Source organism: Rhinolophus ferrumequinum, chromosome 17, assembly GCF_004115265.2.
Source record: "Rhinolophus ferrumequinum isolate MPI-CBG mRhiFer1 chromosome 17, mRhiFer1_v1.p, whole genome shotgun sequence".
NCBI classification, from domain to species: domain Eukaryota; kingdom Metazoa; phylum Chordata; class Mammalia; order Chiroptera; family Rhinolophidae; genus Rhinolophus; species Rhinolophus ferrumequinum.
This window is the reverse complement of record NC_046300.1, coordinates 19,384,868-19,673,225: the sequence shown is the minus strand read 5'-3', so window position 1 is coordinate 19,673,225 and position 288,358 is coordinate 19,384,868. Positions and strand designations below refer to the sequence as shown.

At 39.5% G+C, this 288,358-nt stretch overlaps 2 protein-coding genes, 1 long non-coding RNA gene and 1 other non-coding gene across 4 annotated transcripts in view; 1 reads left to right on the top strand and 3 right to left on the bottom strand.

Moving 5' to 3' along the window:
- The window catches only part of LOC117036922 (uncharacterized), a 7,786-nt gene extending 1,094 nt beyond the window's left edge, over positions 1 to 6,692 (bottom strand). Inside the window, exons 1-3 of the long non-coding RNA XR_004425456.1 lie at positions 6,558 to 6,692; positions 5,071 to 5,202; positions 3,394 to 3,525 (exon numbers count right to left, since the gene is read on the bottom strand). This is a non-coding gene — a long non-coding RNA (uncharacterized LOC117036922). The remainder of the gene's footprint in view (positions 1 to 3,393; positions 3,526 to 5,070; positions 5,203 to 6,557) is intronic.
- A 2,873-nt stretch (positions 6,693 to 9,565) lies between these two features.
- TGFBR2 (transforming growth factor beta receptor 2) lies at positions 9,566 to 92,752 on the top strand. The gene is given in 9 exon segments (XM_033132411.1): positions 9,566 to 10,067; positions 44,114 to 44,282; positions 48,864 to 48,929; positions 48,931 to 48,977; positions 48,980 to 49,051; positions 73,593 to 74,392; positions 75,983 to 76,124; positions 86,561 to 86,688; positions 89,507 to 92,752. Coding segments are annotated over 9 exon segments (1,698 nt in total). The 5' UTR covers positions 9,566 to 9,973; the 3' UTR covers positions 89,687 to 92,752.
- A 25,897-nt stretch (positions 92,753 to 118,649) lies between these two features.
- On the bottom strand, positions 118,650 to 276,402 carry GADL1 (glutamate decarboxylase like 1). The gene is made up of 15 exons (XM_033132691.1): positions 276,294 to 276,402; positions 250,661 to 250,833; positions 246,077 to 246,203; positions 243,737 to 243,827; positions 239,917 to 240,023; positions 239,051 to 239,166; positions 233,206 to 233,285; positions 233,029 to 233,083; positions 227,824 to 227,940; positions 222,694 to 222,758; positions 222,362 to 222,443; positions 191,572 to 191,771; positions 182,555 to 182,606; positions 173,043 to 173,132; positions 118,650 to 120,135 (listed from the first exon to the last, which is right to left on the bottom strand). Exons 1-15 carry the CDS (start codon positions 276,328 to 276,330, stop codon positions 119,962 to 119,964), a joined length of 1,566 nt encoding a protein of 521 aa, XP_032988582.1. The 5' UTR covers positions 276,331 to 276,402; the 3' UTR covers positions 118,650 to 119,961.
- LOC117037346 (U6 spliceosomal RNA) lies at positions 175,657 to 175,761 on the bottom strand. The gene has a single exon (XR_004425496.1). It is a non-coding gene; the product is annotated as a U6 spliceosomal RNA (small nuclear RNA).
- Positions 276,403 to 288,358: the final 11,956 nt, after the last annotated feature.

Genomic DNA, 288,358 nt, shown 5'->3' with positions numbered 1-288,358 from the left:
AATAGAAAAATGAACAGTAAGATAACTGACCTGTGTTCAGGTTTTTACTAGCTGTGCAGCCTCAGGCAAGTTACTAAGGTCTTGGAATCTGAATTTCATCATCTGTAAAATGAAGTTCACAATTCCTGCCCTGCTCATGTGGTTTTCATGAGAAACAAATAAGATTACGTATATGGAGATTCTTTGTAAATTGGAAAGTGCTACACCAATATTATTTTTAGGTCTGACTAGAGATCCTACACCTCACCCAAAAGTAGAATTTTATGTACAGAATTGTTTTTCTATAAAAGATATTTACATAAAAGACCTGATTTGAAAACCTATTTTTCTACTTAGAGAAAAACATCCTAGATGACATGGATGTTCCCCATAAAAGAAGCAAATATGTTTCATTGGAACAGATGGCTGAGCTGAAATAAAGTAGAGCATAATAAAAGGTGTCTATAAAATCAGTCAAATAAAACATTAAGTGTAATGAAAATTGTCCAATGTTTTAATTGTCTTTCAGGAGTTCGTGTTGTGTGGGGAGACAAAATGATATAACGATACATTTCAAAGGCAGGTTCTCTGAACTACTTCCTCTGGAATTCTGAAAAACTGGTAGCATTCTGATAGCCTTTAAGTGAGGAATGACTACACAGAGCAGACAGTTTAATGTTATTATGACTTGGAGATAAACAAGAACCAAATGAATCTATTGTCAAGTTCAGGAAGGAGGCAACCCTTTGAAATGCCTGAAGGCACAAGAGGCACAGACTTTTCCAATGATTCAGTGGGTTAATAATTAATAACCTCTTGAGACTTTCACAAATGATTAGGCAAGAGCACACATCACACTGTGAAATTCTTCACCCCTGATACACTAAAGCATGTGTTTTGTTACCAAATAGTCTTTGCAATTGTTCTTAGTAGTTGATCTAAAGTTTCTGAGTTTATAGAACTGCTGTGAACTGATCAGTTATTTTGTCATTGACAAACATTTGGTTACGTTTGGTAGATGGGAGAATTTAGAAATGGGTGAGAACTCAAGGTCTCCCCACATCATTGCTACCGGGTAACATTCAACAGTGAAAGTAAGTCTCAGGTTGAATGCTGTGACACATGCAAGTATTTATTAGCAAACCATCATTGACCTCCTCTGTAGGAACGTGGAGATTCCGCTCTTTTCATGTACTCTGAAAATATTTTGCAGGAAATGGTTTCTCCAGGAAAATGGGACAATTTCTAGCAGTAGGATTTAAGTAATCTAAGATCAAGGGTCAGAATCTTCCAAAAGTGGCTAAACACAGGATGCTAGGTTAGGTCTAGGGCCCCCCTCCTATAAGCCAATCAACATACCTTGAGTACCAATTGCTTCACTTATGAAAATTCATTTCTGATCTCCATTATGTCAATTAACAAACCTTCTGGAGTTGACCTAAGATGAAGATTGCAGAAGTTGCCTAGGGGTGCAGTCCTTTGATAAGAGCTTTCTAAATGCTACCATTACCTTAGAAAATTTATCTTTGACTAGGGTACAATTTTTACCAGAAAAATCTCAAAATTCATCAACTGTAATTAGCACATATCTGTATGATATCCTCTAAGATGTGTATTACCATGGAGTTGAAGTACAAATTAAGTGGAGCTTTTAAAATGGCTACCAACATCATTTTCTGACACCAATTACATAAATCCACATTAAGATATGTTTTTAAGTCAATGAACCTGTACTGGTAAGTGATTTTGTACTTTTATGAAATAAACAATTAAAATAGTTTGTTATAATTAAAGCAATACTTATGTTTCATTAAGTTTCTAACTTGCAAGTCTTGTGATATAATTTGGCTAATAACTACTTATTAAACTGAATGTTTTTGGAACTTGAAAAAATAATGTCCAAATGAGAGTGAAATTGTCCAGAATTTCTAAGGAAGCAAGGATTGAGTTAGACCAAAAAAGAAAAAGAAAAAAACCTGGAAAATTGGAGATGAACATTTTTACCAGGATGAAGTTGATGAATGTTACTCTCAAGGGCATAAGTGCACTCTTGGGAGGTGAAATCTTCATCTATTTGTACCATTGTCACTTTTAGGAAGCATTTTAAGAGGAAGTTTATGCTGGTGTTTAAATTCCATGACAATATTTCTAGTCTCATTTGGTACACAGGCTATATTTTCCAAAGTTTTAGTTCTTGAATATTATATATTATAGAGTTTATTCATTGAAACATCTTCTCATTTGCAGGCATTTATTGAACAACAAATATGGATCAGGCAGAGGAAGCTAAAGGTGAAAAATACAGTCTGGCTCAAGAATGTCATAGTCTAGTGAATGAGAGATGGCAGCAGATGACAAAGTGGCTTAAATTCTGGGCTCTGCAGCCAGAATTCTTGCTGGGTTCTGGCTCTGTCTTTACCTAACATCTCTGTGGTTCAGGATCCCCACATATAAAATGGATATAATATTACCTATGCCGTAGGGTTGTTAGGAAGACTAAAGGTAATTATTTATATTAAAAAAACTCAGAACAGTGCTTGGCACATATTAATAAATGTGCTTGACAACACATACTGGTTACAATTATTAAGTGTACAGTGCTTTGAAAGCTGTCTTCTGCAAGAGATTTCTTCTGCCTCATCGCTTGTCAATTCAGAAACAAATTCCTGCTAAACTGAGATCTTCCTTCTCTTTCTTATCTATTGATTTCTCGCTATTCCCATGATCACGACTTTGGTTCACACTGGTTATTGCCTACCTATTTTCCTGACGTGGTCTTACGCACTCAGATGCCTCTTCCAGACTTTCTAACCATGAATTTGAAAATCTTATGTGATTATCCATGATCATCTCCCTCCAATGATCAAAATGTCTTTCACGGTCTTTCGTCATCTTGAGAATGAAATATAAACATTTTCTGTCTGGCATGAAAACCAGGGCCTCTCAGAACTGTAGTTATCCTGGGCCACTCTCAGATTTTTAGATTTCTTATTAATGTGTAAAAATAGATAACTACTAAAATAAAATCTCAAAATTTTGGTACATTTACATATTTCAAACATAGACTCAAACATACGAAATACAAATGCATATGAATATGTATTTACTTATGAATACAAATACATAAAATATAATTGTGTGATTCACAAGATAATGGGAGAAATCATATAGTTCTTCATTCCTGGATGATGTGGGTATGCATTGGTTATACGGACTGAGAGCCACATGGTAACTGGAACAGCTTCCTCTTTCCTTTTCTTTAACGGACTTCTCTGTATTATTTAGAAATGATTTTGACTGGAACTAACAATTTATACAATATCAGCTTATTATGTCTCATGATTCTGTAGTCTGGACTGGGATTTCCCTGGTATTTGTTAGGGCTAGAAAGTCCTAGATAGTTTCATCACTCACGTGCGGCGCTTCTGCTAGGAGGCCTGGAATAGCTGCTGGCTGGCCAGGTATGTCTTTCTCCATGTGGCCTCTCACGTAGCTAGCTTGCGTTTCCTCACAGCATGATGGTCTCAGGGTATTCAAACTTCTCACCTGGTAACCACAAAAGGGAGCTTGACTTTGAGACTAGTCTTGGAACTGACACTGAGGCACTTCTACCCTATTCTATTGGTGAACGTTAGCCTAGATTCAAGGAGAGGGGAAACAGAAAATAGACTCCATCCCACCTCTTGATGTAAGGAGCAGTGTGTGAGTACAGTGAGGGAAGGGAGGGATCACAGCCATCTTTGAAGACTAACTACCCCACACTCAGATAACGTCTACATTGAAGGAGTTGCTGATATTGGTGCAGTGGTTCTACTCTGATATGTTTGCCCTTCTCATTGTTGAAAGGTGATTCTATCACCTGTAACAGTTTTATCACCCTGATCATGTTCAAAGGTAGGAAATAGAAGGGGTGACGGGAAGAGACGCTCTCCTTGGGCATTTCTTTCTGATCAGGTAGAAAAGCATCTTTCTCACAAGCCCCCCTCAGATTCCTTTTCATATTTCCTTACCCAGAATTGGATCACTTATCTACCCTTAAACAAGAATGAGCCCTTTCTCTAAGATGCAGTGAAATCCACACCATAAACAAAATTGGACTTCTGACAGAAAAGTGGAAAAGGGAAAATGGATTTTGTGCAAGCAAGCAATGACGTTAGCCATATTCTGTAACCTCATATGTAACCAAATTCGTAGAAGACACCAAAAATTTAAATTACAGTCCTACTGCCCTCCCCATCCCCAGTCTTCATAACAAACCCCATGAGCATTTTTGCCTATAAGAACCCTTGGCCTCTAGTGGGAAGAACTATACAGTCACGAGGCACAGAGCATGGATTCAGGGAAGGTGCAGAATTAGAGCCCAAAATGAAATCTAAAATCCCTTCAAATCTATACTTCAAGCATTCTGACATATTTGCATTTTCTTACTCGCTCCAAGCTCACACAACTAAATATCCTTACACTGATGATCTGTGTGTCTGTAACATTTTCCTCGGGCCTCAGCAGACCATCTTGCAGGATTCAGCTCAAAAGGGACTTCTTCCCTTAGGACTTCTCTTACTCTCAGGCTGAATTAGTGAGTGGCCTCTACTGCCTGCTCCTGTGGTACAATGGAGCTTCTCACCAATGTGACAATCATAGTATCATATTCATTAATATTATTTGTTTACTTATCTATGTTTCACAACATGAGATCATAAGGACCCCTTAATGCCCTTCAGTTAAGGCTAGGATTACATTTTCTGAGTCTTGATGTCTCCATCGCTTGACATAGTATTTGGGTATGACGGTTAAATGAATAAATAGACGCATGGTAGGTTGCCAATTGATTCTCAAGGCTATGGAAAGCCATTGGATAATTTTTAATGTGATTGGTCTTGTATTTTTGGAGGGGAACATTTTGGTAACACTGGAGGATGTAGTAGAATGGGGTGAGACTAGAGAGGCAAGAAGATGAGGAAACTAAAATAATCCTACATGAAATAAGAAAAATAACTAAAATAATGTCAGTATGGGATGAGAACAGAATTGATTTAAAAGATATTTAGGAAATAAATAGATAGATCCTGTAAAATAGAGACAAATTCTTACCTGATTTTTATGTTTCTGGCTTGGGTTACCCATTGGAGATAGAGCCTTTACTTGATGCAGGAAATGTGCCAAACGGACATACACTTTAGAGTCCCATTTTCGAGTAATGAGTGTGTGATGACAATAGAACATCTATGAAGAGAGTAGAGTAGGCAGTTGGAATAACTGTAGCTTAGGTGAGAAATCAGAGCTTGATAATTAGATTTGGCAGTGATCATGTATCAGTGAAGCCATAGAAACAGATGTGTTCCCCAGGAAGCGTGAGAGAAGGGCAGAGGACAGGATTGGTAAGCACTCCTATTTGAAAAATGAGTGGAAGAAAACAAACCTGTAAAGACAAACCTGAGAAGAAACAGCTGAACAAGCAGGCAGGAAATAGGGTGCATTAGTTTGCTAGAGCAGCCATAACAACTCTGTCACTACACAGGCCTTAGTTCAAACCTGGGTTCTCTTCCTTAGTAGGCATGTGATCTTTGCCAAATGCTCAAGTACTCAATCTCTCTAATCCTCAATTTCTTCACCTGTAAATGTTCGAATAGTACCACAAGACATGTTCCAAAATGTTGACAATGATTATCTTTGGGTGATAAAGTTAGGGATTTTTTCATTTTCTGCCTTTGGCTTATCTGTATTTCAGACTCTTTGATTTTCCTACCTAAAAGTAATATATGACTTTGGTAATAATAATAAAAAAAAAAGTTATTTATTTTTTTTCCAATAGAAGCTATTCATGCTTTCTGTAAACTGTGACATACTGTGTCTCCCTGAAAATAAGACCTAGCCAGACAATCAGCTCTAATGCGTCTTTTGGAGCAAAAATTAAAATAAGACCGAGTATTGTATTGTATTATATTATATTATATTATATTATATTACATTATATTATATAAGGCCTGGTCTTATATTTTTTGCTCCAAAAGATGCATTAGAGCTGATTGGCTAGGTCTTATTTTCAGGGAAACACGATAACTGCAGGTTCTATTAATATCTGTGAAGAATTGCAAACAAGTGAATGGGTTAGGGAAACAGATATCCTCATTTTTTCCCCTCTACTGATGACAAGAAACATACATTAAGTACAGTAGGGCACAGAGTGGGATTCAAAGTTGAAAAAGGAATAGTCTGTGCTTTCAAAGACTTAACAATTGGTGGGGTAGAATTCCAATAAAGAAATGCACAACTATAATGCATTTCCTGTCAGCATGGGACAGAGGAACAAACAAAAACAGGTTACATAAACTTAATGCTCATTGGGTTCTCCTTGGATTATAGAGGCTGGAAGACTCACAAAATATTTCTGGGAGGACATAGGAGCACAGATGACCTTGAAAGGGTGGGTGACTCTCATAAATTCACTATTGTCTCAGTGCTTACGGGCCTGCTTCACAATAGAAGGACTATTGGTCAAGAGATAAGAGTTGAGAATGCACAGTGATTGATTTACAGGGAAAGGAATCTCCCTGTCAACTGCTTTGTACGCCAGTAACCTCAACAGCTGCATGTCCAAAAGTTCAGGGAAGTAGAAAGTTCTTGCTTCATCACAACCGGGTAATGCAGGCTTCTAGTTGACTACATTTTGATTCAGTCCAATTGTTTTGTAGGTATGTTCAGAGTTTGTAAAACTGGAAAAAATGAAGATATTCAAGCTGTTTAACTTGGTTCAAGGTGGTTTTTACTGTTTTCATCGTCAACTTGGTAAAGGCTGAAATATTACCTTCCTGGTTTTTCAAATCCTGAGTCAAGCTTTTATTTTTTTTGTTTCTACCTGCAAATGGACCAGTTTTTGCATATGTATATTAATGGCCTATGTGAATACACAGAAAATTATGTCAATATACAACTATGTGTGAAAACAAAGTCTTGATTGAGGATATCTTGATTGAGTCTCTTTCAATGAGATTCCCAAAAGGAAAGTGATATTGTCAAATTTTAAAGATTATCAGCTTGCGATATGTGTGAATTTACATATTTAGGATTTCATTGTGATGGTTTCTAGACTTAGCACTTGACAATTTTCACTGAATTCAGACTCAGTTTCACAGGAGACTGAGGATTAAATCAGAAATATTAAAGGCAAACAAAGTTAAAATCAACATTAGTGCTATATGACGACAAAGACCATCAGTTCAATATTCAACCACGAATTTCAATACCTCAAACCTGGCCTTTCATAATGTAAAACATCTGTCTTTGCAATAAATGTGAAGAAGATAGTCTTTAGAATCAATTGGGCATTTATTTGCCTCAGTGTATCTTGGAGAGAAAGAAAACACGTATGCTGTCCAGAAGAACTCAGGCAAATTTAAAAAAAAAAAGAAAACAAAGGAAACTAACACACTTCTCCATTTTTAAGAAAAGGAAATAGTGACATCACCCTCAGCTAAAATCTAGCTTGTTTATCTCAATGTATTAGGTAATACAGTGCCTTCTTCAGAGTTATGAAGTAACTAGGATGATCAAGTGCAATTTCCTTCTGAATATCTATTACCTCATTCGCTCATTCATCCAACACATATTCATTAAACACCTATTACATGCTAGGTGCTGGAGATACAATAGTGAGTGGAGGGAAAGACGTGATCCCTGTCCTCGAAGAATTTGGACTTGAGAGGAGAAGAGGCATAAAAGTTAAAGAATGATAAAACTATAGCTGTAGTGAGTGCTAAAAAAGAGAAGCATATGGTGCCAAGAGAACCTGAAATAAAAGATCTACTCAGGAAGGTCAGAGAAAGCTTGTCCATCACGGAAGTTCTAATTTACCCAAGGAGGATTACTAGGAGTTGGCTGGATAAAGAGAAAAGGAAGGTCAGAGGAAGGGAAAGTACACACTGGGGAGAGCTCTGTGCAGGAAGAATACAGGGGCTTCTTCTAGGAATTTAGAGAAGGCAAAGGAGAAGAGGAGGAGAAGCCCAATGGAAGGTAACAAGAGAGGAGGGGGTTTTCTATGCTAATCTGCTTTCTGTCCTCTATCTCAAGGGCAATGAGAAGCCATGAAACAATTTTACTCAGAGGGTTGGTAGAATCAGGTGTGCATTTTGAAAAACTGACTTCAGCTCTGGTTTGAGAAACAGCGAAAGGGCCCAGAATGGCCCTGACTGAGGATGAGAGGTTGGGAGAGTCCTGCTCAAGGGACAGCAATGGTACAGGTGAGGTGGCTGCAGAGGAAATGGGGAGAAGCAGATTTTGAATCCAACTTTTCTGCATCTTCAAGTGCCTCCAGCTTTGCCAAAGCTGTTACTGGGCAAGCAAATGCCCAGCCCTCCTAATTTCACTGTCCTTCCTGCATCCTCTAAGAGCTGGGAAGGGGTATTTTCCTAAAAGACACAAGCAGAGGCAGCTTCAGGACTGGTTGGAACAACTGTGACAAGACTTAAAGGTGCCAGGGTCAAGCAAATGAAATCACAGATTGACAGGGAAGATTTCAGGAGTTGGGTTTATGGGAGGGCTCTTTGCCTCATGTATTTCCAGTAAGCCTGGCCACCAGTAAGCCTGGCCACCTGCCTCTCTGCAAACAATCTTTATCCCAGATAAAGGAGTTCCTTGTTTAACCTGCTGGAAGATCCCCTGACCAGAGGGTCTAGAGAGAATTTAAGTCTCTGAGACCTGGAAGTAGGGTGAGCGTATAATTCATCATCCAAGCAAAACACATGGAAAAGAAAATGTGTCTTGGTTCGATAATGATTAACTTCAAAACGGATGTATACCAGGATGGTTTGGGGCGAACTTGGTCACCCTAGCAAGAAGGGAAAGTTGAAAGTTTATCCTGCCCAGCTCTGGCTCCCAAAGAAGCTAAGCATTGTCTGTCTTCACTGGCACTATTGGAATGCAAACCCTGGCATTCAGCTAACTTCCACGCCACTTTTATTTTTACATTTTCTGCCATACATGATACATTCTGAAGAGAACATTTCCCACCATTATCACTCCGTGAATCATTCACAATTCCTCACTGAATCACCCCCAGGAAGAGGCAGTTCAAAATGGGAGCCACCACCCAAGAGCTCAAAAGAAATGCCACATCTTAGAATCAGAATCTGCATTTTAAACAAGATTTTCAGGTGGTCAATATGCATATTATTTGAGAAAAAAACATCTGGACTTCAACCTATAATAAGAAAAACGTTTTACAATGTAACAGTATATGCATACATACCTGAAACAAAAGTTTAATGAGGCAATACTTACTATTTTATTAGGTGGGTGGGGGGCGGGGTTGGGTTCACAGCTCATTTGATTTCAGCATCCACTCCTGGGTTGAGATTTGTAGTTTGAAATCATAGCTCTAAAGCATCTAGAACAATCCAAAGGTTTTGGGATAGGGGAAAGGTGCTTCGTGGGGTGCTTTGGAAAGTGTATACACTTTCTATATTCAGTTACTTTGTGAAACGTGTGCACTTAGTCACTCTGGAATAAGGAACTCCTGAGGGCGGTGAGGGGCAGCTGAAAGTTTGCCAAAGTCCTCAGAGGGGCTGGTCTAGGGGACATGATTGGCAGCTAGGAGAGAGCTAGGGCTGGAAGGGAGGAGAGGGAGAAGGCTCTCGGGCGGTGAGAGGTCCTGCCCAGCTGTTGGCGAGGAGTTTCCTGTTTCCCCCCGCAGCGCCGGGTGAAGTTGAGTGAGTCACTCGCGCGCCCGGACCGACGACAACCCCGCGCGCGCACACGGCCGGGGCAGGAGCCGGCCTCCTGCGCAGCTCCCCTCGGCCGCCGGGGGCCTCCCCGCGCCTCGCCGGCCTCCAAGCCCCCCTCTCGCGGCGGAGCCGGCATCACATCTGGCCCACACATCTGCCCGGTCGGCAGGGCGCAGGGTCCCGAGAGGGCGCTGCGCGGAGGCGCAGCCAGGGGTCCGGGAAAGCGCCGGCCGCTGCGCTCTGGGCTCGGTCTATGACGAGCAGCGGGGTCTGCCATGGGTTGGGGGCTGCTCAGGGGCCTGTGGCCGCTGCACATCGTCCTGTGGACGCACATCGCCAGCACGATCCCACCGCACGTTCAGAAGTCGGGTGAGTGCCCCCAAGACGGGCTTGGCGGGGCTTCTGGGGTCTCCCGGGCTCCCCGCCTCTTCGCTGCGCTTGACAGGCGGCCCCGGGAACGCAGCGCTTGGGCGGAAACGGGAAAGTTTGCCCTCGGGCACCCATGCAGCCCTACAGCCTTAGCCACAGGGATGTGTGAGTTTTTCTTTCAAAAGAGAAGGAAAGTTCGAGTGGCAGGGGGCGCGGGGAGCGTTTGGCCCCCTTTGTGCGGGCAGGAAAGGCGTTGTGTGTTGGCCGCGTTCGGCGCGCCCCCACCCCCGGAAAGGGAAGTTTGAGAAGTTGGTTATCTGGAGGAGGCAGGGGAACAGCGGCCTGGAGCGGCTGCGGCGGAGGCCGCCAAAGCAGCTGGCACACCTGGGGCCACTCGGCCAGTGGCGATGCTGCGTGCCCACCCAGGACTTGCCGAGCCACCCCCTTAAGTGGCCAATTACTCCATCCTTAACTCCTGCTAAGGGCCCCAGGCCGGATTCTTGGCTTGGAGTTACTGGATAAAACTTCTAAGAAAAGAAGTGATTTCCAAAGGAAAGTTATCTGACTCCACTGAAGGCTTGGCCTGGATGGACTAGGGAGTGAGGATTGTCAGGTGGTGGAGGAGAATTATTTACTGAGTGCCTGCTAGGTGCTGGGTGCTGGAGATATTTCCTGCAGCAAGACGATCCTACCTTCTGGGAGTTGGGTTCTCTGCAATTATCGTTCGATGGAAACGGAAGGGTTAAATCATAAATCTGCTGCCCACCGGACCTCTGTCTCTAGAGGTGTTTGTGGGGGCGAAATGCACGAATTGAGTTCTTAAAGATGTGTTATGGAAAATACCAAACCCCTGGACCTTAAAAATTAGAATGTTTGTAGCAATGAGCCACATAACTGAAAATCTGCAACTGTGCTCTGTCTGGGTAACTGAGTACTTGGACCTTTCAGGGCCTCAGTTTTCTCATCTGTAGAGCGACATGGTTAGATTTGGGTAATTTTACATGCCCTTCCTTCCCCTTTGGTGACTTAGAGATGCCCTGTGTCGATTTGGGATGAAATATAGAGGATTTAATAGCCCTCATTACTCTGAAGCACATGTTTGATTTTCCAAGGGCCTCAGGCAGACTTACCTTTGGGTTTGTCTTGAAGAAATATGCACCAGATTCTAAATGGTACATTCCAGAGTATTTGAAGTGGATTGAGAATTTCTTAAAATTATGTTTCATATTGAAGGTCCAATGGAGCTGGGAGTTTTTAAGGGAATGAGGAAGAAGTACTATTGTAAACAACAACAAAAAATCCTAACACAAATTTGAGTTCCACGGTTTAATAAATTCCCAGTATTTCATTCTTGGATGTTTTCCTACATTGCAGTACCAGAATGTTCAACTGTCTCTGATTATACCCCAGACTCTTAAAAACTGAGTTATATTTTGCTAATAAATATTTTAAATGCACCCTTAATTTTCTGTGTACATTAAAAATCATTAAAACTTTTGCTTCAGATTACGAAAGAAGGAAATTTGTGGGCTCTGATTTTGTTAGGTTTTGTTTACAAGGATAAGATTTATGATTTGCAAATTCCAGACTCAATAGTTCATGAGTCAGTTTCATTTCATCTATATATACACTTTTAAACAATTAAAAGCCTCGTGGCTTTTTATTTGGGCTTTTAAACAGTTTTATAAAACCCACAGATTTCGTACTTTTATGGAATTAAAGTTTCAAAATGGTTGAACTAAGGAATCATTTTGAGCATGTATTCATTTGAAATTAAATTTTTGAAGATAGTTAAAGGTTGAAAATAGCTGTGATGAAAACAAGAAACCAAATTCCATGATTGCATTTTAATTTTCCATGTAAGTAAATGGTTTCAGGATTTTTCTAACAGAATTGTCAATTGAAATATGTCAAAACGTATTTCAAAATATTTTCATGCATGATAACATATGAAGAAATGAGATTATTTATAGCCTCCTATTAGGACACACACACACACACACACACACACACACACACCCATCTTCTGTTTAGTAGATTGACAAGTGGGCAAGAACAAACTCCACTAAGAAATATACTTAATTAAAAAAAAAATTGTTTTCGAATTAGTAGATTCATTCTTCCTGAATGTTCAGAATTGAGTAAGTGCTCTTTGGGGGAAAACTTTAAAATATCTGAAAACTCTTCAGATCTGAAAAATGGGACTTAACTTTTCAAATAACTAACAAGAGATTCTCGTTGATGACTAACTGTTGGTAAAACTGTCATAGGGGTAAGCTTCTTTACTAAAATCACATTAATACTGTGCTTATTTGGTCAGGGTCAGAGATTAGGAGTCAGTAGTCCCAGAATTTGATCTTGATCTGTTTGCTTTTGTTCCCAGAAAGCACATTTTCACTTCTAGGCCACTTCCTTTAATAACATCTTAGTTTTAACCACTTATGGTTTACACAAAACACTCATCACATTGTAGATTCATTGCCTTTTTTCAAGATAGTGGATTCAAGATAGTGGACCCAGGGTGAGTCCTCATTATTGTATATGTAGTTGACATACCTGCTTTATGTTTTTCATTTCAGTTGACCAACCCTCAGTTATCTAGACAACTTCCACAATTTTTCTTTATTTTTTAACCCTATTTTTCCAGTTAAGAATGGCACTTCCTCAATGCCATTGTAAAAAGTGCCATTACTCATTCTTCCTTTCCAACAGTATTTATAGTGACTCCTCGTGTGAGGCAAGAGGCTCAGACTGGAGACACCATCCCAAATGAATAAGACAGACTTTGCCCTCATTGGAGGTAGCATATGGGAGCGTGTTAAAGGCAAAGCGAACATTCATATTTTAACCCCCGATACGTGGAGACATTACCGAACACTGGTAGTTTATTTTCTAGACCCCACTGTCAAAAGCCCATTTTGCTGTTGAATGCACTAGGAAGAGGTGCATGTTGAATGCTTCCTTTTCAATCCTTCTGAACATATTTTTTCCATTCATCTGTTCTTTCCTATACCTGCCCTGTTACAGGCCTCCTATTGGGCCACCTCAGTTCTCCATTCTGTAGCCAAAATGATGGACCCAATATGCCCATCCAGTCTTTCTTCTGAAGATAGGCTTGGAGATAGAAGGGTGTAGGTACAAGCTTTGGAGTCAGGCCATCCTGGCTTCCAAACCCACCTCCCGTTTACTGGCTATATAGCCTGTTGCGCTGACTTTACTTCTCTATCCCTCAGTGCCCTCATTTATAAAATGGGGATTATAGAGTTCTGGTGAAAATGAAATAATACTCTAAGTGCTTAACATGGTACTAGCAACATAGCAAATGCTCAATAAATATCAGCTTCTATTGTTATTATTATTGCATGAATCTGGCCTAACAAGGCCCTCAGTGACCTGGTTCCCATCTGATTCTGCAGCTCCATATCCTACCAAGACTCATACTTTCCCGGTCCGCTCTTATCACCATGTACACATGCTGTGAGCAATTTAGGTACCTGTGTCTTTGTTCATGGTGCTGTCTGGAACACCTGCTACCTGGATAATTTTCACTCTTCTAAGACTTAACAAGTGTCATCTTCTTAAGAAAACCTGCTTTGAATGCCTCAGATTAGGCCAATGTCCTCTCCTGAGGGTAGGCTTCTTTTTTAGCTTGTAACAATAGTTAACCATCGTGCGCCAAAATTATATCTTCCATGAACTCTCTTGCCCATTAGGCCTTTAGTTCTCTCAAAGGCAAGTGGTGTCTCTTATTCATTTCTCTATCTCCAGGTTTCCTGCAGCACCTAGTGCATCATTTAATATCCAGGGAACCCTGAGCTCAGCCTCCACTTTGTCCTCCCGGAGGCTGTGCAACTGAGGGGAGCAATTTAACAACCAGGCAGTCATTCTATTGGGAGTTTGGTCTGAATGGTAAAATCTTACTTATAGTGAGAAGAGTTTCAGCTCTCACCTAAATAGGAAGTTTGGCTGTTTTTGTACTATATACTTGGTTCTTTTATTCTGATAAGCTATGGAAAAGGATGTTTCAATTTCTGACAAACGTGATACAAAGCTGCTAGAAGTTTTCATTCAGCCCCTTGAGCTACACATTTTGAATTAGGGTAGGGCATTCAAAGCTATTGCAAATGTTTCAAACGTTTCACCAAAGAAAATTTCCAGTGAATACTGAATCCTCTCTCTCTGTCTCTCTCTCTCTCTCTCTCTCTCTCTCTCTCTCTCTCTCTCTCTTCCCTAGAAGGTTGTCGAAAGGAGACTTTCATTAACTGCTGAAATCTTAATTTAGTTTTTAAGTTTCTTTTTTCATCAGGGTTTTATGTTTTGGTTTATAAGCAGTGAAGCAGAGTTGGTCTAAGGGAAGTGTGGTCCTGTAGCAGCTGCTGTCTGCTGTAGAGTACTGTGGATATTATTTTGGTGATGCAAAACACCAAAATGGTTTAAAATAGGGTGCAGAGGAAACCTACTTCCTGTCTACAGCATGCCATTATTTAGCCAATTTCCACATAAAAGCATAACTGTATCACCTTGTTAGCTTCAGCCCTCCAGGGGTTAATCCAGCAGATTTAACTCAAGATTTTCAGTAGAAAGGACTTAGCAGATCTGCATTAGCAGCCAAAATGCTCACTCCCCTTTTCTTTATAATATTTTGCTCCCCAGGTACTTGTTGCTTCTGACTAAGGCAAGATGATGATGGCCTTTGCTTGGCATGTCAGAAGGGTTTGGAATACTGAACAAACAAATTGGCTCATCTCAGGGAGAAGTGGAGAGAAGGGAGAACGAACATTTGAGCGTCTGCTCTGAGCCAGCTGCTTGACATTACTTACCGAATTCCATCTTCAGAAACCTGTATAATGAGTTATATTATCTTTATTTTATCAATGGGGAAGATAGAGTCTGCTCAAGGTCACTCGAGGTTTGCCTGTGTGTTTGTGTGTATCATGGTGTGTCTGTGTGTATGCGTGTGTTGAGTTGTAAGTTAGGGCGGGTGTTCAGGGACATCACATTTGAGAAAGGGGAAACTTAACGATCTAGTGTCATCAGTTCAGTGCTCCTGACTTCATGATTTGCTTTACTTGTGTGATCTATGTCCTTCCTGACTGTCTTTGTACTACAGACAGCAGCACAAATCCTGAAACGTCAGGATAGGGTAGAGTCTCTTTGCACAAGGAAACTCTACTGTTCCTAGTTTGATAACAGCATCTTGATGGGGGGACCCACTGCCGTGACCCGTGGTCTGTCTGATTTAAAGCAGTTGGACATGCACCATTTTCAAACGCGTGTATTGTGAACCCCAGATTCCAACCATGTAGGACCAGCATCTGTGTACAGGCCTCAACTGCTGGTGAGAGCAGAAAGAGTGGCATTTATCCAACATAACAAAGTGGGACGATTTGACTTTTGAGGTCCAACTAATTTGTAAACTTGTAGGTGGGTAAGATTCTTTTCCTCATGAAAGGATCTGGCCTTTTTCTTGCCATGATCGGCATTTTAGGCATGGGCCCTCAACGTGGATCAGCTGCTTCCTTGGATGCAGTCAACGTAGGATACCTTGCTTAGGCTCTTAAACGGTTCCCTAGCATCTCTGGTTTGTTTACAGTGCCGAAGCTATAGATCATTAGAGTGGATTTAGCTGCAGGGTAAGGGCCTATGACTGGTGCGATTGTATTTGGGAAAGGCTGTCTGTCTGCTTTCAAGACATGGTTCTTTCTCCTCCGCCTCCTCCTCCTCCTCTCCCTCCTTGCCCTCCCCCTTTTCCTCCCCATCCTCCTCCTTCTTCCTTTTCCTCTTCCTCTCCTTCTTCTCTCCTGTCTCCTACCCCTCCTCCTCCTTCTCATCCTTCTCCTCTTCCTTCTCTTTTTTCTGATGAGATATATCCTCCCAATTTTTTCACCTCATCTAAAACCAAAGGTTCTCTGCCCTGGGCTTTAGAGGTACTGCTTTTATTCTTCTCTGGCCAGGCCCCTGTCCATAGGGTGAGGAGATTCTGGGCTTCTCAGTCCAAACTTCGCTCCCTTTTTAGATTGTGTTTCAGTTACTTGGGAACTCAAATTTCACCGTCCAGGTGGCCCTGGACCCGCTTTTACAGCCTACATGGACCCTTGGTCCACCTTACTGAGGCCCTTCATAGCCACTGGTCTGTGCGGCACAAGGGCAGGTTGAGGGACAGCTGTGTATGTGTGGGGTGGGTGTGGGGTATGTGAAAGCTTGGTAAATCAGTACACATCTCATATGGTCTCTCTTGATACGTGATGGTCCTGGCCAAGGAAAGAGGAAGGCAGATTGTCGGCCAGGCCTGTGATGAATTTTCCCCAAAACACCCAGTTCCAGGGAGGGAATTCAAGTTGTAGTTCAAGAGTTTGAAAGTTGTACTTCGTCTTCCAAGACATTATGAACCCATACTTTTCAGTCAAGGTAGAAGGATAAAACCTATTTTATGGCACAGTTTGTTCGCTTGATTGGTAACATTCAATATTTGAGCCATGGTATGTGGGCCTCCATCTATCCTCTTGCCCTAGGTCTTCCAATGTCAATGGTGGGTCTGACATTAACACTATTCCTTTTCAGAAGTGTTGGGGACAAACTTAGTTTTTATTCATTGTATCATACTTTCCTTGGAGTTGAGCGACTGCTCATTGATTAAAAAGCTGAGTTTGTTTGTAATCATAGTGTTTATTTCCTTTGGGAAATTCAGTTTTTTGTAGTTTGTATTTTCCTGAAGGGAATACTAGGGCAAGGTGAAGCTTGTTGGGATGTTTTCTTCTAATGTTGTAAATATTTTATCTGAGTGTTCCATGACCTTCTCAAACCTCTTTAAGGAAAATGAGACTATCAGAAGAGTGTAAAGAAGTATAAAGCACTCTAAAAGGTATAGGATTGTCCAAACTATGCATTTTAGAGAACTAGGGGTTTGGCAGAACAAACATGAGTGTCTTTGAAGAAAAACATGGGGTCAGGTGCATATTTTTAGCTTATGCCGCAGTGGCTCTTTATCTGTTTAAGTTGTAAATCATTATAGAGGGTTCGTTGACTTTGGGGGAAACTCACTCTGCTGCTTTGTGGATGACTGCTGGTCATCCTAAAACTCTGCAGAACTTTTCGACACAGGGAAACGGACTTGGCCTCATGTTCCCTCTGAGTGGCGTTCCTATCTTTACTCACCAGCCTTCATGCATCATAGTTTCAATAATGTCTATAGCTAACACGTGTTCAGATCTTGCTACTTGCTTACTGCCTGGATCATGCTGGGCACTCCATCTGCATTATTTAACTTTCAAAACAACTCTGTGAGGTAGATTTTGCAATGCTCCTTATAAATTCTCTAGAAATTAGGAAACTTCATGGAGGCCACCTGATTAGCAAATGATTTTGCTGGGGTTCGAACCAAGATGGTCTGGTTTGGGGACCTACACCCTAAGTGTTGTGCTATATTGAGGCTAGGCTGCCTCAGTTGACACAAACTACTTCTCCATTGTAGCATGGGTGGTGGGAGGCTCTAGGGAATAAGAGAAATACTGATAATATCCAACATTTTCCTAATGCTTTAGCATTTTTTACATGTTACTCCATTTAATTTTTTTAGCTAAATAAGATACTGTTTGATTCATACACGTAGTAGTCAAACATCATGCTGGTCATGTGACCTCCTCAGTGGGAAAATTAAATGTACACATCAGGTGATAGCCTTGGTGGAATCATGGAATAGTTATACCATCGAGGATTTTAGTTTAGGTATTCTGAGCAAAACAGGCATTAACTATATACTAAATATGCATAAATATCTAGGGGATATATACGGTATGCCAAGCTGAATATACTATGGAGTGAATGGAATTTAACTCAAGGCTTTTTCTGCCTTGCACTGGCCCTTCTCCTGGCTTTGGGAGGGGCCCTGGCAATGTGGTTAATGAGCGTTAAAGAATCAAGTTCAAGAATATTTAAGGAATCTTGCAAATGCCCTGAATATTACAGCTCATATGTAAAAGAAACTTGATAGAGGGTTTCCTACATTTAGAGGCAATTCAAAATTTTTTATGACATTACTTATAATGAGTTATGAAGCTGAAAGAAACTTAAATGACAAATTCTGATCAACAGTTCTAGAGGAAAGATTGAACTATTTTTCTATTCTCTCTGTAGAGAATGTTGCAAAATATTGTTGGAAGAGGTGATCAGAGTATGCAATGGGAAAATGTAGCACACATATTTTGGAGGTGTATCAGACAGTGAATTAACACAAATATTTGTTTTCTTTAAAATTTTATAATTGTGTTACGTATAGCTTTTATTTTTAAAATTGTAATTTGTAAGATGCCATTTTAAGTTCTAAATGTTCACATTCATACCTAAATTTCTGTTCTTAATTTTTACATTATTTTTTTTTAAAAAGTGTCCCTGAAATATATGATATTCAGCTTCCATAAGACCTGACTCTCTGCCTCATGGTAGGATTTGCTTGTTGGCTTAGAAAATAAATTAAAAATGCCTCCTTCCCTTCTCCCCAAATATGTAATTATCACAAAACTTTGATCTTGAATGAAAGGTAACCCAGATCTAACCCTTGGTTTGAGATTAAGAGTCTGCCTGGGCAGCAGGTGAAGAGTAAAGCATGCTATCCCCACAATCAGGGTGTCTGGGTGACGTGCTTACTTCCTTTGGTCCCACTGAGTCTTTTGTTCTTTTATGTACAGTGATAAAAATTAGACGAGACGAGAGTTTCAGCTTTTTCTGTTGAAATGTTTCCTTCTGTATGTTAGTAGAGGAAACCATTGAAGCTGACTTAGAAAACATAATCCTCAACTAATCAAAATAGAAAGCTATCAAAAGTCATAACAGGTCAGAATTGACAAATACCACAAACATCCACTTGGAGTTTGCTGGAGATGACTACTGTTAAAAAAAGAAAAAGAAACCATAGTTATTTTGAAAATTTCCTGGTGCAGGTGCCTGAGCATACATCCTGACTAAATAGCATGTTTACTTCAGCTAAGCACTCACTCCGCGCTGAAGAAAAGGCTTACTTGGTTTTGGTGGTAATCCCATTTCTCTTTGGTTAATTATGGTGTTTTCATTCTCCCCTGCCTCTGACTTGGTAAAAGTGTCTGTGAAGGTTTTTCCAAAGGCAGCGAATTCTGAAATGCTTTGCTATGTCTAGGAAAAGAAAGCCCTAAAGGACCTTCTGTGTGTTGGGGGGGCGGGGGGGGGGGCGGGAAGGAAACTTGTCTGAATATAATTAGTCTTCTGTTGCCTTTCAAAGATTTCTCCACCAATTTTCTTAAAATATTCTCAGAAAAGACAGAATTTGCTACAGATTGGCAGTTTCCAGACTGCTTTTTTAGGCAGGGGAGTAGCTCTGAGTTCCATAATTGCATTTCTGTATGAAGCGTTCTGCACAGAGGACTTCTGACCACTGCTTTGAGTGACTATCTTGTTGCTACATATCATGTTTATGTTTTACTCTCTAAGACCCATAGTATTGGGGGAAAATGTGATAAAATTGTTCCTCAAATATGTGAAACAAAAAAGAAAAAAAACAACAAAGGAACATACTTTGCGTTCACTATTCTGGTGTCCCTTAAACTACAGCGTTATAGAATAATTCCTAACAGTCTAACCTCCCTGGGCGCTCTTACTTTGATTCTTATCATTTCTGTTATAATGAATCATATGATTTGTCTTGCCTCTCTTGTCACCTATGTATTTATTCCAATGAGCCACCGGCCAACCTGTCTTTTCCTTTGTGGCTGTCTTCTGCTTTCCATTACCTCCAGCTGGCATCTCTGCTTGTCCTTTCTGACTCCTTCAGGAGCCTCCTTCCTCTTTTAACATTACCTTTCATGAGTTATAATATGCATCGAGACCAGATCTTGAGCACAAGCATTCTGCACCCCCAAATGATGCTTTTATATCATCCCTTGACAACTAAAGATGTCCTCTCATACCTTGCTACTCCAAGGGTGAGCCAGGAACCCGCAGCATCAGCATCAATGAGAATTTCTTGGAAATGAGGAATGCCGGGCCCCTCCCCAGACCTGCTGCATGGGAATCTGCATTTTAACAAGATCCCCAAGTGATTCATGTACACACTGAGGTTTGAGAAGCACTGCTCTCTCTAACAGCATGGAAGCATTTTCCAGAGAAGTTGAATGATCTGCACTGATTTCAGCAGATCAGATCAGGCTCGGTTCTGTCTCTGAGGAAGAGAAGGAAAAGGAAAAGTAGCGCCTAGTTTTACGAGGGTGTTTTGACTCCTCCTAAGCTGCAAGGCCCGTTTAAACTGGTTGTAACTAATGCACTAAGGTTAGCACTAAGGAATGCACCGACGGCAAGTCAATTAATAAGTCAGTTTTAAACAGTCTGTTTTCCCAGAGCATTCCGCAAAGCTTTTTCCTCCACTGAATGTCCCTTGACCACCAACTGTGGGTCCCAGGGATCTGTTTCTCTGCTGAAATCACATCATTCATCAGGTTTACTCATTAGGCGTTTAATCACAGTCCGCCTTGACATTTGTAGGCCTTAATTAAGAGCTATTACACTTCAGCATTTCTTAAAATATGTAGTGCTCTGCTGTGTACAAGGTATGGACCCCAAAATTAATGAATTAATGTCAGGTTTTCAGGAAGTAGTTCTAATCTTCAACAATAAAAAAAAAAAAAGAACAAAACAAAAAACCTTCTTTTGCTTCAAGAAACTTATTTGGTTGTTGCTCAGTGAGGACTCACAAAATTTTTTCTGAATCTCTCAACATTTATTTTAGGCTCTTCTGAGAGTGCCACCGTTGCTTCTGTATTTTACTCATTCTAAGGCAATTTTTTGCACCTCAATTCCTTTTGTCTTCAAGAATTAGGGGTCCCTGTCAGTTACAACCATCAGTTCTCACAACTACCTTCTCATTTTTCCAAATAATTTTGTTTTCTGGCTCATTTTTTCTTTTGTCATTTTAACTATAATTGAAAAAAAAAGAAAGAAAACTTCCATTGCAACTTTTATTTCATGTTGCTCCCTATTGCATCAAATCTCATCTTATTCATCAGAATAGTTTTAAAATCTTAATACCTAGAATCTCATTATCAAACATTTATTTACAACAGGAACCTAGTTACACAAAATGTATAACCATTTGGTTTCATTTTTGCTCTTACATTATGCTACCACAATGCAAGTCTGAACTCCTATTTTCTGTCATCTGTAAGAATCTCCTCTTTGGTTTCTGTCCATGGATACCTCTTGTCCCCGAAATCTTCAACACACATACATAACCATCAGTTAAATCTGCCTCCACTTCCACACGTGTAATTTTGAGTAGGCGGTCCCTGCTAGAAAACCTTCCATGGATCTTCTCCATGGATCCAGGTGATTACATGTTTCTCTTAGAGATCAGGGGCTGCATCAGTATCCCTGGCTTTTAAGATAACACAGATGGGACACAGGATGATTTGGTGACCACATACATGATGAGGCCAAAACTTTCCCCTTCTACCTCTGCACATGCTTCAGGCCTTGGTTCCACTTCAACCAGGTTTCCTCACACCCTTTTGCTTTCAAATTTCTAACTTGTGGCTGTTCTGTTCCCCCCAGTTTCTTATTCTCTACCTAGACCCTACAACACCTTCATCTTCTGAAATAAGGCCTGACCAAATGCCACTTCTCCTTTTGTGTCTTCTGTCATTATTGACCCCGGTCAGATTGCCCTTTCTCCTCTTCAGTTTCTCTAATAAGGCCTTGCTCCTCACTCAGGTGACCTGGGTCATCACGCTACATGGGGCCGTAGGTGTGTGTTTTAACTCTTCCTAGAATGAAAACCCTTTGAGATAGAAACTTCTGATTTTTCTCTAGCACTCAGCGCACGTTCTCACTAAAATATTGTGCTGTTTGGAATTTATTAAAGGCCAGGGAAAAACTGCTTATCAATCTAAGACAGGGTGACAGGACACACAGACACACACACACACACACACGTTCCCTAGACTGCTTACCTTTTCACCACCAAGTGTGTCACCAATGCTGTGCTATTTATAGCCACCTATAGTATTGTTTGAGAGAACATGGCTTGTGGGAAATTTCAAATGCTCTGATATGTGTAAGTTGCTCTTTGCAGTAGAGGTTTCCTCTGCCTTCAGTCTTCAGTTTCTGTGAATTTGAGGGAGGTGCAGTCTGTGGGTGTTAAGGGCTGTTGTTTTTCCATCCATCACAGACTGTCTTTGATTCATTTATCTTCTTGTATATGAATCTTGTATAGCGAGCCGAATGTGCTTTGACTGGAGAGGCCAGAAAAAGTCATAAAGTAAACCATACCATCTGACTCAGGACAATTTTTGCCACTCCTGCCTCTCATTTTTATGAATCATAGGTTATCTCCTGTCATTGGGATAGTTGGAGAAGGGGCGGTTGAATGAAGGGCTCTTGGTGTGTGGAGAGTGCCTGAAGACACGCTTCTACTTGGCTGAGGGCAAACATCCCATATTGCAAAGGTGACTCTTGGTTGCAATTTTCGGAATGCCCCGTTTAAAAAGGTGCATGAATAGGAGACTTAAAAATAAAGACTTTCTTAGATGGGTGCTTCCCAGGAATGGGTCTCCAGGGAAGGTCTTGAAGGTACTCAGCCTCCTCCTCCACTGTCTTCTCCATCAGCGCCCTGTAAAACCACCCTGGATGGACATGCAGCCTAGAAACCAGAGGTTGTGTGCTTCTGTTGCTGGCACAGCTTCCAGACCAGCTTCTCTTCCATCTGGATCATCACCCATGGAGTCTCTCCTCTATGGAAATTCTGGAGCTACCGCTGACTTCATAACCTTACTTAGACATGGACTAGCAATGCCCTACCTGCTCTATCTAAGGGAGAGAGGAGATGGAATAAGAATTGTATGTCTTAATAGCTTGGGGGTACTTACTGGAAAGGGTTGAGATAGAATACTTTTAATTTGATGTACCACTGGTAAGTTTTCAAACTGCTGAAAACAATTATCCGCCAAGATTTTGATGATGATGTTGGTGAGGACGTTTGTGGCCATTATATAATTACGTATATTTTTCGGCACAATTGCAAAGCATTTTGTGAAACTCAGAGTGTTTCCTGTTACCGGTTTATTAATGAGATGCTTATGGTATCTTCAGGGTACAGGAGGGAATATAGTTTCTTAACATTTCAGTGTTTCCTTTTTGAATGACTGTTGGAGCTACAATGAATCCTGCTCCAATCCTATTGGCTTTGCTACTCCTCGAGGTATAACTTCTTTTATATAGAAGCAATTGACTAAATAAATGATCGATGTCCACATTATTTGTGTTCTGCCGGTCAAAACAGTTGTGTTCTTCTCTCTCTCTCTCTCTCTCTCTCTCTCTCTCTATATATATATATATATATATATATATATATATATATATATATTTGGCACCAGTGGTGCCAAAACAATGTATACACCTGGACACTTTGGTCAACGTTGCTCAAGCAGTAGTTCGCCGTAATCAGAAGTGTCTGGACACTGATGGTAACCACTTTGAGCACCTCTTGTAATTGCAGAAGTCAAATGTGACTTGTATTCATCTTTTGTTATCGGTATAGATTATTACAATTTTAATACAGTTTTCTTTCTTTAAGCATATATACAATTTTTTTGGCACCCTCTGTATATCTTTATTCAGGCATTCATTTTTAAGTTCTGGGCAGGAACCCCCAAACAATATTTAACAATACAATATACTGTTTTGATTATGATCAGTACTTTAATAAAATTTATGTTAAGGAGAATCTTTGGAGTGAGCCCCTGAAAACCTGAGGGAAGTCTGATTGATCCGGTGTCCTTCCATGTTACATAATATGGTCATGGAGGCAGACGTGGCCCCTGTTCTCTAAATTGACAGGTCCTGAATGTATAAGAAAAGGAAGGGACCAGAGTGGGTCATTGGGGACCATGCTGGTTGACAGCAGCCGCTTGTGTTTACCTTGTCAGCAGTGACCGGGCTCTGATTTTAGTCAACATTTTAGTCTACGGCCCCCTTTAATGCTTATCTCTTGGGAACATATAAAATGTCTTCTGTTGTTAAAATAGCTGTCAAATGAATATTAAATGCACAACAAACACTGTAAAAATAGTCATTTGCCTACTTGTCCAGGCAGATAAAAACCACTGCCAGGAAAACGGAAAAGAGAAGTGATTTGAATAACTTTACTGTCATTGAGAATTATGGTGGAAAGAGTACCCATGCGATCAAAGTTGAGTCTGACAACTTTGAAGAAAACATATTGACCATGTATGGTTATAATAATTTTTAATAATCCCTTATGTTAATAGAATACTTTATTATCCATAAAACAGTTTCACTCGCATGCCATATCTAATTTTGGAAACAACCCTCTGAGATGGATAGAATTATCCTGTTTTACAGGTATTATGGAAATGGAGGCCCAGAAAGATGAAACCATCTGAGACATTGTAAAGTATCATACATTTGTTTTTTTCCATCATTTTACCATTTTTAGTCATTGTGTTCCCTCGATGCTTAAGTTCTGAGAAAACCCAAGATAGATACTATGGTCCCATCGTGTTTTTTGTATTTTTGTAGCTAAACTGTAGAAGAGAGGATGAAAGGGTTGATGTTGGAAGCCTTTCTCTATGCCTCAAAAATTGGAAGCCACATTCAAGACTGGAGAATTTCCTCTCGAGACACATTTCTTTGAGGGTTTTGTCTACTAGTCATACTATGTAATGAGTCATTTTTCTTTCCCCTTTTTTCTTGTGGGGACAGTTTCTCTTTTAAGCACCATGTCGTCTGTCTTCTCGAGGGTTAAGTCACCATTGTCAATATACAGATGTTGCCATTTATAAAAAGACTATGGCAGTTTGTATAGTCCTATATATAGTTTTACTCATCCCCAGAGCTTCAAGGTGCTGAACACAACCAGGGACATGGATGTCTTTACATAGGAAGGGCGCTTCTTCCTCACATCGGCATAGAGGTCAAGTAGTGGCTTGGGTTTCCTTTTACAGAGCTTCTTAAACACGAATGTCTGACTAACGATCTGGAGAAGAACAAAATTGTTTTGACTGGTATAACACAAGTAACATAGACATCTAATATTTAGTCAAATTGCTTTTATACAAAAGAAGTTATGCCTGGAGGAGTAGCAAAGCCTACTTGTATGACTACGACATTTTCAAAGGATATGATAAAGAATGATCTCGATTAGCAGAAACTATATTCAGTTTGCCAGCACACAAAGCTAATTTGTATTCTTGCTTTCTTGCAAATTGCTCTATATAAGCTATTTTGCCCACAACAAAAAGAGAGAAGTTGAGTCGTGATGTTGTTTCACTTAATTTTGGTTAGGGAATCATATCCAATCAGCTCCCACACTATAATATGGACTTCTTTCTCTTCTTTTCCACCAGTTTTCATCAGGATGAGTTTTCTAACGGACTTGGGACTGACAATCATTCTCATCCGTCATTCTTAGTGAAAATTTCCTAGAAAAGATGAGCTTCATTAAATAATGACTGGGTTCATGAATTTATAATTGGGGAGATTTTTCTTGAAACTGCATTAGGTTTTAGTGTTACCTATTTATGCACTTTCTTTTTAAAAGTATTCGATAGTAAATCTTGTGGAGTAATACCTGTTATATATAATCCTTTAAAATCTGTAATTTTCACCTACTGAATCCTGTTAAGGCAAATGTAATTGTACCAATAAAAATACTCAAAATCTGCACATTTCAGGAGTGGTTCTTCAGATATGATACTTGATGGTGCTCAATATACATTTGTTTAATGCAATAAAGAAGAAAAATATCACAGAGACTAGGAAAAGAAATTATAGTCATATATTGCCCTAGAAGTTATCTAGTCTGTGTTATATCTATTTAGCTTTGTGGTTTTCTGAAGGACAAGATTATCCACAACTGTTAACTCTGATCTGAGGAACTGTTGACCTTTTTAACTTCTTTGCTGGATTATCTAAAGCAGGGGTGTCCAAACTTTTTTCAACGGTTTTCACCAAGGGCCATGTGCGGTAAGATACACAAACAGCCGGGCCACTCACTCGAGGTGAAGTACGTATTGCCTCACCTGGTTTATTTAAGTAAACTAAGTATATTTTTGGAATTTGCTGCGGGCCAATTAAAAGTGGATTGCGGGCCACAGTTGGCCCGCGGGCCGCAGTGTGGACACCCCTGATCTAAAGGGAGATACACTTTCTCACATTGGTCTCTTTGAACTCACTCTTCATTTTGCCTCACGAGCTCGAAACACTTTAGAATTCAGTTTTCTCAGGAAACCTGCTCCTCAGATCTTTCCAAAAGATCTTCATTTAAGCTTATTGTCCCCTTGGTGATTTGGAAAGGATTTCCACCCTTTAAAAATATAGGAACTCATAAAATCCTTGCTTAAAAATTAATCTAAAAATGATCTTCCAGGAAGAACTTGTACAATAGCAGCTCAATGCCTTGGGGCCAATTATGTTTACGATCCCTGCCTCATCTTAAAATGTTAGTAGAGTTTGAGTCACATAAGAAAATTATTTGGGTTGGGCTTGACTCTACCTGTATACGTGTATAATAAGATTCTATAATAATGCCGTTTGTGATTTTCCTTAGCAGCTAGGCAAATTGAGATACATAGATAGCATGTAGGCCTGTCCTTCCATCCAATGCTACCACGTCCCCTATCTCTAACCCCTGTTGTTCCTGTTGAGTTCTTCACTCCATATAGAATAAATCCTTTATTGCACTTTGCTTTTTTCAACTCTTGCTGCACATTAGAATCATCTAGAGTGATTGATGTAACAATTCGAATGCCTGAGCCAAACCCGTAGAAGTTCTGATTTATTTGCCCTTGGGTAGGGTGCTGGCATCAATACTGTTTAAAGGATCCCCAATAGATAATCTTGATATGGAACCCAGGCTGAGAAACAGCGATCCAGCCTATTTCAGACAGGTTACAAATGGGGAATTTTATCAGTAAGGTCAAGACACTTGATATCCCCCAGCAAATAAGTGCCATTTATTGGGTTCAAAACCTCCGATTTTCTGAGTGTTTTACTAAATTCAGTATAACAAATATGAGGCAGGTTTTGGAGTAGAGCTTTGGGAGACTCAAAATCCCTTTACTTCTGGAAACTCATCTGCAGAAGAACAAACATAGACCCATTTAAAAGGCTACCTCACAATGAAGGGGGTTAAAAATCAAGGCCAAAGTAGGCAGATCCCTGTAGGTTGTGTTGGTGATGAGTGGTAAGGATAACTTTCCAAAGGTGAAAACAGTTGCCCTGGGTCTGAAAGGCTGGGTACAACTCAGTGGCACCACTGTCTAGTTGTTAGCCCCAGAGTCATACTTCTCCACCTGCTTCAAGGAAACAGAGGGGAAGCTGGGAAGATGTCTGCCTGGAATTATGTCCACCTACCACACAAAGGAGTTCTCCAGCTCTCCTGAGCCACATCCAACGTGGGCAATCAGCATGTTAACTGCCTCGGGCCTCTCCTCATGGAGTGTCAGACACCAGGTGACCTTGGAGAAGCCATTCTCTGAGTCCCTTCTCCCAGTCACACTAAACCTCACTGAACTCTCTCTAGGGCCTGAGCAGGCCAACTTGGGGATCATCCTTTGGCCAGACACTGGTAGATCTTGTGGGAGGTGGAAATGCTGTGGGCGGAAAAGGCAGAAGGAGTTAACTGATCAAAGGGTTTCTGATAAAGGGGTTGTTCAGAAGAAATGTAATTAGGTTGTGGAGGCCTTCAATGCCAAGCCATGTAGTTTATAAAGGCTTAAGTTTCTGAGTCACTGGCAAATTGTAAGTAGAAGAATGATATAATTAAACCATGGCAAGGCCAGGAGTTTGTGATGATGTGAAGGTACCGAATCTCTTTTTTCCTTTCCCAGAATGCCTCTACAGTTAACAGATGTCAGGGGAGCCCATCACCACCTCCCTATGCATCATAGTCAGCACCTGGGCCCTTCCTGTTTCTGATCTTTCATTGGGGCTAGGATTCCATCGTCACCACTTCATGATTTTTAAAAACCATCCTTCCTTCTTGGTACTTGAAAAGATATATGGGGAAGCTCTTAAGAGTCCCAGAACTTTCAGTATCCCCACCTTATCCTTAGGTTCTGTCTACGCAATGTAGCCTGCTGAATCCTCTGGAAACAAAAAATGAGGACACAAATTCGTTAATTCCAGAGAGAGTGCCTTTTTTTTGGCTTGTGCCTCACTCAGAAATATTTTCCTGACTCATAGACATTTTTCTGATATGCTCGCACCTCAACTACTTCAAACATCCACTTCATCCTTTTGGAATTCTGAAGCATTTAGAGTTTCAGTTGGGTAGAGCCTCAGTAGAATACTTTTATTATATCTAATGCCATTTTAATGGGCTTGAGAGTAGGAGGTTGGGTTGATTAGACAACATAGAGGAACCACTGCAAGGAATTCACCAAAGTGGAGGAGTGTGCCCATAGCCCAGGAACTTGATATTTAGGGAGCTTTTTACATCATAATCTCCATGGTGATATTGGGACAAATCAGGTAGCTATCTTAGAGAGAAGCACTGTTCAGTAGAGCTTTCTGCAGTGGTCACAGTATCTAATATCGGTGCTGTCCCACTGGGTAACCAGAGGCTATGTGTGGCTTGAAATGTGGCCGGTGCAACTAAGGAACTGAATTTGAAATATTTTGTTTCAATTAATTGCAATATCAATCGCCACGTGTGGCTACTGACTATCCTAATGAATCAAACAATTATAGAGTATCGGTAAAATTCCCCTTTTCCTTCAGTCCTCTCAAGGAAACATTCAGGTCACTTCTTAGTGCTCACAATCTTAGTGGGACAGATGAAATTATTTGTACCTCTCTATTCCTGGACTTTGGAATTTAGACTGTTTCTGTGCTGGATACATATTTTAACGTTTATGGAAATACGTTTTAGTAATACACTCTAATTATAGTATCTTATTGTAGGAGGATCCAGCTAGGCCACTTTTATCATCTGTGTTTTTAGTTTTAATCTGAAAAGGGATGTAAAAATACTATTGTCTTGCAGGAGAAAAAAAATATGCTTAACATCAGCGCACATGGAGTGGTAGGGATGATAAACCATCTAAACTCCTGGAAATACTGGGTAAAGAGAAGTTTAAGAGGCAGGTAAAAGTCTCCAAGGAGAAAACTTGCCCTGGAGGAATGCTTTTAATTAGGCTTAGCTGCTTCCATTGCAGGAGTCCAGCGAAGCAGCTTCCCTGAGGCCCCTGGGATTTTCCCCTGTGAATAAATTTTCCCAATCTGGTCACCTCTCTGCTATGTTCTTCTAGAAACTGACCCTTATTTGGCATGTTGTGACTTAAACTCTCCAAGAAACCTTGACAAAAAAGGCCGGTATTTTTTTTTTTTAATAAAATGTTAATTTCTTTGCTACAGGCTTATGTGGGCTTTGACTAGAAATTTAATCTGTGCTTCAGCTCTGAGTTATGTTTCACTCATTGAAATGGGGCTTAATAAGAATTACTTAATACCTTAGGAGTCAGACAAGCCTTACTTTTTTTCAAACGGTCTTTTATCTCAGGCACAGGGATTTGCATTTTGAGGGGTTATGCCAGCTGACTTGAGCCCTCACAGGTTTCAGCTTGTTGCAAACAAGTTCGGTCCATTTTTCTTACTTCTGGAAACTTCTGCTGCTGCCACTCATGGCTTATAGGTTTACCATGGAACTCTAGCCTTTATTGCTAATTGTCATCTACCCCTGCTTCAGCAGTGATACTACAGACAACCAATCATTTAATACAAAACACACCCGTTAAGAAAACTGGATGGAACTTTAATTACAGATGGCAACCAAGCCAGCAGGCAAGTCTTTGACTAGTGAGACTCGTTTTCTATCTGCTTTACTTCTCCTTCCATTTCCTCTAGCCTTCAATTTCAGGTCTCCCTGGAAGCTGAGGAACCCTAGTCTTTTGGATTTCTTTCTGTCAGTGTTGTCCAGTAGAACTGTGTGTGGTGATAAAAATCTTTCCTAGTCGCACGTGGCTACTGAGCACTTGAAAATGGCTAGTGTGACTTGAGACGGAATATGTGATTTTGTGTAACGAAAGTTACATTTAAAAAACAAGTATGGCTGTCATATTACACAGTGCAGCTCCACACTGTCCCCTGGACTTCAGAACACTGTGTCCTGAGGGAAGTGTCTCCTCTTGGCTGCTCCACGGTTCTCCACTTTCATACACCAGCTCTTCCCAGGAAAGAAACTTTCTTTGACTTCTGAACTGACTTCTTTATACCACTGATTTTGACTAATAAGCCTTGAGCTTTTCAGTTTTGGATAAAAGACTGAAATGTAGTCAAAATGTACTTTCGCAGTCACCTCTGGGGCCATGCAGCATTTTGCACAACTCAGCTCTCACTCCTATGTCGGTTTAACAGATAAGATTGCATGGGGCTGCAAATCGAAGGTGCAAAAGTTAGCTGCGTACCACAGGTTGCATGAAAAGTTGTCTTAAGAACTAGAAAGTATTATAATTTGACTTCCTAGTCAAAGGTAAATCTCCAGTAGTAAATATTATTTCAGTATGCAAATGTGGTCATTCCTCATGGATGTAAAGAGTCCACCATATTCCAATACTATGTGAGAAGAATGTACTTCAAAGACTTTGAGTGTGTTTCTCATTTTCCATATTAAAATTGCTACTGGAATGTATCTTGACTCTGCCACAGATAATGTCATGTTGACAAATAATGTCATGTCAGTGCCATCCTCTGTTCTCACCAACCTGACTGGGATTGTTAGGATTTGGAGGGAAATTCATTTTTCACTCATTGATGGGTAACATCATACAGATGGCAGCTGCCTACCTCGCAAGAGACCTTTATGCTGTTTACTGCAAATAACATTGAGGTCGTGACTGCAATGAGGAATGCCCAAAGACCAGTCTCCCCCTTTCTCATCCAAGTGCACTGTGAGAAAACAAGCAAAGTTGCCCAGTGTAAAGGCAGATTCTCAGATTTCATTTCAAATTTCCTGCCCTTTGTTGTCCTTTCTTGAAGCCTTAACAATGCTTGAAACTTGTTTCTTTTTTATTTTACTTCCTCTGCTTGAAAAACATGAAGTGTGTGTGGGGAAGGGGGCGGGGGGGGGGGGCGGGGAGGCAGGAGGGAGCAGGTTTCAAAGTATTTGGTGTTATCTCAGAAACCAAAGCGAATCTTAATGTGCCTTTTAGTCCTCGTATGCTAAATAGTCAAGGGAAGTTTGGCTGCTACTAGTCAAATAAAAGCCTCCCCAAGTTCTTTTAGAAGTGGATCATTGTTTTAATATATCAGTGAAATTACACTAGAAGTGGTTTCCACATTCATTGCTTTAAACTTGACTATATTGATTTTCTCTTAATTTGCCCTTTGGGGAAAATTGGCCTTGAATAGAAGACATAGAAAGAGCTTGATTTTGAATTTTGGCTTTTAATTCAACCAACATTGATTGGTCCCCTGTTATGTGTCACGTCCTGGGCCGAGGCTGTCATCATGGCACAACACAAATGACAGTCCCTGCCCTTAGGAAGCTTACAGCCTGCTGCTGTCTGCCAACCTAGCAAGTTACTTAAACACGTTTCTCTTCTGTGAAATGGGAACAGTAATACTAATCTTCCATAAGCATTTGTCAGACACAATCAAGTCTTTGATCAAGCAATAGGATATTTTTACACAATCATTTCTTTTGTTCTTATTACTCATCATTCAAGCCGAGCGCAGAGAATGGATTCAGAATAAACATAGATTGGAAACATGCTCAGGGTTGTTTTAAACTGTTACAGTAAATGTCTCTGCTCTAAATCAAAATTTCCTCCACATCCCCCATAAAATTAGAGGAAATGCCTACAGGGGCTGAACGGAAAGTGATCCTTCCATAATTTTCCTTCCTTCCGACCTCGTGATGCACAAATGACACCGAGGAGTTTTTTGTTCTTGAAAGACGGATCAGCTGGAGGCTTCAGGTTTAAGTCTGTATGTGAGCATCAAGGGGAGAATGTGGGATATAAACAGCATACAAGGAAGTTCTAAAGGTGGTTTCTTAATTATCGGAGAAAAAACCCCAAATGTAAACACCCCGCTTGATAGTCTTGAAGCCATTTTTTTCTTACAAGCTGAAACAGCATCTCATTCTATTTAATCAGGTCTGCCAGGTTTAAGCTGGACCGTATTTGAATTATTCAGCTTTCTTGCATTTTGGGGGTTGAATTGTGAATATTTTCCACAATGAAAGGGACCTTCAGGATCACCATGTTCCATGCACCTGTCTGATTGGTCAGAGGACAGGCACAGAGAGTGGCTGAGTAATTTCCCAGGGACATGAAGCCAGCTCACCGTTGGTGCAGAGCCTTCTCTATTGCAACCCACTTCCACTCCCGGTGTGGTGAATTCTCCTCCACTCGAAATTCTATCACAATACCACATAACTATTTTTCCCATGAGTAAATGGTCTCAAAGAGATTAAGAAATATTGCTTTCCATGTATCTGAATGGCACAGAACACTTTCTAACTAGATACTTGAAAAGCTAGTAAAATTGTTGCTCATATCCTCTCCTATTGTTTCATCAGCTGTGAATCGAAGTGTATTAGTTTTATTTCCTTGAGAAAGAAAGTTGAACCTAACTTTATCTCAACACGTGAGAATTCCATAACCTTCAGGCGCTTCATTGCCTCCCCATTGCTGCGTGTCAACCTCACTAATTGTATTAGAATGTCGCCAAATTACACACTGAGTGTCTCAAAGCCAAAGCGGATCAGCTCTCACCTGTTGAATATTGTAGAGTCAGCAGAGAATTTGAAAATTGAACTTGCTCCTAAACTGGTTATGAACAAAATTTTAAACTGGATTATTTGGTTCTGGAAGGGTTTTTTGAAAGATCCTAAACTAAGCACTCTTGAGGATTTTATTGCAGCAATGATCAATTGCGTTGTATCTCTTTGAAAGCATTGGAGCATAGTGGTAACTAAAAGTTATTATATTTCAACTTGTCTCTTCACTCAAATTTCCTGAAAGATGATTTAGAAGTCATCAAACTGCTGCTGCATTCTATTGATGAGTAGGAATAACTTGCCCAAACTCTTAATTATCTTGTCTTGCCTCGCCTGTAATTTTCTTTTCCTGAGAGAGAACATTGCATACAGTGTTACTTTCTAACCGGAGAGTGCTTATGTGGCACTTTTTATTGTCTAGACAATTTTCACATGTACTTCAAGCACATTTTCTTTTCTCTTCATCCTGACCCTAGAAAGTACCATTTCATAGATCAGGAAATGGAGGTTCTGAGAAGTGGCTTCTCCTTGCTCCCACAGATAATACTGGCAAGAACCTGAACTCACTCGCAAGTCTTTGACCTTAAAACTCTTAGACATTACCAAGCTGCCCCTGTTATATATGTCTCCTAAACTAAGGAAAGGAATTACGAAGCACCAAATCTCTTCTCTAAGAAACTTACTGCTCCCCCTGCCCTTACCTACCTCCCACAACTCCTGCAGGCCACACTCAACGTTTTTGTCTTCTATTGGAATGAGATAAACCTCTGCTCTTAAGCCTTTACAATGGGAATATCTATTTTATTGTTAGCATTAGGAAGAATGATAGGCTCCCTGTGGCCTATGGCTTTGTCTCTCATGAGCTATCTTTCATTGATCTTGGATAAATTATTTCATCTCTTTGACTCTGAATTTCCCCATCTATAAATGGTGATTACACAAAATGACACAGTTCTGATGAATAAATGAAATAATCATCACACTCAGTACTGGATTTGGCATTTGTTCTACATTCAATGAATGGTGATAATGGGAATTATTATTATTATCCCACATAGATCTGATTTTTAAAGTAGAAAATGTTCCTTTTTCTTGACTTGAAATGTGAGTATCCACATTAGATAATCAAATGCATATTCGAAAATACCGTATGAGAGATTATCCTGAATTTTTCCATTTCAGTTAAACCTCTACCAGTGGAAGAGAGAATTGAATGGACATGTTGAATAATCATTAATGGTAAAATTCAGATGGCCACCAGGGCTGGGCAGGGGCTAGGAGACTCCAGGGAGTGGCAGGGATGGGGCAAACTTGAGGAGATTCACATCACCTTAAAGGGCCACCACCCCTCACTGCCGGCTGACTGTTGTCACGGGATGATCTGAGCCTCCTGTTGCCAAATCTTTTTATTTTATTAAGTGGAGTTGGAAATCCAGCTTTTCTGTGAAATATCCTAATTTTAAAACTTGGCTCCTATTTTAAAAAGACAAGAGTTTAGGCCAAACAGAACATGTCCGTGGGCTGTACCTGGCTCACACACCCCTACATAGCAGTCTCTGCTTTCTCACTTCTCACCCTGGTTATTTGTTTGTCAGAAACCAAGTATCTTTGACCTCACCCTTTAAAGGAATACCTCCCCCTCCCTCCCAGTGCGGTATTATTTCCAGCCCCTTTTCAAAGCTTCAGTATGGGAGTCATGCTCTGACTGATATTTTCACATGCTTAGTAAAACTGTGATGGAAAAACCTTTCAGGCACTGGGCCTACACCAGGACACTGCAGTACATTTGGAAGAGGGAGAGGGGGGCACGTCCACAAAGAAATTTATAAATGAAAAGCCCGATCTCACAGAAAATTGATATTCAGACCAAATTGTTTGCTTAATTGAAGCAAATGGCTCATCTCAGGTGCCTATTTTTCTGATTCTCTAATAGCTGCTTATCTTTTTGAAAATTCCTTTTTACCAGAATGTGCGTTCGTTTTTGCATTAAGTTGCTCAGCACTTTGAGATTCTAAAGGAATAACGTTAATTGTTTTCAATCCCAATGAATAACATAATTTTAAAAAACACATCTTCATGTAGACCTTTTTTTTTTTTTCATTGTCAGTTCTTTTAGTAAAAATCACTTTGTACATTTTTTTTTTCATTCCCTACAAGAACGTAAGCACCGTGAGAAAAGGACCATATCTTATATGGTCCGACTTTTCCACAGGGGTTTAATATGAGTGTGCTCACCAATAAATAATGCATATTTTGTTTATGTTGGCAAATTTTTCTGCTAAGTAATAAATTATTTTCGTTGAATATAATGTTGTAAAGCTCCATAAATCATGTGCTCATTATCTTGCCTCTATCAGCCTGTGTTATTTACCAATGTTGTTTTGACTGTCACCAAGAGAGTTAATCATCTTTTATTTTCAATAATCTCTGGGTAATTTTCCTTGTTGCCACAGCACACCATCCAAGTTATGTCAACCAAGAGAGAATTGTTTTTTCAATTACTATTACTTTATGTAAAATGCCAACTTGAAAGCACTTTCCAGTAGAAGACTAAAGCTATTCTTTTGACAGTCCATGAAATAATGTCACATTCTTCCTCCTTCACGTGATATACTATCTCATTTGCATTCATGTGGCTTCAGTTTTTTCAACTGGAAAAACGCTCCTGGGTTTTTAGCTCTAGTCAAGTCCCTACATTTAGGATTTATCAGATAAATACACTGTTAAAATCATCTTTATCGATGGTTGCCTAGTATGGAGGGTGGTTATGGCTGCAAACTGTTCACCCTCGTCCAGTTTTCAAAAGTGTGTTTTGTCCACTCAATCCCAACTGAAGATGAAGATCACTGAGAAGTCGAAAAGTTTTTCAGCTTTTTGAATATGGCAAAAGTGCTGGTGTTCTGAAATACTGCCTTTGGCAACAATATAGATATTTCCATCTGCAAGAGTCATTTTAAACGTTTGGGTTTTGTCTCCATATGTGACCTGATTCTGGGACTTACATTAAAAAATAAAAAGGCAACTTCAGTAAGTGGTGGGAAAACTTAAACTGCATTTCATTCCTTAGTAATCCAAGAAATTCAGGGATAAGCAAAAAAACAGAGTGTGCATATTTGGAAGTTATTTTGAGTTATTGGGGGTAGGGTGTGTTAAGCAGGGAAGGATGCAATGGAAGCTCCAGCTCAGTTATTTTATGTTTGTCACTAGAAAAAGCAAATTACTTTTCCATTCAGCTGCGGCTTGTATTCTGTATGTGGCTTCTTTAAAATGTCCTTGTAAGTCAAATTTTTAAAATCATAAAGGCACAGTCAAGTTTTTTATTTAAAGTCCTCTATTGGCTAATCCCTTTAAAACACCCTCAATCTTGTAATTTACTTGTTTGAGGAATACAAGTTTATGTTTATGCAGTTTTCTTAAAGCAATCCAGAGTGAACTATTAAACTCACCAGACAACAAGTCTACTGAATCCAAACCTTCAAAGCTAAATTCCCTCAGAGGAATAAGTCAAACAGGGAGGGAAATCTCTCTCTCTCTCTCTCTCTCTCTCTCTCTCTCTCTCTCTCTCTCTCTCTCTCTCTCTCTCTCTCACACACACACACACACACACACACAGTCGTCTCCAGTTCAATCATAATTATCTACATATTAATCAATTTAGGCTTGAGTTTTATTAAGAAAGTCTACAACTCTCCATATTCAGTGATTTATTTGCCAGTCCTTGACTTTTAACTTTTTAAATGAGGCTTTGAGTTTACTCAGTTCGTGTTTATAATAGAATATTTTTCTGTGATGAGATTCGGTGGACAGAGTCTGGGGTGTTTTCTACGCCTCCTCAACTCTCCTTGCCTGTTGTCGATCTTGTTCTAGCCAAGCCAACCCGGTGAACCATGCACACACCTAGAACGTCTGTGTACCTCTCAGCCTTTCCATCTGTGAAATGGAAGATGCATGTTCATTGAATAATTCTCTATTTTCAGAGACCTGACACCTAGATTGTCTGGATCTCCTATTTTACTCCACCTCTCCTAGTCCTAGTTGTGTTCTCAACCCAGAGTGCCTTTCCTTTCTGTCTGTCCTCAGCCTCTCAGAACCAGCATCCTTCAAGGATAGCCTCCCCTGTGAAATTGCTATTCCTATGTCAACTCTTTCCTTTTCTGACCTCATGTTTGTATTTAAAGGCAAGTAGTTTGCATTTGATAATCTTGCTTCTCAATCTAGAATGTAAATTGCAAGAGGGCAGGGACCAACCTGATGTTTGTTTTAAATCTCTGACTGTGTGGACATCACAGATACTTGATAAATCCTTAATTGTTGACCCTGTGGTAGGCAATTTCAATGTGGAAAAACATCTGTGTTTTCTTACTAGGTTTTTTGACTAGTAAGAATGATTTACCTAATATTTCAAAGAGTTTTTAGAGTATTGATTAGGTCATCCTTGGAGGGTTCTAGCAAAGTATTATTATCATGAGAACATTTACACGAAAAGAAGAATTGATGTCTTCAGGCCACTTGTCTATTTCTTTCTTTGCCCACGCTCTGATCGCCCAGTTAACTAAGGGGTGGCTTTTCAGTACTGGTCCTGGTGCCTGGAGACCATGTGGGGCTGTCATTTGAAGGAGAGCTCCACCTCTCCTGCTCTCAGGATACTTATAATTAGCAAATGAGGGTTCACATACAATTTTAAAACTAAAAGGAAGGTGTTGCATTGTGTTAGAAGTTCCAATTATGCAATAGATGTTCAAAGAAGGGAAATACTCCTAAAATATTTTTGACTTAATCAGAAGGTGTTTTGGTTTGTTTGTTTGTTTATAGTAGTTGGCCAAAGTATTTAATTAGCTTGGGGATTTTTCTTTCATGAGGGGTCATGAAGGGACTCCTCAGAGGTTGCTGCATTTGCTCTTTGTTCTGGGTGGGAGGACATATGTGATAGGCCAGTAGACTTGTCCCACTTGGTCTCAGGGGCCAGGCGTGGGCTGTGTGTTGCCAGCATCCCAGACCCTGGTAACTACGGGCCAGATGGTTGCCTCAGTGTCTGACGCTGAAATGCCAACTGCAATTAAAAACCTTCTTTCAGAGAACAAGTCTTTCTATTCTGGGCCCATATGGTGATCAGAGCCTCTGGGCCTATGATCGTTTAGGAGGCCCGGCTCTAGAGAAAAGCAGATGGAAAGAACTGTAAGATGAGACGTGCCTGTAAAAAAGGTGAGGCCTAGTATAGCAGGTCCACGAATGACGTCGTTTTGTTCAAAGTTATTTCGTTCTAACATTGATGAGATGTCACAGGAACGTAACTCTTGTTTGTATCAATTAGCCTATGGGAAAATTGGTTTCACTTAAAGCTGAGGAATCTATTGACGACTTTAAGGAAGGACTTACTGCATTCCCTTTTGCTAGATCCAAACATGAGTGGACAAAGGGAAACAATGGCCAGGCAACAACTGGGTTCTCTACAACCTTCCTACTCAGTGTGAGTCAACAGCCTCGGCGTCCCCTGGGCACCGAGTCTTAGTTCCTACCTGTGCTGGTCAGTGTCACGAGTACTTGGCTAGGCCCTCGTGCCCAGTCCTTTAGTCCAACACTAATCCAGGTGTCACTGTGAAGGTAGTCTGGAATGTGATTAGCAACTACAATCTGTTGACCTTAAGAAAAGGAGTTCACCCTACATCGTGTGAATGGGCCTCATGCAATCAGGAGGAAAGCTTTACGAGCAAATACTGAGCTTTCCTGCAGAATAAATCCTGCCTCAAAACTGCAGCACCGATGCTTGCCTGAGTTTGCAGCCTGCCAGCCTGCCCTATAAATATCAGACTTGCCAGCTCCACAGTGTTATGAGCCATACGGCCACCCCCACACCTGTGGTTAAACACATTCCCAAGGGACCTGTGTGTGTGCTTATTAACAAGAGAGAGCTCTGCCCCCCAGGCACAGGGAGTTCTGTTTACCAGTTGACATGGATTATTCTATAACATGCTGCACTTGGTTGTATCAATTTTAGTGTTCCTGCTATGAAATATGTAGCACTAAGCAAGATCTCCACAGGTGTTTGCAATATAAATGACTTCTTAAGTCCCCCCCCAAAACATGCTACAACACAACAGTAGATACATGCATGAATTCAAAGATATGTGGATGCATTTCTGGCAAAGTGTTTAGGATTATCTGTGGAATCTTGAGATTCTACATCATTGTTCAGCTCATAATAGACAACATTCCAGAGGTACGGGGAAGACTTCCTATCCAAAATTGCTAATATTTATCTGGACTAAGTCTAAACCTTATTAGGCTGCTCATCACTGACCTTCCAAGACAACAGTACTGTTTCAGAAATAAAACACAGCAATGCATTGACTTAATTCATATTCTCAAGACCTGGAACCTCTGTTTCTAGGCAGTGAGTTTGGGGAAAATGTGCCCTAAAATGAGGAAGGCAGTATGACCCAGACTGAACGTTTGGACATATTACTCATGGGTTTGTTTGAAGAGAAGTGAAATAGGGGCCATGTGATACCATCATATGCTGAAAGCAGCTGCCCATGTTCACTTCCTTTACTGAATGACTTTCTAGGGGGCAGACATTCTTATTGGAACCTTTTTTTTAAGAACATATGAATAACTAATTTGCCTATTATGAGCAGAAAATTCCCTAAAGATGGTCAGCTGCTCACAGAGGGCCTACAGCCATTAAAACATAGTGCCTTAACTAAACATCTTAACTAAAGGGACTTAGGAGAGTAATTTAACAACCTGAACTGGAAATAATTTTGAAGTTGGTTAGGGTTTGCTACTGGATTAATTTCGGTGGCTTTTGTTGTTTGTTTAGAGTAATATCTCTGTCCCTGGCTATTCACATGTGTCATCCCTCAGTATCCAGGGAGGGGAGGGGGCTTCTAAGACCTCCCCATACCCAAATCCAAGGATGCTCAAGTCCCTTATATAAAATGGCATAGTATTTGCATATCACCTGCACACATCCTCCCATCTATTTTAAATCATCTCTACATTACTTATAATACCTAATGCAATGTAAACACTATTAAATAGCTATCATACGGTACTGCTTAGGGAGTGATGACAAGAAAAAAGTCTGTACATGTTCAGGACAGATGCAACCGTTGTAGGCCTAACTACAGAGTACATGTCAGCAACAACATAATATTTTTACTCCCAATACTTTTGAACTGAGCTTGGTTGAATCCATGGATACAGAACCCGTGGATACAGAAGGCCAACTCTAGGCACTTACCTTCTTTTTCTTTGGCTTCACAAACATGTATTAAACATAAGATGTTGTTTGATAGGAGAGGTCATGGCAGTGACCTCTTTCCCTGTGGGTTCCAGTGCACAGATACAATTGTGCCTACACTGAGTGACCATCACCATCCCCTGCCCCCACTAGCCCTCTACCCCACCCTGATTAGCAGGGTGCTGCTTAGGATGTTATCAGGGAATCACCCTTGAGGACTCCGGGGTAAGCCTAGAATTCTTCAACTGGGGCCTATGGACCTTCAGGGAATCTGGGAACCAGCCCTCTGAAATGATGAGCCACAGTTTGTAGGTCTGTCCGTCCACCCCCGCGCTCTAGATTTCATACAGCTTTTATCCAAGTTAAGTGACCTCTGCCACCTCCACCCCCAACAAAGGTTACGAGTAGCTTTGCCCTCTAGACTTAACTCTGTCCCACCAACACATTCACAAAGGAGAATGCTGGCTTAAAGCGAAGGCTGGACATTCATTGACTGGTTGGGAATTGTTAGTGTTGGGGGGCCTCCTGATGTCAAGTAATAGAGAGTGGCTGCCTGGAGAGGGGGCGTGGGGAGGGGTTGTAGTGAATGTGTAAAGGCTTTCACATTTAAGAAAACTAAGCTGATCAAGATAAAAAGCCTGCTCCCCTCAGCAAGGATATTTTTTACTGTAATAAAGAGAAAAATGAGGTCTTCTTGCTGAGTATTTACCAGTGATATATGATAACTTATACACGTTACCTAGCACCTATAGGGGCTTTACTAGGTGTAAGTACCCATCATACACTGTTCCCTGCCCCCATATGCCTGTGCCTCCAAGTATGGAGTAAAGTTGGCTGTTTGCCTTTTCCCCAGAATTCAGTGCAGAGGTCTTATCTTTCTGGGCCTTATCATGAATTACACTCCTGCTCATCTCCAGGGGCCCCGTTTACACAGACTGTAATCTGGGCGACACCCCCTGAGCTGTGCAACTCAGTGGCCCTTCTTTATTCTCCTTGTCTTTCTCTGTGTGTGTGTGTGTGTGTGTGTGTGTGTGTGTGTGTGTATGTCTTCACTATTGATTGTGTTTTGCAGGCATCAAATCTAAACCCCTTATACTTGTCAACACCTCTGTGGCTGCCAGTGCTACTTTCAGCACCAGTCGCATCTGTTTTCATTTCTCTTCTATCACTTCTGACTCCTGTCACTTTGCTCACACTTCTTAGCTTTTGTTAGAAAAGGATTGGCCAGACCAGGAAAGCACTCCTTTCCTTCTGAGGTATAAAAGTGCTAAGCTTACAGCTTTCAGGGCATGTTTTTCACAAGGAAACTTCCTCCAACTTTAATGATCAGCTCCCCCTTCACTGTCACATAAGTTGTATATGTGTTTGTATGTGGGTGGGGTGGGGTTTCTTTGTTTTTGTGTTTTTGCTGTTTTGTGCCCACCCCATTGTTTTTCAGTTAATTCCAGGTCAGGCGTCTCAGTCTCAGTTATACATTAGAAGCATGTGGGCAGCTTCCACAATTTCTGATGCCTATGCAGAATAATGAAATCAGCATGTCTAGAGGGATTGCTTCCTTGTTTTTCAAAGTTCCCTAGGTGATGGATTCTAACATGCCTCAGAGTTGATAGCCACTAATCTAGGCTAAAATCTTAACGTGCTGGAAGACCGAATTTCAGGTCATGGAGGTTTGATTTTATACTTAAAACAACAAAGCTTCCTAACCAGCAAACAGAGATTTATCTGAAACATACTAGCTGGACAATTAGTTCTAATGCATCTTTTGGAGCAAAAATTAGTATAAAACCCAGTTTTATATTATATTATATTATATTATATTATATTATATTATATTATACCCGGCCTTATAGTAAAATAAGACCGGGTCTTATATTAATTTTTGCTCCAAAGGCCGCATTAGAGCTGATTGTCTGGCTAGGTCTTATTTTCGGGAAGACATGGTACTCTAAAAGAAATAATCAAATAAACAAAACACAACCTAGCTTTTTCTGCTTTGCCCATGTTTTATAGGGAAATCTAAAGGGTTAAATTCGTTGTTTCACCAATGGATCCAATTCCAACCATTGTAGAAAAAAAAGGTGTATTGTTGTGTTAGTTCCAAATTTAACACAAGGTTCAGAGCGCCCTTCAGATCTGCCTGTATTTTTAACTAAGCATAGAGCTGTAGCTCTGGGAGACATTGCAAATTTCAAAATAGTTTGTTGTCTAAAAATACACTTCCTGAAATGAACTTGAGGCCTGTGAGGGATGAATGGGTGTATTTTTTCTTCTATATTTAATGTTACCACAAGAAAGCAAATCTTGAATTTATATATGTTTATATTTTTAGAGACCCAGGAAACAGGTGCTATGCCTAAATGACAAAGATGGTTGCATGGCATAGTGTCAATGACAGAAATCTAAAATACACGGACAGGGAGCCACTGTGGGAGGACATTGAAACTGTTCTTTTGGCTTTAGGCAAGAGCATACTTAACATAGGGAGGAGAAGAAGAGGCTGCGCTCAGGCCTGTCCAAGCACGATCCCTGCGAGAAGCACCGCTCCCAGCTTCCTGACCACCAAGGACTAGTATAGTGCCACACGGGGTCTAGATGCCTAATCGTTCTTAGTCGAGCATTTCAGTGTCTTTAAATTCATGTTTGTTGACCACATGCCTTATAGCCTTGTCTCACTTGACTCTCCAAATGCATGCCTTTAATTACCTTCATTGCTAGTGGAAACGGAAATCCTTGAGGAAGAAGATGAGAAAGGGGGTGTTATACCTGGTGTGTTTTTTTTGTTTTGTTTTTTGCCTCAGCATGCAGCATGTGTTTTGCAAAGAACAGTCTGTCTTCAATAGATGATTGATGGTTGTGAATGAATACTGCATTTATAATCATACTCCCCACTGATGTGTGGGAAGAATTTCTATATCCTTTTCCACTGGGGATAAAGGGCCAAATGTGAACTTCATATATTCATTCCTTAATGTATTCATCTCTTCATTCATTTATTCAATGAATCTTTTTGGATATCGTCTCTGTGACAGGCCCTCTTCTTGGCACTGGAGACACAGCATATAAACATGGCAGATATAGTCTCACAGAGCTTGCATTTTGGTGGATAGATTATAAGCAAGAAAATGATCAAGTTGGCTTGTGCAGAGGATAAAACGAGTCCTGTCCTAGTTACTTGTGGGCTGCTTTAGGATGAAGAGCTAACATGTAACTAGTGACTAGAAAGGTGACAAGAGCCAGACAAAAAGAATAGCAAGGGAAAAACCTGAGGAAGGAGGGACCTTGGCTTCTTCTAGGGCTGAAGTCAGAGAGGTAGACAGACCCTTGACAGAGCCTTCTCACCCAGAGATCTCCAGTGCATCCCCAGTGTTTGAGATTATTTCTAGGAGGCACTCAGTCTGTATTGGTGAATCAACTCATGTTTCTCAAGGCAACTGAGAGAAGTCAGAGCCAGTCCCTTGTAAAGAAGGCCCACAGCTCTTTCAAGTGGAGGTCAAGAACAGGATGGCCATGCCCTGCCTCCTCTGAGTTGGCCAACTGCCGTTTGTCTTTCACAACTCTGCTCCCTTGTGACCTCTCTCTGTCCATCTGGGTGGTGACTCTTGTCTGGTTTCCACATTCTCCATCTTTCTCTCTATTTCAGGTTATCCTACCCTCATCTGTTTCCTTGTCTATCCACCCAGCTAAACTATAAATTTTCCTATGGGTACTTTTCATTGTGCTCCCAGCACCCAGTACAATGCAATGGGCCCATCCAAGCTATGTTTCTTGATTGGATGATAAGGTTTCTGTAGAAAGAGTACCTTATAAATCACTGACAGAAGTAAGAAATTACTCAAACTTCCTCCCACCCTACAATGGCTTTCGTTACAGATTGCATAGGTGCTGGAAATTCTCTGATGTGAAGGCTTTGTTTTGCCTTTCTCCATATTTATTCTTATGACATGAGGTTCATTTGAAATTGCATAACATCATGAGGAATTCACTGGCAGGCTGCCTAGCAGTTAGATAATCATTTCGTGTATCTTTATCTTCCCTCCACAGTTAATAATAACATGATGGTCACTGACAACAATGGTGCGGTCAAGTTGCCAAAATTGTGTAAATTTTGTGATGTGAGATCTTCCACCTGCGACAACCAGAAGTCCTGCGTGAGCAACTGCAGCATCACGTCCATCTGTGAGAACCCGCATGAAGTCTGTGTAGCTGTCTGGTAAGGTTGCCTTTTAAAAAATCTTTCTTTTCCCCCTTTTATAAGTAGTGCATGCTCGTGGTACAGAGAGTTCGTGTGTCTCCATGCCCTGAGTGTAGACACCATTCCATTTCCCTTTCCCTTAGACAATCTCTCTTTTAATCATTAAATGCACTTTCCAGAGATATTCTTTACATTTTCAAATACATACACACAAGTCTCTATATGTGTGTTATTTATATGGGTGAGACTGTATATAAGATGACCTTTATATTTGCAATAAATCTGGAGACACTTCCTTGTATGAAGGAGAGCAATATGACAATTACTAGTCATTTAATGATACCTGCTCTGTACCCTATAGTGACACTAGGAGCTTTGTTCCTCTGAGGCAATCCTAGTCTTATTTTGTGGAAGGAAAAAAAGATGAACATTGGGCTGTTGGAAGAGGAAAGCACTTGTCAAAAAAGGGAAGCTATTCGGGGAACCAGAAAACAATTCCTTAGAAGCTCTGGCCATGTCACTCGTACCACCCCTGGGCGACATGCTACGTCTTTCTCTTGGATCAGATTCCCTTCATTCTCTCTGTCTCTGTCTCTGTCTCTGTCCCTCTCTCTCTCTCTCTCTCTCTCCCCTCATCTTTTTTGTCTCTCCCCCCCCCACATATACACAGTAGGTGCTCATAAATCATTTGATAAATGCATAGTTATAAATGGGGACTATGAGCAAGAGATAAAAAGGAAAATAGAGATCATTAAATGACTTCCCATTTTATAAAAATGTATAAACTCATTACTGAAATACAACTTTGCAGACTTAGCCTGATGTTGTGAATTTATCGGCCTTTTTTTTTTTAAAGTAACTTATGTGTCTCCTGGCCAGTTGCAAATGAGAATATAAACCCAAATATCCTCCCTTCCTCTTTGGGAATGAGTCTTTTGGACGTTCTCCAGACCACATCGAGTTAGCCTTGATGATAGATCTGAACACCTTGCAAATTTCTGTACAGACCAGGGGATGACTAGTTTCTTAAGAACTGAAGGAATGTTAACAACAAAGACCTGTCATGACAGCTTGCTGTACCTGCCAACTTCATTCACGTCCAGGTCTGAGCAATGCTTTTGAAAAAGGGGTTTTGACAAAGATCATGTTCAGAAGAAAGGGCGCTGTGTGAATAGAGGTTTAGAAAGCGTGCCATCTAAGGAATGGCTGAGGCAATTAGACATGGTCCCAGTGAAGAGAGGACATGGGTTCTCTTGAGAGATATTGAAGGGCTCTCATTTAGAAAATATAAGAAACTTTTCCCACGTAACGCTGAATAGGCAGAAGGGGCCATAAAATTTACAAGGTGGAGAGTCTAGTGCTCAGTATAAGTTTAAACATTTTCACAATTGTGGTTGCCTAACAGGGGAACAACTCTTCTCTGGTCAAATAAAGTTCAGGAGAGGCTGGATGACTGGCAGGTCTAGTGAGGAAAGATTGAGACACCCGACTGGATGACCTCAAGCCTTCCTTCCTTCCTTCCTTCTCTTCTCCACTGATCATCTTTACTTAAATATCCACTGTGGGGTGAACTTACTTCTGCTAATGAGGAAAGGCCGTTTAATTAAGATGCTTTTCCTGACTCACAGTGCAAGTCCACATGGTTGGTTGTGAATCAAATCTCCGGAATAGAGGCTTCGCTTATTTCAGAAAACGGGAACAATGTGGGGGAGGGGAAGCCTCCCTCTCTCCTCCGTGTCCCAGCTATGAAGAGCAATACAGTAAATGTTACTTTTACCTGTCTTGGCAAAAGGAGAAAGGGATTTGTGGTGGGTGCTGTGCTACACCTCCCGGACCCCTCAGCACTGAGGTGTCACCCCCTCAGCCTCTGAAGCACTGGCTGCTGAGGGATCGTCCCAATTCTCTCCCACAAGTTCCCCTCCACTGAGAGGAGCTGCTTCCTTCTCATTTGACCCTCTCCTGGGGTTTGGCTCTTTTCCTGAGTAGCTAGCATCCTGTGACTGATGGATGCAGGGGTCTAAATGCCTGGCTACTTTGCCTCAGTTTGCAACAGTTCTGACGGGCCATCCATCTTTACAGCTTCTGAGGGATTAGCTGAGTCCTTCACTGCAACTGCTTTGCGGCTCAACTCCTCCTCTGTGCAGTACAGTTCCCTTCAGTGCCTTACAGGTGTCTCTCCAAAACCTCCTGCACAGACAAATCTCAGCCTCCATGTCTGTTTCCAGGGAACCCAAACTAAGAAAGCAGTCTATTTTAGCAAGAGCCAGGTGTGGAAATGAAGGGGCTTTCACCATAGTGCATTTCAATGTCTTTATCAGATTTAGTGTTGTTTTCATTCATTCACTGATTCATTCATTGGTTTAAATAATGTCAGTTGTGTGGCCCTTCCATGTAAAATGCTCAAATTCTTTCCAAGAATAGAAATATTTTGAAAACCAAAATTAATTTCATGACGGTGGTTCTTTTTCAAGTCTACTGACAAATGCTTCACCTCAATTGCCTCAGAGCAATGTTGCAGGACACAGAAGTCCGTATTTTTTTCACTGGTTTCCCTTTCTATGCTCAGCTGGCTCCAACGATATTTTGCAAAATATGAGCTCTGCTGTCAGGGAAACACTGTGACAGGAGTGAGTGGAGAAGGAAGCAGTTAAGGACTTTACCCAGACTCAAGTATTTTAACTGAGTTTCCTCTCTGCAAGTTTTAGTTCTCTAAGCAGCTAGGAGGCGGGAAGCAAGAACCTCTGAAAGAGCTGCCCCAGTCAGTGCAGAGCAACTGGACTTGTGCTCACAATTTCCTTCCTGTCCCTATGGCCTCTAGAAGCGTCACAAGAAAGATATACCATTCTTCCTCTGGAGCACAGAGGACTCAGCATGCCTGCCTTTTGTTACCAAACAAACAACCCTGTACACACACAACAATGTGGGAAGGGAGGGATGGTGTTCTTGTTTCATGCCCACCATTTTTGCCAAGACTCCATACCCTTGGGATTAAGGATAGGAAGATGTTTACCTACACACCATTTGTGGTGTGATCGTGCCAAGTTAAGTTTCCTTTAGTTCCCTGCTAGCCACCCTAGAGTACAGATTCCAACTACGTATGTTACTCTTCCTTTGACAGTAAGGACGTACTTAGCAAGCCTTGCTCCCCTTGCTCCTGCTGGAGCTTACCGTTTTTCACATAGTGGTACAAGTGTCTGTGCTGGAGTCAACCCTGGGCTGTCTGGATGTCATACACATGACTCCATTCCTGGTTGGGCTGTTCCATTCTCACTCACGCTCACTCTTACTTGTTGACACACTGTCCTTCATTGTCCTTGAATTCAGCACTAAAGGGTGGAATCGGTCAAGTTGCTCCTTCCCTGGGTGTGGGCCCACCTCTTTCCAGGTGAAAGCTGTATCTTAGCTGCTTCTTGCTTCCAGCCTGCCTCCCATTCTCCTTGCTGTGAACAGCAGCCTTGTGTGTTAGAACACATGTGTGTTCCTATGTATGCATGCAAGAATCCTTCCCAGGGAAGATTACATGTGCAGCCTGGACCTATCAAAGCCTCATTAGCCCTTCCCTAGACTGCCCCTCCTGCTGTAGAGAATACCCTTCAAGACAACAGACATGTTGCATCCACAAAGGACAGAGTTGGGAGGAAGGATGTCAGACCCAGCTTGGCGTTGGACCCAAACATCCAAGATGGCACGTTTATGAGGGGAGCAGAGGGAAGCAGATAGAGAAATACTGCACTTTCCAAGGATGCCAGAGTTTGACGTTGGCTTTTGCAATTATAATAGCGGGCATTAATCATGTCATTTTTAGACGTAATGTACACGTACGGCCAAGTGAGCCTTTCCTAGGCCCTAAGTAAAATGCCATGTGAAAGATTCACTGAGCCCTTAGCCGAGTCGGGCTCCAAATGATTCCAAGAAGAAATTAATTTCTGACAGCATAAAACATTTCACTGAACTGTAATGAAGAACACCTTGCAGTTCTTTCCATATGTTTTAATGTTCTTCCCCCTCTTTTGTTCCTTTCTGTAATTCTGGAAATTGCAATTCTTTATCTAGGAAGTTTCTTGTTTTCTCAGAACAGCTAGCTGCTGACATGGAATATGCCCTCACACACAGTGCCCTGGGGCCCGGCTGACAACAAAAGAGGAACTGCAGTATTTTCCCAGGCATGCTCTTTGACGACAGGTTTAGCTAGACATGACCCTCGTTCTGCCAAATAAACTAGGGCTGCAAAGTGATCCTGGAGGTTTAACGTCATCCTGAGGACCCAGCAATCTTGTTTCTCGTGCCTTCCCCTTTAATGATTGAATTAAGACTTAATGTGTAAAAGGACCGACAGGTTAGCCCCCAAGGAAAGCTCTCATGTTTATAATCCTAAGTGGACTCTGAGAATAAGCCAAGGAAAAACTGAAGTGAGTAGAAAAAGCACAGGAGATTATGGGACAACCTGTTAATACTGGAAAACAAGAACCAGCTGCCATGTTAGAAACAACTTCATGAAGGAAAATACATTCCAGATTGCTTTTCTGTCCAGAAACTATATTCATCCGCTCTCTTTTTCTTTCCCCGCCCCGCCCCTCCACCATGACCCTCTGCACCCAGGAGAAAGAATGATGAGAACATTACACTCGAGACGGTTTGCCATGACCCCAAGCTTGTCTACCATGATTGTCCTTGAAGATGCTGCTTCTACAAAGTGTATTATGAAGGAAAAAAAGTGGACGGCAAGACTTTCTTTATGTGTTCCTGTAGCACGGATGAGTGCAATGACGTCATCATCTTCTCCGAAGGTAAGTCTTTTTCTCCTGATGGTCTGCAGCCCGACCTCCTCTATGCTGATCTCTTGGTATCCCTGTCTGAGTCTCAAGTACTGTACTTCCTTCTGTGTCTGATGCTGCAGAGTGAGCTGATGCTCTGTGGATTACAACCCAGTCACTTGGTGGAAAGCAGTACTTAACTGAGGAATAGGGTTGGTGCTGTTTTTATCCAATCTGGCTCGTAGGCCCACATTATGGTTTGTCTTTGACAAAGAGTGTCTTTCACTTAGAGCAGTGGTTCTCAAAGTGTGCTCCCTGGAACAGCAGCAGCATCACCTGATAACTTGTTAGAAATGCACATTCGGGAGCCTCACCGCGGACCCACGGAATCGGAAACTGTGGGTGCTGGGCCCAGCAATCTGTGTTTTAACAAACCTTCCAGATGATTCTGATGCAGTTAACTTTGAAAACTATTGGTCTAGAGATTAGAGGAGACTATTTGATACAAGAGGGGCACTTGCTTTGAATGAACTCAAGTGATTTTGTGTACATATTCCTAGGATTTGTCTAAAGGGCACTATTATCTGTCCCACTTGAGAGAACTGAAATGTCGAAGGAAAATAAGGAGCCAAGGTTTACTCATGGAGACAGGGAAGACTGGATTAGATACTGACGTTTCTCTTTGAATTTCAGCATTCACTCAGCTTGGAGAAGGGCACAAACGGGTCCCTCATTAAAAAAATACTCAATAATTTTGAATTCAAAAGCAGATTTCCTTATCAAAATTTCAACAATATGTAAAATTTTCAAAATGGAAGTACATTAACCTCGTCACCTCACTCCCAACCCAACAGATAATCAATATTGAGAGTTTGTTGGATACACATGTCTCATTCATTCATATACTCCTCCTTCTCTCTCTTTCCTTACTCCTCCCTCTCTCCCTTTCCTCCCTGCCTTCCTCCACCCAGCATCTTCCATCTCTCCATCTGTCCATCCATCTGTCATCCCATCTACCTCTATCCATCTTTCAGTACAAGTAGTTGATCTGACTATAAATATTTGGTGACATTTCTTTTTTCACCCAATCACTTTTACTTCTCCTCTAAATAAGACAATACATACAGAGATACTCCCACACTTTTTTTTTTAGTTGTCTAGAATTCCATAATATGGATTATCTCCTATCACTAATGAACCATTCCTCTCTTTGGTGGATTATTAGGTGTCTTCAGTTTTTCACTTAATGCCACATTGAGTATTTTACACATGTGCTATTACTATTCTGCAAGACAGATTTCTAGAAGTGAAGTTCTGGATCAAAGTTATGAACATTTTAAATATGGTCACCACTATTAAATTGTTCTACTTCCAAAAAAAGATATCTGAGCGTATGGATTTCCACGTGCCTTCTCCAACACTGAAGATGATAAGCCTTTAATTTTGCCAGTCTGATAGTAAAAATAATATTCTCTTGGTTTTAGGAATGTAAATTCAGAGTTATTTTAACGCAAAATAGGTCTGATTCAATAAACATTCCTTTTGGAACCCAAGTGCTGCGTCTCCCCTCTATCCCTGTACGTGTCCCATCTATGGGAAACGATGTGTTTCCTCCGTTGTGTGTGGTGCTCAGCAGCACTGCAAACCCAGCTTCTTCTCTCTCTGTGTCCTTCACCTCCTGCCCATTTCCCTCTCTTCCTGTCCAGCTTCCCACCTCTGCCAACTTCTCAGTACATGAAGGTAGGCATGTCTGTCTTCTCAGTGCAACACTTTCCAAAATCTCTCCTTCTTCCTAGTTTCTCGTCCTAGAAAGACTCCATTTATCTCAGTTTACTTATATAATTTGAGTTAGAAGGGAAGATAGAACTAGATTAAATCACATTAAAGCTTAATACCTGATATTTTGAATTAACATGTCAACTTTCTCCAAGCAGTTCACTTTCTTAAAAAAGGCCCAAGCTAAGCTGAAGGAATTAGTCTTTAATCAGACATTTTACTATCCCCTGTGAAACTTTTCTCTCCTTTTGCATACTGGCTTGTCCACAATTGAAAAGTTTATTTTATCCAAAAGGGATAAAATTTGAAAAATGACTTGAAGTTGGATGGACACACACGCACACACGCACACGCGCACACACACACACACACACACATAAAAAACGATAAACTTTTAAGATTAATGACTTCAGTTTTCAATGTGTTTCAACTCAGGTGATACTCATAGGCCCTCATTCATACATTTTCCCTCTAATTCATTATCGACTATTTCTTTCTATATGAGGTGAGATAATCACCCTAAAGAGAATTTCTCATTGTTCAACTCAAGAAATCCAGTACAGCTGATGACTCAGATGTCTGGGTGATTTCAGCATCTTTTAAAATGTTCCAGGGTTGTTTGCATTTAGTCTTCTAAAATGTTCTACGGGATGTTTGCTTTGCTTTTTAAGCATCTCTCTTCTCTGAAAAGAGATTATTTCCCCCCACCTAAAACAGCAGATACTAGAGCAACATTTTAGGTTCTATTTCTCCACTTATTGCCACCATCTCTTCTTTATACTAAGGAATGAACACCCTTGAAGTAATTTTTATTTCTCCACTCCAAGTCAAACAAGATGGCGAACACCAAACCTCTGGAGTGTTTTACACTGTATTTCTATTAGTGTAGTTACTCACATCTTATTGCCAGATTCTGATCTGCACACACAGTGGATGATAATTACTTACATCTTCTGGTTATCTTAAAATATGGAAGGGAAAAAAGTTGAGCTACAGATTCTCTTTTTAAATGTAGCTCTTAATTTTCAGTGTGCTATTATGAATGATAGGTCACATTCAGAGAGAGCATACCGTTGCTATGTACAGTACTCACACCTTTTCCAAGGCATGGCCTCATTTAAACTCACAGCTACCCCACAAGTAGGCACTGGTAGAATCCTCATCGGATGGGGGAGCAAACCCAACTCAGGGAAGATGAACACTTTCTCCAGAATCACATGACTAATCGGTGGCATAGCTAGGATTCATAATGGGCTGTGGATAAACTAAAAAAATCGGTAAGGGCTTCCCTTCCTTCCTCCCTTCTCTCCTTCTTCTCTTTTTATTTCCTTCTTTCTCCTCCTCTCATTCTCTCTCTCTGTATCTAAACAGATAATAGATACATATATTTTAAAAATTCAAATGCTACAAAATGGGTACAGTGAAAAGAAAGTCTCCCTTTTAATTTGTCCCCTAATCTCCGTGTCCATTGTTAACAGTCAACGGCCACCCTTTCTTCCCAAGAGATTGCTCGGCATAGAATTCTGCATGGGAACCCTAAATTTGGTAAAACATATAATTGACATTTTTAAAAAGTCAGATTCATTGATGTGTAATTTATATAAAATAAAATTCCCCCTTTTCAACTCTATGGTTTGCTGAATTGTGACAAATGTGTACAACTCTATGACTGCTCTGACAATCAAGATACAGAACGTTTTCGTGACTCCCAGTAAGTTCCCTCATGCCCTTTTGCAGTCATATTGGAATTTTTATTCACATTTTAAACAATTTGGTGGCTTTCTTCCTTTGTGGTTTCGATGTTACTTAACCAACGCCATGACCTCAGTCCTCTGAAGAATGGATACAAGGGGTGCCCCCAGCCTCAGACAATAAAATGCTGTTTTCCTTTGTTTCTGGAGGTACGAAGCTTATTCTAAAAACCAAACAAACAAACAAAACCAAATGCCAGCTCTGCATCATTTAGCTCACATTTTCTCTCCCACTCCATGCCACTTGTCTCTATGCCATGCAGTGAGTGATCCTGAAGCCGGGATGATGTTTTGAGGGGAGAATGGACCTCTATACAAACCCCCGTTATCCCATTTCAGCCTCCTGGAGGTCAGCGTGTATAATGGCTTTTATGCCTATTGTCCTGTTCCTCTCCTCAAAGCGCTTTTATTTTGTGTACATGAGAAGTACACAGAAAATGCATTGAAGATACATTGAGGTGATCCTCTTCATGTCTCACAAGGTAATTAGATCACTATTTCCAGGTGATGCTGGAGGAAAAACAGCAACACAGAAGTGACTTGCCTTCAATTACTCAGCTTGTGAGTGGTTGAGCTGGGCTACAGCTCAGGTCTCCAGACTTTCGCCAAGGTCTTAGTTCCCTAGTACAGGGCATTCCAAGGGCATCAGGGACTGTGCTGAGAAACTGAGGGGGAAGGATCGAGTCAATTGTCCCCTACCTGCTGTGTATACTGAGCTTCAGTAGAAGATAAGGACTACAAGAAGCTTGCTGGCTTTCATAAGTTTGAAAATTGCTCTAGAACAAAGGAGTTAAAGACACCTTGTGTCTTTCTTGGTGAACAAGTATTGCTCCTTACCCATGAAGCCCCCCCAGTGGGGCCCTGTCCTGTGCCTGGTGACTCTTCTGCTTCCCTGCAGTGGCCAAGGGCAGGTGAGAGTAGAGGACCAACTAGATGAGGCTGAGGTCTGCTTTTCACAGCTGTGCTCCAACAGTTATGTCTTTGGTCCTGTCTCGGAAGACTCCCTCTTGCCAAAAGATATTGTGTAGACTTCTAAGGAAGTCAGCGTCTACCTATCCCTGAACTCACCAAGACGTAAGATTCCAGTTTAGAAGAGATGTGTTTGCCTCGTTATTATTGATGGCCTGCTGACAGCTGTGAGTCAGGTAAGACCTATCAGCCTCCAGGACGGAAGTGAGCGTTGGATGTAGGAGGAGAGAATCCGGAGCTCATAGGTACCCTGTTTACTTGCCAATGACATATCCACTTTAGAAGACATTATGTGGCTACTGATCTCCTACTGAATCATTAAGAATCCGACACAACCATTCAGTTTTATTCATTTCATAAATGGTTTCCAAGAGCAGCAAAGACACTGCATTTGCAGACCACTGGGCAAGGAGATGATTTCTGCTGTTTTAGGTAAGAGAGAAATGGTCTCTGGAATGATTAACACTGGGAGCCCCAAGTGAGTTTCCTGGATTTAAGGCCTATTCTACCCCTTACTAGCACTGCCACCTTGGACCAGTTACCTGATACCTCCATGCTTCAGCCTCCTTGTCTATGAAATGGAAACAAAAGAAAGAAGGGGGTTGTTGTGATGGAAGGACTGACTAGATTCATACATACAGAGTCTTTACAGTCGTGCCTGGCACAGCATAAGGAGTCACTGTCCTGTTAGCTGTTACTACTACTTGGGCTTTTTCTGTAGGGTTAGGACTTTTGCTTCTCTTCAGACATGAAGCCAGGACGGTTCAGCCCTTAGGTGTGTTCCAGCGTGAGGTTTTGTGGCTGGGTTTTGACCACGGCATGTCAGCACAGCAGACTCCTCCAGGCATTGCACCCCGAGAGTTTTGGAGGGGCTTGTTTTGCTTTAATCTGTGCCTCATCCAGTTTCTCTTTTCTCTACACGCCTTCCCAGAGGAAGGGGGGCATGCTAAGTCTAGGATTCTAATCAAAGCTAACCACATCCCTTGACATCCTTGGATAATATTACAAATTAGGCCCGTTGTTCCTGTTTTGACTCAGAACCACAGTAGGAGGTAGCTAAGTAAACGGGAACGACACACGTGGGCCTTTCAGATCAGTGATAGGGTCATCGCAATTCTGTACTTGCCAAAGGGATTCACTCCCTCTTCTTTCAGAGAAAGCTTGCTTTGGGCCCGGTGGCCTTCTCATTGAATGCCTGAGCCGCTGTGGACCACCTAGGCTAGTAATGGTCCCATCACCTGGGATGGTGTGGGGATCGAAGAGGAGGATGGTGACAGTGCCCTGCGCAGTACATGGCTGGCACACAGTAGTGCCTCCTTTCTTCCTCTTCATCCCCTTGGTAAGAACACTAAGCCAAGGAGCATGTTTCTTCCAATTGGTGAAAACCTTTGCTATTCCAAGTGTTGGCAGACCAGACAAGCTCACCAGGGAGCTTGTTAGAAGTGCAGAAACTTGGGGCCCTCCTGGACCTATTGCATCTGCATCTGGGTTGTAACAGTGTCCTTGGTGATTTGTCTGCACACTGAAGTGTGGAAAGCACTGGTGTGAACTCCCCAGCTAGGGACAGAACCAGAGAAGGGTCTCGTTAACTTCTTGCTGGTAACATGCTGAGCTAATCAGCTCAAGAGGAATAAATGTGATCTTAAACCTGGTCATTTGGAAATGAGCTAAATATACTTTACTCACTCGGTCCATTCATATAATAGGACTCCCCGGTGAAATGTGGGTGTTTTTCAAGGGCAGTAGTGAAGTTCATTTTTTATATACTCCAAACTGTGCTAACATGGGTCTGGATGGAGAGAGGATCAGGCACCTTTTCTGGAACATTTCTTTGGTTTTTCCATGATAATGTTCATTTTAGTTTATCAGTGGGATTGTCCTCTAATATTGCTCAAAGCGAGAAGACATTTAGGAATGTTATCGAGATGCATTTTAGATGATGTTGTACTGAATTGGATCCACAAGAGTTGCTTAGTAGCCCCAAGGAGCCCTGGACAAGTAGTGGAGTGGCACTGAAAAGCATTTGTCTGAATCCATTTGTTTCTCAGTCATCTGCTGGAGGTGGGCACAAGGAAAGCAAGAAGGTGATACGTGGGAGGCTAAAGGAGGCGTGCTTCTGGCCCACTGCCAGCTCCCAGGGGACTGGAACCCTGGCCATCCTAGTTTTCGTCCTGATTTAGAACTAACTGCTTATTCTGGAAATTGACGGCACCATGGCCACACAGGAAAGGGAATTAGCACTAAACTCAAGTCCTGGACTTCGTAAAGTTTGGTTTCAAGGCCAGAGGCCCACTCCACTTCCTTAAGTGAAGTGCAGGCAAGCTGGCACCCTGCCCAAGGCCCAGATTGGGGGAATTCATAGGACAAGAGTAGCAATGATCACTGCCCTGGGTTGAAAGCCTGCAATGGATTGGCTCATCTATGCGAACTACTTTCAGTGTGTTGTCTTGTTTCCTAGAGTCAGAACTTTTTTTAGTGGGGGGGGAGGGTGGGCATTATGTTTTTTGCATTTTTCAGCTTTATTGAGGTATAATTGGCAAAAAAAATATAGGATATTTAAAGAGTACATCATGGTGATATGATATACATATACATTGTGAAAGGAGTTCTGCCAGCTAGGAAGTGAACAGATCTGTCACCTCACATATTTATCGTGTGTGTGTGTGTGTGTGTGTGTGTGTGTGTGAACATTTAAGTTCTACTCTTAGTAAATTTCAATTATACAATACAGTGTTATCAACTATAGTCACCATGTTTTACGTTAGATCCTCAGAGCTTAGTCATCTTATAGCTGAAGGTCTGTATCCTTTTACCAACCTCTCCCTATTTCCTCCACCCTCCCAGCCCATGGCAAGTACCATTCTACTCTGTCTCTGTAAGTTTGACTAATTTTTCAGATTCCACATACAAATTATCCCATGTAGTATTTGTCTTTCTCTGTCTGGCCTATTTCACTTAGCATAATGCTCTCAAGGTCCATCCATGTAGTTGGAAATGTCAGGATTTCCTTCTTCCTCATGGCTGAATGATATTCCATTATATATGTATATATATACCACAGCTTCTTATCCATCTATCCGGTGTTTGGCACTGAGGTGGTTTCCATGGCATGGTTATTGTGGATACAGCTGCAGTGAACACGGAGGGCTCACAGAGTGCTCACCGAACACGGAGACATCTCTTCAAGATCCTGTTTTCATGTCTTTTGAATATGTACACAGAAAAGGAATTGCTGGATCATATGGTAGTCCTATTTTTAATATTTTGAGGAAGCTCCGTACTGTTTTCCATTGTAGCTGAACCAATTTACATTTGTACTAACAGTAGAAAAGGGGTTCCCTTTTTTCCACATCCTCGCCAACACTTGTTTTCCCTTGTCTTGTGGGAGTCTATAACCTTTTTATGTTGAAATGAAATCCATGAAATTAGCTCGTCCAAACTTTTCATTGTACTGACAAAGCAGTGGGTGTCCAGGGAGTGGCCTGAATTTTCCAAGATCTAACATCAGGTTCTCCACTTGTTGTCCACAGAAGAGTCAGAGAATCTTGTCTCCTTTTCAGGGAATATCCTCACCCTGCTTTGCTCAGGTCCGGGTGGGGGTGTGTGCTCTTTATCAGCCTTAAACCCATGGAAGGCTGCACACCTCACATAAGAGGCCACCTGCTCTCACATAAGAGGACAGCCTGCACACATGGCTGTCACTGAATGGCCCCTCTGACCCACCATACCCCGAGTCCTCGGCGAGGGGTACTTCCCCAGGCTTGCAGTATTCATGTGTTTGTGAGGAATTATGTTCCTCAATGATGGCCAGCTACTGGTGCTCATCTTTGGAGAAGATCACGGTCTCCCCAGGACGATTATCTGGGTTCCGATCCCAACTACATCATTTATAAGCTGTTTGTCTTTGGGTGAACTAATTCACCTTAGTTTTCCCCTGTGAAAAATGTGGATGGAACTAATACTCACTTTGAATAGGACTTTGGCGAACATAAGTGAGTTTATTCATATGGGGAACTTAGAGTAGTACTTGGTACAGAGCAAGTATTCAGTACATTTTCGCTGTAAATCATTACTGCTTTTCCCCTAAATTCAAGTATCTTATGTGGGATTTGGCCAGGTGAGCGAGGAGCTATGTACCAATGTCATGTTGTATCCTCCATCCTGAAAATTCCTTCAACTGTATTATGTTTAGGTTCCATCCGCCATAAGCAACATTCTTCCATTTGTCTTGATTCCAGCTCCCACTTTTATTTTTCTTTTGTCTTCCTTCATTGCTATATCTATCTGTAGGTTGCATGACATTTTTTCTTTCTTTTTTTTTAACAGGATGGAATTATCAGTAAATACATCAGTTATATCTAGTTAGCTCAGAAACTAGGACTCTAGAAACCACTCTGACTCAGAGTTCAACCCATGTGGTGAAATGGAGAAGCAGACCATCAGATGTCGGCTATCACCCAATGTGTGTTCATTGGTGACCTGCCAGTTGTGTGCAGGCTTTCATAGTTCACATGCTCTCTGACTAGAGAAGTTAAGGAAGGGAGACGTGGACTTCTAGTAGCCAGAGTTTCATTCCTTCCTCTCTCATTGTTGTAGAATTTCTTTTAAATGAAAACAGCCTCTTTGGTTTGCAAGCCTAACTCTGGCAGGAAGACAAATTATTTTTTTACAGTATCAGACACACGGTTTCCTGTCTGTGTTTAACTTGCTAGCAGAACATCTCAGCCAGCTGGTTCCCCCTGGAACTACTGTGACCTTAACCACGTCGCCTCCTGCCATCTAGCAAGCCCACTCTGTGTATTGATCACATGCCTGGTACTCTTTATTGACTCTTGCTGGTTTCTGAGTCAAGGAAGACTGGAAGTACTCTTCTCTTTCTCTCAAATCTTGTTTTGTGTTTGTTCTGCTCCAGTATCAGGGAGCTAGCTGGCTTCTTGAGGGAAACTCCTGGTTCTCGCAGGTAAGAAAAGAGAAGCATAAATGGTGCTTTGACAGGTCCAGGAGTTCTGGCTGTGCTGCCGTTGGGCTGTGTGCTCGCTACTCAAAAGAGCTGTCTCACCAGCTGTGCATTTTTATTTGGAGAGAAACAAACCAGTTTTACTTTCTGGTCTAAATGCAGAAGAAAAAAATATGTGTGGAAATATGGCGGAGAAAAGTTGTTAGAAGAGGAAAAAAAAAAGATTATGGATTAAAGTCAGTAGTGTCATTCCTGAGAAGACAAATCAGTTATTTGAAGTGATGACTCATGGTGAAGGAGCCTTTGGTTGTGAATGAGTTAGGTTAGAAAGCATCCTCTGAATCCATGACCACGGCCCTGTGTCTCGCTAAGGAAATAATAAAGATTGTACATGCCAGCGGGCATTGTGATGCAGTCAAGTGAAACTCAGAATGTATTTGTAGTGACGTCAGGCAGAGCAACTGGATTCTGTAAATTTTTATTTTTCTAAGCCACAAAGTAAACAAAGGTACTCTGAGGCCAGATGTGGTTGCCGGTTGGGAATATTTCTGCTTTGGAACCTCATTCTGATATGAATCACGGCAGAGTGGAATCCACTAAGGACACAGCCCGTCTCGAATCCCATCCACTGGTTGTGAGTGACCAATAAAACAGTTGGTGTTGCTACAAGGCTTTGGTCATACGTCCTCAGTCTCCCTTCTCTCCCGCAGCCACCTCCTTAAGTTCTATAAACAAACACACAGATGGGTGATGGCGAAAGGGTCGAGGTCTCTTTTTGCTGCTTTACAAGAATTGCAGTGTCCCACCAGTGGAAAAACACCAGGAAGCTAGCTAACCACCATGAAATTGACTTTCATTTCCTCTCATACTAAACTTCAGAGGCTGTGTTTACCACCAGTTGGACATCTGGCTGACTTGCTTTTGAAAAACCTTTTCTGGTCCTCCGATCACGCCTGCATGTTGCTAATTATGCAAAATGTCAATTTTACCAGCAATAATTATGCCTATTAAAAAACATATTAACTTTTAAAGAAACAATTAATATTTGCTTTTCTACTTTTGAAAAAATCTATATACCTCATGTTGCCTCATTAGGATATAGCTAGTTCCAATGTCAAGAACAACTGATCCTAAATTTAGTCATTAAAATTCTTTCCATCCCTTTTATGTCCAGGTCCCATCCTATTTAAAATACCTATTTCTCCTGTCAGGCTGAAGTAGTTGGTCTCTGCCTTGACCACACATTGGAAACACCTGATAAGCTTTAAAAACGACTCATTAACTGGGTCTTAGCCCTGTAGTTTTGGACTTAATTGGTCTGGGGCCTTGTATCAGGATTAAAATAAGAACAAAAACAAAAAACAACTCCCCAACATATTCTATTAGGCAGCCAATGTTGGGAGCCATTGGACTCAAGACATATTTTTTTCTGCCACATCTTTTCTTATATTTTTCATCATTTCCCCCATGGCACTTGGAAAAGGATAACAACAATTAGAAAATGGCAACTGCTGCAAGAAGCAGCCAAAATTCAACCTTCTAGGTTACAGGAGGAGAAAACAGGCAGACAAAACACCTATGTTACCACAGCCCTGAGAACAATATGCTCTTTACTGTGGGATATTACTGGGCTTTCCACAGTTTGCTCCAACAATTACTTCAGAACGAGGCCAAGAGCCTCACTGGGCAGAGGTATGTGAGATTTTAGAACCGATGAAATTGTATGTTAAGTGACTGAGAGGTTGGAGGGCAAGCTCTGGTGGCCGTTGCCTTGGCAAAGACAAGGCAGGGGGCAGAAACCGTGCACATCGAAGCAGGAGGTGAAGATGCGCAGGTGGGATGGAACTGCGGAAGCTGGGCTTCACCTGGAAAGGCAGGGGAGACGTGAGGATGTGTGTTGGTGACCTGACAGGTACTGATAGGGTGAGTCATCGGTGTGCTTTGCTAAAGCTGCCTAGTCTCCCCATTGGAGAAGATGCTGAAATACCTTAAGAACTATATCTCTGCTTTCTGATTTCCTGAGCACATGAAGGGCCCCTGCACAGAGTAGAAGATGTAATCCAGGCAGACAGGCAGCCAGAAAAAGAACTGAAGAATCAGGGCACGTCGGGGGGGCCTACCAAAACCCAAGCTTAGTGGTCTGCCGAGATGATAACATGGAGAAGAAAATGAAAACATTCCAGCTCTAAAGAACATACATCAATCAGGCAGAGGTGCAATGTATGGGAGAAACAGATATTCATAGGACATGTTGTTGCTTCTTGGGTCAAGCCCGGCCCGTTGTAGCCTCTCTGGTAATGTTGGTTGCCCTCCTCCTCAAGCCACAGCCACAGAAGTAGCAAGACTCTGTATTCCAAGGAGGAACACGGAGGATGGTGAGCACAGTGGAAAGAATGCCTAACACAGCAAAGGCAGAATCAGGGTTTTAATTGCCTGAAATGACCAGTAATATGAAACACAGATAGGTTCAAACGATCAATGGCAGAGGGGCAGCTCATCAAAAAGCAGGTCACCGGGCACATGTTCATGATAAAGACCCAGGGGTTCACAGGTGAGTTGAGGTCATTCTGAAATTGGAGTGACCTGGCTGAGACAATCAAAACACAACAACAGAACAAACAAACAAACCAGCAGCAGTCATCTTAAACTGCACTCCTTGGAAGGGGTGGTGAGAGTTCCACTGTACTCTGCTTGCAGAGATGACATCTCAGGTATTGTAGCTGGATCTAGTGAAATGTGTCACAGAAAATCTTGAATAGCAAGAATGATTTCAGAGAACAGATCATTTTATACTTAGAAAAGGACTTGGCATTTATTAGACTCCTGCTATATGCTGGACTGGCAGATTTTAGGGTCCTACAAATATGTCAGACTTTAAAGTCTGATACATATGTCTTTTGAAGAGTGATTGACGGAAATAGGCATGTTCAACTGAAAAAGAAATGATTTAGAGAAATGGGTCAAATGCCCACCAGGCATTTAAGACCTCTCATCCTGTAGAAGAAGGAATTGTTTTGTTGTCTTCTGTTTTAGAGAGCAGCATGAAAGCCAATAAGTGGACATACAGGAAGGCATATGACTTAATACAAAGGATACATTTTTAAATATCCCAAATATTTAGAGTTTATACTAATAGATATGCAGCTAAATTGATCATAGCATGATTTACAGAGGAGTTGGGTGCCACTGTTGTAACATTTCAGCCAGAGGTTTTATGTCTATCTCTCAGGAATATTCCAGAAGAGGTTGTCATACCAAATTAGACTACATGTGAGGCCCTTTTGTTGGGGAGAGAAGTGGGAAGGAAATAATGTAAGGGAGACTGTGGGATGGGATGCAAGAGATGGGGAATGGTTTAGTCTTGAAATGTATAATTGGAATAAAACAAACACATGGACAGGAGGGTAGGCATCTTCCATCATTTTGGGGCAAAAAACTATTCTCAAAGTCTGTCCAGAATGACAAACAGTAAGTACTGTCAATATGCTGGAAGTTAAATTAAATCCTTCATGTCTAGTGAGCTCACTGTCCTTCTGTTGTTTAATTAAAATGATTTTTTATTGTTTGCCTGAACTTAATTGTTTGCTTTTTATTGAAATGATGGATGAGGAATCATATCTCATTCTACACTCCTCCAGCAGTAATTTGACTAGAAAATTTTCATGGACCGTTTTCTCATTGGCTAGCACTGAATACAATTGTGCGAGGGCTTTGCAAACAAGTCCACGATGAATTTTCTTTGTAAGAGGGAAATATCTCTAAGGCAGAGCACCAAGGGACTCATCCCATATTTGCTAAGGCTGTGTTTCTCAAACTTTACTGTGTAAATTAATCACCTAGGAAACTTTGTGATATGTAGATTCTGATTCAGCAGTTTAAGACAGGGCTGAGATTCTGCTTTACTAAGAAGTTCCCAGGTAATGCCTGCTGACTCTACACTTTGAATAGCAGGGTGCCAAGAGACTTCTTCTGTACTATGCCACCACAATTTTTAAACATGGAGAAAATGGTGGTAAGACATTAGAACTCCCATGTTAGAAAGGATATATATATATAATATGGAGGCATGGGGTGTGTGTATGTGTGTGTGTGAGTGATGGGGCAAAGGAAAGCTGATAAGGATATGGAATGTAACAGAAGAAAGGCAGTATGTTTTGCTTCTTATGAAATCCGTTATCTCTCTATGAAGGATCCCAGCATGCCTGTGACTCAGCAATGCTTCCTTTGCATGATGAGTGAACATACGCAGAACATATCCAGTAAATATGTAGAAGATATCAGTATCATTTGTTCACTTTCATCATTTTCTTTATGATACCTGGGTCCAACTTTACCAGACATATGGTTTAACTGAATTTTGTCTTCGACAAGACAGTAGCATCCAAACCCAACAACCGAAGAGCACTCGCCTCATTTTCTCAGAACAGCCAGACCAACTACCTCCATAGCTTTCTGCCTTATTTTTGTTTTTTTTCATTTCAAACTCTTCAGTATATGTTCTCTTAACTTATTTCTGATGTGGCTGTGTTATTTCGCTTTTTAAGAAAGAATTCTGGAGCTCAGATAGCCATGGGGGAAACGGTTTCTCCAAAAACAGCATTATCATATGACATGTTACAAAAAGAGGCAAAGCAAATTGTACTCAGGCCAAAGGCCACCCCCTCTAGTGATATTTTAATGCGTCTTTACCAGGTCAGGATTTTTTTTTTTTTTCCCTGGTTGGAAATCTGTGAAATATGTTATTAGTGAAAACCATTTTTGTTAAGGTCTATCAGAAAATAATACAAATATGTTTATGGAATGCTTTCTATATTATAGGTGTAATAATTTTAAGAGCTTGACAAACATTATCTCTTGTAAGCTCAATGACAACCCATTGAGATTGCTTGTGGGTTGTCTTCCTTATGCAGATGAAGCTGAGCCCCCAAATCTCACAGTCAGGAAACATCAACGCCAGGTCCAAAATCAGATTCCCAAGTTCTTAAAATCCAAGTTATACTGCCTCCAAATATACAGAATGGTACCTGTAAGTTATTAAATCTCAGGATCTACTGTGATTATTCTTAGACCTTTCTATTGCCTGATGAAGTATTATTACTAGTTTGAGTCTAGAGCTAGTATTTTTTTCCTTTAAATTGTCAAAAAAAAAAAAAAAAAAAAAAGACGACTTCTCAGTGTGCACTGAGAAAATCATGGGAAATTGGATCTCAGCTCAGTGTTGTGTCCAGAATATTGTGGTTTGGAGATGAAGTAACAAGGAAGATACTAGCACATCACTTTGATTGCAGAACACTTGAGAAGCCCCTTCCAAGAGTAGCAAAGACTTCAGGATTTTAAATGTGGTCGCTGTTGCAGAATATCCTGCTAAATTGTTAAAGGGAAATAAAGTGACCTTTAATGCCAGGCAGCAAACACAGCATGGCAAAGAAAGGTGATTCCAAGATATATCTCAGGTCTCCTGACTTGGGATAAAAATTCCCAAATAAGCTGTTTTAACAAAATGTACTTTGTGTTAGTCTGTTTGGAAATAATCTTTTTTTTTTTTTTTTTTGACTGAAAGTCAGAGTACGTTTAATAGTGAACCTCTTGTTCTTCCTGATATCTACCTAGATCATTCTCTAAATATAAATTATTTTGTCAGAAAAGAAGCCACCTGTCAGTGAATCTGTTTATACAGTCGATGAGCTAGCACGGTGATATCTGAAGACCAAGAATCATTGAGATCAGGTATAAAGGACCAGGCAGATGATGCTGTAGATTTATAAAGATTATTTATCTGATAAGGCCAATTCCTCCATTTTGTTTTACTGTGCTGGTTAGCATCTCCAACTCATGTTCAGAAGAAGTAACTACGTTTCAGTGTCCTTTTCCTGTTTTTAAAAGAAATGCCTCTAATATTGTCCATTAAAATAAGGTTTGCTGAAGATTGTTTCTATATATATATATATATATATATATATATATATATATATATATATATATATATATTCCTTATCAGGATGTTTAGCTGTATCGTATACTTTCTCTGTGTCTACTGAATTGGTCATACAAATTTTCTCCTTTACATTATTAAATGTGATCAATGACAGTAGTTGTTTGTTTGTTTTTAGTGCGAAAATATACTTTCTTGGTCACTTGGTCTTGCTGTCTTATGTTTGTTTTTATATCTATGAGATTTGGCTTGCTGCTCTTTTATTTAGAATGATGTTTTCAAATCATTGTACATGAGTAAGATTGTTCTGTAGTTTTCTTTTGTCATGCTCCTTGTATCTGCTGTTCATGGTACTGTTTTCATAGACTGAATTGCCATGGTACACTGTTCCTAGTCTCTGAAAGAGTTTGTGTGAAATTGAAATGAACTGTTCCTTGAAAGTTTGGCAGCTCTCAACTTCATCTGGGACTGGTCTGTGTTTGGGTTTTTGGGGGGAACATTGTTGCTTAAATGTATTGGGTTAATTTTCCCCCACTTTTTTTAAAAAAAAAAATTTCAACTTTAAGAAGAGTTGAAAGAATGGTACAGTGAACTCTTTGTCTCTCTCAATATTTACTGTGTTAACCACATCCTCATTTCGCTCTATATGTGTGTGCGCATGCGTGTGTGTATTACACTCCACATTCAAATTTCCCCAAAGCAATGGGGTTGCTGCTGTTGTTTAAATTCAGGATCCAGTCAAGGGCTACACATTGCATTTGGTTGTTTTGACTCTTCACTGTGTTTCTTGCTTTTCATGGCATTGACTTTGAACAGGCCAGGCCATTTATTTTCTGGAGGCATTCTGGGTTTGTCTGCTGGGTCCTGCTTTATCAGATTCTTTTTTTTTTTTTTTTTAACTGAGATATAATTGACACATAACATTAGTTTCAGGTGTTCAACATAATGATTTGATATATGTATACGTTGCAAAATGAACACCACAGTTAAGTTAATATCCATCACCACACATAGTTGCAAATACTTTTTTCTTATGAGAACTTTAAGATTTATTCTCTTAGCAACTTTCAAACATGCAATACAGTATTATTAACTATTTACACCATATTGTACATTACATCTCCTGGACTTATTTTATAACTGGAAGTTTTCTCTTTCGACCACCTTCACCTGCTTTGTGATCTCCAATCTGTTCTCTGTATTTATGAGTTTGTTTTTTGTGTTTTGGGTTTTTTTTTAGATTCCACATGTAAGTGAGATCATAAGGTTTTAGTCTTTTTCTGTTTGACTTATTTCACTTAGCATAACGCCCTCAAGTTCCATCTATGTTGTTACAAATGGTAGGATTTCCATCTCTTTTTATGGCTGAAAAATATTCTATTGGGTATATATAGATATAGATATATACCACATTTTCTTTCCGCATTCATCCATTGGTGGACATAGGTTGTTTCCATGTCTCGGCTATTAGTATAAGCAATGCTTCAGTGAACACAGAGGTGCATATAGCTCTTCGAGATAGTAATTTTGTTTTCTTTGCATTGATTAGATTCTGACTAAACTTTTTTGTAAGGATTCTACTGGTATTTTTATGGTAGGAAGATTTTAGGGGCAGTGACAATTCTACAAAAATCAAATTTGGACATGTATTCAGTCATATCAGTAACAAGAAAATTAATCAGACAGTAACAGATAAAAAATTAAGAAGGTTATACTATAGGAAGATTTTTTTAATTACTCATTTATTTTCTTTAATATTTGTAAGATTATTCAAGTTTTGCTTTTTTTCTTGGGCCAGTTTTCATAAGATACACATATATTTTTAAGATTTTGACCATTCCTGTCTAAGTTTTCAGATTAGCAGAAATATTTCTCTTGGGATTTTCTTATCCTTTGAATTTTTGCGGTGCAGATAACTGTGTTCGCTCTGCACATTTGTTCCATTATCACTCTCACAGAGGTTTATGCGTCACATTAGTCATTATACATTACCATCTTGGGGTGTTGTTGATTCTCCCTCTTATGTATCTGTTGTCTGTTTCACCAGTTTGAACTTTTATCTTTACTGTATCTGTCCTTCTGTTTGCTTTGGCTCCATACTCTTGTCCTTTTTCTGAATTGTCATGTTGAGCCCTGTGTTGGCTGAATATCTTAATAGCTGCCGTCAGCATTGTTCTTCAGTGAATCTTTACCACTCCAAATGACCCAGCTCATTTCATGTATTTGTTTCCAGTTTCCATTTGTATGGCAACAATCATACATACCTAGCAGTTTGGCTACAAGGATTCAAAATAAACGATTATATAAAGCACACTGTGTCATTTAGTAGGTGCACCATAAATGCATGCTGCACTTTTTAATATTGTAATTAACATTGAGACAGGAAATTCTCCCTTCCCCCAGCATATCTCTCTTTAGCACAGTTTCTTTCTTTGCATCCCAGCCAGTTATGTGTATATCCTGTCACTTTAGCTGAACATGTTCACGTGTGAAAATCTTTGTGGTTAGAGGGTCACTGCCAACTTCGAAAGAATCTCTGTAGTTGTCATGTGTGCTCATAGTATACCAACACACCAAGGTACGCAGAACACAGTCATCTATAACCCTTTTTGTCACTCAGATAAATTAGTATCTCGGTAAATTTCCACACCAAACACCTTCATTGAGTAGAAGAGCCCATCTCTCAGATTCATCTGTGTTGATTTGGTTTCATCACGACGTGATCTACAGAGGCTTTTTTTTACTATGTTGGTCTTAATTTAGTGTTGTTTTTACTATGTGGCTTTTTTAAAAATTGTGAATTGTAAAGGTTCAGTTTTAAGTTTCTTTTAGCAACTGGTGTCGGTTTGGGGCATAATAAAATAAAGGACGTGAAAGAGGCTGGGAGCAACCTGTTTTCAATGTTGTGTGTGTGTGTGTGTGTGTGTGTGTGTGTGTGTGTGTGTGTGTGTGTGATTAGGCAACTTGTTTACTTTTAAATCACTCCAGAGGAATGTATACCATGGAATTTCCTCTTGAGGTTTTCTGCCAGTTTGCGTTTGTTTTTATGGCATACTAACATTTATCTTTGCCATTTGTCTTTACAAAAATATTTATTTATCAGGACTGACATTTGCAAATGACTCCTTATTTGCAACTAAGTCTGGACTCTCTACGTGTGACACATTTGGTTGGAAAGTTCCAGAATTATTAAATGGACCTCTGGGTTCATTGTTAGGAAGATAACTTGGTGGTATGGAAAGAAGGAGCCACTCAGACCTGAGGGAAACGGGCCCCCCTGCTTTCCCTTGCAGGAGTCATCATAGCTCTCGATTCCCCCTTTTCTTGCTTCCTTTCTTCCTTTCTCACTCTCTATCCCTCTCCCTCTCCCAAGAGAGATGATGCTTATAAAGTGAAACGCTCAGTGCCTAGCTCAATAACGCACATGATACGATAATTATCTTTATTATTGTTAAGGGAGTTCAAAGGAGGGCTTCCCATCATTTTCCACTGAGATCTCCCTTCAGTGGAAAATGTGACAAAAGCTCTGACAGAATCCACAATTGCCCGTGGGGAACACAACATATCATGCCAGGAGGGTCTGTCATTGGCACCAGTTTCCTCCCTTACTAACTTCCCCAAGGAACAGAGGACTCTCAAAATCTCTGTTTTACGCAATCCTGGCAAAGAAATGAGAGCTGGAGTGCCTTCGGTCTGCCAAGAGCTCTTCAATTTGTGCATGTGCATGTGTGTGCCATGGACTTCTCGGAAGTCTGGGGAAGCCTGTGGGCCCCTTCTCACTGTGATATTTTTAAGTGCATAAAAAATATAATACACAAAATTTCAAAGAAAATGAATGACATTGAACTGCAATTACTAAATGTTTTAAAAGTAAATTCATGCTATAGTATTATCTGCTTCTATAGTGATATCTGCTTCTATAGTAATGTCTTAAATAATAAAATCTAGCATCAGCTCTAAAAAAATTGAAATGTCTAAGTGATGAGTATAAATGATACACCAAGACATCTGTAACAAATGTAATATGGCATGAAAATATCTGTGGTTTCTATTGGTGACAAAGTCATAGGTATGGCTAATGCTAGGAAACGTTATATTTTAGCAAAAGATTACTGAAAATAAACAGATGTAAATTTTGTCCATTTGAATTCACAGAGCCCTGCATTCTATCCATGAAGGCCAGGCTAAGAGCTTCTGCTATTATTGTATAGAGCCTCATTTTTTAAGAACCGTGGAGAAATTCCCCTTATTCATAATGCCCTCCAGAACTATATCTAGCTCAATGTTCCATAACAAGGACATGTAATGTGAATGTCAGGTCTTAAGCACTAATTATTTATGCATCCAAGAAACAACTCATGGAAGGTTCCAATAATCAAAATTATATCTTGATCCCCCTATATATGCTAGTCCCGGGGATAGGCTCTGAGGAAAGAAAGATAAATAGTTTAGAGTTCTTCCTCATGTAAGACTTTTTCTTACCAGGCACAGGAAAGATACATATTTGTAAGGACACCCCTCAATGGTGGTTCTTAGTTAAGAACAAAGGAAATAGTCTGTGCACTCAGAATATGCCCCTCTAGACAAATTATCCAAGAATTGCCAGTATCACTTAAAGTGTGGCCGTAAAATCACTTAGTCCAGTCCCCAGTGGAGAACACCACCTTATCAAACTGAGAGGTTATATAAAGTCATGGCTAATTGGCTCTCACCAATGTCAAGTTTCGAGACAATATGGTATGGGGTTAAGAGCATGGGGTCTCACCAATCCAACAGAGCTGTTTTCAAAGATCAACTTTAACATTGCCTAAGTTTATGATCTTGGGAAATTATTTAAACCATCTGACCCTTAGATTCTCCATATATAAAATGGGGTTCATAATAATAACAGTTCCTACCTCATAGGGTTTTTTTCTGTTGGTTAAATATAAACATCATATAAAACTCTTAGGATACAGCCAGGTTCATACTAAGAATTCGATTTATGAGTTTCTGTGTAATTGGGGGCTGGTGAAAGAAATACTTCCTGCTGATCTCTGAGGAAAGGAGATGCTAGCTTGTACCTACACCTATTGCGGTTGGTTTTTCTAGTAGCAACCAAAGGGTTAATGCTGTGAGAGGGTGTGGGTGGTTCCTTTTTAGATAAAGCCACATCCCAAAGCTTCCTTTCAGCCTCTTTGCTATTGTTCAGGTTTTTCACCACTTCTTTGAAGTTTCAAAATTGACAGATGTTATTCAATAATTCTCTCCCCACCAGATTTTTACATGTAGATTTTCAAAAAGAAAACACAGGAAATTTGAGGGGAAAGTAAAACCTTGGTTTCTGACATTGTAGGAGAGGATATTTTGGAGACTTCTTCAATCAATGCCCACATAAATTTCAGGGGATTTCTGTTTTTTGTGTTTCTCCTAGCCTAAAAATAGAACAGAATTCAGTAAGGAAGACCCTTTTCATATATGGCCAGGAATTATAAAATAAAATTATGAGTGATAAATGAATAGTTCATTTGGATGTTTTATGCTCTTTAATGAATTGGAGACACAACTAAGTAATTATGCAGTTAATATTTAAAACGTTCTAATTGTGTGGTTTCCTCATATGTGAAAGAGAATATCCACAGTGGATCAAAACGAAGTCTCTCCAAATTCTGCCAATGTATTACAGGTTATTAAGATAATACCTATAGAAGAGGGATCAGCAAACTTTTTTTGTAAAGGGACAGGTAGTAAATATTTTACGCTTTCTGGGCCAGATATGATCTCTGTTGCATGAACCTCTTAGTTTCTTCTTCTTTTTTTAAAAAAAGTGTTTATTTTTATTGAGGTAACATTGGTTAATAACATTATATGAATTTCAGGTGTGCAACATTATAATTTGATATCTTTATACTATATTGCATGCTCCCCAGCAAAAGTCCAGTTTCCATCCATTACCATATATTTGACCCCTCTACACATTTTGCCATCCCCTCACCTCCTTCCCCTCTGGTAACCACTACTGCATTCTCTGCATCTATGTGTTTGTTTTTGTTTCATTTGTTTGTTACTTTTTTCTTTTATATTCCACTTATGAATGAAATTATAGTTTTTGTCCTTTTCTGAGTTATTTTATTTAGCATAGTACCCTCTAGGTCCATCCCTGTTCTTGCATGTGGCAATATTTAATCTTTTTTGTGGCTGAATACTATTCCACTCTAGATATATACCACATTTTCTTTATCCATTCATCCATTGATGGACACTTATGTTGTTTCCATATCTTGGCTATTGTCAGTAATGCTGCAGTGAACATGGGGGTGCATCTGTTTTTTTGAATTGGTGTTTTCATATCTTTGGATAAATACCCAGAAGAGGAACTGCTGGGTCATGTGGTAGCTCGAATCTTACTTTTCTGAGGAACCTCCATACTGTTTGACATAGAGGCTACACCAATTTACAATTCCAGCAGTGCACAAGGGTTTCCTTTTCTCCACGTCCTCACCAGCACTTGCTGTCTCTTGTGTTTTTGATAATAGCCATTCTGACAGGTGTGAGGGGCTCTCTCATTATGGTTTTGATTTACATTTCCCTAATAATTAATGAAATTTCTTCCTTAAAAATAATAAATAAAGAAAAACCTTTAAAAGTAAAAAACAAAACAAAAACGAAAAACAACAAACATTCTTAGCTCACAGAGCTGCACAAAAACAAGCCACGGGCCCTTGGGCTGTAGTTTGCCAGCCCCTGCAGTAGAACATAAAAAATGTGAGGGATATTGTCCCCCAGAAGTAATCATTCACTCAGCTTCTATAATACAACAAACATTTGCTGACTATACCATAAAGTGCTCCATCTTGATTCTAGTTTTGGGTATATTACAATGATCAAAGTAGATCTGGCCTTTAGCCATGTAGAACACTTTGCCATGGGTGAAACACGCAATCAGAGAACCAAACCGACTTACGATTGTAAGACATCTTTTGTAGTTACGGATAAGTAGGTACTTGAAGCAAACACTTATTGGACGCTTCAGATAATAGAGGTGGAGTTACTGGGAGGAAATGTTGTGTTCAGCTGTTGCACTTGAATGTTATTTCATCTGGCTCCTTAATTTTGTTCTGCAGGCTCATACTTTGCCAGACAACAGGGCAGTTCATATATCTTCACAAGAGCTTTCTTTTTTCTGCAGTTCCAATCCTTTCTGTTATTGCTTTGTCCTACTGCCACTTCCATCCCTCGTTCAACCTGTCCTTTGTCCCATTCAAGTCTTCCAGTGTGAGGAAGAACTCAGGTTTTCAAGAGTCAAATTATATCCCCATTTGCTATTCATTTTAATGCATTAATGTATCTTTCCTCAAAATATGGATTTTTTTCTCTTGGTTGGTGAAATTCTGATGTTTTGGGATTATTTTTACAGTTTTTTTAGTGATATCAGATAGACTTAAGATCTATGGTTTTCATCTAGACTATATAGTTAGTGGAAGTTGGCATTTCCACTAAGAGTTTACTGTAAGAATAGATTATGAATCATACCTAAAAACTCCAATTTGACATGGTACTAGCCTCATTTCTAACTATGCTTTGTTAAAGTGATGGTATCAAATAAAATTTAGGTAATGGGTTCCCTTCAAAGGATTATGGTTATCTCTGTTACACCTGGACTGTATTCTCATCACGTTTTTTTTTTTCCCTCCTGAAACACCTACAGTAGGTGAAAACTGCCAAGTGAATAATTACAAATCTCTTTTGTGACATGATGCCTGGCTCTATCCTACCTACTTAACCTTTTTCCTCCCAGTCCCTTATGCAAAGCGTCAGATATTCTTACTTCTTAATTTAACATTCCTTTTGCCCATCATTGACTTTTTCCCATTCTTCATTGACCAACTCAAAAGCAGTCCTTGCCTCCCTGTTTCTCTCACTTTGTCCACTTTCCACCACTACATAGATTGCAGTACAACTTTAGCTCCCATCTCAGACTGACATATATTGCTAGGCATTTTTGCATGCATGCATGCTAACTCCTGCCAGCCCCATAGCAGGCACTCAGGAGTGCTGTGTTTAATGAATGAATGTAGCATTATATGAAGCCTGCTCATTAATGGGAACCTTTGAGGGAATATGAATGACATATAGAGCAATAGAATTCTGGCATTTTTGGCCAATGGAGGCAGCCTAGCACAAAGCTCTCACTGAACTGCCTTTCACTGTTCTCCTGTCTACTGAACGATTCCATCCATGTCCTTCCAAAGAGGACAACCATGTAACTAGCTCCAACCAAGGCTAGCACATGAATCAAAGTTTGATATACATGACATTCTAGTTAGATAGGTAGTGCTAAAGATTCCTCCATCAACCCACAGGGCCTGCTTCCGAGGTCCAGGCTGCATTTCTTTCTTTAACTCCTCTCACCTTCATAGTAATGTTTCCATGGTTGCTATTAAGTATTTCTGTTCTGTGAAAGTACCAACTACATGCACACTGGAAAGAGTAATACTGGGTGACTATAAGGTAACTGACTTCCAAAGAGACCCTTTCCACAGATTCCTTTCCCCACCACCGATAGGCCCAGAGCTGATGCTAAAGAGTAGCCTGGATGTTGGTCAGAACAGGACAAGCTGGAGTTTAGAAAAAGAGCAAAGACCGTGGCAGCACTGGCAAGCTCTTTGTTTTTACCCCATACCGTATATACAATATTTTGGAGGCAGGAGTTGTCATTCTTTTTATATTCCCAAAGCCTCCTGCAATATGTTGGGTATAGTTAACACTAAGTAAATGCTTTGTCTGTGTATTCAGTACTTGAGGACCTGATGTGTGCTAGGTGTTGTTTACATTGGTGAAGGAGGAAGCATGGTCCCTGCCAACATGGCATTTTCAGTGGGCTGGGGGTGGGGAAAGTAGATATAAAAACCACTAAGTAGAATCATAGTTATTTAAGTTGTGCTAAATTGTTACGCAGGAAAAATGTAGGGTGCCATGAGAATATGTACAATAAACTATTTTCCAAGTTTTCCTAGATTTCTATTAAGGCGTGACATTGAAGCTGACGTTTAAATGCATCCATCCCTGGGATAAAAATTCACGATATATTACTTATGAAAACTACACTGATGTTAAAACCTCTAGACACTTGAGGCAGGCGCCCACTTTCTCACAGCGCATACCTACTCAACCCAACTCCTTCTCTCCTTTGTTTTGTTTTCACATCAGAATATTCCACCAACAACCCTGACTTGTTGTTAGTCATATTCCAAGTGACAGGCATCAGCCTCCTACCACCACTGGGCATCGCCATAGCTGTCATCATCACCTTTTACTGCTACCGGGTTCACCGGAAGCAGAAGCTGACTCCTTCCTGGGAGACCAGCAAGCAGCGGAAGCTCATCGAGTTCAGCGAGCAGCTGGCCATCATCCTGGAAGACGACCGCTCGGACATCAGCTCTACGTGTGCCAACAACATCAACCACAACACAGAGCTGCTGCCCATTGAGCTGGACACCCTGGTGGGGAAAGGTCGCTTCGCCGAGGTCTACAAGGCCAAGCTGAAGCAGAACACATCAGAACAGTTCGAGACCGTGGCGGTCAAGATCTTCCCTTATGAGGAGTATGCCTCCTGGAAGATGGAGAAGGACATTTTCTCGGACATCAACCTGAAACATGAGAACATCCTCCAGTTCCTGACAGCTGAGGAGCGGAAGACGGAGTTGGGGAAGCAGTATTGGCTGATCACCGCTTTCCACGCCAAGGGCAACCTACAGGAGTACCTCACGCGGCACGTCATCAGCTGGGAGGACCTCCGCAAGCTGGGCAGCTCCCTCGCGCGGGGAATTGCTCACCTGCACAGTGACCACACCCTGTGCGGGAGGCCCAAGATGCCCATCGTGCACAGAGACCTCAAGAGCTCCAATATCCTAGTAAAGAATGACTTGACCTGCTGCCTGTGTGACTTCGGGCTTTCCCTGCGTCTCGACCCGACTCTGTCTGTGGATGACTTGGCCAACAGTGGGCAGGTGAGTTAGACCTGGATCCCCCTTACCTTGTCTCTGCCCCCCTCCCCCTTGATCCCTATCTCCTGCATCTTGCCTCAAACAGTCCTACACTCTGGACACTTGCCTATGCCCCACTCTCTCCTGACAGGGTGCCTTTGATAATAAGCATTTGGTTTCTTCAAATCCTCCCCACTTCAGGACAATCCTCATTTCTCTTCCACTGGCAAATTATTTTTCTTTACTTGAAACAGTGTTAGTAATTGATCTGTTATTTTCCTGTCTTTATGGTTGCACTCAGCCCTTTCTACTCTGTACTATTGGTAGTTGTAGTTGTTATTGGTGTGTTTTTTTTTTTATGGTTTTTTTTTTTTTTTTTTTTTACCATTCTAGAAAGCAGTCTCCTTGAAGTCCAAATCCACATCCATTTGGTCCCATATAACACAATACCTTGAACAGTGAAAGTGACCAATGAGTATTTATTGTGTGAGTGTGAGTGATGGACTTGAGTGAATGAACAATTCCGCTTTTGAAGTATCTCACAGATTAAAATAGAAACCTTTTTAGCTAAGGAGATATTGGAAAATGACTAGAAATTACCAAGACATCCTTTATGAATAACAGAACCCCATGTTTTCACATGCAGGAAGCTTAATTGTCGTGAGCACCAACGTTTTCTCTAACCGGGTGCCGGGACGTGCTTCTGAAGCATTTAGTTACTGCTCAGTCAGCCCTCTGGGTCCCTGGCACAGGCAATCTTGAGGTAAACCTGTTGAAACAGGAACTGATTATTGTGCCAGGATAATGAGTCATGCAATGACCTATTAAAAAGAAAAATTTCTTCTAATGCATGCCAATAAGAAATATTCCTTGTGATAATAATATTAACTCACTTGACCTTCCTTATTCTTTAGATACTTGGAAAGGTAGGACTTCATTGTTATTTAGTCAAGCTATACATGCTGCATTATCAAATATTTATCAAATATTCCCTAGAAATGTACATTTTTCTTTTTTCCTTTGTATTCCAGTGTTTTCATATTATCAGTCATCATCCAAATAAGACTACATAAAGATCCAGACTTAATCTTTTACGATTTTCATGCAATTTAATTTACTAGAGATTTTATGAAATTATGTTACATTCTTGACACACTAGAATGGGCTATGGGGTAAACAAAGAAGATCAACACAGTCCTTAAGTGATCAAAACTAATGGCAATGATTATTATTTCCACCATAAATCTTGGAGTTTCAGGAATGAAAAAATACTTATTTGCAAAAGCAAAAATAAACATCTAAAGTATCACAGATGTTGTCTCCCAGGTTATCTGCAAGGATTTTATTGTATAATCTGGTGACATATATCATTGCATTGGACAAGGCAGACCTTATTTTGGCATGCTTTGTTTATATTCTTTAAAGGTGTTTTCAGGAGGGGAACACCTACTTGTAAAAATAATTACATAAGCTATACTTTTCTGTGCAGGTCTCATTAATTTTGTGCTTTTTAAAGACTATCTCCTCATGTAGGGGATAAACATCAGGTATATTTCAAAAATAAAAATGCAGCTGGGATTAAATAATGGGCCTCAATGTCTGTTTTTGCTTTAGGTGGGAACTGCAAGATACATGGCCCCAGAAGTCCTAGAGTCCAGGATGAATTTGGAGAATGTGGAGTCCTTCAAGCAGACAGATGTCTACTCTATGGCGCTGGTGCTCTGGGAAATGACGTCGCGCTGCAACGCAGTGGGGGGTACGTATGGACCCCCATCCTGGTGCCGTGGCAGATGTGCCTTCAAAATGATGTTATTTGCTTCAGACATGATTCCAGGGTTCCAGAAGAGTTAACCCCACAGTGAGAGCTAGTTGAGGTCTGGCAGTACACAGAACAATTTGGAATTGTGCTGAAAAGCCTGTGTTTTTAATCTGAAAGCTATGTTTGGAGCATAAAACTTTTTTTATCTCCTTTCTTGAAATATAATTACTTTTCTCTCTTGACACATCTTTTCACAGATATTTAAATATTTGGCAAGCGATGAACACTAAGAATATAAGAATTATTTTTACTTAACAAATGGATATATTATTCAAAAAGTATCTGATTTTTTTTTTCTTTTGTGTGTATTTTAAGGTTTTTCGGAATTATAAAGTTCCGGAGATGAATTTGACTCAACATTTACTTTTATGGACATGATTTGCCTTTGTTGGGCAAACAAGCAGAATGATTTGACGTATTTGTTTAGGTTTTGGAAAATCTAGTGGTGAGAAATTATTGAGGAATGCTGCATTCTTCAAGGGTGCAGAGAAATGTCGTCGTTTTAGAGACCATTGTCCCCTGAACTTCCTGGACATGAGAATGGCTGAGGTCTAACGTTACTTTATCTTTTTCTGACTCTCCTCTTAGTAGTTTCCGTCGCAGTCTTAGGTCTCACCTTAGAAAGTTGCACGTCCCATCATGGTTCTGGCTGTGGGAAGTCAGATCAAGCTAACTCCAATTTTATTTTTAACTGTTTTGTACTCATTTAGACATATGGCATAGTTGCAAAAATAGTGAAGCTAGGTAATTAATATTGGTACAATACTCTTAATTAATCTATAGAATTTATTTGAATGTCCAAGTCCCCAGTACTGTCTTTTCCTGGAACAGAATCTAATCCACATTTCATTTAATGGTCATGTCTCCTTAGTCTCCTTCAACTTGTGACAGGCCTAGTTTTATCTTTCATGACCCTGACACTTACAAAGAATTCAGACCAGTTATTTTACAGGGGGTCTCTCACTTTGGGTTTCTCTGATGTTTTCTTATGATTCAATTGAGATTGTGTATTTTGGGCAAGAATACCACAGAAATGATATCGTGTCCTCCTTGATTTCTCATACTGGGGACACAAGATGTCAGTGTGCCTGTTCAGTTTGATCCTTGGTGAAGATGGTATCTGCCAGGTCTCTCCCGTGTAAAGTAACTATTTTTTTTCTATTTGTTATTAATACATATCTCATGGGAAGGTGACTTGACCTGTTTCTAAAGATATTAGACACCTGCATAGTCAGGATACTAGACCTGTTTCTTGTCATAGTTTTGCCTGCTAATTTTAGGATCCATCAGTAGTTCTGACCTGCAACAATTGTTACTGTAATGCTTTCCTGACAGTGATTCTCTATTATTCTTATTCCTTCTACATTTATTATAGATATTCTACTGTAAGGATCATCTGTTCTTTCACCACTTCCTGTTATTTATTCATTTGATTATGTATTTATAACACTATTGAGTTATAGATATTTATTTTAGTCTATGAATATCCAATATTATTTGTTTTGTTGTTCATACTGCGGCAGCTTTGGTCACTGAGCCAAACTCCCCAATATTTTGCCCAAGGTGGATTTGCTTGCCACTGTTGCTGGCTCTGATTCTTCGTCCTGTTTAGCACATGCTAACCCGGTTTTCTAGGATGGGTCCAGGTCACCCCCCTCGCACTGAGTACCTTGCTGTGCCATCACCTAGTTCTCCGAGTCCCTGCATGGGGATGGTAATTCCTGTCTGGCTGACACTGTTATTTTCTGGTTTCCTGCCTAAGATTTCTTCCCCCACAGCACTTTCAAAAGTAACTTAGTTTTTCCTTGCACAGTGAGATTTGTATAACCAAGTTTCAGCCACAGAGAATAATTTTCTGTTTGAAAGCTTTGACAGTTCCAGAATGAATCCTTAGACTGGTGTGAGTTGTGTCAGAGATGATGCCGTTGTCACTGTCAGAATAAATTTACCTAAATTTCAGTAACTTTCCTATCCTTTGAAGCCCATTATTCTATAAACATGAGCTGGAGATTGTGTCTCTGTCTTTTGCTCTGTCAGGGCAGCCAGCTTATTAGGGCCCCATGTGAGTTCCCTGCCTCCACTCTTCGCGACAATAGAGGCCTTTTCCTGTTGATATTTGCTGAGTGTGGAAGAACTCGGGCTAATGAGGAGGAATGGAGTTCCACCAACTTTTATGAGATCTAAAAACAGATACAGTATAAACAGGTCTTCCCAAGGAAGGAACAGGATCGCATTTGTTCAGCTCGTCTCAGAAAACCTTTCATAACCTTTAGGGTAAGAACAGACGGCATTTGGGGAACCGGAAAGAGGCCATCCTGGTTCTCATTTTGTTTGATCTTCAGCCCACAGTCCTGTTTCCCCCATCTCTGCTCAGACTGAAAAAAACCAAAGTTATTTATCTTCACTTTGGTCCAACTGAAAGCCCTTCACTTGATTAAGTGTGTGAACTTGTGTATTAAACCCTTTCTTTGAACTTCTTTTAAGAACTTTTTTTTTTCCTTTTTGGGATGTCTTAAAATCTTAAAGACCGATGATTTTTTAGCCTAGTCTTAATTTCAGACTTTTCATTTATATTTAAAGAGGCACTTGGAAGGTACATAAAACCTGAAGATGGACATGTTCCCTCCTAGCTGTTGGAGAAACATGTGGAAAGACAGGTCTTGCTCTCAAGAAGCATATAGTCTACTGATGAAACAGACTTTTGTTTTTTCTCCTTTTTCAAAATTTGCACAGGCAGACACATTTATTACCTTACAAGGAAAATCAATACTAGCTCCCTCTAGTTGATGTTAGTCTTTCATTTATAAGGTCTAAGAGAGAGGGCAGGATGTAAAAGAGCTTTCCTGAAGCTTATACTTCTTTCCTGTGACTTGAAATACAACATATGCAATTACTGTTTTTCATTGGCAGTCTCTTTTCAAAAAAGGAAATGTGGACTATACTTAACCATAGTCTGAGGAATTATAGATGGATGTTTCATTTCACAGCGTAAGGCAACTAATATTCCATCCAGTTTATTCTGAGTGGGAGAACATCTAATTGGATGAAGTAGGACAATAAGCATCCAGAGGACAGTGTTGTGGGAGAATGTGAAATCCTAGCTTTCCTGCCTTTAAGTGACTCCACTCTGTTCTGAGGGTTGAGCCCAAACTCTTCACATGGGTGCCAGGCCAGCCCTCTCTTGCCTCTCTAGGCTCCTCTCCCCACAGTGCTGTCATTCTGCAGTTGTTGTTATGGACGCCTCTTAGGTCTCGCCCCCAGGTTTTGTCTCATGCTGTTTACTGGGACTGGAACACTTAAATCGACTTATAAACACGCAAGTGCAGTTCGGTTGTGGTTAGTGCTGCAAGAGGGTAAGGCAGAGGGCACAGGGGGCTGCATGCCCACATTGGCTAAAGGGAGTGTAACAGTAGGGTCAGGCAGTGAGAGACAGGTCAACTCTGGAAGGAAGGGTAAGACACAGGAGTGTCCTCTTGAATTGCTTCTTTATCAGCCAGCCTCTCCTCTGTGCAGAGCAGCACAGGCGAATGGGAGAAAGATACAGCACTCACTGGGAAGCCCTCACTGTCATCAGGTGAGAAAATGCAACCATGATAATACCCTTCTGAAGCCAACTGGTAACAACTCTGTCAGTTAACACAAATTTCCACCTAGGAGCTCAAAAGATGGGTTGTCATAATTGAAGAGAGTGGTCAAAAGGGAAAGGCTTTCTGGTAGAAGTAGGTTTGGTCATGAAATAAACACAAGGGAATGATAGGTACCATGTCTTCATGGATCAGCTCATTTAATCTAACAAGGACTCTTTGAAATATGTACTATTATTAACCCCATTTCACAGGTGAAAAAATTGAGGCTTTGGGAGTAGGAAAGTTGTGGAGCTGGGAATCAAAGCCCTGTTGTCTGACTCTAGCCCACAGGCCCTAACATTCCTAGTACTCACTGGCCTGACCAATGGAGAACATGTTTAATAAATGGCAGGTACGATTACCATCATCATCATTATTATCATTATTACTATTACTATTATTATTGATGAGGTAGTCGGTAGTACCTTGTGTATCCTGGCCTTTGACTTGAAGTCTTTCTGGAAGTACCTGAAGTGAGGCACATTCAGTGACGGCCTGCCTCCCTTCTGAAAGATTCCAGTGATTGTCCTGACTCCCCCAGGTCATTCTCTTTCATAAATCCCAAGGCGACTACATTCTGTAGCATGTTGCAGGCTCAGTGTCTTACATTCTGAGATAACCTTCTTATTTTTAAATTTCTCTGAAGATATATTCATTCGTTGACTCAACAAATATTTATTAAGTGTCTATTACATGGCAGGCATTATTCAAAATGCTAAGCAAACAGTGGAGGAAAAAAAAAAAACAAATGGCCTCTGTCCTCAAGGGAGAGTGAGTCTAATGAAGAGCTAATATTCTGGAAAGACAGGTCATGAACAAGTAGCTATATAATATCAGAGGTGGATTATGATGATTTTAGAAAGAAAAATAAAGCAGAATTAGGGAATAGATACTGACAGAGGGTATTATTTCAGACACTTTGGACTTCTGAAAGAAACCTAAGAAAACAGGGCTTCATAGTTGTTTGAAGAGGGAGCAAGATAGAAAGAAGTGATTGGTGTGTTCCTGTTTTGTAATGAAGGAGGAAAATCATGAAATCTCCATTCAGCAACGACAAACCCAGAGACTGGGTCTCTTTTACAGAGCGTGGTTCTGTTTTACAAAGAAATCTCTGTCAGCGGCTTTTGGGTTGTTGGTGTTCATGCAAGTGTTTGTGGGGTGTGTGGGAGGCGGATGAAGGCGGGGTGCCTCTCAGGCCCCCCTTGGCAAACGCAGCAGACACAGCATTCATGTTGTCCCCAACCAAAGCTGGCCCACAAGCAGACCGACTCCCCAATCCCTAGCCATTTTGGCCTCTGAATAGAAGCTGACACACAGCAGCCGGCTGAGCAAGTATTTAACAAAGACCATAAACGCAACCCCAAGAATGGCTCCTGACCATATTGTCGGCTTGCTGCAGTCTTGTGAGACAGACAAAAAGTGCAAATGAGTCAAAAAGAAAGGAAAGGAGTGGGGAGGGCGGGAAGAGGGGTGAGAGAGAAAGGACTGAAGACTACAAAAAAGGAGAAAAGAATTGAAGACTAAAAAGACTAGGATGGAAGCACTTCATTTTCCTGGGTTTCAGGGGAGTATAATTTGGAGGGCAGACAAAACACTGGGGTACTGCTTCGGGGAAAACTATCAACAACTTTGCTGCACTGTTAAGTTGGAACTACAAAGCAACAGCTGTGTAGCAGATGCTGACTTTCAGAGGAATAGCACTGCTGTGCCAGAGACTTGCCCTCTATTGCAGAACTAGGAAGAGAGATATAAGTGTAGTTTCTCCTAAGAGCCTCTGAGAGAACTTAACGGTGCTACAAGTGCCGGTGGGTCAGCGTGGCTTCCGTCAGTGAAAACACTGGGGGGAAGGCAGGGGATGCTGGGAAGAAGAACGAGTTATTCTCAAGCAGCGAGGTGAAGTGCCTTAGGATTGACGTGTGAGGCACTCGGGGAGAGCCTGAGGTGTCCGGCCTCAGTACATCTGTCTTAGGAAGCAGCCTGTGGGTGACACAGGGACTTGGTTTGAGTAAATAATTCTGCTGTGTGGGCATCTGCCTTGGGTTGGGTGTCCCAGACCCTGGAACCAGAATTTGAGTGTCTGTAATTTATTTGGAAAGAGATCTCAGGAAATGCCAATAAGGGAACGGGGAAGTGAGTCATGAAAGGGAAGGAAGCCAATATGTGGTGTGTGGCCAAGTGGGTCTTCACTGTGGACAACTGGAGCCTAATGCTGCTGGGGACCCTGGCTGGGGCACCAAACATATACCTCAGCATCACACCACCCAACGGAACAGGAAGCTGGGTGTTTATCTTCTAACTCTCATCTGTCTTTGGTTGAGTGCTGCCCTGGGGCAAGTTGGGAGGGTGAACTCCCACACGCCCAGCCTGCCCCACTTGGAGTTGGGCCAGCATGCATGGGAAGTGTGAGTGTAGAAGGTTGTGTGGCCAGTGGTCCTACAGCAGTGTACAGTGGCCCCCCATTATCCATCGTTTCACTGCCACAGTTTTAGTTACCCACGGTCAACCATGGTTCAAAAACATTAAATGAAAAATTCCAGAAATAATTCATAAGTTTTAAATTGCACCGTGTTCTGCGTAGCATAATGAAATCTTGCGTTGTCCTGCTCGGTACGTGAATCATCCTTTCATCCAGCATATCCGTACTTCATCCGTTCCCCCAATTGTCAGTCCCTTTGTAGCTGTCTCAGTTATCAGATCCACTGTCTTGGTATCTCAGTACTTGTGTTCAAATTATTCTTACTTTACTTAATAGTGGCCCCCAAAGCGCAAGAGCAGTTAGTAATGCTGGCAATTCAGATGTGCCATAAAGAAAAGCCGTAAATTGCTTCCTTTAAGTGAAAAGGTGAAAGTTCTAGACTTAATAAGGAAAGAATGAAAATTGTATGCTGAAGTTGCTAAGATCTACAGTGAGAACAAATCGTGTGTGTGTGTGGGGGGTGTACACACACACGCACAATGGTACCTAGGTTTTCGAACATAATCCATCTGGCAGACCGTTCGAGTTCTGAAATGTTCGAAAACCGAGGCACGATTTCCCCATAGAAAATAATGCAAAGTGGATTAACCCGTCCCAGACTTTTAAAATCAACCCCTAAAACGGCACATTTAGCATGAATCTAATGACACCATAGATCCATAAAACTTATGGCATTCGTAAACCGAAATGTTCGTCAACGGAGATGTCCGAAAACCGAGGTACCATTGTATATATGTTTTGGTACTTTCCATGGTTTCAGGCATCTACTGGGGTCTTGGAACGTGTCTACCGTGGATAAAAGAAGTCTACTGTACTGAGTAATGATAGAGGGCATTGTGATTTCTCTTGTTTTGTGGATATGGGAACTGAGGCACAAAGTGTGGACATTTCTTTTCCAAGTCCTCATATCTAGTTTATGATTTAGCTAGGGTAAACACAACTAATAATATCCCTACTTATGAGGCATATCGTTAGCGCTATTTTTTTTTTTTTAAGTGCCAAACTCGGTCTTATTCTCTAAATGCTTTGATTTTTTTTTTTTTCCCTCAGAGGCATTTCCAAATTTTTTGAGTGGTCCTCCTTATAGGTTAGCCAGGTGTAGCATTCTCCGTGCTAACCCCACTTACCCCTTAACTTGCTTTCTCTGCAGTTCTTCACAGAAGGGAGGCCTGAGCCTGGGCATCATTTGGTCAAATGCACAAAGAGGAACTCTAGAAAAGACTGCATTAACTTTATTGCCAACCGTGCCCTAATCCAGTGCCTGTGGCATAACATGCAAGTCTCATTTTCCCCCACCTCCACCACCACCCGTTGCACCGACTTCTCTAAACCCCGAATGGTTTAATGTCGGTAATTAACAGCAGTAATGAGAGGGTGCTCTTTGTCATCAGTGGAGTATTTTTGCATAGCTTGTTTGGAAATTGCAAACTATAACATCCAACAGGTCCCAGAAATTTCCCCTTCTCGGGGTCATATGGTGGGGATGGCCTAGCTAAGGCAATGAGGGACACATTTGTTCCCAGCTGTGCTTGTTCTGTTTGGGGAAGAAAGAACTCACTGAAATGCTTGGTAGAGAGGAGAAAGCAGGAAAGCCTCCTAAAAAGGCAAAGCCATTTCATCAAAGTAACAGTAATACAGTCGGCAGTTCTGAGTGCTATTCCCGGAATCCAGTGAGCTTTTTGGCCTCAGTTTTCTCAACTGCAAAATGAGGTGTTGGATCACATCTCTAAAGGCTCTTCTTCACCATTCTCTGTCTGACTCATGTGAAACCCTTAAAATATGTTAAGTAACTGGTATTCAGTTCCTCTGTCAAGATGCAACTCATATTCCTTGCAAAGCATTTAAAACAATGCTGCTCCAAGTGTCGTCTGTGGAAGGTTCTGATCCTCAAACTGGTTGTTTCAGATGTGTGATATGATAAGGACAGAAACTGAGAGTAGTTATTTAGTAACTTCAATAGCAATTGGTGTTGCCATGACACTCAAGTAGTATCCATTTTTCTTATAATTCATTTCTACGGTATTTTACTGAGGCCTCGGTCCCCAGTGAATTGGGGGCAAAACACCCGGCCTTTTATAAAGAATACATTGAAAAGTGCTCCTTTATAAACAACAAGGGAAACATTTAAGTCACTTTTAGTTCCACCATTCAACCTAAACCACTTTTGTGAAACTAGGGGTTAGGAGTGGAGAGAGATTTGCTTTTGTCTATACCCGTCTATTTAGTAATTTTTTAGTTTTAATTACATATGTTTTCTAAAATAAAAATATTTGAAGACCCAATATGAAAAATAGATAGGTAGGGATAAAATATACGTAAGTTGGCCCCAGCAATTTTGCCAAAGTGGATTAAGCATATCAGCATCTGGATGACTGAAGCCATGGCGACAAAGCTGGAGTTGAAAACCAACTTGTTGCCAGTCATCAGCTCTGCTCAATTGCCCAGCACTGTCTGGGCTTCAGTGTATGAGGTTCTGTTCTAGGAAAGACCATCGGTGCCCACCTGGCTGGCAGAGGCTTCCTGTCCTCTAACCACCTCTCCCCGGGTTCAGGTTTCCACCTAGCTGTCTGTGGATACCTCCTTCTGCTCAAAGTAAATGCCTTTGGTATTCTGAGAGACTCTGAGAAGAACTGAGGAGCAGGTAGGACATGGCTTCCAGAAAGGAATGACCTCCATTGTAACGTCTGTCAATGGGCATCCTCCCTGTCTTAATGGAGACCTGAGAATGGCATTGCCTCAATAGTCCCGCCCCCCAAAAGAGAGCAGTGCTGCCTGAGGGTGGTTTTCATGATTGCCACAATCAAATATTAAAGCTGGTGACTGAGAGGCAAATGGACACATTGTTTTACACATTATAGGGCATGATTTAAAAAAAAAGGAAATGGGTGGGAGTAGGATATTCAAGTGAGGGAGAAGACAAAAGGAGGAATTGCAAAACTTCATAATAAGACAAAAAGTGAACAACTGTTTTAGAAAATACGTATTACATAAATATGACATTTCCCTGGAGTAGAAGAAAGGTCAGCTTCAAACATGCATATCTTTAAGTCCCCATCCCCATTCCTAATCTGACCGACATCAGTGTTACAGGATCGGAGTTTGGCATATTAAAATATGACACATGCTAAACTACAGCTCTGCCCAGGACATATAACCAAGGATGGCTTTGGGGGCATATTCAAGGAAGTTTCTATAAAGACACTGACCTTAGTTGAAACCTGAAGTCCTAGTGAAGGGTTAAATCATCCTCTATTATTTTCTTTATACCATGGATCACTGAAGGAAAATTACCTTTTAAAATTTTGTTTGTTTATGTTATTATTAATCTCTCTCCTCTGTCATCTTACTAAATAGCATATCTCAAACTTCTTTCATCATTGCTTCCTAAGGAGCCTTTGTAGACACTTTTTTTTCTTAATTGCTATTCCCCGTGATGTTTCCCCCCTTTGAAAAAGCATACATAACAAATTCACCATTTTAACCATTTTCCAGTGCGCAATTAACTGGCATTAAGTACCTTCACCATGTTGCGCCACCATCACCATTATCCATTTCCAGAACTCTCTTATCTTCCCCAACTGAAACTCTGTACCCACTACATAACAACCCTCCATCTCTTCTCGCCGCAGTCCTTGGCAACCACTAGTCTACTTTCTGTCTCTATGAATTACCCTATTCTGGATACCTCATATAAGTGGAATCATACGATATTTATCTTTTTTTTTTTTTTGGTCTGGCTTATTTCACTTAGCATAAAGTTTTAAAGGTTCGTCTGTGTTGTAGCATGTATCAGAATTTCCTTCCTTTTTAGGCTGAATATCGCCATGAAATCTAACACCGTGGGTTAAGTCTGTTCATGGACTGTGGACCTTTGTAGGGCTACAAACCACTGCAATCTGTAAGACTGTTTCTACCTCCCAAGAACCAGTTTTGCTCCCTTGGGGCAACAGAACCCCACGAAAAATGCCTGTGTTAAAATGTCAGCTTCGTGACCTTGTTGGTCTTCCTCCCACTCTGTCCCCAGCTGGCAGCCCAACTGCTAGCACATAACTCAACAATCATTTCTGGAATACTTCTAAAGCTCCTTCCAAAACCACTCCTTCCTTCTTGTCTTCATCCATTATTATTAAAAACTTGCTCTGAGTAATTAATCAAAGATATATTTCGACACTCAGTGCCTCATGATGTCAGTCAGACCTCCCAACAGGCTCGTGTCCCCTGGATGCACATACCCTCCTCAGTGGCCCTGTGTTTGCCTGCTTTCTTCACAGAAGTGAAAGATTATGAGCCGCCATTTGGTTCCAAGGTGCGGGAGCATCCCTGTGTCGAAAGCATGAAGGACAATGTGTTGAGAGATCGGGGACGACCAGAAATTCCCAGCTCCTGGCTCAACCACCAGGTAAGGAGTGGCTGTTTTGAGGGGAGAGTAAGAGTCGTCTGAGGTAACCTCTTAGGCAGGAGAGAATTCTGGGCTCTTTGGCCTTCAATCTGAGGTCAGGTCCCTTTGTGTTCTGTGATCCTCCCAGGTTTTGTTTATAAAGAAAATTTCAATAAAGTGGGCTGACCCTGTTATTTTTAAGCTTCAAATTGGCAGGTAGGTACAACATTCAAAGAGGGCTCACGAATAATCATTTGAAGGGCATTTGTCACTTTGTCCAAACCCCCTTGGTTCCAGTTAAAATATTTTGTTTGCAGCCTCTGCCACTCACTCACCCCCATGCTTTTACATAGGGAGTTTATGTTTTGCTCCCTTCTGGGTTCCAAATGTTTTCTTCTGGGAATTTTCAGCTCTGGAAGGAAATACTTAGCAGAGAGAAATAAGCAGAGTTTGTCAGCCAGCTGGACTGAGAGGCGACTGCCGTGTGCTTAGGATCATGTACAGGCCCCGTGCAGGCTGTGCTCACAGAACTGGGAAAGAGGAGGCCACACCTCACTCTGGAATAAAAGAAGAGGAAATGAGAGTGAACAAATAGGATATCTGTCTTTTGGGAACATCCTAAGGGCTTCTTTTTTTCGTTTCTTTCCAAGAAATGGTAGGTAAGGCCATCCCTAGCAGGGCAGTAATTCTGGACTTCTAAGGAGACCTATCCAAGTTCTTTGTCTGGGGGCATTTGGATGAAAGCAGTGGTCAGAGAAAAAGAACAAAGTGATAGGTTGTGAGAGCAAGAGGACTGTCTGACCCACCCAGGAAAGAGCCCTGAATGAAGCGCAGAGGGAACAGTGTGCCCCTATCTCTCTGACAGAACTGTTCTTTCTACTGTGGAAAACCTTTTATTGTCTCCTTTGGATGAATTCCCTTATCCCGTGAAGGCTTGGGCTAAGTCATAGATTTTCCTAAGGGCAAAGCAAATTCAGATAAGAAACAGTAACAACAAGTCAGGCTCAATTGGGAAGACAGATGGAGCAGGAAGCCTGGCCTGTGGCAGTCCTGGCCTCAAGCCCCTTCCCAGGACAGAACCTAATAAAGTTGGGAGAGCCTGAACTTGGCCATAGTAGCCCAGGGCTTCCCTGGGGTTTAGGGCAAAGCCCCTTTGACTCTGACAATGCAAGACTGTTTTGTGTTAACTCTGAAATCGGAAGGCACTAGTGTTTCTTTCAAACTCGGTTGCCTCTGAAGCTGTATAGTTGTTGTAATGAAGCCATTATTCATGATGATAAAATTCTGGAAAGAATTTGCATAATACATTTTTTTTCTCTTAATGAGATTTGTTGCCCTATTGATTTCAAGTTAATGCTTAATATTTAATTTAATTTACTGCCTGTAATTACAGTGTCAGAATAAAATAAATGTTACTTGTGTACCAACAATAACACTCCACTCTGAACAGGGCCATCAATCAATACCGTCAATTAGGTGAATTATGCAATTAATTCAACATCATGAACTCACTGGCAGAGGGTGGGGAAGGGAGGGAGAGGCTCCTAGGTGTGTTAGGAAAGTTACTAGTACGGGGAAAGTGCCAGTTCGCAGGGCAGTGTTGGGATTTAGCCGTCCATCAGGGCCACCTGTGTGAGGGGTCACCAGTGACAACGTTGAGCCTGTAATTGGCAGGAGCACACTCTGTTTCTAAGGCGCTCTGTGTAACTCCTGCCAGCTTTATTTCCAAAAATGATTTGAAATGACAACAAAAATATTTGCAATGCAAAATAAAAATTAAGGCTGTGAGAGGACTCTTGCCACTGTGCTGGGCAGTATTTCCTGGATGGACCTTTTGAATGGGGCCATTTTGGGGTTCGGTTGAACGCTGTGAAACGGCCTAGAATCAAGCAGGCCTGACCTACAGGCAGCTGTTTCATAGGGTCCAGCCTAACATTGGAGAAGAGGGGGGCATGACAGAGGGCACCCTTGGCAGCTGCTACTGCATCACTCCACAAAACGTGTGGACTTTACAAAATAAAACCAGACTAATGCCTGGACTTCACTCTGACTTGGGTATTCAGCCCTGTTAAAATAGAAATGTGTATATGATTCCCACTCTAAGACACTCTGGAAAAGGCAAAACCACAGAGACAGTAAAAAGATCAGTGCTTGCCAGGGGCTCAGGGATGAGGAGGGATGAATGACCAGGGGGAGCACAGATTCTTTAGGGCAGTGAACTTATTCTGTGGGTTGCTATAATGATGGCTGCATTCACGGTACATTGCTCAAAACCCACAGATCGTATGCGCCCTAACGTAAACTTTGGTGTATAGTGCGCTGTCAGTGCTGATTGGTTGCCTTGAACAAATGTGCCACACGGATGCCAAATGTTGACGTGAGGGAGGTTGGGAGGGTTGGAGGGGTATGTGGAAACGCTCTGTGCTTTCCACTCAGGCTTGCTGTGAGCCCAAAACTGCCCTACGCAGTAAAAGCTAAAACTGCTCTAAAACAGGAGAAAGATATGAAATAGCATCAGGGGCGCACTTCATGGGAATTTTCAGGTATTGGGGATGCTACTGTACCCCAAAAGTCTACTAGTGGGTCCTTGCTCCATTTCAACAATCTACTGGGATCAAATGGCACCAGAACGAATAGTTACAACAGGTTTCCAGGGCAGTGCACAGCCACCTGCATAGCTCCTTCCATCCACACGCAACTGGCTGGCCTCCTACAGTGAGTGCTCGGTCAGAATGTGGTAAATGCACAGGCTCTTTCTCGCCTGGCCTGCACTGCAGGAACAAGGCCAGCCAACCAACCCACCCACTCATGTGGCCTCTGCACTTCTCTTCCTCTGCAGGGCATCCAGATGGTGTGTGAGACTCTGACCGAGTGCTGGGACCACGACCCAGAGGCCCGTCTCACGGCCCAGTGTGTGGCAGAGCGCTTCAGTGAGCTGGAGCACCTGGACAGACTCTCGGGGAGGAGCTGCTCCGAGGAGAAGATTCCCGAAGACGGCTCGCTAAGCACTACCAAATAGCTCTTTCGGGGCAGGCTGGGCCCAGTCCAAAGAGGCCGCCCCTGTTGCCAAAGAACAGAGGCAGCAGGAAGCTGCCCCTAAACTGATGCTTCCTGGAAAAACAGGGGTCACGCCCCTCCCTGTAAACTGTGGGCTTGAGCAGAAACAACAGTGGCAGGGAGTGGGTGACATGAAGCATTCTATGCCTTTGACGTTGTCATAGGATAAGCTGTGTTAGCAGTTCCTCAGGAAATGAGATTGATTTTTACAATAGCCAATAACATTTGCACTTTATTAATGCTTGTATATAAATATGGAATAGCTATGTTTTATATATATCTATATATGTCTATATCTATATATGCAGCCATACTCTGGAAAGAGACAAGGAAAAAGACCAGGTATTCCCAGGAAATAGGTTTGATTGGAGAGCTCCAGAGCCGAGCGCAGAAGAAGGGGTCCATGACAACATTAGCTCTTGACAATCACACACGGGATGGTTCTCTGTCGACACAAGGGGGGACTGTGCATTAGGGGAGAGGCTCCATGTCTCCAGCCCGCTACGACCACGTTCCACTTGCTTTTGCAAAATAATTCTCTGTGTGTGGGTCCTCGTCTGGCCATGGAGCTACTTATAGTCACGCTGTTTAGGGACCAGATCCTGGGGTGCTTGTGTGCCATTATTTCTCCTGGGCTATTCACTTCAGCTTCAACCCCCACATCTGGTTTATGAACCACCTTCCTCAACCAGCTCAGAAACTTTGCTCCATCTATAATAGTTTAACTGTCTTGAGCCCCATTTTTACCTGTACAGGCTACAGAAAAATCAGGACAAATGTCCTCATCCATGAAATTGCCATACCTTCTACTAAAAAAATAGTCATACATATTAATTCCCCCCCCCCCCATATCTATGTTACTATTGACCACTCCCAGCCCTCTCCCTTTCCTGAAAGGGAACAGATCTCTCCTCCAGGATTCATCATGTTTCATTTTTCACCACCCTTGGTTTGAGTCTATATTTCTATGCAACACCAGGAGGTTCCATCTCCTGGGCTCCTGAATGCTCACGTGTATTTTGGCCTAGTGGAAAGGATTTGAGCTGCATGATATGGCCACAATCAGGAGTTTCGGAACAAGTGTTTTGCTTGGCTAGTGCGGCGTTTGACAAAATTGAGCTACTTTTTAAATATTTGGAGACTTTACTAAAAAAAAAAAAAAATCTGGATCCTCAAGTGAGAATAGATAGCAGATGGTTTCCAATTTTCTCCCGTTCACATCATTCACTAAATGAAGTTGTGGACACACTTATAAAGCTGCTTCACTTCTTGATATAAACATTTGCATTTTCTGTCTAACCCACACCCCAGTCTGGGAATTAAACCTGCCGCTAACCAAAGTCCTTTGTAAGAAATGTGCACTCAAGCGGTCATCCTCGGGCTGTATAATATATATATTTTTTTTATTGGGGAATATTGGGGAACAGTGTGCAACCCTGTTCAGAGCTCACGCTCCAACCAAATGAGCCATCCGGCTGCCCTGGGCTATAGATTTTGATTCATTCCCTCCACTGGCCCTGGTGGTAAGATTTGAGGTTGGCTTTTTTTTTTTTTTTTTTTTTGGACTAAAGGGGACCTCCTGTAAGAGGTCCCAGTTAACAGAGGTTTATTTTGTCTGTTTATTTAGAGCTTTCCCCTCTGTATTAAGGAGGGGAGCCCTTTACTCCCAGAAGCTTTCGTCGTGGCTACCAGTCTGCCCACCATAATAACCACCCTTCCCAACCGTCGCAGAATGTGCTAGTGAGGGTTTGAGTGTGGGACACAACAACCCCATTCACAGTTAGGAAATCTGTGTTCACGTGGATAAGAAGAAAGAATGAGCTTTAAGACTCCACAAGAAACTTGTTAATTCACACACAAGTGTTAATGCTGCAAATAATGTCTTTTTACAAAATGTTTTTGAAGCTACTTAATTTCAACCAAATAGGAATATTAGTGAGGGACTAGCAGGGAGCACATCAGCTCTATTTTGATTTTGGAAGGTCTCCGTTCATTGGGGTTTTAGCAGTTTGGGATTAGGTGGAACTCTTAGGCACCCTACTCAGTGGGCGTGGGCTGAGACAGTTAAGGACGGTTTCGCTGCAAAACCATGGAAGTGCCCAGCTACTCCGCGCACTTGAAAGCTGCTTGATGCCGTCCCAATAGCTGTTGCCCATTGACCTCTAGTGGTGAATTGCTAGAATACTGGTCCATTACTGGGATCTTCCAAGATTCAAGAGTTTTATCATTTCTGGGTCATCATCAGCATAAACTGGAATGTAGTGTCAGATGATACTGTGGCCTGTTTTGTTTATGTTTTGTTTTTTTTTCCTTATTCAAGAAAAAGACCAAGGAATAATAACATTCTGTAGTTCCTAAAAATACTGACTTTTTCTTTTTACTACTATACATAAAAGGAAAGTTTTATTCTTTTATGGAACACTTCAGCCATACTCATGTATTAAAATAGGAATGTGAATGCTATATACTCTTTTTATATCAAATGTCTCAAGCACTTATTTTCATACTGTGCCTCATTCGTCTTTTATATAAATAAAATGTTTATGAGATTGAATAAAGCAAAAATACTCAGGTCAGCTTCTTGCTTCTTGTTCCTATTCATAATAGCTAAGACTGTGAGCCTCACTTGGTTATTTTGCAGTTTATACAGAAAAATATCACAAGACAAATCCTCTCTATCTTTCCCATATTCATCGTCTTGTTCGAGTGACAGTCTCAGGTCCCTTTTTTAAACAAAAGCATTCACAGTCGTTTAATAATAGAAGATGGAGCAGATGCTACTGGTGGCCTGCCCCTTATCCCAGGGCCCTGGCAAGGCTCCTGCCTGCCCATCCCTCTCACCCGGCAACCTGGAAGCTGCCTCCATCCACACGGCTGCCTTTCCAGGGCTTGGCACAGCCGAGGCTGCGGCTAAGAGCACATGTCTGAGTCTTATATTTTCTCCTTGCCTTACACTAGCAGCTGGCTGCTACCTTTTTGACTCCTGCCAGGAGTCATGCTGCCTCCCTCCTTCTTTCTACTTAGCCACAGCATCCCACTTGGGGCTTTTAATCAGCTTATCTGCATCGCCAGACAAATGTGCCTGGAGCCATTACCTCGAGGTCATTGTTGACAGGCTTTCTTGTGACACAGCACATGTGCTTTTCTGCCCCAATTTGAGCTACCTGTGTAGGAATCTGAGAAATTCTGTGTTATCTTCTGAGTTATCAGCTGGGTTAAAAATAGTTAATATGGTAGCACCTACGTCAGGGTTTCTAAACCTCAGCACGACTGATACTTTGCGGTAGATAATTCTTTGGGAAAGGGCCTGTCCCCGCATTGCAGGCTGTGTCGCAGCATCCCATTGCCTCTGCCCACTAGATGCCAGCAGCACCCACCCCACAGCTGTGATAACCAAAAATATCGCATCACCAAACATCATCAAATGTCGTCGGGGCAGGGGTGGGGGGGACAAAAATGGCTCTCAATTGAGAATCACTGAGCTAGATGAGATGGCCCTGTACTACTGTAGGTATTAGTTATAGTCCTATCTTAACTAACAACTTGACAATTTTAGTGGTTCCTAGTTTTAGTCGTTACCTGCTCCTCCATTTATCAGCTATGTGACCTGGGCAAGTCACTTAACCCCTCCATGCCTCAGTTTATGTATCAAATGGGGTTTTACAGATCTCATCCTAATTAAGATACCACTGTGACAAGGCTCTTGTATGCAAGAGCTTGCATACAAGGCTCTTAGAGTTGTGTCTTGAACTTGGAAAGCCTTCAGTACATACTGGCCAATATTAAGTTGGTTTAGTATGCCAAGGGCCGCTTTCCCAAAGAGGCAGATTTGGGGGTAATTGTTACTGTGTTTCCCTGAAAATAAGACCTAGACGGACAATGAGCTCTAATGCGTCTTTTGGAGCAAAAATTACTATAAAACCCGGTCTTATAGCAAAATAAGACCAGATCTTATATTAATTTTCACTCCAAAAGACGCATTTGAGGTAATTGTCCATTTATGTCTTATTTTTGGGGAAACACGTTAGAGCACGTTCAGAACCCAGAGAGAACTGGGCACATACTACAAGCGTCTAGAATAGGCAACTTTCTGTCCTCAGTGAGTATTGATAATCTGAGGTGAACTCTCACTCAGTACCTGCTCTGGTAGCAAATTTAATCCTTCACTAGCTCTGTGAGCTAGATAGCATGCCCATTTCACAGATGACAAATCATGTTCAGAGAACTCAAGTAAGAAGCCTCACGGTAGAATCTGGGAGCAAAGCCAAGTTGTCCTAGAACGAGAATTTGGAATAATAATTTGGAATAATGCTTGGTTCTTCTTCTACTTCACGCTGTCTCCTGAGAGAACTGGCCTGCCCAGCAGGAGGAGAGGGCCCTCCCATGATGCCGTCCCCTACTACTCATCCACAGGGCTCTAGCATCATTCTTATCACTCCCCTGTGCATCTGCCTGCTCAATGATGGCAGGGAAGATGGTTTTTCATTTCTATTGCCCAACTTGCTCTCCACTCACATAAGTGTCATTTAAATGCTTGCTAAGAGAACCACTGAAAGATGAATGAATATGTGTGGACAGTGTTGCCTAACATGTGAAATGTGCACTGGTACTGCAGATGATTTTGGAATGTGCCGACCTTTAAAAACATTATTTTAGCGGGTCTGTTTCTATTTTCATGTGTATTAGAAAAAATAAACATATTAATCCTGGGCCTTCACAAATATTATTACCTGAAATATAGCTGAGTCTGAAAACTCGAATTGATTTTTTAAATTCATTATGTACATAATGGTTCTTATTTTTGGCAACTACAGGAGATGTGCATGTGAATGATCAAAGTTAGCTCTGCAAATCCATATTAATTACTAACAGAGTGATCACTCAGTAAGTGCCAAACACTATTCTCTGTGTTACTTTCCTTATCTGCTTTAATCTTCACCACACACCTATGAGATGCTTCTATATTAGAGGTGAGGAAACCGAGGCCGAGAGCGAGGTCTTGCTAACAGTCCCACAGTTCGCAATCTTTAGGCCGGGATTTGAACTGAAGCAGTCAGACACCAAAGCCCATACTCCCACTTGAAGAGGAGATGAAGCTAATGTTAGAGAGTGTGTTGGAGCCTCTGGATTGCTCAAGGGTCTGACCCCTTAGCCTAAAATAAAGAGGAGGAAGATGCAGTTTGCACTGGAGCAGAGGGTTTGACCATCAAGGAGCCCACAGAGAGAAAGTAATTCCTCAAAGGCACATGGCCTCTGGGCTCCAGCCCAAGAGCTTCAGCCAAAACAGGAGCCAAGATCTTCTGATGCCCTGCTGGCTCCATTTTGCCAGGGTTATTTCAGTTCTTGCTATTGCAAGGTCAGAAGCATTTCCAGTGGCAGTAAGTCTCCAAGTGCCCTGTGTGGGGACACGGTCCCTTGCACCAGTCAGCAACTTTGGAATGCAGGCTCTTTGTACCCAGGAGTTTCTATTTTGTGGTGGTGGTTTTCGTTTTAAACTTTCTAGGCAAATGACATGCTAATGGTGCACTCCTGAGGGAAATCCCTCCCCTAGATGACAGACAGGAAGCCTTTCATTTAACAAGTGTGTCCATCTTTTTTCGCAAAAGTCACAGCAATTGGCATCTGCTCATTTTGTTCATTTTCTTCCTGAAATAGGCTGCCTAATCATTCCTTATCACATTTCCAATTAATTTTTTTTTCACTTGAATAATTATAGCCCCAAACTATGTGTTTGGGGACATGGCTATCAGGCCTACTTTGCAAACTGTGCTGATAAAGACAAGATTATGAACTTTCCCATATTACAGGGCCTGCCAATCAGCCTCAACCAGTGTAATTTAATTCTAATACACCTCCTAAACTTTGGTGCATTTAAAATAGCGTGTTAATAGTCTTCCTATTCTAATTATGTGAAAGTCACATACACTGTGAAATGCTTGCTCTCTATGTGCACACGAACGTGCATGCATGCACATACATGCACGCTTGATCCTAAAAAATCACTTCTGTATGCAGCCTGTGCAGTACAGTGCTTCTGAGTTTATCCTCAAAGTCTCCGCAAAGTTGTCTCCCGCAGTGGTAGGTAACAGAATAAACATAGCCCTGGTGTCCTAGAGTCATCAAACAAGATAAACTGCCTTTGAAATTCATGCTTGTCTAAATACTCATAACAAAATTGTTAAAACTGGGACCTCTAGAGCCACACCCCATTGGTTCAAATCCTAATTCTGCCACTGACTAGCTATATGACTTTGTGCAAGCCTCTTAGTCATTTTATTCCATTGGTTTCTTAATGTGTAAAATGGGACAATGATAGGACTGACCAGGGAGATTAGTAAGAATTACTACTAAGAACAGACTTACTAGAAAAGACAAATATCATATGATTTCACTTATATATGGAATCTAAAAAACATAATAAATGAACAAACAAAACAGAAACAAACTCAAAGATATAGAGAACAAATTGATGGTTGACAGATGGGGTGGGGTGATGGGTGGGATAGGTGCAAAAGGTAAAGGAATTAAGAAGTACACACTGTCAATTATAAAAACACTCACAAGGAAGATGATGGACTAGGTAAACACTATGCACACCTCCTCCCACAACCACCTCAAGATTATAGCTAAACTACAGAACAACCATCATTGACAACCTCCTGAAGCCTAGCTGAACATAAGTCCTATAGTTAAGGACATAAAGACGTCATGTGGAGACTTGTAGGGGAGAAGAGACATAGAATTGGCTGGTCCCCATACCCACGTGTGGCAGTTAAAAATTGGGGGTGAATACCTCGGCTACAGAGGTCCACCCCGAGGAGTGAGGGCTCCCAGCCCCACATTAGCCTCCCCAGTCCAGAGTTCCAGTGCTGGAAAGAAAAGTCCCCACAACTTCTGATTGTAAAAACCAGCAGAGATTGTGGCTGAGTGAACAGAGGGCTGCTGGAATCTCAAGCACTACTCTTAATGGGCCCACGCATGGACTTACTGAAAGATTTACTTACTCTAAGCTCCATTGCTGAAGCAGCAGCTTGAAAGGCGCCAGGGACATACAAGGAGGAATTGAATTGTCGGGTTTCAGGGCAAAGACTAGAGGAGCAGCTTTCTCCCAGACAAAAGTGTTAGCAGAAGCCTTTGGTCCTTTGTTGAACCTGCCCCTCACCCAGTGTGCAGACACAGGCAAGCACCATATTTGAGTCTCCATCAACCTGGTTAACACCTTTTGCCCAGCCCTGGTGTTTCCCTGATACTCTGCCTCATCCAATTTGCAGGCCCACCCAAACTGCTTCCAGTGGCTTTTCCATACAAATATTCTACATTGACTCATGCTGGGGACTTTCCTAAAATCTCGTAAAGGTTCACAAACCCCAAACATGTGGCCTCAGCATGCCACATACTTCTTGCTAAACAGCCTAAAACCCAGCACTAGCCCCAGCCAGTCTCGGTTCATAGCTTGGGCTCCCCTAGGTATCTCCAAGCTCAACACAAGGGGCAACAATCTGCAGATCACTGTGTAGCTCATACCAAGTGGCCCCAGGTAGGGCACAGGCAGTGGTTGACATTGGCCTGCAAGAGAACCCCTCCCAAGCGGCCCCAAAATCAATACACCTGGCAGCCAGCTTCAGACCACACTACAGCATCACCTAAGCACCTTCACAAACAACACACCCAAAGGGAAGATGGGGCAGGGAACAGAACCCCACTAAAGGGAATTCTTCACCATACTGTCAGCCCCTGCACAACAGCTCCTCCACCACAGTCACGAGCAGTCTTCACAACCAATCGGCCTGTGGGTCAATATTTCCCATTCATGTGCAAATAGCAACAAAGGTTCAACTATAATAGGAGGGAACACAAAATCCACATTAGGGACATACCTGGAACACCCAGCTCAGGTGACTAAGGAGACTGTGCAACTGGGCTCCATAGACACTTACTACATATGGCCACTCTACTAAGACCAGGAGACATAGCAGCTCTACATAATACATAGAATAAAACACAGGGAGGCAGCCAAAATGAGGAGAGGACAAAACATATCCCAAATGAAAGATCAAAACAAAGCTGAAGAAAAGTAACTAAACAAAATAGAAACAAGCCATCTCCCAGATGCAGAGTTCAAAACACTGGTTATAAGGAGGCTCAATAGTCTCAGTGAGAACTTCAACAAGGAGACAAGAAACATAAAAATGGAGATAGAAAACATAAAAAAACCCACAAAAACAAAACAGTCAGAAATGAAGAATACAATAACTGAAGTGAGGAATACATTAGATGGGATCAACAATAAATTAAGTGAAGCAGAGAACTGAATCAGCGATTTAGAACATAAGGTAGCAGAAAACATCCAATCAGAACAACAACAAAAAAGAATCCATCAAAATGAGGATACTTTTAGCGTCCTCTGGGATAACATCAAGCATACCAGTCACATCATGGGTTACTAGAAGGAGAAGAGAAAAAGCAAGGAATTGAAAACTTATTTGAAGAAAAATGATAGAAAACTTTTTTAACCTGGCAAAAAGAAAAAAACACAGAGAGACGTACAAGCCCAGGAAGTGTAGACAGTCTCAAAAAAGATGAAACCAAACAGGCCCACAAGACGCATGATAATTGAGGGAGATCAAAGACGCTTGCTTCCTTCCGTGAACACATTAAAATTACAACCAAATTATAGAACAATCAACCTGGAGAACCATCTGAAGTAAGGCTGAACAGAAGTTTTATAACTAAGGATATAAAGAAGCCATGTCAAGACTGGGAGGAGGGGTGGAGACACAAACCCAGCTGGTCCCAAACCAGCAGGTGGTGGTTGAAAATATTATAGAAAGGGATACCTTGGCCGCGGAGGTTCCCCCAGAGGAACAAAGGACCACAGACCTACTCCAGGGCCCTCAGCCTGGAGCACTGGTGCTGAGAAGAAGAGCCCGCACAATATTTAGCTGTGAAAAACAGTGGGGATTCCAACCATGGGGGTAAGCTGGGAGCTGCAGGAAACCTAGACATCCTTTTAAATGGTCCGCACACAACTCGCTCGCAGTCACTCACCTTGGGCTCCAACGAAGGGACAGTGACTCGAGAGGCATCAGTGGCATATGGGGAGCAGATTGAGGTGTGTGGCTTGGAGCCCAGGGCTGGAGGACAGTCATAATTTTCCCTGTATGCGGTCCTTGGCAGCCGGGCAGGTAGCCGCCATCTTTAATGTGTTGAGCCTGCCCCCTACGCTTACGGTCAAATCTGTATCTGATTGGTCTGGTGAGCTGCTAGGCTCTGCCCTGCTGACTCACTGGGACCTCATCCAGCCCAACTCCCCCAACACCGGAGGCATTTTCTCTGAGTGCAGCTAGCCCCACCTGCAATGCATTCTTTCTTGGAAAACTATCGGAGTCCACGAGACTCAGGTGGGCAATGACTAGCTTTGGTGTGCTCTGAGACTTTTGCTGAGTCAATCCAGGCTCAGCACTGGCACCAAAACAGAATTTACATTAACCTGGTGAACATAACTCTTCCCATTCTAGTGACTCCTTGAGATTCTGCCTCACCCAACTTGCATACCAAACGAAGTTATATCAGCAGCTGAATTTTAAGGGAGCTGGCAGGTGGCAGCAGGCCTTGGGGTGTCCCACCTTTTTGCAGAGCTACCTCAGGCCTGGTACTGGTGGCAGCCGTCCTCGATTCACAGTGTGGCCTCTCCCATCTGCCTCCAAGGTTAGCACAGGCAGCGAAAAACTGTCACAGGATGGCTGGTCACAGGACGTGGTTGACCTAGGCCTGCACCAGAGCCCCTCCCAAGAGGACACAGAACCAACATACCTGAAAGTTGGCTTCAGACCTAAGCAGAGCCCCACCCAATTAGTCTCATGAGCAGCATACACAAAGGGCGGTCTCAACAAACACCAGAGCCCAGTGGGGCAAATCCCACTCACTGGGGTAAGTCCCCCACACAGCAGCCTGTAAGCTGTGGATATGTCCAAACCCCACAGCCAGTCAGCCTGAGGGTCAATCCCACCTACTGATGTGACAATAACAATCAAGGTGCAACTATGCTAGGAGGGTACATATAACCCACACAAGGGACACTCCTGGAGCACCTGAAGCAAGTGACCAGGGAGGCTGTGCCAGAGCCCCACAGGGCACCTACTACATAAGGCCACTAGGCCAAGACTGGGAGATATAGCATCTACCTCATACAAAGAAAGAACAGGGAGACAGCCAAAATGAGGAAACAAATATGTCCCAAATAAAAGAACAGGAGAAATCTCCAGAAAAAGAACTAAACAAAATGGAGGCAAGCCACCTACAAGAGACAGATTTCAAAACAATGGTTATAAGGATGTTCATGGAAATTAGTGAGAACTTCAACAAGAGATAGCAAGCATTAAAAAAGGACACAGAAACTATAAAAAAGAACCAGTCAGAAGTAAAGAATACAATAATTGAAATGAAGACTGCACTAGAAGGAATTACCAGCAGATTAAATAAAGCACAGAATTGAATGAGTGATTTGGAATACAACATAGCACAAAACACCCAGTGGGAACAGCAAAAAGAAAAAATAATCCAAAAAAATGAGGATAATTTAAGAGACCCCTGGGACAACATCAAGTATAACAACATTCGCATCATAGGGGTACTAGAAGGAGAAGAGAAAAAGCAAGGGATTAAGAACCTATTTGAAGAAATAATGACTGAAAACTTTCTTAACCTGGTGAAGGAAATAGACATACAAGCCCAGGAAGTGCAGAGAGTTCCAAACAAGATGAACCAAACAGGCCCACAGCAAGACACATAATTAAAACAGCAAAGGTTAAAGACAAAGAGAATCCTAAAAGCAGCAAGGGAAAGACAACTAGCAACTTACAAGACAGCCCCCATAAGATTGTCAGCTGATTTCTCAATAAAAATTTTGCAGGCCAGAAGAGATTGGCACAAATTATTCAAAGTGATGAAAAGCAATGATCTACAACCAAGAGTACTCTACCCAGTAAGGCTATCATTTAAAATTGAAGGACAGATAAAGAGCTTCCCAGACAAGAAAAAGCTAAAGGAGTTCATGACCACCAAAACAGTATTTCAAATTTTAGAGGGATTTCTTTAAGCGCTCCCCCACAAAAAAAACCAACAAAATTATGAATAATAAAATGGCAATAGCTACATGTCTATCAACAATTACTTTAAATGTAAATGGATTAAATGCTCTGCAACCAAAAGTCATAGGGTAGCTGAATGAATAAGAAAACAAGATCGGTACATATGTTGCCTACAAGAGATTCACTTCAGATCGAAAGACACACAGACTGAAAGTAAAGGGAAGGAAAAAATTATTTTATGAAAATGGAAACAAGAAAGAAAAAGAAAAAGTTGGGTTAACAATACTTATACCAGATAAAATAGACTTTAAAACAAAGGCTATAATGAGACAAAGAAGGACCCAGTAATCCCACTTCTGTTCCAAAGAAACCCAAAGACTACTTCAAAGGGACATATGCATTTATATGTTCATTGCAGCATTATTTACAATAACCAAGATATGGAGGTAATTTGGTATGCATTAATGGATGAATGGATAAAGGAGAGGGGGTACATATACACACTGGAATATTACTCAGCTATAAAAAAGAATGAAATCTTGCCATATGCAACAACATGGATGGGCCTAAAGGATATTTTGCTGAATGAAGTCAGACAGAGATAGACAAATACCATATGACTTCACTTATATGTGGAATCTAAAGAACAAAATAGACGAACAAACAAAACAGAAACAGCCTCATAGATACAGAAAACATTTTGAGAGTTACCAGATAGGAGAGGGGTAGGGGGGATGAGTGAAAAAAGGGAAGGGATTAAGAATTACAAATTGATAGTAACATAATAGTCACCGGGACGTAAAGTACAGCATAAAATATATAGTCAATAACATGGTAATAACTATGTACAGTGTCAGATGGGTACTAGATTTATTGGGGTGATTACTTTGTAAGTTATATAAACGTCTAATCACTATGCTGTACACCTGAAACTAATATAATGTATGTCAACTGTAATTGAAAAATTTTTTAAAGTTTAAAAAATAATTAGGAAAAAATACTGCTAAAAAAAATGGAAGGGAGTAGATCAACCAAGAATGGAAAAACGTTGATCACTATTAAAGGTAAAAAAAGATGAGGTAAAAAAAAAAAAAAAAAAAAAATAGAGTTACTATTTTAAAAGTGGTTAGAATAGAGACTGGTTGGTACACATAAACAGTTATTATCATCATCAATTATTATTTTATTATTATTATTAAGTATTTACATTATACTCGAAAATAAGTCTGTGTTGTAGTATTTTAAAGATATTGTTCCCACAGGTAAAATGGACTCATGTTTACCTGTAACTGTGAGCAGACCACCCCGTAGCCTGAGGGGGCTGTTTCACTGTTTCACCCAGTGTGAGTGGCATGACTATGGTGGTAAACGCAGGGCCTTGTGAGACACGAAAACTCGGGGGTTAGTCTAGCTCCACCATGTACCACCCTGCTCTTCATGACTTTGATCTCTTGCTCTTTTGCTCATCTGAGACGCCTCCCCATCCTGCCTACATTAGAAAGCTGGAGAAAAACCAAATATCTCATTTGTAAAAACACATGGGAGCAGTACTGTGTATTACTAACGCAAGACATAATTTATAACTTTTTATAAATGTATAGCTTTTTCACAGATATGTACACTGAAACTTTGCTGGAACACTGGACCCTCATTCATTAGTATCATATTATATATACCGGGGATGCCACAAAATGTATACAAGTGGACACTTTGGTCAATGTTCGCCATACTCAGAAGTGTCTGGACGCTGATGGTTACCATTTTGAGCACCTCTTGCAACTGCAGAAGTCAAACGTGACTCATATTCATCTTTTATTATCGGTATGTATTGAGTATTACAATTTGAATACAGTTTTCCTTTCTTAAAATGTGTAAATGTGTGTGTGTGTGTGTGTATATATATATATGTATATATAAAGGCACCATATATACATATATGTGTGTGTGTATATGTGTGTGTGTGTGTGTGTGTGTGTGTGTGTGTATATATTTATTTAAGTATTATTTTCTCCATTTTGCGTTATACAATTGAGATAAGTATCTTATGGAAGTTTATGCAGTTTGAACCTAGGTCTCTCTTTGTTTGTACTCTCCACTCCTCCAACCTGTTTTGTCCATATTTTTTTCCTTCATCCAACATACCTTAGTTGAATGAAAAGTGGTGTGCCACCCAAGGTCTGCTTGCATCCTGAAAGCAAGAACCTGTGTTATTCAGCATCTTATCCAGGCATCTAGCACAGAATGGAGAACATAACAGTCATCAATAAATTTTTAGTGAAGGCAGAAATGAAGGCTCTTGGCATTTAGAAGTCCATGATCTAGCTGAGGAGACAGAAACATACAAATAAACAGTACATCCTTGGGTTGTCCTAATCGGTAACACCTATTGGAGTGAAACAGCCTGAAACCAAACATGTCTGGCTTTTGCAGAGAATTCCTAGTGAGAGCCTGACTGCTGTCCCACATCTGCCCATGTTGACGTGCTGCTCCAGCCAGTATTGTTCCTTGTGACAGGATGGCCCTGCCTCTCTAATTCTCTTACACATTTCTCTCAAGGCGCTTGTATTGGGTTCCTCGGGCTGCTGCAATAAATTACCACAATCTTAGTGGTTTAAACCAATAGAAATTTACTACTTCACCGTTCCAGCATTTAGAAGTCCAAAATCAAGGTCCTCAGCATCAAGGCAGGGCCTTATTCTCTCTGAAGGCTCTAGGAAATAATCAGGATTAGGTAACCTAGAGCTTGATGGGTCCAGCGGCTGTTGGCTTCTGGTGTTCCTCGGTGTTTCTTGGCTTGTGGCCACACTACTCACTTCTCTGCCTCCATCTTCACATTACCTTCTCCTCTTCTCTATGTGTCTCTTATAAAGACGTTTGTCACTGAGTTTAAGGCTCACCTGATAATCCAGGATGATCTCATCTTGAGATCCTTAGCTCAATTATATCTGCAAAGACCCCTTCTGCAAATAAGGAAGGTCATGATCACAGGTTCTAGAGATTAGGAAATGGCCACATTTTTTCAGGGACCATTGTTTAACCCCCTACAGAACTTTGGCCAATTCCCCTAGGGAATTCTTCTAAGATGAAACAATACTAAGCTTGAGACTCTCTCCCTTGTTCACTCGAAGCATTCCCAAAAATGACTCTGACAGCTTCACGAATTTTATCTGGCTTCATTTTCTTTCTTAGCAACAACAAAATGGTGATGTTTACATTGTACAACAAAACATCATGTAAGGATTACTGTTTATTTCAATGACTTCACATACTTTTTTTGCACATCACTTCTTCAGCAGTTCCATTTTTTTCCCTCCAGGAATATGAGAATGAGATGAAGGTAAAAATTTTTTCCCCACCTACTGTACCCTCTTTTGATGCCACCCTATGTTTAATAGCCCCTGATATAATGTAGGGAGCAATCCATGGCACTAAAACAATATTATGGAATTTCACACCAGTGCCAAACTTAGACGTAAACTATGACTGTCAATATACAGATTTGTCTTATTCTAATGTCTCATCTCGTTCCCTTGAAACACAGGAATATCCTGTGTGAGAATGGAAAGTTAGGTTCTAGCCTGTCCTGTTACTAACTAAGCCCCTTAGTTCCGTGATCTTGGGTATTCTAGTTATTATCGATGCATAACAAATCACTATAAAACTTAGTGGCTTAAAGCAACCAATTTACTTAGCTGAAATTTTGTGGGTCAGGAATTTGAGAAGAGTTTTGGCTGGACAGTTCTCACTTGAGATCTCTTCTGTCATTGAACTCAGATATTGACTGGGATTAGAATCATCTAATGGCTCAGCTGAGCTGGAGGTCCATGATGCCTCACTCTGGAAGTTAATGCTAGCTGTCAGCTGAGAGCTCTATTGGGGCTATCATCTAGAACACCTACACATGACCCTTCCAGCTGGCTGTGTCAGGGCAATAGAGTTCCTATAAGACAGCTGGCTTCCTCGAGGGAGAGCATACCAAGAGAACCAGGCAGAGACTACATGGATATTTATGAGAGTCTTGAAAGTCAGATAACATCACTTCTCCCATATTCTACTTAACCAAACATTTGCAAGTTATTCAAATTCAAAGCAAGAGGACATTGTCTTCCACCTCTCAATGGGAAGAATGACAGGGTTTGTGGTAATACTTTAAAACCACCACAAACACTTTACAATATGTGGGTCTCTGTCTTTCATCTGTAAAATGGTACTACATCATTTCTAAGACTCCACTACTACTTAAAGACCTTGAAATACTTTCCTTTAATTATCTTCATTTATTCCCATCAATGTTGATATGCTATTTCCTTTCTTTTACATTATAAAATGGCTACATCACCTAAGATTAGGGGAAAAAATCAACAGAGAAAAATGTTTCCACTTCAATACGCTTCCAATTCTTTTATATGTCTTTAGAGCTATTTTCTATGCGTATGTGTTTATGTGTGATATTTTTCTGTCTGTGTGTGTGAGTGTGATGATCTCACCAGTTCACCATTTTGGAATCTTTTTCTCAATTAAAAGAGCCAGAAAGACATTCTGGAATCTTGTTTAAGAGACATCAGTTGTCACTATAACTAAACATGCTATGTAGCTGTAAAATTTAATATTCTAATTAAATTGTCATGGTAATAGTCCTCAGATTACAAAACTCAGGTGTGCAAGAAATGTCGCATCTTATTTTTCTATAAACCTACTTAATTTTGATTCTGAACCCCTATCCTGCTGGGCTGGTCGAAAATTCAGTCCTTATTATTGGGACCACCTTCCCCACTAACTCCTGAGGTTTTACCATCGTTCCAGGTTTTATACAGTGAGAACAAGGTGCCAGGGGTTGGGGAGTTCTGGTGCTAGGTCTCAGCGAGGCCTGATCCCCCTGAGTGGCCCATTGTCCCACTTGCTAGGTTTGTTCAGGTCTGCCTCTCCTCTGCTTCCTTGCTTTGCTGTGGACTTGGTATTATTCTTGGGAGAATCTGGGTGCCACAGGTCTAGCTTGGCTTCCAGGTACACCAGGGGTTATACCCTTAAAATCCACCATGGCCTCCGTTCCCTGTCTAGGAGCAATAAGCAAGGACCCTCCTCTCTAGAGACCTCCACAACTGTCGCTCCTTCAAGTCTGAGAAAGTCTCTACCTTCCACCTTTTCCTTTGCCCAAGCTCTGTTCCTGTCCTTTCCTCAACAGATTTGTTAGCCTATCAATTTGGAGCCTGAATTATTAGCAACCAAATAACTAGTTCATTTAATCTTCAAACCTTCCCTGGAGAGGGAAATATATGCATTCCCTCTTTCTATTGTTTCAAAGAAAGGGAAGGAGAACCAATTGATTATTGTTCCATAATAAGAGCGAATGTTCACATCCTGCCACAAAATAATACATCAGGCTTATTTATATGCATTGCATATCCTCCAGTATAATAAAGGGAATCATACTTCCATCTGATAGTTTTCCCGAGTCTGTGTTCAACCATTTCCTAAATCTCCTGGGTCTCATGGGAGAACAGCTTCTTTCACAGCTGAAAACACTAAAGAAATACCCAAAAGAGAACAAAATGGAGGACACAAGGTATTGCCTTCATTAACAGCTTTTTCTTGCATTCTTTGTGCCAACAGCAGAAACATTCCTTGCAGTAATCATGACTTAGTATAGTCCCTAGGGGAGTCCTAGTGAAGAGGCAATCTAACAAAACCAGTTCTGTTCCAAAAGTAGGGTCTCTTCCCCTGACCAGAAAGAGCTAGAGAAAACATACTGCTTCCTCGGTTTTGGAAGAGATTTTCAGCTGTTTCCATTCACTCCCAGACAAGTTCAAGCGTGGAGGTGGAGAATCTGAAAGTATTTCAGCTAAATACCACCACTATTATCATTCTAGGTATCCTGTGTCTACTCTCCAACTTGAAGGGCTCCTGAGTGCCCTGGGAAATTGAAAGACCTCACACAAGACCTCAGATAATGAATTGTAGTCTGTACTTCACTTTCAAATGTTTTAGCATATATGTTTAACATATGTATATGTGTATGATGACTTTAATATATACATTGCTAAGATGGATAGCTGCTCCAATGTAGAACAATGTTCCAGGATGGTGAGTTCATATACAATCAAAAGTCACACTCCAGAGACCTTTATTACAAGTATTTCACCTACATTTATTTATCAATAGGAGAGATTTTGTTTATTATAGGTGTTCAATAGTGAAATTGCTGGGTTCAAGATATGTGAATAGGCTAGAAATATTCACATGAACAGAATCAAGCTGATCCAGAAGTATGGATTTTTCAGAATGGTATTTTAGGTCAACTCCTAAAACAGTGTCTAGGTGCTGATTTGAAAGATTCTGATTGTCTGATTTCAACTGTAAAGTTGCTACAATTCCCACCTCTAGAATATTGCTGATTTTGTCTCAAATATGAAATATGGTGACATCACCTAAGGAGAGATTTGGGACTTCTTCAAAGTTATGGGATAGTTTGTGTGATTGCTTTTGTGCAATCTGAGAATTGCTTTCATTCAAACCTGCTGGTGAGGTTCTTGGGGAGAACTGTAGTCTTAACCTGCTTCTAATAATTGGAAGCTACCGATTCCCAAAAGAGTCTGATAATTAAGATGAGCAATTTTGACTTAGATTAATTCACAACAGATGAGGTCTGAGACAAGTCTCTTGGGACACTGGGGGCACTTCCTGTTGAGATTCGGTGGGCAATAAGCTCCTATGGATGGGAGCTTCTCGCCAGGCTTAATGTGAGACTATTGATGTACTTTCTTGGCACAGAAGACTTGAGTAGGTTCTGGAATTCAAGAGTTTCTGAATTAGTATACACATTGTTCCCATGGGCTGATAATTTCACTCTACTTGGGGCTGGGTGTTCTCCAGATTATGATTTAGCTTAAGCCTGCGTGGTTCCTCCAAGTCTACAGCACACTGGTCCCCAGCCCCATGGACATCTTCCCTCATTGTAGTCCCTTTATTTCCCTTCCATTGGGGAATTTTGACTAGATAGTGATGTGGACAAAGGAGCCTTGCTCTGATGTGACCTGTCTTCCTCCTTGCTTTGAGTTCACTGCAAGCTTTTGTAATTCAAATGGCCTTTTCTTCTCAGTTTAACAAACCTATCTAGAAATCAACATGCCCCACTAGATCATTCCCCATGATCTAGCCTCAATGGACAAATGAATAAATATCATGAATAAGAAACTTACTGATATATATATATATATATATATATATATATATATATATATATATATACACACACACACACACACACAAATCTCAAAGTTTTAAAAATCAATAATACAGAAATGATTAATTACTCAGAGGATAATCATATAGACAAGTTATACAGACTACTATGTGTGATCTAATATTAAGTTGAAAAGAATCATGGAAAACATACAATTTTTACCCTGTTCTAAAAGTATTTTGCCTTACACATGTATCTATGCTCATTAATTTATTAATATCATTCCAACATTAATCTGTTAAATTGTTTCCCATTTTCCAGCATTATGCACATTGCTGCAATGAATATATATATAAATTGGTATTTGTACATTTTGTATTTCCTTAAAACAGATTACAAGAAGTTATGAATATTTTTATGGTTCTTGTCATTGCTGGCCAAATGATTTCCCAGAAGGATTATCTAGTTTTATTCCCACCGACAATTCATGAGAACATGTATTTCATAGCACATTCACCAATTTTGAATATTACCACTCTTTGTTAATTTAATATTCCACAATTATACATCATTATTGTTATTACTTGAATTTATTTTAGTCATAAAAGGTTGAACTTTTTCATATATTTGTTTAGCTATTGTATTACTGCATAAAATCATTTAGATAAATGCCTGTTTATCTATTACACCTAAATGATTTTATGAATTATATATTTGCCACAAACACTTTTCCAGCTTTTATCTGCCTTTTCATTTTGTTAATGTGTACTTAATACATCCAGATTTTAAAATATATATGGAATCAAATTATTTCCTTACGAATTCTCCTATTGCATTCATATTTAGAAAATAACTGTCTTTTTAAAGATCCAATAAATGATTCTATTTTCTTAAAGATTTTCTGTGGCATTATTTTTATGAGTTAATTGTATGTATGTTCTCTCTAGAATGTATTCAGGCATATGGCATGGGCTTGAGGAAAGATCGTTTATATGTTTTCTAATTGCTAAACAGATGTCCCAGCATCATTAAATGTGGGCATGAGGGTCAGAAATTTTCACGTATGATTGACTTGTGTCACTTCTTTAAGGACGCCGTAGATTTGTCCCTGAAATAGAAACTATTTCTGAACTATTTTGCTCCATTATCCAAATTTCAGTATGTCTGCTATAGATAATGTTAATTCTAATTAATGTTTATAATTGTCACATCCTGTTTTTTTAAAATGTTACAGCTTTTTTTGTTGTTGCTGTTGACTTGTTTTCTCATGGTTTTTTTGTTGTTGTTCTCCTAAATTATTTTATTATGAAAAAGGTTAAAAATCCAGCACATATCCAGGCCTATACCATATATCCAGAGTAAATAGATGTGTGTCATCATATTTGATTCAGAAATTAGCTTTTCATTTAACAAGAAATAAAACATTACAAACATATCATCACCATCTGTGGCACTATACTAAGTCCCTAGTTCCTGTCTCTACCGACCTTCCCAAAGTCCATGCCTCTTATGGCTTAAATGTGAATCCTTCCCATTTATACGTGTACCTACAATCTAGGGTGTTATCTTTTGTGTGTGTTCTTTTTAATTTATATAAGTGGAACTCTGTACATATTGCTCTAACCCCCACTTTTTTTTTACTTAAGATTGTTTTTGAGATCCGTCTATGTTGACAAATATCTACCTTAAATATTCATTTTAACTGCTCTGCAGTGTTTATCGAATGTTCAAGTAATCCAACAAAAAGGCCATTAGACTGAGGTGGCCCCAATGCTTTGATAGCCTACTAGATCTAGAATATGCTTGTCTCTTACCATCCCGAGCAGCTATCGCTGAGTGCTCTTTCCTTATTTTCAGAATTTAATGGTTATTTTTATGGACAAGACAAAGAAGGGATTTCAGGGACAATTACTCTTAAAATTAGGGAAAGGCTTTAGCACAGTGAAGCTCACAATGGGTCCAAAGTCATCCAAATATACAGCTCCTGCTGTGAATTCAGCAATCTCTTTGTTGAACATTCATTGGATCTTTTCTTATTTGAAAATAAGAACCAAAGGCAATCCATTCAGATAGGATTAGGTCCAAGACTGGAAGCCATTCAGTTATTATTACAGCAGGCGGCACCACACAATACTCAGCTAACGTGGAATTGGAGATCAGCAACAGTGGCACAAATGTCGATCATGGGCTTCTCATTACCAACCACGTTTTAGAAGACAGCAGTTGGCATAGGGGCTGGTAACCCAGTTTTTCTTCAGGTTTTGTATGCAATGGTAATTTTATGATTGTTGGCGTATTTCAGTATTCTGAATTGTATTACATTCCTCTTATTGCAAGCTACTTGCTTATCCAAAGTCAGATTTACCTACCTGCCTGCCAAGCTAGCTCCCCTTCAAATTTCTCTGGTAATGCCGACCATTTTTCCCTTTACTCAGAATTAGAGACTTGTGTCAATCTTCCACAAATGCTGTCACTCCTAGTAACAGTGCACCTTGACTTTGGCGCTTTATAAGAGAGCAGCCCACACAGACATCTCCTACCTTAACCGGCTGCCTAGAAAAGGTGAAACGCAAACATCAGCTAATATTCAGGTCAGTTACCTTGGTACCAATTTGATCGCATTTAGAAGTCAATTGTTTGCAGCTCTAAGATAGTAGAGAATTCCAAGCAGATCTTTATAATTTGCATACCAGATGAGGAGGAATATGTGTGCTCTTGCCTAGCAGACCAGTGTGTCTCTATAATATGAATGTAAAACCTCCCTGGAAGCCATGCAGGTTGGGTTGTGTAGCTCTGCCCTAAGGATGTGAGAAATACCAAAATTTATGCACAAGCTGCAGGGCATCAGTTGTTAAAGACTAAGTTGGAGCCCCTGGTCCCTGGATGACAAAATCCCCCTATATAGACACAAGTCTGAGAAACCTTAGGGAAACACGGTGTTTGGGGTCTTGAACATTGGGCCTAATCATTCAACTAAAAACTCAACTCACATGGTGAGTTAGGTATGATATGGAGGACATCTTTCTAGATTTAGCATAGGTTTTTAAATGTGACAATAGTGTCCTGTTCCAAGAGCAGCAAGGGAAGGAGCTAATGAAGTGTCCTCAAGTGTACATTGCTCACCCCTTTCCCTACCCAGGCCACTAGCACAAAGGGACTCCACCTGCAGAGAGAACAGCTGTGTTTCCATTATGGCTTAATAGCTTTCTCATCCCTTGGTCTCCAGCAGAGTATACCTTACCGAGACACCTCAAAGCCTTCAAATAGCAGAATAAAAATTGTTTAGAGCTCACCAGCCACATGAACCGCAGTCTGTGGTTCTACACTGTCATCAGCTATCAGTAGGAACGGCAGAATGTGTCAAATGGGAGTGTTCTAGGCAGTGTTAGTGAAAAGTTAACTAACTCATGACTTGTGATGACTTAAGGTTAGGTTATGGCTCTAGCCTTACACTCTCCTGAGGGAATACTTAGAAATCAAAATCATACTCATCCAAAGAAGAAATTTTTTTCTGCGAGAAGTCGAATCTAAATTCATTGTTAAGGGGAAACTTTTCTTTTTCTTCAAGGCCACATTTATTAACCAGAACATTTAACATCACGGTTTATAGCATGTGTTTTAAGATTAAAGGTTACTTGGGTGTTTTCTCTAAGGCATGGGTTAGTGGTTTTACATTTCTGTATCTAAGTGTTCCCCTAAATAAAGACGTTCTCTCCAAAGGCAAATGACTGCACCTACCTGCCAACCTTCCTTACTTTAACAATTATTTATTGAGTGATTATTATGTGCTAAGTCTCTAGGGGATATTACATCTGAATTTAAAAAATGCACAGAGATATATAATTGCAAATAGTGATATATATATATATATGTATATATATATATATATATAAAGAAAATGACAGAGAGCTTATATTGGTGCAGATCTCCTTTTGGCAAGGTAAAGGGCAGGCACAGAAGGCATCCCTAAAGAACTGAGAATCAAATGGAAATCTGAATTGTAGGCAGAAATGTAATTAGGGGGAGAGAGCATTCTAGGAAGAGGGACTACTACATCCAAAGGTTCCAACGTACAGGGTTAAGAGGAGGGTGGGATCTGAAAGAAGACTCATTTTTCTGGCCCTCAGCAGGAGGAGACAGCACAACAGAAAGCTAAACTGTGTGCAAGTTGGAAGGATGCTGGGCCTTGGCAGTCCTTTGCAGAATTTGATCTTTATCCTGAGAATTGAAATCACTTGCCTCTGTGTAGCTTAACTATCAGGACTGAGATCACTTAACATCAACATGATTTAACTGTTTGTTTCAGGAGATTCTAGTTCAGAAAGTTAAGATTGTAAATCAATGAACACCTTTACTGTTTGCTTTAGCACATTCTTACCAACGAATTTATCCAGACAAACACTTGACTCATCTCTCCCACCAGGACAAAAGAGTGCTCACCTACAGAAACAGCTTGCTTATCGCACAACGGCTCATTCATCAGGATTTGAGTCAAGACTCTCACCTTGTGTTTCCACCAATCCGAAACTATTACTTGATGGCCTTGAAAGCCATCAAGCTGGCCTTGAAAGACCCACCTTAACCCATTTGAGCACAGACCTGAAGCCTATAAACATCCTCCTTCAACTTCCCCCTTCTGCGACACCACTAAGGGCCTTCCCAGGCGGTGCACTTCCAGGACTCGTAGGGCTAATTCATTTCGCTTTGCTTGACCAACAGGGTTTCTGATGGTTTTTTGAAGAGTTCTCAGTTGTCGATCCTAATAGCAAACAGGAAGTCATTGAAAGTTTTTAAGAAAGTGAGAGATAGGATCAGTTTTGTGTTTTAATGTGATGACAGTTTGGGGAGTAGATTGGACGAAGCCCAGAATCAGTGTATGGGTGCAGTCAGGGTGTGTCATGCAAGGTCTCATGTGGGGTCTCTAGTCCCACTCCCCACATAAGAACGAAGGATAGGGTAAGGCCAAAAAGGAATACCCACGGAGCCATAGATAGGGAAGCTATATCACTATAGTCTTGCTGGCAGCTGGGTTGGAGACACAGGAAACAGAAGCCACACAATCCACAACCCTCACTCCACTACTTGCTAGCTCAGCCACCATCTTCTTGCTAGCCCCCATTTTCTGCTAGCGTAACCACGGCAGTTATATTAGTGGCCAATGGCTCACTGGTTACAGCTGACAACCAACTAGCCACAGCTGATGGCCATCCAATCACAGTTGATGACCATTTACTACCTGAGCCAGCACCTTTCCATGTGAGGCCAAGAGCCTAGAAACTGCACTCCTGGCTCTGTCCCCACAGGGTGCTATTGCTGTAGTCCAGAGGAGAGGTGATAGAAGCTTGGAATTTAGTCATGACAATGGAGATGGGACAAATGGATGGATTAGAGACGTATTTTGGAGGTAAATCCAACAAGGCCGCCAGCAGATTGGATAGCGGGGGAGAAAGGGAGACAAAGGTGTCAAGCACAAATTACGTGTATAAATTTGGGTTTGCTAAACTGGACAGGAAATGGCATCATTCACTGGGATGGAAACATGAACAAAGAAAAAGGTTTGAGAAGGGAGATGGGGTTGGGGAAATCATGGGTTAATTTTGGACATGCTGTGTTTGAGCTGTCCTTGAGATCCCCAAATGGAGTTGTCAAGTACACATTTGCACATGTGGCTGTGGAACTCAGAAAGATTGGAAACAAAGCAATGGCCACATACTCAGAAATAATGATTCTCATCTCCACTATGGTCCCTGTTAAATTTTCTTAATATTTCAACTCAAAGGCTCTCTATAATGCTGCCCTCCAACTTCTTATCTGGCAAAAAGCAGACACGAAAATTCCTATATTCTGGTTTTGAGAAAGGGGCCATGACTGTATAATTCAGGGGTGTCCAAACTGCGGCCCCCGGGACAACTGTAGCCCGCAATCCATTTTTTAATTGACCCACAGCAAATTCCAAAAATATATTTAGTTACTTAAATAAACCAGGTGAGGCAATACGTCCTTCACCTCGAGTGAGTGGCCCGGCTGTTTGTGTGTTTTACCGCATATGGCCCTTGGTGAAAAACGTTGGAAAAAGTTTGGACAGCCCTGGTATAATTATTGCCCTCTGAGACCAACCTGGTTCTTGCTACTTTTGTTTGCTAAGTAACTATGGGATGCCAGACGTAGTTAGATTGCTAGGATTAGTCCAAGATGACTCTTTTCTCTCCATATGGTTAAAGAAAAGTGAAGAAGTTTAGAGCTTGGGCTCTGGAGTGAGGTGAATTTAGATTTGACTCTTGAATCCACCACTTACTAGTTTGATAATCTTGGGGAATTTTCTTATTAAACTATCTGAACCTCAGGTTCCTCGGTTGTAAAATGAGCATAGTAATAACTTCTACCTGATGGGGTTTTGTGAGATGTAAATAAGATGATGTAAATGTACTAACTGGTGCAGTACTTGGCATGTAGTATGGACTCGGTACACGTCAGCTATTATTACAATCATCCTCGGTTTGCTGCATTAGAGGATCCTCAAAGATGTGGAATTTGGCCATAGGAATCATCATAACTGTAGGACTAATGAAACAGGAAACGTATATTATTTTTCTACTTTTGGCTATACTCCATAGATCCCTTTTCCCTGCCCTCTCTCCCACCCTCCGGGCCTTTATTTTAATGGTATGTGTAGCCAGTGCTTCATATGTTGTCTTCCTTCCAGTTAAGAAGGAAGTGGAAAACAGAATGAGGACTGAGAGCTCTCATTTTTCTCCACCTGTGACTCCATTTTAACCTGGGGTTTCCTTTGTGCTGTTAGATGAGTTTTCTCTGAAGAGCAAGTCAAGAGTCCCCTTACTGTAATCCTTCCACTAGACTGTATTCCCTAAAGCCAGGAACTTTCTGAAAAGGAGGCTTTTTTATGCATCCAGTTGGATTAAGCAAGTTTAATCCAATTTTCCTTGAGTTAAACTGTATAAAATCAATCCTGTACAAATTGGAACAAATCAAACCAGTTCTAAATGGTTGAAATGAATTTCCACAAGATCAAGGTAGCTCAAATGGAATGTGATTGAAGCAGAGAGACATAAAATTGCTTCAATATGTAACCAGGCCAGTTCAAATTATGTTAGGTAAGTTCAGACCAGTTTGAGTTAAGAGGACTCAAACTGATCCCGAAGAGGTTAAATTTAATGTAAATTTAACCCCGTTCAAAATTGGCTCTAATTGAGTTTTCCCCGTTCAAATTTGGCTCTAATTGAGTTAAGGGGACTGAGACATTTTAAGTTGCATCAATCAATTTCTAGTTGGATCAGATAAATGTGAATGGGGCAAAACTAACTGCTCAGCTTGAACCAGACCAACTTGAACTAAACTGGATTCCAAACAGTTTAAATGGAATCAAACTTTATCAATCTAGGTTAATTTCTGAGCTATCAGGAAAAAAAATTGCTTTAAGAATTGGTGCCACCCAATGCGTGTGTCACAGTGGCAAAGACTACAAGTTGCCTGCCATCATACATTCTCATATTTTTCTTTATTACTAACAGACCTGCTTATATGGTCATGAACATCGATATATGCAGTCAAATCAATACAAATAAATAAATAAATATTTAAAAACTACATTTCTCAGTTTCCCCTGAAAAGAAGTGTGGCAAATGACGGGTTGGTGAATGGGCTTCTGGGAAAGTACTTTCCTATTTCTTGATGCCTGAAACGTGGAGGAGATGGTTAGAATCACAGTGCCAAACTGAAACCATGAGTGAAACTTGATGATTGAATCCCTTTCTAAGGATGGCAGTGTAAAAATACAGAAGGATGCAGGTTCCTGACAACACGATGGATGTACTATCGATCCTTTTATTACAAAAGTCATCAGTGCCCCTCCCAAATCTCAACACTCACCAAACCTGCTGAAGGCTCTAGTGGAAAGTGCTTACTCTATCTGAAGGCTTCCTGGGCCATGGAAGTATGGTCAGGATTGTCAGGGAGCTAATACTGGTCCTTGGGCCAGACCTCAACCAGTTAATTCACCAATGGATTAATATCTCATCTTCCTCACCCCTCTGTTGAGTAATCTCTCAGTTATGTTCTACACCCTTTCCAAGAGATCGTGGGCAGGATCCAGCCTCAATTGTCCACAGCATTAATTTGCTCATTAATGTTCACTATGCTGGTTTCCTTCCCTTCCTTCCCTGTCTCACTTTATTCCTCAAACAATGTTTCCTGAGATTACCAAGTAAATAGGCTGCTTGCTCTCAAATCCTTGTCTATATCTTCCTACAGGGTAACTGTATGTAAAATGCCATCTCTACATGGTGTATCTTGGAACTTCTTTTGAATAAAGAAAAATAAATCACTGTAATGAAACCATGATTATTTGGGTTTTCTGTTATATGCATTAAACCTCATTCTCTCTGCTCCAATTAGCAATGTGATACTTCCTTAAGCTTAAATCCTTAAGCTATGTTATTGGATCTTTTTCAGTAAAGAACCATTATTGAATATCAAAAGCCAGAAGAGGAATTTAAAAGTCTTTTGGTTGAATGAAGTCTGGTGGCTACTAGAAGAAATATTGAAAATGGTATTCTAAATGCTTATTTTTAACAAACAATTCCCACAAATAAATGGCCTGTACATTGCCAATTCTCAAGTAAATCTCAGTTCTTACTTGAACCATCCCCAGCATTTGACATGATTGGTCAGTCCCTCCTTCCGAAAAAATGTTCTTGACTTGGCCTCTGGCAGCTTCTCTCTCAGTTCTTTCTCTTTCTCATTGGCTGCTCCTTTTCAGTCTTCTTTGCTGGTTCCTTTTCATCTTGAGCTGGTATCCCAGGGCTCAATTCTTGGCCTGCTTCTCCTTGATGTCTACAAATACTCTCTAGACGATAGCATCCGATCCCATAATTTGAAATAAAACCCCTATTACGATGGCTTTTAAATTTATATCTTTGGCCCCAAGTTCCTCCCTGAAGTTGAGACTCATAAGCAATTACTTATAGCATATCTGGTTGACTTATAGACAGGTCAAATTTACCTGACCAAAACCATGTACAACTACTCTTTCTGCAGTCCTCATCTCAGTAAATGGCAATTCCTTTCTTATTATTGCCCAGGCCCAGAGTATATGAAACTATTCTTAATTCCTCATTTCTCTCTGAATCGTTCACTCCATTAGCCAACCCTATCAACTATACCTTTAAATGCCGCCAGAATCAGACCTCTTTACACCGCTTCCTTCACTACGACACTAGTATCAACTATCATGATTTCTTGTTTGAACTGTTGCTATTGCCTCCTATTTGACCACCTCGAGTCTTCTCTTGCCCACATACACCCTATTCTCCAAAAAGAAATCAGAGTGATCCTTTGAAAATATAAGTTGAATCACTCAATACCCTATTCATATTTTCTAATGTGTTTCCATTTAACTCAAAGTCTCCACCTACAGGGCCCAGTGTACTGACGCCCAGATATTTCTTTGACTTCCTCATCTACCACTCACCCCGTCATTCCCTCTTCTCGAGTCATGCTTACCTCCACGTCGTCCTTGGCAGTACCATGATTACAGCTCTTCAGGCCTTTAGCTTACCATGCCCTCCATCCGGAACACCCTTTCCCCAGATACCCACATGGTTCTCTCCCTCATTTCCTTAGTCTCCACTCAAATGGTACCTTACAGAGAGACCCTAACTAACCAACTTTGCTTCAATATCACACCCCACTCTCACTTTCATACTATATCCTTTTACTCCCTTTAATTTTTATTCAAAATACTTATTACCACCTGACTTGTTGATTGTCTGCTCCAACTAGGTTGAAAGATTCAGAAGAGCAGGGACTTTTTCTATTTTATTCCCTGCATATCCCCAGAATCTAGATGACTGCTTGGAACATATAGTAGGCACAACTATCAATGTATTTAATGAGTAAATGAATTACAATTAACCTTTTATCAAAAAAATTATTCTCGACCAGTCAATACCTGATTGGGTATGGTATATCTTGACATTTTAAGAAAAAAAGAATGAGATTTTCAAAGTATCTGGTAGCAGTTGTTTTTTATTGATCAAGGAACTTTCATCTCTCAAAAAAAAAAAAAACGCACAACTGAAAGTGAGCTGTGGCTATTGAGTTGCCCATGGCTTGCCTAGTAGATGAAGAAAGACTAAACAAGAGGCAAATCCATATTTTGCTATAACTGCTTTTTCCATTTTATTCAAGGTGTTTACTAAAAAAACAGCTGGTCACCTAATCTCTCAATTATTTAGCTAAAATGCCAACCACGCCCAATTCACCTAAAATGTATTGATTGGTACAGTTCAGTAAAGAGGAGATAACAGGAAAAGAAAACACTCGTTGTGTGCTAATATTGTTTTTTTATTTTATGAAACCCAAATTATTGCAAACATCACTTTCAAGAACATTTTAGAAAGACATTAAGACAAAAAGGCAATGAGAAATACCACACACACACACACACACACACACACACACACACACAAATACCTATTACCAGAAACTGAAGTAATTCAGAGAAAGATTAAAATGTTCTTTGACCAATGGAGATATTAAGAAATCGCACACTCAAAATGAAAATATGGATAAAGAGCGTACATCTACTTTTTACTCTTCAAAATTTAAACAACACAAGTTAATGATGAAGTATTAAAAAATTATTGAATGAGCTAAGTCTAATACTTGAACACTCTTCAATCATTTGCCTTCCAAGTCAGAGTTCTAATTATGCTCATAAGTTTACCTTGTTGAACTCTGAACCCACAACTCTGAATTCTGTTTATTTCTTAGTCAAATAAGATTCCCTTAGAAATCACGACCAGGATCAGAGACAGAATTACAATCATCTACTCCAAGGGGAAATGGAGGAGGTGTTTGCACCAATAGGCCTCTAATTCCCAGATTCTCTGCCCAATATAAACTACTTAATAGTCTACACTGAAATTTCAAATCTTGAGAAAGGGAATGTTTTATCACCTTGGACTTCATTCTGGTTATTTCCTACAAGAAGAGAGCAAGCTAAGCAATGGGCCTCTCAAGCTAAAAGACGTGCATCGTTAGAGACGTATATGTCTAATGTCTATGCCCAACTAATGACACGATAATATTGAGAAGTAAATTAGGACTATTGCTTTGATTGAAAGGACCATGCTACAAAATGTCTGACTTTTATCTTATCTCTAAATAATTTAGAGTAGATAATGGTTAATTTTAACTTTCGAGATAATCATTTATCTTGCATAAAAGATACATCTTTATAAACATCTTATATAGCGTCTCTTTTAAAAAACAGCTTTGATACACTTCTGATGCCCCTAAACATTTGTGCTACCAATGCTACAGCTATATTTTCAAAGACCGGTTCAGGGACCACTGAAATATTATTATATTAGATATTCTTTTGAAGGCTAACATCAGAGTGATTATTCAGTCGTTACAACGTTTTACTAAACCGCTGGTTCTCAGGTTTTACCCTTCCTCAGAATCACCTGGAGGTCTCCTGAAGATCCAGAAGACTGGGTCCCACCCCCAGAGTTTCTGATTCAGGAGGCCTAGGCATCTGCATTTTCAAAAATTTCCCAGGTGACTGTGAGGCTGCTAGTCTAGGGACCACTTTGAGAACCACTGCTTTAAACTACTAATTTATATGTTCTTTAAAGAGCCAGGAAAGCTTAGCACAGAGGCCCCACATGGTACTTAATTAAACTCTCCTCCATTCCCTGTCCCAGGGCCAACCCTTGATAAAAACCCATTTTTCACTCCCTCTTTTAGAGAAACAGTAGTGTGTAGGCAGCTAAAGAAGCCTCAACACTATTCACTTTGCGTTTTGGTTTTGTGGGGCCTGGATGGGACGCGTTTCCTATTTCTCACCAGAAGAGCTGCAATTCCCTATGTGTCCCCAGATGCCCTGGATCTGTAACCCTCCCCACAACAGGACCCAGGACACTGGGGGACCAAAAGCCACAGCTACATGTCTCTACCTAGTAGGTCTATCTCGTCCAGCAGGAAGTCCATGTCCTCACGGCTCACTTGAGGGCTGATGACCACCTGGCGGAAGAAGTTGACCTTCCCCCGGTGGGGCTGGTAGCCCAGCATCAGGCTTCCCTTCTTCATCATCCTCTCCTTAATGGCGGGGGCCACCTGCATGGGTGAGAGGACGCGTGGTGGTGAAACACCAGAACAGCGAGGAATTGCAACTCATTTTACCCAGTCATTTGATATTTACTGGGTGCCCACCGGCGTGGCTCCATTCCCGTGACTACAACAAGGTCAACATTAATAATAATAATCTATTGAAAACTTACGACATATGAGGACTGATTCAAGTACTTTAGATAAAATCTGAATTCATTTAATCTTCACAATAACCCTAAGAGGGAGATACTATTAAAATGCCCATTTATAGATAAGGAAATTGAGGTGCATGAATAGCCTGAGGTCCTGTGTGCAGGAAGTGGGACAGCCAAGATTTAAAACCAGGCAGTTTCCCCCAAGCACACACTCTGAAACCTAAACCGTCATGCAATGCTGCCTCATTAAAAATAAATCAGGTGTCCTCTGGGGTCACACTCTCAAGTGGTATATTCCCAAATTTGTCTGAACTAAAAAAATACTCCAGTTCAAGTATCTTGAAAAACAACAACAACAAAAACCTAGTCATAAATGAGGAAAAATACCACAAAATAACAGCCTTGTATTGATAGTCTACCAAAAAAACCACTAATACAGGTATTATGTGCAGTTCTATTTTGAAGACTAAGAGTTTATTAGTTTATTAATAGGACATATGTGAAATATAAATACTCTGTCTGTTATTAAGAGGTATAAAGTTACTCCTAAAATTAGGGAGCCCGTATTTTAAAGATTTCCAGCTAATGTGAGAAGAATGGGCACTGATAATCCAAACGCACACATTTTTCTGAAAGTTTAATGTTTAAAGAAATTAGTATAGTTTAAGAACCAGATGAAAAAATGAGTCCATTTTCAAATCAGTAGTGTGACCACCCAAGAACTAGGTTATAAACTTAAAAAAAAAAGAATGAAGAGAGCACTCTTCCTGGCTTGGAAACGCAAGCAAAGTTTTTTCCATTTTCATTTTAACTCTTTAAAAATTTCTGAGCATGTCCTACTGAATTATGTGGAAAGGAAATATAATGTGTTTCTGTCTTCGTCTTCTCAGAAAGATGAGATTTAGCTAACCCAGAAAGAAGAAATGCATACATAAGTAACACCAGGCACAAACGTGCTTTAAAATTCCTTAGGTGACAGGCGTAAACGTCAGTCAGTTCCCATGAGCCTCTTCCTGAGTGTGATCATCCCACACCGCTCTAGTTTTTAAGCATACCTATGTTTTGTCAGACACCCCCTGAAGACATGCCAAACTACTTCATTTGACATTCAGCATAATGTTGATGTATTCCAAAGCTCATGGAAAAGTTGGGGGTTTTAGACCTCTGGAGATAAGTTGTGTTGGACTCAGCAACAGCTTTCTCAAGGGATGTTCAAGGATAATTTGAACTAAGTACATTTTTTCTTATGTGCTAATTTTGGAACATAAATCTTGCAGAACGTGGAGACTCTGCCTACAACAGCAGAACAAACACAGATTGAATAGAATCCTATTGCCATTGGAGCAAAGGGATGGAGTTCTCTCAGAGTATAATCAGACATGAAAAGACATGAGCATAAAAGAAAAATAAAATGTAGAAAAGAAGATGAAGTCAGAGGTCAAGTTGGGGAAAAAATGTGAACCATCAAGTTCTATAAATATCTGGAAATGTGTCCGACATTTTATTCTGAGCTGTTTAGCGATTAGAAAAACACCATCTCCAACCTCTTTGCAAAATTTAGCGACACCTATTCAGTGGATGCTGCCAGTTGGTGGCTAGCAGGTGACTCTCCACTGTGCCTATGCATGTCTGTTTGAAACTCTTGAATTTGAATGCTCCAAGCATCAGCTGAGTTTTCTTCCAAAGCCCTTTCTGCAAGTACCATTGGTTATTACAATTACAAAATCTAGTGAAATAATCTGTAAGCAAATGGAAGGTGAGTGCAAAAAAGAGAGTGGTTTCCATAAAAACTAAGTTGAATCCTTTGGAACGACTAGATAAAGGGGAACTGCTAACCACTGCTGCAAGTTAGGAGTGGTAAGAGAACTGCAAAAGCTTTAAGACAAAACCTTGAAAGTCCAGACTGGTTCTGCACACAGATGGCTACACGGGGCCTGCTCATTCACCCCACTTAAAGAAAGTGAGCTGGATATGACCGACGATCGCTGAAGAGTGTGGTTTATGTAAGAACAGTGGCGGCTCTCTCTCTAATCATCAGACTTCTACTCAAGGAAAGCCTCACTGGCTTTTGGAAAATATTTGGAAATCTTCCCTTGATGGGAAAAAACCTTTCCATCAGAAGGTGGGGCAATAAAGGCACATAGATGTGTTTTAAGTGAAAATGTTTCATTTAAATATGCATCACATGTTTTTCTAGGACCATTTGCTTTAGCTGATCAATCCTTATCACCTTAGGTAGGAGGGCTTCTAGAGTGGACGTGGATACAAATGGATGGATGTGTGTGCACGTATATGTGTGTGCATATGTGTGTGTGCACGTGTATATGAGCACGTATGTGTATGCAGGTTCACATATGTGTATATGCATGTGTGTGCACAACCACATGTGATTTAAACTTCAAACCACCATTGATCGTTTACTGCTCTTAAAATCCTCTTATTTGGTCACAGAGCAATGCAGCACCGTGGTATGACTTAGGCTCATGGCAAAGGCACATTTTTTTTTTAAATTCAAAGAACAAGAAGCCTATTGATGTAAACGGAAGGAATGAGAGAAAAACACAATAGCGCCAGTGCTGGGCCTGGTTCACCTGGGACAAATGTCTGGCCAGGAGAGTCACATACTATCAGTGTTAGAGCTTACAGACTGTGGTTCTGTAATTTTTTTTTTTTTTAAATCAACAATCCTTTCACATTTATCTTCATCCTCCTCTAGGTACCCAGGGCATAACTGGCTCTGGCTTATAGCCAATTTTAAATTTAAAACAGGTATGCTCTTGGCTCAAACCTAATTTGCATTGTCTGTTTCTGTTTACTTTTCAATATCTCTATTGTTCACCCAAAATGGTATTTTATGCCTTACTTTTGGAGAGCATTAGAATTTTGATTCCAGCTCATAAGGTGTCAGAGGCTCACATGAGGCAATTTTCAAAATAAATCTGTTAGGTTTGCTTTTCTTGTAAGCAAACCAAAACATACTTTCTAATGTGAATAAAAACGGTAAAAGAGGGCCCCTAAATATTTCAATATAGAGATATTTTTGGCCTTTACATTCTTCCTCTTGTGTGAGGCATAAGAATGTGCTTCCATGGACAGAACAATGAATGGCATAAAAACCAAAATTTTAAGCCAAATTTTGTCACTGACTCTCAAAACTTATAAATAAATGACTAAATATCTATGAGACTCAGAGAACCAATGAGGGTTCATTTAACAATACAGCACACATTTTGTTTATGTATATAAGAGTCTTATGAATATAAGAGTAATTCCTAGAGGTATTTTACTCGGAGGCAAGAGGGGAAGGCCTATGAATACTTCAGAGGGGTAAAATGCCTAAACAACACCAAGACACTCATTGGATCTCTGTCACAAATTATAACTGAAGTGGTAGTTGTTATTAACAAATATTTAATCAACTCTTTACAGTTTGCAATGTGCCTTGCAATGTCTGATTCCCATGAACTCAAATTAAAGCTTATTTGAAAGAAACCCACGTTTTTGCAATTTAGGGACCAAGAATGTTCTCATTACCAGTCAGCTTATCATCTTTGAACTTAAAATATCAACAATTTCCCATTTATAAAGCGCCAGGCACAATCCAGCGCTAGGTAACTTGAATAGATTCTCTTTTGCTGATCACAGCAGAGAACAGTCCTAATCTGACAGGATGGAATATTCACAGGGGAAAGAAAATATGCACAAACTAAATGTGAGTATCCAAATAGCGTCCTTAAATGGAGCACGCATGAAGGAAAGCAATTTGGCAGGAGTGAGATTTCTTTCCAGCTCTCAATTATTTTACTGCTGGTTTTCCTTCAAATTGTAAATCAAGTTCTTTTCTCATACCTCAGTGCACTGTTCCCTGCATCTTAAGTGGAGGAGGATCCTGACATTTCTGTTTGGTTGCACAGGAACTTAATCAACATGTTTCTGTAGGATTGCTGTTTTTCCGCCTTCAGTAATGCTCCAGCAATGATTTAGTCATTTAAACAGAATTTTGTTGTCACACCCCTAAAGCACTAAATAGCATTTGATATTTAAAAGTTGCTTCAACCCAGGGGGAAAAAATAAAACAACTCTTTCATTCTGGCCAAGTGTAGTAATTTGATAACAAGTAACTGACCAGGGACCATAATAGCCTCTTATTAAAATAAAATTGTAATGTTCACAACATGACATTTCTTTTCAAAAATGTGTTACATACTTAATATTAACAGCAACACATTTCTTTTGATATATAAAGTGTTTTCTCAAATTATCCAATGCATTACATATATCGTTTTGTAAAATACACTAAACAGGAATTACTAAATGAGATTGAATTACTAAATAAAAGAGAAATAAAAGACATTAAAAAATACAAGACCGATTTTGTTCTTTTATTTTTTAAATTCAACAATATAGTTACTCTGTTGTTATAAAAGTTTCTAAATAGCAACTCTTGCTGTCCATGCTTTTCTTATTTTCTTATTGCAGAATGGTATCACCCAGTTTATGGAGCTGCATGGGCCTGGAGACCACACTTTGAGGAGTGATGCTCTCTTTTAACTGCCTTGGCTCCCTGTGGGTGTATACTATTTGAGTCATGAATCTTGTTACTTTGCATACTTCTTTTTGCTTATTAGCATGGTCTCCATTCCGTTTTGAATGGTGTTTTATATCACACCACACCCCTGTGCCAGAGTTTACCGAAACATTTTCCAATGGTTAAATCTTGGAACTGCTTCAGTTATGGTGGCCTTTCAGGGAATCCATGGACCCAGTCATGAAACCTCTAAATCAGTTCTTCAAAGTCTAGTCCAGAGGTGATAACAGTAAATGATTCAAAATGTCCTAAACTTTAGGATCTTTATACAACTTTTCCCATCATTTGCTATGAGGGTGAAACAGTCACATTTTTCATCTGTAAACACAAGGCAGCATAACATCCAGGGTGGCTGAGAATACAATCCCATAATTAAAGGAGGTGATGCTTTTGTAGCAAATACGAGGGAAAGGACTACATAAATTTCCACCATGACTTTAGACAGCAATACCATTCACAGCTTCTAATAAATCCAGAGAGATTTGTATTTTACTAAATTCTCCTCTAAACCATAAACCATGCGCCTCAAACTATAGATTTGAGAACTGTCCTCTCAATTTCAGTTTCATTAATCTACATTCCATTTTCTCCAAGGAGGCAATGATTCTTTGAGGAGTAGGAGGCTTAACTCATAACGATTTGCAAATCTTATGGGTAGAACATGGGGTGGGCAGGCAGAGAAAAAACTGAAGAATAAATTATGAGAGTTCGATTACAATTAACATTTTTCTCTAAGATTATCTTGCCCAAAAGAGAGTTGTATCAAATGTGGAATATTACGTACAATATATTTTCTCACTATAAAAAGTCACTTGAAAGAGTTTTTAATTACCCCATATCTACATTAAACTTCATACATATTTGGCCTCTTCTGTATTCCCCAAAAGTTTATAGCCATACCAAAATTATCCATTGCAATACATGGTTAAGCAAATAAACACTGAGAAAGCAGTATAGTGGGGGCTAATTCAGCTGCTATAATTGATTGTTAGTTGTTCTACATCTGGGGTGGCAAACTTTATTTTTCTGTAAAGCATCAGGTAATAAATATTTTAGACTTTGTAAGTCCTACAATCTCTATGGCAAATACTCAAGCCTGCCACTGTAATAAGAAAGCAGCCCTAGACAATATATAATCGATTAAGCATGGCCGTGTTCTAATAAAACTTTTTAGGGACAATGACATTTCATATCATGTGATTTTCACATGTCATAAAATGTTATACTGCCTTTGATTATTTTTGATTCACTTAAAAATGTTAAGGCCATTTGCAGCTCCTTGGCTACACACGAATAGGTGATAAACCAGAGTTCGCTTTGGACAGCATTTACTCACTCCTTGGTCCAGATGAAAACATGTGTTGTGATATGTAAAATGCACCCACTCAAAGGAAAAAGTATATAGAAAATTATGTTCATTGGGCTTCTTTCCGAAATTCTGCATTGAGCCAAGAAATGATAAAGGCCTCTTTGATTCTCTTTCTTCAGCAAAGCATGACACTAGAGCCACAGATGGGTGGGCGGGGTTGCCACTATGACTCTCTTTCAGCACAGTTATTCTTGAACAGTCACAAAAAGAACTTGCTTTATTCTTTCTTCCGAAATCATCTGGGTTCCAATAAGCCCCACCCTCCATGTTAACTTGAGGAGGGGTCTCCTGAGTAGGATATTAAAATCTAGCTCGTGGAAAGAGTTAGCATGAAATGTTCACGTTTTACACCTGGCACCCAACCCAAAACTGTTTCTGAGACATAAAATACTACATAACTCATTTCCTCATTAAGTCATTTTTATCTATTTATTTATTTTTTTAGTAAAGTTTGGGAACCTCTCAGATGTTCTGGGGCCAGATAGAGGTGCAATGTGAATCGAGGTGGGGGTCAGAATTCAGGGCATAAACAGCATCAAGGAACAGAACTTAAATGGAAGGATTCGAGTCCAAGAGCACAATTAGCATGCCTAAACCAGTCAGAGACCTTGGATGGGGCTTTCCACGTTCCGCCCTTCCTCTGAGACAGGTACAGTTCAGTGCAGTAGCAGTCTAGGAAGCAAACAGAGTTTCTCCTGCCTCAGTGAGCTCAGGAGACAGTCCACACAATTAGTCATCTGAGAAAAGCTACCCTGGAAAAAATGCCCAGATCTGCAGATATAGAGAAAAAGGATGTAATTCCTTTATTTGTTCATTAATTCCCCTGATATTTATCTGTATAAATAAAACATCAGGATGGTCCTTTCATGAGCCAGTGAATGGAAGGTCATCAGAATACTCATACTGGATCATAAAGGCTAAACGAAGATTTTTATCTCTGTTTTCCTTTTAGCATCAAAGTTTAAAGAAAGTATATTCTCCAGTGGAAAAGTGTATTTCATCAATTTCTGATCATGAAAGAGCTCAATAATATGACACATAATGGGGATTTCCTAAAACTTAAATGGACATTTTTATCTTTGAACCAGGTATCTGGGTTTCCTGTAACTGCACATAAGAAGTGGCTTTTCCATTACACATGTAACTCAAAAGATGGAGAGTTGAAGTGGGTTTTGAATTCAGCTTAATGCATACATACCCTCCAGTTTATAACCTCTGTGTTACCCAGAGTGGTGGTTGTTAAATGAACAGCTGTTGAAATAAAGCATTCCTTATGGTCTAAACATACTATAGTCCAAAGGAGAATGATTTTTTTTAAGTCATATATAAAAAATTCTTTGTGGTAATGGTTAGCTTCACATCTTTAAAATGTAGTAAATGGAATCACTCGACACAAATGAAACAGTTGTCACGTCACTATACAGAAACCTTTCCTTTGTATTTCCAAATACATTTGAATAATTTGTCTCATGCCAAATGTGACATTCTATATAGAATAGGCATTTGCCCTCCCAACACAGTTTGCTTTCGTCTAAAATTGTTATGAGGTCACAGAACAATTTTTAAATTTTTTTGGTTATGCCTAAATATATAGGCAGTCTCCACCTCTCATCAAGGAAGAAAGCAGTACCCTCCAGACAATGCTACGGCCCTTCCACATTTTTAGAGAGTTTGGCAGTATAAACGGGGAAGATTATAGCCTTCTTTGTGTATGTCCTGGTACCTTCTAAATCGCTGCTTTTATTTATTTTTTTCTTCTCGATTGTGTCTTAGGTAAAATGATCCTATTTCTCTGTCATTTCATCAAGTTACACATTTTCCTTTTGGAATAAGAAATAGCTAAAGAATGCTGTCTTTTGCGGATAATGACAAGAGCAGTAGAGGCTGATTTTCTCATTGCTTTGCATAACAGGGATCATATTATACAATTTAATGCATTACCTCTGGGGCAATTATTTGTTGATGCAGGATTTAGAATATTTTCTTAAAATCCAAAATAAAATTAAATTATTAAATATGTTGTTTCTCTTACTTTTCTTTAAGTAAGTATTTTGGTCACATAGCCTAATAACAAAAGAGATGCAAATGTTTATAACAACTTTATTCAAAACAACGCAGATGCCCTTCAGCCACTGAGTGGATAAATAAATGGTGGTACATCTCTACCATGGAATATTACTCAACAATAAAAAGGGAATAAACTACTGACACAACATGGATGAATCTCCAATATATTATGCCAAGTACAAGAAGCCCGACTCAAAAGGCTGCTTACCATATGATTCCATACATGTGGCATTCTGGAAAAGTCAAAACCACAAGCATGGAGAACAGATCAGAGGGTGCCAGGGTTTAGGGCTTGAGGAGAGGATTCAACTCCAAAGAGGGAACCTGTGGTCACTGTTAGAGGTGATGGAACTGTGCCATGTGTTACTGTGGTGGTGAATTCATGACCATTGAACTCTAAATTCTGTCCAAGCCTGGGCCTTTACCTGATTTTTCTTTGTAGTCCTTAGAGCCTGATAGAAAGCCTTGCTGGCAGCTAATGCTATGCACTTGTCAAAACTCACGGAACTTAAGAGGTGGCTTTTACTTCTATGTGAATTTTAAAGTGAACAAATGAATTGATTTAAAAAATCAAAAGAGGTTCTGAGAGAACATGAGAGCAGATGAATAACTGGAGCTCCTAGTGCCCTAGTTTCCTTACCTCTAGGCAGGAGATGATGATAATAGTACATTACTTCTTCATAAGATTGATAAAATATAGACTATGACATTGGAGGTGCAGCACATAATGCTGTGGACAAACAGATAGGACATTATGGAGATTAATATTCTTATTCAAGAAAAGTCTAGAGCACCAACTCTAGAAAGGAAATAGAGCTCTGAACTGGGATGTTTCTTTCTAGTTCTGCCACTAATTGTATGTCCTTAAGCAAAACACTTAATTTCTCTGTAGGTCTGAAATGACAAGGGTCCACCCTTAGGTGCAAAGAATGATGGTATTTTGGACACGGTGACACGTGAAGCTTTTCTTCACGGTGGGAGTATGGACCAATGGAAACTGTACCCCTCAAGGCTTTTTGGAGGCTCTATAACACATCAGATCAAATATTCAAATGCACCTACCATACTTATTAAATGTAATTCACATGTAATTGTAGAAGACTTCAGTTGAACTATGGTGACTAAGTTAATATAATCTTTCATTATGCTTGATTTTGCTGTATTTCTTTTATATTTTGGAGCCATTTTTTAAAACTAGCAAATATTTTTATATGCCCCTATTCGATTCCTATGACCCCCATGCTTATTTTTCCTGATAGCTAAATAAAATAGCTTGCTTTACACTGGTGACAAAATATTCAATTTCCTCAGGACAGACTCAATTTATACCTGCAATTATCAATAGAACCCTTTCTCTCTATTATAAGTGAATTTAGATGATAAGTTATATAGTTTAGATTAACCAGATATAGACCAACAAACCGGGGAACTAACTCCTGAAATTCTATGTGACTTTGAGCAAATATTTAACTCCTCTGGGACTAACATTCCTCTTCTATTAAGAATGGATAATCCCTTGTAGGATTGTTATGTGGACTAAACGAAATAATATATATGCATGCAGCAAGCATAGAATTTGGCATCTGCTAGGTACCTAATAATATGAACTGGTATTACTAATTTCTTAAAACAAATTTGTTTTTAATCAATTTACCCCTGGTCTTTTATTACACTACTCATTATTACTTCTTGAGACATGAGCATTTGAAAGTGTTGTGAAAACATGACTTGTAATTTATTCTTTCTCTCAAAAGCATCTAAACTGTATTTAAATAATTCTAGCAGCTTTAGAAATCAAATCTTGTACCTCATGTATGCCACTTCTCTATTAATTTTCTATTTAAGTTCCAAGCTTTTCCCAACATTGACAAAGTAAACTTGTTTTCCCTTTAAAATGTAAGACAATTGTTGACCATCTTGGAAATTTGGTGGGGGGCAGGGGCCGGGGGAGGGGAGTGAAGCTTTCTATTGAAATGTATTGTGTGCAGGGGTGAATTTCTACTGTATTCTAGAAATGTCTGTGTTGTGTGTTTTGTAAGTGTAAGTATTTTCCAGAACACAGAAATATTTTATAAGTAAAAATTCACTTCTTTGGATATGTGAAAAGTCATATACTGAAAAAGTCATTTCTCCCATTATTCACGAGCTTGTGACCAAAACTGTATGATCTCTTTGTGCTGTTCTGCCATTTACAGTTTTATCAAAGGAACCCTGTAGAGCAGTATTAGGTGCTTCCCAAATGTGCCTGAAGATGTGAGTCTCCTGCATCCAAGTGCCAATGCAGAGCCACTGGAGTGAACCTCAGTGTGATAGGCCTGGTGGTCTATATTTTTACCAGTCACCTCACGTTCTTGTTATCATTATGCGAGTTTAGGACCATGGAGAACGACAGCCTCTTAATGAGGACTTTGAAAGGGGTCATGGTGGGGTGGGAGGTGAGGGGTGTTTTAGACAGGAAACACAATTTTGAGAGAAGATCGGGAATCTCCCTTTCTCAAACCGCTTATGTCAATGTCACAGTAAAGTAAACAGTGACCTTCAAAGAAGTTGCTGGACAACTTTTCTGTTAATCATAAAACCTGATAAAATGTTCACAACACTGAACCATGGCTCAGGGAATAATAAAACTCTTTGCTTTGATTGCCTGAAGAGTCAATTTGCGTCTTTCAATATATTTGCCACCATCCCTTACCTGTCCAATTGGTCTCTTACTCCTTTGCAAAATTCTCAGTCATTTCCGCTGATGTCTGCCCCCTATAATTCAGAGGTGAGGCTGCATTGGTATAAGTCTCCCACGCTTAAATCATATACACTTGGTCTACAGCCCATGAAATCCTATGTCTCTAAGAGATCACTTCAGCTTGATAGATCATAGAGCAACAGGCTGCACTTTGACTGGACATACCTTTTCTCAAGTACAGATATTTCCCCTTATTTTCCTCCAGAATATATCTCAAAACCAGACATGCACAAAATAGAACAGTGCTTCAACATAATAGAGCTTCCCTGTTTTACACTTTCCAATGCAGAAGAGCAAAGCCACAAAAACAGAGTTTAAAATTCCAGAAAGACTAAAGAACACAGCTTCACATTTGGTGTTTACAACATAGAAATGACGATGACAGCAATTCCAATAAACCTAATGTCGGTCATATATTCAAGGCAGCCGAAATGAACAGTCATAAAAACACACCAAACTGAACTGAACGCTTTAGCTGAAGAATGGACACAATAAACATTTTACACACTCTATAAAGCAAAAATTTAATACTCAATTGTGTCATAGCAGCCATCTCTGCTAATAGCATCTCACTAACTGTTGTGGGCTAACTCCCAAATTTTAGCCCCCGTGGAGAGATTCCTACCTTGTTCCTTTAAGGGACAAATTATTTGAAAATTCTCAGCCGGGGTGGCACCAACTCTCCAGGGGCATTTGGGAAGGAGTCTAAGCATTCTGGATTGTTACAATGATTACAGGGTGCTATATGCATTTGTGCGTGAAGATCAAATGTGCCAAACACTTCACAATGCTTACACTAAACACTCCCAAGAAAGACTCATGTTGCCCAAAATGCTACGATGGCCCTGTTGAGAAACACCAGTCAGGAGCCCCATGTGCTCCAGGCGTGTGGTCTACACCTTGCCTTGACACCTCTGGATCCTTTCAGTGTCTCTCACAAGTTATCAACCTTGCGTTGCTGACTAAATTGATGGGTCCGCAAAGTAAATGGGACCTGTAGAGACAAGAAGTATTAATACTTTTTTTGTTGTTTCTCTTAGATTCTTTTTGTTGTTCCTTTACTTTTATTTTTTATTTTCCCAGCTTTATTGAGGTATGATTGACCAATAAAAATTGTACATATTTACAGTGTACAATGTGATGTTTTGATATATGTATGAGTCTGACAATTAAGGTCGCGAACTTGTTGCAGTGATATTGCTAACCTTTTCTGATATCAGAGGGATTATTCATTATAAATTTGTACCAACTGGACAACAGTTAACCAAGTGTACTATTTGGAAGTGCTGAAAAGGCTGCATGAAAAAGTTATACAACCTGAACTTTTCGCCAATAATTCATGGCTCTTGCATCACAACAATGCACCAGCTCACAACAGCACTGTCAGTGAGGGAGTTTTTAGCCAGTAAACAAATAACTGTATTGGAATACCCTCCCTACTCACCTGATCTGGCCCCCAATGTCTTCTTTCTTTACCTGAAGATAAAGGAAATACTGAAAGGAAGACATTTTGATGACATTCAGGACATCAAGGGTAATAACAACGACAGTTCTGATGGCCATTACAATAAAAGAGTTCCAAAATTTCTTTGAAGGGTGGACTAAGCGCTGGCATTGGTGCATAGCTTCCCAAGAGGCGTATTTCAAAGGTGACCATAGTGATATTCAGCATGAGGTATGTAGCACTTTCTCTAGGATGAGTTCATGAACTTAATTGTCCAACCTCGTATACATTATGAAATGCTTACTCAAAGATCCTTAACATGTTCAAAGAGTATCACTCAGTCCAAAGGAGAAAATGGGACAATCTGAGGCTTCTCTCTAGGTCCTCTGGACTGTGGTCCAGTGTTTCTAACTACACATCCGGCCATTTTAGCAAGGACTCGAGTTGGAGGCCCTCAGGTTGGTCCCAGCACAACTGCCGACTATGGTAAGTGGGTCCGGTTCCCTAGAGTTTAGGCACACAGACACTGCACTCACACCTTACCCACATGCTCAGTGACATAAGAAGCACCTGAAAAGCATTCTCAAGATGATGAAAATTCTGATTTCTTTTCCCACAGGTTTTCTCAGGGTAACTTTCCCTGAGAATACTATCCCCTTTCAATATTTGGCAATGGATAATTAGAAGCTGAAATTCTGTCTTTGGACTCATTCCATGCCAACAAGCCTCTAACAGCCAGTGAAGCTGTTTGGGCATAAATGCGAACCCCGATAGCGGCACAGGCACAGATGTGGGAGGCGGTCCCAGTGCTGGCACAGCAATAATTTTAAGGTGCAGAACCTGTGTATTAGGTTTGGGAGGCTTGGCTTTCTCAGTAGCAGACTTATTGGTTTTTAGAGTCCATTCTGGGGCCTGACAAGGCAAGGAGTAAAAAAGGAAATAATCCCACGGTTCATGCTGCTACATTCTGACAACATCTTTCTCTGCCAATGCATTTTGAATTATGCCTCCGTGAGGTGCCCACCAGCCTAACCGCACCCTCCTGCAATCATCTACCTGCAAACTCCTGCCTGCATCTTTGCCTTGTTTATAGTTTTTTCTGCACTGATTATTTGTTTCCAGAGTAAACTGAAGTCCAATTGTCTTTTGACCTTTCTGGGTTGAATACAGATGTCCATTGTCCATCCAAGGGTTAGCTGCACATAGGATATACTCCCACTTTTCCCTATGGCTTTTGTTTTACGTCTCCATTTTTAAGTAGTTCTCATATCACTGCATGTCTTTATGCAGCTCTAGTGCATCCTAAAATGCCTGGTGTTTCAACCACAGAGGCCAAAGCCTGAACTCTTAAAGTCACGTTTCATGTACCTTATGTTACTTTTTTTTTTTTAACTGAGTCAAACAGGCCTACCATGAGGATATTTAAAAATAATTATTGTTCCTGTATTACTCATAAAAATACTGAGAAAATGTTAAGCGTTAGGTGTTCCTCGTTGAAATCTGTATAAATACTCATAAAGGGTTTTTACAATTAATGCTGTAAATAGTAAGCAACAGCTTTAACACCAACCCAGACAGTTTACTTCAGTAACAAAACGCTTCAGGTTTGCATGTTTTGAGTAATGTAACAAAAGTGAATTATATACTCTTCCTTATGGAGCGTGCTCAACACTTTTTTTACCTAGTGCCTAAAACTGGAAGTTGCTTTTGCCTCAAAGGCATGGTGTCCCAACTGTGTTCCAGGGGCCTACAGGCTACAGAGTGTTGCAGAGGGGAGAGGGGCTGCCACAGGGGCCACAAAGGAGGCCAAGGGGACAGGGCCCTATTTGGCCAAAACCAAGCTCCACGTCACTACCCTATACATTGGAGTTCTATGTACGAGTTTGTTTGACAACAAGGACTCGGCCATTTAAAAGACCAACTGTGAATTAGACTGAAAATGTATTTATTATTATTAGTCAAGATCTATCATCTTGGAATATCTGAGATATAGCCCTCAAGATGCTGGTTAAGGCAATTATTCCTATGTGCCCCGTCTAAGGGAAGAAAGGGGCTCGTGGAGTCTGCCATTTTTGAACAAGTTGGGGAAAGGGGTCACAGAAAAGCATGCTGCTTTGCTAAAAACCACGCTTCTTTTGCTTAAGAGTTAAGAATAAGTCATAAATGGTCAAATTACGTTCAAATATAGTAATAATAAATAGCCATTTTGCCTAATTGAATCTCAAGTCTGTCTCAAGTACAGCTACATAACAAAGCCATACGGCCTTCCAATCAAAGGGCTCCTTGGCTTCCCTTAGGCAATCATTATTCCATTCCTGTGCTCTTACACCAACAGGTCCCCAGGGTTCCAACTTAGCCACTGGCCATTTGAAGGTCTTCCTTTTGTGAACTGTTTGTTCATGTTCGTTGTCCATTTGGGGAGATCATCTTTTTCTTACGGATTTAGAAGAACACTTTATTATTAAGAACATTAACCATCTGACTGCTTTACATGTTGCAAGTTATTTATCTGCTCTTAATTTTGTTTCTAGTTATTTCACGTACAGTTTTAATATTTATATAATCAGACCTATCGATCATATATGTATATAGCTTTTCTAATATCAGTGTTATACTTACAAAGCCTATCCACATAAAGATTAAACAAACATTTGTTTTCTTCTGACTTGATTTTGACACAAAACTTTTAATCCATTTTAACATTCCATTTGAATCGTGCATAAATTAGAGACATATTCCTCATACTCCCACATTTAACCCAGTAGTCTTAACACTTTTGATAGAATAAGCCTCTTTCCCCAGCATGTGTTGGGAACAGGTAGGATTCCTATGAAATCTTGGATCTCAGATTTCTATCGTGTAAGACTGATATGTCTGTTCTTAGAGTAATCCAAGCTGTTTATTTATTGAAATCTATAAGATAACAAAGGAATCCCTTTGTTAGTAGTCATTCTTTTCAAAATGTTTTTATCTATTATTACTCACATCTTCTCTTAAGTGATATCTAGAAACACTTTGAAAAGTTAAAAAAAAAAAACCCTTCTGTTCATATGATTAGAATTATATTAAGCCTATATATTAATTAGGGAAAACTGGTCTTTTCATCTATAGAATTATGGTGGTTTTCAATTTCTAAATGAAGTGGTTTTAAAAAATACAGCTGCAAATTCTTTGGCACTCCCTCAAAGAGATTTCCTGAACTGGCAGGTTAGTTAGCAGTAGGATTCAGAGGAGGCTGCCTGGCCTCCAAGGTGAGGTCAGGAGAGGTGGGGAGCAGTGGCCAGCTGGTCCTTAGGACACTCACTTTATGAAGCCCAACTACCCTGAGCCCACCATGCTAAATATTAAACCCCGGGCCACCTGGAGAGGCCTCATGTGGGTGCTGTGGTTTATTGTCCCAGCCAAGGGCCAACATCAATCATGAAACATGTGAGTGAAGATGCTTCCAGAAGATTCCAGCCACAGCCATTGAATCACCCTCAGCTATTTTAGTCTTCCCAGATGAGGCTCCAGACATCCCCTTCCCTCTGTGCTCTGTCTGAATTTCTAACCCACAGAGTCCATGAACATAATAAAACGGCTCTTTAAAGCTGCTACATTTGGAATAATTTGCAAAACAGAAATTGTTACTGGAACATTAATTTTTTTTGTGGCCTTAAAATTTTTATAGTTTTCTTCTATAGGTACTATACTGAAATTAACTCTTAGTTATTTAATATATATTTTGCCCTTGTGGTGATGAAATTATTCTGACTAAAAAACTGCCTTCTGACATCAATTTCAATTTTCTAGCTCCTAGTTTCTTAGTCTTTATGTAAGAAAAAAACTTTCTTAGATATTCCACTTTGTACACCTGCTATAACAAATTTCTAGACGATTTTAATTTGATGTCCTTGGGTTTTACAGATACATAATCACACAATCTAAAATAAATGCATTTGGGTCTTGTCCTTTTAAATATTTAAAGCTGATGTCCTTTTCTGGTCACTGCATTGGCTGGCAGTTACAGAACAACATAAACTCACAGCAGTGAGGCAGGCAGATGTTCATAATTTGTTACTGAGTTTAACGAGAAGGAGTTTCATGTTTAATATATATTCATCAAATACATCACATAAGCAAACAAAAGAATATACCCACGAGGTAACCTCTACGCGTTGTCATTAATTTTGAGGGCCCATTTGACATGCGTGAATTTTTTTTTTTTTTTTGTTTTTTTTTTTTTTTTGGGTCGTATTTTTTTTTAATATCTAAGTTTTTTTTTTTTTTCTTCTTCCTTCCCCATTTTAAGTGGGAGAAATAATTCTGGATTACTTTCTTGATTTACTTGTTCAGAGATAGGTAACAAGGGATGAAAATGCTTTTTAAAACTTGCTCTTGCTTGGGTTTTGAAATGAGGAAGTTCTGTTGAATGGAGCACTAAAAATGGAAGGTGCACCAGAGCTGTGCAGCTACACTGGCTGACTAATCCATCTCCCCTGACAGTATTTTTGAGTCCAAAAATGCTCCATACATTACGTTTTCCAACCTGTGCGAGTGGATTATTGTGTGGCTTCCTGAAATAATCCTCTCATCTTTTAACACAGTTCTGACCCAGTTTGGGGAAATATCTTTAATATCTTGTTCTGCTTCACCGACCTCCAGGCAGAAGAGCCAAAAAATATCTGCATTTAACAGACACCTTTCATCTTCAGGCTCACAAAAGGGTTAGCTTTCTGTAAAAAGGAAATTGAAACTTGTATCACCAGGCAGTTTTTTAGGTGATTTTACTTTCTGCTTTAGAACCCTGACAAATAGAAGGTACGGATCTGGAATAAATGAAGTGCCTCAGAATAGTGTGTAAATCACAAGCTGCTGACGGGACCTGCTTTTACCTCACCACTGATTATTTGTCAAGTCATAGGCACTCACCCCAGAAAGAAAAACAGAAACACATGTGTGGACGATGAGGTAAGGCTGGGTTGCCAGAACAAAACACAGAACAATAACCCACCCAGAAGAGGAGCAGGATAGTGAAGTGCTTACGGAAAGCAGTAATGCAGAGATTTTATGACACATTCTGGTTACCTAAGAGATGGTTAGGAGGATGGAGGTTTTCTAGTTGGCAGATGGAGGATTGATTATTATGGCCTATAATAGATTTTACTATTGTTCTCAATTATGCAGATGTCCTTGCTGTAAGAGCATGCATCCTTGCCTTTGCCTGGTAACCTGTAGTGCCCCTTTATAGCAGGATTCTACATCACTGTCCCATGGTCATGTGACCAGTTCTGAGCAGACACTTTAAGTGCTGCTGTGTGTGTGTTTCCACCAGCCTTTCTCTCTTTTGCCTTTGCTGTGAGGGTGGCATGTCCCAGAGGGGCACCTCCTTCAGCTTGGATGCGGGGATGAAGAACATAGGGCAGAGTAGAGCTGCCACTGACCCACAAAAGACATGACATGTGATCAAGAAATAAATCTTTATCATAAACCACTGAGATTGGGAGGACGGGGGCGTTGCTCATCTGTTGCTGGAGCATAACTAAGTGAGACCTAATGAATATGACTCAAACTAAGGTGTATTAGTTTAGATCTAGGATGAGTCCCACTTTAGAGGAACCCAGGTCACTCCTGTTTGTTTGGAAGTTTGGCTCTAACTAATCTTCCTTGCGTTAGTCATGGGAGACTAAAGCGCTCAAGCCTGAGGATACCATGTATTTGGATTTCCATAGGCAAAGTCAAGGCAACAACTTGATGATTCTAAGTTATTAGCCAATGAGTATCTACCATCATAAAAGTCATTTAGTCATATAGAAAGTATCGATCTACAGCACAGGACTTGGCAAACTTTTTCTGTAAAGGGCCATATGGTAAATACTTTAGGCTTTGAACACCATACAGTTTCTGTTGCAACTACTTAGGTTGTAAGTGAAAGCAACCACAGAGAATAGAAAACACATGAGTGTGGCTGTGTTCCAATAAAACCTTACTTATGAAAGTAGGCAATGAGCTTGAAACTTGTATCACAATGAAATTGAAACTTGTATCACAATGAGCTGGATTTGGTCCACAGGCTGACCCCTGCTATAGCATAAGAAAACTTAAACACACACACAAAGAAAAAAAAATCCTGAAAGAAGCCTAATGTTTTACAACCACATTATATTGTTTTAACATTAAAAACGACACAGTGGCCACTGAAAGAGATAGATAATTCCTTGTTTTTCCCCATATATAAAATAGAGTAATAAAAGCTACTTCCTAAGGTTTTTGCAGGAATTAATTAAAATGAAACATAAATTGCCAGTGAGTAAGCACTCAAGGAATTTCATTTCCTCTTATATTTCTTTGTCCTGATACACAAGATTCAGCGTGGATTCTCCATGAAGGCCTATTTAATGCATGCCAAGTTAATGAATGAGGTCAAACAGCAATGAGGCAAAGCAGAGAATTCTTGAAGTCAACATTTGCTGATCAATTGGTTTGATAAGACAAACTTATGATAACTAAGAATAAATATTAATATATGTCATGATTTACATGTCTATTAATTAGGTTCCTAATTATATGGACCTGACATGGAAATGCCTTATTTTCAATTCAGGGGTATATTTTGCATGATAGATAATAATTCTGTGTTCTACACCAAAGTCATGAAATTCCCAAAGTCTTGCATTAGAACTCTGTCCTACATGGACAAAGGATAGAAAACAAAGTCTTAGTGCTATCTGTTAAATTAAACAGAAATCAATTTGGTGAATTATTGAACTCAGACTGGGAGGTCAAGTTTTCTTTCAAAAAGCAATGAATCTCAGTCTGTGCTCTATGTTCTGTTAAATGTCTTCTATCATAAATAATGAGTGTGACACGTGCTCAAGGAGCCCATGGACAATATTCACCATAGGCCATAGTGACAATTGTTGAGAAAACGGAACCACTTTTTTCTCCCTGTAAATTTAAATGCCACCAGAGAAAATTATATTTAATTTTCCAAACCATTTTCTGCCTAATTTAACATCTTAAATTTATCTTCCAGTCCTCCTCTTGGAGTTCATCCTGTCCTGAAATACTAAATTACCCTCCGCTCCATTCTTTCCATTTCCTCTACCACCAAAATAATGACCAATTCATTAACAACCACTTACAGTTTGTTTTCCCCCCACGAGATGCATAAGCTGACATACATCACATAGTTCCCTCACAAGACACCAAGGCAGGTACGAATACCTTCCTCCTGAAATGGTGTAAAAATAAAGGTAGAAACATTCTTTTGTCAAATGTGGGTGTGTGTTTAAGGAGACCTCTTCCTTATTCACAGAGTAGGGGAGATTTTTAAGGCAAGTGAAATTGCCCTGAGGTGATAGATAGTATCAGTGTGTGCTTGAGTAAACTTGTGGGGAAAGGAGTATGGGACACAGAAGTGCCTTAATATTCATTTAATCCTGATGTTAACATAACTCAAGTACAGTGGTAAGTGAAGACAGTAGCATTTACACTGGCCTCACACTGTCTAGTGCTTCTGGAATGTGGACAAATTGCCTTAGAATCATCTGGAGATTCTTGTTACAATGACAGATTTTAGGGTACCACTCACTGTAGACCTACTAAACCTCCATGTAGGAAGTTGAGCCTGGAAACATGATTTTTAACAAAATCCCCCTATGATTTTAAATGGTTCTAATGTGAAGCCAAGTACAGGAATCTCTTCATTAAAGGAATATTAAGATCACGAGAGGAGCAAATATTCTTCACCATCAGTATTTTCATGGAGGCATGGAAAATAGCACCAGGGGATATCTCATTGGTCAATAAGGTGACAGGTGGGCTAAGAGTTCTTGTGAGAAGCTTCTTTCTCTTTCTACTTTGTACTTTTCTCTCAACTGAGAAAAGTATCTAAACCTGGGTCATTAGACTTCTCAAACTCAGGAACACCAACAGATAAAAATGAGGTCTGATTTTGGTAAGGGAAAAAAAGTAGTCACTCAAATAATTGTCAATAAAAATTGCCACTAAAATATTTGAAAAAAATGAACCAGATACATCGCATGTATAAAATCATTTTCTATAAAATCGGTGTTGCATTTCGGTGTTTCTGAGGGCCAGCAATGAAAGGGAATGAAAATGACATATTGAGAGTTTGACCACTAACTGTCAGAAGGATGCTGAAAAATCCCCCAATGAAAAAAAAACGCAGTTTAGGACAGGAACTTTCTCCATTCTTCATCCTCACAGGCACTTTTGGTACGTTGTAAAATTATGGCAGCTATATAGGGATTTTTCTATAACATGGCACCTTTCAGGTTCCTGCCTTTTTCTCTGCTCCTCAGATGATTTTCATTATCACAGGCCAGAACTAAGCCTTGCACATGAAACATATCATCTGATCAGTCAATTTGAATCTGGCTCTGCTCTGTTTATGTTGACAGCCAAATGATCACGAGTAGAATCAAGCCATTGTTCCCTCCCAGAGATTTGAGCACCCAACTCACGGGTTGTCTGAAAGTTCTTTTTCTCCTGAAGCTGCCTCCAGACCTCAAACGTGTCATGAAAAAAATTCAATCTCCTTGGCTACTGACGATAATGCATTAACTGCATAGATAGCTGTCAAAATGGTGGTATGTTTAGCTATGTGAATCATCTATCAGGGTGAAGAGGAGAAAGTGAGAGAACTGTGAAATTAAGTACAATCTGAAACTAAATACACTCGACAATTGTGGTAAAGTGTATATTTATATCTACTCATATATCTCCTTGGACAGTTTTACAGAGTCCTCAAATCTAGCTTCTTTTTGAAATATAATCTCCAGTATCTTTTGTGAACCAAACACATTTTTCAGTATTTTAAAACAACGACATTAATGTATCATTTCCTGTGTAATAAAGACTCTAGACATGGCCGTATCTAAGGGAACACGGACTGAAGATTTACATAAGCAGGCACAGGGTGTATACATTTCCACTGGTCTACCATAGTCTGTAAATATTTTCTATTCATTACTCGTCTGTCCATCCCACTCCCTGAACCTGGATTTCAGTTTCTGTCAGGATTGTGGCCTGTGGTTTGAACTGACTGTCTTCAGCAGGAAGTTAAAATAAATTTGTACCCAATTCGATTCACAGCACCAGCTAGTTCACTGGGGCCACTAATGATGGGTCTAGCAAAGCTGCCTGCCAATCACACAGAAATGCTTCCTGTCAAAATCACTCCCAAAATATTGACAAGTGTGGCCAGCAAAAAAAGTTCAACAATAGGCAGACGTAATCACTCAGTGGATAGTGAAAGGGCCAGTCATTCTTGAAGTCAGAGGAAGGCAGGTCAGTCACAGACGGCTCTGTGTTTCCCCCACTTTTTTCTGGACCAAAACGATGGGATAGAGACTATGGATTGATATGGAACACCATCTAGTGAAGGATTTTAGGAAGTGCATGAACATAGAAAAAATCCCAAGTCAAATTCTGATTCAATTGATTAAAGGCTTTCTTTCCAACTGTTTTAAATGGTTCTGAAATAAATGCTGGTGTGATTTTTTTTTTTTTTTAGCTGGGTCAAAAGCAAAACAGAATGACTGGGTGTATACTCCAGCAAAAATCAGAATCGGCTAATTACCTTGTCTGCCACTTGGGATAGAATGGCCAGGTAGCGTCTTCTCCCAGTACTCTCCCACTGACAACAGTAAGAATGTAAGAAAGCCTCCATGGAAACAGCCCAATCAACAGTCTGCATCTGTCAGAAAGTCAGAATCTGGAAATGGCACGAAAGCGTTTGGGGAGAATGAAGCCAGGGCACCAGAGTTTTCAGACATGCATCTCTTAGCCATGGTGTTTTCAGTTAAACAGTGTAAGTGTCAGAGGCCTCCGCTACCAACAAATTAACATTTTTTTCTGGATCTCAATAGCTTTTATTGCCATAAAATCAGTACCAACAATAACTATCTCACAGTGTACTGCACAGAAAAAGTGCTCAGTAATATAACATTGTTTAATCACTCGTGGTGACAGCCAGAACTTTTAACCTGGGAAGAAAGTTGAATATAATTCAAGTATTACATTTTGAATTCTTCGATATAAAACTGTGTTATTTATTTGTCTGTTCATTTGTTCATTCGTTCATTTCTTTTGAACTTCTCAACTCTACCTTTCAGTGTTACACCCCTTGGTATGGTGATTTATGTGCTCTTGGCATTGAATAAACGTTATGTGACTGTCTCTAAACTTACAGTGGTGGGGCAAAAGAAAGAGAGCACAACAACAAAGGCCCCAAGCCCAACATTGTGGTGCTTTTACTGTAATTAACTACCAATAGTTTGTAACAAATCTTCATTCATCTTATTCTGACTTTCAGAAAACCTCCCTGCGTCATCTGGATGGGACATTTACTTTGTCCTTTCTAGTTATCACCCGGTGAGTTTGCCATCATGGTTTCTATGAAGAACTGATTCTAGCTCCTCTAAATAGAAACAAATGCTGTATTTGTGTTGCTTATGTTGCTGGGTTGTCCTTTCCAGATGAAGAAAAAAGCCTCCATCAGATCTCCAAGTATTAATTTGCGGCCACTAGAAAGACAGTGTCTTTCCATCATCCCTGTGATCTTCTCTCTCTCATCAGAAGAAAAGAAGACCACACAGCATGGTGGGTGGCTCTCTCACTTTCTCTTTCTGACTCTTCCATTGTTTGACAAATGGCTAATTAGCTATTATTATCTAAACCCAGCCATGCACTGACTAACCCATGCTTATTTTTTGGAACAGGTAACTCTTAGGACATTTCTCCAAGAAGCCAACACTTTCAAGCAACTGGACTTACTTTGAACTTAGAGAATAGTTTTCAACCATTTCAACTGTGCTATTGATCACATGAGGTGAACGCTGCTGTCAAGTGTCATCCAACGGAAGCAGCATCTCGAACCTTAGTAACAGTGTGTGACCAATTTCAACTTGTTCAGTGCAGTCAGTCAGGTATGAGCTACGGTTGAGAAAAGGTGTGTTTTAAAGTGTGCCATAAATCATCCTCCATCATGACAATGTTCCATGTCACACATCGCTTCTGGTATGGCAACTTCTGTCAAATAAAAACATTATGCTGTGTGCTCATCTACCTTATTCACCGGATCTGGCACTACGTAACTTCTGGCTCTTCCCCAAAGTCCAAACGACCATGAAATGTAAATGTTGAAATGATTCAGGACATTGAGGCAGCCACGACAGCACGACTAAAGACACTCATGAAAGAGCCCTTCCAAAATTGCTTCAGAAAGTGGCAAGAATGATGGGCCAAGTGTGTTCAAAGTGAGGGGGAGTATTTTGAGGGGGATTAATGGCAATTAATGTCTTTTACTGTAATGAAATTTTTTTAACTTAAACATTCACCGTATGTTTTGATCATACCTCGTATATTTGTGATTCTTTAACAGAGAGGGAAGGTTTCTACCTGGCAATAAATCCCCAGTCTATTAGACAATACTTGAGAGGCACCTGCAGGCAGGCAGAATGGTAGGATGCCTCTACGTAGTGGTTTAGAACTCCACAGTCCATTGTCACTTGCTCTAGGTCAGCACCTTACACAAACATGCCACTGAGGCACTCTAATGAGGAATGACTAGGAAAAACCTATCACCTCTCAGAGAGGGGTAAGGAAACATGAAAACAACTATCATATGAAACGAAATGCGTTAAATACCATAACTGAAGAACAAGATGTGACGGAGATGTAAGACATGGTGCTGCATAGCCAATGATCAGGAATGGAGCAAAAGAATGCTTTGGGTGGGAGATTTTGGACTTTAGATAAGGGTCCAGAGATATTGCTGGCACGCAATGAGTTGTGTGGCATGTAGGCAAGTTATTATTAATCAAGTTGAAGCACAATAATTTGCAATAAGTCCTCCTCCTCCTTCTCCTCTTTCTTCTTCAAAGTGGAGAGCCCATATAACTTCTCTCTCACACTTGCTCTGACATACTTTTATGAACAAGAAAGAAAGAGTTAAAATCACAATCAAAATAGCATGTAACTAGGGTTGCTGGTTTGCTCAGAGGAATCCTGAATTATGTATGTTTTTCTGGTGTAATTATTAATAGCATTCACTTCACTTTCAAGTGTTCTGAGTTGGGCAATGCATTTTCTGGTCACTAGACACTTATACCAGTCTATCTTATGAATGCGATGCATGTGGCTAGCGTGGCACCAGTGTGCGTAATGCGTTTTCAGCATCTGCCGGCATCACTAGCACTGTCGGTCTCTGTTTAGGTTTTGAAAATGTGAGGTCTACCATGAGACCCAACAACACTTCAAAGGGGAAGCTGTATGAAATCTCATAGTAGCCATTGAGAGGGTATCGATTTATGTTTTCAAATGATGGAAAAGCTCACTGGATAAAAACTCCCGTCTCTTCCTTCCATTCCCCCTGACACCAATCTTTTGCCACAGCTGTTACAACTAATTGCCAATGTTAACAACACACACACACACACCCACACACACACACAATGCATATATGTATTTTTTGTGCGATTTCATATTACGTGATTTAAATTGGTATCTTCTTCGAACTATTTATTTTCAGCTTGACTCAGAAGAAGGCCTAATTCATGTGCCTGACTTAAGAGAGCTCATTTTTTATTTACAGTGAGCATCAGTGAGGCCCTGGTAGAGCCTATAATAAATAGAACATTATATATTTTACATATTTTGGGAAGACCCAGGACATCATCTGCACCACAAGGTCAACTTTTGTAGCAAATGTAAGAAGACGTGTGTTTTGGTGGAGAAAGAGGTAAAGAGCTATTTCTTACGCAAACTGAATACACGAGGCAGAACAGAAAAAAAAGCCCTCCAGGTTTTGAATGGAGGTATCTGTGGAAAATAGGCTAATATAAAAATTTAAAGAGCAATTATTTGAGGGATTGATTATCTTCTCCCCCTTCCCAATCTATTTTTACTAGTTGTGTCCCATAGGCATGGACATATGTACGAAGAAACTCAATTAGATTTCTGTTGCACTGGCGCCCCCCAACGGTCTCACCATTTCACTGCTCAGAGTTTTAGAGGAAAGCCCTTTGGAAACTTTTTCACAGGCTGGAGTAGGATTAAATGGCAAGGCTAAGCCTAGCTTCCCTCTTCACTCCCAACCAACTTCCTTCCCCTCTCTTCCCAACAAGTGAATGGCAAAGGGTAATGAGGCCAAGGATGAAACAACAACAAGAAAACAACAAAAAGACTTGCCTGTGGCTGTCTGAATAAGATAGGCTGAGATTCTGAAATTAAACCCAGCAGGCAGAAAGCTTGCACAGGCCGCCCAGCGCGTCTGCTGAAACCTCTTTCACTAAAGCGTGGTGATGGTTTCTCACTCCACACACACAAAGGGACCTGCCTGAGTGCTTCACCGAGAAACTTGAGCAGAAGATGCCACGCTGACGCGGTGCTGCTTATCGGGCTTTGTCAGATAATTTTAGGGTTATTACCAACAGCTCTTTCTCCTTTTAAATTTTCACAAACTGATTACGAGCGCAGGCTAACATAAGACAAAACTTAAGTTTCTTTCATTTCAGATCTGGTAAGGCCTACCTCTGCCTATCTGACAGTTACAGGGTGTGATTTGAGCACAAAATCCATTTACGTGGGGAGCTTTGCATGGAAATGTAGAAATCTGTGGTAGAAGATGACAGGATAACAGTGGAGTCTGTGCCACAGCCAGCCTCAGCTTTTAGATAATGCCCTGCATCTATTACTATAGTTACTGTGAATTTATGACAGCTTGGGAGATGAGGACGACACGGGACCCTACTTGCTTCTTTAAACCCCCAGAACCACTCAGAAACACAGTCTCAAGAAGTTATAAGTGACTCTTTCCTTATCCTTTCTCTCTTAACCGTTTCCCCTTAAACGTCTGATAGCTGCAAGAAAATGATGTTTGGGGCACACTCCACAGAGGGGATGACAGTATCGGAAGGGCAGAATGGAAAGTTCTAGAAGAAACTTCCCTTATCTCCTTAGTTCATTTGTGGTTTCTAGAAAGTGTTGGAGCCAAAGATTTGTTTGTTAACTTTTGAAAGATGTTAATGACAGTTTGAAACAACTCAAATGTTGGGAGATTGGTGTTTGCTCTATTTAAGTTAATAGAATAATTCTTTCTTAAAGTCTCAAAAAGTAAGTGCTAAAAAAGGTAAATGAAGATGAAATTAGGATAAGTGGGTGACAACAAACTGGTAGGGTCCTTGAACTCAGCTGAAAACGGAGACTCTTCATTCTCACCAGTTCAGGACACTCCATCATCAGTTCATGCCTAAGGATTTACATTTAAGTACATTCAGATTCCTAAAGGAGAGTCACAATAGACATCTTAAACCAACTTCTCTTTAAAAACAACTGTTACTGACAATAGACAAATGCAGTGTTTTCTCTTATTGGTGAGACAGTGATGTACTGCCTCTGTGATATCAATCTGCTAAGTAATCTTGTGAAATATTAACCATTTCCAAAGCCCCACCCATGATTGCATGCAAGTGGAAGGAAATTGCCTTCAGATGTGTGAGTGGAGACAGTTGCAATTTACATTACACGCTGTATACATTATAGCATTTTTTTTCTCTGACATTTATTCCTTTGATTTAGGAGTCTTTCCTCAAAAGCAGCTTCCTAATTCCAAATATATCTTTAAAAACATCAGTGACAGGTTTGCATAAAATATGCATTTTGCTGATTTATCTTAATTAATGGGGAGGTTGCTTATTGTTCATTTTGATAGTTTCTTAATTTTAATTTTTAGGGAAATCAGAGTATGATACTCTTTCAGGTAGTCATTTTTTAAATCTAAAAATAAACCAAATTGTTTCTGTTAAAGGTATGTGGCTTCTTAGAGAAGAGTGATTAATGAGAAACCCTTCCCCACCCAGCATTCAGTTCATCCAACAAAACAAAGACCGACAGAACTTAAAGGATATCTTGTCAGTCCTTCTCCTGAACAGTACTTAAATACCACCTCTTAACCCCATGTTTAACTGTGGGGTGAGGCTTACAGGAGGTCCCAACTGGCACTTGGTAATAACTTGAGGAAACCAATGTGAATCTAGTCGCCCAAATTAAAACTACCATAAAAAACACACAATGAAAACCTCATTTGCTTCTTAACTATTAAACCTATAAGGGCATGGGTTCCTCTGTAAGCTTTAGGTAAGTCATAAATTGCAAGAAAATAGGCTAAGTTTCCTGGTACATTTTAATCCACTTATGAGATCCCTCACTCAGCACCTTAATTTTAGTGGGCCCTGTGATAAAGGAAACTGGAACATCGAGTGATCAGAGAAGAGGAAGCAATTGTTGAAAATGACATCAGTATTCTATTAGGAGCACACTAAAAGTCATGGCCATCCACAGAATATCCCCAGAGGGGCTGAGGGTCACGTGCACCACCAACTTTATTCTCTATGTTCCACCTTCCAGTGATAAATTCAAGTAGTGACACACAGGCTCCTGCAAAAAAGCGTCTGATTGATATGTGGCCTCTAGATGAGTAAAGACACTTTAAATAAAAAGAGAAAAGGAGGTATATTGGTTTGCATTTGAAGTATGACTCCATCCATCCTTTTTCTCTTTCTCCATGGGTTACAAGTCCAGGGTAGTATATGGGGCAGGAAGTTCACCATTTATTTTTATCAAGACATGCAAGCCTTTTGGTGAGCCAACTATAATTTTGCCCAACTGGTGAAATGAAAGTTATCAAGTAATATCTGACAAATTCCTTCAGGAAAGGAAAATGGAGTATGCTGCAGCTACGTTTTGAGAGTCCATTCAGCCACGGTGATAAGCACTATAAAGCCCAAGACCTACAGGGACACGGAGGAGGACAGCTCCACAGGAATGCCAGTGACAAACTGCATCTACAGCCGCCTGGAAGCACCAAGATCATGCAGTCCAGCTTCTGCAGCTCTGCTGACAGATGATAAAGAGTGTATTATCTCAATGGCTACACATTTAAGCTTCATGGAGTGGAAGATATTTGACGGTAAATAAGCCAAGGATATGAAATTAGAAGGAAAAAAAAACAGCCTGTGAAATTATACTGCAGACATTAAAATCTCGACTGCCTAAGAGCTCCAGTTTTTTAAAAGCCGTGGTTGACAGAGCAAATTAAGCAGTGAGATGTTTACCATGTTTAACGGAGATAAACTGGCACATGTAGAAGGTGTAATAACCCAGCATGTTTTCCTAAAAATGAATCTTAACTCTGTTCCAAAAAGCGGCAACTCTGCAGGGCACTGGTTTGTTTTCTTTCTTTTTTTTCTCTCTTTCTGAAAAGTAGTCTTTCATGCGCTTAAGAAGAATTTAATTTATTTTTTAGTAACTAATAAGATGCTCAAATATGGAAAGAACAAGAGACTTCTGCTGACAAAAGGTGAACTATTTTGGCACTAGAGCATCTCTGAAGAGGATTTCCTGGATGAAGAATACTGTTTGAGCTAGCAAAATATCAAGAAGATTTGAATTTCGACCAAAGACTAACATTTACCTTACTGTAAATTATATCCTAACTAGATTCGTCTTGTATATTATAGGAGATAATGATTTATTGACTTGATGGTATATACAGAGGTATTTACATGATAAAACCATCAGCCCAATTTATAAGGAACCTGGATGTTTTTTTCTTGGTATTAAACAGCAACAAAAAAAGAGCTCAGTTCCAATTTAACTCTTGGAAGAAGATAACCACTCTAAATAATTTAAAATTTCTACCTAGCAAAACTTTGAATAAGTCAAAACTTTCTCTAAGCCAACACTATAGTAAATACAAAGATGATTACTCACACATTAAAAAATACATTAAGCTAAAGTCTAGGTGAAGATCCCTTTACTCCTCAGGGCATTTCTTGGGTCTGTCCTAGTAGGGCTACCTTATTCGCAGTCCTGTTAAGACAGGTAATTGTCAGGTGTTTTTGTTAGGGTGTGGCAGTTGTAGGAAATATATACTTGTTGAATGACGGTAATGTTACAGTGACTTACAAGTTTATCTGTATATATGGATTTATATGAATATACATATACACATACACATGTACATATATGTGTATACATAGTATATTTATGTTTTTCTGTATCCCCCATTAGACTCTAAACTCACTGAGGATGGAGAGCCCTCTTAGAACAGTACCCAATGTATTCAAAAGGCTCAATAAATATTTGTTAAATGAGTGAAATCAAAGCTGAATATCCAGAAACATATGTTATGATAGAAAATTATGTAAATATGTGCCAAAATACTCCCTATTTTCCTACTAAAAAAGTGTGCAAATAATCATCAGTATATCCAACATTCATATGTATATGTGTGTATATATATATATATGGTCCCAAGTCAGCCTTAAATGGTTGATTCCGTCCTTGAGTCACTGCTGCATCACTGGTAGACTTCCACGAGGCTTCTCCTGCAGGTATACGAAGACCTCAGTTTCTAGATCATCCACAGAGTCATCTTACCTAGGTCCACCAGCAGAGATCAGAACTGTATAGAGGATACTTGCCCTTCCAGGAACAGGAGAAAGCATCGTGAAATGCCTTGGCAGCATGGAACCAGCAGCAGCAGAGACAAACTGACTCACTGCTTGTTTGACACACAGCATCCAGCTACATAAAGAAGTATTTCTTTTCACTCTGTCCTTTGATGTAATCATCTTTCATGGACCATGAAAACAACATGGAGCTTGGTGACAATAAGAATAAAATTTAAATCCTGGCTCCACTGAAACTCTACATAATTAACTGACCTGGAACTCAGTTTCCTCATACATAAGATGGGAAGGAAAAGAAGAATGAAACTGACCTTCTAAGATTCTTAGGAAATTCAGGTGAGATTGCAGATGTGGAAACATTTCTCAAGCCACAAAACACTCTGTAATGTATAAAGGTGTGAAGACGGTTGTCTTTGGGGTAGAATGTGTGCAAATACATTACCAACTTTCTATCCCTCTACTGTTTGTTGCAACGTGACTTTGAATGTGGTAGAATCTATCCCTCTACTGTTTGTTGCAATATGACTTTGAATGTGGTAGAATCTTTGAATCTACTCCTCTGCAACATCTCTACTCCAATCTGGCTAGTTTTGCGATTTGCTCTGGTTGGTAAAAAAATGGGATAAGTGATAGTATGCTAGTATTAAGTTACAGCCTCAAGAAGACTCGCAAACTTCCATTTGCTCTCTTGGAACCCGAACACTGCCCAGAGAAAGATCCCAGAAGAGTTTGATGGAGGATAAGAGATCATTTGGAGGAGAGCTCAGTTGTACCAGCTGAGGCCATCCTACTCCCGTGTACAGCAGCAAACACAGCCACAATCAGTAGACCTGCCTACCTGAACCATAGCTGACTGCAGGTGTAAGAGGGAGATCAGCCAAGAGCAGCAGAACAACCTAGATGATCTGTAAATTCATCAGGCATGATCAAAGCTTATTGTGTTAAACCCCTGGATTTGGGGGTTGTTTGTTACATAGCAATAGCTAACTGATGCAGCATTATACAGGCATGCCTTGGAGACAGCACAGGTTTGGTTCCAGAACACCACAATCAAGAGAATATTGCAACAAAGAGAGTCACACTAACTTTTTGGTTTCCCAGTGCATATAAAAGTTATGCTTAAACTATACTGTAGTCTACTAAGTGTGCAATTATTTTAGGTCTAAAAAAAGGAGATATCTTAATTAAAAAATACTTTATTGATATAAAATGATAACCACCATCTGAACCTTTTGGAAAAAGGGTGTCAATAGACTTGCTTGACTCAGGGTTACCACAAACCTTCCATTTGTAAAAAATAAAATATCTGTGAAGTGCAATGAAGTGAGGCACGATAAAATGAGGTATGCCTGTAGGCTCCTACCAAGGTCCTTAGGAACATGTCCAGAAAAGAGGGCTAACATGGTCATAAAATGTGTGTCTTGCAAATCAATAACAATTGTATGTTTCAGCTTTTCCCTTCCACTTCCTTCAGCATTTCCAGGGTGGTTTTAGCCATAATTCCTGGCTGACCTCAGAACTAAGGCTGAGAGCTTCTGATCTCAGCAGAAAGACTGCCCTGAGTTCAAAGAACACCATGTGAACAGCTGTGCTTCTGCTTCCAACATGTGATCTAAAAAGAAAGTAAGAAATGGCCTCCTACATCCTATCAAATCCCTCTTTAAGTATGCGGCCTCAATAAAGAGCCAAATATGCAAGCAGGTTTCTTTTTAAATATAGCTTCTGAAATCAACTTACCCAGTCTGACATTTAAAAACCAGCTGATACAGGAAAGCGGGAAGGGATTAGTTAGCAAAAGTGGAAAAGGAATAGATCAGAGGCTAGAGCATCAGAAGTCTATAAAAACCATAAATGCTCAGGAAAATCTGCATAGAAAGTGGAAAGGTAATTAAAAAAGAAATGAAAGGGTAACCGTCAAATTCTGCTTTATGACCATGTATATCGTTGCTCACGGAGCTCTGGCCACATACAACCAAGGGTAATGTGATCCTATTAGTGAATATTCTGAGGATAATTACTGGTCCATGGATAAATATTTCCCTTTATTTCTGCCTTGTTTGCATTTGTTTATTTCCCAGGGCTTAACCTCTCCTGCAGAGTATGCATAAGCACGGATGGGGGCCTAGAATTCCAGTCATTCAAATATTTCTCATAATTATTAGATCAGATTCACAAAGTTATGAGAACTTGAAGGAATTCTACAACTCCTATAAACATATTCCTACCCTGGCTTAAAGGGTTCCCTTTTTATACTATACCTTTTGTATACACAGCCTTCCTACTTTCTTCTTTGTTATCAGAATACACCAGCAGCAAAGCTGCCCGAACTACCAGCAGACCAGCAAAAACTGAGAAAAACATCTGAGGTCAAGACAAGAAGGCAAGGTACCCACCAACAATGACTGCAGATAACATTTATTGAGTACTTTACTATGTACTGAGCACCATGGTGTTCATTCATTATCTCAGATTTGTCTTCTCAATAATTCCATGAGTCAGATATTATTAAACCCATTTTACAGATGAGACTTGGCAAGGTATAATAATTTGTCCCTAAAGTTTCACAGCTAGTTATTGACAAAGCCAAGATGACACCAAAGAACTCTGCACAACCACTTGAACCTCAAGCTTTGGCTCCACCCAACAATCTTTGAAAGTACACCTACACACCATGTTACAATCTGCCAAGTGTTGCCACTTGCATGAACCAAATGTTTCATAATTCTGAGTGAACCCCTTTACTTGGCAGTGCTTTGTCCAACTCTCTGCAGAGCTCCTCCTAAACTGAAGATTTTTCTCTATGTCACTCTTTACAGCCTCTCCCAGCTCTGCCTTTTGTCATATCACTGCTACTTCAACTTTCATCTTTTTTTCTCCCCTCCCTTTATCAAAAACTGCCTGGGCTTAAGAACTTCAGGGTCAGACTGGCTCTGCAACTAACTAACTAACTAACTAACTAACTAACTAACTAACTAACTAACTAACTAACTAACATGAGATGTTGGGCAAGTAACTTATCTTCCCAGAGGGTAATAAGAGAATCTACTTCATAGAGAAGATTAAATGGGATTATATGTGTCCTGGGCTTAGTTATCACAGTGTAAGATAACATAGTAAATGCTCAAAAATTGTTATGGGAAAATAAATACAGGCCTTCCATGAACATACAGATTTGATGAAGGGAGAAAGTTAAAGCTATTACTAGATTCTCATTACTGAGAAAAAGATGTCCACAGTGAAACCACTCAAGAGGATTCCACCATATATCCATAAAGCAAGCCTTCTTTGTTTGCACTTTACAATTTATAAACAGAATCCTATGCCATCCTTGCCATAAGGCAGCACTTTTTAAGACCTGGTGCAAACACTACCCTCTCCAGGAAGTCTTCCCTGCGCTTCCTTTAGAAAACGTTGGGGAGTGATTCAGCATCAATCTAACTTCTTTCTAAATAAAGCCCCTTCCTGCATTGCAGAGATTTATACATGTCCAAGACTCCCTTGCAGCTAAGGTGTCTGGGATTTGGAGAATGTGATTAAAAGTTGTTAGCCAATCAGACGCACTCGTATAAACCATAATTTCAGAATTGACTTCAGTGAGAGAAGAGAGAAATGAATGATAGAAATCCATTTTTGCTAGACAGATCTTGATAGAGGCAGCTAGTTTTAATGCTGGCATCTTTTGTGGCACACTTACAAATTTAACAGGCCACATCAGACTGGCACAAGTGCAGCAGCCCCTGGACAGCCCAGTTCTGAGGCACGGCTTTGAAACATCTCTCTCTTTAGCCCTCCAATGACTATGTAAGTCTTTACTTCTCCACAAATCCCTTTCTTTTCAAATTAACCAGAGTATATTCTATTTGCTACACTTGATCCCTAAGCAATCACTTAGAAGAGGAATTTTTCTTGGTCTGCTTTCTGTGTCCCTACTACTTTGTTCCTGCCCCTAATTCTTGTTACACTTGGCTTTTCATTGTAGTGACTTTTTAATATATCTGTCTCTTCTTCAAATTGAAAGATACTTAATAGAAGATGTTATGTCATATTTATCCTTGATTTTCCCTGTAGTGCTTCGCAGTCCTTGGCATAAATATGCTGAATCAAAGTGAGACAAGTTCCCACAGTTAACACTGTGGCAGACAAAAAAATTGATTGTGAATTATCACTAGGTTTTAGTGTTCCATATTCTGTATCTTGTTAAATTATGTCTAAATTTTGCTAGGTTTAAAAGTAACCATCTTTGTTTGTGGTAGATTAGATAACTCTTCAGAAACATGCCTTCTCACCTCTTCACTTCCATGGGGGTAACACTTCCTTGCTTCATTGATATTGATTTTGGCCATATGGCTTGATTTGGGGTGGAGTATAGTCTCCACCATCTTTTAATGTTGGGTTCAGTTATGTGATTTGCTTTGGCCAATCACATGTCATCACATGATAACAGAGACTATTGAAATACTCTTGTGCAGTCGGGCTTGTGCGCGTGGCTCTGTCATTGCCATCAAAACATGCCCCAGACCATCCACTGCCTCAGGGAAGAGGATAAGGGACTCATGGGGCAGAGCCATGTCCAGATGAGTCCAGCCTAAATTAGCCACACAACATCTCCCACTTCCCTGCTTATCTACGGATGCTTACTGTTTTATATCACTGAGATTTTATGGTTGTTCATTACACAGTATTATTGTAGCCATAAATCATGTTCCTAGAAAGACAAAAAAGGAAATTCTTCCTTTCAAAAAAGATTGGATGTATTAGGAAGAGAAGGTGCATCTTGTATGAAGTTCAATACTTCCCTCTAACACGTCCCTTCCCTTCACACCCATCTTCCTCCTTGAGAATCATTTCCTTCATCGCCATAATCATATACATTGGTAGGGCTCTAGCTATTTTCTCACTTTACCTTACCGCCCCACTCTTCTTGTGCTTTATCAATAGATATTACACGGGAACTATGCTTTTCTTCATTCAGTCCTCTCCTCTCCTTTAACTATAATTTTCAGGGACACTCTGTGGAAAACTCCCAAGCTCTATCCCCTCCCAGTTCTGAAGTTTTCCTTAGGTCACAGCCACTGAGTTCCAGCTGCCAACCGACTGCCTCCAGCTGGCATCCCCCCTAATATCTCTCACATGGTACTCCCAAATCCACGCCAGCAACTTCTTCAAAGTCAGTCTTCTGTTTCCTCTTTCTTCTATTGACCCTCTCCCAGGTCATCCATACATAAAAGTCTTAGTATTAGTAGTTATCCGCCTCTCACCAAACCAAATTACAAATTTAATAACGGCCAAATACCTAGCAGGTAAGTTAGACGAGAGTTTGATAAGCCCTCAAGGGAGTTTTGTAGGTTCGTGGAGTTTGTAAGTAAAGGAATACTATATGGAATAATTTCATAAAGCAAAGAGTGATTTTGGTAAGGGGACTTTGCCCTGGAATGTGTTTTCTATTTTCAGGATTTCGACTATTGATATTTTTCTTGAATTAAAGGCAGGGTTGTGATAGACAGAAGGTGGATCTTCACCTATACTAATAAAAAAAAAAAGTGGGAATCAGTGAGTCCTTTGCTTGGGGAGAAAGGACATAGGGAAATGGAAGCCATTTTCACTATCAGCATTAAAGGCTAAGAGCCTGTGTTGTCCTATTCAAAAATCAATAGCAAATAAAAAAATGTAAGCAATATTAACCCCGACTGGCAAAACAGGGAATAAAATTTATCATGCAGAACAAAGACCATAAAAATTTTGCAACTAGATATCTTTTTTTCATTTAAAAAGGATATCACACTATCAGTTTTTACACAGGTATTTAACAATGGACCTCTGAGGAGATCTCATATTGTATGCCTGATTAATCATTTTATAAAGCTCCAGCTTTCTTTCAAATCTGGCTGAATTTCTATCTCATTGTACATTATTGACAGATGTTCTATAATGGATAGCAATGAAAATTCTGAGCAAAGCCTCCAGGGAGAGGCAGTTGGAGCCTATCAGAGCACCTTACCAAGTTGCTGAGTTAAATTTGACTCAGAGAATATCTATTTGATGAATTCTAGGAATGCATGATGACTATGTTTACCAAGTATCTGTGGGGTTTACTGACAAAACAAGTGGCTGATGCGTCTTCCAAGCACCCAGTGTCAGGAGCACAAACACACACAATTTCACATTCCATTAACTGCAGAATCTATAGTTTTATATGTTTATTTTTACTGCATGGTATATTTTAGCTCTTGCTCTAGCTAAGTCTTTTTGTGCAGATGGAAAGTTGGTAAGCTTCCTTCCTGACTGTAGTTGAGCCTTGTTCTTTACCCAAAAAAGTCTTTGAGCCTAGACTACACTTCATCCATTTGAAAATGTCAATGCATAGCAAGCCATAGTGATATAAAAGGGGACTAGAATGAGATTTTCAGAGGTCTGTACAGTAGGGAGAGGGGTAGGCAAAGGGAAAATGACTTTACCGGACCAGCATTAAGCCAAAAAATCATACTGAAATACTTATTTCTACACTGTACTCACAATAGAGCATGCACTCCCACACCAATTAGGGTAAATCCTAAGGTTAATATTTTTAAGTCAGCATCGAAACAATACAACACATCAATATGTTGTATTTTACACAGATATAACATGAAATTTATATATGTGTCCATACACATGCATATACATGTATATGTATGTAATATTTGTGGCCATGGAAGAAATAAAATTCTAAGAAAAGGGAGTATCTGGTACTAAGGTACAAAAGAGAGAAGCCTTGAGCACAGAGCTCTTGGCGATCTGAAAGAAGCTCACATGGCCTGGACAGGTGAAAGATGTGGCTGAAGGAGGGGAGAAAGCCTGAGTTATCAGATGCCTTGACTGCACTGCTTAGGGAATCGTGTCTTATGGAGAAGGTCATGGGAAGGTCTTTAAACCGTAGAACAAAATGATTCAACAGCTGCTTATACATGGCACTCCCACCCTGTGAAGAGAGAGGCTTGGAATAGAGGCAATGCTAGAAGCAAGTGTAGTAGTTTGAGACAGTTAGAAGCAGGACTCTAGATAAGATAAGAGGAGTGAGGACATGCATTTCTTTTTTTTTTATTAGTTGCAGGTGCACAAAACAATGTAATAGTTAGACGTTTATCATTTATATCCCTCACACTGTGTGAACCGCCCTCTCCCCATCCACTACCCCTCTGACATCGTACACAGCCATTACATTTCCACTGTCTCTATTCCTAATGCTGGTCTCCGCTTCTTATAACTAATATATATATATATATATATAATTGTATATATATATATATATATATATATATATATATATATATAAAATTGTAGTTGGCATTCATTACTGTTCAGTTTCAGCTTCAGGTGTACAGTGCAGTGATCAGGCATCTACATCTTCCCTGAGGTGGTCTCCCTAATGAGACAAGTGTCCATCAGATACCCTACAGAATCTTTACAATATTATTGATTACATTCCCTATTACGCAGCTATAAAGAAGAAAGAAATCTTACCATTTGCAATGACATGGATGGACCTAGAGAACATCATGCTAAGTCAGACAGAGAAAGACAAATACCATATGATCTCACTTACATGTGGAATCTAAAGAAAAGAATAAATGAATGAACTAATCATAAACAGTCTCAGAGACATAGAGGAAAAACTGAGGGTTGCTAGATGGGAGGGGAGTGGGATTAAGGCGGAAGGTGAGGGGATTAGAAAGCACAGGCAGTAACCACAAGAAGGACATGTATTTAAAATAGCTTCCTTTTCACCAAGTACTTTAATATAAGGTTCCTTTGGAAAGCAATATTCAAAGTTTTCATGTGATTTTTCTGAATTGCTTAATACGATAAAAAGTACACAAAGCATATCTGAGTTCTATAGTTCTAAACTGATATCTGAAATCAGAGACTAGAAATTTAACAATAATATATTATAAGCTTATAAACTTTTTTATTCAACATACTTTCTAGCCTCTGATTTCCATTGAAAATCTGTGTGTGTGTATAAATATATGTATACACACATTCTAATTATGTATGCATTATTTGTGTGTATGTGTGTTTATATGTAGATATACATATATAATCTCTAGTCAGCTTTTGACCAGAAATTTTTAAATTATGTAACAAAGTTAATATACCTATAAAATGAAGACATGGGCAGGTATCAGAAAATACCTTTTCTGAATGATGAGAATATGTTTATCTATATGGAGAAAACATGGCTTTATAAATAAGTTCAATAATATAAGAGACATTACTTTTCCACTGATTTTTTTTTCCTTTGTAAAAAAATAACCAAAATTTCATAAGGTATTCCTCTTTAACTTTAAGCTTTTGAATGAGGATACCAGGCAATAAAATATTTTATTAAATATTAATTTTACAATAATAGCATAAAAATGTTAATATAACAAGAATTTTACAAAGATATAAATTTATATTTAATACATAAGTTTGCATATTGCATTGATTTTTAACATATTCATATTTATTTTTAATAAAGTAATCAGTGAAGCTATTTTACATTTAAACGTCATACCAAAAAATAAATAAAACTGCCTTTAAAATGTTTTAAATTTAGTTCTCTTAAATAATAACTGAGGATATGAAGGGGGGAAGAAAATCTCTTAATCGAGTTATAATACGAGATTTTTAGATCCAATGCATTTTTCTCTGTTTAAACTATAAGAAGATACACGATAGAAACTAGTTTCTAAAATGTGGTCTGATAGATTCTGGTGTTTAGAGTATAACAGAAATCATAACTCAGTTCTGCATTACTTCTGTTAGACCACACTTAACAATGTACGAGTGTAAGGAAAATAAAACTACAGAACCACTGATTTATAAACTAAAAACCAAACTGAGCTTTCTTTTATAAAAACTGAGGAGTAATTCAGTTTTAATTATATATTGTATCTTTCCTGTTATCTTTCCTAAAACTCCAGTCTGTATAATTTTTCTAAGCCCTTTGATCAACATTTTGTCAGAGAAATGACACAACAAAAGGGATGCACCTAGAAGAGTATTTGGCACCTAGTAGGTGCTCTCTCTCTATGTGTGTGTGTGTGTGTGTGTGTGTGTGTGTGTGTGTGTATGTATTTTTTTTTGAATGACTGGACAGATTCAAACGAGAATTCTGACTCCCTAATTGACTTTTTACACTCACGCATCATTAACTCATATGACAGACATGAGTAGGACCCAATTCACCAGCTACAATATTCTGGTCCCCCTTAGTATCACCTGGACAATTGGCTCACCCCCACCCCCAGGTTGTAGACTGAAAGACAGTCTCCATTCTCAGTTAGGCAGGTGACACCACGATTGACTAAAACAAGCACTGCAAGCACAGCATTGAAATTATTCCTACTCCAAAACAGTGAGCTGCTATCATTTCTAGGACACCCTAGATAGGGAATCACTTTCCTAAGAAGCAGAGCCTGATTCAGATAGATACTAGTAGGAAAAATCTGAACTAGAACGAAGGGAGGTTCAGCCATTTGAAGTCAGACTTACAAATTTTGACAATTGTTTTCTGCTTTCTGAACTGGGGATGATCGACCAACAGAACACAACGCCAACTCAGCGGGATTTACACAGAGACAGAGGAGGCGGCCTCCTCCACAACAAAATTAGAAGAGCAGTGAAAAAGTTCCCCTCCTCTGAAACATCTTCCTTACGCTGCTCCCCCACACAGATGAACATCCACAAGATGTGATGGCCCTCAGTCCTTCCTGCACATCAAAACAGGCTGCACAGCAGAAGACAGATGAAAAAGATGATCCCAGGGGCTTCAGTCCAAACTAACCCAATCACACGTTCAAAATGAGCAGTCATATATATGTGTATATATATATATATATATATATATATATATATATATATATGTATTTGCTTTGTCTGAGAATATCTTATTACTCTTAAATAATAATGTTTCTGCCATAACATTTCAGATTGATGATTGTGTTTCCTCATAATTTTAGAGATACTATTCAACTCTTTTAACCTTTATTTTTGCATTTGAGAAATCTTCTGTATCATTCCTACAATCTGGTATTTACTTCTTGCCTTCAAGCTTTTTTTTTTTTTTTTTTTTTTTGCTTTAGTGTTCTATGCTTTCCCTATTAGGAGTGGATTCTATTTTATTTACTATCCCTGGGATCCATTATGTTTTATAAATCCAAGAACTCATGCTTTTCATTAATGCTAGAAAAGTGTGTGTCTTTTTCTCTTTTGCTCCAATTCTCTGAACAGTCATATTTAAAAAAACAAAACAAAACCTTTTATGGGTGAGTTAATGAGCAAAGAAGACAACAACTACGTCTCTAGGAAATCCCTACTAACATGTAAGTCACCCAAAGGATAACACGTTAGCTCATGCTTTTACGTATTGATGCATTTGTTCAGCAGACATTTATTATGCATGTACCGTGTGATAGTAACAATGTGAGAAAATGCAAAGAAGTAAGAATTCTAACAACCACCCTCCTTATTAAACACTCTCAGTACAGTGTCAGGGCTGGTTTCATGGGTGTACAATCTGTGTAGGGGCACAGGGGGCCTGAGCCCCATGTTTCCTTCAATTTTCTGCTATCACCATCTTGAAATTCTTGATAATTTTGGAACAAGGGGCTCTGCATTTTCATTTTGCGCTGGGCTCTGCACTAGCCAGGCTTGGAATATCAAAGCTCCAGATGGCTAACCCCAGTGGGAAACACTATCCCACTTTCTTCATCTCCCCTTCCACCAACAGTATCATTAATACACATGAGTGAATCTTGGTTGATAACACGGGGATTTCAATGCATCATCCTGGTGATAAAATTTATCAGCTATTTCCTCCTATGGGTAATTCTCCTTGTTTGAGCCTCTCTTCCCTGCCTCACGCTATCTCTTCTATCCCTCCCCCCAAAATGTTGCTATTTTACAGTAACTGCAACACAGGGTAACAAAGCTGCCACAGGAGTATATGGAAAGGGTACTCATATTCAAGTATCAGGAAATGCTTCCTGGGTAAGCCCAGGGGTTGACAGCCCAATGTTAAGGTAGAGTCAGACCCAAGAAGTCCCTCTATACTAGGTGAAAAGCTGTAAGTGGCTTAGAGAAGACTGGATCATAGCCATATTCCTTCATTGGAGGAAACAAGTACTTATCTCTGGGGCCTCGAGGAGGAGACTGCATGTGAGCTAAGGCAGAAAGAATGCAGAGGTGGAAGAACATAGAAGCAAGACACCAGAGACAAAGGGAGCAGTGTGAGAAAATGCAAGACGGTAAGAACACTAAGGTCCATCTCCATGATTCAACACTGAGCACAAGGGTTGGCTTCCGGGTGTGTGACCTGTGGAACCACACAAGGCCCCACACTTAGGAGGGTTCCATGCTTGGCTTAATGCTCCGCTGTCACTGTCTTGAAATTCTTGATAATCATTTCTGAAAAAGGGGCCCCCGATTTTTATTTTGCACTGGACTCTGAAAATTATGTAGCCGGTCCTACTTAGTAGCACGGTGTAAAACGGCTTACTTACATGCACTATCCATTTAATCTATAAAAAGGCATTATTATAATGATGCTTTGCAAATCTATATCATAGCATTATTACTGTGATTTTATTGAGAAAACTGAGGCACAGGGTGGTAATGTACTTTCCAAGCTACACACCACAGAGAAGTGATGAAGCCAGAATTTGAACCTAAGTCTTTCTGTCAAGTTGGTGTGTTTAAACACGGTGGTAGGTTGACTTTCCAAGTAAAGACAGGAGCAGGTGGCTCAGTTGGCTGGAGTGCAGGGGACATGAGAAGGATTGGAAGGTGACAGAGTAAGAAGGTTGAATGAAACTGGGTCACTGCAGTCCCTGAATGATTATATACTCTTTTCTTCGGGACAAAGGGAAACATGGAGCGACATGATCAGGGTTATATAGTAGAAAGTTTATTATTGTAATAGTGTATACGGTTATTTGTAGGGGGACAAACAAAAAGGCAGGAAGAAGACATTTGAGGCTCACATAGTCCTTCAAACATGGGGTAACAGGATTAGTAATAATGGAAGCTAATGTTTAACGAGCATTTACTCCGTGTCAGACACTGTACCTGACTTACACTATGCAATGCCTATCAAATCCCTTTAAGGTAGGTACTTTGTATTATCCCATATTACTGATAAAACATAGGAGGCAAAGGGGAGTTTAAATAACTTGGCCATTGCTACACAGCCAGGGAGCTGCAAAGGTGTCATTTGGTTAACTTCCATGTCCAATGATTTACACTCCAACAAATATCCTAGCCAGATATCTTTTTAAATTAAAAAAAAAAAATTCTGAAATACATAGGAAAAATTTTAAATATAATATTAAACAGCACTGTTTTAAGAAAAGACCTAGGAAGGTAGAATTTTAGCAGCTTTGAGAATCAATTATAGAGCAATAACATTTAAGATCTTTTGTTCCTGGCACAAAAACAAAAACCCAGATCAATAGAACAGACTGGAAAATCCATAAATAGAATAAAGCATTTTAAAAAATGTAACACATGATAAACAAGCTTCCCATAATAAAAAGCATTAGGAAGAATTATTTAGTAAATCAAATTGGAATAACTGGATAATAATTTGGGGAAGTGATCAGGTTAGATATATATTTTTATACTATACACAAAAATAACCTCCATATGGATTAAGGAGTTAAATACAAAAAAAGTGAATGACAGAAAACCAGCAGGAGATGGAATAGAATATTTATCAGATTTATGAAAGACCAGTAACTTCAGCTTTGAAGCAGTGGAATAAATCATGAAGGAAAAGACTGACAGATTTGAATACATAAAAAATTTAAAACTTCTGTACAATGAAAAAACAGCAAGGCTAAAATAAAAAGGACATTATACTGAGGGCAATATTTGCATTCCGTCTGACAAAGAGGGCTTTAAAACTCAGACTATATATAACCTCATTCAAATTTATAAGGCAAACATCAGACCTCAAAATATAAATATGTAAGATATGGAAAAAACAATGAACCCATAAGAGGAGCAAAATCAGTACAGGAAAAAAAAATGGTTCAGCCCACCAATAATTAAGACAACAAAAATAAAGCAAACGTAAGAATTTTCACCTTTCTCACTAATATTTCCCCCAAACTGGCAACACCCAATATTGCTACAGTTGGATCGAAACCTGTGTCCTCATTCCTTACTAGTGGCACTGTAAATGGATACAACCATCTTAAAAATCACTATCACGACACATAGCCAGAGTCAGGCTCTAAACCACATTGATTTTCATAATCAGCAATTACACACTGAGCAATTTATCTTCTAGATATCCTAAAAGCAAAAGTGGATGTGGGCACGAGATAGTCATCCCTTATTGTTTATAATGGGAGAAATCTGGAAACATGTGTGCCTGAAATTAAGGGAGTGGTTTCATAAGCCATGACACAGACTGTTATACAGGGGAAGACGTTTGAAGCTTTTCTTTTCAGAATTTAAGTCCAAAGGGATGAAGACAGAGACAAGTAGCTTGAAGTGAAGCAATATTAAGAAAAAAAAAATCACAAAATATTTCCTTTACAGGTGTCAGAGCCTGGGTGTGTTTATCACGTGAGGGGAGCAATATATTAAAGGAGAAAAAATGAAAATGTGTGTGAGAGAGAGAAGAAAAGCAGAGAGGGTAGGAGGGAAGGGAAGGAGAAGGAAGAGAGTGGTGAGCGTGCAGGTATGAGGAAGTCCCAGGCAGGACACTCAAAGGTAAACACGGAAGAGACTGCTGTGGAAATGAGGAAATGCCTCCCCGCTCTGGAGTAAAGATGAAGAAAGACAAACAGAAACACGCTGGGAGTGAAGATGAGGATCAATTCGACCCTTTGAGAATTTCTTACTCAGGTGAGACTTTCTTGGTTTGGCAGAATCCGGGTGCCCTGACACCAGAAATCCTGTAACATTTTATAACTGTATCCAGTGTGTCACATCCCAGGTAGGAAAGGAAAAATGAACAAAAGTGCCACCAGGGGGCAGATTTGGTACTGGCAAAGGGACTTTAAAGATATGAGGGGAAAAAAAGAAAAAACCCTCAAAAACAAAGTATTTTCCTTCAATACAAGGTCCATTGTTTGTTTTGCAGTAATAAATAGTGCATCGAGTCCAGAGCAATTTCCTTAATGCTTGTGTTATGGATATGAATTTTGCTCCATAAACTGAGGTGTGTAAGAAAGGATAAGTACTTTGTATCCTTTAAATAAAATTAAATTTAGCCTTAAGCCACTGTTCCTACTAGACCAGGTTAAAATCTCAGCGATTGTTATAGCTCCCAAGCCCCAGAGGGTCCCACGGAGGTTCTGCGAGTCTTAGCCCGTGTTAATAGTGAGGTCCAATATATGAAATCTCGTGATCCCTTGCTATGCTGCAACTGTGCTATGTCCTTCCCTGGTAACAGTGGGCAGATTCCAACATCTGGAACACACACACACACACACACACACACACACACACACACACACACACCCTTTCTTAGGGCACTCAAAGGGAAGTTGGGAGTTATCCCTATCTGTGGAACTCTTGCCTCCTGCACCCCTCTTTCAGCTCTCTCTCCCCTGTGCCTCCTGTGCCTCCCTCTCTGCTTTCAAAATCTTCACCTTCCTCGATGGGTCTCATCATTGGCCAGCGGAGGCTTTCTGAAGATGTAGGAAGAAAGATGTCCTCAAGAAACATACTCAAGACAGACCTGGAGCCCAGAGGCCCTGTCTTGTTCTCAGGATGAGGAAAGGAGAAAACCCAAGAACAGAATACACTCATATATCCTAACTGTGTAGCCACATTTGCCACAAGATTACAGTTCTTAAAATCCCCTGTTTACAAGTCTGGCAGAATGTGACAGTGAGTTTCCTTTTTCTGGTAGATGACCGAGGCGTCCCTTAAAGTTGATGATGGGCCGGGGAATTACCATCAGGTTAGCTGCCATGGAGGAACAAAGACAGAGATGGGACGCACCCTCACCTCAAAGAGCTTCCAGTGACACATGCACAGACACAGGTAATGGTGGACTGGTGAATTTAGGTAAGCATGGCAAACTAAAAGCCAGAAAGCCAGATCCCACTGACAAACGTACGCTCGAATCTGTCCATCTAGCATCTCTTAGAAAAGAAGACCTGACCACCCAGATCTGCATTCCCACATGGCAGTCATCATCAGGAGCTAAGCAGAGGCTACTCCCTTTAGCTCGGCTCCTGCTCCCCAGTTTACCACTGTCCCCCACTGTGTTGTGCCCAGTCGACTTCCCTCATTCATGCTACTTGTCTAGCTCCTATAGGTATTTGGGTTTGCAACCCCTGACCGAGAAAACGAAATAATAGTCAGGACACAGTGGTTAAGTTTTCCATAAAAATTAATTAAACTGCTGCCTTTCCTTAATGCTCACCCTGGCATATCTGGAAATTCAGAATTATTTCAGAAGGACCTTAAGATGTGAGCAAAGACTAAAGAGGCTGGCATATTTAAGTGCGATCCACTCAGTTCATTTGCAAATGTTATAAACAAGGCCAGCTGCACTCCTGGCATCGAGCAGAGTATACTGATGCTTGTGTGCTGAACAATAAACACAGAGAGATATTTGTGAAATAGATATTATGAAATGCAGTTCTGTTCTTTGGCCTCATTTTCCATCACTGCTATCCAGAGTTCCCCATGGATCAGCCAGTCACCAGTGGACAAGTGTACACTGGTGTAATTGAGCTGCAGGAAACTCACACATGGACAGTCCAATTCAGAACTAGTCTTGCCCTGACTTCGGGCCTATGAGTTCAGCCTCAGCCTACAGAGACACCCAGCTTCGTTTTGCTCAATGTTAATTTTCAACAGATAGGCCAAGCACAGAATGCTTTCACAGTAAATTAGAAAAGTCCAACAGAAACAAGAGGAGGGAGTCTGTTAAACTTAGGAGAGAAAAATAAAGGAAAGAAAAAGTTATTTTTTAGCAAGGACATCTGTAGTTGTCTGGCTTTCCTGGTAAGTTCAAGTTTCTACCCATGAAAATCCCTCTCTACGCTCCTGAAAATAAAGTTTAAAAACCAAAAACCTATATAAATCAATCAACTAATTAATAACAGCAATTAAACATTCTATTCTATGCATTGAAAGGTATTGTTTCATAAAACCCATATTTTTCCATTGTACGTGTATATCCAATAAGAATATCGTTGGAATCTTTGGCTGGTTGAAACTTTATACACTCAATGGAATAAAGCTCTTTCGAAAGACTACAGTTAGGGAAGAGAGACGAGCGCAAAATCATAAAACATTCAGAATACCCCATGTCCTTCAGCAGAGGGACACCCCAGCTTCCCCAGTTGATTTCTGAAGAAGGCCATACCAATATGGGATGTACGTAGGTGGCTCCTTGATCCTTAATCGCTGAATGACACAAGAAGAAACTGATTCCAACTAGTAGTGTGTATCTGACAAATTTTAGATAATAATACCACTGCCTGAGGGAATACATAAAATAACAGCATTTTATCTCAGGTCTTTAATAGTTTGGGGAAAGAGAACACGGTAGCTACAAGACATAGAAAATTCACTAGCTATGCATTTTTCAAATCTACATCCCAACCACTATCAGAGGAGAACCTCTCAAGTCACATTCAGAAATATTTTATTTAGAAAGCACTTCCATATTAGATTTTCCTTAAATAAAAAATTTTAAAGAAAGTGCAGCTTTAAAATGAGTGATATGCACTAGAAAGTAGGATTTTTGGAGACTATATTATCATTTTATATCATGGGGTTAAAAAAGAAGCTCATCTTTGAAAATTAAACAAAACAAAACACACTGTTTCACCTTTAAAAAAATGGGTGTTTTTAGTTCATAATCCAAAAGTGAATGATGGGATATACCAACGGCACAGATGGTGATGGAAAGAAAATGAGAATCAGAATCCTTAAGAATATACAAAAGCTCTCCAAATGTGTATGTGTTCTTATGCACATTTGTGAACACAGACATACACCTGCACACACATCCAGCAGAAATGACTGGAGCACAGCAAGTGGCACGGAAGCCCCGCCTACAATCCCAGGAAATGGTCTGTTTGGATGCCTCCCTCGTGAGGCTCCCGTGGAAGCACATCACCCTGCCCAGTTTATGCAGTCTCATCTTCAAGTGCTGTTAATCAGAAACCTGCCAAGGAGAATACTAAATGCTCTCTAAAGATATCTGGAATGCCATATCAAGCTCTATGTCAAATAAGCAATAAAACAACAAGTCCATCAACTAGGTTCTAAAAGATTTATCCCTCTTCTTCTATTGAGGAGAAAGGAGCCTGTTATAAATAACTGACATTAATCACAAATCTGCAGGTCAGCAAATAAAAAAAAAATTTTTTTGAAATGACCATGACTAAGTACAGAAAGACAACTTGTTAATTACTTTTAAGAATGTAAATTGGCAAAATGTAGAGTGATTTATGAAATGTCAACAAAAGAGGAAATCTCCCTCAGAACACTGAGTAATGATGAGACAAAAGAAACTGATGAAATTTTCAATTACATTCCCTGGGTCTTACGCTTTCCAGTTTATCTCTGCAGTCTATCCCCAATTCCTCACCCTCCATATATGATCACTGGGGTGAGGCGTTAGAAGAAACAAACACATAAACTAATTGTAGGCAGTTGTTTAGAGAGCAAATTATAACTCTACCACAATGCTGGAAGCATCAGGGAGCACTGGGAAGCCTGCTGAGGATCTCACTATAGACCACCAGTGGCAATGTCTCTGATCTTAAAATCAGTGCAGATAGTGTGGAAATTTCAGTAAAGAGAGAGAAGAGAGAGATGGGAGGGAAGACAAATTATATACTATGTCTGGAAACAAGTTATGAGAGAAAATAGTTTGCAAGCTAATTGATTGAATAGTTACAATCATGATCTCCAAACAAAACTATCCCTTGTAGTATAGGAAGAAAAGATTAGAACATCTCCTAATAGCGAAACAATTTTAAATTCATTCTTAGAAATACTTACATTGTGTCTTTTTAAATATATATGCTACATTTATAAAGTAATGCGTATAGATAATTTCAAAACAATAAGCACATATTGGGGTGAGTGCTCAATTTTTTTTCTCAATTATTATTATTATTTTTTTAACTGTTAGGAGTGTGTGGTCAAATCCTGGATGGCCTTTGTCTAGAAAAGCACTCAAAGAAACCTATGGCTTCTATAGGTCAATTACTCTATATTTTGGTTTATTATTGTTGTTGTTGCTATTTTCACAAAGGAATATCCGTTAATTGTAAAAAAGAAATTAGAGAAAACTATAAAAGAAAGGATGAATCACCTATAACTCTACTATATTTTGGTACCAACTGTTTGTTTTTTATCTAACCATGCATACCTTTTATATGTATATATAATTACATGTAAACATATACTTTCTCAAAACTATCAAACTATAGTGACTGTTTTATAACTCATTTTCAATTAATAATAAATTGTGGATATATTATTTTTGAACAGAATTTTAATTACCTATACATTAGAAATTTGCATTGAATTACATACTAAAATTTAACCATTTCTCATAGTTGAATATTTAGGTTCTTTTAAATTTTTTGCTATTTTAAATAATGGCTATGAACTTCTAAGTAGCTTTTCTGCCACCACAATTCTATAACTATTTCAAAGGATACATTTCTGTAAGTGGAATCGCTGGAAGAAAGTATGTGCCAAATTAAGATTTTTGATATGTTTTATAACATTGGTCTTCATACAATTTGTACCAATTATTGTGCCCATCAGCAGTTATGAGTCCCATGATATTTTCTAGGCATTAACAGTAAAACCACAGTAATTTGCTGATTTGATTAGTGAAAGCTATCCATCACCGAGTTACTAACCAGTTGCCTAACTAGTTGGAAAACTGGTGAAACTCCTCTGGCTCAGTTTACTCAGGCAGTTGTCTCAATCCTGGAAGCGACAATAGACTGAGTTGGAAATACCTGAGGATCAGACATGGGGGCCTTTGGATGCCAAGCAGATGGGACTAGATTTTATCCCGTAGATCAGTCTTTCCCCAGGGAATGGAACTATACTCCTAGGGAGTATATTTTGGAACTATGAGTGCATGTTTTTGTGTTCACAATGTCTGGGGGTTGCTACTGGTATTTAGTGGGTGGGGACCCAAGATGCTAGCTGCCATGCAATGTACAGAGCAGTGTTGAGAAATGAAGAATTCTGTTCATGCTTTGCACAATTTTCAAATGTCTTACTGGAAATGCATGAGGGGAGAAGCCCGAATACAATTATCCAAGCCCACAACATAACTCTATTTTACAATGCAATAGTCTGTGCCAGTTTTTAATAAATATTGTTTTCTGCTACCATGTAAACCAAGGGGACAATGTTTTCTTCAGAGTTTTACCAAGGGCTGTGCGCCATTTTTAAAAAGTACATTATTAATACCACACGATTCCTGTTCGTTGTATCACCACAATCACCTACTCAGAACGGTCTGCATTTGTATGGGGTTTACATTCACTGTGATTCTAAGAGTATGTGTGAGGATCTTATCACTTCCTCATGTCTTCTAATATTGTCATGATCAAGCATTTATGTAACGAAATACATTTCATTATTATAAACTGATTTATCTCTCCTTATTAGTACATGTAAGGCCTTCTATTGCCTTTCACAAAATTACATGTAGGTAGGTCATTGTTTCTATTGGTTTCATTTTAAGAAAAGAAACATTAAGAATATTTATTCTAAACAATGGTCATTGGGCCTCTGTTGAAAACTGCTGCTGCAGACAACAGGAAGCTCTTCAGAAGCTTCCAGCAGGAGAGTGACATGATAAAGCAGAGCGGGAGGTATGAGTGTGCAGAAAGCAAGAAAAGAAATGGGAAAAGGAGATGGTAGGAGGTAGAGACCAGAAAAGAGGCAAATACAATCTGGGTAGTGAACTAATGAAGACCTAGAATACTGCTTCCCTGAAAGAATCAGAAAGAAGAGCATTTTATGGAGGATATCTTAAAAAGAGAAGTCGTTGGAACGCAGTGATTGAATATAGTGTCACAGAGTGACTGTCATAGTGTTATTAGAATGCAGAGTGACTGTGTTCTCAAAAATAGTCTCACACATGGGCATTCACATTTGTAAGCTCATACACACACAGGCACACACACACACAGACACCTGTACACATACACACACTTACATACTCTGAAACTCCGGATTCATTACCAAATAATCCCTCTCCCCTCTTGCTATCAAAGGGAAGACTTATCACACCACTGATTCTGAAATCTGACAGCTCAACCTGACAGTAGGCTGAATTGAAGGGGCAAAGCCTTATTTGGTTTATTTATGTGTTTGTGATTCTTCATCCAAGATAAACCCCGAAATAAATTTCGAGTGTGCTCAAGCACTCTTCAGGTTGTAAATCATATATTGCATTCTCATACTATAGTAAGCATAAAACCACATAGATCAACGATAGATATATCTATATATACCTCCCTTTCTTGCCAAATTCGTGCACACACACCCACACAAAGAGAGAGAATAAAAGGAAACTAAGAATATAGGAACCAATGATAATTTGTCTGCAGCGTACATGTTTACTAACCAGAAGCAACCATAACAATGAAAATAGAATAATATTAGGTTGGACAAAGGAACCATGGTTGCAAATGGCAGAAAAGCATTTCCAAAATGAAGGGCTAGAGAATCATGGATATTAACCATAAGAGAACAACTGCTGGCAAACACTGGGGATAGAAGAGAATGTCCTGATTTACATTCAATTTTCAGTTAAGAATAAAAGTGCATTATATACTGAATTATCTGCTGTTAGCTTCTATACGCATTCTCAATTTTGAATTTTCTGATAATAGATAATGTAAATAATTTCTTTTTTTTAATTATAGATTTTGGGCACAATGTGATATATAAATATTTCTTTAAATAATGGAATTGTGAGTCGAATGTATCTCCAAACATAATGGAACTATTTAGTTATCCTGACCTGTGTCTGTGTAACAGCACTGAGTAAGTAAAACACAAGTATCACATTCTTGGTTGCTTTTCTTAACAATTGAAACATGAGAAAAATGGCCACCATTTCCTTCTCAACTATAAGCAATTATTCCCCCACTACACCAAAAAATGTCAATCGTATTCCATCAAAGTGGAAAATGTCCCTAGAAACCTCACCATTAAATTCTCACATTGTCCACTTCTTGTTTCTTTTTTATGGGTTACTTCCCACCTGAAATGGATTCTTCCGCGCTTTCCTATTTGCAGCATGTGACAACAATGCAAGACAAATCCCAAGGACTGTGCTAACTGCCTAAGATGGGTAATGAATGCCTAAAATGTCTGTAGTCAAAGGCACAGATAACAGCATCCACTTCTCCCCATCCCTGCTGCCTGATCTCAGATCTGACAAGACGGGCGATATTCATACAGTTAGTGTGTATTATGCTACAACGCAGGAAGTTTAATGAGCCATAAATAAACAGAACATCACCTAAGGCTAAAAGGAGACGCTACAGGTGAGGTTATAGGTGGCTGCAGCTTAAAGGCCGTGGTCTTTCCTCTTCGGCCTAATTAGGCCCAGACTCCAAGCTCCTCGTCATGGAAGACTACGACCCCACGACCCACCCTCTGCCGGCTGCTCTCATCTCACCTCCCACCACTGCCCCTTTGTAACCCCTGTAGGCTTCAAGTCACAACCGCCTCTCTTAAGACTCTGGGTCATCCTGCGGCATTTTTTCCTGGCATCCACTTCTTTACAATTGTTCCCTGATTGGGATCTACTTATTGCTCAAGACTCTGCTCTACTAGTGTCACACATCGGGGTAGCCATCCTTTCTCTCTGCTTTCTCTGCAAACACGGTTTATCTCCATCTAGGCACCTATTAGTTACCTTGTGATTGTCTTTTTACTCATTTGTCCCCCTGAATATGAGCTTTCCAATGGCAGGAACTGAGTCTTTTTGATGTTTGTGTCCCTGGTGCACAGTACAGTGAGCATTCATTAAATGTTGGTCGCTCGCCTAACTGGGAAGTTTTTCCTTTTCTTCTAAAGGGCAAGTCCAAGGGCTTTGCCTATAGAAGCTGTTAAAACTACCATTGATTTTCCCACGGAGGGTAGGGAGGGGTTTGTAAGTCAGAGCTTCTTCGAGCCAGAGTCATGGAGCGAGTGTGTTTGAGAAGGAAGATACAAGGGGTAGAGGATCACCTAACATGCTGGTACCAACTATAGTGAGCTCTCACTCTAGGTGTCATGGCCACAGAATCCTCAGGGGCACTCCCACTGGTCCACTTCAATATACACTATGTCCAAGCAGCAGGGGAGTGGGATCAAGTAGTGTTGGCTCATGAGACTTCATAGCACCTGGAAATCTGGGTTACAGGCAGGATTTAACTGGCAGGGCCATGCTAGGAGAGGAACAGGTGAGACACATGGAGTCCCTGCAGCCTGGGGCTTCCCCTCATTCGGGACTGTCAGCCCACACCAGCTCTGTGTGGAGACACTTTCATGCACATTTTGCTCAATGATCAGTTGAAATCCACTGCTGGCATCACTTTTCTTTTTTATCACATAAGCCCCATGGGCATACAATATAAGGCCTTTCTTTGTTGGTAGAAAGAACAGAAGGTCTCGCACTCACAAAAGATACCAGATTTAGACTTTTCATATTATCTCCAAGTGAGGTGATACAAACAGTCACAGACATGCACTAGCATAGTTAAAAGAAGAAGCAGTTCATCGAGCACCTTCAATCTGTGTCCAATTACCGCATCACACCTTCTGAAGCGCACTGCAAATTAGAACTTTTGATAAATTCTATATCTTGCGAATAGCACAATTAGCTTGAATTTGTATGTATCATATGTTAACTTGTTAAATGTAAACAATGTTCACAATGGTTCAGCATGTCATTAGTTTTTAATAGACTAGGAACCACCTTTTGAATTCTTCAAGTTCTTGCAAGTACAGAATCTATAATAGGATCAGTAGACAATGGCAATGACTCTTTTTCATCAAAATGAAAAATACAATTTACTTATCACTTACCAAATTAAGTTTTTCCCAGAACTCAGGTCCTTCTTTCATCTCTCTGAGGCTTGGTGGAACGTACCAAAAGCAAATATTGGCATATTCAGGCTGAGGATTAAGAAAATTTGAAAATTGTTTTGTTAACCTAAGGTTAATCTTAGAAGGCAATTAAGCTCTTAGCTAGTGTCTTTGAGTTATCATGTGTGTATTATGTTGATAAAAAATCAAAATCTTATAGACGTCCATTCTGCTTTACTTCTGATAACAGCCTACTGGGAATTTTTCTGCTCTGTCGGGTGCACCCTCTAGGTAAGGCATGAGCACATGATTAAGAATAAACATAATAAAGTTTGAGGCTGACTCAACTCAGTTCTGACTGTCAGCACCTGATATACATATGCCCAGAAATGCCCTGGTTCCTCCCTCTGCAACCCAAATCCTTAAGTTATTTCTTATACCCCATATCCTTCGAATAAAGCCCTCTCTACTTAAGGTAGCCAACATTGTCTTCTATTACCTGCTACACCTGACAAATGCAAAATCCCTGATTACCTGTGAGTTGATAACATATGACATACTTGGGTTTCACTTAACCAGCCCTGTCATGACCCTAGCCAATACAGCTTTGGGGGAAAAGAAAAAGAAAACAACAACAACAACAACAACAACAAAACAACCCTGCATCATCTGGACTCCCAGCTCTCAAGTGTCAGTATCAGTCTCAAATATCAGTACGGATGTGAATCAGGTAGGAGGCTTGCTAAAAATGCAGATTCTCAATCCCTGTGTTTAGAATGCCCAGTCTGATTAAGTCCATCATAGAAAAGTCTGGAGAACTGGCATTTTAAGAAGCATCTCGGATGAATCTGAGGTGGGTAGTACAAGGTCTATGTTTGAGAAACTCTGATCTAAAGTGGTCATAGCCCAGTTACCTTCTCCAGTCATCTGTTTTTTCTATCAGACATAATTTGGTTAAACATGGGACAACATTCCAGAGCAGGCTTAAGTCCATTGTCATACAGACAAGATCTGTTCTACCACACCCTTCATCCTCACTGGACAAAAACATAAGGCATGCCACAGGCAATCACAAGACTTGTACTCGATGACCAGATGATTTGGAACATTATGTTGACGGTTCACAAATTATATACACAGAATTGTATTCAGAAGAGGTTCTGAGTCATGCCCACCAACTCAGCACCTTCTTCATTTAATTCTTGGTACTGACAGTATTTGAAATGACTTCCATTTTTCCATGATAAACATAGATTATAGATAATAACCAATGTTATAATAGTTCTCAATAACCATCAGAGTTATGTGCCAGTGTCTAGAAATTTTCAAAGTATTTCAGAAAAAGGAAACAGATACCATCTCATATCTTAAAACCAAGAGTTGTACTATATAGAGTTCTGATTTTAGTGGATTTTAAATCACAAGTGAATGCCCAGAAATGCTCCCAGCTCAGCAAGATAAGTTCTTGATCTGTTCATCCTTTCACCTTTGAAATTTGCAACATTCTTATTGGATTTGACAAAAAAAAAAGAGCTACAAATTTTCAAAATATAAAGCAGTTCAGTGTAGTTCAAAGTATAAAGTAGCACTATGTAATTCAACTCAATTTTCACAAATATTGATCAGAGACTACAACAGTCTTTACAAATTTACACAATTTATACATGGATTCCTGATTTATAATTGATTTGGCTTCTGTAGAGTATACTGCCCTTCCAAATTCTTTAATCATTTAATGTGAATAAAATATTTTCAAATAAAGTAACTAAGTAACTGTGTTTCATTAGAAAGTAGAAGAAAAATATAGTTATTGCTGGTCACTAGATTCTAGGAATTCATGTCTTGATATCAACAAAGATATTTTTCCGGATACCATTTATTTCCATTATCAATTTATTGCCTCTCAGCTCCAAAGCCACCCCTTCTCTCTGTGCTGCAATAATGGAGGTGGACTCTATAAATATTTCTCCTTACCATGTGGTCCTATCTTAGACTTTATCAGCAGAGGGTTCTAAGGGACTCTGAGACGGAAGAGGGAACTCTTCCTGGTTCTGGTGGGCTCATCTTGTGGGGTCTCCTACAGAGTGTGTGATTCTTTTCAGCAGTATTGGTGACAGCAGCAAATGGCCCCCTGACAGTTTCCCTCAACTCCACCTCCTTGGGTGACTTCACAGCAGACTGGCAGCAGGTGGGAACCCATGAATGACTTTTCCTGGCACACTCCCTTCAGGTGGTTGCATCGGAAAGTGCTTCCATTGAAGTACCTTGCCTTGGATGGCTTCCTGGCCCCACTGTGGGTAGCTTGAGCAAGTTGCAAAGTATGGCACTGCCCTGAAAACAGCTTCTTCCGGCACTTCCAAGGTGGATTCCTAGAGAATCCTATTGGTGTGATAACTCAGTTAATCTTCTCTACCATCTGGTGAACCATTCTGTGCCTTCTCCAACCAAATTTGCATCTCAGCCCTGGGAGGGCATGGCCTCTGGCGTGGGTGTTCCACCTCACTTCTAGGAGTGGTAGTTGCTCTCTATATCTACCATTCCTGTATTTTCTTACAGCTTTCCTTCACTCCTATGAGGCAATCTACCTTAACTCCAATCTCATTAATAACTTTTTTTAAATATTGAACAATTCACAAATTTGTGTCATCCTTGCACAGGGGCCATGCTAATCTTCTCTGTATTGTTCCAATTTTACTATATGCGCTGTCTAAGCGAGCACAATTCTTTATATTATACTTTCCCCCTTTAAATTACCGAGCAGTTTTTGTCTTTTTATTGGACCATGACTAATACATCATTAAATTAGTTATTCTTTTTCATTTGCATGGCAACATTATGAATCACTTTGCAATAGTTTTATCTGCTACCAGATCTGCTCTATATTTTATGTTAGGACCTAGACCGTTCAAATCATCTTTTATATTTGCATCCTTTAGTAAGTTTCTGTTTAGATATTTTAGAAGTGACATATCTGTGATTTCTTTTAGAATGGTATGGTTTCAGTGTTATATTTGAAAACTTATGAAGGAAGCCCTTTTGACACATCATTTCATTCTTAGGAACATATTTAGTTTATGTTCTCCAACACCATATAATTGAGAAGGCATAAAAGGGAATCCAAGTGTCTAGACCAAACAGATGATAGTGAAGGGTACAAAAAAACCTGTAGTAGTAAACGCATTGTCATAATCTTTAAAAGTTCATGGAGAAGTAGAGAAGTGTCACTAAATAAAACATGGATATATTCGATCCTGATTTTCAAAGAGGAAAAAAAAGTAGATATAGTTCAAGAAATAAAGCAGGTGTTTTGGGGTAAATTCCAGCAAGGATTTTTGAGCAAATGATTTGAAGGTAAAAGTCCGTGTTCACCATGATGTAGTAACTTGCATTCTCTAAAACTGAGTCATAGCAAAAGAAATTCAACTCCTTTGCTTACAATGTCATTAAATCACAATAATAGTAATGAAAACCAAACTGGCACTATACAGTTTTATATGTATAAATGCAGAATCTAGCATATAGATGGAAACAATCATGTAAATGGAGAATGGAGAAGGGGGGGGGGTGGATTTTAATTGACTTCAAACTCCTAAGTTTTAAAAATTTGATTAGATTACTGAAAAATTTCAGAGGCAGCACTGAGTAGCACGAAAAGCCTGAGTTTTGTAGTTACATAGACATGGTTTAAATCCCCGTTTCACCAGGTCTTTGCTCAGGTAAGTGTCAAACCCTCTATGCTTCAGCTTCCTAATCTAGAAAATGGAGATAATATTGCTGCCCCCCCCAGAGTCGTTTTTATGCCTAAAGAGATCATTGATTTGCAATATTTAGTATAATATCTAGCATACAGCAGGCATTCTATTAGTGTAATGAATATTATTTGGGGCTATTTTGATAGAGACATCCTTTCCAAGCGAAATAAACAGCCACACTAAAATCTGTGACACACATTTCTGTGTTAATTTCTGCATATGATATTTGAAGGGGAACGTTAAAAAAAAATAGAGCATGTCCAAAAATAGGGCAAGCAAAACATTCAGTTTAATAAGCAAATTTTTCTATGTTCCAGACATTGGAATACACATTGGGATGAGAAAAATGACTTATATATGCGCACCTCCAGGAACTCAGAAACTAGAAATGGCACTGGTACAGGCAGTTCAACTGCAATGGACTGAGCATTACAAAAGAAGAAATTCCCCACAATCCAAGAAATAGTCCTGGCAAAAGGAATGGTGTACAGGTAGAAGCCAGTGTATTTAGGAGGATGGAGAATACTTGGAATGAATGGATGACAGGGTGAGCTGAAGAGAGGTGAAGCTGGAAATGGAGACAGGGGTCACTTCATGAAGGGCTTCCTTATAAATCATGCTTGGGGGTTCGGGCTTCATCCTAGAGGCTATGTGGAGTCACTGGAGGGTTTAAATCTAGAGAACGAACTTCATTTTAGAAAGGCCACCATGTGGAGATGGGCTGAAGAGGTCTAAGAGTAGAGAGTGGGAGAAGGAGATGAGTTAGAAGAAAGATGGGAGCCTGAACTAAGGCCATGGCTTCAGGAGTGGAGAAGGTACACAAGATACATTTAGGTGATGGGGAATGGAGATAGTCAAGGAAACATTAAGATTTTAGTTTGGATGGGTCACATTTCTAATGACTACGTGAAGAATATAGCATTTTGTTAAGAAAAATAGCTGCACTTCAGATTTGGAAATGCTGAATTTGAGGTGCCTGTAGGGATTGAAAACTTTAGGACACATTTATACACAAAGGACTACAGTTTAGGAAACAAGTGAAAAATGGAGTTTAGGAAACAAGTGAAAAATGGAGACATTATTTAGGTTATTGATAATCAACTCTAGATAAAGATGTTTCAGGGAGAGTATGTGAAAACATGAAGGGCGAAAGACAAAAGAGTGGAGAAGAGCATTTAAGGGGGTATTCAGATGAAGAGAGCTTCACACAGAGAATAAGAAGAAAAAGTCACATGGAAAGGAGTAAAACTGGAAGAGAAAGTCAAAGAAACCAACACAGGAGAGGACTTCAAAGTGGATGGAGTGGATAATGGCATAAAATGCTGCAGAAGGACAGACGAAGATTAAAGGTTATGCATTGGATTTAGCAATTAGAAGGTTGTTGTGATCTAATAAAATATATAAAAAGATAGCTATAAATTGCAATGTGCTTGATACACATTAATAGCCAGTTCAATAAGTATTAGCATATGAATAATTAGAGTTCTCTGGAAGTGGAATAAACTGAATTCTCTGATACAGGAGTGTTCGGGCAGAGGTTGACCTTCCGTTACAGATACTGTCAAGAGAGGTTTCATGCATTGAGCAGAAAGTTAACTAAATATCCTTGAAAAGCTTTTGTAACTCAGAAAGTCTATGAAACCTAACTAACTCTAATGTAGAACTCAGGAAAAGAAAAGCAAAAAGTTGAATAATTAGGATTCTCCCAAAAGATCAAAATAAAATATATGAATCATAGTATAAAAATGAACATACCTCTAGGAAAACATCTATTAGATCTGAGCTCCATCCAAAATAGGAAAATAGAGATATGATTTTCATGGGCCTATGAATAATTCATTTGAAATGATAACTTTCAATCATCTTCAAGAAGATATGCATTATTTTTTGTTCTTTACAGGAAAAGATATTCACGTACTGACACTGCTTTGTTGTGTTCCTTTACTGTTTCCAATGTTCTACTTAATGCTCTCACTGCTATCTGTTAAACAGAGATAATACATACAGGAGCCCTGCCTTATCCATGGTTCCACTTTCTGCAGTTTCAGTAACCCATGGTCAACTGCATTCTGAAAATTCCAGCAATAAACAATTCGTAAGTTTTCAATTGCAAACCATTCTGAGTAGAGTGAAGAAATCTCATACCATCCCGCTCAGTCCTCCCCAGGATGTGAATCATCCCTTTGTCCAGTTTCTCCATGTTGAATACATCGCCCATCCATTAGCCACTTAGTAGCCGTTTCAGTTATCACACTATTGTCATAGGACCACAGTGTTTATGTTCAAGTGACACTTATTTTACTTAATAATGGTCCCCAAATGCAAGAGGAATGATGCTGGCAATTGGGATATACTGAAGAGAAGCTGTAAAGTGCTTCCTCTAAGTGAACAGGTGAAAGTTATTGACTTAATAAGGAAAGAAAAACAATTGTATTCTGAGGCGACTAAGATCTACAGTAAGAACGAATCTTCTATCCATAAAATTGTGAAGACAGAAAGAGAAATTTGTGCTAGTTTTGCTGAGAGAGACCACATTCATATAACTTTTATTACAGCATATTGTTATAATTGTTCTATTTTATTATTAGTTATTGTTGTTAATCTCTTACTGTGCCTAATTTACAGATTAAACTTTATTACAGGTATGCATGTATAGGAAGAAACATAGTATATATAGGGTTGGGTACTATCCACAGTTCAGGCGTCCACTGGGGGTCTTGGAACATATGTCCTGTGGATAAGAAAGGACTACTGTGTATATAATTATAGACTTTGGTTTTTCCTGAACTGAAAGAATTGCAGTTTCACAAACCTGAGCTTCAAACAAATCTTTGTGTCTCTTGAGTATGCATTAGGGTTATATTTAATCAATTGAAAGAAAGCGTTTGTTATAACAAAAAGAGGCTAATCAACTTGACACTTATATGTGAAATTCAAGGTCTAAATTTACTCTATTTCTCCAAAGGGAATACAGAGAACAGTGGCAAAAAAAAAAAAAAAAAAAAAGAAAGAAAGAAAGAAAGAAAAGAAAATATCCTTATAAGAAGGAATTCTGGAAAGCCACCTTTGCTGCTTTTGAGCCGTGTGGTTCTCACAGATGAAATATCCGTGCAGAAGGCTACCTAATGATTAAAACCTACCTGAACTTCCATTACAAGGATGTGAATGTTTGCAGTCCTCTAAAGATGACGGTAAGAGGTTTCTCCCTCAATTTTTAAGGCTTTAGGAAGAATATATAAATAACGCTTAAATCAGTTCATCTTTTTCTTACCACCTTTTCTCTTAGCTCTATCAAAAGACTGTGTAGTTCTGAGGTGTCCAGCACTTTCCTTAAGCACTTTAGCTCCCATAGCCAGAGAAATAATGAAGGCAATTCAAACTTACAAAAATAAAGGGGTGACTCAACCTCAAGAAAATAAAGATGGCAGCTCAAACTCAAGAAAATAAAAAAGGTGACTCAAAGTCAAAGTCAAGCTAGTTATAGAAATGTCGTTTCACCCCTACATGTTTACATACGCATCTCTAAAAAATACAGACATTTTCTTACATAATCATAATGCCGTATCATGCCTAAGAAAATTATTAATAATTCCTTCATATTATACAATAACCAGTTCATATTAGAAATTCTCCAACTGTTTTAAAATTAATTTTTTACACCTGGCTTGTTCAAATTAGGATCCCACCAGCTTCATGTGTCGCATTTTGTTGTTATGCCTCTTTTGTCTCTTTGAACCTAAAGTAATGATTACCATCTTCTCCTTTATTTTTCTTCATGTCACTAACCTGTTGAAGAAAGCAGATCAGCTGTCCTGTAAAATGTCACACATTCGAAATCTGTCTTCTTGCTTCTTTGAAGTGTTACTAGAAAGTCATTTAAATATAGATTCTTTTGCTTTCTTTACAAGTTCCTTTACATCCCTATTTGTCAGGAACTTGGGACTTCTTTGTAAATAGTAGTGGAAGCCAAAGTCAGAATTCTCTGGAGCAGCGTTTCCCAAACTTGTCTGCGGACCTGGACCTACTACAACAGTCTCCCAGTTTCTCATTTATTCTTTCCTTGTCCTCCCTTCACCACCATCCCCACCCCATTCCTCATTTCCCATGACATCCCACATAATCTTTTAAAATGGAAATCAGACTCCTGTCTGCTTAAATTTTTTCTAATGATTACAACTGGAATACAAGCCAACTGCTATTACTGATCTGGTCTCTGCCCACCTCTTCAACTTCATTAACTATTGCAACCTACCTACCTTCTTTTGGTTCCTCAAACACATAAAAGTCTTTTCAGCTTTAATCCTTTTTTTCTTTTTTAAGATTTTATTGGGGAAGGGGAACAGGACTTTATTGGGGAACAGTGTGTACTTCCAGGACTTTTTCCAAGTCAAGTTGTTGTCCTTTCGATCTTAATTGTGGAGGGCGCAGCTCAGCTCCAGGTCCAGTTGCCACTGGTAGTTGCAGGGGGCGCAGCCCACCATCCCCTGTGGGAGTCGAGTAATGGAACCGACAACCTTGTGGTTGAGAGCCCACTGGCCCATGTGGGAATCGAACCGGCAGCCGTTGGTGTTAGAAGCACGGAGCTCCAACTGCCTGAACCACCAGGCCGGTCCTCAGCTTTAATTTTTTGCCATTGTTTATAGATTCTACCTAGAAGCTCCTCCCTCAGCCGTCTGCATGATGCGCTGTTCACCATTATTCATGTCTCTGCTCAAAGATAACTACTTGGACTACTCAGACCAAACATGCCATCCCCCGTCCACATCCTGTTTTAGCATTTCACCCTATTTACTTCCATGATAGGGCTTATGAGGTCTGTAACTTTCTAATCATTAATATGTATACTAATTAATATGTATATCTCTCGTGAACTTGTTTGTTTTCTTAAGACTTTTCACTACCTGGTATTTGCTATGTATTAATTTGCTTATTTATTGCTTGTCATTTTTAATTTGAATGTAAGCACCATGAGAGCAGGGAACTTCCCTGTCTTGTATTTCCAGTACCTAGAACTGTGCCTGGCACACAGCAACCGCTCAATAAAACTTGCTAAATAGATGAATACCAAAAAAATAGCCAGATTGCTTACATACAGGACAGGCTCCTAGGCTGCAATCTCGAGATGCTTTTCACATTAGGTTAAACACTGCTATTGAGTATATGCTGTAAGAAGGTCTAAGAGAAACTCATAGTTTGTTTTGCTTTAGAGTCAGAATTAATACCCTTCTTCCTATTTCCTAACCATATATTTGAGGAAATAAAATATTCTTTATCTATGTAACCACCTATTTCTTATGTATACCAAACAATCCAACAACAAAATGACTTTTTTTCCCATTGCTCCAAAGCTAATATGCTCTCATTATTTTATAAAAAGAGACAGCTATATGCATTATTGTACATTCACTTAATTGATTTTTCACATGCAGGCACCACTATAGCACAGTTGAATATTTGCAGTACAATCATTATGCAATTTATCTCTCAAGATAGAGGTCATAATTTATTCAGTATTATCCTTGGTAATTATTATTGAGCACTTTAATTTTCAATACTTAAAGGCAAGTGTGTTCTCTGAATCCAACAAAGGAAAAATACTCACTAATAGAGTAAATTAACATAATGGACTCTATGAATTAAGCTAATGACTTGTTTCTAAGTCTGCAACACAAAAACCAATGAAATATAATAGATTAGAAAATCACTGCCTTCACCACTACTGACTGACAAAATCACAAGCACAATTCTGCAATTACTTACTTCCATCAGTAACTTGAATCCTTCTCTTTTCTTGATTTCTTCTACCAGGTACCTAAAAAAAAGAAAAAGCCACAATAATATTTATAATCTGCAATCTAAAAATTCCACGAACATGATTGACATACAACAAAACCGTTATTTCTGTTGCAGAGACATGGTTTAGAAATACAAGGCTTAGAAATAACTAAGGGTACAAATATAGGTAATAAGTATGGATTTACTCATAGACAGATACTCCCAAACCTACTGTAATTCCCTGGGGCCCAAATAAAAAGATATATATATATATATATATATATATTTTTTTTTTAATTAAAATGCATTGGGGTGACAATGGTCAACAAAACTACATAGGGTTCAAGTGTACAATTCTATAATACATCATCTATATGTTGCATTATGTGTTCACCACCCAGAGTCAGTTCTCCTTCCATCACCATATATTTCTTTTGATGAGATGATGTCTATCTCACACGTTAGCATCAGACTTTAACCCCATTATAAAATCCACACAAAGTAGATTGGATGTACATCTCTGACCATGTGGGCTTTACATTCTTATTCTTGATGGGACTTGAGCTTAGGTACTTCAGTCACCTAGCTGGCTTGGAGGGAAAGTTTTTAATGAGTAGTCCTGTTTGTAAGTTCATCCAAGATCAAGGAGGCTCAGTGTCATCTTTTCAAAGGCCAGGACAGAGGGAAGGAGAACTGATTATTGGTATCATGTTAAAGTAAATAGGTTGTAGCCATTGATAGAATGCCTGTGAAGTCATTTTGAATTGCCCAGAAAACAGAATGATCACGCCATAAGCAAAGGGCACAGATACATAAGAGATGGAATATGATCAAGAAAAGACTAAAATTACATTGAGAATGTAGAATAAATTAACACTGGCACCTTTCCCCCAAGCTTGATTATTGTCTATATAAAAAGAGAAGCTCTCTGAAATGGTTGACCTTGAAAACTAACGATTTGATCATGAATGAGCCTTGAAAGGTTCATAACACTTGACCCAATATTTCACATTTGTGGGTCAAATGTAAGGAAGTGATCGCGGTACTGACAAAAATATACTTGCTAGGATATTTACTTTGATTTTCTAAGTAATAGGAAAAAAAAAAAAGAGGAAGGAAGGAAGGAAAAGAAGGAAGTGAACATCACTTCCAGCAAAGAGGACTGGCTTTGAAAACTATGGTCCAGTCATATGGAATTATGGTATAACCATATGGAATGTGATCATGTCACTAAATTATGTATATTTAATTAATATTTAAGGACAACAAAAAAGGCTCTTCTTGGGCCTCAATTCCCTTACCTGTAAAACTGAAATAACGTAATCTGCTTTTCCAATATCAAAAGGTCGTTGTAAAAAAATTATGAGGTATAGAATCTGTGAAAATGGGGGGAGGGGTTATCATTATGTTCATTTGCTAAAGGCCATTCTAGAATGTGAATATGGACTATACCAGTTCATGGAACTCAGTTCTTTTTTCCCAAACATATTTATATAGTTTTTTCACAAAAGCCTAAATATTGTTGTTGAGCATACATATTACATCATCTTTGAATTATACAAAATCTTATAAAAATTCTATCATTATAACTAGATAATATAGAGCTTTTGTTTTGAGCAATAATACTGTGACCAGAAACACATACAAACACACGCAAAGTATTTGATAGTCTACATACTCCTTTTCCTGACTATTTTTTCAGGAGATGTTATGTAGCTGTAAAATTTTGAAACTTTAGCACACAGACTAACTTTTGGAAAAAGAAATTCCAGTGGTTAATAAATATCAGAAAAGATGCTCAAGATCTCTGGTAATCAAGGAAGCGCAAAGTAAAACAATACTAAACCATGTTACTCACGTGCTACGGTAAACAGATTTGAAAGGAGACAACACCTAGGACTAGTAAAAATGTGACAGAAAGCTGCTACAAACCTTTTAAAATTAATAATAATCATATTTCCTGAGGCAGCAAACCACTTTTGAGATGCTGATCAGGAAAAATATCATCACTACTAAAGACATATGTGTGTGCATATGTGTGTGTGTGTATGTGTGTGTGTGCGTGTGTGTGTACATGGGAGTTTGTATATATACACATATATATGTTGTATACATATATATGTGTATATATGTACACAAACACATACATATATATGTATAGACACGTTATTGTACCTAAGTCGATGTGTGCATGTGTATGTGTGTATAGAAAATAACCAGAAACAAGATTAATATCCAGAAATTGGCAAATGGTAAAATAAAATACATTATAACAACACAATGTAATGTGATGCAGCTATTGAAAAGAATGGATTATATCTACCAGATTAAACCACAGGGATGCCTATGATATATTAATAAAAAGTAAAAAGCAAAGTAAATATGTACTGATAAATATGGATGATAGGATTCCACCTTTTAAGAAATTCTATATAAAAAAAAAGGCAAAAGCAATCCCTATCCACAATTTTATGTGATCACGGAGTAAAGTACAGAAGAATACATAACAAATAGTTAATGCCCACCTAAGGATGGAAAAGACAGGATGCAAAGGTGAGGTAGAGATTATTCACTCTTTTTTAGTATTTCTTTGCAAAGTTTCATAGATGCGGATACTTGTGTAATTTTTGAACAGGATTTTAATAAAAGATAAAATGTAAAGCACAAAACAAAATAAATAGACATATACAATCTCTATCTACACACAAAAAGCTTGTGGACCATCTTTTTCTCACCTTCTCAAACAGAAATGTCTAGGCAATCTGTTAACTCAAAAGCCACTGCCACGATTTCATCCCGAAGAGGCCAAACTGATCCTGGACACCCTAAGGCTATGGGTCTCCAGAAAATAAAGCTTTGCATCTCCAGAAATCCTGGGAATGACTCCAGAAGGTTCTACTTGTGTAGCTAATCAACTTTGTCACTAGGCAAATTCCTTAGCCTCCCTGAGCTGGCCTCAGTCTCCTCATGCATGTAATGAAGATGTGAAACTAGATTGGTTAAATCCTTCCCTAACAGGTTATGACTGTATGAAATTTACGCACATGACCTATCATCTCAATTTAAAATATTTCTGTCTAACTGGCTACAGCTGCTCCTGGGAGAATGGCATCCTAAACCAGCTGAATCATTTCAGTTTAAACTCTGCTTTTGCTAACCATGCAGACATGGGCTTTGTTTCAGGGGCAATGTCCTCACTGCAATCACTCTGAGAACCTGTAAAGCCCAGAGTATCACTCCAACAGAGTCGAGGCTAGTAGAGGTGATTTAGGTGAAGACTGACTATTATAACAACAATAAAGGCTTCTGCCAGAGTTCCCAAACCACGCTCCATGATACACAGTCTCAGTAGTTTTCCCACATAAAAGGGTTACCTTGCCAAATAAATTTGAGCCATGTTGGGCATATCAGTTAGATTGCTGTTGTCTACAATGAGAAGTATGCTTAGCTTAATTTATAAGGACGTTCGTTTATTGAGCTGGTTAGATGGTTTAATACTGTCATCAAGAACTAGGCATTGTCCATCTTTTCAGCCCACCATATGCTCAGTGTCAGTGAATTCTGTCATGTCAACAACATCACAGCTCCACACATCACATCCTTACATAACAGCGTCTCAAGAAGAAAGAGAGGAAGCTGGAGCAAAAGCATTTTCTTTCTCTTCATTTCTCTCTGTTTAGGTAAGAATATTTCCCCAGGAAGACTTCACAGGATTCTTCCTATATCTTATTGACTAAAGTTGAGTCATATATCCACTCCTTAACTAATTGTTGGCACTGGGGATTAGGTTGGACCAATGTCCCCAGCTAGAATATCGCTACCTAAACAAAATCAAGGTTCTGTTGGCAAGGAAATAGGGAGAATGGTTGTTGGGGGAACAATTAACAGTGTCTGCATACTGGTTAAGGCAAAGTTAAAAATGTTTTTATATCACAAGCCCCCTCAGAGCCTTTAACGTGCTAATGAACACTGAATCTCCAAGAGAGGAGTACTATAGTATAGGTATCATTTCCCAGGGATATTTGACTAGGAAAACATTTTTTGGAAGAACATTTATTACAATCTTCTGGAAGTCTATTATCCACAAAGTGTAATTTCAGAAATGCAAATTTACAAAGGCCTCTTCTATAGGGTACCTTACCCTCTTCTTAAATAAATGCTTAAATGAAATGAGCTTGGGGAGGAAACAAAATAAAGTTTGAGTCACTTCTGCCTACATTCATAGGGATGATTTATTCTTTACAACTTTTCTTTTTCAATATATGGAAACAGCCTAAAGATAAAATACATTTAAAAAAAAAAAAAAAACCACCAACTATTCTTATCTGATGCCAGCCAGAAAAAGATGTACATTGAGTTTTGGGACATAATATAAGAACCATAAACCACTTGTACCAAAAGGCATCCAGGTAAATAGGTTCAGAAAGCAACAAAAGTTTCATAAAACTCATCACTCTCCTTCCCACTAATCTTAGCAGAAAAAAGAGAAAAACAAACAAATAGACAAACATTAGCAAGCATTTTCACCAATCCTACTGGGTAAAACAACTCATTATATTAAGATCCTGGCTTGATTTTGAGGCATATATTAATGACTGTCTTGCTCTAAAACACTTTCTCTTCCTTTGTTTACAAATGTGCTTCCAACGTTAGAGACCCTCAACTCTCTGACTTGTTACATGAGTTTATTTAATATTTTTCTTGTCACTTGTCCTCTTGCAGGACCTTCTTTCCTTTCTGGAAACAGCCCTTCCAGTCCCTTTCCCAATTCACCAGCCACTTAGTGTCTCCTGGAGCACTCTGGACCAAGTTTCTCTCCCCGTCTCATCTCCTTATTTGAAATTTCTTCTGATGCATGGAGCCTCGGAGGACTCCTGGGGGTTATTTTCCATCTGCTTTCTGTATGCTCTGCATATATTAAGACATACTGCACGGCTTGTGTGAGTCATCATGGACATTCTCCTGCAATTGTGATTTAAAAAAAAAATTACCAATATAAAAAATTGAGAACGTTGTCTCTGCCATAGTCTTCTAGACTCTCTCCCTTTTGTCACCTAGAGAAATACACTAGCACAAAAGTGCTATTGTGTAACTGCTCACCTTTTCCATACTAACAATATACCCCTCAGTATTCATGCAAGTCGATGAAATGAATTCCATCAGAGAGATTACAGAGATTGTGTGTCAAGGGAATAAATAAATGATACACTGGAGAGTTAATAAAGCACCAGAATGGGAGTTCATGAGCTGTTTGTTTTGTTGAAAAGACTTATACACATGACTCTTCTTGGATTCGCTCTAAAAATTACCCCTTAGTGAATATCCATTTAACCTGAGTGTCATAACAAAGGCCTAGAACATGCCTTCATTAACAGGCAGCCCTGGCTTTTGTGAAAGATTTTCTACTTTCCCAGTCAGAAATCGGAGACACACAATTGCCTGCCTTGTGCTGGAGGTGGCAGTTTTAAAATCTCCACCCTCTAGGTTTCAATGAGCCTTAAAATCGCATATTACTTTCGGTTCCCAACGCCAGGGTTTTCAAACAACCAGAGGAGAATGCCAGTATTTAGTCATTAATATTTCTTGAAAGAAGTGTGCTCTCGTCAACTGGAATGACAAGGGTCAAGTGGAAATTTGGACAGCCTTCAAGATCTTCCAAGTAATATGTTTTTCCTTCTTGCTGGATTTCTGACAACTTATAAAATAGGAATCATTGTCCTCTTGAAAATGGCTGTTCTTGCTTTCCCAAAGGAAGAGGGAGAGAGCTATCTGATCAGGGTGATGGCAATCCACTGGTACATCAAAATTTGGTCCTTAAATTTCAAAACTAAGCTCCATTTTGATTCAGGAACATGGAAACATTATTTCCATGGAGTCAGTGCAATCCTTACTGCAATATGCCAGGGGAAGAGCTGCACAGCGTTTCCAGTATTTAAGAGACCTGACCGAGGGCCTAAGTGTCTTCCTGGAGCACTCTGGATATCTTAGCTAGGCTGGGCTGCTAATGTGCAGTCCTTACAATAACACAGTCTTCATTTGCACCTTTACTTTGCTAGAGTTCTTCTCTACTGAAGGACGTTGTACTTCCTGGAAATAAAACAGTATTGCTCAGAAATTACAGAAATTATGCCAAGTGGAACCTTCTGCCCACAGATGAGAATCATTTTTATTGGCTCACTCTTATTATGAGGAACAGCATGAAAGAGGAGGGATTATTTTTTAAATATTTAAATATAAGTCACAGAGTCTGCAGAGTGCTCACTGAAATGTTAATCCCATTCAATCCAACTCCAACTAGACAAACATTTATAAACAATCAGTGTTGTTGAATTGAATTGAAATGTTAACAGTTATTCTCCTATGATATTTCTCTGAAAAAAATTAGAAAATATCCTTTGACTATAAATTAAATTCCACCCTGAGATGAATGTTAACTTTATAATAAATAAATAGGATTATCAAATATTTATATCTAGCCTGTTTCAAGATACCTGTCATAGAATTACTTAGCAGCTTAGGTAAAATAAGGAAGAGATTCTACCACACTTAAATAGTATGAGAAAATACACAGAAGTGAACAGAGCTTTCTGAACTTTTAATTTAATGAGTAACTATGGATATTTATGGTACATACTTTTATTTTTTCACCACTGGGTAGTTATCTCCCTACTTCTGACAAAGGCATTTTAATTCTACTTCTACTAAAGGCACACTCCTCACCTAGTTTCAGTATATAATCTATAGGGAATTGACAGTCTCCCTAGTGCCAAGGGAGGTCATGTGACTCAGCATGACCAATAAGAGTATCACATTTCCCTGGCAACAATGGCTGATTCAGAAATGGACATTTGCCTCATCCAGAAATAATTGAAACTTTCTTCGGGATTGTTGAGAGAGGAGCACTCTCTTATTTTGACCTTGAACTTGAGCCTGGGAGGATATAGATCTGAAACTCTTGGGAGCTACCTTCCTACATAAGAATAAACTCAACATGAAGGAGAGCAGAGCTGATAGATGGAGAGAGATTGAGGCCTCATAATATTGTTTAAGCCCGTAGAATAAGCCATTCCAGAAGTCATCAGTACACTAGCTTAGAAGTAACATGAGATGATAAATGATCTTTCTTTGTTTATAATACCTTGGGTGAAGGTTTCTGTGGCTCACCATCAAAAGAGTCCTGATACAATATTTACAGATTTTCCAAACTATTTCTTAAGCCATAATCACCAAAACTGCTAACTTAACAGTCTTCTGAAAATGCCAAAGCCATTTCTTTCCCTGTCTTTACATCCAAGCCCTTTGCTGTGTAACTTTGGAGTTCCTGAAAAATGGCAGAATGTACTTCCCGCCTCTTGACATAGAGCTTGGCCATGGCATTTGCTTTGGCCATTGGAATGCTACTAGATATGATGCAATCAGGACGTTAAATTGGGCTTGCCTTATTATAAGGTGCCTGTCAGCCCCATTACAAGAACACACTCCGCTAGCCTGCGGGTCCAAAGAAGATGCAAGACATGCGGCGAGTAGACACAGACCCTTCCCTCCATCCACAGCCACCATAGTATGAGATGAAGCCACTCCCCCCAACTTACAGAACTCTTAGAATAAATAATTCTTTTAGACACCAGGTTTTCAGACAGTCTGGAGTGATGCGAAGATCATCACTGTTGCATAGGGTCACACAGAACATCACCCTCACAACTCTCAGTATACACAAAAGAAACAGTTTTAAATCTCTAAGGAGACACTTCAGGTCTTTGCAAGTGAAATGTGAACAGGGAGTGAAGGAGAGAGGATCCAAACCAGACATCACAAACCCTGATGCCTGCAGTGGCCAAGCAAGTGAAACACTAATAACTTAAACTCATATAGCATGTAGCATGGGCCAGGCCCTATTCTGAGTGTCTACGATATCAATTCATTTAATCTACATAACAATTATTTGAGTTAGACGCTGTTGTTATCTCTACGTTACTGGGATGAAACTGAGCTAGAGAAATGTGAAGAAACTTGCCCAAGTTGCATAGCTTGTAAATGGTAGAGCTACGTTAGAATCCACACCTCTATGCTATAGTAAAATAGGCCAGATGAAAACCAGGACGAAGTGGAGGGGTCTGTGCTTCTCCGGAGAGTCAGGCGTCAAGACCAGCGGCCTGTCACCGCGTGCGACAGAGAGCATTCGGATCTTTCCACACAGTCTAGACTTTTGACAAATCTCTCTATTTTCAAATGTTTTAAATGTTTAAATATTTTATATGTTTTTTTTAACACCACAAAGGTTAACCCTATGCAGCTCAGGCCCAAGAAATCACATTTAAAACTAAATGTGGTCACAGCGTGCCCATTGCACCCACTGAGCCAAGCTTAGCAGCAGAGTCCTGTTAAGGTGGCAAACGTCCAGCACCTGTATCTCAAGAGCTTTGAAAGTGGTTTCGAAAGCTTTGTCTTTAATGGAACAACAGGACAAGCAACAAGGCGCTGCTCTATTACGTTTACGTTTATGCCTTTGCACCAGCCCCAGATTCTCAAGACCTGTTTTTTTTGGGTCCTTGAAGTCACCATGATCTGTCTCATATCTGGAAATTTCGGTCTGGTGTTCCCTCTGCCTGGATAATTCTTCTCTCCTTTTTTTATTGGCTCTTAGTCGAATGTCACTTTCCCTAGGAAGCCTCTGCCCGTGCCCTTCAAGAATGTGCTAGAGAATCTTCCTGAGTGGTCTGAGGTACCATGTACCTCCCCTTACCAAAAAGTAGGTTCACCTGTATTTTGTCTGCTCTGGCACCTGAATGTATCTCTTACTAGGCTAGGACCCTGGAGGGCTTTGTTTATAGTTCCTCATACATAGAAGATACTAGAAAAACAGTTATCAGATGCAAGAAGGAAAGCACAACTGAAAGGACATGTACAGACCATGCAAATGTTACTTTCTTTGAGTCTATTGCAGACATACATGAACACACACACACACACACACACACACACACACACACACACACACATACCTAGATAAAGCAAGAGCACGATTAACTCTTTCTTCAAGGCCTAATGTGCCCAGGGCCTTCCAAGTCATCCAGAACTTGAATGCATCAGCTCTCCTGCTACATTGGATAGACTTGTCTCCTGTGTCATAGCTGACATCATAGAATTTATCCTGCTGAAAGAGGTAAGATGCCTTGGCAGAGTAGCATTTCTTAAGAAGATCCTTTTGGGGGAAAAAAAAAAGAAAAGAAGAAGAAAGAAAGAAAGATCATAAGACTGTCCATTTTTAAAATACACTCGATTTTGAAAACACACCCACAGATATGACCTATATAATATTCTAGTACTTTGTGCCAATGGTGTTTGGTCTCATTCTACGACTGCCCTACATCAGAAGCAATAGGTATGCATTAACTTGGAGACACAGATTATCCATTGTGTTTCTAAAAAAGAAAAACACCCCTCAGAGTTCCGAACACTAAGTCCATCCTCAACCATTTCACTGATGAGTACCGAGAAGTTTTGAGACATCAAGGTGGGCCAGTTTCTCAAGATGAAAAAAATTGTCTATAACTCACTCAGCCCTCAGAATGCAAAATAAATAAATAAATAAATAAGTAAATAACCTACCATTTTGTATATACTTTATACAATTTCACAGGCAAAAAAACAGTAAGCTTTTAAAAACTTTTCAATTCATATCCATATTGAAAAGGCCAGAAGTGACAATAACTCCGATATAAAAAATCCGAGGAAAACTATGGAAGAGTTACACAAGCACCAACAAGTTTTAACCACCACAAAATATCAGCTACAATTCCAAAGACTTTTTTGAGTTGGTCTCAGATGAGTTTTATTTGCAACCAAATTCAATTTGCATTTACTGACCGGTTATTTCTCACCAAGCGGTGGACCAAAATTCACCCTGTTTATTACCATTCTAGAGTCTTGGAACTCAAGCTATTAGAGTTTAAGCCCTGTTGCCCTCAATGTCATTTCATGTCTACAAAATCCTACATGTTCTAACCTGTCCTTCATAAGCCTCATAATTCCCCGAGCATCTTCATTCCCAGAAAATACCTATTAGAACTATCTGCCCCAGCAGCATAACCAAACTACTCAATGTGCCTTAACCACTAGATCATGCCCCACCTGTATCTTTGCTCACACCATTTACTCTACTATGTCTCTATTTTAATATAATATTTGACACATTCAAAAGACTGTATCAGCATATTTATAAGTTTTGAAGTTTACTAACACCAAATATAGTCTTCCCTCTTTGACTAGGTCTGCCCTTCCTTTGGGTCTCATCTCAACTTTTGCTTCCCTTCCAAGTTCTTTATCTGCCCATCCCTTTGGACACATATATTCCTTTTATATTTGGCTGCATTTGTTGGCTTTGCTCCTGCACTGCCCCTACTCAATGAGCAGTCTGCATGTATTCTCTCCACGTGTGGCCAAGTAGGTTCTTGAGGGAAGGAATCATTTCCTATTCATGTCCACAACCACAGAGCTTAACCCTAGATTGGGCACAGAGGACCCTCACTAAACAATTCAGTGATGATGAGACTTCCCACATTCCATATCCCTCTCACATTCCTCTGACATACAGTACAATCAGAATAAACACATGTCGCAAGTGAAACATCAAAACAAAGCTCCAGGAAAATAACTAAACAAAATAGAGACAAACAATCTTCCAGATGTGGAGTTCAAAACCCTGGTTTTTAAGGATGCTTAATGATCGCCATGAGAACCTCATAAAGATGGAAATAGAAAACATAAAAATGAACCAGTCATAAACAAAGAATACAATAACTGAAATGAAGAATACACTAGAAGGAATCAACAGTAGATTAGATGAAGCAGAGGGTTGAATCAGCAATTTGGAAGATAAGGTAGCAGAAAACAACCAATCAGAATAGCAAAAAGAAAAAACAGTCCAAAAAAATGAGGAGAGTTTAAGGGGCCTCTGGAACAACATCAAGTGTACCAAAATTCACATCATAGAGGTACCATAAGGAGAAGAAAGAGAGCAAAGAATTGAAAATTTATTTGAAAAAATAATGATGGAAAATTTTCCTAACTTGGCAAAGGAAATAAATATACAAGCCCAAAAAGCACAGAGAGTTCCAAACAAGATGAACCCAAACATGACCACACCAACACACATCGTAATTAAAATGCCAAAGGTTATAGACATGGAGAAAATCTTAAAAGCAGCAAGAGAAAAGCAGTTAGTTACCTCTAAGGGAGCACCGATAAGACTGTCAGTTGATTTCTCAATAGAAACTTTACAGGCCATAAGGGATTGGCATGAAATATTCAAAGGGATAAAAATCAAGGATCTACAACCAAGATTACTCTGCCCAGCAAGGCTATCATTTAGCATTGAAGGGCAGATAAAGAGCTTCCCAGACAAGAAAAAGCTAACAGAGTTCATCACCACCAAACCAGTATTAGAAGAAATGTTAGAGGGACTTCATTAAGGAGAAGGAGAAGAAGAAGAAAATAGATCAAAATATGAACAATCTAATGTCAATAACTACATATCTATCAACAATTATTGTAAATGAATTAAATGCTCCAATCAAAAGACATAGGGTGGTCAAATGGATAAAAAAACCCTTACTTATGCTGCTTACAAGAGACTCACTTCAGATGTTAAGACACACACAGACTGAAAGCAAAGAGATGGAAACCCATATTTCATGAAAATGGAAATGAAAAAAACAAACAAACAAAGAGCTGGGATAGCAATACTTATACCAGACAAAATAGACTTTAGAACAAAGACTATAACAAGAGACAAAGAAGGACCCAGTAATTCTACTTCTGGGTATTTATCTGAAGAAACCCAAAACACTAATTCAAAAAGATATATGCATCCATATGTTCATTGAAGCATTATTTACAATAGCCAAGATATGGAAGCAATCTGAGTGTCCATCAATAGAGGAATGGATAAAGAAGAAGTGGTACATATATATAATAGAACATTACTCAGCTATAAAAAAGAATGAAATCTTGCCATATCTAACAACATGGATGGACCTGGAAGGTATTTATGCTGGGTGAAATAAGTCAGAGAACGACTAATGTCATATGATTTCACTTATATGTGTAATCTAAAAAACAAAATAAATGAACAAACAAAACAGACTTATAGATACAGAGAAAATTTTGATGGCTGCAGGATGGGAGAGGTGTTGGGGAGATGGGTGAACTGGGGAAAAAGATTAAGAGGTACAAATTGGTCGTTACAAATAGTCATGTGGATGGAGGGCATTGCATAAAGAAGATAGCAATGTTGTAATAACTATGTATGGTGCCAGACGGGTACTAGATTTATTGGGGTGATCACTTCATAAGTTATATAAATGTCTAATCACTATGTTGTATACCTAAAACTAATATAATACTGCATGTCCACAGTAATTGAAAAATTAAAAAAATGAAAGTGAAGAAAATAAGAATAAAAAGAAATCTCAAGATATCACATTCCAAACAAAAGTATGTATTTGCTGTCTTAATAATAATATTGCCTTGTGTGAACATTAATCTAGATATAATGTGTTCCATTATCATAAATCATGATTTTATATTATGTAACAAGTTATATACCAACTATATCCAAGAACTCTCACTCATGCAGCAGCCAAAATAAACTGAGTATAATATAATAATGAAAGGAATATCAGCAAGCTTTCAGTCTGACTCTGATGGATATTAATGGTGGACATTGGGGAAAAGTAGATTGCTCTGACCTGAATATTGAGGCAGAAAAGGCCCCTTACTCTTAAAGCTACTTTAATTCTATCAGCAATTTCTCAGCTCTGATCACAGATGCCACCACTGCATGCATCTCCCTACCCTCAAATGTCAGGAAATTTGGCTTTTGTTTCCATAGTAACTACAGCCTGACCATACATTATAACATTAAAAGGCCACTCGTATATTTTAAGGACAAAGCACGCACACACACACACACACACACACACACACACACACAGTAGTATCATGATTGTAAATTTACTGTCATCAACCATGGAAGATTCAAAACCATTCCCAAAGCAGGTGAACTTTGGACATATCTTGGGAAAGTTTTAGTGACTTATGTTGGTGGTTGAAAGGGAGAGGAAGCTCATTCATTATCAGAAGACAAATTGCATCATCATAGGCAAATGGAGAAGAGGAGGGCCACGGAAACATAGCAGAATGAGTGATGTCCTGCAGCAGTGACACTGTTAATTTCATTGCACTGAAAAACCCTCCTGCCTTGGGAAGGTTTCATAAAGAACACTGAGAAGCTTGGGATTTCCTTTATTGAAAATAAATTAAAATTTTTCCCCAAAAGTTTTTGCTTTGCATTTTGATTTATATTTTATATTAAAATTGATGTGATGTCTTTAGTTTAAGACACATCAACCAAGGGAAGATGCTCAGATCTCCAGAGAAAACATTTTGGAATAAATATAGTAAAAGTTAACATATTTACTTTTTAAATGTAAAACACTTAAATAGCCATTATTGTGCTATCAAAAGCCATGTTGATCTTGCTCATCTTTACACACTTAATCCTAGCTAGCCAATAAATATGAGTTATGTGAATGCCAGAGACAAATGTTCAATGAGAATACAAAGTGCTTTATACATATTGTGATACCATCTCAAACAGTTTTCAGGAATTAGTAGACAATGTATTAGAACTCTCACAGTAGCAAATGAAAGAAATGCAATCAAAGTAGCCTAGGCAAAATGGGGAATTTTCATAGGTTCCTATTTCTAAAACTCCGGACATATAATCTTCAGGCACAGTTGGATCCAGGATTAAATGTGTGATCTGTCTTTCCTCTTAGTTCTAATTTCTTCTATATTTGCCTCACTCCCAAAGCAGAAATCTGGTAAGAAGCTTGGGACCTAGAGCTTCTGGTGGGGCATGTGAGCATCTCTGGAGAGAAATGGGAAAGGGAAAAGAGAAAGCCTCAGCCGGTAATGCTACCGAAGCAGCGAGACACCGTTCTCCCCCCACCTCAGTCTATTATCTAAACCTCCCGCTGTCTAAACCTAGTGGGAAGTCAATTGGTAAGGGAGCCTGGGAAATGTGTTTTTCAGGAGTCAGGCCCTTTCAGAGCAAGGCAGAGGAATAAATTACACAGTAAAGAGAAACAGACATATGACAAGCACACTACATAAGTAGAGAAACCACAACTTTCTTCTTCACTCTTTGTGTTCACAACACCTAACCTAGCACATAATAAAATGGCCAGAGCCAACATTTATACAGTTCTTACTATGTGCTAGGTACAGTATATGTATAACCTCATTTAAATCTCAAGTTCTATTATTTTTGTCAATGTCATAGTACATGTGAAGAAACTGCAACACATCAAGATTTGGTAATTATCTAAATTCATGTACCTAGGAAGTGGTAGAGCTGGGTTTCAAACCAAGGCTGCTTGAACTCAGGGCCTGAACTCTTTACCCATTATGCTCTACTCTCTCCACAGTGGGTACTTCAATACATATGGGAGAGAATGCTCCATAAACACTCATTAAGAGGTTTTGAAGAGGTCGGTGAAAAGGGAAAATGGCAACAGAGAACACAATGAACTGAAGGTCAAAACAACTGACATCCTGTTTCAGGCTCTGACTTTGTTCCTGTAAATGTGACTTGTTAGTGGTAATATCTTGTCTATGAAGCATTTTGAGATATTTCTAAATACATGTGACCCTGGTGATATTTAAGGATATCATTAAAACACCTCATGAATCAGAAGGCTATATATTTTCCTTCTCAAGATTAGTTAAATCATCTTTGATTTCTACAGGCCAGATCAGATTCTTGTGGTTTCTTTCCCAGGAATCAGTGACCGTATGGGCCTACTTTAAGTCCTCACTCTTTGCAATCATGTTTTTCAGCTTACCAAACAAAAGCTACCAAGAATTCTCCCCATATGGCTCTTCCCATATTCTGTCCCATATCACCATTATTCACATGGAAGAAATTGTCCAAACTAAATGCATTAGAAAATGGGTATATTAACCTTCTAACCATTCATTCCAAAATTATGTGTTGAGGACCTATTTTTTAACAAGCACTATGACGCTAGGAGGTGGGCATGCAACCCCAATGGAAGTACTACCCATCTAGGCTAACATTTGTGGATTGAATTTAGGTTGTGAATGGCAGAAAAGTTTGGTTGTAATCTAGAATATACTCATAAAAGTGAACTTTGAAATGATTATACCTTCTGATATTGGCTTTATTTATTTATTGAGTGAACATTTTGAGAACCTTAACATATACCAAAAGCTGTGCTAGGCACTGGTGCTGTAATGAAAATAAGAAAGTCACTATCCTTAAGAAGTTTAAGATGAAGATAGGGACAGAAAAACAGACAATTAGAGTACAGTGCTAATACAGGAGAAAGAACGAAGTCTAAGGGGCATGAAGAGGGGTCATCTTTCACTGACTTAGAACTGCTACAGAGGGCTCTTCAAACGAAGAAATGTGTCACCTAAAAGCTGAAAGATAAGGAGTAGCTGAGTAGGAGAAGAAAAAAAATTGAATTAAATCAGTATGACTGGGGCTAAAGAATGACGTAGGGCATAGCTGGGAAGGCTGTAAAGATAAAGAATAGCCAAGATGCCGAGGACGTAAATGCCACAGTAAGAATGACTGTTCATGGAATTTCCACAGACTCATATAGATATTACAACTTCAGCGTCATTATTTTTCTGGCAGAAGAAAGTGAGAATTAGCAGATGTGGATTCTGCTTTTGATTTAGTCACTTGCTGTCAGAGCTCCACGCAAGCCACTTAACATCTTGGGCTTCATTTTTCTCATCTACTTAATGGAGATAATAACACTTGCTCTACCCACCATATGGGAATATTGTGAAAATCTTGTGAAATAATATTAACTAAGAACACTTCTCAGTTTTCAGCCAAAATCCTCCTGATACTCCTTCTCTCCTACATATTCCTGTACCTCAACCCCTCACAGCTGTCAACGCCCTTTCCTCCTTAGATTAACTTCTCTTCCCAGGCAAACTGCAGAATGGGATGCTAGCTATAGATTTCCTCACTTTTTATGAAATGAATATATTATACTCACCCACCACCCCTTTTCAATGGGATGTATCTGCCAGTAACCCTATAGAAACGAATACAAGAAATCTTAGAGCAATAAGAAAAATTATCCATGGTCTTCATTGCCCCAACTGGAGCCAAGCCTGACCTTGTGTCAGCTATCATACTTGATGGTCTTCTTAGCAGTTGTGGGTCTTTCCAAGTCTCAGCATGGTTTGTATGGAAGACACAAACAGCTGAGTATGAAATCAGAGTGGGTAAGGGCATGCTCTAGGTGGACGAAGGGCTAAGGAGCCATCAGTGACCAAGTGTAACTTGTCTAGTTGTCTTCGATTTCCTCATGCAGACAGTGGAAAATGGATATGTTGAATGACTGCTGAATAGTTGGTGTGGGGTGGAGGAAATAGAGTTAAGCAAATGACAATAATGTTAGTGTTATTTTCCCCAAAAGGAAATAAATCAGACTCAACCATGGAAAAAGTTGGTGTATTAAGCTGAGCCATGAATAGCCTGGAAAGAAAGAAAAAAGGAAGGAAGGAAGGAAGGAAGGAAGGAAGGAAGGAAGGAAGGAAGGAAGGAAGGAAGGAAGGAAGGAAGGAAGGAAGGGAAGGAAGGAAGTCGAAATTGTTAAAATCATCTTGTGTTGCATCCAGCTCAAGATTATTTTTGATGAGGACCAGAGTTTTTCTTCAAACTCTGTACCAAATCTGAGTTTTTATTTACCTTCTCCTCTGCCATCTGAAAGGCCAGTTTCAGATACATCATGATTCATTGGCTGTTTCAACGTTTGCAGAAGGTTCACATCCTGACTTATAGGCTTTCATTACCAGCTCTGAATCATGTTTTTTTCAATTGATTCAACTTTCTTTCCTATGCCATTCAAGCATTTCCCAGTCACTGGTATCATCTGCAGATCAACCTCTGCCTATGTCTTCAATTACTTCTCCAATTCTTACTCCTCTCCTTTCTCTATCACATCCATCTTGTGGAAGATGGTAGATACAGAAGTCTGCTGATATTTAAGGTACATGTGCTTGAATTTCTGAAGAACTGGTGAGTTGTCTGCACTGCTGTATTCTATCATGTGGTGACATATTTGAGCTTGTTGCCTTGCCATTTCAACATCTCCTTTGCAAAGTTCACATCAACTTCCCTTGTCTCCAAATATTGCCGTCCTGTTAGTCCCCTTTCCAAACTTGCTCAGTGGACCGCCTGACTCTCATGGTTTCCCAAAAGCTTCTGGATGCTGTGTGCTGTTTCCAACAAAAAATGTGATTTCCTCTTCTGCTTCATTCAGTTCCTATATATGCTTTTGAACTACCCAGTACTCTGAAGTATGTTCTTAGAGAAGACATCATTTCATTCATGATGTTTTGAAAAGGAAGTTTTACATGATATGCCCTTGTATTTGTCTTCCTCCTTTGGGCTGTGGGTTATTTACTACTACTATTATTATTATTATTATTATTATTATTATTATTATTATTTAATTTTTAAGTTTAATTTCATAGGTGAGTGCAGTCTCTCTTTAATGCACTTGACCTATTTTTAAAAACCATCACTCTTCTACTGGGTGCATTGCTCTAAGTCAGCAAACAGATCCTGCACCCTGTGTCGCTGCTCAAGGTAGAAGTGGCACAAAGGGGCACTGCACGAACGGTGGGCACAACTGTTCAGGTCCCATCCCTGGCGAATCCCTAGCTGAGGAAACTTCAGGTCTCTCAAAGCCGCAGGCTCCCCTGTCTCACCTCCCTTCTCCATTTGTCTCCCTAGCTGCTCCTTCCTCCCAATCACCCCACACACACTTCCCAGCAAAACGATGGGAAAAAACAGCAGCCCTCTAGCGCTTGTGCAACAGCCCTAAACCAAGACTACGGGCAAGAGGGAGAAAAAAGGGGAGGGTCTCGCTCACCCAGGGGGCAGGGCCAGCGCGGCCCAGAACGCAGAGCTTTCCTGAGAGGGGTTTCCACGTTACCGCCACATGAACTGCTACAAAATCATAGGGGCCGAACAATTTTATATGATGTGTGAAAACCACTGGCTATTTGAACACTTAGTCCCCACTTCTACTTTCAGAAAGCCTCCAGAAGATTCCAGAATATTTTGTTAATTTCTAGGCCTATGGACCAGATAGGGATTTTCGGAAAACTAATAGAGTCCTTTAGTGCCAAATCTGAGTACCGATATTTTCTCCTGAAGTGTAAATCTTCCTCACATACCCGTGACCTAAGGGTTAGGATGAGCTGAGTTAAAAATAAGGAAACCGAGCTAAAAGATGTTTTTAAAAAATGCAACTTAATGAGCTTAAGCAGTGATGGATGGGCGCCTATAGGAGAGAAGAATGCTGGGCTCAGTGTCTTAGTATGTAAGTGCTTCTATAAATAGGTAAGAAATATGAGATAGTGTGGAGATCACGGGCACTGCCCCTGCATGCCCTACAAGCATTTAAAAATAGTGCAATTGGGCTTCTCTCTTAGGATGGGGCAGACTTTCCAGTTTTCTTTAGGCAGCTATCAACATACCTTTTCAGTTAAAGATAATCTAAAACAGTGCTGTTCAGACCCTAAGTATAACTCACAGTGAGAAATTATTTTTCAACAGTGACAGTATCCACCCTAATATACATGAAACAGAAACAGAAGTTTAATATTTGAAATACATACTGATATTTTCTGTTCCATTCTATTCTGACTGTTCACTAAAAGGGAAAATGAAAAGCTGATATGACTTACAATTGACTGTATAACAAGACCAATGAGCACAGTGGTTCTTAAACCTTGACAATATTAGAATTATCTGAAGAGTTTTTTAAAAAAATACCAAAGCACAGTCCTTACCAGACTGAACAATCAGAATCTCTGGTATGGGGTAAGGGCAGTTTTTGTTTTGTTTTGTTGTTTTAAAGCTTCCTGGGTGATCTTAATGGGCAGCCAGGTTTGAAAACCACTGCTCTGAGAGGTCTTGACCTTATGTCGAAAATTCCTGATCTAGAAGTTTCAATCAGCATTACATTCCTGTTGAGAATAGATATCTCTGAAGAATTACATTTTTATAAGAGAATATAACCAGGGTAATTATCTGACTTCTTTTTGTGCTATTAGTGTCCATTATCAAACTTTTACTTGTGTATGAACAAATGAAGAATGACTTTATTCTATGCACCTAAATAAAGAGAGTATAGGTGGGATATGGATAATACTAGAGTTGTAATCATCTATGAAACATGTCCAAGGATTGTTACATGGATGTGATGTGAAAAACAACCCCCATAACCCTAATCTATTCAACTTTTTGATTTGCTATGCTTTTGTGATACAAATCAAAACACCATTTGTTTTTGGAAGTTCAATCATATCAACACAGATATAAGTAAACTTTGCTCACTCAACTCTAATGGAGGGATTAAGGTCTTGCTCTTCCTGCATCACTTCCAGCTCTGAGTTTCTATGCGTCTATCTGATATATATTTATTACAACATAGTTTGTTGCAAAAGAGAACTTAAGGCAGCTTACAAAAATACAATATGGTAGGATTTGGTGAAAAAGGGAGGAAGTGGGGGAAAGAAGGAAGAGGAAAGCTGAAGAGATGAGGATGGTGGAGAAGGGAAAAGGAGGAAGAAAGAGAAGAGAAAAGACGAGGTCAAGGCCAAGAACATGCCATGGGCAAATACAGTGAAGCCTGGAGTGATATCTGTGCCCAAACGGCATGATGAAAGAGGGTGCAAGGGTATAGATTATTTGCCGATTTCTTGGCACACCTCGTAACGTGTGCACAGCAAAAGCATCCAGCAGTCATGTGCTGCTTCTGAGCCCTGAGCATTTACTGTATTACTACATCACTTTGCCTCATCATATCACCATTTCATGCATCTGTAAATTGAAGAGAATGATACTGCATGGGAGCCCACTTCCTGGGGATAAATATTCATGGCACAATGTTTAAATGAAATGTCTGGAAAAAATACTTATTAACACAGAACATATTTCTTCAGTCTAGATGGCTTAGTTGCATCTCTACCAAATAGGTGGACAGGCATATGAAAGTGGCGTCTTTCAAACAGGAAAGACACAGGGCAAGTGTATTGCTTTGGACTGAAGCTAGAAGAGCGATTCCACAACAGGGACCCATTTTAACAAAATCAATCTATGTCTCTAGCTTATTGTGATGCTTTTAACAAGGGCCTGGTTCCTTTTCAAATGGAATTTTATACATTCAGCAGTAAGACCACTGACCTACATTTCTTGGAGTTTGAGCATCCTCCAGAGGTCTGGCCTCTGAGGCTTGGAGTATAGCTAAGAGATTGATTTTTATACAGAGGAAAAATGCTATGCAGGAAGGCAATTTCTGAAACTCAAGTTCTCTGCTCTTCTTTGTATAAATCCCTTTAAAGAGTTGTTGGAAATTGTTGATAATACCGTAACCACAGACAATCCTACTTATAACTAGTCTTAAATAATAGTTTAAAATGAATCAGGAAGCACTTAGTAAAACCCCTGAATAGAACCCAAGATGTAGCAGACAAAAGCATTTTGTTCAAAGACTCCTAATAAAATACAGAAATGTACTAAAATGACAAAGAATTTTTCCGCTATACTAATGGACATTTGTCCACACAGAAGAATCTGTGCGTTCATATGTGGTTCACTCCTCAATTTGGACATAAAAGGAAAAAAGAAATTACATTCACTGAGTGCACACTACGTGGTTGGCAATGTTTGGCACACTTTTGAACATTACCTCACATAATGTTAGAGTAGTTCTTTAAAATAAGAAGTGTCTCTTTTTTGCAGATAAAATAATTGGGGTTCAGAAAAAGTTAAGCAACTTGTCAAAGTCTCACAGGGCAATCCCAAGCAGAGGTAGAATTTGAACACAAAGCTTGCTGAGGTTCAAGGTCCATATGTGGATTAACCCACTCATTAAATTATATTTAATCCCAGAACTTTTAGTTTAGACTCTTGTTCCAAAGACTGGGAAAGGCAAAGCCCTCTCCTCTAGATGTTTGAAAGCATGGATGGGCAGACAATTTCTGCAAAAGGGCCAGATGGAAAATATTTTCAGTTTTGTAAGCCATACAATTTGTGAAACACAACTACTCAGTTCTGGGGTTGTAGCATGAAAGAAGCCATATAGGATACTTAAATGAATAGGCATGGCTGTGTTCCAATAAAACTTTATTTACAAAAATAGATGTCAAGCTAGATTTAGCCCATGAGCCATAATTTGTAGACTCCTGTTCTAAGACATATTTATGAGGAGACACACTCAAGAAGAAAACTATTTCTAAATCTGTAAAGGTAGGAAGAGTTAAACATTTACACAAAGCCTCCAACCCATTGTCTTTCATTTCTATTAAGGCAAGATTTAATCTTTTTAGACAGTATGTATGCTTCTAAATATGTAGCTTCTAAAAGAAAACATTTAATTTGGAAAATAAAGTTGCCACGGTTTATTTTCCTTTTTGGTTTTGAAAAATGCTTTATGTAACTTTCATAAGGAATGGCATTTGATGATCCAGACTTATGCTAGTTTACAATTTCTCATTTCCTTTGTTCCTCCAACACCCCAAGGGGGAAAAGAAACAATTATTCTTGATGAAACTGGTTAAATCTGGGTTCACTTTCTGCTTTATTTTCAGGTTGCATTTTGTCATTTGTAATGGATTTTTGCTGAAATAATGTGGCAGGAAGGGATATGAATCTCAAACTGGAAGCTCATTATGTACAAACAGCAAGTCGAAGCTACTCAAAGTCAAAGAGCAAAAAAGCAAGGAGGGAGAGATGGAAGGCAGAAAGAAGGGCTCTCTGGTGGGTTAGAAGCCGAGGGATGAGGTAACTTCTAGGATTCTCTGGCTCAATTTGTCTCTGTGTATGAGCATATTTTCCAAACAAAACTCTTGTTTGATGAACTGCAAATTCCCAAAGGAGACATTTAGAACAATCTTAGCTGTATATCCTGGGAGAAAGTGACTATATCTACAGAACTTCTGTACACCCTGAGCTGGAAGAGAAGAAGTCAATGAGAAAAACCCACTGGCAATGTCTGGGGACCAAACTAAATTAGGAGGAGATTTACAGGTCAGCTTAACCAGCCTGGCTAGGTCTGTGGAAAAGAGTTAGAATTAGAAAAATCATTAGCAATAGTATTTCACTTTGCGTTGGTTCTAAGAGGGTTTGCCACTCAAATTTTATCTTTCTAAATCATTTTCTATTTCTGTACATCATTGTGACTTTAAAATTCAGAGTGTTAGTTAGGCTATAAGTTTGCTCCATTACCTGTCATCTTGATTTAGGAACCTATGAGCTGTGTGATTAAAAGCATGGATTATGGAGGGAGCCTGATTGGTTCTGAATCCCAGTTCCGTCCTTACCAGCTTTGTATCCTTGGGCATGTTATTTATGATTTTTATACTCAGTTTCTTCAGTTGTACAGTGGGCAAAGTAATAGTCCCCAATTCAAGAATAGATATGGGGATTAAATAGGTCACTATATTCCTCCACTCATTTATCTGTCCATTACACTTGACAAGTCCTGTTTTGGGAATAAGAACAGTTAAGGAGCCTCTGGTTCAGTGTAGCTGTCAGGCTACTGGTTTGACCATACGGGACTTTGTGATATATACTGGACAAATGCTTGGATAGAAAAGTGACCTCTAAAGCAGCCAGGAAAGCAAGAAGACCCATTGGAAAAGTTGATACTAACACAGAGTTTTATGAGAGAAAAAGTAGGACTTGGACAGGCAAAGAAGACTGCCTAATTTTCCACACAGAGGCAACAATTTGCCTATAGGAAAACGAATATACTCCTAATGGGATATCCAAAGCTCTTCATATGCAACCTGAGCCCCATCAGGTTGGGGCAACCTAGCCCCATCTCTGGCATCAGTTCTAGCACCTGGCACATTTCACTGCCTGAGCATTGCCTTGTTCTACCTTCAGATCACACATTCTCAATTTCTGATCATTTAGCACTTGCCAGAAATCAGGGAATAACCATATTATATACATCATGGGATGAAGCCTTTACCCCTACTCCTGCCCCATATCCTATTACAGATACAGTCCTCAAATCTAACATTGCTTAGCGTACCCTCTACAAAGACACTATGGGCTGACAGGTACAGGGACCGAGACCCACAGTGACCTAGAATTAACTGTAAATATCTTCATTCTCCCCTGCCTTATAAAACCATGAAATTGGTACAATAATGAGGGACGATATGTCTTCTCTATGGGCTCATCTAGTGTGGCACCAATGGATGACATTATTGGTTCTAAATAATTATGATAAATGCCTGGAATATAAGTGACAAACTTTCTCAAGCAATAGAGCATTGGGTAAAAGAAATCCCCGTATAGGGAAAGTTAAACTCCATGGACTCACATTAATCCATTGTTAAATTGTAAAGCCAAGTTCAGATTCTAGTGTTTACTTATGACTCCTGGCTCCATGAATTTACACCAATGATGGCTGAGCCATTTCCCCAATCACAATCTTTTTAAATTAAGGAGACATTTGAAGAACTACCTGGAGATTTTCCTCCTGGATTTCAATGCAACCCTTTAAGTGAGGGAACCCTGTAACTTTAATAATTGGGAAGTACAACCTATTATTCGAGACACTAACCCTGTAATGCTTTCCATTGCTACTTCATAGGCAGAAAACAACCTTTTCCTTATTATATATAAATTACTGGTTCTCACTCTTTTAAAAGCTATGTATTTCATTGTATTTCACTACATCTCTGGCAAGTTGGATATTGAAATGGCACAAAGATTCTGACAGTACTCTAAATGAGTATTTAGAGTACTCATCCATATTTCTGTAACTGGATATCAAGGGTTTCATCTGCACTATGGTGCTATCTAAAACTGGTATTAAAACAGAGGAATAATATGTTGAGATAAGATCCAAAGGACATATAATAGTGACATATGCTACCCCGTGACAAGGGCATAATGAAATGTGAGGGAAGACAGTAGTCTTATAAAAAGCAAGCTATGAACTTCTTTCTAACAATTGCTTTGGAGCTAGAGATGGGAAAGATACAACCCATGTTCCCTGTTCTTTTCAGTTCCTGGACCAGGTTTAAAGCTCAGCAATCCATTAGTAAGTTGTCACAGCAGGAGATGGAAGACGTTTGTAGTAGTCACAACTTAGGCTCTTGGCCCAGTTCACAATGACCCTTTACTTCCCTTCTCATTCATAGATATGGTGACAGTACACCACTCCCCGACCCCATTTCCCTGGTCCCAGCTGATTGGACCAGAGGTGGAGAAGACAAGGAATTTGGAATCAACACTTGCAGATCCTAATTCAGCTTGTGCTTGTCTCTTGCACAAAGATGGAAACATCACACTGTGAAATGCCGTATTTTGCCTGTTACATGAACTTAAAAACAAATACAATTATTATGAATTTCAAAATGATATCATTTTGGATGTATAAGAATGACACTTTATTTTTCTATAACTGAAAAAATGTCTGATTCGGAGCTATATTTATTTCTAATGCAAAATATTTTATCAGTTCACTTCCAGAAAAACTCAGACGAGTGTTCTTCTAGATCATTCACACATGAAACACGTTTCCTCTGATACTTTCCTTCCTTTTCCTCTCTATCTAACATTACTGGGTCATTCACAAATGCCACTGAGGAGGGTTGCCAGATAAAATACAAAACATCCTATTAAATTTGAATTACATATGCATTTATAAAACCATTAATTTTAGTATAACTATATCCCATCCAGTATTTTGGATATACTTATATTAAAACAGTATTGTTTATCTGAAATTTGAATGTAACTGAGCATCTTGTATTTCAGTTGCTAAATCTGCCAACCCTATGCTGAAGCTGGAGAGTGAACATCTGCTTCTCCAGGGTGATCACCACCGTCCCTATGCTGACCACGTGTTCCATGCTTAGCTCATTTCTAGGTGGTCTTTCTGTCCTCCTGCTTACATGTGAAGACCTTGCATGCCCTCTGGTTGTCATTTACATGAGTCAGGTTCCTTGTCCTTGCCCCTGTTTCTAGGCTCCCTTGTGTCTTCTCATTCCTTTTCAGTCATTTTTGGATGATCTCCCTGCCAACTACTCTGAAGCCTGTGGGAAAACTGGGGGCTTTCTCAGGAACCCTTATGCCTGGTTATAACCCCCCTGCCACCTATTTAATTTCTGCTTTACCATGTTGACATGAGAGATAGAGGAGGAGAGAAACTTCCCAACTCTCCTAGTCTCACCTAGAACTTGAACCAAGAGATGAAAGAACCTATGTGTTTTACTCTCACAGGGAAGTTCAATTCTTTATCCCCCTGGGTGTACACACTCATATTTAACACTTCATTCTTCTTCAAACACTTTTCTCTCCTTCCCAACCCTGAGGACTGTTTACTTGGAAAAGAAGGTGTAAACTAAAAATGGATTCTGGATGAGGAGATATCTTTTCAAAAGTCACTGTTGACTTTAAAAAGTAAAAATTTATCGCTCTTGACCTCTGGTTTCATGCTGATCATTAACTGACTACAGTCCAACAATCCAGAATATCAAACCACATCTTAGGCACTTGGAAGGTTAAAATAACTGTAATAAATCACTCTTGGCTCAAAGAGTAAGTCAAAACTGTTATTACAGATTAATTGAAAAATAATATAAATGAGAACACTCCAAAACAAAATTTAGGGAGTTGAGGCAAATCTGCCTTCAAAAGTGAAATAGCATTCTTCCAGAACAAAAATATGAAGAAAGCAGGAGACAAAGAATAACAATTAAATACATTTCATAAAGATGTGAATTGAAGAGTAAATGCAAGAAGTGATTCGAAGCAGAGAAACAAATCAGAAAAAACAGAAACAATATTTTTAAAATGAACTTTTCAGACAAAGATATAAGACAAAAATGAGATAAAAACAATAAGGGAATGAATATATTCTGCTAATATGTTTGAAAATCTCAATTCTATGTATTAAATATATGACAAAATATAAGTTATCAAAATAGACTCAAGGAAATTCTTACTAGTTTATTAAAGATGGGAAAAATGAACACTCAGTTAAGGAATTATTGCCCCCCAAATTTCTGAGCAAGAGTTTTATGATTGATTTTTCTGAGCATGTCCAAAACCTGATGATCTCTATGCTACAGTAATTATTCTAAAGCAAAGAAGACAGTTTAAAAATGCACTCAAAATACAATACAACCAAGATAAAACACACACACACACACACACACACACACACACACACACACACACTAGATTGATCACATGTATATAGAGGCAAAAATCTAAATGTACAAATCCATCAATACATTACAGTAATTTACTGCAATAAAATGAGGTTGACCAGTAATGTAGAAAATATATTAACACATTTAACTTCATTCAAGAAGTAAAATGGTAGAGTTATCTATTAGATAATAAAAAGAAATATGGTAAAATTCTCATTCTTAGATAATTTCTCAAGTGGATTTATAAAGAATGTGTATCTTAAGGGAATTTTAATAAACTCACAAAGAAGACAATACTATTGTTACTGAACATATTTTTGGAAATTCTATCAGGGCATTATAATTGCAACTGATATGAAGCTTAGGTATTAAGAAGAAAACAAAATTACAGTTATATACAGATAAAATTATATATTGAGAAACTGCAAGAGAATCTTCAAATCTTTCAGAACTTACAAGAAATCCAGTAAAGTAGTTGAATATAAATAAATATTCAATTTAAATTGTCCTCTCTACCAGCACTTGCAGTCAGAAGATTTTTAAAAAGACTACACCTAATATTAACAAATATAAAAATTTACAAATAACTCTAATAAAGCACATGAAGGTTCTCTATGAGAAAAAAATCAACAAAGGAACAAGACAAACAAATAAAGAAACAAAAACTCATAGTTACAGACAATTGTTTAGTGGTTACCAGAGGGTAAGGGGGGAAGGAATAGGTAAATAAGGGTAAAGGAGGTCAAATATGGTGACGGAATTGTATGGTGTATGGTGATGGAAGGAGAACTGACTCTGGGTGGTGAACACACAATGTGAAATATAGATGATGTATTACAAAATTGTACACTTGAGACCTATGTAATTTTACTAACCATTGTCACCCCAATAAATTTTAATTTAAAATGAAAAAACCAAAGTCAGAAGCTGAAATATTTGTAGGTAAAATGATATAATGTCTGTGTTTATTTTTTTTTAACTATATAGGGGAGAGTAGGAAAGGATAGCTATGAAACTAGATTAGCCTTGAATTGATCCCTTTGAAGGCATGTGATGGTCACATAGAAGTTTATCTCTGATCTTGTATATGTTTGAAATTTTCCACAATAAAAAGTTAAAAAGAATATTTGTGTGACATAAAAGAGATCTGAAGAAATGGAGAGATATATCATGTTCCTAGATGAAAGGCTGAAATAATGCAAAGATAATAAATCCCTTCAAATTAATTCATAGGTTTAACAAAACCCTAAGCAAAAGGCCAGTAGGATGTTTTTGTCTTAAAAAAAAAAAAAAAAGATCTTCTGCAATCCATTTGGAAGAATAAGCAGATAAAAATAAATGATTTTGTTAAAAAGAATTAGGTGGATTCTAGATGAAACATATTTTGATGCTGTAATAATTACAGCAATATGGACTTAGCAAAGCAATCAACACAGTTTGCTCCAATGAATGGGTTACTCTGAAAACGGAATATCAAGTCAGATTCTTGCCTCACTCTTTCTTCCTCTGACTTTTAACTAACATTCCTCAACCTCTTCTCCTCTGGTTTATGCACTGGTAGAATTCTGCAATTCCGTGACCCCCACCCCTTTTAATGTTTTTTGTTTGTTTGTTTGTTTTGTTTTTTGTTTTTTTTTAACAAGAAAATCCTTAGAAAATCTCCCATTTTCTCTGTTGATACATAGGCTTCGTGCAATACTAGGTCTCGTCTGGTCAAATGGGATAACTTATGAAAGTCTGGTTTCACTTGAAAAATTCTGTCTGTAGATAAATAGGTACTGTGTGTCACCAAAAGTTGTCAACAGAAGAAGAATAGATGGCTGAATGAGATTTCCAAATATTAACAATACCAATTAAAGAAGATGCTAACATCTGCAGAATTAGCTTTCTGTCTTCCCAATGAGGTCACTGATTACCTGAGCCCTCATGATATAAGAGGTGTCTGGATGGGATGGAGGAAGAGATACTGTAAATGTTGTATGGAAGAAAGGCTTCGTAAAACATGCGTAACTTCATGAATGCACACTTCTGAACTGGACTCAAGGTGCCAAATAAGCTGTTTCCATAATAATGATGACAATTATTAAAGAGATGAATATGATTAAGATTCTATAAACCCAAGTACCTCTGTTTTTTAGGTCATAAGAAGGGGTAGGAGTGCGTAAAGAAAGGAATATGCTGGTTGTAGAAGCAAAATATGCAAATCTATATCTATCGGCATAGATATAGTAACATTAGTACGTATCAAGAAAATTTTAAATGCTTTAACTGGCTGGTGGAGCCAGAACATAAAAAGTAATTTTTATGTTCCTCATTATGCTCTATACTATTGTGATCAATATTGCTTTAAAAATGGAAAGAAAATACCAATTACTGATATTTTAATACTCATCTCTGTTATAACTAAGTTTTCTTCAATAGGGTCGTTCTCTTACCTAATCTACATTCCCAAACACCTGTTTTTTACTCTATTACGTACAAATTATATTTTAATTATTTTCTTGAAATCTATTTCTCCTACTAGCCATTGACTATGTCATATTCAACTAACACATAGGAGGCTGAACATGTTTCCAGGTTGAATAAAAGATGAATAAAGTAATACATGCTTATCCCCAATCGCTGCACTGAACACAGCTGATTACTTAAAAGGCCAAACTGAACACATAGCAATTCAGTGAAGCACTAGATAAATTAGAACGTTCCTGTTGAAGACAACAAAACGTACTAGAACAAAACATAAAAAATGCATCTGATTAAAAGCATAGCAGACTTACACAAGAGAGAAATAAGTTAACAGGAGGAACAAGTAGAGGAATGGAGCTCAAGAAGGAAAGCCGAGATGTTTCTACGCCAGGGACATTTTCAGGCCAAGGGAGGAAAGCTAAGACAAGAGTCAGAATGGTGAGAGGTGAGGGAACAGGGATGGTGGCACCACAAGTGGAGACCTGGTATGTCACCAGTGCTTCTCCTCACCAGCAGATATTCCAAGATCTTCAGGAAACAGAGTTCTAAAGTGTTCAGTATAAACAAGGGCCATCAAGTAACACTTTCTCTTGTTTAGGACTCAAAGGTCTCCACCCGGAAATGGAGGTGAAAGTTATACTTTGGAGATACAGAAAAACTTGAAGCCTTGGTCTGGATTGCTAATTCGCCCCCCTCCCTACCCCCACCAGATGCCCAAAAGAATGAAAATCAAATCCTCTTTGAAGAGAGATAAATTAATTTCATAGTATTCCTAAAGGTAATTTTTCAAATAAAATATCCAGTAAACCATCAAAGATTATAAGGCTAGACACTATGAGAGCCAGGAATCACTCACACACACACACACACACACACACACACACACACACACCAGGAATAGCACCGGAGGGAATGTACGAGTAGACATTAGAGTTAACGGAGGCAGATTATAAATCTATCTTTAGCATGTTCATGGAGATAAAAGCTGATCTTAAAAATATCAACAGGAACTTAAAGACAATTTTTGTGAAAAAGACTCAGCTAAATATTATAAACTGTAAAGATACTAATAAAGAACCCACGGGAGGGTGTTAACAACAGATTAGATATAGCTGAAGAGAGAATTAGTGAATTTCAAGATAAGTAATAAAATTATCTGCAGTGAAGCATGGAAAGACAAAATTATGTAACAAATACAGTAAGAGACAGAAAAAAACAGTGGGAAGGTCTAATATACATTTAATTGAGGTGCCATAAAGAGAGAGAGAAAGGAAACAGAGTGAATAATTAAATGGATAGTTTTTAAAACTTATAAAACATATCAATCACAGATTTGAGAAGCCCAATGAAGCTAAGGCAAGATAAACTAACCAAAATCCATATTTAGAACATTACAGAGAAATAGCAGAAAATTAAGGAAAGTTTGAAAATATTAAGAAGCCAACAAATTAGTCATTTTACCATCAAAGGAATAACAGTTAAATAGTTAACTTTCTAACACACAACAACAGGTTAAAAAAAAAAAAAAAGAAAAAGAAAGCTCTGAAAGAAAATTAGTGACAGAATCCAGTCCTCAGAAAAAATGAAATAAAGGTATTTTTAAAGAAGCGAAATTTAATAGTGTACCCAACTTTTGATCCACTATGAAGTCCCTAAATATGATCTTCAACGAAAAAGAAAATCATACCAGATGAAACCTTAGAGATATATCAAGCAGTAAAGATATGTACACAAAAATATTCATAGGAAATTCTTGTAAAAGCCAAAAATATGTCTACCAACATAAAATAGATTTAAAAAAATTGGGCTATACTTATATGGAACAGTAGAAGACAGTGAAAAGAACTGATCATCAGATTGTGATGAATCTTATGGACATAAGCTAAGTGTGAGCAAAGCAACAACAATGCCAAACCAAAAACATTACATCCTGTATGATTCCATTTATACAAATTTCAAAAAGGCAAGAGTAAACTATATTGTTTGAGGATGCATAACAACAAAGCAAAACTAAAAGAAAAGCAGGAAAGTCAATAATAGGAAGGACCACATGGGGAATTTCTGTCCTTTGTTTTAATCTGTGTAGCAATTTCCTGATTATTCCTGTTATGATAGTAAGTTAAGATTTTCATTTACATTTTATGGATATTTTTACATTTTTCTTATATTTCATAATAATAAATTGAAAGAAAGACCAACAGCTTCCAAATTCCCAAATAGCCCTCAGAATACACTACCAGAGAAGATATTGAATCCCTTTTGCAACTAACAAAATTCCCGAACTATGATCTACCATCCGCATCATAAGGGTATAAAGGCAGATATGTTTGCTATATGAATGCACGTGTTTGCATGCATGAGTTATATATGTACCTTTATTATAAAAGATGTGGTGACCATTTTCCAGTTTTCATTTTTCTACTCTGTCCATACTTAATTTATTTTTTATATGCCAATAACAATTTCTGTACAAACTACCATTTAAATACAGTTATTAAAAATATAAATATTGAATGTTAACTGTAATTGAAAAATAAAATATCTATATAAAATATAGATTTACGACCTCTGAGTTATCTACAAAATTAGAATACTTCTCTTATTCACAAAGTGTCAATACTTGTCACAAAGTATTGACACTTTGAATTGCCATAGAAGAAAAACCCTGAAAAAAATTGACTGAAATCTTTTTGGCCTTGAACAGCAAAGCTAGACAACCTAATTAGGAGTGGCAGGGATGTTTTTAGATATATTCCTTGGAAAACAACAAGTATGACAACTAGAATTGTTCAAAGAAAAACAAACGGAACAATTTATTCCAAGAAGTCAAAAAGGTCCCAAGTGTCATAACAGAAAGTAGAAACAGAAAAGAAAGCCTTGGTTCAGTGAATTAATAGTAAAATAAAAGGCAGAAAACGGCAGATGCTTGGAATCCTTTAAAAATGCTAAAACCAAATTTTGGTCTACCCACTGAAGCAGGTGCAGCACACTAATTACGGCATGGATTTTTCCATTAGTTTCGTTCTAGGTTTCCTTTTATGCCCTTACCCTTATGTTTCCCATTTTTCTTAGATTTTAACTTATATAATTTTCCTGTTGTTATGGGACCCTAATCAGTTTTGTTACAAGGTAGAATAGAAAAAATTTGATCTGTAAATACAATCCTCTTTCTGGGATATTTTTCAATTGCTAGTTTTTATTGAATCAGAGATGACAAAAAGGACACAAAGGTAGAGTTTCATATCTTTTTCCTTTTCAGCCATTTCTTAGAAAATCCAAAGTCTTCTGTAATGATTGGCAGAGAAGTAAAGGTGGGGGTCTCATAGTGAAATGGGATGGCTGTCATGAAGAGTGAATTATTTACCTGGAAAGATATCAGAGAGATTCACACACTCTTAGGGTTCTCCAGAAATAGACAGGCAGAAGATATTAAATCCAATAGTGGACAACACCCCAATTCATCTAAGTCAAACTGATTAAATAAATGTAGCTTAATCAGTAGGACCAAATGGCAGACACCCAAAGGTTTGAAGGAACTCAAGGATGAAATTGGGAAACCCTTGGCCAAGATGCTGCATCCAACATTATAAGCAGCGTTGGCCAGCAAACGAGCAGATTGTGAATGTCATTCTGTCCATTAGAAGGGGTCAAGCGAGGACCCAGGGAACCTTAGAAAAGCAAGTATCTCTTCCGTTTGTCCAGTCTCCAAAAAAGAACAGCATCATTAGACACTAAAACGAAAATAACTGCCTAGGGGAAAGACAATATGGTTTCTGAAAAAGGAAAGCATGAGTCACTGATTTATTATTGGTCTCTGAGGCACATAGATAAAAGGCCAAATGTTGGTACAGTTTAGAGTAAAGGCTTTTTTAAAAGTGCCAATATGAAATGGGATATGAAAGGGTAATGGATGTATCAAACCATATGGATAAGACAATTTCCACATTCTGCAAAAAAAAAATCCTACATACTAGCAAGAAAGGATACTCTTTGAGACTTGAAAGAGATCAGTCTGTGATGATAATAGACATACTACTTCAGACTGCAGGTAACAGATTTAAAACACGTAACTATTTGATGGTATTGGAAAATGATAGAAAGTAAGTTCACTTCAGGAAACATTTTTATTGAGCATTGCTGAACGTCAGGCTTTGTACTAAGTCGTGGGACTACAGCGATGAATAAGTCCCCTGCTACCCGCCAGTAGTTCACGGTCAACTATATAGATGATTACAAGAAGGACTGGGTCCTGCATTGGAACCTGTGCCCCTCTGTGACAAGATGGTAACTATTAATTGAAATCAAGTAGTGTAGTAACAATTATGCAATAACACACCCCTTGGGGCCACAGTCCGCAAAGGATTTAATATACTAGGCTATATGGAGCATGGATCTGAAACAAAGTACAAATTCCCTTATTAAAATTAACGACAATTGCAATAACAACAAATAAACCCTAAAGCCCAATTTTATTGTTTTGTTTGGTTGAGAAAAACATAATGGGTTCTTAACATGTGCAACTCTAACACTAATTATTATCTCTTCATGGCGAAGGGAGGCAGACATAATAGGAGTCTTTATTATGACTAGTAATACTATGTGAGTTTTTTTAATGTGATGCATACATATACACATGCATATGCACAAATTTCTAAAGGTCTCATGAAAAGAAAATTAAATTTTTTATTATAATTTAAAAAAATGAAAAAAATAAAAGGGCTATTTACCAACCAAGACTTTGATATGTTCTGCCAGGTTTATGCAATACCTAACCTTGGTGAAAAGTCTAAGGAGAGTTTTCTCAGCTCAAGCAAGAGCATCCAAGATATGGAGAAAAAATTGGCAGCATCAAGCACAGGAGATCGATGTCTCTCCTACAAGTCAAATGCGTCTTCTTTCTAATCAGTTTTAAACACATGCCATCGCCTCCCCTGCCATTTTTTTTTTCTCTGTTAGCTAGGAGGTTGTCATTCCAAAAAAATTTATAATGTACCTGTATAGGGGGAGTATGAGTGTTCTCTGGCATGAGAGAAAAACATTTTTTTGATGATCAGATTTTTCAGTATTTTCAAACCATCTGATGGCCCTTCCATAAGTACTCCATGAGGAAAAACAAGAGCTAAAAGGGACAGCCTCACAAGAGCAGATACAGTTTGTTTTCGCTTCTCTGATAAAAATATTTTCTTTTCTTTCTTTCCTTGTACATTTTTTAAATGGCATTTAATAACTGTCATTTGCAATATCAATTATCATTCCGAACAGCAATTTAAATGGGCTGAGAGATAGCATCTGTCTCAGGTGTGGTATTCCATTGAAATTTCTCTGCCTTCTCCTAGAGGACCATACTGGGAGATGATATTAGTTTTTCTTTTCTTCTTTTCTCCTTCCATTGCAGTGCCGGACCCATAGTACTGAATGAATTTCCTATTCCTCTTCTTCCTGCAACTCCTTTTCCTAAAGAAAGATTGTGACTACCTTCTGAACCTTCTTTAGAATGAAGGTGAAGGAAAAGAACTGCAAACTTATCTCTTTTCTCTTCTATCTTATCATTTGAAACCTAGGTAGCCCAGAATTACATGTAAATACCTCTATCCAAAGATGATCCCGGAGAAGGAGGTAAAATACATCAATAGATAAAATTAGAAGGAAGATGTTTATGTGTGTGTTTAAGTGTGCGTGTACTAGTGACTTGCCTATTAAATGAACAGTTAAATGTCTCTGTGATGTCAAAGGGATCCACGTAACACACACGCACGCACGCACACACACACAAAAACACACACACACTCCTACTCTGCTAGTGAGAATTTAAGCAATTTTAAGAAGGAAAATTAGGAAACAAGTATAAAAAAGTATCATCAAAGATAGCATAACTCTGCTACTTCTAGGAATTTATTCTAAGGAAAGAATACAGGATATGCACAAATATTTAGCCTCAAAGATGGCAGTCAAATCCGCAATAGCCCCAAATTAAAACAATCTAATTGGTCAGTAATAAGGGGGTGGTCAAGTTAATTATAATATATCAAAACTATACAATACTATGCAGCTATTAAAAAAGTACAGCATGCATGTTGACATGGAACAATGTTCACAGAAAAATAATGTTAAAAGCAAAACATGTTATAATTCTTATACTAAGTATGTTTGAATATGTATCCATTTAAATATATATAAGCATAAGAAAATGTAGAAAAGGCCATCGTCAGTTATTTGTATTCTATATTTTTTTCTTCATTTTTCTCCAATATCTAAATTTTCTGATTTGTCTATAATGAACGTGCATTTCTTCAGAAATAAACAGATAAAAATGGACACAATAAAAAAAATCCATAGTATCAGCATAGTCTTTCAAAAAAAAAATGTCCCTTAAATTGTCAGTAGATACTAGGTTAAACAGAAAGTCCTTGTGAATGAATATTGGATGATAATGGCAGGTACAAACGAAGAGAGATAATCCATACACAACAAGTTATCTGATTAGCATGCTTCATATTCTCATATATCTGTTAGGTTTTTCTTCAACTAAAACTTTTCCTAAGAAACACTAAAAATCAAAAAGCCAATATTGAGATTTTTCTTCATCCATGCAACTGATTCTTCGAATATATTGCCTTTTATTTTAGATCAAAGCATCAAAATTGTCTTTGATCCAAAACAGCCACGCAGATCCAGCATCTACATCTGAAGTCAACCTACTTATAATCACAGATTTTTTTTTTTAACATCCCTCATTTTCTTTTTCATCCCCATGATGCAAAGAGGGTTAGTGATAGTACACCTTCAAGAACAACAGCTCTGCTTTGTTTCTGAAGCAGACTTCTTTACTAACACAGGAAATTAAAAATGCAAACACCATAAGCTAGTCAATCAGGAAAGCGGCACTGTGAATGTTACGGCTTTGAGGATACAAATTAGGGAATTAGTTTTTACCTTAACAGAAGTATTTTCACTAAGTAATTTGATTTCTTTTAACTGGAGTTATCCCCTTCCATTAACTGGGGAAGCAAGTCCAAATTAAAATCACTATTTATCAATTACTGCTGGAAGCATGCTCAAGCCTGTGTGTGGACCTACGCAATAAAGTTCATCAACTATAATTTTAATCACTGTTAGCTCAGAGCTCTCAAAAGGAATAATTTGGGGCAGGGGAGAAATTGGAAACTCCTAATTTTTGTTGACAGGAAGGCAGGTATCTCTGAGGATTTTTAATTTGTTTAATCATTAAAATTTTCAGCGAATTTTCATTTTTTCTAGTTCAGTGAATACTGAAGTGTTAGGCACTGAGGATAGGACAGTAAATATAATGACAGAGTCCCTATCCTCATACAGCTTAATTCTGGGGTAGGGGGAAGTTAATACATGAGAAACCATAATTACAAATCATGATGAAGGTCAGAGAAAGAATAACAGGGAGATGTCAGTTTACCTTGGTGAGTCTGAGAACTCTTCCTTATGAAGGTGAAATTAAGCCTTGATACAATGGATGACAAGTCATTCACATTCCCCATAATATTCTTCTTCAATTTTGTTAGCATCACTCTTTTCTGATTTTCCTACTATCTCCCTGGCCATTTGGACTCAGCTTTAACTGCGAGTTTTTGCTCTTCTACCCAATCTTTAAACTCTGACGTTCTTCAGGGCTAATTTGTACATCCTCTTCTCGTCTCACTCCAAAGTCCCTCCTAAGGCAAACAATTCCATTCCTATGGCCTCAAAACCCATCTATATGTAAACAATTCCTTCAGATACACTATTCCAGTCTAGATCTCTTTTTCTACCTTTGGATCCATATGTCAACTGCCAACGTGACATCTTCATTTGAATATCTCCTATGAATCTCAAATTTAACAGAGCCAATGCTAAAATCAAGATATTTCATTTTCAAATAGTCTTGTCCTTTAGCAATCTCCATTCCCTAAACATGGTCATGTATCACTAACCAGGGAATCAACCATGACACCTGTTTCTTCCTCAACTCCCACATACAACTGGTAATTCAGTCCTGCCTTGTTGACAGCTAAACTATATCTTAATTCATCACATCATTCCATCTCCTCTGCCATCAACTCTTGCTTGGATACTATAAGCCTTTACTTACTCTTGCATCCATTTTTTCCCCTTTCCAATGCATTGTCTTAAATGAAAATCCTTTCAGATTACTCCCTGGCTTTAAAATTCTTCCATTGTTTTGAAGGTCAAGTCTATAATCATTAATTTTATCTCTAAGATCCCTCATGCTTTATCTAGTACCTAAAGTTTTAGTCTTATCTTATGCCAGTCTTAGCATTACTTTCTGCATTTCAGCAACAATGGACTTCTTTCAGTTTCTAAAATACAAAAAGAACCTTTCTTTCTTAAAGACTTTGCACATGCTGTTCCTTCCACCTTGACATCTCAGATCTCCCTGCTGTATATTCTGAGTACCATACTATTCTCTCTATCAGATAGGAGGAATGCATTTGGCTGCAAGTTACAGATTACCCAGTGGAAGTAGTTTCTGCGATAAACACATTTAATTACTTGATACCACAAAATGTCTGGAAGGAGGCATTTCTAGGGTTAGTACAACATTGTATAATAATTATCCCAGACCAAGACTTTTCTCCTTTCTGCTCTGCCATTCTGTGCATGTTCACTTTTTGATTTAGGGCCATTGCCTAATGGTCCTTATGGTTACAAAGTAGCTCTCAGTACACCATGCATCACACTGTGACACAACTGCATTCAAGATAGGAAACAGGGATGAGCGCTCTCCTCTTGGGTGTATCACCTCTAGCAGAGAGTAAACCCTTCCTCAAGAGCCCCCATCACATCCCCTACATCATATTGGCCAGATCTGTGTCACATGGTGACTCTTAGCTGTAAGGGAGATGAGTATTGGGAGACAGAGGGAAGGAGGTTGGAATGGCTCGAGAATATCTAATCAACAGTGTCCAACACATGCTTTGGAGCACTTATTGAAATAGTAATTAAAGAATTAAATAGGTATATATTTTGTTCATGAACAAAATATATACCTATTTAATTCTTTAATTAATCTCCTCTGTGAGATAATAAACTCTTTCACTATGGGGGATGTATCTGTTTGATAAGCGCAGAATCAGCACAGTGCCTGGCCTACAGAGGAAATTAGTTAGTGTTCGCTGAAAGAATGAATAAATGAATATGAAAGAGAACAACATAGGCAGAAAATAGGTACAAAAGAGACACCAAAACTACCTAAACAAAACTTCTTATGCTGACTGTCCTATCAAATATCTCATGGTTCAGCTCTTCATTCCAGTTAATTTGAAAACAGTCTTTCATGAAAAAAATGAATGAATTAATTAAAAGGCAATTTTTGAAAGTGCTCAATTCCTTGCACTAGAAAAATAGAAAAGTGCAATTTTTCTAATCTTTTAAATTTTGCCAAATGAGTAGACATGGGTAGTGCTGTTATTATTGAGATCCAGAAATGAATTATTTTTCAAAAAACACAATTTTAACTCCTGTTACAGAATTAGATGATCCAGAAAATTTTAAATTGCTTCAAGCATATAAATATAAATCCATTCTAAGCTAAATCCCTCAAATATCATTCAACAAGAGAAATATATAAAAGCTAGAAAATTATTCAAAGGAGTAGTCATGAAAATTTTGGCCTCGATTTCCCAGTCTTGAGAGCATCACACCAACAGCTAAGGATGTCATTCCGATTGGTTAATTAGAGAGAAAGTAGATATAAAATGCCCGGCACATAAAGGATGCTTGACGTATTTTTGTTCTTATATCTAGACCAAAGGAAAACCTGGGTTTCCTCCTAACTCTGTCCTATCTTAAATATGTAACTATGGGCAAGCTGAGTATGTTCTTTGGTTCACAAATGATACAGTCCTCTTAAAACTACCTGTGAGTTACAACATGCAGTCTCGCTACAATTTAAAAACTTACATGAAAAATAGTTAAATGGCACTGAATATAGTCAGTGGTAGCCAGCCTAAGAAAACATTACGGAATAGATTCATATTCCCAAGAGTGTTACTATCTACAGAGGCACAACCTGTTCATACAGTTTCTGACGGGTGTTTTGTCTGATCATCTCCAAACACGAAGGGCACTGACATACAAATACCTCACTTTTTTTTTTTCTTTTTTAAAGAGAGTTGTAATTATCCACATATGCAAGACAGGGTTTCATATGGTGTTCATTTGAAATAAAATTCCTTAAAAAGAGAAAACGACTTTAGCATTTAGCAAAGGGAGTCCCCTAAGAAAAAAATAATGTAAACAGATGGCTGAGAAAGACCACCCACATGCTGCACACATTCCTGAGGAGACATTTCTAAGAATGAAGTGGCACTTCCCAGCCTGGGCCACTTCCCACAGGGATCCTTATTTATCTGACAGAACACACAGAGTTTATACCTCTAGCCAAGAGGAACCTCAGGAACTCTTTTTCCCACTTGCCTCACAGTGATCCAGATTTGTTTCCAACTCTCCCCATCGTTCCAAAAGAAGCTAAGTACCAACCACTTGAGACGGACAATCCTCTCATAAATCAGTGTTCGATGATTAGCCCTGAGCTAACATCTTCCCATAGAAACGGGCTGTGAAGCCCCAGCTCAGCGTATTAAGCATTCAATTTAATGTATGACACACATCTGTTCCACTTTCTCAGCGAGCAGAAGTTTCAAACTAACTGAAATCCCAGACTTAATCAAGGAGAAAAAAAATCTTGGCAGTGTGGAAAACTGAGTTTTAAACTATAATCCAAAGGAGGGCGAGAGAGAGCATCTTGCTGTAACTAATGAGATTATGTAATACCTGAATCAAATTCACACAATTACCTGAGCAAAAACACTAGTTCTTTTATCTGAGCCGATTTAGCTTCCGTTTGATACCATCCACATTTACCAAAGACCTTTATCTATATTTGGCCCAAGGCACCAAAATATAATCATCTGCAAGCACCTGCAATTGAACCCGCCTCAACGCCCAAAGGTCATCAAAACAAAACAAAACAGAAAAACAACTCACAGATTTGTCTTTTACAAGGAGAGCACAGCACTGAATTCCAGCCATTAGCATCTTGTGGGGGTTCCAGGCCACAGAGTCAGCTCTGTTATGTAAAAGGAAGAAAAGACCCAATTACCTTCTACTGGAGGAAAGCTTGGCTGTAATTAGCAGCTCACACATTCGGCACTCTACCCAAGGTAGCCCTCAACAGGAGGCCTTGTTTGAGTAGTTTGGGGTTTTTCTTTCCTTCAAGTAAAAAAATTACTTTGTTTCTCTATTTTCAGAATGCCACTTAGTCCAAAGAGACCCCGTTGCCTAAATAAAAGGCACTGTGTGTGGGAAACTACAGTTACCTGTGGATGCCGTGCAGAAGCCTGCGATGCTTCCTTGACATCAAAGCTGAGCCGCCCCAAGAAGCCTGTTGAGAAATTTATATAACCAAATGTTATTTCAGTGTTATTTGCTTACCAGCCAGTTATCACAGAAAACCCTGAGTGACAGCATCAATCTTAACACATTGTTTTAAGTCAATGTTAACCAACGTGCACTCCAGGAAAGTTCGACCACTGGCTCTACTCAGGCAATCAGAGCCTCCTCACAATGGATGGGCTCCCATGGACTCGTAGGATTTAAATTCACACATCATAAAGTGTTATATTAACCCGTTGAGTTGCGTGTGGTCAAAAAGAGGTTTAAGGACACAGTGCATACCTTCTCAAGTCTTAGAATCTAAAACAGAACAAAATAAAAAATCAATACAGAAACAAACTTATAGATACAGAGAACATTTTGGTGGTTGGCAGATGGGAGGAGGTTGGTTGGGATGTGGGTGAAAAAGGAGAAGGGATTAAGAAGTACAAATTGGTAGTTACAGAATAGTTATGGGGATGTAAAGAAAATAAAATCAATAATATAATAAATATGTAGGGTGACAGATGGGTACTAGACTTATCGGGGTGATCACTTCATAAGGTATATAAATGTCTAATCACTATGCTGCACACGTGAAACTGTAATGGAAAAATAAAATAATCATTTAAACAAAATAAAATAGACAATGTCCTTATAATGCTGAGATTCTACCGTACACAAGGTACAAATGCTGATAATGGGACAGGGCTAAGGGCTGGCATTCTGAATAATAAATGTGGCACAGACTTGACAAGGTGCACAGATGGTACTATGGGAACTCGTAGTCAACTAGCATGTGCTAGGTGGAAATGGATCCTATTATTGAAAAAGTAGATCTTTTCAGCCAAACAGCTTTCAGAAATATTTGCAAATCAAACATGTAAGAGTGGGAAAAAGAAAACCCAGGACTTACTGAAGTTGTTCAGTGGAGAGGTTAAGATGAGCAAAGAGAAAGGAAACAGACACTAACAAGGTAAGAGGCTCTCCCGGTCAACAACTGGAGGAGAGGAAGGAAGAATCGAGGTGAGGAATAAGAAAGTCAGTTTAGCCCTTGAAATGGAGCAGAATTCTTAGTTTAATTTTAGGGTAGTGAAGGGTGATTACAGCAAGGGACTATGAGGGGGCTGGATTGGGTTGTGTTGAACGCTCTCCAAGGCTATTCACACCGCACAACATTGCATTGAGAATGGAGTTATTATTACTTTTCTTTTTTTTTTCTTTTTTTTTTTTTTTTACAGCAAAGCTAAGGTTCAGAGGTGGTAGGTAAACTGTTCAAGGTCTCACAGGTAATGAAAACCAGATCTGGAAACCAAAGCTCTTTTTTTTTTTCATGACAGCATCATGACTTAGGAAAGGTGACCAGTTGGCCAAATGGTAGAGCATAGCATGTAGAAAGAAATGGCATGATTATGTATACCATGAATGTGGAAGGTGAAAGGAATGAGTATCAAAAGCTGAACCCATTGGTGAACAATAAAGAGTGACCTTAAATCCCACTTAAAAACAGCTCTCTCTGTTCAGGGCTGGAATTACCACAGTGAGTGAGTCACCGAGGGTGCACAATTTAAGGAGGAACTCACTCTCAAGTGGGGCTCTTGCATGACCCTAAGAGTGAATGCCTCCTTAATTTGAGCCCTAGGCACCTCACTTGCATCACCTTAGTTCCAGCCCTGCTTCCATGGACTAGAGTCTCCAAAAATCCAGTGGAATTTCCCATTGAATTGTGAGCTGAAAGGGATGTGCATGTCAATCCTGAAGATTCCCAATTACAGGATAGATGACTTGAGGTTGTCAACCAAGTCCCCTTCTTGTTGCATTCTCTTCCCCACTGGCATTCACAATGGACCATGTGTGACTGCGGCTGAGCTACAAAATCCACTGCCTTCAGCATCCAGAGAAACTTTATCCTGGCTTACTAACTGAGGATCCCCAGCTCTGGATTTTGAGATCTTGGTCTTCACTAACACGAAGATGCCTCACATATTAGCTTCCTTTATTTCCATCACACACCCTAAACACTAAGTTGCCTATTTTTCTCAATCTTTTTATCCCCAACTTCATTGAGAACCTACCAGTGACAACTAGGGGAAATATTAATTAGTAAGACTCAGACATGCCCATTTACTCTTTCTCTTCCCACCTGCCTCACACACTACGCTTGTACTTCTTCGTGTCTCCTGCACCACACCCCTGCCTCCTCTTCTTCTCCCCAAAGTTAACAAGATTCTCCCAATCCTAGGGAGCTGGATTGAAGTTTTCAAATCACATGAATCCTTCAAGGCATTAGATTTACAGAGTGAGCTGGCAGAGTGAGGAACAGCTCATCCACAAATGTGTACTTCAAAGGAAATGAAAGGAGCAAAGCAACTCCTGTGATGTCAATGCCTGCTTCTATTTGCTTAACTTTCTAAACGCTAACTTTAAAACTTGCAGAAACATCAAATGAATGACCTAAATGATGAAGGAGCTTGGTTTTCCATCTCAATGAGGACCATCATTTATTGAGCTATTACTATAGGTTAGGCACCAGTTACCATTTTACTTACATTTCTTCTCTAATTACTTAGTTAATAAATGAATAGTAGAACTAATCCCGAAACAGAGGTAGAGCCAGGCTTGGACTCAAGATCCAGCAGCGTGTGAAGCCCACGATTTTAGACACTATGTTTACTACCTCCTTCACCCCCAACCCCATCCCCTCCCCCAGGACTTGGAATGAAGAGTGGTGAGAGACTTTAGGAAGCTTTTCTGGAAGTGTGAAGCTTTGCAGCAGCCACAGCCTCTGCTTTGGAGAACTGGACCAGCCTGGCATCCTAGTCTGAGGCAGAGGCTGGAATAATATTTGCTCTCATGGAGGAACAACAGCACTGGCGGCAAAAAATTGCCAAAACTAAAGTTTTTCTTATTTATTTGTTTAAAATGCATTGTTGTTAACCAAATTTAAGACACTATCAAATGTAAGAGTCACCATTTTTTTGTGTGCCACTAAGAAAGAAAAACAACAACATCAACATACCAATCTCAGAGATGGTAAAAATGTTTAAAAAACAAAGGTGTACGTGTATCTTAAAGTTAATCAGTTATGATGCATATAATAAGTTATATGCAAGGTGACTTGGTGTTTTGGAAAACCCAGAAGAATAAGCAATCATATTTGCATTTCTAAAAAGAAATAAAGACCAGTTTTGAATGTATTAAAGGATCTTTAAAATATTCTTTAGAAAATTTCCAACAGGTCAAAGTAATTATTGCAATTTTGTCAATTTTTTGTCTTTAAAATTAATAAACTATGTATGACATAAAAAGTTTCTTCAAGGTAAGGTACATACTCTGTATAAAATTTTATCAATAGATTCGATGCCTGCAATTTAAAGGACGGGTGAACACTGTCTCTGTGTTAGAGCTAATTTCTTTGATAGGTCAGCTATGCTGTTGCTGTCCAGTTTAATCTAATACAGGCTTCCACTATATGCCTACTACGTGTGAATAGAACAATTTGTGTGTCTTACATATTTCCTTATAGAAGTGTTTCCTTCAAAAATTTGATCTTTAATTTTTAGAAAACCTAGAGGTTTGCATTCATATGTACAAATCACAATTCTCTAAGGCCCATAAATCTCTTAATATCCTTTCCAGTTTAGAAATTGCTGTAGTTACTGTTTTATGTAAATGATATAATCCATATTTGACGTTTCTCTTATGAGAGTAGAACTTTTTAAGTGCTGATGTTATTTTATTTTTCCCCTTATTTCCACAGTCACAGAAGTACTCACTTTATATTGTCTTTTAGGACATAACGTCTTATTATACTTTAAAGGCTATGAAATCAGTAAGATATAAGTTAAAATGCAAACAGATACAAATATTACAATTCCATTGAACGATGTCACAAATAATCTATCTGAAGTATTGTCACTGGCAATATAAAAAGAGCCTATAACTCTAGTGAGTTTCTATTACTGCTGCTTTTACCAAACATTAGCATACATTTAATGAGAGCTTGGAGTTGCTAAAAAATTCTCTCCATATCATATCATAGATGTTTTCCTTTGAAAGAATAAAATCATCCCAACAATAAAATTACGTGCAGGTATATCTTCCAAATGCTCAGTTACCTTTTGTTCAGTAAGTCAAAAATATTACCCTCTCTTTTTCTCTGATAAGGAGGCTATGAAACACTTGCTTACCAGAGGAGAGTTCCCTAAAGACTCATCAACATGTTCAGTAGTCCTTTCTATTGGGTTAAATCAAACTAATTAATTAGAGAGAGAGAGAGAGAATGAGAGCAAGAGCAAGAGAGAGAGAAAGAGAGAGAATGAAAAAGAAAAAAGAAAACCAAAATGGTCAACAAGCATTTATAACTGGCTGAACTCAACTTTTTAACGCTAGATAAATAGAATTTTAAGAGTTACCTTGAATTAAGGAAAATTTATTATGAACAACCCCAGGACTTACAAAATTAATTTTAAAAAAGCCAATCCTTCAAGTTAGAAAATTATGAAAAATATAAGTTATCCCAATCCCTCTCAAATAATTGTCTATAATAGATCTAGATAAAACCTGCTTTAATTAGAGCGTGAAATTATGTAGTGCAGCTTTTCATATTTTCTGGCTGATTGGAACCACATAATTTTAAAGCTAGAAGATACTTTACAGACCACATAAGCCATTTCCTTTACAAATGAAGAAACCGAAGCCCAGAGGGCTGACGTCACAATAAAGAAGAGGCCAATAGAATCCAAAAATCAAAGCCTCTTGACTCCATAGTCCAAAATGTGTCCCTTCCACCATGCTGCCTCAATGACAGTAGATTCAAGGGACCAAAGAAAATGGTTCATGGGAGAAGAAGAAATAAAATTGAATCCACAAAATTTACATCAAGTCTTAGAATCTTCTTCTTTATACCTCACACAAAATGACATATTTATGACCCCTAATTAGAAATACACATTTAAATAAAAGTAGCTGGGGACCTCCCATCACATGTGGTTTCTGAGAATATGAAACACTTCCCACCAAAGCTGCAAAAAGACTAGAGCGTTGAACAGATGTGTACATACAGATGAACTTACATCCACATGAAGCCACAGGCCATGCCTTTCACAGACGTCAGCTATTTCCTCCAGAGGATCAAATGCTCCCAACACAGTTGTACCAGAGGTGGCACAGACAAGAAACGGTGCTGCTCCCTGTGAAAAGAACCCACCCATAAGAATTGGCACCATCACCTCTAAATTTGTCCTGTTATAGGTTGGTAAATGTAAAGGTTATATATCCAGAAATTTCTTTGGAGAAAATCATTCATTCAGTGAATGTTTTTATACTTCTCCACTATGTAGCCCCTTATTATAAACAGGTTAAGAAAACAGAAAATTCTATGACACTAGTAGTCCTTTGTCCTAACTCAATACCGGAGGTGCCAAAAAAAATGTATACAAGTGGACACTTTGGTCAACGTTGCTCAAGCAAGAGTTTGCCATAATCAGAAGTGGCTGGAGGTTGATGGTATCCACTTTGAGCACCTCTTGTAATTGCAGAAGTCAAACGTAACCGGTATTCATCTTTTGTTATCGGTGTATATTGAGTATTACAATTTTAATAGTTATTTTTTCCTTTTTAAAAATGTTTATACATATTTTTTGGCACACTCTATATGTATCCTATCTTTCAGTCTCATTTTCTCTCTGCCGTATTTTCTGTTCTTAGATTTCCCAGAGAGAAAGTGAATGACCTCGTCAACATTGGCAAACTGGTTTTCTGTACGATTCCAAATTCTTCCTGGGGAGATTCACTGGGGCCTCTAGAGTGCCATCATTGTTACCCTTCTCCAAAGCAAAAAGGAATGCGTTCGGAAGACAGTCAATACCAGGGACAAACAATGAAGGCCTGTCCGGTTGTCTCCTTGTGAAGTAAGTGCAGTTACAAAACAGAAAATGTGCTTAGGCACAAGTCCGGCATCAGAGGGATAAGGTAACCTCACTGGGATACACTCTCCAAAACAGGTGCTGCAACAGAAAACTGGTTAGAATGTGCTGGAAGAGGGAATCTGTATGACTCGTACCATGAGTTTTCCTCCTCATACAGCTCATGGCTGCATCTTGCAGAGTGGACAGGTGCCAGAGGGAAATGGAGAGAAAAGGGAGAAGATGGGAACACATGCAGAGATGAATGGTAATTCCAGCCAAGGTAACTGGGCCCCGTAAGAGACTTTACAGCAACCAGGAGAGGAGAGTCCATGAGGTGGAATAGCTCCATCCCAGCAGGTCAGGCAGAGATGTGTGGCTGGCTGTGGAAGTGCCGCGGAGGGATGAATGCGGGGAGCAATGAGAAGCCTAAGATTCTAGAGCACCTGAGGAATAAGTGACAAGAATATTTACTGCCTCTGAAATTTCTTTTTACCTCCATTTAGGATAGAGTCATTTTTTCCCCCTCAGTTTTATCATGAAGTGCAGTTGTTCTTGCAAAATATGTTTATGTCCCATTTTAATGCCATGGGTTGTTTCACTAGAACCGGATTCACTCCAGTTTAGCTGAGCACAGACAGAAACATTATTTCTCCGTGGAAACGGGGGCAGAGCATGGACATGGGGTCCACATCTCAACGCTGAGATGCACATGAATCAAAGTGATGGTACGCGATGAATGCAGTTGCCATTTGAGTAGATGGTTGTGACACATGGAATCTAGTTCACCCAAACTTCTTAAAGTGGGGCCAGCAGATGACAGAGCCCTTGGGGAACCAGGGGCTTAAAGATTTCTTCTCTGTGCTCAACAACCAACTGATTCCATTTTATCATCTCAGTGACATAAAGGAAATGAGACCAGATTTACATCAATCATTAAAAGCAATAGAAAAAGTAATTTACTAAAACCATTTAAGGTGTCTTTAAGGGTTGAGCTTTGCCTCATAAACTATATGACATTCTGACAGTTGTGAGAAAACACCTATGCAAGCTATTCTAGCTTATTAATGACTTTTCCTCACCTGTTTAACAATCTAGCTATAAATATCAGGCTCAGAAATTAAACTTTTGCCACCTGGATTTAACCTTCCAGATTTTTTTTTCCTTTCACATATCTCATGTGATTAATAAGAAAATCCAGTGGAAACGGCATTGATGGTGTCCTGCCAATGAGCTGTATTCTCTAAGAAAGTTTGGAATTTCAAGCAGTCATACACAAAAACACTTCCAAATATTCAGTAGTTGTACTCGTTTCATCTTTTCATAAGCATTTGAGAGCCTCAGAGGCCTCTGTGGTTTTCAATATCTTTGTAATGGCATCAAGTAAAGGTCACTGCTTAAAAGATTTTTAATGGATTGTGGTTGGCCAGGGAATCGAATCCCAGCAGGAAAAAAAAAAAAAAGTTGATGTACTATTTCCTACATCTGAAACAAACCAAGTTAAAAGCTTGAAACAAAACAACTAGGTCTGAAGCTACCGAGAAAAATAAACTAGTCATCAGTTATTATCTCAGAATGGAAGCGAGGTTTGTCCTTGGTGAATCCAGGCTCCAGTTTTAACTGACTTGAAAGAAAACTGAGGAAACGTAACAACTCTCATTCCGTTGCCTTACTTTTAAATGTGCCTACAGAGATTTTTTCTTTTTAAAAACTTCTCTTTTCAAGTCCTCAACTTTAGAATATGTCGGTTTCATGTACTATCATTGTTAAAACAAACAAACATTTACACAATGAATATAATGACTGCAGTGGGATAAAACCCATCAAACATGCTAGAACATGAATTCTTAATGATACTAAGAAAAAAAAGTTTTGACTGTCTTTAGGGGATGCTAGGCAATTAACTCATTATTATGGAAATTAGAAAAATAAGGGGGCAAAAGAAAACATTTATCCTACTCTGCCTGTGCAAACTGTTTCCTTAGGGAAACCAAATAGGGATGAGAGAACATTTTTCTTTAGAGTAGTATGCCCACCAATACATGAATGAGGAATGAGAGAATAAATTGGAACATCACCGGATGAAATAATGGTTCTAGACAATGATGATTAACGGCAGCAAAATCCATGAGGTGCGATGCTGAAGCAGAGTTCTTTGACACATGGACTGACAAAACCAGAACCTGCCAATCAATGTTATCACAGACAGAGATATGAATGTCTCCCGATGAAAGGACAGACTTTACCCGCGAGTTCTTCCTTGTGAAAATTCCAATCTGAATCTGAGTAAGCTCTAACTGCCAAATTACAGGAAATAAAGAGAACAGATGGGTGGTGCAGAGGCAGGGCGAATTTAGATTCTCAAATTCTTGATGTAATCTACAAAGTCCATAATGTGGAAAACTACCAGAACAAAGGACTTGGTTTCTTCAACAGAGCAATTTCAGGAGGAAACAAAAAAAAATAACAACAACAGCAACAACAACAGAAAAAAAAAAAAAAAAAAAGAGAGAGGAGGAGGAATGGAAGCTATAAGCTAGAAAAGATTATGATGTGCTGAATCAACCTAATGCAACATGCAGACCTTGTCTGAATGCTTATTTGAATACGCCAGCATTGTTTTTAAAGGCAATGGGAGAAATTTTAATATTGAGTGGATATTCGATGATATTAAGAAAATATTTCTTATAATGGTATTACTTTAAAAAAAGAGGATACATATCTTTTACATATATACTGAATTGTTTATAGATCAAGGGATACGATGTGTGGGACTTCCTTCAAACTAATCTAGGGGTGGTAGGAAGGAATAGGGTGTACATGAAACAGAATGGAGCATAAGCTAATGATTGTTGAAATGGAATGCTGGGTATCTGGATGCTCGTTATATTAGTTTTGTATTTATTTGAAATTTTCCATAAGGAAAAGTTCAAAATTCAAGAAAGAAGGGAAAAGAGAAAGAGAGTGGGAGGGAGACAGGGATGGAAGGAAGGAGGGAGAGGGAGTCAGAGAGAGAGAGAGAGAAGAAAGAAAAAAGGGAAAAAGAGAGAGAGAGGGAGGAATCAATCAATCAATCAAATGAACCATACAAAAAGCATAATCAATATTTCCCACAAACAATCATTAATGAAATTAAGAAAGTTCTTTTTGATAGTAACTTCTACAGAAAAAGATAAAACTAGATTAAAAAAAGATGAAACTAGAATTCGGTATCTGTAGTTCAGAGCAGAACAAACAAGTTGTAATGTAGAATTTTACCCCAGGGTCAAAGAAATCTGATAATCTGTACCACCAGACAATTATCAAATCCACTTGTTATTGGAATGTTTTTTTTAAAAAAATAAAGACAAATGTAGATCTAAGGACACACCTGAAGCCAATAAATCTGCAATAAAGGCAAACATTTTTAAGTACAGAATTTTAAACCAAATACAATAATCTAGCAAGCCATAGGATGCTCAAAACTTAAAACATAGAAATAAAAGCAATCCGTCTTTCCAAGATTGTGAAATCTTATGAGGAAAGAGATACTTACACCCCAGCTCAGAAGTTGGGCTTTTCGTTTTTTAGCAGTCACACTTGACTTTTTCACTACTTATGGGAAAGTTGTGGGAGAATAGTCTGAAGCTCCTTTAGCAATGAGAACTCTGGTGGGATTGGTGGGAAACAGTTGAGGAGGTACACCTAACCTAGCAAGCTTTGGGTCCAAGAAGCAAGATGGCTGGCACCAAGACTATGACACACCTAAAAAGCAGGTGTCAGGGCCAGCATTAGCTGGAGAATAGCAGGTGATCAGGGCCATGCTTTGCTTTCCCCAGAAACAGATGTGTCAGCTTTCATACATTCTGGCAGCTAAGAAAGAGGGACCATTTTGCCAGACCTGAAATGTTAGACCCAGACCCAATACAGGGTGATGGTATGGATGGACTTCAGGTAGAAGCAACCTGGGAGGATCGGTTGAACTAGAACTCAGGAATCATTCTGAATGCAACCCAGAGACAATGGTTTGGCCTGCAGAATTCTGAGTCAGGAGTTATGTAGGACAGTAGTTGCAGGGTCCCTGCTAGAGAGGCTGAGTTCACCTTTTAAGGCTAATTCTAGACAAGAATCCTGAATAAAGTGATGTCAGTGTTTTAATAGGCTCCGGCCAAATGGGATGAGAACATCTGAGAAACTCCACAGAACACGAAAAGCCAAGTACCTGGAAATAGAGCATCTGTAAATTACTTACCTGATTTTAATTCTAACATTCTCTTCTCTGTCCCACACATAGATACGGGTCTGGCTGCTCGCATTGCCTGCCCGGCATCCTCTCCCTCACAGCCAGACACATGCACACATTTTCTTTCCCCCTTTTTCTCTTACCCCTCTCACCTCTGTTCTGGCTTGCCAGACTTGCTTCTCCAGTTCCTCAGGTATCATTTTACCCCTAAGAGACACAGATTTAAGACATTCAGTTGTGCTTAGCAGTGGACAGATATTGGTCCTTCTCTTTAAAAAGTATGAATTTCCCCCTCCACCCACTAGGCTTCTGGATCCTGTCCCCATTACCTTCCATCTGTTTCCACAAAGCACACATTCGCAGTACCAATCCCAAGAAAAGAGGCTGCCTTCTTCATGGAGTAATGACACTAAATTAAAAGGGACAAGGGGGAAGAAAGAGACATGGATATGTAGCATGAAAAAACTATTGCTCATTATCTAAATGCTGCCATATGGATGAACCTAATCTTTGGAACATTAGTGCATAAAAAAATGAGAAAGTAGTAACTTAATTGAGCTCCTTAGTGGTTCAGAACATTGACTTTGGTTGAGGTCTGAGAAACCAGTGTTTAATTCCAAGTTTTCCCAGTTACAGCTATGGGACCTGGTGCAAATAATATAGTCTCTAAGCCTCAATTTGCTGATCTATAAAATGGGCATGTAGATGCTTACCCCATCTTTGTCACAGAATTAAATGGGTTAATAGCACAAGCCTGGCTTATGGAAAAAACTTCGTCACTGGATGCTGTTGTTTTCATAACATGGAAGAATGTCTCCCTTGGTCCACTGCTAACTCAAAATCCTCTAAGGACTGAGTAAGACTCTGTCTCATAAATTGTATCACGGACCACAGAAGAATTTCATTATTTTCAAGAGCAAAGAATGGGTTAGAAATGCTGATCAGACACTTTGACCAATCTTGTTTAATACTGAATGTAAGACTGAAATTAGACACATAGCAATGTGGCTAAAATCATAATAACAAAAGCAGTAATACTTTATAGACACAATACTTCCTGCAGCCTGGCATGAATGAGGCTAATGGCTCTGGAATTAGGTCTGGTCTATTTCTTATTGGAAATAGTATGTGTTCAAGATTGTTGGGCCTTTCCCCCGCTACTACATAAAGTCTATAAAGTAATTAGCATTCAAACATTGGAGATGTCAGTCTTTACACATTAGTGTGGACAGGTGGTCAATTAATTCTTTCTCATGCCAGAAAAATGAAGGTGCTAAAAGACATTATTGTACCGGAAAAACTTAGTAATTTAATTTGTAGGTATGAATACATTAAAAGAGTAGTCATGCCTTCACACTTAACTTGATATATTCCCTCAAATGTGGTAATTTTTTTTTCTTCTTTTGTCAAGAGAGTTTTATTGGAAGCTCTTTTTTTAACTTTGTAAAAATAAATGCAGAAGTACCACCATCAAGAAAAACGAAACCGTTCTAAATAATTAATTTCCAAATATCAAATAGGACATGTCCAAAATGCCTGTAAGATACATTCATTTCAGATTGTTGCAAGAATATATGCATATTGAGGTGTAATAATGTACATGAAAATGTAACTAATTCTCCACTTGATACATTCGCTCTCCAAAGCTAAGGGGACATAGCTAAGGCCAATTATTTCTCACCGGAGATTCGGGCTTTGGCAACCAAACAGCTATTGATTTCATAGTGATAAATAATAGCCTACCTCACTGCCATCTGCCAATAAAGAAAATCACATTGCTTTGCCCTGAGAAATAGCAAAATATCCCCAACCAACAGATCTGCTAAATAAAACACTGGTAATCAGAATAAGAATAGCTTCAGTGGAGCTATCTTTGGATACCTCAGGGCAAAGTGGAGTCCAATGTCAATCTCAAATGCATAGGGACAGATTAAAAACAAGCTGCAAAACTGACGTCTGAACATCTGAAAGCATCAGAGGGAGAAAAGAGCCTGGAAGGGGAAAACAAGAAAGAGGGCAATGCTTCAGACTTGCTGAGGAGTTTCAAGGAAAGGAAAAACCTAGAAGGCTGGAGTTCAGAAGTAACGGCTGCATTTAGAAACAAACAGTGGCCGCTCCCATCATCGACAGAAGATAAATCAGTTGTTCTAAGACCCTATCTCCCCATAGGTTTCATTTGTCTACAGGAGAGGCAAAAATCTCAGCGGTTGTCCATTTCTGCAAAGATAAAACAGTAAGTGCCTGCATACAAGATAGAATGGCACTGACGGGTTCCTTTCTGGGTCCAGCAAGGATTTTTTCTGTGACCTTGGATTTCTTAATGACCCACTGCTTTCCTGTCCCGCCGACTGTTTTCTGGACTCTTACACTGCTTCTAGTGCTCACTAGTTGGATGCTCAAATTGGCTTGGGTGGTGGGGAGAGCAAGGTGTGTGACTGTTACATGTTAGGGAATGAAGAAAAGAACTGTACACGGAATTCTCCAAGAACACAAAGCTGGTTCAGTTCTGAAAGAAGCAGAGCCAGAGAGTCCAGGCGGCCCACTCTGTGCTCTGACTGACATCCTAAGAGTTCCCTGTGGAGAACACCTGCAGTACCATCCAAACCTGGGTCAGTCTCACCTAGAAAGCAGAGCCAGGAATACGGTGAGGGAATGAGGCACCTCGGGTGCAGAATTCAAGAAGACACCATCTGGAGATGTCCTCATTCACCCCACCCTAGACTCCATCCTGCCAGAGAGGAACTAGGACAATTGATCACTGGCCTGGAAGCAAAAAGAGTTTCTTTTATCCCCTAACTCTTTAGTGGCAGACAGTGATCACTACTTTATACTGATTCCCCAAATTATTTCAATTTCAAATCGAGGATTCCTATAAATTCAAGGAATTCATATTTAACTGCTAATCAAGCCACACATTGATTACTTGTATTACTTTATTTTCTCCAAAAATCCCTTTCTCTTTGGTTCCCATTTAGCCTAGAGAGGCTACCTTGGATATGTTGACAGTATAGGGGTCTCTGGCATGACTTTCCAGGGCTCCCTCAATAGCTGAATTATAGTCGAAACCTGAAGTTTGCAAAGGCACTTTCAGGGGTGGGTGCATACATTTTGCATTTGATGGTACCAGGAAAAGATGGAGTAATTACCTGGTTAATCTGGGGCAGCATAAAAACTAGAGAGGTAAGACCACCTAATAAACCATACAGAAAAATAACCACAGGGCCCATGGGCCGACACCTAAAAGAAAACAAGGGAAGTACAGTGAAAAGATTCACATTCAGGTTTCAGACCATTTAGGAAACACAGCCGCCTTTAATTCTTTATTGTTAACTAAATAATGAATTGATTTGTTATGATAAGTGGTGAAGGTGGTCATAAAAAGTGAATTAAAATAAAGCAAATGCTATGACATGAGTCTCTTTGGCAGAGCAGGGAAAGGAATGAGCTACCAAGTGGAGTCTGGATGGGTGGGGTGAAAATATAACATCAAGGCTACAGAGTGTTCAAACTTACCGAATTTTTCTGTGGAATTCACATTATGTCAAAATTCACTTGTGTGATCCCTAGCCCCAGTGTGACGGTATTAGGTTCAGATTAGGTCGTGAGGGTGAGACTCTCGTGGGATGAATGTTCTTATAAGAAGAGGGAGATGGAGAGATCTCACTCTGTCCACAAGCGTGAACAGAGGAAATGCCACGTGAGCACGCAGTGGTCTATAAGCCAGGAAGTGGGCTCTCACAAGACACGGAATCTATCAGCACCTTGATCTTGGACTTCACAGCCTCCGGAACTGTGAGAAATAAATGTCTGTTGTTTAAACCACCCTGTCTGTGATATTTTGTTATAGCAGCCTGAGCTGATTAAAACGCACGTCTAGTTCTGGGTGTTCTGGCTCCATCTTCTGCTGGCACGTCAGCCAAGATGTACATTTTACCTTTTTTGCATATGTATATCTCCACTAGAGATTAAAAAGAAATACTTAGTTCTGGTTTCACAACTGTATGAGGTGTCAATTTCTTTTTAGTTCTGGTTTCACAACTGTATGAAGTGTCAATTTCGTTCCATTTCCAATTTTCCAGCTACACCTGTGTTACTGATCTTTCCTAGGCGTAATCTTTACTCTAGGCTTCCATAGAATTTCTTCCCCCTTTCCAGGGCAATTATTCCAGAAAAGCACTTTAGCAAGTTATAAATCAAGTAAAGAAGGAAAAAAGCAAAAGTAAAATCACTAAGCTGATAGCGGGGACCCTACTTTCCTAGGCATGGATACTGGGATTCAAACAGAGGAGGGACTTTGCATTTCTGATATGCTAGGGTTCCTCAAACTGAAATACCAAGGGATGGAACCCAGAGAGGAAAACTCTATTCCATAATAATCCCAAATAACCAAGTATTTTTTCCACATGTCCATATTCCCAAACATTGCTGCAGAAAGAATGTCTCAGGAAGAAGGACCTTGGGGAGGCTGAGTTAAGAATCTCAGACAGGTGATTCCTCCCACTTGCCTCCCAACACCCAATGCCCATTTTGCACTTGGCACTAAACTAATCAGAGCAAAGGTCAGACAGGACAGGAGGAAAACATGGGGGTGGCCAGGTTTTCCTCCACGGCTGACCTCTTAGTGAACAATCTGTCCTTTTGCAATAATAAAGTAACTTTCCTTCTTGAAAGTAAATGACAGACACGGGGAAAGCCCAGCTGGAAATAACAGAGAATTTTTAAATTTTTGTCTGCCTTGTGTGTTTGACAGGAGACCTAGGATTATTTCAGAAGTTACAGGAGCTAAACTCTTCCTTCCGGGCACGGGAGGAGGAAGCAGTAGTGGAATGGACAGAGGTTCCCACTGGAATCACACAAAAATAGAAAAGGAAAAAAATAATCCCTTCTAGGTAAGACTGCACATAAGCTGTTCCATCTATTCTATCCACATCATTATAGCTGGATCATTTACCTGCTACTAATAACTAATATTTCTGTCTATCTATATGTGCTGGATGCTACTTTACATGCATTAACTTGCTCAATCTTTGCAACAACCCACTAACTGGTGCCTACTAAGCTTCTGTGGCTGCTTACTGCACCCTGTATCCACATCCTTTGCCAGATGGCTTTGCAGCAAATCCCCTTAAGAGTAGAGTATTTTCCCACTTCTTGGATCTGCGTTCCTAGACACGACTGTTTGCCAAGAAAATGAGGTTGAAATGACAATGTGCCATTTCTGAGCCTAGGACTCACAAGTCCTGGTATGTCTCCATGCTGTTTTTTCTTTGTACCATTGCCATGACAACATACCTGGACTATCCTGCTGGAGGATGAGAGACAGTGGAGCAGAGAGGACTTGTTGGTGTCATCCCAGCCGAAGCCACTCTTAGATCAGCCATTGGCCAGCCAACCCCCAGACAGCTAAGGGAGCCCAGCAAGAGCAGCAGAACTGGCCAGCTATCTCAAGACTTGCAAGCAATACTATATGGTTATATTCTACGACACTGGGTTTGGGGATACTTTGTTAGATACAAGAGCTGATATACTTGTTTTCACAATTTAGAAAAGTAAGGCACAGAGGAGTTAATCAGCTTACCCAAGGTCACTCAGATAGTAAGTAGTAGAGACAGGAAATGAATCCAGGCAGCCTAGTTCAGAATCAATGCACCTATCCACAATCAGAACTCCTACTTCAATGGAGAGTAAAATGAGGTAGGGGATTGTGGCAACATCCAATTGTGTGTGTGTGTGTGTGTGTGTGTGTGTGTGTGTGTGTGTGTGTGTGTGTGTGATGTGCATTATTACTGAATATCTCCTGTTCCTCTTGAAAAACCCTTGTGTTAGCCATTCAAAGCAATCAATTTTATATGGAAACGTGCAGAAGACATAGCTGAGATGAGTATCAATCATCCAAGTTCTAAGAAATGAGTCCACACTTTCAAATTAAACATTCTCTTTTCCCAAAGAAAATGTTACGGACTATAAATTTTAAATAAAGGTGATGTACAAAATTGGGCGGCCAGCATCAAACTGATCAAAATTTCTTTTGGAATGAAATATGGTGTTAGACTTTGGTATATTAGTCACATACAGAGAGGATAAAAGCGCATCAGGAGTCCTGCAAACAAACAAGCTCTCTTAAATAATGCATTCTTAGAAAATCTATATCTGATATCAAAAATAATTTTTTACCTCTGCAGATGTGAAAAGGATTAATCTTGGCAACCCAGACAGCCCCTTTTCCTTAATATCAGGACAGTATTTGTATCTAGCTAAATTCATGGCATACATATTGGACACTGAACCACCTGCAAAAACAAAATTGAAATGGCATATTTATAGCATGAAGTTATAGCTCCCTAAGTGCTGACTACAGTGGAAAGTGTAAATGGCTGTGGCTGCTCTAGTCTAAAGACAAATCACTGTGAGTCATCTGCACACCTCACCCCCCTACTTCATTACTCTTACACACTTCCAAGTCTCCAATTCCAGCAATTTCCAATCTCAGCAAAGTGAGAAGGTTTGGTCTAGTCTCTCACTCCAGAGGTTTTCCAAACTAAAAGCTTCAATCTATGACCTCTGTTCCTAAGTCTCCATAGTTAATAATATTCTTTCTGTCTGTCATCTGATCAATAAAATGACAACACATGCTCATCTCTGGCTCCAAAAAAGGATTACAGGATAAACAAAATGTCATTTAGGACCTTCTCAAGTAAAATTGATTTAAAAACTTAAAAAACTTATTATAGCCCTTCCAAATTCCCAACAGGAGACAAATTCATTTGCCTTAGGTACAAATCCTAAATTGTAGATTTCTCATTTGTTTAGCAACAATGTCACTTATTTCGGATTTATGCAAAATATTATCACTCTGGAGAAAGGCACAAGCTAGCGTCTCCCCAAGTAGCTTTATAATTCTTATTTTCTATCTGTAAGAGACAAGTAGCACTGTTAATATCCAACTTTTTGTAATGTGCAAAGCACTGTTCCTCACATGACACATGAATACATTTTTAGATGTTTATGGAAGGAAGATGGAAATAACTAATTGTACTTACCTGGATTAAATATTCCATCCCCTTCTTTCCAGCCAATAAATTCAATCATTTTCTTCAGAACCGCTTCTTCCACTAACAGAAACACTGGGGACACCTCATACGTATAACTAGATAGACATAAAAAACACTTCAGTTCTATGACTAGAGTCAAACCATCCCTTCGGTGTCCCAAGAAATGCACATAGAGTTTTATTAAACCAAGTGGCTGTTGAAGTGTAGGTAGAGTCTTTGGAAATGTATCCATTGGAAATAGAGAAATATGCAGTCAGTGATTGTGCTAGTTGGGGTTAGGTAAATGCCAATAGCTTGTGGCTTTAGGGATATGCAAGCTACCGTAGCAATCTTAATTTACAGATAAGCTTCAGCTCCATTGGGAGAGATAAAGGCAGTACATCTGTATGCTCTGTAGGAGCCATGAGCAGTGGCCACTTTATTCTTTGGATGCTTTGGATGCTGGCTAAAGAGAAACCACTGTCATGGCAACGAGGTTTTATTAGGTTACGACCGTGGGTAACCTAACAGTCAGCTCTACATGGAAACTACTCATGCTGAATTAGAGCTTCCTTCTCCATACACCTGTGCTCTGTGCGACATCTCATATTCTGGGACGATTTTACTGCAAAGAACGACCCAGATCCCCTGTGCATGAAGGATTTGCTACTCCGGGCTGGAAGGCTATTGTCAGAGAGCCTCACTACCTTAGCCCCTTTAGGAACTGCCTCAGCTGTTGGGAGCCACATTCCCTATGGTCACACCTTCCTGTGTTAGTACACACCTGGTGACTGGTCCTACTGGAGATATAAAGGGCTAGGCGTGTGGGCCCAACTCCAGACCACTATAAAGTGCCATTGTATCTCCAGAGATCTCTGTGGGGTCAACTGAGATTGTCATGGAGCCTCCATGGAAACTTGGCTCCTATCTCTATCTCTGCCCATTCCTGCTTCCTTTCCCTCCCACCACCCATGTTGATCCCAAGGGCATTCCTTAAAAATCATCTTTCTCACTCAATTCCTCTAGAGCAGCTTTCCAGAAAAACCAACCTGGGACAGTTCTTCTTTCTCCAGACAACTTGAGGATGACTGACTATCTATAACCTCCTTCTCTAACAATTACGTGATTACATTAAGTTGTGTCTGTATCTATATGTCCTCTAAATACATAAGCTAAGCAGACATGTAGATTTACAGTCACAGAATTTAATGCAATTATTTTAACATCTGGAAGGGAAAACTTTGGGAAGGAGGGTAAAAAAAACCCCAGAACACCTACTATGTGTCACCTCTTTATACGTCAAGCCCTCTACAGATATTATACCATTTTGTACACAGCCTAGGTTCTATTTTCAACCATGCTAGGAAACCAGTTTACATTTATCGAAAATGTGAAAAATTGTATGTGTTTATGTGTACCTACAAATATAAGTGAAATACTCACTCACATTTTTGTAAGAAAATTTAATATGAACCCTGTCTTTGAAAACTAGCTCAACTGTAAAGCTGGCAATAGGCCAGGAGGTAGAGGAGAGGGCAATATAGAAAGCTTTTACTGCTTAGTCACATTGTGAGTGGATTGTTCAGCTTAGCAGTGATTTAATACTTCAAAAACCTCCTAAGATTTCAGTTAAAAGGGGGTCAAATATATGGTGATGGAAGGAGAATTGACTCTGGGTGGTGAACACACAATGCAATATATAGATAATTAGATGATGTACTATAGAAATGTACTCTTGAAACCTATTAATTTTATTAACCAAAGTCACCCCAATAAATTTAATACAAATAAAAAAAAGAAAGAAAGAAATCAGATGAGAAATTAGAAAACCCAGGATACACAAGGAAAGGTTCATAGAATTGTATAATTTTACTGTGTCTTCTGACTTGTCTACCACTGTAACTCTTCTACGCATTATAACTTGGTATCGTCTTGCATTATTCCACCCCAAATTCTCTAACTGAAGTCACCAGTGAAATCCATGCTGCTAATCCAGGGAACACGTTTTAGTCTTTGTCTTTAGTTAAATAGTCAACAACACGTGACTCTGGACACACCCTCCTCTATGGCTTCCATGCTTCCCAGCTTATTTTCTCCTCCTTTTCTCTTTCCATTACAAGCTGATCTTCCTCTTTCTAACTGTTAAATAGTTAAATGCCCAGTCCTAAGCCCTCTTCTCTCCTCACACTATACTCTGTCCCACAGGTAGTGCTTCTGTGTCTCCTGGTTTTTTTTCATTCAAAGTGTCTCCATCTTTCTCATTAAAATCACTTGTTGGGCTTTGAAAATATAATCGGTACCTGAGACACACTCACAGAAATTCAGATTTAATTGGTCTGGGTTGGGACTCATGTCTATATATATATATATATATATATATATATATATATATATATATAATTTTTATATATATATATAAATTAATTATAAATATATATATATATAATTATATATATAATTATTATATATATATAATTTTTTAAAGAAGTTACCAGGTTGATTCTAATGAGCAAAATGGGTTGAGAATCACTGACTTAAGGGATCTCATCCATGCCACTATTTAAATTACCATCATTCACCCATAACTCCTAAATTTATACTTTTCATACAGATATCAGAATTTCCAATCCCCTCTATCTCTTAACTTGGTTGGTATATACTCTTGGATTTCTCAAAGTCATTGCAAACTCAAATGCTCACAATGGAAAACTGAATTCTTACTCTTGTCTTTTTCACCATATACTTCAAAACTGGTCCCTTCTTCCAATGCTTGTTATCTCAGTGAGTGTCATGACCATCAACTCAGCTATGAAAGCCAGAAACCCAAGCATCATCTTATTTCTCTCATGTCCTCATTTCCATGATCCAATATATTATCCAGTCATTTCTGTTTTATCTCAACACATTTTTGTCTCAATTCCTACCATTTCCATCTTAGTCCAAGCTACTACAACCTCTCACCTCACAAAGAAAATGCCCTCCTCATTGATCTCTGTAATCCTCTTTCCACACTTCCAGTGGTCTTTTCAATGAGGACAAGACACCTCATGATTTAGAAACCTTCAGTGGCTTTCCATTGTACATAGAATAATTCATAAACAGGGCCCACTGAGTCCTGCATGTCTGGCTCCTATCTATCTTTCCAGCCTTATCTTTCATTACAGTCGCCACAGCTCTCTCAGCTACATCCACACTGACTTTTCAGGTCCTAGAAGTGTCATGCTATCTCCAGACACAGGACCTTTGTACACCTTGTTCTATCTGTTTGGAACTCATCCCTCCTCTTTTCACCTAGTTAGCTTTTATTTACCTTTCAGCTCTTCCCTACAACTTCCTCAGAGAAGATTTCCTGGAGTCCCCAACTAGAAAAAAATTGTCCCATTTATATTTATAGTATCACACATCTCTCCTTCCCATGAAAATTAGAATTTTAGGTTAATTAGTGTGGATCATTTTGATGAATTTGCATGGACCATCTCTATCTCATTAGATATTTTGCTACACGAAGGGGAAGTCAAGGTTTGTTTTTACTCAAAGTATCTTTCCAGCACTTGGCACAGATGTGGCTTTTCCTGCGGGAATGAATTAAAAGTTGCGTACTCAATTTTCTCACCTGTTAAGTGGAGATAACAATGCCTGCCTTATCCCGTTCACAGGACCACTATCAATTCAAACAGCTCTTTGAATGCTGCTGTCATAAATGCATTATTTATGATGACAGTGCACAAATGAAACCATTAACTAGAAATTCATGACATAAAATTTCATCTACTTAAAAAAACATCTCTAATCCACGTCTAGAGTAAAATTCCAGTAAAACGGTACTTACACACTTGGATTTAATGCTTCTGTCATAAATCGGGCCACCAAGGAGTAATAATCAAGTCCAGCATACAACTGGTTGAAAAATCTTGGATGGTCTGTAAATTTAAACAGAGTATTCATCTACACAGCAATAAAAAAGAAAAAAACACTATCCATACAGCAATAATATAAGTAGATCTTTCAGACAATAAAGTAGCTAGACACAAAAGAGTACATACTGCTTGATTCCACTTATATGACATTTAATATCAGGCAAAGCTGATGTATGGAGATAGAGGTTAGGATTCTTTGGGGTACTTTTGGGAAGGAGATATTGATTGGGAAGGAGCTTGAGGAGCCTCTGGGAGTGCTGAGAATAGTCTCTATCTTATCTGGGTGATGGTTACTTCCAGACAGATATGTACAAATTCATCGATCTGAGCACTTAAGATTTGTCCATTTTACTGAACATAAATTATACCTCATTTTTTTTTTTTTAAAAAGAAGCATTTGAAACCTAACCATGCACAAAGGAAACAAATTTTAAAGACCTATCGCATAGCTCTTTCTACAGAACAATAATATATTTCTAAGTAAAACTTGAACAATCTTTTAAGAACTTTGGTTTACCTGCTCCTTTCTTTCAACAACCCTGACCCACACCAAAACTCTTAAGAAATGTATCGATATTAACTTTCTTAAATTTAAATTTAAATTTAAATTCACCAACAGGGTTCACTTCAGACTACTGACAGTGTGTGGCCTTTTTATTTTTCAGATTGGACCATTTTTCATAATGCAACTGGCGTTATGTAGATGGAGTGAGATTTGATTCATCATCCAGCTTACATAAACTTTCTGGTTCAACTTTTTGCAAAGACAAGTCTCCTTTGAGACTCAAACAACTTCAGTTCCAACTTCCTATTTTTCTTCCTCCTATAAAAAGTCTCATAAAGGTTCTTGGCTTTACACAGTGTGAATATTCACACCAAACACCAGGCTAACTGGCTTGACATTCTCAATCATAGACAGCTCAGCATGACCAAGAACAAAGATGCAGGAGGTCTATTTCTAACTCTGAATATTTAGGAACCATTTCAGTTAGTGACTTCTCATTACAACTTACACATTGGGTTTTAGTTTTAATTTGTTTTGTTTTGTTCTGTTTTGCTTTCCTTTTATAACTAAGGGTTCAATGAAAAAAGTCTCAAAAGAAAATGTCTTTTAAAATAAAACATGGAAAACTTCCTCTAGTATGGCTAAAGAAACCAGACATTGCTACAACTAATTTTAATCAGTTTTAGTTCTATGTTAATTTACAATTGATTTCCTTGGAAACATTATGGAAAATACCCAATAAACTGAAAAATCTATTGTATTAAATGTCATTTTCCATTTCTGACATGCACACAATAATAAGATATGTATCTCTGCTTTTGAAATGCTAAGTGGGTTTTTGATACACAAGACTTTCCCAAGGGAATATAAACTCATTATTTTTAGCCAGGATTTTATTATGTATCTTCCACTAAATTTAGTTCAGTGTCAGAATTCACAAAGAATAATGCCTGTGCCATCTTAAGCACTAGATTACCTTTATATCACACTGAGAAATGCATATTTTGGAACGTTATTCTCCTACTTTTGGAACTTGTTCACTGAGTATACAGGAGTATATAGGATATTAACAATCAGTTGGAATAGTATTTAAAACAAGACTGATATCATGTTACTGCATTTATAAAGATCACACTGGTTAAAGCATTACTTCGAAACTATCATAGGAAAAACTTACTATATACAGTATTCATTTTTCTTACACCTTCCTAAAGTTTTTTATATTTTGATCATGCTGGATGTCATAAAATAATTTGGTAATTACCAACTGTCAAGAGTTAATAAGTATCTTCCAAATAAATCTATCCCTATTTATATTAAAGATATAATCGCGAACTTTTGTTTTTGTTTTGGTTTTGTTTTTTTGTTTTTTTGGTATATTCTAGGACATTGAGATTTAAAATCTCTTACCAATTATGTAATCAGAATATTATTTGATAGTTTGGACCAACATAAGAAATAAGTGGCAATCATAATATATGGTCTTGGTTATAAATGCAGAATGGGGATTGCCAAGGAGCAGATAACACATGTGACCATTCCCACCAACAGTGTTTCTATCGATTTAATTTTGGGTTTTACGACAAATCTGAAATAACGATTAAATGGACAATTTACAAAATATCAGAACCGCTATTTTTTGACCCAGGTGTTTCATCCCATAAACACTGTCCTACTCGGCTTTACCATGAGGTAAGAAAATGTCAGCGCTTGATAGAGCTACAGATCAAGGAAATAAAGTTCTTACTAGTTTTGACACTGTAACGTATGACATCCTGGCAGAGTTCCAGCAGCCTGTGGTGTGGCTCTCCTGTGTCTCTCATCTCCAAATCAAGAAGCTGTTTCAGTTGTTCAGGAGGCCGCCATTCACAAACCTGCAGATTGAACAACAGCATCTTCCACTGAGCACCCATGAGAGAATGTCAGAAGCATGAACCCTACTCTTAAGAAGCTTCCAGACAAGTGGGAGAGACAGAGATTGGAAGGTGCATATTTCAGCATGAATAGAGCTATAGTAGAAGTCACTGGAACAAATGAGGGGTCCATCTTAGGATGGAAGGTCAAAGATTTCCTGGAGAAACTGCTATCAGGGCTGTTATATAAAATAAGAGTAGAGTGAGCCAAGCAAAGATTAGGGGATGGAGTAATGCAAGGGGCATTCTAGGTGGAAATAACAGAACTAACAAAGGCTGAAATACACACAAAGGAGCTCATGACACATAGGAAGAATGAAGGCATTTGGTGTGGCTGGAACATGGAGTTTGAAGAGGGGAGAGGCTGGAACATCAAATAACTAACTGCCAACTAGTCTCTCTGCTTGTACCCAGGCCCCAGACAGTCTACTCTCAACCTAACACGAAGTAGTCCGCTTCAACCTAAGCCATTGCCATTCCTCCATTCAAATATTTCTGGTGGGTCCCCGTATCCTTCAAAGTAAAAGCCAAAATGCTTACAATGGCCTTAAATGATCCTGTGTAGTCTACTTTCCCAGCTTTGTTTCCTTTCTAGTCTCCTCTAGCACTCCTTTCCTCCTGGCTGACGCTGCCCTGCCACCCTGGCCTCCTTGCTGTTTCTGAAACACACCACACATGCTCCCATCTTAAGGTCTTTGCCCTGGCTGTGCCCTCTTCTTCCAAATATTCTCATAGCTAACTGTCCTCACTTCTTTCAAAGCTCTACCCAAATGTCACTTTATGTCAGCAATCCTGATTCCCTTATTTAAAATCACAAGCTGCTCAGTACCCCATCTCTACCAATCTCCCACTAACCTTTTCTACTCTTCATTTTTCCATAGCACTTATCACCTTCCAACATTTCTTATGTCCTATATCGTTTCCATGAGAGCAGAGACATCGGTCTATTTGCTCACTGGTCCCAAGTAACTAACACAGAGCCTGCCACATAAGGGGATGTTCAATAAAGATGTGATGAATGAATGAATAAATAAATGAATAAAGAAAGAAATAAACAAGACACTCATATCAGGACAGGCTTTAGGTGGCAAGTTACAGAGTTTGAACTTGGCACAAAGGAAGCCACTGGACTGTTTTGGACAGGGTAATGATATGATCCTATTTGTGTTTTGGACAATAGCTTTAATTGCCATATGGAGATTCCAGGTAAAATTAGAAATAAGAGGTTATGGAACTTGGAAATGGATTGCATAGTGAGGAGGAGGGTGAGGGGTGACCGAGGACAATCCCAAGGTCTCTAACTTGCTGGTATACATGGGCCATCAGTGGTGATGGCACAAGCATCTGGTGGTGGGTGGGGCAGGGATGATGAGCTTTGACAATATTTAGTCTAAGGCTTCTCAGGACATCCAAAAGGGGTGTAGCAGTTGGTCTGAAGCTCTTTTGAAAGATCAGAAAGAGAGCTTCAGGCATATATTATGATAATCTAACATGGTTGACATGGCTCAGACAGAACCTAGAGCTAAGAGGAAAAGGGAGCACACGTGTGAGGTTGAGGGTATGTCAGAGAGGCATGGAGAATCCTAGAAGAGTTTAGTGCTATTAAAACAAAGCAAAAAGAATGTTCTAAGAAGGAGTTGATAATCATCACTGGTGAGAAGCCAAATGAGATAAAGATTGAGACGTGCTCATGGGATTCACCAGCAAGGAGGTGTTCTTGGCAAGAGCAGTTTGGCTTAGAGGTGGGAACGGGGGCCAGATTGCCATGAAGTGAGGATGTAAGAGGTGAGGAAATAGAAGGAGGGAGGGAGTGTAGACAATCTTTAAAAAGTTGGGCTGTGGAGGGGAGGAGAGAGACAGAGGAGTATTTGGGAAGTGAGACGAGGAGGTGGGGTATTGGGGGAAAGCAGGAGGAAATATGAAGTTGTCCAAGAGGTACGAAATTAAACTCGGATGTTTGAACTACAATAGGCAGAGGTAAATTAAAAGTGACTGAAACAATGAAAAGGAAAATCTCTTGATACACACAACAACATGGGTGAATCTCATACATTTGGCTGAGGGAAAATAACAAAACACAAAAGGCTACCTGTGATATGATTCTATCTACCTGACATTCTGGAAAAGATGAAACTACAAGGACAGAAAACAGATCAACGGCTGCCAGGGTCTAGAGGTGAGGAGAGGATTTGACAACAGAGGGCCACAGCAAAATTTTGGGGGTGATGGAAGTGTTCTATATCTCGATTGTGGTGATGGTTACCTGACTTTTCAAAACTCAAAGACTAGCACACCAAAAGGACTAAATTTTACTGAATGTAAGTTATAATTTAACTAAAAAAGTAAAAGGCGGCTGAGAAGGTATGTCTACCAGAGAGGGCACTAGAAACAATCACCTCACCAAGTGTGGGGGTGTATCTGCAGGTCACCTTCTAATGGTACGCTCTTGGTCCTCTGACAAGTAAGCTAAGTGAGTGGCATGAAAATGTCACCCCCTCGCTGATCCTCAACCAAGCTTTCAACCCAACTTCACAATACCCTGCACATCTATTGTACTGTGATCAACTTGGGGTTCCTTCACTGAAAACTTAGCATCGTAAGACTCCCCTTCTCATCTAATCTCCCACTGGTTCCCTATACGAACACTTTTTTCTAGGCAAAAAGTTCCAAGCCTTACTATGTTAAACACATCTTGCCGTTTTGCAACTCTCTTTCCATCATCTACCTCCCTGTTGTCTTTAACACACATGGGCCCACTTCTCTGCCCATCAGAATTTTACCTAACTCCACGTCAAAGCTCGCAGTGCCCGTTGCTCTGTGAAGTTCCCAAAGCCAGCCAGTCGCAGAGCATTTATCACATTCTTACCGGGACCCCCTCTTCTCTTCTCCAATGAACACTCATCCTTCCAATTAGATTATAAATTCAGTTCAGAGCTGAGCCTTTATCTTATTTTCCTTTATATCCCCCAGGGCCAAATATAATGTCTTCCCCAGAGCTAACATTCAGTTAATATTTAATGCCTGAATAAAGGCCAATTTAAAAAAAAAAATCTTAACCAGAAAAGCAGTGTGCTCCAAAGTAAAGCAGGTACAAATATTTCACCAGTACAGAAAAGACCAGAAAATATGCAATTATAAATATGTAATCAGGAGATATCATGAGTGATTTTTGCCTTGAACATAACTATTCAAACTTCACTGGCCATTTCAATCTATGTTTCTATTAATTTTCCCAAATGCATGTGATCAAGAATTCAAAATAACCACATCATATTCAAAATGTTTTTTAAAGTGACATTTATCTCTGACTAATAGGATTGGAATAAGAGTCTCCCCTATACAACCGCTTGCTGATAATTCAATTCCAAAATGAAAGGCGATCGATGTGAAAGGGAAATTTAGAGATTTTAAGTGACATATAGAGTAGTAGTTAAAAGCACAGACTGAAGTCAGACTGCCTGAATTTTACTGCCAGCTCTGATACTTACTAGCAGGTGATCTTGGGCAAACTATTTGTCCTCTTTGTGCCTCATTTGTTTCTTCGTCTCTAAAAAGGAGTTAATAAATATTAGGTTGGTGCCAAAGTAATTGCGGTTGAAAAGGTTAAAAATAATTGCAAAAACTGCAATTACTTTGGCACCAACCTAATAGTACCTGCGCCTTAGGAGTTTTTAAGGATTAAATGCACAAATATATATGGAGGAGTCCTTAGAACAATACCTGGCACATTGTAAGTACTCTTAAGCGTAGACGTTATTAGTAGTAGTTCCCATATCATTTTGAATCCGATTTTGAGCCAGAATTTGAAACCGATAACCAATAATTGGCACCAGTCAGAAGTCAGACTTAACCCAAGATTTCTAACCTAAGTTCAGACAAGCTCCTGGTAAGAACCCTCAGATAAATTTTAAACCTTTTCACACCCTTTTCTACTTTCTGCTTGGTTTTTATTAGCTGCATAATGAATGGGTACCAAAAAATGGAGAGCAAAGTGTGTTTTAGAGAGTGTATAAATCAGATCACCATGTGTATAGTCTATATTATTGTCTAGAGCAGAAAGCTTCATCCCTCTGTTTAATGGCCTCATCTGCATAAGTTCTGGAGTCCCAGCCAATCTGCCAACAAATGATGGCTGGCAAGTTAGGAGTCAACACTTCCAGGAAAATAGATGTGGGGTGGGGGGCACGGGGTAGGTGCAAACACTGGTATGTGGTTAGCCTCTTGAAACAAAGGTATACAGGAAATGAAACTGTGTGCTCCCCATTTCTCTTACATCTAGTCATCCAGATTTGAAAAAATACACACACACACACACACACACACACACACACATCTTTCCTGTGCCTGGGATTACTTATAGGTTTGTTTTTAGGTTGTTTTTTTTTGTGTGTGTGTGTGTGTGTGTGTGTGTTTTTTACCTTCTCATTGATATCCGTAGCCTTCAAAACCACTTCTTCCATTATTAGCCTACAGGCCTCTTCAACAAATTTTTCTCCCGCTTTTGCATCTGTTGTGGGACCGTTCAGTATGACCCCATCCACGAGAACAGCACTCTTCCTACTGAGGACCATCTCTTGTTGACCCACGTCTCCTGGAAGCACACAAACAAATTGTGTCTGAGAGATAATCTAATTAGATCACACAATAAAACACAGGGTCAAAAATGGATCACCATCCCAAATTCAAATGGCATTCTTGCTTTTAATGCATTTACAGAATTGAAGCTGACAGTTTCTTATTGTGCTCCATAGCATGATAGAATTAGGGAAAGAAACTTCTATTTTCCATTCCCACAGCATCTTGTTTAGCATGAGGGAGTGTGGTAGAGCTCAAGAAATATAAATTCAACCCATTTTACTCACTCTTTCAAACACCTTTCAAACAAATGTACAAGGTCTTTGTAAACACAAGCCCGTATCTATTACATGAACAGACACTCTCTTGTAATTTTTTAAGTATTGTTATATATTTCCTTTTAGTAAGTCATTCCTGAAGAGGAAAAAACAATGGCGACATGTCATTTCTCTTTCCTTTAACGTTTAAGCCTATGTTTAAATAGCCCTCTATATTACAGACATTGCTTTTTCCTAAGAGCTCCTCCTTAAATCTACTCAGCCATATCCTATGGTAAGGAGGATAAAAGAAAGTGACCAACATGGTGGTTTGTGCAAACCCATATTTAATCCCTTTAAACTTTTCAAACTTACAGTTCAGGCACAGGCGGAAGGATAGAAAAGAACATTTTTTAGGACTGCACAACTGCTGGCCAGTGGCTAGAGGTTTGAAGTCAGCCTGAAAGTGTATTATCTGAGAATAAAGGTTACTGCCTATCCCAAACAGCTCTCCACAAAAGTAATTTTGGCAACTAATCCAGATATTGAACCAATATCTGCTACAGGCTTTGATTCAATTGCATTTTCTTTTTCTAATCAATACCTCTCTGTTCCTTAGAATGTTCATGTTTACTTAGTTGTTAAGATTTACAGAAACAAGTTTTTAAAGTATTTTTCAGCACCACACCTAGCACGGTGCCTTACTTGTACTTTGTAAAACAACCTTAAATATGCTGATGGCTCATACGAATATCACATATTGTTATACTTACTGAGGCCTCTAACAGTATCAACATGTATTGTGCTGTTGAGTCCGTCTTCTTCTCAAAGTTAAATGTTTTGATAAAATTCTGTGGTTTATAAACCCTTTAATTCTATTTCTGGCAAACTCAAATGATGTCGACAAAGGCAGATGAAAATGTCACAGGAAGATTCCTCAACTTGGGAAAGACGGAATCTGCAGCAAAGGATCAATCTTTTATCCTCACACTGAAGCGTAAACCATCCAGAGCTCCAGTGCTGAATTTTGGTTCCATCCTTCACTTTCACTTATCTTTCACTTGAAAGGGTGTGTTTAACATGGTTTGGGGCCAAACGGTGAGGCCCTGGAATTGTGCTTTTAGATGGAAATGCTCTACACATAAAGGGACTTTCCTCCCCCCAATTTTTAGGTCCTAAAAATAAATTGGGAAAGAGGGCAATTATTCAGGGAACCTTGGTTATGTCAGTAGGCAGTGCTATTATTAAGCACACAGGGAAAGTTAGGTTTTTTAAATCTCATTAGTAGGATTTCAGGTTTTTATTGCCCAGGGAATAGAAGCCACTCTTTAGCCCTCTCCCATCAGTCTCTCTCACTTCATATTCTCTCTCTGTCTCTCTCTTTCTCACACACACACACACCAAAAAAAAAAAAAAAAAAGTCAAACACCCACTTGCAAACAGAATAGCAGTGGAATTGAAATTAAAACCATCTCTGTCGTCACAGCAATCAATTAAAGAAATGCCCATAATTACAATTACCTAGAATAAAATAGAATAAAAAATTGAGTGTAGGTTACGCCTCTTTTCTTGATAGATATACATTTTATTTCTTTTCTTGATAGATATGTGTTATTTCTATTCCAGATGTGATAATGTGCCTCTTCTTCCCATGCATTTGCTCAAATTGGGCAAGACCCTCTGCAGATTGAACAGTAGGTCAGGCTGTGACCTACGGTTGCACACCCAGGACTTCCAATCTAACTGCTAGAGTTTATGGTGATTAATAATGAAGTCTTTCTCTTTTTTTAATTAAAGTTTATTGGGGTGACAATTGTTAGATTAATGAAGTCTTTCAATTGGAGGACTCTTTCATGAAGAATATATCCAGAATCTGACTGCTTTTTAGCACACTGTCCTTTACAACCATCTGACACTTAGTCTAAACCACCATTAAATGCATAGATTGGTGCAGTGGCCTCCCAACTAACCCGCAGCCCCCACTCCTACCCTGCATGCCATATAGTCTATTCTCAACAGAATGGCTTCCGTGTTCCTGGGAAAAGATAAGTCAGATCACAGGATGACTATTCTGCTCAAACCGTCCAATAGCTACTTATCTCATGAAAGCAAAAGTCCAAGTCCCTATAATGACCTCTAAGGCCCTACATGAGGTCGTTTCCCCATTATCTCTTGGATCTCAAGTCTCATCCTTTATTAAGATCCTGCAAGTTCACCAAAGTGCATCCAGTTTGGCCTCTTCACTCTTCCTCGACTCTTTCCTTGTATATCAGCTTCTCAGCAAGGTCTTCCTTGAGAACCCTATTTAAAGCTGCGACCATCTCTCTCCCCCACCTTCTTTCTCTGCTTAATTTGGCACAAGAGCAGTGACCGCCATGTGACATCCAATATGCATTTATTCCTTTATTTGTTTAAACATCTGTCTCTCCAACAGAGGTTAAGCTCTATCAGAGCATGAACTTGTGTCTGTTGGTTTCACTTCTGTTTCTGCAGCACCCGGAAGGTGCCGGGCTGTTTGTAGGAGTGTGATAAATATCCGTTGGCTATTAAATCAAAGAAGCCAACCAGCCCGTGATAATATCCCCCTCCTCTGAGATGCCATCGCAGATTGCCAAACCTCACTGAGCAGGAGACACCTGAGGCTAGGGAGGGGGCAGACTCAGAACACAATTCATGGGCTATAGAAGAGGGACGGAAAGAAGAACCTGTGGAAAACGGTCCAGTAGGCGAAACTGAGTCCACGTTCTCTACATTATCAAAGGAAACCAGAGGTGAGAGGCACTCACTTTCCTCTCCTCTCCATTCATTTTGCTGCTGCCAGTCTCTTTCTATGAGATCTCCTTCTCTATTTTGCAGTTTGTTATTTGACTTCTGAGAATCAGTCTATCACCAAATCTCACTTCAAATGTGAAAGTCCTAAACCCCTAAACACTCTGACTTCTGAATCTATTCCAGTTGCCCAACTCTGCATCTTCCAACACTCTACATGAACACAACTCTTGTTTTGTTCAAAGAACTGTACAGCCCTCCCTTGCTTAATAAACAACAAAGTCAGCTGCAAATATCATTTCCAGTATCTAGAGGTGGCCTCTTCCTTTGACATAGGTTTAAATAAATTAATACATATAAAGACTTAAAATAGCGCCTGGTACATAATGGGCACTCAATAAATGTTATTAATATTAATATTAGCTAACTCAATAGATATTAGCTAATAGTAGTAGAAAATCAATAATTTTATTAAATACCTAAGTGCGTAAGAGTAAAGTGACATTTACACAAGACAGAAAGCTGTGATGGTAAGCTATGCCACTAGAAAGGGAGGTCTCCTCGGAGTTGTCAAATGACCAAGGTAATGAACTCTAGACTAGTAGCTGGTGAGTGATCCCCTGTGGAAGAGTGGGTAGAGGTGGCCACAAGTAGGTGATTGCCTCTGTGAAGAGAGTAGAACTTCCTGCCATCATGTTCAGGACACAAGACCACAGTCACGCTGTTTAGCCCACACTGGGGCGCAATTGCTCAGACCCCTTACCTTGTCACTTTTCACCTGCACTGTGGTTACTGTGTAGAGGTGTTATTTCTTGCACAAGATCATAAACTTGTACAGGGAAACCATCCATGTCTCATTTTTCTGGAGATCCCAGAAAACAGTTCAGCAGTTGGTATTCATAGGCAGGCACTCAACAACTCTCTGGGGACTGACTGCCTGACTAGAAGTTGGAAATTATCTTATCTAACCCTTTCATACAATTCAAAACCCCCTGCAAACCCGGTGGCCTAGACCTCAGGAGAGATAATTTCTAGTCTTACTCGATCATCCCCCAAGTCTCTGATCCTGGCATGATATGACCTTCCTGTGCCTCAGTTTTCTCATTTATAAAATAGGAAACAATCTAAGGAAAGACCTGGACTGCTGCCAGAAAACACCTGGGAAGACTGACTAAGATTCAGATTCCTGAGTAGCTATCCAAAAGATTTTGTTCCAAGCTGGGCCCCAGAATCTCAAATTTTAGCAAGCACTATAACTTACACTAATGGGATGGAAAAATACCACCAATCAGGTGGATTTAGGAGTCACTGTTCTGGGTGACCTCTAAGATCATGTTAATGTGTTTTGCATATAAACAAACACATTCTGGATTAAGGTTTAGGGTTACAGCAGAAATTGAGGTATCAGGGAAGTATCTGATACCTTTTCAGGTATCTGAAATAGAAGACATCTTTTCTTTGAATATCTGCAGTAATAAATAATGATAATAATTTTAAAACATCGTCACTTCCTGAAGCAGCAATTCCACTGACAGAAAGCTGTCAAGCTTTTCTTTACACTGACTGCAGCTGTGCATTTCCTGTCATATCTACAGACTTTTACATTAAAGGAGTGGAGAAAGCAAGTCTAATTTCTCTTCCACAGGACACTAATCCAAATATACGAACACGTCTATGAACTCTCACCTAAATTCTTTTTTTTTCTCCCCAGGTAAAACTGCTCTGATTTCTTCCATGGTTTCTGATGCCCATGGTCGCTAGTCTGGATCAGTTATTTCTAGCTTATAAAATGAGGCATAGTATAAAGCTCCAGGTGTGGTCTCACCAGCTCTAAATATAGTGAGTCTGTATTTCCCATGCTCTGGTCACCATAGCCCATCATTAAGGCTACCATTAGCACCCTGGTTGATTCCAAAGCTTAAGCTTTGGAACCGGGCAGATCCTAGCCGAAATTCTAACTGCTGCTGTGACCTTTCCCAAGTTACTTAACTTCCACATGATCCAGATTTCTCATCTGGCAGTTGGGAAAAATAGCCATACCTATGGCACTGAGTGTTTGGGAGGGTTGAATATGGCAATACATTGCAAGCTGCGGAGCAAAGTGCCAGGAACAGAGTAAGAACACAGTAAGTTGTAACTATCGGGTTTCCCCAAAAATAAGACCTAGCTGGACCATCAGCTCTAATGCGTCTTTTGGAGCAAACATTAATATAAGACCCAGTCTTACTTTAATATAAGACCGGGTATAATATAACATAATATAACATAAAGTAATATAAAATAAAATAAAATACCGGGTCTTATATTAATGTTTGCTCCAAAAGACACATTAGAGCTGATGGTCCAGCCAGGTCTTATTTTCAGGGAAACATGGTATTAAAGTGACTCAGTCTATGTGAACTCTCTTTTGGTGCCCGCATTACACTGTTGGCTCAGGTAAATGGTAGAATTAATAGACTTAAGTCTTTGTGATAAAGTCTGACAGTAAGAGCCAAATTTCCCATCCAAGACTCTTATTGTTAAGAGCAAATTAGCAATAAGAACATAATGCTTGATTCCAAAGAATAGAAATGAGGAACAATGGATCGAAAGTGAATCCAGGCATCTGGTTGGGAGGCCAAGAAACTCTTCAGAAAACTTGTGCCAAAGATACTGGGAACCCAGGGAAGCCCAAGGGTCAGAACCTGGAGAGTCAGTAGGCCAGTTCAAGATAGACATGAGAAGAAAAGCATGGGGAAAGAGGATTGTCTTCGTTTACAAATTAATGAGGACCCAATATATGCCAAGCAACCAGCTTGATGCCTGGGGATACAGAAATAAACAACACAGGGCCTCTGTTTTCAAGTTGCTGAAAGTCTAGAAAGAGAATGTTTAGGGATCCAGGGGGAAGAAAAACAGAGCTGAAAAAAAGTTGCAGAGACATGCCTCTGTTCCTGCAGTTTTCTAAGTTAAGTGTCTCTTCTAAGCTCAAAAAAGTAGCTACTATTGCCAGTCACATATTGTGTGCATCTCTTTTAAATTCCACGCACATTTTATTTCTAAGCCATTGTCTTAGAAACAACATGCTCATGAGAGAGAGGGTAACTAGGACAACCTACAAGGAAGAAGACTATGGTAAATAAATAAATATTAAGAAATAACAATAATATAAGGCAGTGGCCAGAGAAGCTCTGAAGGTCTGGGTAATAGCAACCAATACAGGGATTTGGTTTTTTGAATATACCGTGTTTCCCCAAAAATAAGACCGGTCTTATACTAATTTTAGCTCCAAAAGACGCATTAGGGCTTATGTTCAGGGGATGTCATCCTGAAAACTCATGCTAGGGCTTATTTTCCGGTTGGGTCTTATTTTCACGGTAGCTCTGTGATTTGAGAGAATCATAGAGCCTACTTAGAGATAGAAGAATTTCCACAGTGCAACCCACAAATATGAAGTCACAGATGTAAATGATAAAATTTTGCTTACAACTTTAGTCAGCTAGAGATGAGTACCCAAAGGCAAAATAATAATAATAATAATAATTAATTAAATCATTTGTTTCATCTCATTCATTTTGCGGTTAAAGTCTCTTCTTAGTTGAAATCCACAGTGAGTTGATATGTCTTTTATTTATATTTTCTGAAATGTTTATTGAATACAATGTGTGAGACATTGGGGAAGGTACCATAGGAGACTCAAAGATGAATCAGACACACAGATGGTGATCTCAAAATCCAAAAAGGAAAATTAGACACGTTTATGAATACCTAGAATCCCGTTCAGAAGGTATAAGGTATGATACTTGAGGTCAGACAAAACATACACTGACATTCATGAGAAGGGCTTCTGAATGTGAGATGCAGAAAGCCCTCTTGGATTAGATGGTGGTCATTCAGCCATTTAGCAAATATTTATTTAGTGCCTGTGTGTTTAGAATACTCTTTACGGCACTGGAGGCTGAGCAATGAACAAGAAGACACAAATTTACATTTACTTGGGTTGGATGGGAAATATAGTTAATAGAAAGGCAAACAGATAGATAATCAAAATAATTGCAGACTTTAATAAATGCTCTAAAGGAAATTATCTGAATGACTTGATATTAGGTTGGTGCAAAAGTAATTGCGGTTTTTGTAGTTATTTTTAACCTTTAAACTGCAATTACTTTTGCACTAACCTAATAGCATAAGGACAAGGAGTTATTGTAGATCCAGTCAGGGGAAAGCCTTTCTGAAAAAGAGACACTTGAATTGAGATGTGAAAGAGGAGACGAAGCCAGATGTAAAAAGACGTGGAAAGAGAATAGTCCAGGAAGAAGGAATCAATAAATTGGCTTCTTAAAGAAATAGAAAAAAATCAACGTAGCTCAAGTGTGAGGACAAAGAGAAGGAAGGAATAAAGTGACATTTGGAAAGATAGGGAGAAGATCAGAAAAGGTATTTTATTCTAAAAGCAACAGGAAGCCACTGAAAGGTTTTAAACAGAGGGGTAACATGATCGGGTCTACATTTATAAATGATTTCTCTGATATCATGTGGAAGACGGACTGTCAGAGGGCAGAGGTGGAAACAGGGGAACCGCTTAGGAGGCAGCCTTGATCCGGAAGGTAGCAGTGGAGATGGAGCAAAGTGTCACAATACGGGAGACATTTTGGTGGTAAAGCCAAGAAGAGGACTTCCTGATGAAGTGGATGTAGGGCGTGAAGAAAACAAAAGAATATAAGGTGACTCTTGGGTTTGGAGCCTGAGCCACCAGGGGAATGGTGGGGGCCGATACTAAAATGAGGACCCTGGAAAAGGGCAAGCTGAATAAGGGGCATGTGCGATGTAGATGGAGAATTAATTGGTAGAAATTGGTTATGATGAAGTTAGAAACAAAGGTCATGGCAAGGATATGCAGGATGAGAAAAATAAGCAACAGGAACGAGGCAGAAAAATGTGTGTCTGGGTCCAGGAATCTTCAAGAGCTACTGTTTGTCCATGGGGCAAGGTCTGTAAATGGGAAAAGTGCCTGTTGAAAAGTTGGCGTGGAGACTGATCTTGTAGGGACTTGAATAGAGACTGAGGAATTTAGATGGTACTTCATAAGCAATAGGAAGCCATCACGAACTTCTGACGGGGTAGAAAGAGTGCTTTAGAGAGATGAAGTGGGTACTGGTGCAGAGTTCAGATGGGAAATCAAGAATTGGAGTTGAGAAGAGACAATGGCCATTATCCAGGCCAGAGAGAGAAATAAAAGTCAAGACGCTGGTTTATAGGTCTTGTAAACTCTCCCTTACAAAAGTTGACAGTAGTGAACTTGAAACCAGGAATCCCATGTCTTTTTAATGAGGCCTGCAACTGCCCATGGGTCGGATAGCTTTTCTCTCCTCTAGTAAGCCTGTGTTCTAAAATGATCTTTGGATGAAAAGGTAACAGACAAGATAGGGAAAAAATCATTTTGTGCATTCATGATAGGCTCCTCCTTTGCAAAGCATGGATGAAAATATAACATTTCTGGGAAGTAACATGTTTCCATCACCCAGGGTTTTATTTTATGAGGTCCTGTTGTGTTAGCATATGGGATGCTGGACAAATGATTCAGATTCTGCTGAAACACCAGGGCACCTCCTTTAACAAAAGATCTGGGTCCCTAGACATCATCTATTCTCTGAGAAGACACGCTTCTCAGAAGAAAGTCTCTGATGGGTACCACTTCAGTTTGAGAGGATTTGAATGCAGCCGGGCTCTAGGAGAAAACTGGATTTGGCGTACCCACATGGTAAATATGAGCCCCGGGCTGGAGAACTTGGCTGTGAATGATGTGCTTTCATTTGGCTCAGAAAGAGCTACTGCACCTCGGTGCCGTGTGTCCCCAGGAGCTGTGCTCACTGAGTCCTCCTTCTCCTTCCTTAGTCATGGCCAGTTTCCGTTGGCGTTTTCCTCCTCTGCCATCTTGGCTCGTCGTCCTCTCTGACTCTTCATCTTGTTTCTTGTCTACATATATTTGTAAGACATCAGATTTTACTTGTTGTTTTATCAGTGACTCCTGTGTTTTCCAAGGTTTAAGGCTGAGTAGGCAGAATGCCTTTAGTAGTTTGCTAGTTTGCTTGGGGCATTTTTGGTCTAACCAGCATCTGAACTGGAACTGCCCTCCCCCCAGGACACAGTCTTGGCAGCACTGTCAGTTAATGTTATCCCCTGCGTGGGGCTCTCAAATCCCAAGTCGTCCAGACCTCCTGGCTTCAGTCTTCTCCAAGCCCTAATTATTTGGCTCTCTCTCTCCAATTCTGTGAGTTCTCTACGATCCTTACAAAAGCCTCCGCTTCTTAGTGAGCAAGAGTCATGTTGTGTTCTACGAAACTAGAGAACCATAACTAATAACCTGAACAACTTGGCTTCTTTAGCCATTACAACTAAGGAAATTTAAAACCAACGAGATACACCTTACTAAGTATACTCTCTGGACCCTCAGAGTTTCCCATGTATTTGTATAGTTCTCCAAAACGTGGAGGCCATCCAGTTATGGTTAGAAAATAAATACAGAATTTTTCCCTCTCTCTTTAAAAAAAAAAAATTCCCCTTAAACACAAGTCTGGATGCTTGAGGTCAATGGGTAGAATACTGTCTCAGCAAAAAGAGTCTAGTAGTAGTATGGCATAAAAGATACAAAAATACAATTACACTTACAAAACCATAACAACAGTTAACATTCATTAGCTACTTAGAATGGATGAGGTACTGACATACGCAACTCATATGAATTACTTTATTTAATCCTCATAATAACCCTATGATGAAGATACCTTTATTAACTCCATTTTGCAGATAGGGAAATTAAAGCCAGGGAAATGAGAATTGCTAAAATCACACACCTAGCATGTGGTAGAATCAGAATTCAAAGTGAGATAGCCTGATTTCAGACATTTTTGTTGATTATTACTACATTTTATCTTTTTCACATAAAATCAAACAAGAAGATATTGCTTCTTGTGTCTCATCAACCACACTAAATTATTTGAACACATATTTTGTACTCCTAAAGCAATAAGTGATTATCTTGGAATTATATATTAAATTGCAATGTGCTACAATTTAATATATAGTTTTAAAACCAATTTGCTCAAGTGTTGACTTCAGGATTTTAAATGTATTCCACTTAACCAGCAATTTAAATGAAAATTTAAATAAATGCTCTAAATGGTTGCCTCATTTGCATGATCTGCTGATTATCTCTGTTATAAGTCTCATCTGTGCCTGGGGTTGTGTCTCCTAGCCTAGGCTTTGGGCAGGTCATCTTATAGGTGAATGAGGGCAATTACTCTCCACTCCTTGCACCTCAGCACACAGGCTGTGACATTCGCATGTGGCCACACTCAAATGCAGAAAACTGCACTTAACCAAAACTCTTTTATGGAGTTTATTAACTGTGATTGCAACGGATATACTGAGAAGCTGTCTGGAATAGCAGTGAGACCTCTCCAAGAAGCATCTGGAAGTAAAAATGTTCTCAACTTCCTTCTAAGGAGGGAGGACTCTGTTACTTGCAGGGCAAATGGGACATGCAAACTTGGGGTCAGAAACACATTGCTGAGTGATGTAGATGTTCTTTTTCATCTCTTATCAAAGAGAGTACATGATCTTCCTCACAAGGTGACAGCAGATTCAAAGATAGCGAAGGCAAAAGCTACAAAGTCTCTTGAGCCTCGGATTAGTCGTTACACATTACTTCTGCCCTACTCTGTTGTTCAAAGCAAGTCACAAGGACAACTGGATTCAATGATATAGGAAAAAAGCTCACCTCTTCATTACGGAAGGCAGTGTCACATTGCCAAGCGGTATGAATACTAGGAGGAAGAATTTTGAAGCCACTTTTGCAATCCATCAGAGTCCACCCTCTGACCACAAATTATTCACATTCCTCCCATCCACACAATATGCTCGTTCCCATCCTAGGACCACCACAGAAATAGACTTGAAGTCCCGGATCTCATGCTTTGTCTCAGGTCACACTTTGGTAACCATACGTGCCTGCGTTCCCAGATTGTCCTACAAGCTCTGACTTGTCCATCCTTGCCAGTGCTTCAGGAGGGCTGGTGGGTGACTTTTCTCTGATTTCCAGTTCCCCCTTATGGAATAGTCCTTCCTCTGCTCCTGCCACAATTGTGTAACAGGTATAATTCCTATAATAAATTCCTTACGCCATAGTGTTCCTTACATAAAATCTGTGAGTGTGTTTAACCTTTACCACAGATATGCAGATAATATGCATCCCTACTGCATAGACGAGGACACTGAGGCTCAGAGAAGTGAGTCACTTTCCCATGGCTACAGTGCAAAGGTGTCAGGGCTTAGATCTGAACTCAGGTCTAGCTGATTACTGGTCCTGTGACTCTAACTCCTATTCCCCATCTTCTGGGAGACAAAGCGCAGGAGCAGTGGAAAAAAGACCCTGATAGCGTTTGCTTATTTCTATGGTATAAAGACTCGCATCAGACTGATTTCAAAGCATCAAGTTTAAAAACTGGCTTACAATTTTTCTGAATATTTAACACTCTCATGAGCCGGCGTGAGGTGCCTTCAGCATACCACAGGATAGGGAGCGGGGAAAGCACAAGTTCTTCAATAAGGAAAGGTGCTAATAGTTAACAAAAATGGGGTATGGTGGTTCTTTGGGTATCTCACCCAGGAGCAAGCTATCTGATTTCTAAGTGCGAGCACCTTCACCTTTGCCTCTGGCCTTTCTATTTTGGCCAAACCTCCTCTGCCTACTTACATGACAAGCCTGAAGCTCTGACAAATTAATCTCCATACCTCAGCCGCCCTCAACCAATAAATTATAGAAATCAATGTATAAACATTCAGCACTCTTGTCCTTTATAACTCTGAGGTGTGTATTCTTCACTAACGTCCTGAATTACCCAACACAATTACACTTTAGTTATCTACAGTGATATCCACCATGCTTTAAAATGCATTCTCTATTGGTCTCCCTGGGACGACCTCCCATAGTACTTATACCCAAATCCTTGACTCAGGGTCTGCTCCTGAAAAACTCAAATTGAAACCAATGACTACCATTTGTTGAATGCCTATAAACCAGACAGACATTGTACTAGGTATTTATGTTACTTACTTTTGCACAAATCATCATAAAACCTCATGACACAAGAATCATACCCAATTCTACAAATATGGAAATGGAGATCAGAGAGGTTAGTGAGTTTGATGGAGCTCACGTAGCTCGTATAGCAAATAGCAGAGCTGATATTCAAGCTATGATTGATGCGACATCATTTCTCTTTCCACTAAACCGTGCAGCTCTTTCACCAGGGAGACTGGACTAACACATGTGAAACAATAAAAGAACAATTAACTGCTAAGCTGACATATTGTATTGAATAGTTCTGGGCAAAACTGTCATCATATGTATGTTCCACAATTACTTTCTAAAATTCTCTTTTGTTGTGCCATCAACTTGAAAAATAAGGCCACAGATGAATATTAGGAAATTGAATTTTTCATAGATTTTCTTTCTCTTCTATCATTGCTTCATACAAATTAGGTACTGAAATAAAACTGAGCTGATGGCATAACAGAATATACCGTGATGAAAATACATATGAAGGAAATATGTTCCTTGAATGTATTTTTTGGCCCACGTAGCATCTGAAAGAACAGATAAGATATGTCATAAAATACCAACTAAGTATCTATTGATTTTGTAAGTCGATACAAAGTATTAGGAGATCAAACAACACAGCATCCAGAGTGCTAAATTGGGAATAGACTTCTCAGCTAAGAAACTCAAACAAAGGGAAGGCTTAGCAATATATTTAATAAGCAAAAATTGGAGCGTGAAAATTTAAGATTTTTCAATGCTGCAGCTAAATCACCAAAACAGATTTTAATATTTAATGATGGCTTGCTGACATCAAATAATCTAGATAATTGCTCTGCAATATTTCCCATTGAGAAGCTCCTGAATGCTGAAATTCGTAAGCACTGCACCAAGACATCTCAGATGCTGGTGCAAACAAATATCAAATACAACTTTGATTTAATCAGTATTTTGCAGAGTTGGTTTCTTACTTTTAATTACCTGCTCTGACTACATACACAGAAAGAACTCTGAGGAATTTGGGGTGGGGGCGTTCTATCTAGACTCCAATCCTACTTCATTCTGTGGCTGCAGGTAGTATTTAACCTCTCTGGTTAAATGATGCTCTCAGTTAAGTGATGCCCTCTGAGATGACTTGCCACTCTGTCAATGATTCCACAGCTACAGCCCATTTTTCAATTAAATTCTGATTCATGTAATGAACATGAATCACATTGCAGCATTTCTAAAAGTGGTCCTCATCAATGCTCTGCAGACATGTGAATTCCCACAATGCTTCAGGACCTGAAGCATGGTGGCGGCTCAGGGCAGGAAATGGTGGAGAAGATGAGCAAGTGGTCAGTAGGCCCATCAAGTCTACTTCAGGCACAGCAAAGCTGTTTCATCTCACAAGCCTCTCTGTACTATTTGGCAGGAATGAATAAAGGAACATTTCCGCTTCCAATCACCATATGACTGACTGACACTTGAGCCCCATTGCTTTCCCGTCTTTAAAAAATGGAGAACTTATCTACTTAGCCTCACTTCCCTTGGGACACTTCATCAGCAGACCTGAGACCCAGCTTTGCCCTTATTTATCTTTGACACCTACACTCCCCACAGACAGTGCCAGTGTCAATGGCAGTGGCTGAAGCAAGCAGTTCCATTTGTTTCAAGGCTATTTGTGGCATCATTATATTTATGACACTCAGATATACTGAGAAAATACAGTATCTTTATTTTGGTCCCTAATTAATCTTGTCTTCCCCACGAGTCCCCATTGATGGAAAGAGGTAACAACATTTACTTTATTTAGTCCAACCTACTTAAAAACATAATAGACAGTTCCTTTGGGCAATGTTCAGTTTTACTGTGTAAAATGCTTGATCTCTCAGATTTCCACTCTCCCCCCTGCCTGCCATACACACACACACACACACACACACACACACACACACACACACACACACAAATACTCTCTGTGATGGCTTCTAGGCACACAGGGACAAAAGCATGTGTTACTCAACTTTAAGATGGAGGAAGAATGGTAGGGTCCTTGAATCAGTCTCCTTGAAGAGCTGAATTTTGCCTTTCCCTCTCCATCCAGCTTCAGTGAGCCATTATTTTTCCTTGGAAGAGTGGCCTCCTCCAAGAGAAGTTGGTAGAGATCTCTGTTGCTGCTTTCAGTGTTTCCATAAAACTACCATATAAATCACATGCTGCCCCTCCCTGCACCTGGACTCTGATCCCAAATAATGAGAAATCGAGACAATGTCTTTCAGCACTTGCTTCTCTTACTTCCATCTTTTTCTATCCTCATTATCACCTCATGTCCTAAGTGGAGATTTTCCATTAACTTTTCCTACATTAAATTTTTTCCTTTTTTTGACACTCACTTCATGGATAACCTCAAAAGGTGCGTAAAGGTATCTTCTCTGTACTATGGATAAAACTCCATGATTTTGTCTTCTATACCTACTAGACTGTATTAAAGTGGAAAGAAAATTTAGAAAGCCCTGTCTCACAGGTAATAGCCTGGCTTGTAAAACTACCGTTTTGCTATAAAGCTCTTATTTTGACCACTGGAATCTAAACAGGAATCATCTTTCTCTTTGCATTCTACCTGCAAAGATCACAATCTCTCTCAGGCATACAGCTCCTCGCAAAGAAGAGCAGGTGCTCAGAAATAGCAGAGAAGCACAGTAATATTTTTTTTGAAATATAATGTGCATGGAACGGCTCTAAAATTGGATTGTGGTGAGGGATACACAATTCTGTAAATTTACAAAAAAATTGACTTGCACATTCAAGCAGGTGGATTTTATGATAAGTAAATCATACTTCACTAGAACTCTTAAAAAGTCATGTGCAGTGTTAAAAATTAGGGAAGTATAGTTGCTCAGCCTCCTGTAAGCTGGACTGTTGGTCTCCTAGTGGTACTGCCGAGGGGAGCAGTTGAAATAGAAAAAGGAGAGAACGTGCAGGCATCGTCCTGTCCATAAAGTTGGAGACCAGTCATACTCTCAGAGCAGTTCATTGAGTAGAAAGCTATAATTTTCCTTTAAACTGGGTCTTACCTGATAACTCTGTTTACATGTGTATCTCTTGAGCAATAAAATGTTATTGGTGTCTTCAAATCATGAGCATGAGCTGTAATTAATCATGTATATGTTTATATAAAAATAGAGTTTAATTCACATGAACTATATATAGAAGCTTGCTGTCTGGCCACATACAATATCCAGAACATAGACAAGAATACAGATGAATGCAAAATAGATAAATAAATAGAACAATGTCAATATAACAGGTACTTATAAACTCATATAGACCTTTTTACACTTCATTCAGAGGCAATTTACCTTACATCATTCCAATTTTTGTGAGATAAAAACCCAAGAAGATGACACAATAACTGAGTTTGTTAAAAGCAATAAATTGGAGGAAATGTGACAAGTGATGATGAATGATGCTACTAAGATTTATGAGAGCAAACAAAATATAGCTGGCACTCGTGGGAGACCGTGATGAGGGAAACAGCGACAGTACAGAAGGAGATGCAAGAATTCAAGAACAGCAAGTTGACATCATTCAGTACAGAGACAAAAAACAGCTGGGCCCCTGGCATCTCTTGAGAAATGTTATAATGTTATCCAGTGCTCGCAATGACAATGCCAAGATACACAAAAGAAGAGTAAGCTGCTCATTCAGAGAGGCAAGTAAGTTTTTAAATTATTTTATACACTTTCCTATCCTTAAAAGTTTTTTTTATCTGTTCATTAGTTTTTATGTTAGGTTTTCTTTTTTATTGTGGCAAAAAAACAGATAACATAAAATTTACCATATTAACCATGTTTAAGTTTATAGTTCACTATGTTACATATATGCACATTATTGTGAAACAGATCTGCAGAATCTTTCAATCTTGCAAAACTGAAACTCTGTATTCATTAAATATGTACCCTGCTCCCTTTATTCTCCCAGCCCCTGGTAACCACCATTCTACCTTCTGTTTTTCTAAATTTGACTACTCTAGCTACCTCATATGAGTGGAATCATACAATATTTGTCTTCTGTGACTGACTTATTTCACTAGATAATGTCCTCCAGGTACATCTGTGTTGTAGCATGTGATGGGATTGCTTATTTTTAAGGCTGAATAATATTCCAGTGTGTGTATATACCATATTTTGTTTATCCAATCATCTATTGAAGGACATGGGGGTTGCCTCCAACTCTTGACTATCATGAATAATGCTGGTATGAACTTGAGACCCTGTTTTCAATTCTTCTGGATATTTATCCAGAAGTGGGATTACTGGACTATAGGTAGTTTTATTTATTTATTTATTTATTTATTTATTTATTTATTTATTTATTTATTTATTTATTTTGAGGGAATTCAATATGTTTTTCATAGCAGTTGCATAATTTCAGAATCCCACCAACAGTGTAAAAGTGTTCCAACTTCTCTATATCATCCTCAATACCTGTCATTTTCTGAGGTTATTTGTTGTTTGTTTGTTTTGTTTTCTAAATAGTAGACATGTTAATGGATATAAGGTGATACCTCATTGTGGTTCTGATGTGCATTTGTCTGATGATTAGTGATGTTGAGCATCTATTCATACCCTTGTTGATCATTTGTATATCATCTTTGAAGAAATGTCTGTTCAAGTTTTTCGGGCATTTTTAACTGAGTTATTTGATTTTTTTTTGTAGTTGAGTTGTAGAAGTTTTTAATATATTCTGCATATAAACTCCTTATCAGATATACGATTTGCAAATATTTTCTCCCATTTCATAGGTTGCCTTTTCACTGTGCTGGTTGTGCCCTTTGATGCACAAAAGGTTTTTCAGTTTGATATATTCTCATTTGTCTATTTTTGCTTTTGTTGCCTATGCTCTTTGTGTTATATCCAAGAAACTACTGCCAAATAAAATGTCATAAAGATTTCCCTTATGTTTTCTTCTAGGAATTTTATAGTTTGAGTTCTTAAGTTTAGATCTTTAAATCATTTTGAGTTAATTTCTGTATAGCATGTAAAATAAGGGTGGAACTTTGTTCATTTGCATGTGAATATCCAGTTTTCTCAATACCATTTGTTAAAGAGATTATCATTTTCCCATTGAGTGGTCTTGTCACCCTTGTTGGAGATCATTTGGCCACATACATGTGGGTTTATCTCCTGGCTCTCTATCTTATTCCATTGATCTGTTTGTCTCTCTTTATGTCAGTACACTACTGTTTTGATTAATGTAGCTTTGCAATATGTTTTGAAATAAGAACGTGTGAGTACTCCAACTTTGTTCTTTTTCAAAATTGTTTTGGCTATCTGGGGGTCTCTTGAGATTCCATATGAATTTTAGGATAAATTTTTCTACCTCTGTAGAAAATGTTCTTGGAATTTTGATAGGGATTGTGCTGAATCTGTAGCTCAACTTGGGTAGTACAGATGTTTTAACAATATAGTTTTTCAATCCATGAACATGGGATGTCTGTCCATTTATCTGTGTCTTTTTAAAAATTTCCTTCAGTAATATTTGTAGTTTTCAGTGTACAAGTCTCTTACCTCCTTGGTTAAGTTTATGTGTAAGTATTCTTTTTAATGCTATTATAAATCTTAAAAAGTTTCTTAATATAAATTTTCTGCGTTTGGCTTTTGAAAAGAATAGCAGTGAAACAGTCATCTGTGGAATAGACATCTAGTATCCCTTCAACTCTAAATATCCAATTTGCTAACCCAACTCCAAATACTTCCATATCTTAGTCTGCAAAATTTTGCCATTCCACTACCAATAAGGACCAGGAAGGGAACAGCAAAGATACATTCCATGGTATTCTTTTCAATCTGAGGTGCAACACTTGTTGGGACCCATCGCCAACTTCAAGAGCCCTAGCCACAAAAATCACAGACAAGACAATTTTAAGTAAAGCATTTAAGCCACATCTTGGTACTTAGAACAAAGCTCAGCTAGGGCAAGGGAATGCCTGCTCTGTGATAATTCCTTTGCATGACAATTTTGTGATGCATTTTTCATAAAATGAGTGTCAGCTGAAAAACCACATGGGGGGGGGGGGCGTTGCTGTGATTCATCCTATGTGTAAGTCTGCAGTGCCTGTTGAACGGATGGTCCTTAAAGCAGTGATGGTAACAGAAGCAGGACCAACTTTAGTTCCCTAAATCCACCAGAGATAGGCTCTGTGCCTGCACAGACTGAGAGAGATGTTGAGCTCAACCATCATAATTTAATCAGCAGCAGCAAAAACAAAACAAAACAAAACAAATCTATCTACCTCCCACACTGTATTTTTCCATTCTATTCTCCATTTGTGTTGTTTGAGTTTTCAGCAGGAAGAATCTTAAAAATTACTGTCCCCTTTTCAATTATTCTATTAGGACTGATAGAAGTCTATGGTCTCCTTTCCTTATATTACAATACACCTGTTATTTGGTTTGGAGGATTTATTTAAACCAAATCTTATTTTAAACTGTATTCCCCAGAGAATGTCATACATATTTACCCATATAATTCAATGTGATAAATACTTATCTAGGAAGGAAGGTAGGAAATACTTACCTTCAATGTGCCAGGTTCTTTACATATGATCTCATAAAACCCCATGAGGTAAGCAGTGTTATATCTTATCACCTCCATTGTATGGGGAATGAACTGATACTCAGAAAAGGGCCTCAAGGCTTTTACAGTCAGAAACTGAGCTTTGATCTATCAGGAGCAAAGCTCAAACCTTTTTCTTTCTCCTCACTGCTCTGACAGCAGCCTAATGTGTGTCCAACAGCAATTTGACCAAGTGCAAACTGGTCAAGATGACCATTTGTTAAAAAATAAATATTTCCAGTCATTGGATTACCAAGGATTGGTCATTCATGCACTCCTGGGCAAATTTTCAACTCTAATCATGCTTTAAGACATTGTTAATCCTTTTCTAGAATCATAGAGCTCTCCCCATTTTATTTTTGCTTTTATACTTTTAATAAATTTTTAGTCAATTATTTTTTTCTCTATCTTGTTTGTGACAAAAGATGTTGAAATAACCTGAGTATTCAGCAATAGTGGGTTAATAAGAACACATTTAGATTCCAATGTAAGAATTTGTTTGAATAATAGAAATGGCATTCATGCCTATGTAAGATGATAAAAACAAAACCATATAAAAACAGTTGGAAAGCCTGGCCTAAAATGAATGAGAAAAACATTGAAGCCAAACCAAAGCCGATCCCCAACTCTCTTCTCCACCAAATTAATTTTCTTCTTTTTTTTCTATCAAAGCAATGCAGAGTCATTACCATAAATACAAACAGGAAGAAGAACCTAAGGAAAAATTCTATTATCTACCCAATCATACATTACTTTTAATCTCCAAGTGTATATACTTTCATTTCCAGTTCATATGTATAAATGAATTATTGTTTTTCAACAAAATGGACTCTTACTGTACAAACTATTCTGCAATCTACTATAATTTAAGTAACCCAGAATTTATATTTTTCAAATAAACCATATTTCTAAACATTTAATGTACTCCAACATTTTACTATTACTAATGGTAAAGAGAAGAAATACTTGCCTGAAAATTAAGAGATCAAAAATAAAATACAACAAAATATGAAAAATTCTGATACTAGTTCCAAAAAGGCTGAAATATTAAAAATTTGCAACATTGCCCTATAAAGCTCCCAAATTACCAATATTTGAACTAATTGGTAAATGAGAGCATCAATTTTTGACCAACTCATTAGAATGCTTAATGAAGTTAATGCAGAAATTAAGGCGCTGAATACAAGAAGCTCAAAAAAATGCTTTACTGCCTAATAATAAAAAGTCTAATAGGTAAAATGATTTCATGTTTTTTTCTAGAATTTAAGGATTAGACTAAGAAATGTAGTTTAGACAAGAAGACAGAGAAGGAGGAATGGCTAAAGTGCTATAAACTGGAGTTCAAAAGAAGGCAGTCCTCAAAAAAATATTCAACCATGATCATGAAAGCAGCAAAATTCAGTTTGTGGTGAATTCCATAGGTCAAATGGCTCAGATTCTTCAACAGATAAATTATAGGAATGGGGGGAAAAAAAGACAAGAGGGTAAATCTACGAATTAAAATACACATCACATTTTTTCAAACGGGTAAGACTAAATAGTTATGTCTAGGAATGCATACTTGGATGGTTAAACTATAAAAAGTGCATGAAGGTAATTGCAATCAAAATCAGGGGAATGGTTACTTACAGGGGAAGGAAGGGGCTATAATCGGAGTGAACACACAGGACATGTGTCCCTAGGATGATGGAAAAAATATATTTCTGCATTTGAATGGTGGTTTCAAGCATACAAAATCAGAGCTATGTGTTCTATGTAATCAATTCCTCATAATCCGAAAATAATTTGAGTGAACACAAAACAGAACCAACCAATCACCATGGATTTTCAGTCTCCGGAATCATCAGAAGCTCAAGGTGAAGGGAATGTCGGAAGGGGAGAGAAAGGGACTGTGCCACAATCCATGAGTGTCAGGAGCAAATTTAATGGGGACGGGTTCTATCTTTAAGATATTTTTTTCAGGTATTTTCCCTTTCCATATCCATTCTACCACAGTGGGATGGTATAGGGGTATCATCCTCAAATCAAGAGATTAGGACTTCTAGGGCCAGCCTGGTGGCTCTGGCGGTTAGAGCTCCATGCTCCTAACTTCGAAGGCTGCCGGTTCAATTCCCACATGGGCCAGTGGGCTCTCAACCACGAGGTTGTCAGTTCAATTCCTCGATAAAAAAAAAAAAAATTCTAAGAGATTAGGACTTCTAGAGCAGTATAGCAGGTCTGGATAACAGGGAGGGGATGGGGCATCAGGGACACTCCACGAAATGATCAGAGTGTCTGTGAGTGAAAATCTCAAAAATGAGGTAGAGATTTCCTTCAAGACTGAAAAGCGTTTCCCCACATGGAAGGGAAAGGTAGTGCTGCTGGCAGATCCTGGAAAACGAGGCCAGGGATCCCACTTCTCCATCAGAAAACGGAAGTAATGAGAAATGAGAAAATAAAACGTGAGCATGATGCTCCCAGGGATGGTGTAGAAGCCGTACAATTTCTGTGAAGTAGATCAATATGTACGGTTAAAGGTTACTCATTCACACATCTATTCCTGAAGAATGGTGATTTAAAAAAAAAAAAGCGTCTTGTTCTGGAGCTAATTCTGCAAACAAAGAAAGGATATTCAACAGTAGACATGTGAAAGCACCTTAAGTACAAAACAATTAGAAAACACTTACAAATTAGGTATTCCAATGATCTCACTACCCTCTACAACCAATTTTCGGAATATAGCGATTTTATTTATGGGGATCCTACTACCTGCCAGGCATTGTATTATTATGCTGTATATTATTCCTAATCCTTACAATAATCCTAAACAGTGGATGTTTTTATCCCTACTTTACAGATGAGGAAACTGAAACTCAGAGTATACATGATGTGTCTAGAGATACACAGTGGGAACAGGCATAGGCCAGAGCATTCCCTATGCATTCTTCTCCTCCTCTGTTCCCACAGTTGGTCACAAGAACAGCTATGGGTCATGGTGTGCCTGTCTGCTGATCCCATGGCACTGTCTTCTAAAATCTGCCTTGGCCTTAGAGAATCGCGACCACTGGGATGTGCTCCTAGAGAAGGGCTGTGAGTGTGTCCGACAGGACACGCTGCCCTTTTCCCTCAGAAAGGCCAAGCTGCCTTTCATTCCTAGCAACCAGAGGATTCCTGCCACAGGGCAAAGCACAGGTTCCTACCCTGAGAAAGGGCAGTGTGAGCCTGAGGCCTGCCATTGCTATGGCCCTTTAAATAATGACAGTCTTTCCTCCCATCTTTCCCACCCAAAAGGAAGAGGAAAGAATGCTGCTTAGCGCCACATTCCAGGGTCCTCTCCAGTGTTCCTTCTGTGGCCCCTGCAAAGGCAGGCGAAAGATGCTGCTCCAGGTCCCTATGGACATACACCAATATGGCTCGGCAGGAGACAGCATGGGCCAGGAGCTAGGTGCTAGAGCTGGGGGCTCCGGAGTCACAGCACCTGGGTCCAATGCTCAGTGCTAAGTCACCACTCAGAGCCTCAGTTTTCTAAAAAAAAAAAAAAAAAAAAAAAAGCAGCAGACACTGCTGGTTCCCCTCTCGATGATGTGTTAGTGATTACTGATTAGGGAGGGTAAGATAAGAGTGCTTTTAGGTCAGCATAACAAATAGGAAGTGTTCAATAAATGATAGCGATTCTATCCTAAATGAGGGAAGATGCACTGGGTGATGAATTCTGCCTGCAGTGGGTTTCATTTAAATGATGATCAAAAGAAGTAAATAAAAAGTGAAAAGGTTACAGAAAGAAAGAAAACGGAAAGATCAAGAAGAAGCAAAAGATTTAGAAATTATGTTCCTGAATATCATGGTTTTAATTTTACTACAATATATACCAGCCTGATGACAGTATATAAAAGTCAGTTTTTCAACAGAAAAAAATTTCGGCCTTCCTCCATTAAAACTTGAAATTTGCTTCCATTTTAATAGTGTTTCAACAAGAATCAAAGATGAATAAAATAATAATGATTTTTCAGGGTAAAATTATGTGGAAGGTTTGTGCTATTATTTCAAACCACAGAGGAAATATTATTAGAGGGCAAAGAATTCTTTACTTTAGTGGAATCAAACTTCCACTAAACTTCTCTTGGATGTACTATTGCAAGATCATAAATGATATCAAAGCATGAAGAACAGAATAAGCACTTCTTCTCTGCAGCAGGATTCCCTATGATGGCACTACATAACGTATAGTGTGTAACATATATTCTACAACAGAATTTGTTTAACACAGGCCTATCATTGAACATACTCATCAATGTCACCTTACATGATCTTGTCATCCAGACTCGGAAATTTACGAAATCTGACATATATATCCTATACTCTTTTAAGATGTCATAGCAAACATTTGGCCCACTTAGGTGTTGCGAAACATGTTATTGCCTTAGCAGCTGCTCAAGAGTAACAGCAGCCTAAGTCTTCTGGTACCGTCTGGAATTCAGTTTTAAGCTTAAATTCCACACTCCACTATTCATATATAGCAACTATTGAAGTCTTCATAAGGGACAGACACACCTGGTTACAATGACACATGCTTAATTTAGGAAGAAGAGGTACTTTTTTTTTTAAGTTTGTATCAGAGTTCTAAAGGGTATGTGAGTTTAAAACAGAAATTAAGATTCAAAACAAAGTCAGACAGAGAAAGACAAATACCATATGATCTCACTTACATGTGGAATCTAAAGAACAGAATAAACAAATGAACTAATCAGAAACAGTCTCACAGAGACATAGAGGAAAAACTGAGGGTTGCTAGATGGGAGGGGGGGTGGGGATAAGGGGGAAGGTGAGGGGATTAGAAAGCACAGTCGGTAACCACAAGATTGCCACGGGATATGAAAGTCAATTTGGGGAATGTAATCAATAATATTGTAAAGATTTTGTAGGGTATCCGATGGACACTTGTCCCATTAGGGAGACCACCTCAGGGATGATGTAGATGCCTGATCACTGCACTGTACACCTGAAGCTGAAGCTGAACAATAATGAATGTCAACTACAAGTTTATATATATATATATATACACACAAATATATATATATATAATATATATACATATATATGGTTGTCGTTATATATATATGTGTGCATCTATATATATATATATATATATATATATATATATATATATATATATATGGTTTACATATATATATGTGGTTACAAGAAGTGGAGTTCAGCATTAGGAATAGAGACAGTGGAAATGTCTCTACTCCTGTATGGCTGTGTGCGATGTCAGAGGGGTAGTAGATGGAGGGAGGGGGTTATCACTGTGTGAGGGAGAGAAATGGTAAATGTCTGACTATTACATTGTTTTGTGCACCTAAAACCAATAAAAAAAAAAGCAAACAAAACAGTGCAGGGCTAAGGTAGTTAAATACAACTATCCCGCCCATTATTGCCCCAAATAAAGAAGCCTGACATATTAGGAGGAACTTTTTAAATCAACAATCTAGATTATAGTTCTCGATCAGTTCTCAGAGTCAGATATCTTAAATTACAGTATGTGCTGACCCTAGGAACGCAAAAGTAATAGTTTTACAATAAGCTCCAGTAGTTTAATTAAAAGTGCCAGTTTTTTATGCCATGTAATGAAAACAACAGCAATGCAACTTTAAAAACTATGTATTTTTGGAAAATATCCAGGGCAATTATAGTGGGAACATTCCCTGGGACGACAAAAGGAATGAAAGAAGAATTTCTTGCAGCACAATAGTTCTTGCCTTGCCAACTCCCGTGCAAATTCCCTGCTCTGGAAATGACCGATCTGCAGGGACGCTGGGCCAGTGCACCTGACACACCTGTGGCACCCAAGCCCCCAGAGAGTGTCAACTTAACGCAGCTTCATTAAGCCATGTTCAGCACGGTCGGAAACGGTTATTGATGCCAAGAGGACTTATTCCTGGAGGAGCGCTCCTCCTAAAAGATCAACAACTAACTACTTCGTGAAAATGCTTGACCAGCTGTAATAATCACCTTGCAAAGCATGAGTTCTTAACCAGGGGTACACAGGAGGCATTGAAGGAGTCCAGCTTGAAACCCTTCAGCAGACATGCAAACATATACGTATAGGGAGTTTTCGATGGGAAAGGGGTTCAGCGTATTTCATCACACTGTTCAAAGCTCCCTGGGACCCTTCCCTCACATAAGCTGGTGGCCACGGTCTTAGAGTAGGATGAAATGATACCTGAATTATAAAGTCAATTTGGGGAATGCTGCTGCCACGATGCCTTCTGTAAGCAACTAACGTCCCGGCCCCCAACCGGAAGTCAGTTCCAGCACCACTCACTCTGTGAGATCAAGGCAGCCTCTTTTAAGGCCAGTTTGTAGAAAAACGGTTGGAGGTGGGAAGGAGGGGGTGATGTCGCGCATGTCCCAAAGTACAAGCAAAATCATCTTGGTGTCAGGGAAGGTCCTTCCACGGCGTCTGGGGACACCCGCAGCAGCGCACCAAACAGCTGAAACACTGCACCAAGCAGTATTTTATTTAACAAACCTGCATATGTGCATTATGGTCCAAGTGCGGGTCTCTGCTCTGTATACAAGTTAACTTGTTTAATTCTAAAAGTAGCCCTAAAAGAGGCAGAGAGGGGTGCAAAAATCCCTGAAGAGGGAGGCTTCCTACCCACCCTGGCCGCCTTTCAGGGAAATAACCCTCCTCCTCGTCCTCCCCGGCCAACCAGCACCAGGGAGATTAAAACCCGCGTGGGGGTGGTTAAAGACTAAAAAACGCAGCCGCGCCAGGCTAGTCGTTACCGTCCACCGGGTACTCGTGGTCCGGGTCGCTGCTCATCTCTGCTCCCAAACTCCGGGCTGCCCCGGTGGTGCTGGGCTCCTGCAGTCTAGGCGGCAGCTGCGGTTGCTGGGGCAGCGCCACCCCCCTGGGGACCCACCAGCAGGTGCACCCGGCAGCCGCTGAGCACACGCCACTGGAAAGGGAGGGACCTGTCCGCGCTCTAGGTGCTCTTTTCACTTTGCCATCTGAGGCTCCATTGCCAGCCTCCTGAAGACGTATTAATACTTGGTATGTGACTGGCTGCATGCCACAGACATGACCGAGGGCCAGGGTCCCTCTGCTGTCGATGGGAAGGTAAATTACCACGAGTAATTTACCTGGGTAGCAATAGTCAGGGAGTGCCCCAGCAGCCCTCCTAGAGACAAAGCAGGTGAGTGAGACTTGGGCCCTGATTTTCCCAGCGTCCAGCTTTTTGGAGTAACCACCTCGCAGAGTCTGATCTGGCCTGAGAAGCCCTAAGCTAAATATGACGCCTGCTGCAGGCCACCAGCTCAAGGAACTTATTTTAGGGCATCTGAGGTGAACGGGGCTCCTACCTATCCATTCAACACTGCCTTGACATTTAAGAGTTCTACAAGCAAATTCCTTTTCCGGATCAGATTTCAGAGTTTTGCCTCTGCATAATTTCAAGTTTGGAGAAAGGAAACAGGCAGGCATCTTGTTGCTAGGTAGTAATGAGCAAAAGGAGGTGGTGAGTTAGAAAAAAGAAACACTTGTTTGGATTTTAGAGTAAAATTTTCTCAACGCTGTGTTTCTTCCAGCAAGCCCTGGGAAGTTGGGTGTTAGCCGTGTTCCTATTGTAAATTTAAATTGAATCAGCGAGTGCTGCTTTTTGTCATTCCTCCAACAAGCTTTATGTTTAAAGTTAAATTCCCTTAGGAGCTTTTAACCTAGGCTGTTGATATGATAGGAGCAATCAGTGAATGCCACTTCAAAGCACATTTATGACAACTACATTAGGAAACTTCATTTGTAATCCAGATCCTTCAACAGGTTGGGAAAAAAAATCCTGGTTTACTTTGGCAGAGCCTAGTGTCATTTCGTAGCAGGTGAATTATTTCCTCTGGCTAACGTAATTAAAGTCCTGATATCAGTGAAGATAATGCGGACCCTTTCTTGCAAATGAGAATTGATTATTCCTAATATGCCTACAACTGAAGTTATTTAAAATACTAAAATTAAGACCCGGCAGACAAATTTTATGAAGTTTCTGAGATCTCCCTCCCCGTCTACTCTTTTGTATCCAGTTTCATCAAACAAAGGACGGAGATCTAGTGAAGAAAGCATAAGTAAGAACTTCAGGAGTTGACCTTTGGTAACACTATTTAAAAATACTGAAAGTATACGCTCTGGCAAGTTTTTCATTTTTTTTTTCTTTTCAGCATTATAATAAGTGAACCCTCTCTACTCCAGCACAGAACAATGACGAGTGTCAGCTGCCGCTAAATTATATATCTCTCTGTGTGAGACCAACCAGGACCAGCTGGGACACAGTGCATTACAGAAATGTCAATTTATAGACCTGGGCAAGGAACCCTCCTGTGCCCTCCCCTGCCAGCCCCAACCAGGGAATATGCCATTCAAAATTTCTTAGATTGGAAACCAGAAACTGTTCTATGAGCTCACTTCTTACTGGCTTATCTCAACTTCCATATTTATTCCTAAACAAAGTCATTGTATTATATTCTTTCTTGCTTTTATTCTTCAATTACTGGGCACTTCCCCTATGCCAGTCACCAGGGAATTAAGACAAATTTTGCCCTCTGAATACTTTAGTGTTGTTGAGAGAAACAGGCTTAGAGCCACTAACCTGTCTTAGATATTTTACGTTCCATGAAAGCTTTGGGGCACTAAGGAGCCACAGCTGAGGGGATAGCTAATTCTATTAGAAGGATTAAAAAATGTTTCCAACCAGAAGTGGTACTTGCTCACTAGTGGTAGTTGCTATCATTTTTAAACACATATTATGAACTAGGCGAAATGCTTTTCATACATTCCCTCCTATAACCTGTATCAGAATTTTTGTCCCCTTTTTACAGATGGACAAATAGAGGCTCCGCTTAAGTTACCTGTCCAGAAACACAGAGGGAGGAGTTTCAGACCCATGATTGGAATGTAGCTGTCTGGAATCACAAAACTTGTGTCCAGTTTCTACACTGGATGGTACTGATTAGCAAAGACACTTTCCATAATCTGCAGTACAAGCTTTTCACCAACACTTTTCAGAAAAATGGGACTTGGGAGAGCATAAGTATTTGAAAAATGAATACAAGCTGATTATATCTATGGGTTGAGGACATGAGGGAGCGTACTAGTTTTCCAAGGTAGACGGACCAACGTGGGCCAAGTGTTGGCATCTGAACCAGCACCAATAATTGGGTCAGTGTTTCTTGGAAGGGCTAAAGTGGGAGCTGGGGGTGTCCCGAGATAAGGGAAAAGAAGAGAGCAGTCCCCGAGTCCTGAAAGACCTATAAACCATGTTTAGAAGCTTAGACTTTCTCCTGTAGGCAATGAAGACCCAGTGAAGGGTTTTAATCTGGGGACAGATGGAGAGAGGCAGTAGCATATGGAAGATAGCCGGAGGCAGGGGTGGCCACAGAGCCAAGGAGACCAGTCATAATAATCCAGATGAGAGATGGCAAGTGCTGTCACCAGGGCAGGGACAGTAAGAACTGGGAGGAGAGACAGTAAATGGGGAGTGTGTAAAAGCTGTGTGTGGCCAGGGGCCCGTCGGCCTCTTCCAGAAGCCACAACCCAGAAAACATCAGGCACTGAATAGAGTTGTTAAATGGAAGCATCAATAGGACTCATGTTGTGACTACATTTGGAAATGGTAGGAGAATGTCTAACAAGGGAGAAGAATGTCTAACAGGGTATCCCTGCCCTTAATGTTTTCCAGAACTCTCCAATCATTAGACTCACCTAGGGCACTTACTAAAAGTATGGATTCCTAGTACCTTCTCTCCAATTCCCAGGTCTCTGTGGGAACCTGAAATCTATATTTTTAACAAGCACTATTGATTAGTGGTGAGAAACTAATTATTAATTTGGAAAAACCTGCTAAATTGATTAAAATACTATTAGCCAAGAAAGACAAAGGGTGCTGTGTGTGTCAGTGAGGTACCATGATGGGATCCGGGTATCTGTATTCCTTCTTCTCTTCCTTTTAGAGACATACCTAGGCATTCATATTTGTCTATTAGAGGATTTACATCATGGTTAGTTGTGTCATTTAAATAAATCAACGTCTATGTTGTAAGCAGTGTGGTTTCCACTTTCTATTAGGATCCCTGGATAATATGCTAAATTTTCTGGAAATCCCACCATTGACTCACATTTGGGGTTTGACTAGAAAGGTGGTGGCCCTACCTCTGGAATGTTACTTCTTGGAGGATGATCTGCAGACCAGTACCAGACTGGGAAGTGCTCATAACTGATCCACGGAAAGGTAAAGATTGAAAAGGAAGGAGTCACTTAGAAACTGTAAGAGAAACCACCTCGGCACTATTGCCGTCATGGTGACTGTGGAGGTGGCTGTCCTGTGCATTCCATGATGTTTAGCAGCTTCCCTGGTGTTTACCCACAAGACGCCAGTAGCAACCTCCTCCCAGTTTTGATAACCAAGACTATCTCCAGACATTGACAAGTGTCCCCATGACACAAAATGTTGCCGGTTGAGAATCACTGCTTTATAGCAATTTGACACGAATTTTATTTCTGTTGTATCCAATAATATAAAAATATAATTGGGGCTTACATTGTTATGCCTCTTTATTCCATTTTTTTCTAGTAGTTTGTTATTGTCCTATTTTACAGTTAATGTATGACAGATTTTTAAGAAATGGTCCTTCCCCACAGATAGCTTAAAACACACTGATATAGGTCACTGTTGAAATACAGAATGGTCCTTAGAAGAACCGGTAGAACCTTGGGCTATCCTAAATCTCTCTTCCATAATAACCAAAACATGACAAGGTGACTTATTAAGAAATTAACTAGCCTTTTTTTTTTTTTTTTTTTTTTTGGTTTTGCTCCTGCATGCAGCCCACCATGGAAAAGTTGACAGCACTCCCATTGCTACAAAGAAAAAACAGCCAGAACTAGGTTTTCCATCCTCCAGTGAGAGTAAGCAGCTCTCCTGTATTTCCCAGGACAGGTGAGAATTTGCTGGGGAGGGGGTGGGCCAACACAGAGACAAACCCTAGAATTCTTGTGGCAGAAAGGCCTGGGTCAGAGGATACAAACTGCCCAGCCACCGGCTGAATTTAGCTACAAACAGGTTTCATGTGGCTCCCACATTGATTTTTTTTTTAATCAATTACCAAACTATTTTTCATAAAAATCCCATTCCTAGCATCTCCTGAAAATCTGAACCTTTTGGCCAAGTGGGCCTGCCTTCCTTCATGGTGTCAATCAGCCAAAACTGAAAGCTGCGACTGTCCTTAGCCTTCTTCTGTCCCCTGACACAACCCACTTTCTGGAACATGCAGGCATGTGGTTAGTGCCTGGCCAAAGCCCATAACGCAACTAATCTGGATATTTGGAGAAATGAAGAGGACAGAGAATTTGACTTTTCAGGGCGGTAGAACATGGGGCCTGGGACTCCCCAATCCTGGGGGAGGGTAGGTCAGAGGTCAAATGGTTGCAGTAACTAGGTTGTGGGCCATGGAGAGAGGCAGGCTTCAGAAAGGGCTGGCGGGGTGGGCACTTGTATACGTGGGTACAGATCGCGTATGACTGATCTTCCTGATATTCCACTGGAAGCTAACTTCCCACGGTGATTCTCATCTGCCAGGGCAGTGATGACCCTCATAAGCTGGTGTGTAAGACCTGCTGCCATCACCGATTCCTTGGTCTTGTAAGACTTAAGAATCCCCTACTAGAGAATGCCTAACCAACCTGGCAAGTGAGTGCTCGAGCCAAACTTAATGGAGCTTAGGAAAATAAGTCACTGTGACTTTGATTGCACTCTGAGTGCCAGGGAGCCACTGCCGTCTGATAGAGAAACATTTAGGGAGTCTCTACTGTGCACAGGCTCTGAGGCTCCAAAGACAGATCAGGCCAATCAGTGGTCTTTGCTCTGCGATGCTCTGAGCTGAGGGATGGAGACAGACGTGTAAAAAGATAATTAGGACACATTATGTGAGTGCTATTTCACAGGGGTGAATCAGCTCCTGGAGTAGCCAAAGCATAAGTACCTTAGCCTCTGCTTGGAGAAACTGAGAGTTCCCAGAGGAGGTGGCTTAGAAAATAAGGCAGAGTTTACTAGATGAAGAAAAGAAAAACAGTCATGAGCCAGAGGAACTGGCTTGAGCAAATCAAGAAGCCTGGAGGCTCTCTGAAATGAGCTGCAGTTTCCGGTGGCAAGAACAGAGGAGTAAAGCTGAATAATAATGAATATCAACTATATTTTATATATATACACACACACACACACACACACACAAGCGCGCGCGTGCACACACACACAAGAAGTAGAATACAGTATTAGAAATAGAGATAGTAGAAATGTAACGGCTGTATGCAATGTCAAAAGGGTAGACTGGGGAGGGGGGCTATCACTGTGTGAGGGGTATAAATGATAAATGTCTATTACATTGCTTTGTACACCTGAAATTGAAAAAAAAAAAAAAAAAGAACAGAGAAGTGAACGGAATGGTGGGGATCCGGGAAGAGGGTTGGGATGAAGTGGCGTCATCAAGCCAAGGTGTTCAGACTTGAGCTTGCAAGTTGAATATTGACTCAACAGAGGTATGACATTATCAACTTTGTTTCTATGGAAGTCAAATCTCGTGACACATTAAAGATGGACTAAGCAAGAAGAACTGAAGACAGACAGCCCAGTTCTGAGGCTGTTTGTAAACCTGAGCCAAGTAAGGGAGTGGGGAGGCATTTCCTAGAAAGCTCAAGACTTGCATTAAATGTGGGCGTGAGACAGAAGGATTTGAGGGTGACTCAGCTTTAGGACTTGGGAGACTGGGTATATGATAAAACTATCAACAGAAATGCAAAATAAAGAGCAAGGAGGATACTTAAATAATGAGTGGTTTGGAACACATTTGAAACAACTGTGGGGCCTTCAAGTAGATTTATGCAAAAGATCCTTAAAAGTAAGGTACTAGAATTTCAAAGAGAATGAGAACAAGACAGGACAGAGATTTCACAAATGGTTGATGAAGCCACATGAAAGGCTGATACTCCCAGAATACGGAGAAAAGAAAACCCAGGAAAGAACCTTGGGGAGCCCCTGAATTTAAGAAGCAAACAGAGGAGAGATCCAGCAATAGGAAAAAGGAAAGACAATTGGAAAAGTGGAAATGTAAAGACTAGAGCAATAGAGGCCTAGAGAGAAGAGGAGAGCCAAAAAGTGGCCAGGTCTGCTGTGCTCTGCAGAGGACATGGTGGAAAACAACCAGACTGTGCCGTAAAGAGGTAGTAGGAGACTTGGTTAGAGCCACATCAAAGGAGATGATGGTGGCCTGAGCCAGAATGTAGTAGGCTGAGGAGTGAACTAAAGGTCTGTGGAAATAGAGATGGCAAAGGTGGACTATGAATTTTAAAAGTTTGACGTCAACGCTAAGGAGACAGTTAACCTAGAATCATGAGGTCACCTATGGTTGTAGTGTTTCAGTTTGTCTTGTTTTTTAGACTGGGGATGTTTTGAGCATATTTGGAGGGAGAGGGAAGGACCTAGAGAAGAGAAAGGCTGACAACACAGGAGAAAGGGAATTCTGGATCATGCTCCAAGGGAGGTCGTTGTCTGGGAGTGAGAGAAAGACCACAGTCATTTTTAGAGTGATGAGAAGCAAGTTGACTTGAGGGGATGTCTCATGAAAAACCTAGTCTTTGAAGGTGTGGCCCCAGAGAACAGGGGAGAGCTCCCCTGGAGAAGCATGTTAACCTTCAGCGGGCTGACAGGGCCTTCCCCAGGACCCACCAAATCAGAATCTCTGGGAGATGGACCCCAGAACCTGAATTTTAAACCAGCATCTCTGGAGACCACCTCATGAGAAAGGCTATGAAATAATAGTAAAGAATGACCTCTGAAGCCAAACTGCCTGACTTCAACTCTTATCTCTGTCACCAACCAGGTGTATGATCGTGGGAAATCTGTTAAAAAAAAAAAAAAAAAATCTCTCTGTGCCTCAGTTTCCCCTTCTGAAAAATGGGAGTGACAGTACCTCCATCACAGAGGTACTGGTGAGGAGTGAGTTGACTTATGGAAAGCACTTACAATAGTGCCTAGAATGTAGGAAATGTACAAGAAATATAAACATTTATTGTTTTTATTCCACACCTTCCACCACAATAGTTCTTGGTTTATTGTTTGCCCACAAATCACCTGGGGTAGCTTGTGAAAATACCAGCTCCATTCCTGAAACTCCAGAATTCTGATGGAGTTGGTCGGAGGTGGGGCCCTAAAGCCTGCATTTTTAGACAAGCACCTCTTTTTCCCAGGTAATCGTGTTGCAAATGGGAACCAGGACAACACTTCCAGAATCATTGTTCTGTAGGATGAAGCCCACCAGGCTGTCTGTGCCTTGTTCCCATTCATGGAAGGGTCAAGGTGGACAAGAAGCCTGAGGCTCTCAGGAGGGTATCCAATGAGAAGGAAAAGGGTTTGCCAATTGGAGTTAATTGTGAAGATTTTTAAAAAACCATTGACCCTCAAACTACTTTCACCCAAATGAGTCATTTGTCAGCCTTAATTGCTACTGGTGTTTTCTTGGGGGTGGAGAGGTAAGTATTTTGAAAAGAGATATACCCTGTTTCCCCAAAAAGAGGACCTAGCCGGACAATCAGCCCTAATGCGTCTTATTTTACTATAAGACTGGGTCTTATCTAATATAATATATAAGACCGGGTCTTATATTAATTTTTGCTCCAAAAGACGCATTAAAGTTGACTGTCTGGCTAGGTCTTATTTTTGGGGAAACACAGTATGTACATAATGTGATATACAGATGATGTATTATAGAAATGTACACTTAAAACCTATGTAATTTTACTAGCCATTGTCACCCCAATATATTTAATTAAAAAAGAGAGAGAGAGAGAGAGAGATGTATATGTAGGAACTAAATTTCAGAGATATGAGGTCTTTTTTTGATGTATTTATAGCACAGTCCTTACTGTGAATGCTGCTTTCAAACCTGACATTATAAAAAATAAGAACTGTAAGAAATGTAAATGGGTTCAGTAAACCAAACAGTTTCTTCCAATTGGGTAGTGGTTTTATAATTTCAACTTGAATACTCAGCACAAGGGATGGTTATTTATTTTCCTAAATAAAAGTAATAGAAAAATGATTGGAGGTGAAATTAGATTCCTCCTGGCAACTGTATGTAAAGAAGGATAATTGAAAAAGAGAAGCCAGGTGTCAGGTCTCCTGTGTGCAATGCAAATGAAGCTCACTTGCTCAGTTTTTGTTTTTTTTTTCCTGGGCAACTTTTAGTTAACTTCCTGTGAGAGCTGGCTTTCACGTTGTTCCTGGGAGACAAGAGGGCATTCTCGGTCCTCCTGCTGAGAGAAAGCAGTGGCCTAGAGGGTCAACTTCTGCTCTTCCCCAACCCATAGGAGATTCATAATTATTCATCAGGGTTCTTTGAATTTTTGATTAAAAACATTTTAGCTTTGCTGCTGAAGAGGCTTCCACAATCATTGACCTGAGGTTTCAAATGGGCTATCTGAAGGCACAGCTGTCCACAAAGGTGTTTTCTTTGCCCTGTATCATGTTTTTAAAATTTTTAAATAGTTGCCAGATTTTTCTTTCTTAATTGAGAGAGTTCACATTAAATTCAGATTTCAAGCTCTTAAAAAAAAAAAAAAACACACACACACACACAAAAAATACAGGGTCATGACCCATATTTCTGCGTGATTACAATGAGGAGCCAAATACTCAGGGCTCCATTTACATAGGAAACGTGTTCTCTGAATTAACTGCTCTGGGTCTCAGTGTCCTCATCTGAAAAACAGGGATGACAATTATGCCTGGCTTATATATGTAAGACACTTAGTGCCTGGCACATAGAGAGTGTCACAGTCTCCACCTAGCCCAGTTTATTAAAATTCCTATCAGGCTCCTCATTTGCATTTGCATTCCTGATCCTTTCTGTAAGCCACACAAAAGATAGTAGATCCAGAAACTTCTGGAAAGCAAAGGAAATTGAAGGGAGCTAGTATCCTTCTGCCCCAAACTACTGGCCCTGGGTAATTTACGATCCCAGGAGGACCAACACTTATCCACTGACGAAAAGAAATGAAGAAGCCAAATGTGTAATGCATTACAGACCTCAGAACACTTTCCTTGTTAAAGTTTGCAGCGCCAGTTTGAAGCTTTTGGATTTTTCCCCTTTGTTTATTCTCTATCCCTTCACCTGTAGTTGTGAGTAGTAAAAACCCTTAGAAAACCTCAAACAATTTTGGATGTGTTTAAGAAGAAGTAAATAAAAGGTTCAAGACAAGATCATTCCCATGAAAAACTAGTAAGAACAGCCATTTGGAAAAAGCTGGGGCCTGAGCAACCATCCGCAGGGAGAAAGGTCTGCACCAGCTGGGGTCGTGCTGCTTGTCACCAAGGATTAACCTATCTTACTGTGCTGGGTATCTTCCACTTATCTTCACCTCTCCACCTTCTTGACCCTGTTCTGTGTCCCAGGGAGGCTGACCTGTGAGGACTGTCTCATTGGGCTTCCCAGTTCTCTGGTGTCCACTTGGATTCAGCCAATGAGGGGCTTTGGCGGGAGATCAGAGAGAGAGGGCAAATGTGAGTTTCCTGTGCTCCCTCCCTATTGACTTACTGCAGGCTGGTTGTCTCCCCACCAATGACTCATGTGGCTCCTGCCACATGGCCCTCTCCCAACAGCTATTCTCTCTGAGTTCCAGTAACTGCTTTCCTGCTTTGCCTCTTCAGGCAGGTCAAGGGATGACAAAGGGTGCCCGCTATTGCCAGCCCTTGGATACCACACCATCCTTCATTGGTTTCCCTAACATCTGCTGGCACCACTGAGAACAGTCCCTTTATTAAAGTCTCAGTTGCTCTAGAGTGAAAGTGGTGTTGGCTTCTGGCCAGGACCCAGACTGGTTAACTTGTCTACTTTATGATACCCATTACCACTTATGTCTTCCTTTAAAGAACAGGCCTTTCAAATTTTTCTGAACCATGTCCCTTTGGGTAAGTTATTGGATTTGATTCCATCATTATCTGACAAGAAATGCTCAGTCAGTGGTAAGGGGTAAATTAAGTAATGTGTTAATTAAAATATTTAATGTTAGTGGTAACATTTTTAAAAGTAATTAATATTAATTGATATGAACTTTTGCCTACCATTACCCCAAAGTAATAAGAAAAAAGAAATGCTCCGTCAATGGAAGAATGGATAAGGAAAATCTGGTATGTGTACACAATGGATTATAAAGCCTTAAAAAATATCCATCCATTTGCCATTTGCAACAACATGGATGGACCTGGAGATCACTATGCCAAGTGAAATAAGTCAGACAGAAAAGGATAAATACCGTATGGTCTCACTTATATGTGGAATCAAAAACGATAAAACACAAAACAACAAACAAAATAAAACCCAAGTTCATGGATACAGAGAACAGATTGGTGGTTGCCTGAGGCAGAGGGGTGAGGGGTGGGTGAAATGGGAGACTTATGAAATGAACACGTCATGGGGATGTAATAATATACAGCATCCTGGTGATAGTCAGTAATATTGTATGGCATATTTGAGGGTTGCTGGGAGATTGGATCTTGAAGGTTCTCAACATAACAGAATTATTTTTGTAACTGTGTGGTGACAGATTTTGGGTGGACTACTGAGGTGATCGCTTTGCCATATATACAAATGTTGAATTATTATGTTGTACACCTGACACTAATACAATGTTCTCTGTCAGTTATACCTCAATAAGAACAGAAAAAAGAAAAAAGAATGTCTCAGTGCATGTTCTTGGGCCACAATCCTGCCTTGGGCCACAAGGATTCTCCCTGCCCTTCCTCACTTCACCTCCCCACTTTGGACCATGGAGCTCACAGGTTTGGGTTTTCAAGTATAAGGGAGAGTTTCTACATAACTGAAGGTGAAGGAAAGTCTACATAGGAGAGAATGAACTTGCTAGTGAAGGAGCAGAGTTGCATTGTCCACCTGGTAGCCACAGGCCACATGTGGCCACTGAGTAGGTGCAATGTGGCGGTTCAGAGTGGAGATAGATCTCCAAGGTATGCCTGTATCTAATTCTCTGCTTCAGGAAAGTCAGCTGGGCTTTGCACCCTGTAAAATCATTAATCAAAGAAGGACAAGAACAGTCACAGTAATTAATGAAGAAGCAGAAATGCGGGGGAGGCAAGAGCAAATAATGTGCTAAGGTAAGAAAGTAAATACGTCAAGGGGAAAGACACCTAATGGGAGGAAGGAGAATTCTGGAAACTATGGCTGAGAAACAGCTTAGGAATTAAATCAACACTTAGTCATCCTGCCTAATTATTGTGACATATAGAAGGTGCCTAACACTCAGAATTTTTTTAAAAAATCAAGTTTTGCATTTTGCAAATTCCTCTTAAAGTAGGTGGGATCACACAACCGAGAGCTCATCTAATTCAACTGAGGTTCAAGGTGGTGAAGTGACAAAGTCACACAGTTAATTAGAGTCGGGACACAAAATTAGAATCCAGATCTTTGAACTCTTGATTGGTTTTTTTTTTCTTTCTCTCAAACAGATTAAGACAGACAAAGAGCCAGGAGCAGACATGCACCTACAGAACTTCAAAGTTCTAGAAAACCAGTAAGGCTCACGCCTTAGCTACAGAGTATGGAGTTCCATTTCCATGTTTGCTGTTATCATTACGTACCTTATACATACAAACTGGATTACTAAAATCAGATTCTCTATCAGTTTGTTTGTTCCCACAGTAATTTGCAATCACAGCCAGTTCCCTGTGGGAACGTCAGGGGTGGCAATGGAGCGATATGGGAAAGGTAGCGAGCTGAACTGTCACCTGTAGGTCAGACATTGG

Excerpts from the sequence above, each read along its gene's own strand:
- GADL1 (XM_033132691.1), bottom strand. The coding sequence starts at position 276,330 with ATGAGCAGCGACCCGGACCACGAGTACCCGGTGGACG. Across the intron at positions 240,024-243,736 it reads GAAGCATTAAATCCAAGTGT|TTATACGTATGAGGTGTCCC; the intron begins GTAAGTACCGTT and ends ATGTCTATCTAG. Across the intron at positions 173,133-182,554 it reads GATTCAAGTTACTGATGGAA|CCTGAATATGCCAATATTTG; the intron begins GTAAGTAATTGC and ends CTTAATCCTCAG.